This window comes from Acipenser ruthenus, chromosome 11 (assembly GCF_902713425.1).
Source record: "Acipenser ruthenus chromosome 11, fAciRut3.2 maternal haplotype, whole genome shotgun sequence".
NCBI lineage: Eukaryota > Metazoa > Chordata > Actinopteri > Acipenseriformes > Acipenseridae > Acipenser > Acipenser ruthenus.
The window spans coordinates 2993576-3251365 of NC_081199.1; the positions used below are offsets into that span (position 1 = coordinate 2993576).

At 42.2% G+C, this 257790-nt stretch overlaps 14 protein-coding genes and 2 non-coding genes across 33 annotated transcripts in view; 9 read left to right on the top strand and 7 right to left on the bottom strand.

The window, feature by feature from the left end:
• LOC117426655 (RNA-binding protein Musashi homolog 1) overlaps positions 1 to 7934 on the bottom strand; it is a 25149-nt gene extending 17215 nt beyond the window's left edge. For 2 of the 6 annotated variants that reach the window (XR_009330493.1, XM_059032881.1), the window contains exons 1-4: positions 7744 to 7932; positions 7343 to 7383; positions 6712 to 6793; positions 6468 to 6552 (exon numbers count right to left, since the gene is read on the bottom strand). Coding sequence is in view for 5 of the 6 variants with exons in the window: in XM_059032881.1 (XP_058888864.1) it covers positions 6468 to 6552; positions 6712 to 6793; positions 7343 to 7383; positions 7744 to 7802 (267 nt within the window). In the remaining variant the exon portion in view is untranslated. Of the gene's footprint in view, positions 1 to 6467; positions 6553 to 6711; positions 6794 to 7342; positions 7384 to 7743 lie in introns of all 6 variants that reach the window. The other 4 variants (XM_059032883.1, XM_059032885.1, XM_059032884.1 and 1 more) reach the window with 3 other exon arrangements.
• Positions 7935 to 21097: 13163 nt separating this feature from the next.
• Positions 21098 to 21204, bottom strand: LOC131739487 (U6 spliceosomal RNA). The gene has a single exon (XR_009330606.1). It is a non-coding gene; the product is annotated as a U6 spliceosomal RNA (small nuclear RNA).
• A 2849-nt stretch (positions 21205 to 24053) lies between these two features.
• LOC131739486 (U6 spliceosomal RNA) lies at positions 24054 to 24160 on the bottom strand. The gene has a single exon (XR_009330605.1). It is a non-coding gene; the product is annotated as a U6 spliceosomal RNA (small nuclear RNA).
• A 3246-nt stretch (positions 24161 to 27406) lies between these two features.
• Positions 27407 to 31515, top strand: LOC131739361 (cytochrome c oxidase subunit 6A, mitochondrial-like). The gene is made up of 3 exons (XM_059032888.1): positions 27407 to 27557; positions 28532 to 28674; positions 31278 to 31515. Exons 1-3 carry the CDS (start codon positions 27458 to 27460, stop codon positions 31365 to 31367), a joined length of 333 nt encoding a protein of 110 aa, XP_058888871.1. The 5' UTR covers positions 27407 to 27457; the 3' UTR covers positions 31368 to 31515.
• Positions 31516 to 36061: 4546 nt separating this feature from the next.
• LOC131739362 (2-methoxy-6-polyprenyl-1,4-benzoquinol methylase, mitochondrial-like) lies at positions 36062 to 40362 on the top strand. The gene is made up of 7 exons (XM_059032889.1): positions 36062 to 36293; positions 36762 to 36911; positions 37429 to 37653; positions 37853 to 37959; positions 38999 to 39087; positions 39501 to 39612; positions 39949 to 40362. Exons 1-7 carry the CDS (start codon positions 36098 to 36100, stop codon positions 40048 to 40050), a joined length of 981 nt encoding a protein of 326 aa, XP_058888872.1. The 5' UTR covers positions 36062 to 36097; the 3' UTR covers positions 40051 to 40362.
• Positions 40363 to 41631: 1269 nt separating this feature from the next.
• LOC131739363 (dynein light chain 1, cytoplasmic) lies at positions 41632 to 43825 on the bottom strand. The gene is made up of 3 exons (XM_059032890.1): positions 43676 to 43825; positions 42573 to 42709; positions 41632 to 42035 (listed from the first exon to the last, which is right to left on the bottom strand). Exons 2-3 carry the CDS (start codon positions 42702 to 42704, stop codon positions 41898 to 41900), a joined length of 270 nt encoding a protein of 89 aa, XP_058888873.1. The 5' UTR covers positions 42705 to 42709; positions 43676 to 43825; the 3' UTR covers positions 41632 to 41897.
• A 2554-nt stretch (positions 43826 to 46379) lies between these two features.
• Positions 46380 to 55627, bottom strand: LOC117427745 (sin3 histone deacetylase corepressor complex component SDS3). Its single transcript, XM_034901459.2, has 12 exons — positions 55104 to 55627; positions 52566 to 52635; positions 51972 to 52027; positions 50987 to 51058; positions 50792 to 50811; positions 50272 to 50428; positions 49652 to 49747; positions 49438 to 49499; positions 49060 to 49081; positions 48710 to 48815; positions 48164 to 48248; positions 46380 to 47222 (listed from the first exon to the last, which is right to left on the bottom strand). Exons 1-12 carry the CDS (start codon positions 55213 to 55215, stop codon positions 47124 to 47126), a joined length of 957 nt encoding a protein of 318 aa, XP_034757350.2. The 5' UTR covers positions 55216 to 55627; the 3' UTR covers positions 46380 to 47123.
• Positions 55628 to 57197: 1570 nt separating this feature from the next.
• On the top strand, positions 57198 to 95378 carry LOC117426274 (serine/threonine-protein kinase TAO3-like). Of its 6 annotated transcripts, none has more exons than XM_059032891.1 (22): positions 57198 to 57485; positions 65756 to 65822; positions 68327 to 68424; positions 69781 to 69969; positions 70569 to 70640; positions 70846 to 70947; positions 71267 to 71312; positions 72086 to 72182; positions 72490 to 72603; positions 73008 to 73099; positions 73591 to 73684; positions 75219 to 75300; positions 79145 to 79312; positions 79912 to 80109; positions 83197 to 83331; positions 86600 to 86836; positions 88538 to 88666; positions 89313 to 89516; positions 90902 to 91141; positions 91365 to 91577; positions 92591 to 92773; positions 94269 to 95378. In XM_059032891.1, the coding sequence occupies exons 4-22, from the start codon at positions 69838 to 69840 to the stop codon at positions 94428 to 94430; spliced, it is 2700 nt and encodes an 899-aa protein (XP_058888874.1). In that variant the 5' UTR covers positions 57198 to 57485; positions 65756 to 65822; positions 68327 to 68424; positions 69781 to 69837; the 3' UTR covers positions 94431 to 95378. The 6 variants fall into 6 exon arrangements, with proteins under 6 accessions (XP_058888874.1, XP_058888875.1, XP_058888877.1 ...); XM_059032894.1 differs by lacking the exon at positions 57198 to 57485 and adding an exon at positions 57507 to 57765; XM_059032893.1 differs by lacking the exon at positions 57198 to 57485 and adding an exon at positions 57507 to 57757.
• A 711-nt stretch (positions 95379 to 96089) lies between these two features.
• LOC117426275 (phosphatidylethanolamine-binding protein 1-like) lies at positions 96090 to 98903 on the bottom strand. Its single transcript, XM_034043697.3, has 4 exons — positions 98594 to 98903; positions 97817 to 97926; positions 96917 to 97017; positions 96090 to 96627 (listed from the first exon to the last, which is right to left on the bottom strand). The coding sequence occupies exons 1-4, from the start codon at positions 98867 to 98869 to the stop codon at positions 96410 to 96412; spliced, it is 705 nt and encodes a 234-aa protein (XP_033899588.3). The 5' UTR covers positions 98870 to 98903; the 3' UTR covers positions 96090 to 96409.
• A 664-nt stretch (positions 98904 to 99567) lies between these two features.
• LOC131696590 (V-set and immunoglobulin domain-containing protein 10-like) lies at positions 99568 to 105647 on the top strand. 3 transcript variants are annotated; one of them, XM_034045362.3, is made up of 9 exons: positions 99568 to 99701; positions 101026 to 101337; positions 102209 to 102514; positions 103003 to 103290; positions 103528 to 103815; positions 104516 to 104629; positions 104728 to 104740; positions 104914 to 105050; positions 105329 to 105647. In XM_034045362.3, exons 2-9 carry the CDS (start codon positions 101283 to 101285, stop codon positions 105391 to 105393), a joined length of 1266 nt encoding a protein of 421 aa, XP_033901253.3. In that variant the 5' UTR covers positions 99568 to 99701; positions 101026 to 101282; the 3' UTR covers positions 105394 to 105647. The 3 variants fall into 3 exon arrangements, 2 of the variants coding, with proteins under 2 accessions (XP_033901253.3, XP_058888880.1); XM_059032897.1 differs by having other exon boundaries at positions 99575 to 99962; XR_009330494.1 differs by lacking the exon at positions 104728 to 104740 and having other exon boundaries at positions 99570 to 99962.
• A 1296-nt stretch (positions 105648 to 106943) lies between these two features.
• On the top strand, positions 106944 to 113787 carry LOC131739364 (WD repeat and SOCS box-containing protein 2-like). 2 transcript variants are annotated; one of them, XM_059032898.1, is made up of 9 exons: positions 106944 to 107390; positions 108259 to 108430; positions 109073 to 109329; positions 111458 to 111589; positions 111972 to 112072; positions 112194 to 112366; positions 112737 to 112841; positions 113239 to 113361; positions 113495 to 113787. In XM_059032898.1, the coding sequence occupies exons 1-9, from the start codon at positions 107345 to 107347 to the stop codon at positions 113712 to 113714; spliced, it is 1329 nt and encodes a 442-aa protein (XP_058888881.1). In that variant the 5' UTR covers positions 106944 to 107344; the 3' UTR covers positions 113715 to 113787. The 2 variants fall into 2 exon arrangements, with proteins under 2 accessions (XP_058888881.1, XP_058888882.1); XM_059032899.1 differs by having other exon boundaries at positions 112761 to 112841.
• Positions 113788 to 116973: 3186 nt separating this feature from the next.
• LOC117427026 (replication factor C subunit 5) lies at positions 116974 to 125505 on the bottom strand. Its single transcript, XM_034045369.3, has 11 exons — positions 125338 to 125505; positions 124275 to 124339; positions 123674 to 123810; positions 123263 to 123342; positions 122835 to 122908; positions 122268 to 122427; positions 121950 to 122031; positions 121529 to 121658; positions 120801 to 120878; positions 119070 to 119124; positions 116974 to 117259 (listed from the first exon to the last, which is right to left on the bottom strand). The coding sequence occupies exons 1-11, from the start codon at positions 125382 to 125384 to the stop codon at positions 117163 to 117165; spliced, it is 1005 nt and encodes a 334-aa protein (XP_033901260.1). The 5' UTR covers positions 125385 to 125505; the 3' UTR covers positions 116974 to 117162.
• Positions 125506 to 127063: 1558 nt separating this feature from the next.
• LOC117426911 (kinase suppressor of Ras 2-like) lies at positions 127064 to 200273 on the top strand. Of its 2 annotated transcripts, XM_059032901.1 has the most exons (21): positions 127064 to 127866; positions 136270 to 136410; positions 138249 to 138399; positions 144118 to 144619; positions 155484 to 155686; positions 161917 to 161986; positions 163559 to 163642; positions 164697 to 164764; positions 165071 to 165103; positions 167157 to 167275; positions 170226 to 170394; positions 170996 to 171037; positions 171465 to 171531; positions 172744 to 172792; positions 173070 to 173437; positions 178756 to 178852; positions 179656 to 179789; positions 187256 to 187390; positions 189436 to 189565; positions 190276 to 190409; positions 194858 to 200273. In XM_059032901.1, exons 1-21 carry the CDS (start codon positions 127690 to 127692, stop codon positions 194862 to 194864), a joined length of 2880 nt encoding a protein of 959 aa, XP_058888884.1. In that variant the 5' UTR covers positions 127064 to 127689; the 3' UTR covers positions 194865 to 200273. The 2 variants fall into 2 exon arrangements, with proteins under 2 accessions (XP_058888884.1, XP_058888883.1); XM_059032900.1 differs by lacking the exon at positions 194858 to 200273 and having other exon boundaries at positions 190276 to 191594.
• Positions 200274 to 212425: 12152 nt separating this feature from the next.
• On the top strand, positions 212426 to 240592 carry LOC117426910 (nitric oxide synthase 1-like). Its single transcript, XM_034045124.3, has 29 exons — positions 212426 to 212902; positions 216402 to 217237; positions 222392 to 222518; positions 224235 to 224372; positions 225046 to 225173; positions 225848 to 226010; positions 226387 to 226478; positions 227023 to 227164; positions 227615 to 227754; positions 228558 to 228732; positions 229554 to 229655; positions 229981 to 230175; positions 231080 to 231165; positions 231470 to 231614; positions 233014 to 233118; positions 233491 to 233549; positions 233643 to 233759; positions 234362 to 234536; positions 234931 to 235069; positions 235463 to 235541; positions 235777 to 235973; positions 236445 to 236614; positions 236857 to 237067; positions 237605 to 237692; positions 238127 to 238248; positions 238703 to 238851; positions 239051 to 239245; positions 239901 to 240019; positions 240161 to 240592. The coding sequence occupies exons 2-29, from the start codon at positions 216534 to 216536 to the stop codon at positions 240174 to 240176; spliced, it is 4278 nt and encodes a 1425-aa protein (XP_033901015.3). The 5' UTR covers positions 212426 to 212902; positions 216402 to 216533; the 3' UTR covers positions 240177 to 240592.
• Positions 240593 to 245446: 4854 nt separating this feature from the next.
• LOC117426209 (leucine-rich repeat-containing protein 74B-like) lies at positions 245447 to 255158 on the top strand. Of its 3 annotated transcripts, none has more exons than XM_034925011.2 (14): positions 245447 to 245856; positions 246096 to 246298; positions 246597 to 246786; positions 247341 to 247483; positions 247863 to 247995; positions 248563 to 248769; positions 250003 to 250112; positions 250446 to 250561; positions 251075 to 251153; positions 251470 to 251565; positions 251733 to 251849; positions 252767 to 252913; positions 253563 to 253648; positions 254971 to 255158. In XM_034925011.2, exons 2-14 carry the CDS (start codon positions 246134 to 246136, stop codon positions 255035 to 255037), a joined length of 1656 nt encoding a protein of 551 aa, XP_034780902.2. In that variant the 5' UTR covers positions 245447 to 245856; positions 246096 to 246133; the 3' UTR covers positions 255038 to 255158. The 3 variants fall into 3 exon arrangements, with proteins under 3 accessions (XP_034780902.2, XP_058888885.1, XP_034780901.2); XM_059032902.1 differs by having other exon boundaries at positions 245448 to 245856; positions 253933 to 255158; XM_034925010.2 differs by lacking the exon at positions 245447 to 245856 and adding an exon at positions 245866 to 245941.
• Positions 255159 to 256287: 1129 nt separating this feature from the next.
• Positions 256288 to 257790, top strand: part of LOC131739365 (protein NipSnap homolog 1-like) — a 6963-nt gene continuing 5460 nt past the window's right edge. The window contains exons 1-2 of one of the 2 annotated variants that reach the window (XM_059032903.1): positions 256288 to 256537; positions 257710 to 257790. The exon at positions 257710 to 257790 is cut by the window's right edge and continues 50 nt beyond it. In XM_059032903.1, coding sequence (XP_058888886.1) covers positions 256437 to 256537; positions 257710 to 257790 — 182 coding nt within the window. In that variant the 5' untranslated portion in view covers positions 256288 to 256436. The remainder of the gene's footprint in view (positions 256538 to 257709) is intronic. The other variant, XM_059032904.1, reaches the window with a different exon arrangement.

Consider the following 257790-nt stretch of genomic DNA (forward strand, 5'->3'; position numbering starts at 1 on the left):
ACTGCTGTGTAATAGGAGGGCTGCCACACCTCCAGCCCCCCCTCGCTGGTTACACTGCTGTGTAATAGGAGGGCTACCACACCTCCAGCCCCCACCCTCACTGGGTACACTGCTGTGTAATAGGAGGGCTACCACACCTCCAGCCCCCCTCGCTGGTTACACTGCTGTGTAATAGGAGGGCTACCACTGGTTATACTGCTGTGATTTCTGCACTTACTTGGTTGTGTAACTGGATGGTGCTGTATACTTGTCACGTTGCGGCATTGACACAAACGTGATCTACTCTATATACCGCTACACAGATTGGGATACAAGCTCAGGCAACGTAACTGGTGACTACAAACCAAGAGACTGTGATAATTAGGAGGCAACAGGAAGTTCTAGCTGCAGAGCGCCTGACCCCCCCCCCCCCCCGCCCCCCCGCCCCCCCGCTCTAACTGTCACAAGCAGCTGTGCTCCGACACAGACGCACGCAGGAGCGCGAGCCCAGCCTGCACTTCATAGCATTGCCACACTTTCCTATTGATTTCATCTACCCCTCGGGTTCAGCAGTGACACGCTGGGCTGAGCCGCCCGCTGTCTGTCTGTTCTGCGGAGGATATTGATCATGAGCAAGCCTGCCACGCTGGAGCCCGTTTCAGAGATTATATTCTCTCAAGGCAACAAGCAGAGGGATGCGCAGGACAGGCTGTTGCTGAAGTACAGGCTCCTGCACCCGTCCTCAAATACACTGCGCTATCATCGCAGCGTTAGTGATGTGCATGTCTCCAGACCCAAACTCCCAAAGAGCAGTTAGGAAGTTTGTGGAAAAACAAACACAGCACTGCTTCCTGCTGCTGTTCAATCCTTATTATTTAGTTAATTTATGTATTCCTTTTTCAACTGGCTGACTAGCAGACCTGCCAGCACAAGTTCCCTCTCCTGTATTAAACATGCTGGCTCTCACACAGCCAGTTCGGAGTTGCCTCTGTCGTATTGAATGAAGAGCCCTCTGCACTAATCACATTGATGCAAGACCAGGCTGAGAGAATTCAGCTCATTCGCACGGAGACCTCATTAACACGAGCGATTATACAAACTGGAGACTTTCTCAAACAAACAATGGGTCCTCTCTCTCTGCCCGGGTTTGGCTGCTCTCTCCCTATTGACTGGTTTGTCTGGCCTGGCACAGATCGGAAAGGGAACATACTTAGTGTGAGAGCTGTTGAGAAAATACGCTCTACAAGGGTTTTTTGTTTTAATTGTGTAGTTTTTTTGTTACTTGTTTCAAGTTTTAATTGTATAGTGCGTGAAGGAAAACAAAGAGCACACATTGGGCACAGCGGGTCCTGTGTGTAGCTATCTGTGCCATGCCAGGTTTAAATGGCCACCATTTCAGATCAAATAACACATCCAGGTATTACGGGCCGCACCGTCAAAGCGTTTCCTCCGTTTGTTACTTCGCTTTTTAAACAAGAAACAAATCATGTTGGTGTCACGGAATTAAAAACAGAATCACAAGAAGTCTGCTCAGGAAGACTTCAGATCGATAACATAGCGGTTTGGTTCTGGTTTTATAAAATGAAAACGCATTTTACCTCAAAAAAAAAAAAAAAAAGGGAGTTAATTAAAAGCTTTGAAAATACGGTCTCCAAATCCTCAGCACTAACACTCGGCCGACTGCACTTCCCTGTCCCAGAAATACAGCAGGTCCTGAATCTCGGCTATGAATCCTGCAAACCACACATTGCTGTGACCCGGAAGTCACCCAGAGCCTATTGGTGACCCGGAAGTGAAGAGCAGCCCTGATGCATTCCTGACGGTTACACAAACAGCCTTTCTAAAAACAGCAGTGTTAATCCTGTCTGCTCTGCCCTGAAAGAGCACCATTCAAAAGAATCTGTCTGCAGCGGCTCCGGAACCTCGCTGGAGATCACAGCCACAGCATTCTACTGGCAGTGCCTGACCGGAGGAGAGCAAGCTCATGGAAGAACCAGGGACAGATGCAAGAAACATACAGATTGCATTCTGCTGAGCTTGTCCCATTGTCTCAGTGTGCTTATTATTCATCCAGAAAAAAAAAAATAAGCAAAGTAGACAAATTGTAAGCAGATGTCTATCTCAGATGTGTTTTTAAAACATCGGATTCCTGGAACAACTGCAGGCTGGGACACAGCAGGACAATTTAAATGAACAATTTTCAAATTCTAGATCTTTATACACACACATGTACATAACGACCTAACATTAAAGGACTGGTCAGCCCCCCAGCTTTCCCAGTACAGACAATCCACCACAGAGAGTGTCTCCACTAGCAACGACACGGACCCCCATTTAGAACCCCCCCCCCACACACACACAAGCCATTCCACAGCACTGAAGGAGCCCCACAGCCACACAGTAGTCTCAGAACAAAAGACCAATCAGGTTTAAACCCAATTAAAACAGACAGAACAATTGCAAAGCAGGCTTGAGTCATTAAACACAGAAGAGCCTCTGTTGCTCGGGGGGGAGGTGATAAGTTGTTCCAGGCAGGCGATGGTGTGCAGACCCATGTTTACTGAAAGGAAATGTGTTTCTGTTCTGTGGAGCATCAAAGGCTGACGGTCCCCACGTCCTTTAACCTGCAGTCAGCATCTGCAGACACGGGCAGATTCCAACTGTACAGCTCTGAGATTAACATCACCTACAATCTCAAGACTGAGACCCAAAAAAAACATACAAACTACATGAACAGAATTCAGATCTTTTACTTAACACTGTGTAATCAAAGAAACTACAAAACGCTATCACTGGAGTCTACCGGAAGGAAGCCGTAATAGCAGTACAGTATTTCATGTTAGATTTTCAAACGTCACATTTCTGAATGCGTCACTTTTTCGTGAAGTATGTGGAAAACTACAAAGCGGCATGTAATTCAATATAAGAACATAAGAAAGTTTACTAACGAGAGGAGGCCATTCGGCCTATCTTGCTTGTTTGGTTGTTAGTAGCTTATTGATCCCAGAATCTCTTCAAGCAGCTTCTTGAAGGATCCCAGGGTGTCAGCTTCAACAACATTACTGGGGAGCTGTGTTATGTTAACGTAACATTATTCAGCAGGTTTCATTCGACTTTATGAAGGGAAACGTGTTCATTCTAGGGTGACGCTAAACCTTCAGCCGTAGCTGTAGAGCACAGGCTTGGGTTTAATCCTCCATAAACACCATCAGCAGATTTACCTGCAGCCTTCATGCTCAGATTAGGCCAGTTGCATGATAAGCATTTGATGGACAGCCCGATATGAATCAGGTTTCAACAGTGATCAGCTCACTATCACACTGCATCAATGAGTACTGTTCACTTCCAATATTCACACAGCCAGACCCCGCAGGGGTAGAACAGCTCCTTACAGGGGGTCACAATTGCCCCTTTCCCTTACCTAACCCAGTCCTATTAGCCCCCTCCCCTCCCCTCCCCTCCCCTGCACTGGCGCAGGCTGGAGTGACCCGGGACGGGACCCCTGTGGACTGGCTCTTTGTGTCTCTGGTTAACGGGGGAGAGCTGTGCTGCCCAGCTGGACGAGGCTCGTGGGAAACCAGCCCGACAATCCATCCTCCAAAGAAAGAGGCGTCACACTGGGGTCAAGAGTCACACAGGATTCCCACTAATCACATCATTCAAATATATATCAGGACTAAAACATATTCCTTTATGAAACGCCTTTACTTTCAAAGACATTTTCATGTTGGTTTCTTAAATAGTCTTGAGCACTTTGGAATATTAAACCTTATTTTATTAATACAAACAAGTCTTTAAATAACTTGTAACACACTAGAATAACCGTGTTAATGTTTTGTGACCTCAGGTTTTATAACCAGTAAATGGGGGTTCTTGGTGTTTTTATTCTTGGATTGATTCTTCACACTCGATTTCCGATGCTCCTCTCCAGAGAGTTCACAGCCCGAGGAGCTCCTGTTCACACCCCTGTGGCTGCAGCACCGCTCAGACTCTGCTCAGCACACAACCACGGAAATTCACACGAATGACAAACTACCACTTTATCAGCTTTGAGGATTTCCCTCTTCACTTATCCCATCACGACCTCATCACTTCCGCACACAGCCGACAAGCAACTAAACACAGAGGTCAAAACATTGGATTTACACTGCCTCCCAGTCCCTCAGCTCTAATCACTATGCCACACTGCCTCCCAGTCTCTCAGCTCTAACCACCGAGCCACACTGCCTCCCAGTCCCTCAGCTCTAATCATTAAGCTACACTGCCTCCCAGTCCCTCAGCGCTAACCACTGGGCCACACTGCCTCCAAGTCTCTCAGCTCTAACCACTAAGCCACACTGCCTCCCAGTCCCTCAGCTCTAATCATTAAGCTACACTGCCTCCCAGTCTCTCTGCTCTAACCACTAGACACATGCACCTAACTGGCTGTTGACAGCACATGGATACTAACAGGTTTTTCTATAAGAAGGGTTTGAGTCTGTAATCTTCTGGCCTGGAGACAATTATGCAAACTACCCACCTCATTAAAGCATCTAAAAGCCTCTATAATCTAGAGCCCGCAAGCCAAGGTCCAGCAATGGGAGCATCCACTTGGAGGACCCCTGTCAGGCTCTCAGGACAATCCGTGACGCAAGTGCAGAACGTGGGCCAAGGCAGACTGACATCCAGCCTGGAGGCAAGGGGATCCAGCCAGGATTGGGGGATAAAACACCACGCCCAGGGGACCAGAGCACCGGGTCCCAGAGCTCCCTGTCAGTGCGATCAGCCTACTGGGTAATCACGCAGACTGCAGAACAAACTGCACATGGAAACTGGGATCTGCTCCTCCATGGGAACACAAATCAGAAGCACGTTTCAAAGCTTGCGCTTGTGGAAACAGAACCCTGGCACCACAGCAAACTGCCCAAACAGAATCCCAGTTAAAAATAAATACGAAAGAAATAATCAATACCACAAACTGGCGAGACAATATTACACTGGCCTCCCATCGTTGTTGTTTTAATCCAATATCGCACTTGCCTAGATAGAAATAGCGCTGTGCTATTTCCGTCTGAATTAAGAACCTGCTTCCCCACCCCCCCCCCCCAGAGAGTCTTACCCTTGCAAAGCACAGTAAAGACATCCAGTTAAAAGATCCTCCAACAAGATCAAAACTAGGCTGACAGCCAGTTTGCAAGATCCCTTCTATTGCTGTAGTCCTGGTTACATTTAGGAAATACTAGTGCTTTACAAGTGTGTGTCCCTCAGCAGCCATACCTGGACTTTGAAGACAGTACTTTGAAACGCTTGTGAGAGGAAATATTATTTAGCAACCAACTAGCAGAACACATGCAAGCTTGAATGATATCGCAGCAGAAGGAAATATTCCTAAAGCAGCGTTTGTTCCCTTGTTATTTCAGTATATATTTCTTGGTTTGGTTTTAGTTACTGCTGCCAAAACCTCCGTATTTATTGACACGTAAGATGACAGCAAGCCCAACTTCAGAGCACTTGGTGGGGGAAGCAGTTTGATTATTTTTTTTTCTTCTAAAAGGAATAAATGAACAAACATCAGTGGTTTTCGATGCAGTAGCAAACTTTCTACATACTTTCCTATACTTGTGCAGCTGGTGCTACATTCTTTACTCTCTCTCTCTCTCTCACACAAGCACACTTAATTTTTTTTTTAAAAAGTAAAGCTGCATTTACAGAGGTGGTGGCACCTCAAATAAATCTGAAGCCCTTCTCTGAATGTATTAGAAGTGCCCGTCAGCACTCCCTCCCTATATCCCCCAGGGCTGCCTTTTGTAAGTCATTTCCATAGAGATACAGAAAGCATGCATTGTCATTGCACAATGGCTTGGAGGAGGGCCTCAGCCTCCCTGTCCACAGCATTGATATTGCGTCTATTGATTATATTAAGTTCGTGGCACATATTCGAGCCTGCCAATGGAGTTGATGTTTGCAAACCCAGTTTCGTACCGTCTTTCAAAGGGGGCTCCTGTGCTGTTTTCAAAAGAGCCCAGTGTAAAAGGCTCGGCCCCTTTAAAAATAAAAAAATAAGTTTCTTTTGTACATCCTGCCTTTTTTAAGAAGTTCCCCTTCGCCGGTCCTCTTGTTGCCATGGCAATGGACACCAAGCGAGAACGCTTTTATTTTCTCTCTGAACAAACTCATAAAAACACACAATTAAAAAGGGGGTGGAAGCTTTGAGAGAAAGAGAGAGAGAGTTTGCATTATTGAAGCAGCTGGATACTTTGTGAACTTCTCGAACACAAACAGCCCCCCCCCGTATGCAGAGTGGCCTCCGGAGCTGCAACATGTGTACATTTGAGATCAACAACAAGGTAACTTTTAATTCAGGACCCCCCCCCCCCCCCCCCCTCACTCCAAATCTCTAAACACCTTAGTTGCTTCATAAATAAATAACAATAATAAAGATATATATCTGACATCACTTCCGATCGGAAATTCACACACACACACATTCTATATGTATATTAACTTACAGTTTTAGAATCCAGTTCGTGTCTTGGTTGTGCCAGAACTTTATCTACGCCAGTTTGATCTACGAAAGTAACGAATCCGAACCCCCTGAAATATAATAACAAACATAAAATAAATAGATATATATATATATATATATATATATATATATATATTCTTTTAATTATAAAGAAAGGTTGATATTTAAATGGATAAACGCATGCTATGCGGCGTGTCAGATTACAGTTGGTCTCTCCAATGTCTTACCTTGATCGCTTTGTAACTGGATCTCTCATGACCATGCACTCCTTCACGTCTCCGAATTTGCTGAAATATTCCTTGAGTCCCTCTACAACACAAGAAAGCGTGGAAAAGCACGGTTTCAATCGCGGGGCCGAGGCTAATCCTATTTCTGCACGCATGTGTTTACTTTACTTATATAAAGCTTCTAAAGCCAGCATTTCCCTTTCGTCGCGGGGGAAAAACGAAATTACAGCAGCAACAACAACACAAAGAAATCACTGTTCTAGCGTGTGTCTGTCTCAGTTTTGAGAAAGTTTTCCTCAACTGAAAAATGCTCTTTTTATTGCACGAGAGACTTATAACGTCAGACCAGCCAAGTTATCTATTATTTAAAAAGTTCCCGTAAATAACTTTACATAAAAAAACAACTGATTTTATTTTGGTCTGAAAGTACATGTTTATTTATTATTATTACTATCATCATCCCTGTAATTGAAAACATGTTTCCTAAAATTATAACCCCCCAAATATACCGCTAAAGTATTTCTCTCCCCTACAGAACCCCGATTTTCCAGAGTAACGAATACATTCCCATTTCGTGCACAGCAGAACACAACAGAGCAACGACACAAAGTTACAAGCCAGGGTCGCTCACCTTGCGTGGTCTGCCAACTCAAACCCCCGATAAACATTTTGCTAAACAAGAAAGGAGAGGAGGGAGAAAAAAAGAGAAAGAAATACAATTAAAATATGTTTTTAATTCACAAAGATGCAACTGAATCGGCCATGTTGGCAACGGGAGGTCCACAAAAAAAGTAACTTGGGCCGTTAGATCCATTTGTAAGAAAAAAAAAATACGAAAAAAATAAACCCCAGAAGCTTAATCATGCAAATAAAGCTGAAATGCAATAAATCAGATCTCGCTCCACCGTGCGAAACAACACGCATCGCATTAAAAAGGACACGTTCGCTTGCTGAAGAATATTAAAGATCCCGCTGAATGCGGATTCCACATACATAGAGAAGTAGGTTTTTCTATTTCATTTAATTTTTTACCAGGGGTCGTGAGGGGAATCCGGAGAGGACAGGCTAGTCTGGCTCCCTTCTGTCTCCATTCGTACCTCTATTTCCCTGCCAAGGGCCCAGTGAATGTAGCGGTGGATTCACTGGGGAAAGAGAGAGCACTGAGAGGGGGGGCGGGCCAGATGGGCATGTGTCTGTTCCCCTCCTCCTAACTAACCCGGAGCCGGGAGCAGCGAGGGCAGGGAGGGAGGGGCCAGCACCGCACCACAAAAAGCCCTGAGACTCCACCTCTCCCCCTCCACCTGAGACGAGGAAAGAGGCCGAGCCGAGCGAGCTAGCGGGACCGGCCCTGCAGCAGCAGCACAGCCAGTCTGACCGCCTCCGGACGGTGTAAACTTCCTCCGAGATGAATGGAGCTCTCGCACAAACACACACACACGCACAACTCCATGTTAATATCGTGCGCTTGTGAATTTATCAACACATAAAATATCGCTGTTCTTTATTAACGGGGTCACTGTAACACTACCAGGAAGCAGATACATGCACGAATTGTCACTTTTGTTGACAAACAAACTTTTTGTTGACAAACAAATAATAATAATAATAATAATAATAATAATAATAATAATAATAATAATAATAATAAACATTTATGATGGAATTGATTGATATCAACGGGCATGTGTTATCTATACTCCCACTGAATTATAGAAATAAACCTATAGCTGTTACTGGGATAGTCGACCACCTTGCCACAGTGAACGAACCCTTTTTGTTACTTTGTGATCCTGTATTTTGTCCTTTTATATGTCCTGATGTGTGTAAATTAATAACATACAAAGACCCCCAAAGTAAAGCACCGCCACATGAGAATACAGTGTTAGGGTCCCAGAGTGAATTCAATACAGCGTGTGTGTGTGTGTGTATATATACTGTATATATAGTTTAGTTATTTTAGTTGTAACCTGTTAACACAATCTTGATCATACGTCTCTCACCCATCTCTCCCTCTCTCTCTCTCTCTCTCTCTCTCTCCCCCTCTCTCTCTCTCTCTCTCTGAAGGGGATTAGGGTTGTTTTGTTCTTACAACATTATTTCAGTGTTACATTACCCCGTCACTCCCCATCCTCCTTGGCTATTGTGCCTTATTCCTGACATTTTTCTATACAAAATGCTTTATCACTGTGTGTATTTAGCAATAGGCCTATGGCAACTTTTCAAAAGTAGCGGTAAGTACACTTTATGATTTTGCAATACGGTTCGTAAATCACAATATTTATTACCTCAAAAAAAAAAAAAATCGCACCAAAGCAAAGAAAACGTCGCCCATTGTGTTCAGTTTGGACAATGCCGCTGAAAGCTGGTTCTTCAATCGTGGTTAATGGCGCTTTGATGTGCCGTGGCAAGCCCGTTGTCTTTTCTTTATAGTCGGCTTCCTCAGCTCCAAGTAACCCTTTCCTGACTGAGCTCGATTCAGCGCCAGGTCGAACACACACCAATCTTACCACTGCTTTACTGGCAGGATCCGGCTCCTTTTGTTCAGGGGGGTGGCAGGTGCTTTTTAATTAGCAAGGACAAAAAACAAACAGGAGGATTAAAATGAACAAAGTGTGTTCCTGTTCATGAAAGAGGTTTCATGATAACGGGTTGCAAGCATGTACATAGACTGATCTCAAGTGTTTTAATGAGCGACCAGTTATCTCATGAACCGCCTTTCTTCCCTCAATGCGTCTTATTAACCGTGTGAGAGTCGGCACTCGGGAACACGTGACGCGGCATCACTTTCCACGGTGCAGACAATCAGCCGACTCAGCGGTACTAATACCTATTACATGGATAGCCAAGCAATGAGATCCTCTTATTACACCGGTAAATAAACACACACACACAACACAACAATAAACCACTCCATATTTACCAATCTACAAAACCATTCCAGAATCTGAAGCGTTAAATAGTAACTAATTGTTCCTTATTGATTCTGTATCGACCTCATGTGATTCGGAGGCGTAGGGATGGGATATCTGAAGTGGGCACACCGGTCGCTGCCTTCGCTTTTCTTGTGTTTTCCGCGTCCTCGTGGTCCCGTGTATTGTCCACCTGTCCAGATATACAGTATACTGCAATACATTGCTAAGCTTGTCTGGGTGTAAGAGGATTGTCTAATGAATTTGTTCTGCCTCTGAAATCTGCCGAATCAACCGGGTCAGTTTAACATGGTTTCCAACAACACAATCCAGATAGAAACGAAAACTATTGAAGCTCAATTTGAAATAAAAATAACAATCAGCGATTTCACACTTTAATAACTTATATAACACGCAGAACACACACATTTACTTTACTGTATATCGTATTATTAGAGCTCTGTAAAGTGTTTTCATTTTTGTATTTGTATGTTTACTGTATTAACCGCAGTGTTCTTCCATGTGCGGTATCTGATTAGCTGTGAAGCGCTTGTTGCGCTGCGTGTCTGTCATTTTAATCCACCCTCCCCGTGTAGTTAATCGGGAGGGGGGGTGCATTGCAAAAGGATTACTGGAGCCTGGCTTTAGTAAGGAGATGGCCGGATTGTCATGCTAATACTTGGGACTCAGCAGTTCCGCTGTCCGTGCTGCTGTGGCTCTACCCCGAGGGAACAGCAGCCACAGCACGGAGCAGAGCCGGCCAGCGCGTCACAGCCGCTTACGCAAGCCCGTCTCAAAACTGCTTTACCTGACCAAAAAAATAAAAAAAACACTGCAACATTCTGGAGAAAGTACCTTGGAATACTTTTGAAAAAACATTCATAGTTTTTATGTTTGAGGACTAGATTACTGCATTATAAAGAAAAAACAAAACATGTATTATTGCACTAGACTTTCAGTAATCCCACATTTTATAATGCCAGGTAATTCTCGGTTTCTGAGTTATTGCTCAATCTCATTCCTAACGCAGGACTGGATAAAATCATGGACTAGACCAAGTTTCATTTGAAGGCTTGTATTCTGTGCCACACAGCCTCCAGAATGTTGCAGGCCTGTGATAATGCTGACACTCTTCAGTGCACCAGACGTACTGGCAGATTAGACATGTTGGGATGGAATGCTCTCTCAGTCTCTCATGAACTCTACTGCTGTGGTATTCCAGAGGCTCGCCAGAACCACCGCAGCCTCGCAGCTCCAAACAATGCACCTTTGCAGGCCCTAGCAGAAGACCTGCAAGAAACCATTAACCACAGTGTGTTTGACTTTCTTTTAGGGGTCGGAATCATTCATTTCCCACTTTCGATCTTCAAATATGAAGCAAAGTGAAAGAAAAAGAGGAAGAAAAAAAAACTGACTACTCAGCCAGTCTACACATCCTCAGTAATTATAACAAGGCTGATAATAGCATGTGTTTGGGGTGGTGACAGGAGTGGGTGCATATATGTGCCTGTGTTTTCTGTCTGTAGCTATAGAGGGAATAAACACACAGAGAGGAAGGATCTATTTATTTGGGAGGTTCTGCAGACTGCCGATGACTCTGGGGTCACAGTACAGAATGAGGAAAGCTGTGAGATCCCATTGCAGTGAGCTAACAGGGGACTACATGTCTGTAGAGTGACAGCAATGTGAATTTCTATTAGTTTGATGCAGAGGGGCTCCTGGTCCCAGTGACTCTGCAGTAGAAAGCCGTCCCTGCGTGTTTTCAGCTCCCTTCAGTCTGCAGCTGACAGAAGGGCTCTCTAAGGGGGGGATCTGCGCTTGGCAACGTGAAGTTCGCATGGGAGCGTTGGGTGTGCCGAGTTTCCACATGCCTGATCAATCAACTTGAATAGGAGAGAGAGGACGGGGTCAGAGAGAAGGGTAGAGTGGGGAAAGAGAATGGGGGAGGTCTGGGAACAGAAAAGGGGGAGAGGGAGGGGGTAAGGAGACAGGGGTGAGAGAAGGGGAGCAGAGGGTTATACAGAGAGGAGGGGTAGAGAGAGGGAAGGGGTCTGGGAACAGGAGGGAGGGGATAAGGAGAGACAGGGGTGAGAGAAGGGGAGCAGAGGATTATACAGAGAGGAGAAGGGGTCTGGGAACAGGAAAGGGTTAAGGAGAGAGATGGGGGTTAGTGAAGGGGAGAAGAGGGTTATACAGAGGAGTAGAGAGATAAGGGGTCTGGGAACAGGAGAGGGAGAGGAGAGGCCAGATGAAGACGGACGAGGTAGGGATTGTAGGGGGTAAAGCAGAAACTGAAAGAGATTATGGAGGAAATGCTTTCTGAATTGAAGTGCTTGTCAAGGTGCTCGATAGAGTTTATTGATGGATTAGGTAATGTGAGGGAGGCTTGCAGTCTGGGGATTCAATTACTGCAAAGGTACCCAATCCATACACAGCAACCAGATCAATATGACTAGCAATCACCAATGACCTTGACTGAATCAGACCACAGTTCTACTGTTGGAAGGCTTTATCACACCTGTGACTTATAGCACTAGAGAATCCTACAGGGTGGGCTTACTGGCCACACTGACCTCGACTGGGTGAAAATCAGCTTGTATCTTACACACCACCTTATATGAGATATGTTTATATATAGTTAAGAGAATTAAACAGTACAACTAACTGTAATGTGATGTCATTTCCACCTGATACAAACTATCTGATTCAAAGACATTTCAGTTGATCGAAGTTCGTTTTATATGAAAAGGTTCATGGGGCTCAGAAGTTCAGAAACTAAACCAGAAACAAGAAGTAATCCCTCTCAGTTTTCGGGACAGTGTAGAACTTCTGGGAAATGTACTGGTGTTGTCGGTTGCTAAACAACCAGTGCTGGCGCTGACAGTTTTAAAGAAACAGTACAAACAAAAAAAAACTTCCACAGGGAAAGCATTCCTCACAGTTCATAGTCCATCTCCCTCAGCTCCAGTCCTGCTGTGTCCAGGGCAAAGGTCACGAGGCATGAATAGGACTCGCCGTCCCCTCTGTCCCAAAGCTTACTCAGGGGTCACAAGAAACAAACTCAAAAGCTAAGCCGATTCTGATTGGCTGGGATGGACGGCTTTGCTTGGTTGCAATGTGGGTGGTGTGTGTGTGGCGGGGGAGGGGTGTATTTGCATTGTCTGAACTCCGAGGAGAATGGATGACGGGGGGGACTTCAGGAGACAATCCCGATTAGTTCTGCTGACCAAGCAGGCAGGAATTTTCTCAGCCCATTGATCGGGGCGCTGGACTCCTGGCTGCAGTTTTTGGTTTATATTATTAGTTTTTCATTTAGTGACACTTCAGTGTTTCTCCCTGTCCTCTCCCCAATTTGAAATGCTCTCAGACTGAAGATCTGAAACAAAACTGTCTCTGATGAATGCAGTGCGCAGCCAGCCCGTTTCTGATTGGATAACAGCAGTTAAGTCTTTCTCAGTTAATGAACAGGCTTTCACTCCCTCTCCTACCTTCTCTCTCTGCTTTTCTTCTCATTTTCTGCCCCCTCCTCTCCCCTTTCTGAACTGTTTTTCTCACTCCCTCTCCTACCTGCTCTGCCCCACTTTTTCTCACTCTTTCTCATCCACCTGCTCCCCTCCCTCACTCATCCTCTCACCCCCCTCCCTGTCCCTCACTCGTCCTCTCCCTGCTCTTGGAACTTTATTCTCTGTTTAGCTCTACCTCACCATAGCAGATGGGCCTGGCAGATTAGCTCTCTCCCTGTTGCCTGCAGGGTCTAATCCCCAAATTACAGTAAACAGGGTTGGCTTCCGGAGAGCCAGGAATGCAGGTGTACAAAACAGAGGGCTCAGTCAGCACAGAGCCACACAGGGAACGACAGCTCAGTGTTAGTGCTGGACTGCAGTGCGGAAGGCAGTGGGTTTGAGTAGCTCAGTGGTTAGAGTGCTGGACTACAGTGTGGAAGGCAGTGGGTTTGAGTAGCTCAGTTCTTATGGAATAAAAAAGACAGAGACATTCAGCAAGGGGAGAAAGAGAGAGAGAGAGAGAGAGAGAGAGCGAGAGCGCCTGGGGCTGCGGAAATGAGACAGAAAAGCAGGGCAGCTATTCTGGGCAGCGTCCCGGCTTCACTCCCACCCTTTCAACAGACACCAGAGCGCAGGCAGCCTCAGCAGGGAGCTGTTTGTTCACTTCTTTATTTATTTAATAATTAACATTATTTGCTTGAGGAAAACTGGATGAGATGCACCATCCTGCCAGAGGAAAGCAGGCAATTAGAGTTACATCACATTCACATTGCAATAAAGATACAATACTCTTCACCACTGAGACGGTACGGGACACTGCCCTCCAGAAACTTGTTGTGTGTGGGCTGCAGGTTATTAAAATCAACATAAAGAGGAAGAAAAGAATCTCCCTGGTTAGAAAAGTAAGGGCCTGGTTATCCAGCGCTGGTGAAAGAAGTGACTCAGATCACTCTGTTTATCAGCATCCCCCCCATCCCACACCCTCATGACGTTTGTATGTGAAGATGAGTGTTTCACTGCCAAATAAACAGACCCCCCCCCCCCCCCCCCCCCCGTCTTCTCCTTTTATCTTTTTTCCGACCCCTCCCACTCCGGAGCTATCAACACAATTCCTCCTGACACAAACCTGCCTATTTTTAGTGGGACTGGCTGGCTTCCCTCTCTCACACCCTGCCTGCCAGGACAGGCCCAGCTTCACAACTGCAGCAGATCCCCAAACCAGTGTCTGATAAGACTGTGTCTGTGGCTTGCAACTTGTTTTCAGATCACTGCACGGCACACCAGGGAGGACTTGGCATTTGAAACAGCAAAGTTGCCTCAAACTAGGTCTCCTGAACCCAGGTTTCAAGCCACTGTTCCTGAAAAAGTGGCTTTGTGTTCCCTCAGCTTAACCCTAACTATGTCCACACAGCAGCAGCACTGATTGCCAATGAAGTCTTATTCACATCTAAATACAGTGCTCCACGCTGATCAGTTTACTGCAGTGGTGTCATTTCGGACAGGAAAACATAAACAAATGTCATGTATTTGAGATCCCAAGGCAATCTATATATTTTTTAAATAGTTTTCCATTTCCTAAAAACTGTAGTTTATCGTAGAACCATATGAAAAATCAGGTATAGGCTGCAGTGCTGTTAGACTGCAGTTTCCCTATCGTTTATATGTCATGAGGGACACTGCATATCACTCTATTTAAACACTTACTGCGTTGCCAGTTAAACACACACTGACACACATGAACAGTCTACCACATTCAGTTTAGCTGCAGTTTTTCTTGTGGGAACCTTTTTGAAGTTCAGTGGCGATTCTCATCAGGTTTCCAAAGGCCCTGCCTCTTAGTTACCTGCACAGAGCACCTTTCACAGACACGCCAGGGTATTATTGTCTAAAAGCAGGAGAATGGCTCTGCTGTGTAATCTGTAATTATATACACTGAACAAAGAGGACAAGCAGGGATCTGTATTCGTTTACAACTGGGCCTCAGCTGCGACAAACCTGATAAGAAATAATATTAAATATCGCAGCGGAATTGGCAGCTATAATTTATTCATGGTTTAAACACTGTGATCGCTGTCTCTTTCCAAAGCCTCTCTCAGACATATATTTGTAACTGAGCCTCACCTTGCACTACAATTAACACCAGGCACATACACACACAGCTTCATTTTATTCATCCACCCCAATTCCCAGACAGCACTTCTGAAACATAAAAGACAAACTTAATACACAAACAAGTTTGCTGTCAAAACCGTTTTGTTCCAAATAAATTATTAAATGCCTGTGAAAGTTGAGCCCCTGGTACATCTGCTTGGAGTGCCATGTCTGAAATGGGGATCCGGTTTCAAACAACCAGGCAGGTAACCAGGCACCTGGCACTGGAGACTCCGCCCACATACCTGGGCGCCACGGAGACCGCTCACCTGCACGCAGCTCAGCCTGGAGGGGGAGGGGGCGGAGTCAAGGATGTGCGAGTGAATCTTTTAGGAAACCGGATATACTGTGGCTAAACCGTCTTCAGCTTTCAGGTTTTAGGCTATAGTTTTTAATTGCACTATCATTTTTAAAACTTCAAATGCACTCCATTTCCATTTGCACGGGTGCTCTTCTTCTGCGCAGATTTACTGTGATGGGAAGCTAGCGAGTCGATCGGAGGACGATTCAAACAGACAGGGCTGGGACGAAAACCTGCACGGCTCCACGAGACTGCACTCAAGCAGTATAGGTGTAATACCCTAGATACAATGAAATACATGTTAATAGTACGGTCCTGGAATCTCCATTTGGAACCCCCCTGTGATTCTCTGTGTTGATTTGGACCACAGTTCTAACCAAACTGTTGTTTTTTGGGTGTGTGGTGTAAAAAGAAAGCACTGTATGTGTTTGTGTGATGAGTTTTATGAAACGACAGCAAAACACAAATACTGACAAAAAGAAACAACCACTACAGTGCCTATAGTAAGTATTCACCCCCCTTGGACGTTTTCAGTTTGTTGTGTTACAACCGGAATTCTTGATGCATTTAAATGGGATTTTTTTCCTTTGATTTATACAACCTACTCAACACTTTGAAGAGGCAAGATAATTTTTATTGTGGAAAAACAGTTAATGAAAAATAAAAAATAAACTAGAAAAATAGAACCACCTTTGGCAGCAGTTACAGCTGTGAGTCTTTTGGGGTAAGTCTCTACCAGGTTTGCACATCGGGATCGTGCAATAATCGTCCATTCTTCTTGGTAAAATTGTTCAAGCTCTGTCAAGTTGGATGGGGATTGTTGGTGGACAGCAATCTTCCAGTCTTGCCACAGATTCTCAATCAGATTCATGTCCAGGCTTTGACTGGGCCACTCTAGGACATTCACTTTCTTGTTTTTAAGCCACTCCAGAGTCGCTTTGGCTGTGTGCTTGGGGTCATTGTCCTGCTGAAAGGTGAATCTCCGTCCCAGTCTTAGGTCTTTTGCAGACTGAAGCAGGTTTTCCTCAAGGATTACCCTGTATTTACCTCCATCCAGTTTGCCCTCTACCCTGACAAGCTTCCCAGTCCCTGCCGATGAAAAGCATCCCCATAGCATGATGCTGCCACCACCATGCTTCACAGTAGGGATGGTGTTACCTGGGTGATGTGCTATGTTGGGTTTGCGCCAGACATAACGCTTTGCATTTAGGCCAAATTTTTATTTCATCGGACCACTGAATCTTTTGCCACATCTTTTCAGAGTCTCCCACATGCCTTTTTGCAAATTCCAAGCGGGATTTTACATGGGCTTTTTTCAGAAATGGCTTCCTCCTTGCCACTCTTCCATACAGGCCAGATTTGTGGAGTACCTGAGCTATTGTTGACACATGGACAGTTTCTTCCATCTCAGCCATGGAATGATGTAGGTCTTTCAGAGTTGTCATTGGCCTCTTGCTGGCTTCTCTGACCAATGCCCTTCTTACCCGGCTGCTCAGTTTGGGAGGACAGCCTGCTCTAAACAGATTCTGGGTGGTGCCCTATACCTTCCACTTCTTAATGATCGACTTGACTGTGCTCCAAGGGATATTCAATGCCTTTGAAATCTTTTTATACCCCTCCCCTGATCGGTGCCTTTCCACAACTTTACCCCGGAGTTGTTTTGAAAGCTCCTTGGTCTTCATGGTAGTATCTTTGCTTTGAATGCACTACCCAACTGTGGGACCTTACAGAGACAGGTGTATTTAATCTGAAATCATGTGAACCACTTTTATTGCACACAGATGAACTCCCTTTAACTTATTGTGTGAATTTCGAAGACAATTGGTTGCACCTGAGCTTATTTAGGAGTGTCATAGCAAAGGGGGTGAATATTTATCTAATGAAGACTTTTCAGGTTTTTATTTTTAATTGATTTGTTTTTTCACCTCTCCCCCATTTTTTCACACATTGAAAGTGTTGAGTAGGTTGTGTAAATCAAAGGAAAAAATAATCCCATTTAAATGCATCAAGCAACTTGTGCAGCAACTTGTTGCAGATGACACTTCAAAGCAATTTCCGCCGTGAGAATAATTCAAGCCACAAATTGTTGACGATCTTTGATCAAGCTACAGTACTTTTTTAAAATTGCTTGAAATGCCCCCTACGAGTGCCAGTAAAAGTTGCCTGCAGTCTTCCCTGCTGAGCAGGCACATGGGTAGGGGTTTCTCACCCGGCTGTGAAGGAGCCTGGCAAGCTTTTTCCTATGAGAACTGGTTACTTTTTTCTCAGCGAATGGGGTCGGTTTCATGCCTCCTCAGTTGGCTCGCTGTACAGTGGCTGTCCCTGTGTGCGCAGCTCTCCTGAGGGGAGGAAGGAGAGAAGTTTTCATTCTTTCAGAGCCAAAGCACAGCAGGGACAAAGGCAGCCTGTCACACAATAGGCAGTGCCATTCCCACCTGGAGAAACTGTCTGCCTTCATTTGCAACATAAAACCTGTGCTAATTCCCAGCTCTTTTATTCTGGAAGCACCAATGGGAGCGGTTCCTTTTGTCAGAGGGGGTCACCCCAGGCATTGTCTCTGACGAATCAGAGGAGCGCTCTCACAGAAACATGGTTAAAGTAGATTTGTGGAGCAGCCATCCAACCGCTATTCAGAGAGCTGGGGCAGGGCTGGCTGGGTGCTGCTTCCTGTCTTTCAGCAGCCCGTTTACAACTGACACTAATCACAGGAGCAAGCATGCTGAATTGTACTTGTAAGATTCTCATTGAAACTGTAATGCAAACTGTATCATTCTTGTACCATTCTTTCTCAGGGCTTTGGCATACACCACACTTTCCTATGCTTTACCATGATATTCAGCTCTTGCTACCTTAGCGCAGGAATCTCCTTCTAGCCTTGAGAGAATGCTGAGGAAGTGGCTGCTTGTGTGCTTCCTCTCATCTGGGAAGCTCCACGGAGAAGCCTCGGGTTCAGCAGTGAGGGACGGGGTCATTGTTTTAAAAGGACAGGTAGAGAGGTGCATCCTGAAACAGACTGGGAACACTGCTTTTAATTAGGCTTCCGAGCTCATGGCTGGGAAGCCTATTGTTTCTGTTAGGATTTTTATTAGGCTTCCCAGCTAAAGCTGGGAAGCCTATTGTTATTGCTGGGATTATTCTTATTATTTCCGCCAAAAATTGCTCTAAAACTGACGAAATTCGGTCGGATGGTCGATGCTTATGGGAAGTTGGTAGATGTTAATTGAACATTTCGTAGGTCACGTGGTTTTGGTCTTTGGAAAAACACTTATTGCAGAGTGCTGAAAGTTGGTATACTTGTTGAGGGATAGTCCAAGATTAAGTGGTGTTCATAAGAAGCTGATAGGTTGTGTGGTATGGTGGCCATGCTGCATGACGTTATAATCACATGGTATAGACGTCATGATCACAAACTACAAAGACCTTCTTCTCCCAAACCGCTAGTCCGATTGAACCAAACACAATGGTACACATGATCGTTGTGTTGTTGTCTTTAAAGGGTGTTCAAGGGAAGTTGCTACAATAAAAAACATGGCCGCCACATTGGATGACATCATCAACATACAAAACTAGCTTACAAAAACTTTGTCTCTGAAACCGCTAGTCCGATTGAACCAAAAATTGGCACACGTGATCTTAAGTGTGGTTGTCTTTGTTAGTTGTTCAAGGGAAGTTGCTACAATAAAAAAAAAACATGGCAGCCACAAAGGATGACATCATTAACTTACAAAACTGGCTAATAACTCCTTGTAGAGTGCAGACATGGCCATGGTTACTATGGAACACATATAGTAACCCATGTATGATCTATCAAAAAATTCCATTGCTCGTGACCTTTGACCTCTTCTAAAGGTCAAATGTAAAAGTGGCTAATAACTCCTTGTAGGGTGCAGATAGGGCCATGGTTACTATGGAACACATATAGTAACCCATGTATGATCTATCAAAAAATTCCATTGCTCGTGACCTTTGACCTCTTCTAAAGGTCAAATGTAAAAGTGGCTAATAACTCCTTGTAGAGTGCAGATGGGGCCATGGTTACTATGGAACACTTATAGTAGCCCATGTATGATCTATCAAAAAATTCCATTGCTCGTGACCTTTGACCTCTCCTAAAGGTCAAATGTAAAAGTGGCTTATAACTCTTTGTAGAGTGCAGATAGGGCCATGGTTACTATGGAACACATATAGTAACCCATGTATGATCTATAAAAAATGTTCATTGCCTGTGACCTCTGACCTCTCCTAAAGGTCAAATGTAAAACTGGCTTATAACATTATAGAGTGCAGATAGGGTCATGGTTACTATGTAAAAATGGCATTCTGCACTACTTTCTAAAGTGTTTGGTACTGGTACTGGCATTCTGCACTATTTGCTAAAGTGTTTGGTACTGGTGCTGTTACTGGTACTGGTACTGGAAGCCGTAAAGTTGCTGGCAACTTATTTTTTCCGCCAAGAAAACTTAAAAGTTGCATAAAATGAAAACTGTTGCACGAAAACTCATTAAACTTGGTAGGGTGGTAGAGGCCTTTGGGAGGTTGTGTCAGAGCGAAAATGATAGGTCACAGGTCACATGGTTTGGCAGCCATATTGGATTTTTTCAAGAATTTTGGCCAATTGTAAAAAATCTTCTCCAAAACCGTTTCCTGCGAAACTTGGTGCACATACTCCCCTCATGGCCTATATTCAGATTTGTTCAAGAGAAGAAAATCTGTAGCGTAGTTTGGCAGCCATATTGAATGGTCAACTTGCATATATTTCAGTGTTTCTCTATGATACAATGTGGTAGAGTGATGAACTTCATCCAGTAGTAGAGGCCTATGAGAAATTAATGTCAACAAAATAATTAAGTTGATTGGTCACATGGTTTGGCAGCCATGCTGGATTTTTTGAGCCAAACTTCCGTATGTCTGTAAAATCAACACTGTTGCACGAAAACTCACAAAACTTGGTATGATGGTAAAGGCCTTTGGGAAGTTGTGTCAGAGCGAAAATGAAGGTATTAGGTCACATGGTTTGGTGGCCATATTGGATTTTTCGAGAATTATGGACAATTAAAAAAAATCTTCTCCATAACAGTTTACGGTAGAGATGTGAAACTTGGAGCACACACTACCCTTATTGCCTATATTTAGATTTGTTCATCTCAAGTCGTTTGGTCACATGTTTTGGCAGCCATATTGGATTTGTCAAAAAATATTCTAACCATGTTTACACATCTGAAACCATTATGCCGATTTAAGTGAAACTTTGCATACATAGCCTTGGCAAGGTTGTCTATCAAGTTTATTCAAAGCAAGTCGCTACATTAAAAAAAAACATGGCCACTGTGAGCCAATCAAATTTCAAAATGTGACTGTAAAAGTCATTTAGAAGTTTAATTTCCTGTGCTTTTAACCTCCTCTCATCTCACCGACAGGGGGCAGGACAGAATCTGTAATGCCAGTGTATCACACAACACTGCCTGGCACATCGGGACGACTTAAAAGTATGTTTTTTTTTATTTTTCCTAAATAACGAAAGTAAAAATATGGAACGCTTCACGAATTTGCGTGTCATCCTTGCGCAGGGGCCATGCTAATCTTCTCTGTATCGTTCCAATTTTAGTATATGTGCTGCCGAAGCGAGCACAAATACACTCTGAGGACAGGAGCTCTATATAGCGCAACACACTCCCAAGTCCTGCAGCTGTGGTGGAGCAGTTACCATGCTTCCTCTGTTCTATAATAGTGTGTTTTAATGTGTACCCCTATATACACTCAACAAAACACAGTCCAATTACATCACAACTTTGCACCCCCCCCACCCGCACCCCCAAAAAACACCCTTTCGCAGATCCATTTGTAGCTCTCTGCACGAGAGGGTGCTGGGAGTTATGCAGGCTGGGACTTCCCTTTGTCGTGACGTACAATAGCAGTGCGGCTGAGTCTAGTTCCCATCTGAGGGGCGTGGTTTCACATGAGGGACTGCCGTAATTGGAGACATTTTCAGCTTGCTGTTTAAAGCCCCTAGGTGGAGCAGCAGCTCGTCAGTTGAAACCAGACCCTCGTCCCTCCCCTAAGTCCTTCTCCTTCCCTTGCAGTGCTGTACTGGTTTACAGAAACTTAAACCTAAGTAAAATGAAACTGAAGTATAAAAAAACTAGCAACTGATCTAACAGCAAAACTGCAAACTGCTTTTTAGTAAAACGCTTTAACATGAGGACAGCAAACTAAATATCTGCATTAGCTTTAAGAAGATTGCTAGAACTTAACTTGTATTGTTATTCGAAAGTTTAATTGTTGTTGGAACATTATTGTGTTATTTTTTATTTTGCAGATCAGTTAGGAGGTAAACATCATCAATCAGAGTGTGAGACACTCACATGTAAACCTCGCCAATGCATGGCTTTAATACTGAAACCTACTCCAAGCATTTCAAAAAAACATCCAAACAGTGGTAGCCTGTCTCCCAGTGGCCATTCTAAGAATTACAGTTTAACAGCATGTCTCTTCAGTGTGTGCATAATGGATTCAATCCCCATTTCTTCAGCCCCACACTCTGAAAGCCATCTGGGAACCACACTGTGATTTTACAGTAGTAAATCACACCTGTTATATCTTCCCAGGGATGTACACTAGAAGTAACTTTTTTGTTTTTTAATTACCTCCATGGCCATTAAAGGGCAGTCAATGTAGTTACTCCATACCGTTTTGCACTAATAAAAGAGAAACTTGGAAATTCTCCAGGCAATTCAGAAGAAAACGTTGCCCCGGTGACTTCTGACCCAGAGCTGCAGCTTTCTTTCCACATGAAAGGTGATGAGGGATCCTGCCCCCTTTCTGCTCTGCTCCAAATCAATCAGCTTCTTAAAAACAGGCAAAGCACAGACAGAGAGAGGGAGAAAGAAACTGCCCTTTGTTAACCTTGTTACCTTAGCGCAGGAATCTCCTTCTAGCCTTGAGAGAATGCTGAGGAAGTGGCTGCTTGTGTGCTTCCTCTCATCTGGGAAGCTCCATGGAGAAGCCTCGGGTTCAGCAGTGAGGGACGGGGTCATTGTTTTAAAAGGACAGGTAGAGAGGTGCGTCCTGAAACAGACTGGGAACACTGCTTTTAATTGACTTTGTAACACTTTTTATGAATAGATATTCTTTCCCAAGATTATGATTTCCGTTACACTGGAGTAGATGTTAAAACTTCATGCTGATTTGAACTAGCCCACAACACCTCAAGAGGGCTCGACGGTGATTCTGGCGTCCCAGCATCACCCCCCTCCGTCCCCCACTCAATTCAGCCCAGCTTACTTACCCATACATCAGCGTTTCTTTCTTTCTATTGTGCTTGAGATCCCCAGCCAGAATCATTCCGTCTCAACCACAGCCAGTTGCTGCTCCTCTCTGCTGCTTCAGATAAGTTCTTCAATGTGCGATGCAACTCTTGGCCACTAAATGCGACGTCTCTGAAAAACCGGGTTGTAGAGTGTGCCACAAATCCTCGACAACCCACCTCCACTGGGTAAACCCGGACTCTCCATCCTCGCTGTTCCGCTTCAGCGGCTAGTTGAGCATACCGCGGTTTCTTCCTCTCATACGCCTCATCTACAGCATCCTCCCATGGCACTGTTAACTCTACCAGGTGAACAAGGCATGCTGATCCAGACCACAAGACAATATCTGGTCGAAGGTTAGTGGTGTCAATCTCAGGTGGAAAAATAAGCCGTTGACCAACATCTGCCAGCATTTTCCAGTCTCTAGCAGCTTCCAGTTGTCCTGGGCAAGGACTGGCTTTAACACCTTTTCTTGGTGGTTGCTCTCCTGGGCGGAGGAATGTTGTCCTTTGGGGGTAATGTTTTGATGGAACAGGTGGCAACTTATTGGTCATGTTAAGCTTGTCTTCCAATGCAAATGCCAAACATCGCAGCACCTGGTCATGGCGCCAAGTAAACCGTCCTTGGCTAAGAGTGGTTATACTATGCATTTACCATCGTTTACCATGGTTTAAAAGTTGTTTACTGTGTGCTGGCCATTTGTACAAACTGTCCTTGTAAAATATCCTGATTAAGGCATGTGTCCTCCTGAGATAATCATTCATTTGGACTGACACATAAGTAGTGTACAAACTGGCCTCTAACCCCGTGCAGCAGAGTGGCACTGTGGAAGCGCGCTGGCCCATAACCCAGAGCTCCATGGATCCAAACCATCCTCTGCTCCTTTTCTTTGCTTTTTTGGTGTAAGTGGAAGAGTTTCAGCTGAGGAATTAACATTGCTGGTGTACCAGGGTGGAGGCTGGGTGTGAGCCGTAACTGCAAGCGAGTCTCTTAACAGCTATGCTAAAGAGCCGGGCTGGTCTGCGTTCATGGTTTTAGAGCTTTTAACCTCCTCTCATCTCACCGACGGGGGGCAGGACAGAATCTGTAATGCCAGTGTATCACACAACACTGCCTGGCACATCGGGACGACTTAAAAGTATGTTTTTTTTTATTTTTCCTAAATAACGAAAGTAAAAATATGGAACGCTTCACGAATTTGCGTGTCATCCTTGCGCAGGGGCCATGCTAATCTTCTCTGTATCGTTCCAATTTTAGTATATGTGCTGCCGAAGCGAGCACAAATACACTCTGAGGACAGGAACTCTATATAGCGCGACACACTCCCAAGTCCTGCAGCTGTGGTGGAGCAGTTACCATGCTTCCTCTGTTCTATAATAGTGTGTTTTAATGTGTACCCCTATATACACTCAACAAAACACAGTCCAATTACATCACAACTTTGCACCCCCCCCCCCACCCGCACCCCCAAAAAACACCCTTTCGCAGATCCATTTGTAGCTCTCTGCACGAGAGGGTGCTGGGAGTTATGCAGGCTGGGACTTCCCTTTGTCGTGACGTACAATAGCAGTGCGGCTGAGTCTAGTTCCCATCTGAGGGGCGTGGTTTCACATGAGGGACTGCCGTAATTGGAGACATTTTCAGCTTGCTGTTTAAAGCCCCTAGGTGGAGGAGCAGCTCGTCAGTTGAAACCAGACCCCCGTCCCTCCCCTAGGTCCTTCTCCTTCCCTAGCAGTGCTGTACTGGTTTACTCAAACGGTTAACTGTTGTTGGAACATTATTGTCCTGTTCTAATCCCTGCTGCACTGGCAGCCATTGCCTCACTCATATCTACTAGCTAATGTAAATCTCAGCTCTATTAGCTAATGTAAATCGCAGCTCTGCTTTTTTAGAAGGGTTAAACTAACACAAAACAATGCAGTTACAGGAAGCTGCCGTTCAGTTATTATAAAGAGAAATATTGTGTCTTTTTATTTTGAAGATCAGTTAGGAGGTAAACATCATCAATCAGAGTGTGAGACACTCACATGTAAACCTCGCCAATGCATGGCTTTAATACTGAAACCTACTCCAGGCGTTTAAAAAAAAAAAAAAAAAACACATCCAAACAGTGGTGCTTGTTTTAAAATTTGTTCCAACATTGTACCAACGTTAGAGCACTCGACCAATCAGATTGCGTGCTTGTTTTAAAATTTGTTCCAACATTGTACTAACGTTAGAACACTCGACCAATCAGATTGCGTGCTTGTTTAGCATTGTTCCAACATTGTACCAATCAAAGCACGGGATTGTTAGAACGCGGGAACCTTCTCGGTCGCTCATTGGACGGGGCGCTGCGGAAGGCGTGTTTGCTGTGTGGGAGAGATGTTCCAGCGATCAGAGTTCAGCTTTGCTTTTGTAGTGACTTTCGCCTTTTTTCTGCTCGGTATTCGTTTATATATATATATATACACACACACACATTTTCCATAGTCGAGGTAAGCGCAGTGTGCATTCAGTGATTTGCATTTGTAATCGCCGCGAGGTAGAAATACATACATTTCCCGAGTTTAAGCAGACCCCTATTTATCATCCATCTCGCAGAGATCGTGTGTTTAGTATGAGTGCATTAGACTGCTTACAAATGTTTTTTATTCGTTGTATGTGGTTTTTTTTTAAACGATTGTTTTATTGTGTATATTTCTGTTATTTTTTTAGTATTGTTCATAAATAATCCTTACAACCTATCCGATTGTGTCCGTTTCTTATTTGACTTGTATTTGTTCACAAGGGCGTAAGGGTTCGTGTAAATAAGTGCGTTTACATGCGCATGAGAATTACGATATTGTTAGGAAAATTAAGTTTTCTGAAAACTAATTCCGATATCAAATGTCATGTAAACGCGGTTTTCGGAAAATGTATCGGAATATTCCTGAAGTCAGTTTTCGGAAAACAACACCTAGAAATGTCCGATTCCGAAAACTAGCAAAATGTATGTAATGTAAAGACACTTTTCAGAAAACGTATTCCAATAGCGTACTGCACATGTGCAAACTCTGACCTTCATTCTGCGCGTGGTTTTAATAAACGGAGAAAATAATAATAATAATCTGCAGCCAGTCTGCATGCTTCCGTTTGTCTAGGTCAGGATAAAGTAATGCGTTTGTTAAAGTCCGTATGTATTTGTTAATAGCCCATACTGAAGCAGCGAATGCTTAACAGCTTTAAAATGACGTGAGAATTTAAAATAAAGTCTGCACAAGAAACTAGTAATACAGAACAGGATGAGCTGTTGGAAAGGCTGACTGCACATTGTGGGGAATCTGAATAGAGGTACAGGATAGTAATATTTGAATTTAAGACCTGACTCTTCGATAAAGCACTTGAGTTATTGGATTGGTCTCCGTTCTGTCGCAGAAATGTATGGTCTTCAAATCGTACTTAGGCTACTACAGTACTTTGCATGCGAAAATATCCTGCGTTTTCCGAAAACTTCAATCCATGTATACAGTTGAATTCTAATTAGACTTTCTATCGTTAATCATGTAAACACAGAAAAGTGACGTTTAAAAAAGTTTTCTGCTTTGTCATGTAAACGTTGTTATATAGTATTTCTATTTGTATTATATTTGTATTTTCTACGTAATAGTATTTTATAGCAATTGCAGGTTTAAAAATAGCAATTGAAATGATTTCAAAATCTGGTACCTTGTGTGCACATTCATGTTTACACTTTAATATTACTTAAAAAAAAAATTATTTTTTCAGTCATATTTTTTATTACTGCCTGCAAGAAGCAGTCAGAACTCTGGTGTTGAAATCGCAGCAGGATTTCTGTCAAAAAAGCAATCCTTGCTTGGTCAGTTAAAAAAAAAAAAAGTCACTATAGTTAGTAACATAGATGGCTTTATAGCATCTTCGTGGGAAAGACGGTGGTAGCCTGCCTCCCAGTGGCCACTCTGAGCATTACAGTTTAACAGCATGTCTCTTCACTGTGTGCATAATGGATGCATTCGTTGAGCCCCGCACTCTGAAAGCCATCAGGGAACCACACTGTGATTTTTACCCCTCCTACTCTGCACTGTATCACCTGACCTCAGCACCACGTTACTGGACCCTCAGCTCATGCACTGTCCTTGCACTAATGTCGAAGATATAAATTGTTGCATCTTATTTCATATTGTATTTTAGTAGTATTATTTACAATTACTCAAAACTAGTATAATGTATTTAATATGTTTTACATTGTAACCATGTACTGCCCTGCAATACCTGTAAGTCTGCTAAGAAATACATAATAATAAAATAAGAAACCAACCAATCACAGTGAAGTATTTCAGTACTGTCTTGATTTACGTCCGCGATACATTACGTCACACTTACCCAGAACCGTTTTTATATTCTGATATTTTTTTTTTAAATTACGAATGTAATATGTATAATCACATAAAATATACAATATAGTTATGATTATACGAGTAAATAAATAATAATACTATATACAAACAAAAAGATTTACTGTAGCGGTACAGGAAGGAAAAAAAAAAAGCAAGCTTCTTCCGTTTCCTGTCCCTGATCATTCACACCAGAGACTCCAAGATGGCGGCAGCAGGGCGACTCTTACAACCTCTTCTGCGGACTTTCAGCGCCCAGACCCGGCAGCTCTCAGCCGCCGCGCACGGCGAGCCACACCAGGCTGGTAAGAAGAAGGGCGTCCCCTCGTGATTCACCAAACGAAGAGGAAGCGCAGAGAATGTGAAAACCTAAGCAAGTGCTGGCGATCGGTGACCTTGCGAGGGGCGGCGGGACGGGAGCGCTACCTCTCGCAGCTGTCCTTATTCGCACTGTTTAGCGAGGGGGTCGTACGCTGTGTTCAGCGTGTATGTTTTTCAGTGTCCTCTACACCGCCTTAGAAACCCTGACACGACACCTCACTTGGGCGACCCGAGAGCGATGTTGTTGATTGCTTACCCGGCGTTAGCTTAGTTATCGGGACATGGTGCTCCTATAAAACTTGACCGAGATCTGTTTGACAGTCTTGCTTAGACTAGTCGTGCTTGCAAAATATATCGGGTGTCTTGGGGATGCTGAGAAATTGGCTTGACCGAACGTGCAATTAAATGCATTCATACAAAATGACATTGCAGTGCATTACGGTATCACCATCTATCTATCTATCTCACACACTCAAAGAAAAAATTCTGCCTTTTTGTAGTTAAGCATTAATAGTTCGTTTAAAAAAATAAAGTGAGTTAAATACAGTAGTTATGAATTTTTTGAAATATAGGTAAAAATATTGCCAAGTATTATCTTTCGATGCAGGGGGTGAACGTTGGATGTATTAGCCACTAGAGGGTGTTGAAATAATAGTCACATCGTTTAATAGTGAGTTAGGTCTAGGGGTAGGTTTCGGAGTTAAGTTTTGAGTGCTTAAAAAAAAAAAAAAAAAAAAAAAAAAAATAAGCGCTGCGCGACGGGAAGTAGCTGTGTGCAGTTTGACTATTTTTGTAAATACATTTAGAATTTGTTTCTTTAATATAGTAAGGGTGATACATTTGGTACTAGGTGTGTTGCATCCTAGTTGGTATTGTATTATAGAAGTGACTCTGAGGGCCTCCTCGTTTTGGTTTCTTTTTTGGATTATATATTTCACATGTCTTGTGTTGCTTGCAGCGCGCACATGGAAGATCCTGTCCTTCGTGGTGGCTCTGCCAGCGGTGGGGGTCTGCATGCTCAACACTTACCTGAAGATGCAGCATCACTCCCACGACCGGCCGGAGTTTATCGCCTACCCACACCTGCAGATTCGCAGCAAGGTAACCGCTCCGCTCACATCACTGCTGTGTCCTTGAGTTACACACGCTGGCACCCGCTCCAGCAGGGGTCAGACTGGCTGCTGTGTCCTTGAGATACACACGCTGGCACCCGCTCCAGCAGGGGTCAGACTGGCTGCTGTGTCCTTGAGTTACACACGCTGGTACCCGCTCCAGCAGGGGTCAGACTGGCTGCTGTGTCCTTGAGATACACACGCTGGTACCCGCTCCAGCAGGGGTCAGACTGGCTGCTGTGTCCTTGAGATACACACGCTGGTACCCGCTCCAGCAGGGGTCAGACTGGCTGCTGTGTCCTTGAGATACACACGCTGGTACCCGCTCCAGCAGGGGTCAGACTGGCTGCTGTGTCCTTGAGATACACACGCTGGCACCCGCTCCAGCAGGGGTCAGACTGGCTGCTGTGTCCTTGAGATACACACGCTGGCACCCGCTCCAGCAGGGGTCAGACTGGCTGCTGTGTCCTTGAGATACACACGCTGGTACCCGCTCCAGCAGGGGTCAGACTGGCTGCTGTGTCCTTGAGATACACACGCTGGTACCCGCTCCAGCAGGGGTCAGACTGGCTGCTGTGTCCTTGAGTTACACACGCTGGCACCCGCTCCAGCAGGGGTCAGACTGGCTGCTGTGTCCTTGAGTTACACACGCTGGCACCCGCTCCAGCAGGGGTCAGACTGGCTGCTGTGTCCTTGAGATACACACGCTGGTACCCGCTCCAGCAGGGGTCAGACTGGCTGCTGTGTCCTTGAGTTACACACGCTGGTACCCGCTCCAGCAGGGGTCAGACTGGCTGCTGTGTCCTTGAGATACACACGCTGGTACCCGCTCCAGCAGGGGTCAGACTGGCTGCTGTGTCCTTGAGATACACACGCTGGTACCCGCTCCAGCAGGGGTCAGACTGGCTGCTGTGTCCTTGAGTTACACACGCTGGTACCCGCTCCAGCAGGGGTCAGACTGGCTGCTGTGTCCTTGAGTTACACACGCTGGTACCCGCTCCAGCAGGGGTCAGACTGGCTGCTGTGTCCTTGAGTTACACACGCTGGTACCCGCTCCAGCAGGGGTCAGACTGGCTGCTGTGTCCTTGAGTTACACACGCTGGTACCCGCTCCAGCAGGGGTCAGACTGGCTGCTGTGTCCTTGAGTTACACACGCTGGTACCCGCTCCAGCAGGGGTCAGACTGGCTGCTGTGTCCTTGAGTTACACACGCTGGCACCCGCTCCAGCAGGGGTCAGACTGGCTGCTGTGTCCTTGAGTTACACACGCTGGCACCCGCTCCAGCAGGGGTCAGACTGGCTGCTGTGTCCTTGAGTTACACACGCTGGCACCCGCTCCAGCAGGGGTCAGACTGGCTGCTGTGTCTTTGAGTTACACACGCTGGTACCCGCTCCAGCAGGGGTCAGACTGGCTGCTGTGTCCTTGAGTTACACACGCTGGTACCCGCTCCAGCAGGGGTCAGACTGGCTGCTGTGTCCTTGAGTTACACACACTGGTACCCGCTCCAGCAGGGGTCAGACTGGCTGCTGTGTCCTTGAGTTACACACGCTGGTACCCGCTCCAGCAGGGGTCAGACTGGCTGCTGTGTCTTTGAGTTACACACGCTGGTACCCGCTCCAGCAGGGGTCAGACTGGCTGCTGTGTCCTTGAGTTACACACGCTGGTACCCGCTCCAGCAGGGGTCAGACTGGCTGCTGTGTCCTTGAGTTACACACGCTGGTACCCGCTCCAGCAGGGGTCAGACTGGCTGCTGTGTCCTTGAGTTACACACGCTGGCACCCGCTCCAGCAGGGGTCAGACTGGCTGCTGTGTCCTTGAGTTACACACGCTGGTACCCGCTCCAGCAGGGGTCAGACTGGCTGCTGTGTCCTTGAGTTACACACGCTGGCACCCGCTCCAGCAGGGGTCAGACTGGCTGTGTGGCCTTGAGTTACACACGCTGGTACCCGCTCCAGCAGGGGTCAGACTGGCTGCTGTGTCCTTGAGTTACACACGCTGGTACCCGCTCCAGCAGGGGTCAGACTGGCTGCTGTGTCCTTGAGTTGGTGAAAATCTTATGCAGCACCCTGTGCTATATATTTAATATAGTTAAATAAGGAGAATTAAACAGTATAGCTCATTTTAATGTGATATTTACATTTGAAAGAGTCTGCATTAATATCAGGGTCTCCTGTGTATTTTAAATAATATACCATTCCATCTAATGTTATCTGCATGTGCCTGTCAATGGCAAATTGTTTAAGTGAATGGCAATACAAAACTAATGGGTGTGCAGTGAATAGATGTCTGAATTTGGTCAGACTTATTAAGCAGTGTCATGTTAGCGTTACAATGTAGGCCCTCTTGATGTGTGAAGAGAAGATTTGAATGAATGTAGAAATCAATACCGTATTGTAATACAATTCAAACGTTGCTGGGAAGAAGTGGTGCTAACAGCCCATCGGTGCTGCTTCAGTAAGTCCTTGGAAACTTAACAAACCTGCTGTTAGTGTTGTGGGATTCATGTACGATGAAGGGTTTTGTACAGTTGGAACCAGGTGTATTTGTGATGGTCAGCTAACGTTCTCTCTCTCTCTCTCTCCCCTCCCTGCAGCCCTTCCCCTGGGGCGACGGGAACCACAGCTTGTTCCATAACTCTCATGTGAACGCTCTCCCCACTGGCTACGAGGGTGGGGAGCACTAAGCTGGACCGGGTCCACAACCACTGGGACCAGCACTTGAGAGCAGCGCATCACGCCTCCTCTCTATTTAACCTTGCAGCCCTAACATGTTTACCTCTGTTACTGTTTGAGAGGGACACAATAATAAATAAATAAAATGCTACTGTAGAACCCTGTCAGTTTGTTTTGTAATTTATCCTGGTGATGGAACATTCGGTGCAGACCACGATACGTGTGTGTGTGTGTTCATCAGCAAGGTGAGGCTCCATTCCCTTCTTTTAATTCCAGACTTCTCTCTCAGTCTCTCTCGGTTGTGTTCCCTATCTCCCATTTCAATTGCATTTCCTGTGCTTGGATAGGATAATATGGAGCTGGTCCTGACTCAACACTTCATGGTATAGACTCATCTGTGCATCTGAATTAGTTTGGAAACAGGTAATACAGATACAGGGCGCTGCTTCTCCATTCGGGGGTAAAGCCTTCCACCGTTTGGGGAATATTCTTGTGTTTCCCACTGCTAATATTTAAATACAAAATGCTTCATTTTTCTCCTAATGAGAAGTTCTTTTCCATTTTCATATTGGGCAGGTTGGACGTGCCATGTATTTATATTTGCATAACCTCTTGTGTGACGGAGGTGTGTTCTAACAGAGGCACGCAGTCATGAACAGTGCTACATTCACACTGTTAAGAGTCACTTGTTCAAATGAATACTGTAGTGTTCTTAATCAGTTTCTGAATAAAAACAGTGTTTCTAATAAGCTGATAAAACTGACATGCTAATCGTGTATAATATATATATATTTAAACAATACGAGGAATAAGACAAATATCAAGTGAACTGCGTCACAATACAGAGGGACCAATGTGTCACTGAAAACCAGGTAACCGTGCACTGCAGGGTTCCCAGACACTCCTCTCAAAATTCCCCTACTGGTGAAGAAATGTCCCCTCATTTTCATGAACATGCGCATGACTTGTGTTCTTTAAGAACATAAATAAAGCTGCATCATTACCCTCTAGTTACAGATTCTGACTGGATTAGCTGTTCTTTGCATGGATATACAATAGCAGTGAATAAATCAAATGATTGAATACTTACATCCATCCTACCTGGGATCCCTCTGCAAAACCAGGCTTCCCAGAAGAGCTTCCAGACAGCCCTGCTCCTTGGGATGTGAGACATGCTGCTTGTGATCTTCTGCAGCATTTGTAGAGTTGGCTGACAGCTCCACTCCAAGCAGTGCTTGACCGGTAGAAGGCTTTCCAAAGCTCTGCACTCCATTCCTCAGTTTTGTTTTCATTCTTTGAAACATGCTTCTGTGATTTTGAATGCAGTGGAAGATCTTTCTGGTGAGGCGACAAGCACCACAGAAAGCAAATGAATCCTTCCCTTGAGCAGGCCACAGCCACCCTATAAAACACAAATGTGAATAAGTCAACACAGGAGCTCTACAAGTGTCGCGTTTCCTCCAGTATTTTCACGAAAATATTTAATGTTGAAAAGAAAAAAAAACGTAATTGTTCCTACATATACCAAACCTAGTAGCAGCTACAATGGAATCTGATCTCAAACTTGTAGAAGCAGCTACAATGGAATCTGATCTCAAACTTGTAGAAGCAGCTACAATGGAATCTGATCTCAAACTTGTAGACGCAGCTACAATGGAATCTGATTTCAAACTTGTAGAAGCAGCTACAATGGAATCTGATCTCAAACTTGTAGAAGCAGCTACAATGGAATCTGATTTCAAACTTGTAGACGCAGCTACAATGGAATCTGATTTCAAACTTGTAGACGCAGCTACAATGGAATCTGATTTCAAACTTGTAGAAGCAGCTACAATGGAATCTGATCTCAAACTTGTAGACGCAGCTACAATGGAATCTGATCTCAAACTTGTAGAAGCAGCTACAATGGAATCTGATTTCAAACTTGTAGAAGCAGCTACAATGGAATCTGATCTCAAACTTGTAGAAGCAGCTACAATGGAATCTGATCTCAAACTTGTAGACGCAGCTACAATGGAATCTGATCTCAAACTTGTAGACGCAGCTACAATGGAATCTGATCTCAAACTTGTAGAAGCAGCTACAATGGAATCTGATCTCAAACTTGTAGAAGCAGCTACAATGGAATCTGATCTCAAACTTGTAGAAGCAGCTAATGGAATATATATATAGCATGCTGGATACACTTTATTACAATCGCTCTGCATAATTGTATTCACATTAATAAAGATGAATCACTTGTCTGCATTCAGTTTCTATAGGTTCTGCTTGAACATGTTTCTTTGTTCTGCTTTTAAATGAAATAGTAAGGCTGATTTCGACGATTAAGAACATAAGAAAGTTTATAAATGAGAGGAGGCCCACCTTGCTCGTTTGGTTGTTGGTAGCTTATTGATCCCAGAATCTCATCAAGCAGCTTCTTGAAGGATCCCAGGGTGTCAGCTTCAACAACATTACTGGGGAGTTGGTTCCAGACATAAAAAAAACATTTCGTTGTTTCACAGCAAAACCGTGTAAGTAAAACCAATCTGACTATCAACACGTTTCTCAATTGTAATTGCGATACACTCACGATTTTGGCACGGTGGTTTTTTGTACATTTCAAAAAAAAAAAAAAAACAACAACATTCACGGAAAGGTCACCAAATAATGTAGGTTTAGCTACATCACCATACACATGAGCTTTTAAATAGTACACCCAAACCAATAATATAAAGACTATTGCCTTTGACTGCTGGCAAGTTTAAATGTTACTTTAGAGAACAAAACTTAGTTAATGATCCTTTCATATCAACGTAACCAAAACCAGCATGTCAAATCATTGTTTTTATTACCGTGCTCAAAATGAAACAGTATATAAATATTGTTCAATAATAATAATGCCCCTTTAAAACAAACACACAAACAAACAAACACACAAACAAACAAACAAACAAACAAACAAAGAGTTGAAGTCAAATCACACAGGCAGGCACCGTGTCCAAGAAACGAGGCATCACAAAGATTAGAAAAAAGGACTACAAAACAGATACACCTCTCGTTTTAGCTACAGTTAAAACTAAAATTATTTATTTATTTTCAGTAGATTACTTGGGTACACTACATTGTATGAAAAAAAAAAGTTTCAAAAAATAAAATGGAATTATTAATTAAGATTTTTTAATGATGCAAGCCCACTTTTACAGTAATATACGATCTGTGTTTATTTACATGCTCGCTCAGCTACAAAATACAAATCTCATTCTCTGACCGACACTGCTAAATGCTGCGCGGATACACAACCAAACAATTTACAGATACTCGCAGATTTGTATTTTCAGTGCACGGCATACTGCATTTTAAAGGAAATAACGGCAGTGCCTAACCAAATGTGTTTTTACATTCATTTCCATGATTTTACGGACTTTTGTTGAAATTCACAATTTCCGTGACCTCCGTGACAAAATCGTATCCTGAGTCACTCATGGCTTAACAGAGTACTATATATACCGGTATTAAACGACATACACCTACGAGAATAAATTACGTACGTTGAAAAATAATAATTGAATGGAAATTAAACGTTATTTGTAGAGAAAATAAAACCAAAAAAGGTAACCCTAACACTAGTCACAATGTTCGTGTGCCACCATAACGGAAAACTAAGACGTAACAACAAATACATGTACCTTTTAATTCCGGATCTGCCCCTCGTTTTATTTATTTACTTGTTTTTATTTTGGTATAGCGCTGTCGCGATGGTGTATTTCTTAAAATCATAAAGCCATCCTCGCCTAATCACAAAAAAATAACTAATCTCTCTGCCGCCCCTCGTCAGATCACATTACCGCATCGGCATCACGTGCGCGCGCGCTCGCCCTCGCAGCCGGGCTCCTGATTGCACAGCGCTGCTGTCCATCACCGGCTGAAGGCGGGATAAAGGGATCTCATTTGTAAATGGTGTCGCGCGCGTGTCCTCAACGGCTCCTGCGAGGCAGGCGGGAGCAGACGTTGCGGAGCGAGGGAGAGTGTATGATTGGTCAGTGGACGCGTCCATCACTTCAAGAAGGCGGGATAAAGAGATATGATTTGTAAGTCGTGAGGCGTGTCAGTGGAGCGCGGTTACCCACGTGAAGAGCGCTGACTCAGTCGGAGCGTCTTGCACACACAGGTTATTGTGAGACCTGTAAGGTTTACAGAAAATGCCCCAATAATGCATTTTTTTTAGTGCAATACCCCTGTTAGCAAATGAAATCCCCTATGCTTAGTTGCCCCCATTTTCCCCCCACATGTTAAATCCCCCCCCACCTACAAATGGTCGATTTCCCCCCAATCTGGTAACCCTGCCGGGGCAACACGTGGCACATACTCTATTGCCTATGACATGTCATGTGACACCGTGGCCACTCGAATTTCCTCACTACAGTGATTGACAAGAGTCAGGTCAGAAATATGTAGCACGTTTGTTTAATGCTGTCTTTTAATGATACTTTTAGCAGAGCAGCTATGGATGGCCCGCTTTCTTTTAATGCAGTCTTCCCCAGGGTAACTAATGCATGCATGGGATTTCATTACCTAAGCGTGAGTATGTGAGACACAGTTCAAACGCGTGATTCGTGCAGTTTGCAGCATGTCACTGAAAATCAGGTACACTTGAGAAGGTCGCAGATTCTTAGCGCACTGCTGTGGTATTGAAGCCAGACCGACAAAACCGTTCCCCGCCCTCGACATGTGATCTGGGCGCTCAGTCGGTCAGAGAAACATGGCGTCCTCTGGAGGCGTTGCAAGGACCTTGTGTAGATTGTATTACAGATTCTCTGGCTGTCGGCAATGTCAGCGGCAGGTCCCAAATCCGAGCAAAACAAACCGCTTCGCAGTCTCAACGAGACTCTACAGCGACCAAAGGAGCACTCATTTCGGGTTCGAGACTGTGTCAGAGGACGAGAAAACAGAAAAGGGTGAGTGCTTTCGGTGTATTACGGTTAAATGCATCTTATTTTTATCAAATTAATCTCCTTCGCCGAGTCCTACTGCTAATATACAATGTAAACTACTTGTAATGTAAAGTACAGTAGTTCGTATATGTCTTGTGGACACGTATACCGCATTAACAGTACCTCTGTGTATTATTATTATTATTATTATTATTATTATTATTATTATTATTATTATTATCCAACCTGTCAGTACATTTTAAACCCCGTTTCGTGCACCTCATTGCAAAAACAAGAAAGTTCGCATCCTTTTATTTTGGGACACGTGTGTCCCTTCTACCTTGAAGGGTTCATTAATATATTATTAACGCTGACGTAGAGGGGGTTGGACAAACATGAGAACCGTGTGGCGCTATTTCACAGCGCTGTGTGACTCTGTTGTTGAATTGTGTAGTGGAAGTGATCAGCCGGTCTGTGTGGTTTCCTGCTCAGTCTACAAGGTGTTCGAGAACGTGGCCCAGAAGTATGACGTCATGAATGACGCCATGAGCCTGGGGATCCACCGGCTGTGGAAGGACGCCCTGATGCACCTGATGAGCCCCACGCCCGGGACCTTGCTATTGGATGTGGCGGGAGGCACAGGTGAGGCACTGGGAAGTCTTGAGATATATCTGTGCTGCATCATAGAGTTACATACAGTGGGCAGGTTTCACAGGGGCACGCAGGCTTTGGGGAAAGGTAATGTAAAACAAGGATTCCTTAGTCCTTAAAAGTTAGAGGCATGCATGCATGCAGAAAGATGGGCCAATGTAAAACTGTACTACGTTCTTCCTAACCCTAATTAAGATGAGTTTGTGTTGGGGATAATTTTAATCTTATGCGCAGTATTGAAATTGTCTCAGCTGTTCCCTCTGCACGTTGGGTGCAGATCTGAAACATGAGTATTTAACACACTCCAGGTCTCACTTATCAGGAAGGTCTGTTTAACCGGCTTGGAGTTCAAGACAGAACTAGATGTGTCCGAGAGCTTGAAAAGATCAAACAGAAATGTGAAAATCTTAACGAGCAACAGGCTTGCTTAACCTACAGACTCCTCCCCCGTGTTCCTGAAATGCGGGCTTGTGGCGTAGCCAACGCGTTTGTGTGTGGTTTTTTTTAGGTGACATCTCTTTCCGATTCCTGGATTACATCCGGTCCCGTCAGGATCGAGAGGCGCACCGGGATACCCTGTCCCGTCAGAGCGCGTCCTGGCAGGAGATCACAGAGGCGTACCAACCCGGCCAGTCGGACACTCAGGGGGGGGTGCAGGCCGTGGTGTGCGACATCAACAAGGAGATGCTGAAGGTGGGGAGGCAGCGGGCAGCGGATCGGGGCTATGGCACAGGTATGCTTCCCTTAGAAGGAGAGGCGAGCTCGACTCTTTCCCATCCCCCCCCCCCCCCCCCCCACCAAAGCAATAATGTATTTTTTTCCGTAGTTCAGGCAAGGTGGAAACATGGGCGGGAGTCACTGAAAACTGCAGCTGTAATTGTGTTCTGTGAAATGGATTCGCTCACTGTGTGTGTGTGTCTGTCTGTCTGCAGGTCTGTCCTGGGTGGTGGGGAACGCGGAGGAACTTCCTTTTGACAATGACAAGTTTGATTTTTACACAATCGCTTTCGGGATCCGCAACGTCACGCACATCGACCAGGTGGGTGAACTTCAAAATGAAACGAGAACGCTCGTGTGTAGAGCTCTGGAGAGAGCTGGCATCATGAAACGAGAACGCTTGTGTGTAGAGCTCTGGAGAGAGCGGGCATCATGAAACGAGAACGCTCGTGCGTAGAGCTCTGGAGAGAGCTGGCATCATGAAACGAGAACGCTTGTGTGTAGAGCTCTGGAGAGAGCTGGCATCATGAAACGAGAACGCTTGTGTGTAGAGCTCTGGAGAGAGCGAGCATCATGAAACGAGAACGCTCTTGTGTAGAGCTCTGGAGAGAGCGGGCATCATGAAACGAGAACGCTCTTGTGTAGAGCTCTGGAGAGAGCGGGCATCATGAAACGAGAACGCTCGTGCGTAGAGCTCTGGAGAGAGCGGGCATCATGAAACGAGAACGCTCTTGTGTGAGCTCTGGAGAGAGCGGGCATCATGAAACGAGAACGCTCGTGCGTAAAGCTCTGGAGAGAGCGAGCATCATGAAACGAGAACGAGTCCTGAACCAGTGAGATCCCTTAAAGGATAACAAGTGAACGCTTGCACAGCAGAGAGATGTAATCTCATTAGTTGAAACATGTATCCAGAAACCCAGCTGTAGTTAATATGATCCTATATAATGCTATATATTATCAGCTAGTGCTGCACAAACCGATTGCTGGGGTTGAGCTGTCTGCAGAAATCGGGTGCAGACAATCAGGTGAGGGGCGTGGGTGTGGATCGGGCTGATTCACCCTTCCAAGCGAAGCCAGTGAAGAAGCAGCGGCGTGGCTTTGTGATGATTGCTCTCTTTCTTGAGCTCTGGAGAGAACAGAGCAAGCAGCCGTTTCTTCGCTTGCTTCACTTGAATTGGTAAATCAGCCTCCGATCAGCAGCAGCGGACCCTCACCTGTGTAAAGCCTAAATATGTGCAGCACTAGAATGAATACTGTCTTAAAATCAGTGACGAAGGAAATAATGGAAAAGCAAGGGGCAATAATGAAACAGTCGCAGCAGCAGTGGGAGTAATCCGCTCCACCTGTGTGTCCCGAGACAGGCTCTGCAGGAGGCACACCGGGTTCTGAAGCCTGGAGGGAGGTTCCTGTGCCTGGAGTTCAGCCGTGTTTCAAACCCGCTTCTGTCCAGGTAAAAGAGGTGGGAGTGGGATGCTGTGCATGCATTTACAAATAATACAGAAAAGGGCTGTTTGTGTAATATGCACACTTCTGTGGGGTGTGTATCACCACCGAGGCATGGTGTATTTCACCAGGGCCTGGAGCCATCGCTCATGTGTTCTGCGTTGCCGTGGAATTAGAATTCTATAGTGAAAGAATGTTTAAGCCTTGTTATTTGCACATGTACGAATATGCAAACAAATGTGTTCTGGTTAAATTTGAGCCCCTACGTCATAAATCTTGCATGTAGAGAAGGGATAGACAGTGCTGGTGTGTTTCTTGCTCTGTACGTGTAGGCAAATAGTTGCGGAAATCAAAACTGTGAGATCACAAGACGTACAGTGCAGTGGTGCGTTTGTTACCTTTGCTGTGTTCTGTGTCCAGGGTCTACGATGCCTACAGTTTCCAGCTCATTCCAGTGCTGGGGGAGGTGATTGCTGGGGACTGGAAGTCATACCAGTATCTGGTGGAGAGCATCAGGCGCTTCCCAGACCAGGTACGGCATCCTCATTGGGCTGGGTTGATTCCGGAGTGCAGTGTAATTTGGGGGCGCTTTGGGCTGGCCTGGCAGTGTTTTTTTTTTTCTAGTAAATTACTCCATGTTCAGCAATTGCAGTCTGCTTCCCACTCTTAAGATGCTTATCTTGTTCTATCACCTTTCATCTCTGAGGTCTTTTCTGGATTAAACTCTAAATAAACAAACAGGAGCAGTGGGCTTTGGATATGTTTATTCATTAGCCCACATTCAAGTGCGCCGTAAATCTGTTTACAGTAAAGAACACGGATCTTCCAGACACGAGGTAACCTGTGGCGTCTCTCCTTGCTGTTTTAGGAGGAGTTCAAGGCCATGATTGAAGACGCCGGCTTCTTCAAAGTCCAGTTCCACAACCTGACCGGCGGAGTGGTGGCCATTCACTCGGGATTCAAACTCTGAGTGTGCGGCAGCAGCCGTGGGAACGCCTGCCTCCTCGGATACTCCCTGTCCTGGCTTAACGGAGACGACAACATGCCGACTGGCCTGAAGAGCGTGGCTTTCGGTTTGCGTTTAGAACTGGTCTGAAACGTAGCAGAGTGCCCAGTCAAGACTGCGACACAAACTGAAACACAAAGCCGAGCAAAAGAAGTGGGAGAAAACGGTAGTCAAAAGAGCAAGAAAATGGAAACTTTTTTTTTTTCCTGGTATTAACAGCGCTTGTCAGATACCAAGTTTTCAACATAAATAAATAAAACGGGTTTTGTTGCTTGATGTTTGAAAGAGATAATTTGCACAATTTGAGAATAAGAAGTGGATTTTTATATTTATATTGGTGCTGATGCAGAAGACCACACACACAATGTCGATGTTCTTTCCAAACACCATTAAGTCCTTTGTGTCAAGGTCTTTGTCAATCAGCCCCAGCAGAAAATAAAACACTTATCTAATGGGCTGCAGATTTGGAAGGAGATTCATTTTATGCAGAGACATTAAAAAACAGATTTGGGAAGTTTTAACTGAATATCAATGATGAGCAGGAATTTTGATATTTATTGTTTTTCCCAAACCAGTCCTAGTGGACTGTCAAAAACAGAATAATCCCTCAATAATGGTGTGTACCTGATACAGCAGTATCCACTGATCATGATCCTTAGAAAAACACAATGTTTTCAGTGCTTTCACCACTCCTCTTGCTAAAACGAAGCCTAATTAAATCATTTTGTTTTCTATAAATACAATGTTGCAGCCTGACTACTTTTTACCTGTTAAATAGAAAAATGTGTTTTAATTTCATAGTTAAGTCACCAGGTATAAAAAAAACAAAACAAAACAAAAAAAATCCTTTTGCATTTTTACTTTTATTTGGACAAGCTGTTTTACAGACTAGTGAAAAGAAAGGTCCTTTCATGCAGTGTGACGTGGAAGCCACCAGCTCTGCAGACAGTAACAGAGTGTACCGGCGCTACGATTGAGTTTCAAGCCCCAGGTGAGCTGTCAGCCTTTTCTAAAGAGAACTGACAGTAAGTCGTTTCCTATCACAGTCGACCGATTCTTTATCTCAACTCCCTTCCTCTATTCAGTGGGAGCCCTTGGCAATGGCATAAAGAGAATCTGCTGAACGCAGTGAATGGGGCAGGTTAGGTTGCAAGATGGAATATCACTCAGTCCTTCACCTATCAAACACAAGAGCTTCTCTTATACTTTGTTCCTTGGATCACAAGCAAGTTGCAATGTTCACACCAAGAGGAAGAAGCACTGGGAGAATGGACCACATGGTCAATGTTATAGGCATTTATCCAATAGTAACTCAAAGAGACAGAGCAAGGGTAGTGTGGTTCATGTAACATGATAGTACAGCCCCAGTTTGATCCAGGTGAACATTTGCTACCAGTGATGCAAATACCAAAATAGAGCAGTAACCTGAAAACGTAGATACTCTTAAAGTAACACTGCTTCATAATAAATGTGCAGTTTATTTAATACAACAATTGTAAGAAAGGCTTGATCTGCTGACAAAGTGCAAAAGATCAAAAAGACAAATTCATATTAAAATTGTTTATTTGAATGGTTTTTTTTTTGTTTAATTTTGGAAACTGGATGAAAATAAATATAGGCATGTGATAAATGAACATATAAAGCAGTAACAAACAAAGAATGTGGAAGCAGCACAGAAGTGTGGGTCCCTGGACCTTTAATAAAACAATGAATTCCTGCGAGGTCGACGGGCAGCCCCTCTAGGAGGGGTCACTGGAGTTCTGTTTCTTATCCTGTTAAAGTGTGTCTCGTTTCACTGGAAGATTGTCTCTTTATCCGGATTTGAAAAGCAGGATGGCCACCTGCCCCAGGTAGAAGTAAATGAAATGCTTCGTCTCATGAGTCACGTAGCTGCCAAAATTCCTGCCCACAATGCAATGCCAAGTGGGGTTGTACTTTTTGTCAAACTCCTACAAGAAAGAAAAAGAAAAGAAATGACCAACCTGCAACAGCTTAACACTGAAACATGTTTCTCTAAAAAGTATTAGGAATATCAAAGTATTTTTATTCATGAAAATAGATTTTAAAAACACACACACTACAAACGTGTGCATTTGGGGAGTCTATGAATGTGCTGCATGCTCTGCATTACTGCCAGGACCCTACCCAAAGGCAACAGCACACCCACAGCACTGCCTATCTACTCAATCCTTCACAGCTGTTTACAGTCCTGGGCACTGTAGTTACAGTGTTAGCAGCTGCCATACTAGATTCCATGGCATACCATTCCAGTAATTAGTGTAAACTTCACACTACAGACACAAAGTAAAACTTGAAGACATGCCATGCACAATATGCATGTAGTTTCAAAACTTTAACTTTCAGAATGAGAGAACACAACTGAAATATAAGCTGTCTGAAACCCCCCTCCCGCCTGTGATAAACATGAACGATGAGCGGATTCCACACCGCCACATCACGATCATTGATATGTCCCCGTCGCTCACCTTCTTGATGTAGGCAGCGATGTCTTTCTCGATGTTGTATTTCTCCAGCGCCTGCGTGGCGCACTCCACCGCGTCCTGCTGCATCTCCTCCGACATATCGGCGTTTTTAATGACGGCTTTTCTGTCAGACATGGTCCCTGGTGGGCGACAGGGAGAGGCTGGGGGTTAAGAGACAGTCGAGGTACACCCACCCTGTGTATGCAGGAATACGCGCTCTGCCTACCCGCATGAGAAACTGAACCGCCATACCGCCACCCTCCAGAGCATCAGCAGCCATTCAATAAGAATACTCTCAACTGTTCGGTCATCTGCAGCGACGGACCTTGTCGCTATGGAAACCAGCGCAAGTCTGTTTGGAAACCTGTCGTCAAACTGCATGCCTGAAGGGGATTATACTAGTTACTATAAACACTCTCCGAAGCTAAATGTTTATACAAACTGCCACGGACGTTTGTGCCAGAAAATACACATTTAATTGACGCTGCTAACAGCTAACATGAATGCAATATTTCAATACTATACATGGTCTGTGATAACAGGAATGAGTCAATAGTGCAATACCGTGCATTACCGGTAATATGTAAATAATAGCTGTGCCCAGAGCAGCGTTATCTTTCCAGCTTTGATTGAAAGCACGTTGATTTGCCGGTTCTTTCTTTTGAATATTAACTATTTGATTGCCGCAGCTAGATTAGATGATCATGTTGTCTTAATTTATTCAATACTCGTGCTTCTTTTTAAAAAAAACATATATAATTTTTTTTTTTCTCAAAGCCGTTTCTGTGGTTCGAGTGTGTACCGATTCTAGAATAAAAACGCAAACTCAGGTACTGTGACCCGTCCCCTGAGACCTGACCACCGACCATTCCCTAAAACAGCACAGAGCAGGTCGGTTCAGCATCACACGCTGCGCTGCATACCGGACACTGGATTCATGACAGCGCGGTTCCGTGCGGCGCCGAGTCTGGACCGAATCCCACCAACGCCATCAACCTACACGGCGGTTTTCATTTAACACTATCTATAGAAGCGTCCGATACATCACTAATGTCACTCTGTTTAGGTTATCGATTAGCGAGATTCATTTAATGCCTTTTATTTACCTGTTATAGTTAGTAATAGTCCGCCGCTGTCTCTCCGCTCTTTCCGCTGTTTGCTCCTCTCGACTCACAACACGGGTCTTATAGTGCTTCAGAGTCTCGCGCTGCGCCTTCGTGTTGAGCACTCTCGCGCCGTCAGGTCCCGCCCCCCTGGCTCGCATAGGTCAGAGTAATTTGAAGTGTGTCTGTGATTTGATGTTCGCTTTGGGCTCCCTTGCATTTTACAGCTGCCTTTTATTTCAGACCATCAGCCTTTGCGGGCTGAACGCGGCGTCTTCACCATGGTGATAAGAGACCAAAAGATGTGTGTCTCCATAACAACGGGATGGTTTACAGCATCGACAGCCTAAACAGAAACGAACACGCCTGTTTGTTTAGCGTGAGTGCAGCTCTCACAACGAGACGTTAAAGAATTTAATGAGACACAGGACCTGATTAAGTAAACTTTTTGATACCGTGCAAAGTTTACACCACTTATCATCATTTATTTTTTTTATCAAAATAAATACATACATTACTAGGGTTGTGAAATAGTACTGTTACAAATTAATTCTGAACGTAACTAACTTTGATTTACCCCATATTTAATCGATATAAATAATGGTACACATATTTCAGATTTTTGACTGGGAAGTAACTCGTTACTTGAAATAAGATAAGATGTCCTAGCCGCATCCATAACTTCAAAAAATATAATGCTGGCGCCTTCATCAGTAGCCGTATCAGTCCAGAGATGATAGGCAAAGAGAAGGAGATGTGATCCCTTTTATTGGACTAACCTAACAATAATTAATCACAAGCTTTCAAGACCTCAAAGGTCTCTTCTTCAGGTGAAAGCAGGAAAGAAAGATGAATGTTTTAGAACAGTGTATTGAGCTTGTGATTCATTTTGGTTTAGTCCAATAAAAGGGATCACATCTCCTTCTCTTTGTCTGCGGTACATTGTGAAAGCCTCTAAACACAGTAATCCAGAGGTCTATCCAAGGAGTATGGAACGTGTGGGGCTGTCCAACCTTTACCTACCTTTTACACACAGGTGGTGCAGCACGAGTACTGGACTCATCACTACGCAGTGATTACTGGCAAACGTGCAGGCATGTGAGCAGAATAAAGCACAGGAGCTCGAGTTTACACGGCTGCGTTTTCCATTACCTTTCAGTGCATTTCTAAAACACCACCCCACAGACCAATGATCATTAGGATCCTGTTATCAGCAGCGTGTGACAGGGTGTATACACGCCCCACACTAAAAGGCTTGGGAGGGACCTGCACTCGCTCTACTGCAGTGTAATTTCCAAGTGTTTCTGTTTGACTTTTTGCTACAGGTACATCCTACAGATGTCAGGACTGCCCAGTCCCTGACCACATTCCGGCGCCTCCTTAAGACTCACCTCTTCAAACAGCACCTGTAGAACTCCTCTGTTGTATCCTGGGACACTATCACCCTTCATTTAAATATGCTTTATTTTGCTCTTATCTGCCCCCTATTTTACTGCATTTAATCCTGTACCTCAGAATATTGTAATCTGCCAAGTGTTTAATCTGTAGTATTTTGTACTTAATCATATCCTGATGTAACTATCACTACTTAATCATATCCTGATGTAACTTTCACTATTATCTGCTGTATTATTGAATTGTGGTTTGTCACACTTGAGAATTATTGTATTTCTTGTTCTTATTGTATGACTTATATTGTAACACTTGAATGTATTTGTATTTGCTTGCGATTGTAAGTCGCCCTGGATAAGGGCGTCTGCTAAGAAATAAATAATAATAATAATAATACAGGTAGGCTTTGGAAACTAAAGCTTCTGAAAGTAAAACACAGCAGACAAATAAAATACAACAAACTTGTACTAGAACCCAGTGGAATTCCTGAAGCACCACGCTGGAGTTGAAGAGGTGGGTTTTCCTTGCTGTTCTATATTCATTGGTAGCATATAGATCTAATCATTTTACCTGGAAAACTCCCTCCCCCTCTAGCAATCAGTGTTTGATACTCCCTGGAAAATAGGGTGTAGGCCTGGACAGCAATTAAAACAAAACAATACTGAAGCAACTGGTACATTACAATGCAGCAATCTTCATGGAAATAGGTGTCTTGGTAATAGTGCAGTCATGCTTCAGTGATGTCATGTCATCGTGTCGGAAGATTCCATATGAGGTCACTGCATATAAATCAACAGCCTGAACCACGCCTCTTCAGAGTTAGATGAAAGTCAGCGTACTCTTCGCTGGTCTTCAGAAACGGTCTCATTCCATGATCATGATTTCTTGGGCATGTTTCTGAGTTCCTGAGATCAAATCGCGTTTTGCCAAAAATGTAACCTAGAACAATTGTTTTAAAATACTCCTTACTAATAACTTGTGTTCTAACTGAGCTACAGAGTTCATTCTGTTTGAGAGGTATTCATGCAATTTACCCCAGCAGTATCAAAGGGTGTGGTATTAATAACTTCCAAGTGCAATATAATGCTATACTTTGCTGTAGCTGAGTGCTGGCACATGGGTAATGCATGACACGTGGAGGTTGTAAAACAAAGCCATGCCACAGCGTCTCATATTCTTTAGGCACAGGCAACCTTTTGATTTCGTAACATCTTCTTGCCAACGATGCCACTGCGAAGCGGGGTGTATTTCAAACCTTATGAAATGCAGGCACTGGGCTGTGTTAAGAAGAAAAATCACAGCATCCCACTCGAACTGTAAAGTATGATGTTTTATAGTGATGGTAAACAGTATTAAATAGACAAAATTACAAATGGTAACAAATCTCCCACCCACGACGAAAGTATCGCTTATTTATCACTGGGGCATTTTTTCACAAAAGCTGCCTCAAAAAAGACAGAAGAGTTCAAGCTTTCAAGAAGCTTGGAACTGCTCTCAAGGCAAGCTCAGGAAATTACAACAGCAGTGAAAGAAAGGATGACGCTCTGCCAAGAAAAAATTAAAACACATCACATGGCTATTTCTGTCCAGACATGACCCTTTTTGGGACACTTGCAAGATGCCGCTTGTTAGAATGAACAGCTGTATCGAGGTGGATAAAAGCACACAGTTGTCAGAAAGCATCTCTACGGTTGATACGGTCGTAATGATCGCTTTATTTAAAAAAGTAGACTGAGAAGCATTATTCTGAATCGACAAAAAAAACAACACACACACACACAGCCAGCCAGTCTGCTCCTGACATCCACGATTACAGAAGCAAATCCACATTCTATTGATGTTGCCTGAACGGAGGACGAGGTCAGGGCACAATAACATTGGAGGGTATTTTATCTTCCAAAGCTTCCACTCCCCTTCTGCACAGGCTCGGATATCTGCCCGTCAGTCCCGGAAACGGCCAGCGAGAGGGAGCAACAGGCTCATGGTGGGACACACGTGTAGTCCTAGAAATAGTCCGAGAGTAAGAAAAGCCAAAAAGTAACAGACGGGTGAAAGGAATCTAAGCCGCAGATCTCCGGCGGATCACGTACACTCCTCTCTGTAGCTGCCCCAGATAAATCCGCATCTTAGTGCTGTCGCTCGTCTTTCTCACCCAAATCTGAAAGCAAACAAGGTTTTATAGGATAAGCACTTAATATTAGGTCTACATACACACACACACACACTGTGCATCAAAAGAAACGTATCACTTATATTTGAGCATCAGATGAAACTTATCACTTATTTGGATAAAATTCACTAGATGTGATCGAACAATGACAAACTCTGTTTTAGAGCAGGTGCCGTGACTTTTTATTGTGCTGATTAACAATTGACATCACGAAGATGCTGCAAAATGATCTGTCGATCTTGGGCAGGTGTTGTGACTCTTGGTCTCCCAGTTCATTGACCGAGTGTGTCTGGTTATACCGTCTCGCCAGGTTTGAAATCGCTGGTTGTGAGCACCCAAGACGGCGAGCCACAGAACGCTGCCCTAATCCAGCCTCCAACATGCCGATTGCACGAAGGCGCTGCTCTCTTGACAGACGTGGCATTTTTTTTTTTTTTCTGTGATTTTCTTTATTGCTGTTATTCAAGCTTGCAATTCAACAGCTGAAATCACTCCATATCCAGCGTCCAATCAACTGTCTCACTAATTAGGTGATTAAGTGCATGTGCTTCAGTCATAGTCACTCAAGCGTGTCATGGTCAAGGATGAATGATCGAGTGATTTAAAAGAAACCAAAAACATTTCGTCAATGTCCATCAATGTCCATCATTTATATACCTTATTTTTTCGAAAATAAATGTGTTAGAATAGTGATGTTTCTTTTGATGCTCAGTATATATATATATATATATATATATATATATATATATATATATATATATATATATATATATATATATATATATATATATCACACACACACACACATACATAATGTAATTTATAATTAATACAAAGACCTGCTCTTTAACAGCTGCTGTGTGAGAATGCTGTCATGCAGACTCTCTTCCTAATTCACTTCTAGCTGATGGTATAATGTGAAGTCTAACCTCATTTGTCCCCACTGAGCTGATCACACAGCTGATCTTTGTGTTCTCCTTGGACTCCAGATAGATGGCTTGGCTCTTGTGATACCTGTGTGATGAAACAAACCGCAGCTACTCATGGACAGGCAGACTTGCCTTTACAAATGAATGGCTTACAGAATCTACCGACAAGCACCTACAGCAAATTCAGAGATGCGCAGAGAATCATAGCGATAGCTGAGGTTTTTAGATGCGACTACCATGCTCACAGCTGTACTGTCCTGGCTTTATTAGCCCAGGAAGGCATCTAGCTGCAACGTGGCTGTGCTCGCGTGTCTGTGGTTTAAAAAAAAAAACACTATTTAAAATGAAGAAATAAATAGTCATCTTTATTTTAAAAGATGTGAAGCGAGTGCTGGTCTTGTTCTTGTAACTTTATGAACAGTGAAGCACAGCGATCCAGTTAAGAGATCCATGGATGGCATCATGAACGATTCGAACACAGGTCTTTATACAGTCACCTCGAGTCCGAGCACGAATAGCGCTGGAAGCTCAACGCACCAGACTTACCATCTTTTATCATAGTACAGCTTTCCTTCTTCGATCCGGGCTTCATAGCGCTGTGCCGGGGACTCTGTCGGAGTGGTGGGTAAATGCTCTGGCGAGGAGGGGGACGCTGACCAAGGAAAGGCAATGTCATTCATTCCAGTATGGGCTTTTTAAATATCATAACACACAATTCAGTAATTCACTGTGCCCAATACTTCATGTTTAGGCTGTAAGGTTTGTGATTTCTACACAAGGAGAATTAAATATTACAAAGTGACCTGCATGTCATGTACAGTACAGGTCATCATTACAAAACTACAAAAAAAAAAAAAAGATAGAACTAATAATATATTAGGCTAAAGCACACATACCTGGCCTTTTAGGTGACTTTAACTGTGAGAATGCAAAAAGAACACATGTTAATGGTTTTTATTACATGATAAACTCAGTTATTTACCGTTCCTTAATAAAATATAAAGAAATTACAAGGAAGACCAAATTATAGCAATTATAATAATAATAATAATAATAATAATAATAATAATAATAATACACAAGTGTTGAGATCTGAGGCTTTATGAAAAACAGTTCAAGTTTTGAAACAAGAACACTTCAAATGACTGTCAGCAAAGCCAATAAAACGTGTGCTCTTGGCACTGCAGAGATACTGCATGCCCGTGGGACCACTCTGCTGAAAATACTGTTTTGTGTTGAAAGTGACGCAGCATTTTAAGATCAAGCAGTCTTACTTTGTTCAGCGTCCGCAGGTCTTCCATGATCTGTTCATCTGTTAGCAAGTAGTTCAGCTGAGGTGTTCAGTGTTAAGGGAAAGTGTTGCTTCTACTGGAAGTAGGATCTACTGCCTGTTATTAGCACACACACACACATCTCATGGTAATGGAAATGAACAGGGATCACCGCAGTGAGATGAACATAGGGAATAAATATGCACAAGAAGGATATCGGGTGCAGGCTTCCGCCTTTTATCTGGAATGGGAACTGGATCATTTGGTCTCCTTCTCAGCTTCCGGGTCATAATTGGTTTTACCTCCATGGAATCTAGAAAAAGGAAAAAGTAAGCTACATAACGGACTCCCACTGCAGAGCTGAGTGATCCATTTCCAGCCTTTAGCATGAGCTTCATTAGACACACCACACGCACAGCTAACAGGAGAACCTGCAGTGGTTCGAATTGCTTTGCAGTTCTTGTGTTCAACAGATCAGCCGTCACCAAGACAAAGCTCACCAATCACAGCCATAGAGAGGTTGCATGGCCAGCATGCAAGGTTTCATCGAATCTGAAGACGGCTGGTTTCACAGACCCCGATTAGCTGTGATCTTGCTTACCTAAGGTAACATTAAGCTGGTCAAGACCAGTGCTAATCTGAGTCTGTGAAACCAGACGTTAGTTTCATTAGCTTGGTCTTGGTCCGACAGTTCACCAACATAAAAAGTACTTAAGAAAACGCTGGGTTATAATAGATTAGACTATCCACAGTAAAAAGAACATGCTGGCGTTGGCTGTGAAAATGCGATTGATGTTTTGCTAAACTGTTCTGTCCCCCCGATCTGCTTCTCCATACCTCCCGTCAGCTCCATCGTTAGCTTCTCATTCTCGATCATCTTCTTCTTCTCCTCCAGCTCTGCAATGAGGTTCTCCTTCAGTTCAATCTTCTTATCTTCAAACTCTTTCACCGCTGCTTTCTTTTCTTTGATGTAGTTCCTCTCTACCTGCTCCGTCTGCATCGAAGAGGGACACGTCAAACACAGAGCCGCACAAGTAAGCTAAGCCACAGCGCCCCCAACTGGAAAGCACAGAGATAAATTAGCAGAGCATTTCCTAAAGCTTACCAATGCTCATTCTGTTGCTGCTGGGTCTGTTTCTGTGCAAAACTTCCATTTCCAAAATGACTAGCGCTCGCATTATACTTTTAAAATGTATACTGCTAGCAGGAAGAACAGTATTTGAATGTATCTCTGCCAAATCAAACTGCGTTTGTAACTGAACTAAAAAGCCCCCTTGATTAAAGACGATACTGGAAATGCACATTTCCTAAATGCATGCCATTTCCGAATGAAAGAGTCTACTGAAATGAATCTTACCTCAAGTTGCAAGAAAAGATCTGAAAAGCAAATAAGAACAAATTACTTTCTTTTAAAAAACGCACAAAGCCTGGTTTACAGACATCATGTGCATATCCAAAAGCCTTGCTGTCAAAGTTAACTGGTTTCAAGGCTTCAGTGTTATATTGTGATGCAGCCTTGTGAGCAGCAGTCTTGTAAAATGAAAGGCAGTACCTGCATTCCTCAGCCTCTCCTTGTACTGCTGGTCCAGTTTCTTCATTCGCTTCTGATACTCCTGCAGTGTGCCTGGATAAACAGCCACAGGTGAGGAATTACAGGAGCACGAGAAAGACAACCGTGTGCTTACAGCTTACCATCTCAACAAAACAAAGCACTCAGCAGTGTGGCTTACAGCTTACCATCTCAACAAAACAAAGCACTCAGCAGTGTGGCTTACAGCTTACCATCTCAACAAAACAAAGCACTAACTATTTTAAACAGAAATGACAGAGATCAGTGGCAGGTAAAAGGATTTGAAAGCTGGATCAAAGTCATTTTTACAACATATAAAGTGTCCACTGATTTATCACACCAGGAGTATACCTCAAGGATGCTTTCCATCACACTGCTTCATATAACCCTCTCAAAGGATGCTTTCCATCACACTGCTTCATATAACCCTCTCAAAGGATGCTTTCCATCACACTGCTTCATATAACCCTCTCAAAGGATGCTTTCCATCACACTGCTTCATATAACCCTCTCAAAGGATGCTTTCCATCACACTGCTTCATATAACCCTCTCAAAGGATGCTTTCCATCACACTGCTTCATATAACCCTCTCAAAGGATGCTTTCCATCACACTGCTTCATATAACCCTCTCAAAGGATGCTTTCCATCACACTGCTTCATATAACCCTCTCAAAGGATGCTTTCCATCACACTGCTTCATATAACCCTCTCAAAGGATGCTTTCCATCACACTGCTTCATATAACCCTCTCAAAGGATGCTTTCCATCACACTGCTTCATATAACCCTCTCAAAGGATGCTTTCCATCACACTGCTTCATATAACCCTCTCAAAGGATGCTTTCCATCACACTGCTTCATATAACCCTCTCAAAGGATGCTTTCCATCACACTGCTTCATATAACCCTCTCAGTTGCCACATCACTGTCACTCCTGCCAGTACAGCCTTACAGTCCCATGCCTACCTTCTTGCAGTTGTGCCAGCTGCCTTTTCAGAGACGCCAGCTTGTCCTGGTACATCCTAAAGAAGAAAACAGAAACAGAAGCAATGGGCAGTGATCATAATACCATTCCCACCCCCGTATCGAACAAGGGGCATATCAGACTGTCACTGATAAATGAAGCAGGTTCAGACACAACCCTTATTACTGAAACATGTCAAAAACATGGGCACCGCCTGAACTGAAGGGATTCCTATGGAGTGTTTTTATAACCTTGATACACAAAAGGTCCTATTTAATGGCTCTTAAACGTTATTTAGATAGGAATTCTGACATGCAGAATCCTACATTTATAATGAATAGCATCTGGGAGTAGATTTTCCTGTAGCTGAAATCAGGCTGGATAAAGAATTAAAAATCTAGATCAGTCTACCTTACTACTGCTCAGTAGAGGGCAGCAACACACACAGACACAGTCTGGCCTACTTGCACAGTCAGTCTTGAAGCCTGCTCTGGCATTTAGAAGTGCTTGCCTAGGGAGCAACTAAAAATACACAGACGAGTCTGTTATCTGAACCGGAACACAAGACCTTGAAACTCAAGAGCCATCCCACTCACTGCTCTTTAATTTCAACATAATCATCTTCATCCTGCTTGGCCAGGTCGGTTTCACTGGCATCCTCCGTGTCTGGAGAAAAACAAGAAGAAAGGACCAGATGAAAAACAGAACCGCTTATTGAGTCAATTCAAAACACGTCCAATTCAAACGCTGTTCAAGCTTTTAATTATATCTCATTGTGTTTTTATAAAACATTTCAAAAGGAGAATAAAACTCCAAGAAAGAGAGAGAACCCCAAGCCATAACGTTCACTGGGAACGTTTTCAATAAGGTCAGGTCTACTTGAGATTGAGATTCTGAGGAGGAGATGCCAGTTTAAGGGGAGTAACAAACAGACACAAACTAATAGGATTTGTGTTCACAAAAGCAGCCCCATCTCAGTCTGTGCTTTCTGCATGTAAAATGCATTTGAATAACGGCATTCTCCGTTGGTACCTTGTGCCGCCTGCTTTTCAGAACAAATGATCATTTTCATTCTGATAATCGCTGTGCCCCCCTGCCACTGCATCTCTGAACACACTGGCTTGTACTATGAAAAGCACACCCGACGCACGCACATCAGAGCACAGACACTTTATTTAACCTCCAAGGCACTGCATGACTTTGTATTCTGCACTGCTTTATATGCCACAGCAGAAGCCTCCACTGCTGTTGCCTTGCTTGTCTCAATAAGATATTCAAACATCTATGATAATGCTTGATGTGCGCCCTTCAAATTAACATTGTCATAGAGGCATTACTGGAAGGTTTTATATGCAAATGTACAAAAATAATGCCAGATGTCTAATGTCTCCAGCGGAATATCAGTAAATATAAAATGATGCATGCTGTAGCCTGTCAATCACTTCAGAAGTACTCCCCTCCCCCACCCCCACACTTCATACATCATATTTAAATAACACACACACTTCATACATCACATTTAAATAAATCAATGTAACACTTAAAAACCACAAACACAAGAGATGGTACGAACACACAGCAAACATCCTGGCCCGCTTTACAGCACAAGCAGACCTCGTATGCAATTTACCTTCGTTGTTAATTAGCATGTGAGCGTCACCAGCCATGACGCTGTTCTCTTCCCTTACAGAACAGCGGGCATTCTACACGGCAGGTGACGTCACTTATGAGACTGCAGAAATATGGGTTGCTTTAGAATAGTTTTCTTGGACTTTTTGTCTTTAAATATACTGTATTAACTGTGTCAGGCTGCTGCATACAGCGCTAGCTTGATGACCATTTAAACACAGCGTTATTAACACATACACGGTACAGGATCCAATTTTAATGCAATAGTTGACCTCTGCTTCCCCTTTTCTTAGTCATTACTCTAATATGCAACATGCCACGTTTAAATAAACATATCAGAATATTACAGTGCTTTGACTGCCTGGGGTTACAGACGAAAACTGCCGTCAACAAGTATACAACGTATTCTGAAAAGCAACCGACTTTTTCAAGCCCAGCACATTTTACTGCAATACTGACAACAAAACACACGTTTAAAACCATGTATGTCCTTAATGACACACACACATGCTCGTTTTCGATTCGTTACAGGTTAGTACAAATGTAGAAACATAAAACAATGTATAATGATATATATATAGTACCTTTATTCATGCAACTCAGAGTCAAATCCAGACGTGGTGAACAAAATATACAGTTTTTATATTAAAAGGCAGCGAACAGAAAACTGATTCGGTTCGCTTTAGACGCATAGATACTGGACCTAAATTCAGGCCCACGCAAAAAAGAAAAAATGGTCGTCCAAAGCTCTGTCGTCCTTGCAGGTAAAATAAACAGGCCTCGATGTTTGTCACGATTTCTATGTTGCCATGGCTCCATTCAAAGGAGATGTATTTTAAAGGTCGTGAATGGAGTGCTAGTGCGGCTCTCTCGGGCTGCGTCCTACAGAACAGTGCGCACAGTATTTTAATTGACGCCAGCTCGGTCCAATAAGATAAAGGCTCCTGTTCTCGTAAACCAATTACACGCACGCTGTCGGCTTGCACGGTTGGCTGTTTCGAGTTGGGGCTGTCATCTGTCAATCCCCTCCGTCTCGGGGCTGAAATTTCCTTTGTGAGTTTCCTTTGCCAAACAAACAGACAACAAATGCAGCGGACTGTAAACTTAACGCTTCTTTTGAAGCGATATTTAAAGATGTGTAGCGCAAACTCAACCTTCTTAACGACTTTTCTACAGACAATACGCGGCAAATATTACATTCCGTTTATTTACTAGCGTTTCCTGCATGCTGTTTCTAACGACTGCATTTAGAAATGCTTCAGCTTTTTCTAGTAGTATTTATAGCGCACTGCAGTAGCTATCCGGTGCTGTTTATGTTTATAACGCTGCCTAGTTCCTAGAAAGACTACTATCTAATACATACGAGACTACATTTCATTTAAACTCCCCGTACTCACATCGGCCCCCAAAATAAAGGGAAATCTACCTTGAAAAGCCACCTGTAACCGATGTACAGAATACACAAAGCGCACGTTTCGTATTTGTGTCCGTGGTGTTGTGGTTACCTTCTTCGGAGTCTCTCCCTCTGTAACTCCGATCATCGTCTTCATCCACGCTGTCCAGCTCTTCCTCGTCGTTGTAATAATCCACCACCGGCGACAACAGGGTCGAGGTCATGTTTTATTGATATGTTTATTTATTTACAATAAAACCCCCAGGTGAAATGTAAACAATCCGTACCAGGTTTTGTAATTGGAACTCACATCACAGCCCCTCCACACAACACGAAGGACCCCCCGCTCACCACTGATGACACCAACTATCTGCCTGACTATAAACCAGACAGTCGTTCGAGTTGTTATATCGCACGCTGGGTACTTATCGGTTGTTTACGGCGGGAAAAAAAGTCAACAAATGTCTAATTTTGGTAGCACATTGCCGGCAATATCAAGTTTCAGTCGAAATTCACACAGGCGCTAGCAATGGCCCTTCCCCGATTGGAACTCGAGCTAAGATAAAGCTCACGTTTTTAATTATTCCGTGCTTTTCAGCAATGTCTTATTTATTTAAGAAGACTACGCAACACATGAATTCAAACGAGAAGGAGTTATATGTATTCTCTTGTCCTGTAAGTTTGCTGTAGGTTCGTTGCTTTCCCGGTTGCTAGGCGGCTAACAGGAATGATGACCTCTGGGAAATGTAGTTCTTGTGTTGGGCGGCACAAGGAAGAACTACAAAAGCATGTGCGCCAAGCGCACTTGGTAAACGTGTTTGGGCAACAGGCATGAAACTGTTCGAAGTGTGTTTCTTTCAGTGATGTTCTTGTGGTTAAACGCCTTGTTTCGAGACAGGTGCAGGTTGTTAGAATAATATACTCGAATGCATGATAACCTCATACGAGGATGCCATTTTTTACTCGAATAAAGCAATGAAAAAAAAGAAAAATATTTCAATGAAAAATACTTAAAATTATTATGTGTCCAAAACTTATTTATCCAGTTCTTTAAATCTATACATATATTCCACGCGTGAACGTGTTAATTCATCGCGCTGTCTGATCAGAAGAAGGTCCAGGGACTTGGTTTGAAACAGCCCTGTAATGTTCCCCCAGTCCCTTCCATTTAACAGCAGGTGGCGCTGCTGCACACGGTCTTCCTTTCGGAATACACTCTCTGGTTTGCAGGTCACCTGTACAGTATTCTAATGTCGCTATTCGGCTTTATTTATCTACCTGGTTAGCCAGAAGAAAAATACTAAACAAATACAAACAACGTGACAGCTTTCTACAATAAAAATGAAACAAATAATGACACGCACGCTGCTGCACTACAGTAAGCTCAGAGCTCTAGAAGGTGAGTGATCCATAATAATACAATTTCGTGTACATTCCATATGGTTTTTTTTTTCACTTCCTGTTAAAGCTGCAGAACTCACCCAACCTGCTTTATTATACAGCGGGGCAGCAGTATAGTATCGCCAGATTTAGCCAATCAGCGTGCAGTCCCTTTTTCTGCTAGAGCGGGTGTGGGCACAGTACGCTCAATGTAGACAACAGCTGTAGCGTTGAATTGAAACGTTAACTGGCGCATTTCATTCTAAGCTGTTGGATCCATTGGATCTGTGCCTGCCCTTTAGTGTAATGATTGAGATTCAAAGGGAAAACAAGTTATTTTGACAGGGAAAGGGCAACCAAGCAAACACAGATGAACTATGCCCCGGGCTCCTGTCGACATTATTAAACATTGCGAAACACATTAGGTATCGGTAGGGAATCCCCAGGGATGCAATTTGAACCTTGACATTTCAACTATTACTGAAATACTTCCTTATGGACTCACAAGCAGTACTACGCGATTCAATAATAACCAGCGCACTGTTTATTAACATCGGATAAACGTGCTAACTTTATTTTTACAAACGTATTATTCATGCATGGGTTATGTGGCACGTTTAGCTGCTCAAGTAGGGGCGCTGGAAAGCATACCGGTAGCAAATACAATTCAGCCACTATTGCGTGGATTTATTTGTGGACTGTGTGCAGGGGGCGAGTGTGTTGTAAAATTCTATAAATAGCATCTTCCGTGTCATTCAAAAATAAAATATGATCAGATTCCACAACCACATCCCTTTGCCCTCACATTATTAATACTTAAGACTCGCTCCAGAGAAATGATCGACAGACGGTCCCCTCTTCATGCATTGCACCCTCGGCACGCGTTGATGGGCTCTGTGCTCGATTGACTCACCCTGCAGATAGAACCGCACCTCTGAGAGAGAGTCGAGAGGAATAGAGAAGAAACGAGCAGTCTGCATTGATCGTGTTGTTGCAACGAGAACGCAGGCGGGACGGAGTGACAGTGCGTGAAGTGCGTGCGTGGGGAGACGGTCACACCGCGTTTCTGCGTGGAATACCCGAGACTCGACCACACCGGATCCCGAGGAGCAAGGTTTGGGTCGTGTTGTTTTAATTCAACTCTTCTTAAATCCGCCTGGCTAGTGTAATGCACGGTGCACTGTCCGCTTCCTCGCTTGCTAGCTGTCACCACGGGTTTTTTTTATTTTTTTTGGGCCGCGGAAGACGGATTCATTGATTCAGGAAGTCAAACTGCTGTCTTTTAAAAGAGAAACAACGACTGACACCCACGGAGGGGAACTTTGTGCGTTTTATTTTATTTTATAAAAACCTGGACTTTTCAGAGAAGTGACCCTAACCTGACCGGTCAGTTGGTAAATGTTAACAACGCCTTATTATTATTATTATTATTATTATTAAGAAGGTGTTTATGTAAGTTTAAGAAGTTTAGCACGCCGTCTATTTTCACGACGTGTTGAATTTGAATTTAAACTGGCTGAACGGTGGATAGGAAAAATAAATGTTACAAGAACAACGACACTGCCGAGGCTACATTCAGCACGAATGTAGCTTTTTTTGGTCTAGCAAGTTATAACACACCGTAGCACTAGGCTCGAGTTTGTCCTTTTTGTATCGAAGTCTCATAAAAATATGTATAGCTTTTGAGTTTTTAATATAATACTGAAGACAGGCGACAAGGTGCTTAGTGCGGAACCGGCTCACGTTATTTACTAAGGGTCTGAAAACAAATTAAAATCGGAGGGTATTAATTCTTGACGCATCCGACTTGAAGTAACGGGTAAATAAAAGTTTATGAAGTACTTGCATTTAATGCGGCAGGTTTTATAACTGTTGCGTAGTTTACATACGTACTCTGTCGTGTTATTTTTTAGATTAAGCGTGGGGAATTACATACTGGTGTAACTGAGACGGGTGGGTTTTACAGCTAAAATAAATACAGAACATTTAAAATGCGATTTAATAGACCGACTGTAGTTTAATCTTCTTGTTAAAGGTAAGTGTAGTCCATTCACGAGGTGGTGCCGTGTGTGAAGTTTTCACACGCAGCCCGTGTTCAAGCAAGGTGTGTCAGGAGAGAAGGGGCTTTTCCTGGTTAGCAAAGCTAAGATACGACAGTCAGTATACCGCTTCTCTAACGCTGCGTTTCTTCGGATGAAGTTCTTAAACACTTTACACAGTAGTGATCTGCTAATGGGGCGCGGTGTTATACGAGTAAGACTACACGAGTGATAGTAATGTAACTTTTGAGAGCTTGTGGTTTAGTGAGCTCCCTCGGGGGGGTTGCATGTCCCCGGTGACGGTAGGTGGAGACGTGTGGCTGGAGAGATCTTCTTCATACTTGGTTACGACATTCCTTAACACAAGTGGAGAAAGAGACTCTGAACCGTGAAGATTTCACTCTCCAATATGTGTGTGAGAGGCTGTACGTTACTGACATAAGCAAATACCATGCCTGCCCGGTAAAATACACGCTTGGTTTTTATTCGATTTAAAAAGTTAAAAAGATATTTTTTATAAGGAATGCAGTAAATATGAAACTAAACTGCGTTCATTTGGTTGAAAGCAACAAGCTTTTAATTAGTATTTTAGACTAGTCGGCCTTTAAAATTTATTTAAATTACAATTTTCGTTTTACGTCAGACTTGTATATTGTAATGTACTTTATTTTAAAAATATTAACAATGTATTTATTACAATATCAGTAAATTATTATGCTATTGAAGGACCAGTGCGTGGGGCGTGGGGAGGGGGACCAAACAGGATGCTAGGATACTAAAAGTAAGACTTGTCTTAATTTATTATAAACTGAGTGTAATCTAGGATAAGGACATGAACATTAATATTTAACTTTTACAGAGCCATTACTGCTGCAAAAAAAATCCATTATCTCGTCTGAATGAATTCACTGTGCTACTCATATGGTCACTTGAACTAATCTAGCCGTACACAGGAGTACTGTGCTGGGTTATAACAGTAAAACAAAGTGGTCTTGCTGGTATTGTTTTGGGGTGTGTGATGGCAGGGCAGCTGGAGGGATTTTGACAGTAACGCAGTTTACTTGTAAACAGTATATTTGGTGATGTTGTGTGGGACGCTCCAGTTTTTGAAGCACATTGAGATTAATAATCATACATACAGTGAAGAACCCTGTGCAGGTGTGGAGTGCATGGACAGTGTGCCACCCTTGCATCTCCACGTTCTGCTGGTTTCTGATGTGTTCTGGGTTATGGCGAGCGGGAGGACACTGTTAAACCCAGAGAGGATAAACAGTAAACTTGTTAATTTATTTCAATGCAAACTGAAAGCTGCCGCAGGGATGGGAAATGTGATTCGTGTTGCATAGCAGTTTCACCCAGCCTGGGTGACAAGCTCAGGTGGGTCTTGGTAAACTCCTAGTGAAACCAGGAATGGATCACACTGCTATGCAATGGGAGTTTTGTTTCCAGACTTTCACTTGCAGCATGTCACTATTTTTCTATGTGTGAGCCAGAAAGTGACATTTCTAAACACCACTGTAACTAGACGACGTGCTTATCTGATTGGGATGAAGCTTGGTTGGGACGGCCAGTAGCAGGAGCAGCGGACGGTATCAGAATGCGGGGATGTAAGGGGGCGCCTGTCGGCCTGTCCTTTCGTACACGCAGAGCTGTGAAGCATGTGTGCTTCCTTTTGAGTGGAAGTTCCAGACAGGAGACACGGGGCTGGTCGATAAACAGCAGCTGGGTGGTCTTCGCTCTGACCATGAATACACACTTCCTATTGCCTGTTTTATGTGACTAGATAGACTCCTTTATCCCTCAGACAGACAGACAGGTGCACTGCAAACCCTGTGACACATTCATTGAGTTACAGTTCACCAGATTGTAGGTGTGCTGTGGCTAACCAAGCTCATAGTAAAACCTGGAATGGGTGGAAGCGCTATGCAATAGGAGTCTTATTTCCATCGCTGTTTTACAGTATGGGCTATATGTTTATAGACTTGATGTTTGGTTGTAGCTGTCAGTTTGTTAATACACTCTTCTGGTTCTCCATACTTTACCTGTTACTGAACTGTAACTCCAGCAGTTCAAGTGGAGCGCTCTGTATGCAGATTTATATTTTTTTAGCCAATGTTATCCTTTATCAATTCTATATTTGGTGGTAAGGCTTGTTAAATTCTTATTAAAAGGACATTTCCTGTTTCAGAGTATACTATTGCCAAATAGGGCAGCTGCTAGTAACAACTCATATTTTTAGAGTAGACTTTTTTTTTTGTTTGTTTGTTTTCGTAATGCTGTAGCTTTGCGGTACCATGAATTTAATAAAGCTGTTCCTGAAGAGGAGTATTATAATGAATGCAGTTTCCACTGTTTACTAAAGCCTGCCAGCTAGGAGCACTGCACCTTTCCACACCTCAATAAGACATGCAAGTTACAGTAAAACAGACCTGGATTACCACAAATACAAAAGGCTCATTGTTTTTCAATCGACTACTAACTTATGTACAGTTTGTCGTGGCGGTTTATTGATCTATTACTGATATGGTTTTTACAACACATTTTAAAAAAGAGTAATAAATAATGTTTTGCAATAAATATTCCCTGAAGACCAGATCCACCCAGCGTTTGGCACCAGTTCATTTAAGAGCACCTTCTGTGTATGGACTGTGGACATCAATATCCAGGATTGAGCTGAAAACAGCAAGTCTGTCTGTCTGTCTGTCTCTCTCTCTCTGCCTGTGTCTGTCTCTCTCTCTCTCTCTCTCTCTGTGTCTGTCTCTCAGGACAGCTGCATACATTGAGACCTCTATAATAACATTTTCCATTGTATAATTGTTTTTAAGCATGGAAACTGTTGTTCATCATCAGTGTGGGATGAGTAAACTCATAAATCTGAATTGCACCATGTGATCCAGCCATTAGGTGAATTACTCACCCGTGTAGTGGCTGTAAATGGTAATGTATTCACAGGCACGAGGTGTGCCGGTTGGCAGTGTCAGCCAGGTATGCTGCTCTGTTACTGTACATACAAGAAGAGAATTCCTTGGGTTCACAAAACCAGTGGAAGCTATTTGCTGTAATGCAGTGACAACTGTAAGCCTCAATTAGAGAAAGAATGTGGAACAAAATGCAATTCCCAAACGCACGCGTTGTTCTGTACAGGATAATTAACGAGGGATCGTCTGCATGGCAGAGACAACGAGAAGGAGGGAAGTCGTTCTTCAGTATTTCATTTATTCAGTCTACTCTCCTTTTTGTACTGCACAACACCCCTTTAACATACATATTCAGGGATGGAAATAAGACTCCTATTGCATAGCACTTTGAATTACCAGTGTATTTCAGAACCTCAATGTGCTGTGCACTCGGAGGTGGCAGTGCACTGTTTTACTGTGGCTTAATAAACTTGAAATAACCAGCAGCATTCAGAAGCTACACGTGATGTATGTTTTTCTAATGTCTGATATTTTCCAGTCAACAGCAATGAATTCATGCTCCCCTAGAAACCCTTATTTACTGTATACAAAACATTCCTATTGAGAGGCCAGCCAGCACACAGCTGTACAGGATCAGCTGTAGCGTCAGTTTAGCATGCTTCCTGCTGCGAGCGGTCAGCTCAGGGTTAAGGGAGTGGAAACGCAACGGCTACTGTACAGCACAGAGGAATTCATTCTGCGTGGCTAAGTATTGCCTGCCCATTTTCCCCACTCCCCAAAGAAAATCACCAAGTGGCAGCTAAACCTGGCATTTAAACATAAATTTAATGTTGATCTAAAATAAGTGCATTTATAAATATTACCGATATTGCTTATTATTTTTTATTAAAGCCACGATTTTCAATCCGACTCTTGTTGCTGTCTTTGTAAGTAAAGCACCCGAAGACACTTCAAACCTGTCGTAATGTTTCTAGACATCGCTTCCCTCATTGCTGGCATTGAAACAAGCAGGAACACTTAATTCTGTTACAAGAGTTCAGAAAACAAATGTGCAGCACAGTTGTGAGAATCATTTTTCCAGTCTTCCACTGACACATGAAGGTGTTCTGTGTTTATCTTATTGAAATCATTAGCTCAAGTTAACCCCAGACCCCAGGGGGTATAACTGGAAGCTGAGTAAAATGAAGTTTCGAACAGAAGGCAGGAAGCACTTGTTATAAGTTCATGGAATAGCCCGCTAGGTTACGTAGTACAATCTAAAGCACAGGGAACATTTTAAAAGAAAAACAGATTCTGTGCTTTTAAATGAGATCACCCCAGTAAAGGAGACTGGTGTGCTAACAAGTTAATCAAATGTTTCATTTTCTTAAAGCTGACCTCTGTGTGCAGTAAACAGCTGATACTATACTCTACTGAATACCTACTGCACCCACCCTAAAACACACAGGCACATTGGGTGTTTGAAGACAGTGTTTACACTACAGTAACTAGAGAGAAAAAACTAATCGTCAAAAGCCAGAGCTATTTTTATGCCTGGATCAGACACCGACTGGTTTTCCTGTTCTCCCTCTATTGTCATGAAACCCCACAATACCAGCTGCAGCACTTTTTAAATCGGAAAGCCCTGTCGATCAGCTCTTCAGAGCCAGTTCACATGTTTCAAACGTCGGATGAAAAACCTGAAAGGGTCAAGGGGAGAGATTTAAAAGAATGTTTTTTGAGGGGTGTTACTGAAGAAGCCAACAGCAGTGCCATGACGAATACCACACTGCATCTTATCCTGAAGATGCAGAATTCGTGAAAACGCTCTCTAAGTATCCCGGACAAATCTCAAGAGGCTCTTCTGGAACGCTTGATTACTTAAAAAGACATAAGCTGCTGAGACGAGCTGGCTGCACAAGTCCAGTTTAAACTGTGACTTGATGATAAACTGTGTGCCTACTTTACTTTGGAAGCCATCGTTCAGTATGCTCAGACAGATGGTTCATGCCATGAGCACGCTTACCCCATTGATCACGCTTTTATGGAGGACGTTTGACCTGACTCTGCAATGATCACTGTTGTGTGAGGTCTGCTATCTGACAGCGCATCAGTTTAAACTGAGGCCACAGAGATACCACTGCAGCACCTTGCTCACTTCAGTGTAGCGATTTTAATCTCTTCACTTCCCCACAGGAATGTTCGAGGTTGTAGAGCAAAGGCGTGAAAGCTGTGCTCAAGCATTAAGTGGACTGTAGCTACTTCGTCGTGTTATTTTAGATGCATTCATTATTTATCAGAGAGTTATGTTTTATTTAAATTAGGAAGTGTTGTTACGGACTCTCTCTCTCTCTCTCTCATCCCCCTCTCTCTCTCTCTCTCTGTATTTCCCAGGCTCACAATAGGGAGAGAAAGGAATAGGAAGAGCGTTTTGTTTCTGATCATTTCAGAAGCAACATGCCATACTGCACTATGTACGGCAAACTGAATCCCACCACTCTTTAGATAATTACTGTAGGAAGCAGGGATTAAAATAAGACTCCTATTGCACAGCACTTTCACCCATTCCAGGTTTCTACGAGCTTGATTAGCCACTCAGGGGTGTCTAATTAAACTCACAGTAACTGCTGTGCAAATGGATTAAACTGCCTACTGCTACCCATCCCTGTGATAGTATATAAGCAACTGCAAACAGAATCCTCCACGTTCTATATCTTGAGGAGTTATCAGGTTCAGCGAAGTGCTACCAATTACCAGACAATAACCTTTTGCAGGGGACCATGGTTAGATGTGGTTTCCTGTTGCAAAATGAAGCTTGCACAAGGATCAAGAGATTACCTGTACCACAGGCTCCTATTTTAAGTAATCCTCGACTCTATTGGAATACCTGTCTTGGCAACAGGGACAGGTTTCCATCCACAAGCTCAGAACGTTGCAGAGTTGTTTGATTGGTGGGACAGGTTTCCATCCACAAGCTCAGAACGTTGCAGAGTTGTTTGATTGGTGGGACAGGTTTCCATCCACAAGCTCAGAACGTTGCAGAGTTGTTTGATTGGTGGGACAGGTTTCCATCCACAAGCTCAGAACGTTGCAGAGTTGTTTGATTGGTGGGACAGGTTTCCATCCACAAGCTCAGAACGTTGCAGAGTTGTTTGATTGGTGGGACAGGTTTCCATCCACAAGCTCAGAACGTTGCAGAGTTGTTTGATTGGTGGGACAGGTTTCCATCCACAAGCTCAGAACGTTGCAGAGTTGTTTGATTGGTGGGACAGGTTTCCATCCACAAGCTCAGAACGTTGCAGAGTTGTTTGATTGGTGGGACAGGTTTCCATCCACAAGCTCAGAACGTTGCAGAGTTGTTTGATTGGTGGGACAGGTTTCCATCCACAAGCTCAGAACGTTGCAGAGTTGTTTGATTGGTGGGACAGGTTTCCATCCACAAGCTCAGAACGTTGCAGAGTTGTTTGATTGGTGGGACAGGATTCCATCCACAAGCTCAGAACGTTGCAGAGTTGTTTGATTGGTGGGACAGGTTTCCATCCACAAGCTCAGAACATTGCAGAGTTGTTTGATTGGTGGGACAGGTTTCCATCCACAAGCTCAGAACGTTGCAGAGTTGTTTGATTGGTGGGACAGGTTTCCATCCACAAGCTCAGAACATTGCAGAGTTGTTTGATTGGTGGGACAGGTTTCCATCCACAAGCTCAGAACGTTGCAGAGTTGTTTGATTGGTGTTTTCCTGGGGGAAACGAGATGCGATCACAAGTCTATTCACGACCACAGTGTGCGACGCGTGATCTTACACAGCTTTGTGTTTCAAACATTTGGTGAGCAGTGATTGTGACGGTGAACAGAGCAGCTGTAGTTCCAAGTCGAGGTGTTTTCTGGTGGCAGATTTCATTGGGAGGTGGAAGTAAGCTATAGGGTACGGGATACACAGGGTTCCATATGGGTTTCGGGTGCAGATTCAGTTTGCTGGTTTCTACCGGGTCGATTGTTGGTGGCACCTCTTGGCTTGGGCAGCATATTGCAGTTTAAAAGAAATCGCAGCATGGCTTGCAGTGGTTTGTTTTATCTCTTTCTGTTCTCTGTGAGGCAGACCCATTGTTATTGGGGTTAACCGAGGCCCCAAGTGAGTAGTGTAACTATTTTAATAGCAGCCTGTCAAAAAAGAGGAATGCAGGAGAGGTCTTACAGGTCTTACTGTAAATTAAGGAGCTTAACAATTGTACTGTGTTATAAACAACAAAAATCCTAGAGCCACTGACAGTGCGTCTGCTTTGCAGCCTTGATTACCATTAAACTAATTATCTCATATTTTAGAAAGGATGATTTGTATTAATAGCATGTTCTGGGTCGCTTCAAACCCTCCAGGATTTAGTAAATCTGCCTTGGTTCTGAGTTTCAATTGCATTGACTATTCTCTTAACTTCTTTTTCTGTTTCCAGAGTGCTGTGGTGTGTGCCGTTTCCAAAGGCCAGCCTGCAGAGGATTTCCATAGATTTCCATTTTAAAGTACGTGGAAACTTTAAGCACCACAGCAGTTGTATAAATTACTATGAGATGAAGATTAAGATCAGTGAACCCATTACGACCGTTGGCTGTGTCTGTTTTTTATTTTACTATGCATTTTACAATATTAACACACAAAGAGCCTCATTTACAAAAGGACACTCAATGTAGCTGTAACGTGCACCATAAATCTAAATGTACTGCCCCATTTACTAACAGAGAACGCATGCCATAGCGTGCACCCTGCCTATACTGTGAGCACGATCATGTCCAAGGCTTCCCCTTGACCACCGGGATCTCAAAAGCCCCAGCAGTCCAGGCGTATCTTTTGGTCAGTGGCTTACTTTGAAGGTTGAGGTGGCTTCCATTGCCGGGCCATGAGCGATCAACAGACGCAGCCCTCCGCGGGAGACAGAAAGAGGCAACACAAACTAAAAGTGTACGCGGAGGAGTTAGAAATTCTAGTGAAGGAGGTTGTTTTAAATTATAATACCTTGTTTGGTCCGGTGTTTTATTTAACACTCTGTTATTTGTACCAAGGTAATGAACTATAAAATACAATTATAACATTCATTCACGTTTATTCACCTTTTAATATAACCTGTTATTTACAGGCAAGTGTCACTGCTCTATGTGAAAACTTTAATGCAAGTAATGCCTCCATGCTGCCAGATAGATTTCATCCCAGATAAACAGGTTTAAATAGTGCACCTATCTGTGATTAAAGCCTGGTTTCCAAACTAATGAATTATCGCTTTAAGGTGCACACTGCGATCATCACCCTTTAAACATGGTGTGAATAAAGCTTCTCGTTCAGAGTGGGGGTCCTCATTTAAATACATTATCATGCATTACCGTACAAATCACATCTTCATTCTGATTACCAGAGTGTGGCTCAATAAAATCAGCGTGTGTGCCAGAATATGCCCACTTTTTTTCCCTGCTGGCAGTAATGAACCTGGTATTTAAATCTTCACAGCCTGGTGTCTCATTGTGAGTGGATTCTGACCCAGTGTAACCTCTCCACCCATAATAAGAAACTGGTGCATTGTAAAATTCAGATAGAAATGAGTATCATTTAGGGATCACTGGTGTGTCGCCTGTCTGATTTTCAGCCTCTTCTGAAACGTTTTTGCTGTGTACGTACGTCACAGGGTTTGATTACAACGTGCTGTCTCTGCACAGTAACGTGTAATTAATGTCTCATTTACATTAAAATGAGCAGCGCCCCCGTGCACGTTGTATGTAAACCGCTTTCGAATCCAGGTTTGGCAAATGTTTGAATGTCTTCCTATAATTAGCAGCTGCCGCATTAGCAGAATTGGTCTCTGAAGTGCGGTAACATGATATAGATCGTTAAACCCGGGATTGAGGTTCAGTAGTAAAAATGCTACGTGCTGTAACGCTCTTGAGGACGTGCCAAGTGGATATTCTGTTTTTTATTCAAGCTAGGATGTGTTCCGTTTTTGTTTGCGAGCTGCAGTTGTCAGAGTGGCTGTTTCGGAATGTGCTGCTATTCTGTTTAAAGTGAAACAGCCGTGGTGGGGAAGGCTGCGCGCTCTGTTCTGTCAGCAGGCGGGTGAACAGCAGACACTGATGTTGAAACGAGTTCCAAACAGCAGGACGGTTCTGAATTCTGAATTCTGAATTCTGAATTCTGAATTCTGAAATCTTTCCAGCGACGCCAGTGCAGTTGTATAATTATACAACAAAACAAAAAATGTTGCCTCTGTGTTCGTTACATACAATGCATACCGTAGCTGCTTCTAAGCTTTTTCTGTAGTTATGCACAGCTCATGAAAATGTATCTGTATACCAACTAAGAAGGAAAGTGAAATCTCGGTCCGCACAAGCCACAGGGTGGAGAACACTGAGCTCTCTTGGGTGGGGGTGACTGGAGTTTGTTTTATATCAAGGAACAGGAATGATTGAGTGTTCTGTGAAGTATAACAGTGGTGTGTGCGTGCGCGTGTGTGTGGACAGCGGTGGTTCGGATTAATGGAAATTTTAAAAGGCTTCCCGTTTAAAGGGACCACTCAAAACCGTAAATCCGTGGAACAGAGTTTTTCTTTTGAAGGTTAAGTGATAAACACAGCCACACCCTTTTATGTTCCTGCCAAGAATTTCCAGTAGCGTTCATGCTGGCAGATTCTGCATTGCTGTCTGGATTTAGTCATCTGTGGATGCGTTTTGATTTGCCCCATCATCATCATCATCATCATCATCTGCTTATTCAAATAGTTGGGATGACTGGCTGTTACACAAGCTGTTGCATTGAAATGTATGTTATGCTGGCTATGCTGGCAATGCAGGCTGAAATGTTTGTCTTCTGCTCTTAGTTTGTGAGGGTTATACCCCTGTAAAACATGCCATAACAACACAGTCCACAAGGTGCAACTTTCAGTATTTGTATTTTTTTTTTTTTTGTATCAGTTTGGTTCCTGCAGTATGAAATATTGGAATCTTATGTCGGAGTATATATAAAAAGTCTTTCCTTATTTCCACAGGCCTTTTAACCACGCAGAAGACGATCAGAAATGAAATGCTAAAATGAGACGGCGACACGCTTGACCTGAAAAGTGAATTTTACGGCACATTTTTAAAGGTACAGTTTGTGTACTCTGTGTTCAGCTAGTGCCTTGATAAGCGTAATGATTGCTGTCTGTTTACCACGTAACCCTGAATTAAGTCACAGTTCACGGTGCTCCTAAAAGTACACATTATACAGAGCTCCTCCTTTATAAGGAGACCCTTTGTACTACAGAATATAAAGAGGCACACTCGTGACTCCTATTTGCCCCATACTTGTTATAAGGCAGAACACAGCTAGCACGTTCTTGTAACTGTAGCGTTATAAAGAGGGAGACTGTAACTGCTCTGGCGGTGCCATATTATTGATTTAATCAAGGGCTTAGTTTAGCACTTCTTTTGTCCTAACAATGTTTTTGTTATACTGATAACATGCTACAGAAATACAAACCCGAAGAGCTCAGATTTCCTTCTACATCTAAAATGTATTAGGCATGCATCGCACACCATACCTGTGAACTTCCACTCGCCGTTTTGACGAGCGCAATTTGGTGAACAAACGGAGTGCTGTGATATCTGCTGGTACTGGCACACTTCATTTCAGCAGTAGAGACGTGCTTCCATGTGTTCTGACAGGACGGGTCTGCTGTGGTTTCCTGGACCTGTCCTGCTATCTGGGGAGCGTGGTACAGTGTGTGGCACAATCCATTCACAGGAATTAAGGGATTTGTTCTTAATGGTATTGTTTGAACTGAAATTCTGAAAGACTGTGGTGTTGTACTGGCTTGCCAGTACAGTTGTACTGTCTTGCCATTTTAAGACCAGGGATGAATTGAGAAATGTAACGAAAGGAAGCCTAAACACAAAAGGTGGTGACTGTTGCTTTAAAAAGTTGTGTGTCATTGTTCCTGCTGTCGCTCGCAGTCTTGCCTTCTAGCTACTCCTGCCTGCATTTCTTAGTCGTCATGCACTGCTTTTAGCCCGTGGGCAGCTCAGAGACCAGGTGTAAAACGCTGTGAGCCACTTGTGGAGCTTCAGGAGCCTGTGTGGACGTGCTTGAACCGCGCGCAGGTGATGAGGACACATGCTTCACCCAGTGCTTGTTTGTGGTTAATGAATGACAATACGCCTGGCTATTACAGTGCAGGATTATCACAGAACAAAACACATGAATTGCAGGAAGTACTGGGCTTATTATTTGGTTTATTGTATACATTTGACAGCTATTGACCCTGGCATGTGTTTTATAAGGGACTTCTAAAATGACTTTGTGTCACTGCACCTTTAACCCTTGATTGTACTATAGAAGTAGAAAAGAAATCTGAGACATGTGAATGTTAGAATGAGTTTCATCTACAAGGACTGTTCAAACTAACAATGTACATTTATTTATTTATTATTTCATGTCTTTTTTTTTTTTTTGCATGTGCAGGTACTGATTGTCAACGCCACTCTCGTTGATGACATCGCAGGCTGTGTTTAGGTCATAATGCCGTCGTCGTCACGGAAAGGAGCTCCGAAGGACCCGGAGGCAGCTGACCTGTTCTTTAAAGAGGATCCAGTGGAGCTCTTTTCTGACTTGCATGAAATTGGCCATGGAAGTTTCGGGGCGGTTTACTTTGTGAGTAAATGTATTCGTACTGGTCAGCGCTCTATTACAGGAGGGTTGGTTTGTGTCCATTTAGTTTAGTTTGCCAGGGTCGTGCCTGAGTTTATTACAACAAACATGTTGGCTGCCTCCCATTGTGCAGGATTAGAGTGGGAACGAGTCTTTTTAAAGTCAATACGGAGCACATTGTTCTGCGTGTAAATCCCCACTGATCCATGTGCTTGCTGTTAGCAGAGCCTGGCCGCTCCAGTCACTGATTGTGATAATAAAGAAGGATCCTGTTATTATGACTAATTGGCTTGGGTAATAGGTTTACGTGGACAAAGAGGGAGCGTGGATCTAAATATCTGTTCTCAAGACTGTTACCTGTCAAAAAGTGACAAACCGGTCTACAGAATGTCTGTAGTTAATTCTTGAATTGGAAGAATAATTGTTATTATAAATGGATGAGTCCAAGGTTCAAAGTTGACTTCTTGTGCAACGTGTTTTCATTGATCAGTCACGGGTGTTGTAATTAATCATTAATCCATAATCATTAAGGCTTATCGCCTAGTATGATTTTAATGAGGGGATAATAAACGGGAGATATTTATTTGCGTGTATCTTTACAGGCCAGAAATTCTCGCACAAATGAGGTGGTGGCGATCAAGAAGATGTCTTACAGTGGGAAACAAACGACAGAGGTGAGAGTCTGCCTGAACACCAGAAAGCACAACCAAAGTCTCTTCACAATCTGCTGTTCCTACACTGGCGTTCTGTAGCAGGAGTTCTGTTCTTTGTGTAGTGTTTTTAAGATTACAAATAAACAAGGCATTTTACCCCCCCGCTTCTAACTCTAGGAGAATTCAAATCTAGTTATAATTTATTTATTTATTTTTTTACTTCTAGAAATGGCAGGACATCATCAAAGAAGTGAAGTTTTTGTGTCAGCTCAAGCACCCGAACACCATAGAGTACAAGGGCTGCTACCTGAAAGAGCACACTGCCTGGGTAAGAGGGAACGTGCACACAGCGCCGCCCTTGTGGCGCACACACTGCAGTGCGGTTCTAAATGTTATACATCGAGGTGATCAAGTGCCCATGTTCATGAAAGTTTTTCTCAGCTGTTTGAGAGAGGGTTACAGGTTCATTTTCACCTCCGAGTGCCGTTTTAAGATGATGTTAAAACAAAATAATCTTAATTGTTAGGAGCTGCTCTGTGGTTTAATTTCATAATTAAACACATGGTTGGAACAAAGAAAACTGTACTACAAAGTAAACCTTCAAATAGACATGAAGCTAACTCTGTGTGTTTTTTGCATTGTTTCAGTTGGTCATGGAATACTGCCTCGGTTCGGCTTCTGATTTAATAGAGGGTGAGTTTATTTAACATTGCCTGCACTCTCCCTTCAGCCATTGCAACAAATCCATGCTCACGTAGCACTGCCATTCACTGCAGCGGCTAAGCAGACTCTAGAGAAGCAGACCCTGAGTTGCTTTCAAACCTGGGGCAAATTTACAAAAGGATTTTGAAGCTCTCGAGAACAATATGGATCCTGCTTCTTTAACATGATGTTTCGTACCACACCCTCCAGAACAGGGGGGCCGCCTTCTTTGGGTGGCTTTTGATGTTCTATAGTAAACCTTTTGGAATACGAACATTCATGTCTGATTTTGTTAAACTCCCTCGTGAAAGACCTGTGAACTGATCCAATTTCATTGAACAAAACAAGTCCTTTTAATAAGCGTTTATTACTGCTGTAAAAACTATAGGAAATTGGCAGGAGCAATGCATATTCAAAAAAGAAAAAAAAATGCTGTAGTAAACTAAAGTGTTTTTGGACAGTACAAGAAGTGTGTTTTTCTATAGGTTTGTGTGTTAATAATGGGAAGAATAGGAAATTAAAGCAGCGTCGCCAGGACATGTTGTGTCTTTCAGTCTGAGATGTTAATATGATGTTAAGCTTTCCTTTGCCCAGAATCCCAAGTTTGATTTCCCAGCATTCAGCACGTTTGGAATCCAGTGACCAATAGACGTCCTAATAGACTGAAGACAGTCACTATTCTGTGCATTCACTCAACACGTTTAGTGTAACCTTCCCAGTTACCGAGAATATTCACTATTTCCTTCCTTCTTTTTTTTTTATAGTTCACAAGAAGCCACTTCAAGAAGTAGAAATTGCTGCCATTACCCATGGTGCCTTGCAAGGTCTGGCTTACCTGCATTCCCATAAGCTGATTCACAGGTGAGCGGATGACTTCACTGTTCATTCACATGCTATTTATAGACGGCGGACACACACACACGCCCTCACATACGCACACGCCCCTCACACACACACACACACGCACCCACGTTTGTGCAGCCGATGCTGTAACAAAGAGAGTTTGTACTGACGACAGCGTCAGCAGTGTGCAGGTTGCAGTGAGGTGTGGTGCATTGGTGCTTTGACCATCTGAACAACCCCCAGTTCTTAGACTTTTTGAACGTTTCAGTGGAACTTTGGAAAAACCCAGCTGTTTTTAAAATTCTGTTTGTTTTTCGTTCTTTAGAGATGTCAAAGCTGGAAACATTTTACTGACGGAGCCAGGCCAGGTGAAACTGGCAGACTTCGGCTCTGCTTCTATAGCCTCTCCTGCCAACTCCTTCGTGGGAACGCCGTACTGGTGAGTGCCAATCCAGACTCTAAACTGTTACCCGCACAACACTGTACAGAAATAAAACACATCGTTCAAAGAACAGCAGGCTTGCGAACCTGCATCTCTAAGAGTGTGTGTGGGGCTGTAAGTCAGTACAATGCCAGGATTGCTCCTAATTCAAATATATAAACGGTGACAGTTCAATTGAATAGACCCCAGTACGGTAAATCAAAAACCAATCCTACCCTTAAAAACGTTTCCCCATAGTAAAAGCATAGCATAGTGTAATAAACAGCCTGGTTAAACACCGGTAAGCACTGTAAACCCCAGAGAGGTCTGGTAAAGCATGGTATAACCATGGATAGAGCATGGTGAAAGTGCATGCTTACCATGCAGTTTATTGTGGTGGTTTGCTTTTCTTTTTTGGACAGGATGGCCCCTGAAGTAATCCTGGCTATGGATGAAGGGGAGTACGACGGGAAAGTGGACGTGTGGTCTCTCGGAATCACTTGCATTGAGCTGGGTGTGTAGGAGACTGCCAGGGCTGTCCTTTCTTATTGTTACCATCGACGGGTGTCTTGAACTCTAAGGATGGACCCATTCATCTCCAGTTGTGCTTCAGGGTTTTAGAATGCCTAAACGGTTTAGTGTTTAACATCACCGCCAGTATAACCGCGCCGTGCCGTGTGTGTCGCTGAAGTGAACGAGAGCGTCTTTGTTTCATTCCAGAAGCTTGGAATGGGACTGTTTGTTTGTTTGTTTGTTTGTTTGTTTGTTTGTTTATTTATTTAGTTGCTCAGATTTTCTGGCACAGAGTGTTGAGAGAATGTTGTGTGCTATTTCTGTTGACTCAGCGTCAAATTAATATTGTAGTACATTATGAATGGTGTGGGTGGATTTTAATAATTGGATCACATTATGGTGACATTAATATCTGGTTAATTTAGCAATGACACAAGAGGTTAGGAAACCCTTTTTGACACACAGGATTAAATCTGCTTTCTCTTTCTCAAGCTGAGCGCAAGCCTCCACTTTTCAACATGAACGCAATGAGTGCCTTATATCACATAGCCCAGAACGACTCCCCAGCACTGCAGTCAAATGAGTGGTAAGCTGACTCGTTTACTTTCTTTTTTTTTGTTGTTTTTGCCCTGAGCTGCGTTTTCGGAGAGCATAGTCACAGAGGTCGAAGTAAAGCAGCTATCACCCACAGTCATCTGGCTGCAGTCAGGATGCTGCTGCTAATGCATAGATTGCAGTTTAAGAGCGTGGACTGGTTCAGGGAGTATCCTTGTTTCCTTAGTCTAGGTAAATAGGTCTGTCTGACTCGATGAATGCAGCACTGTTTACCTTCACGTTGAAATGAGGTCGGAGAGGCTGTGGAATAATGGCATGGCTGAGGAGCAGTGAAACTGGCTGCTGTGTTCCGTATCCATTTCTCAGCGCATCCAGTCACAGTGCCACGGCTGGTAAATACTACAGTGTGAAAACAAGGTCATGGGTGCAAGGGGGGGGGGGGGGGGGGAGTGTGGAGGGGATACCAAAACAAAAAAGTCTATTGACCTTTCATTTTTTGGCCGCTGATTGAGGGGATGTTAAGTGTGTGAATGTGAGAGATCTCTTATTACGCAAAAGGCAGGCGAGATGAGCGAGTTTCAGAAACGCAGCGTATGATCTGCGAGGGTGTGCTGTGGAATAGTGGGATGTAGTTGATCTCGTGACTTGCTGGCCTGACTCTTGGTATTGCACAGCTGCAGTGCAGACTGGGATATCTTCCTCTTGGCACGGTGCATGTGGAAAGCAAAAGGGCAGAGCAGATGCTGCAAATGTGGGACCTCCGCTAACAAGCAGTGTGGAAGGTCTAGATTAAAGGCATGTTGGATCAAAGGCAAACATATAGGGTCTCTGGAATAACCTTTTCTTCAAATGTACTGTGTTGCTGGGAAAAGTACCTATAGTTTAGATTAAAAATACATTCTAAATGTTTTCTGAAAATGATTTGTGTTATAATATGAAGTCATCTGCCTAGGTCGCTGTGCAAACTTTTTAGTTGCATCACCTCTCAGAATGATCTAAGGGCAAAGTGAATGCAAGTATAACACTTGGACACACACGTGTACGCTGCAATTCGTATAGCATGGCTTGAATTAATTATCTCCAATGGCCATATTAAATACAATAAAAAAATGTGTTTGTATGGTTTTAAGCTGATGGAAATGGATATTTTTGAATGTTCAAATTGAATCAAGTAGAATGATTCGTAAGCATGTACAGTATGTGTGTGTGTGTAAAACAAATTGAAGGTTCAAATGGGTGTGGTGTGTGTCTGTGTGTGTCTGTTTATTCCATGCATGCTTGTTCAAACAAGCAAGTCTTATGAATGCACCAAGCAAATAAAGCAAGCCAAGCCAGTTTTATTAAAAGGGTGGAATCCTCTAGACTTGAACGTGATCCTCATTAAAAGGGCTATTATAATAGAATACCCTTTTAGTGCAAACAGAGTGCAGCGTTAACAGATGAAATGTTCACCCTCTGTGTCGTGCAGTTTGCAAGTCACAGTGCACAGTTGTCTGTGGTTTTGTCCTGCGTACAACTGCACGTTTCCCCTCCTTGAATCTGAATTTCCACATGCATTTCAACAGGTCCGATCCTTTCCGAAGTTTTGTTGAGTACTGCCTGATGAAAATTCCTCAGGACCGAGCATCTTCGGCTGATCTGTTACAGGTAAGTACTACTATTATTATTATTATTATTATTATTATTATTATTATTATTATTATTATTATTCAGTGCCTAATGCGATAGAGAGCTGAATTGAAAACAAACTCTTCATTTAGCTTTTAGTAATTATTTGACTATATTCCATTTCTGATTGCTTTGTGGTACATTAGTTGGAGTAAGTTGCACAGTAGCTTGTTTAATTAAGTAAAGGACCGTCCTTCAAGCCATTATTCTGGTAATGTTTCCCTTCAGTGCGGGTGTGGTGTCGCATGGCAAGTTTATTTTTACCTTGCAGGGCAGGTAAACCGCTTCCGAGATGAACGGCTGATGTTTATAAATAGTAGAGCTCACCTTTTCTTTATCAAGTGGCTGCTATAATCATCTTCTAAGTGGTGTAACTGAGCTGCCAAGGCTGAAGTCCTTGTTTTACTATATGTGCTCATCATCACATCCCAAGCTATCCATGAAGCGATGCAGAAACACACCTCGCAGTCTCTTGCACGGCAAAGTCACTTTCTTCAGGTGTGCGTTTCACTGGTCTGATCTGTCGGTCTCTTTCTTCAGGTGTGCGTTTCACTGGTCCGATCTGTCGGTCCCTTTCTTCAGGTGTGCGTTTCACTGCTCCGATCTGTCGGTCCCTTTCTTCAGGTGTGCGTTTCACTGCTCCGATCTGTCGGTCCCTTTCTTCAGGTGTGCGTTTCACTGCTCCGATCTGTCGGTCCCTTTCTTCAGGTGTGCGTTTCACTGCTCCGATCTGTCGGTCCCTTTCTTCGGGTGTGCGTTTCACTGCTCCGATCTGTCTGTCGGTCCCTTTCTTCGGGTGTGCGTTTCACTGCTCCGATCTGTCTGTCGGTCCCTTTCTTCAGGTGTGCGTTTCACTGCTCCGATTTGTCTGTCGGTCTCTTTCTTCAGGTGTGTGTTTCACTGCTCCGATCTGTCTGTCGGTCTCTTTCTTCAGGTGTGCGTTTCACTGCTCCGATCTGTCGGTCCCTTTCTTCAGGTGTGCGTTTCACTGCTCCGATCTGTCTGTCGGTCTCTTTCTTCAGGTGTGCGTTTCACTGCTCCGATCTGTCTGTCGGTCTCTTTCTTCAGGTGTGCGTTTCACTGCTCCGATCTGTCGGTCCCTTTCTTCAGGTGTGCGTTTCACTGCTCCGATCTGTCTGTCGGTCCCTTTCTTCAGGTGTGCGTTTCACTGCTCCGATCTGTCTGTCGGTCCCTTTCTTCAGGTGTGCGTTTCACTGCTCCGATCTGTCTGTCGGTCCCTTTCTTCAGGTGTGTGTTTCACTGCTCCGATCTGTCTGTCGGTCCCTTTCTTCAGGTGTGTGTTTCACTGCTCCGATCTGTCTGTCGGTCTCTTTCTTCAGGTGTGTGTTTCACTGCTCCGATCTGTCTGTCGGTCTCTTTCTTCAGGTGTGTGTTTCACTGCTCCGATCTGTCTGTCGGTCTCTTTCTTCAGGTGTGCGTTTCACTGCTCCGATCTGTCGGTCCCTTTCTTCAGGTGTGCGTTTCACTGCTCCGATCTGTCGGTCTCTTTCTTCAGATGTGCGTTTCACTGCTCCGATCTGTCGGTCTCTTTCTTCAGCTGTGCGTTTCACTGCTCCGATCTGTCGGTCTCTTTCTTCAGCTGTGCGTTTCACTGCTCCGATCTGTCTGTCGGTCCCTTTCTTCAGCTGTGCGTTTCACTGCTCCGATCTGTCTGTCGGTCCCTTTCTTCAGGTGTGCGTTTCACTGCTCCGATCTGTCTGTCGGTCCCTTTCTTCAGGTGTGCGTTTCACTGCTCCGATCTGTCTGTCGGTCCCTTTCTTCAGGTGTGCGTTTCACTGCTCCGATCTGTCTGTCGGTCCCTTTCTTCAGGTGTGCGTTTCACTGCTCCGATCTGTCTGTCGGTCCCTTTCTTCAGGTGTGCGTTTCACTGCTCCGATCTGTCTGTCGGTCCCTTTCTTCAGGTGTGCGTTTCACTGCTCCGATCTGTCTGTCGGTCCCTTTCTTCAGGTGTGCGTTTCACTGCTCCGATCTGTCTGTCGGTCCCTTTCTTCAGGTGTGTGTTTCACTGCTCCGATCTGTCTGTCGGTCTCTTTCTTCAGGTGTGCGTTTCACTGCTCCGATCTGTCGGTCCCTTTCTTCAGGTGTGCGTTTCACTGCTCCGATCTGTCGGTCCCTTTCTTCAGATGTGCGTTTCACTGCTCCGATCTGTCGGTCTCTTTCCTCAGCTGTGCGTTTCACTGCTCCGATCTGTCGGTCCCTTTCCTCAGGTGTGCGTTTCACTGCTCCGATCTGTCGGTCTCTTTCTTCGGGTGTGCGTTTCACTGCTCCGATCTGTCGGTCTCTTTCTTCGGGTGTGCGTTTCACTGCTCCGATCTGTCGGTCCCTTTCTTCGGGTGTGCGTTTCACTGCTCCGATCTGTCGGTCCCTTTCTTCAGATGTGCGTTTCACTGCTCCGATCTGTCGGTCTCTTTCTTCAGCTGTGCGTTTCACTGCTCCGATCTGTCGGTCCCTTTCCTCAGGTGTGCGTTTCACTGCTCCGATCTGTCGGTCTCTTTCTTCAGGTGTGCGTTTCACTGCTCCGATCTGTCGGTCCCTTTCTTCAGGTGTGCGTTTCACTGCTCCGATCTGTCTGTCGGTCCCTTTCTTCAGGTGTGTGTTTCACTGCTCCGATCTGTCTGTCGGTCTCTTTCTTCAGGTGTGTGTTTCACTGCTCCGATCTGTCTGTCGGTCTCTTTCTTCAGGTGTGCGTTTCACTGCTCCGATCTGTCGGTCCCTTTCTTCAGGTGTGCGTTTCACTGCTCCGATCTGTCGGTCCCTTTCTTCAGGTGTGCGTTTCACTGCTCCGATGTGTTTGTGTAAATTGTGCACCTGTAATCGGTGGCTGATCTTTGTGTTTTCCGAGCATGCAGGTAATCCCTCATCATCTTTTAATAGTTTTATGTTCTTGGTTGTCGCACTTCAAAGCACAGCTTTCTAGTGCTGACCTGTGAACAGGTTGGTTATTGTAGTGTAGTTCCATAACTGACAAGGTAACGACAGGCTAGTGGACGTGATCCAGGAGATTTAACAAGGTCCTCTCGTAATCCCAGTACGTACTGACACTAATATCTAATCATACTGATCTGTTTACATTATTGTACATTGTTTCCAGTAACGGTCGCCTTTTTGTTGTAAAACAATCTCCAGTTATTACCAGAGCCTTATTGACTGTCATTGTAAGAGATGCAGGCTGTGTTTTTTTTTTTCTTCTAATATTCAGAGACATGCTTTGCTGTTGCATTGATGTTTTAAAAGAATCTGCATCGGCTAGTTTCAAAGACCTTGATTAGCACTAAGCTTTGACTACTGTTCCTAAGGTGAGGTTCCATAGTTAAACCAGCTGTTTAACATCTAGCAAATAACCACGTTACATTGTAAAGACACCAGCTGCTTTTCTAATTGTTGAACAAATGCTAAATGATTTTACAAAGCTTCACCTTCCAGTACATCTGTAATGTTTAAGCCAGCGAATGAATACAAAACCTGCAGCAATACATTGAGAAAGAAAGAACATATCAAAATGTACCTCCATTGGTATATAATAATAGATAGTGACACCCAAAAGAAAATGCCTCCGTGTTGACCTAGTACTCTCTCTTTCAAGGATACGTATCCCTCACATGTAAGCGTGTGTATTTTTCACTCTCTGTAGGATGCAGAATGTATTAGGAACGGTATTTATGATGCCAGGCAGACCTTGTAGGGATTTGTGGTTGAAGAAATCTTGCTTTCTGTTTCGTTGAGCCTTGTTTTCCCTGCATCATTTTTAAGGTATTAAGTCTCACTGATGGATTTCCTTTTCCTCTCCTCCCAATCCCGGCAGCACGACTTTGTTATCCGGGAACGGTCCCAGACGGTCCTGACCGACCTCATACAACGGACAAAAGATGCCGTCCGAGAGCTCGACAACCTTCAGTATCGGAAAATGAAAAAGATCCTTTACCAGGAGAGGCACAACGGGCCGCTGACCGAGTCCCAGGAGGAAGAGGAGGTGAGAATAACGAACCGCCAACACGAGACCATGCAGCAGACACCTGCACAGTTCATCAAGGTGGTCCAAGCTCTCAGCTCCTGAAGGGAGAAAACCTGCGAGGTGATCTGCTGTTCGTGTTACAGAACGCAGCGCACCGTACAATCGAATGACCTTGTGCTTGGGTGTTCGCTGCTTTCTGTGAGATTTTCAGTTAACTTTCAGTTTCATATGTAGCCCATGCACCTGTTTCCTAGTAGAACGCACCCCTAGTATAATGGAAGGTAAGTGCAAGTGAAAATTTCATTACAATACAACAGCATAGTAAATTGTCACAGTAACATTGATAAAAGTGTGTGGATGTATAACATACAGTACTTTCACTCTTGATAAAACTATCCTACATACAAGCACGTGCATCTTTCTCCCCCTATTTGCACATGTTATTTGTAATCATTTTTTTTTTTTTTTTTTTTTTAATAAACACTGATGAAGGCGCTAGCCCGGACTTTCACTTGCAGTTTTACAGTCCAAGTTCAGGACTCTGTGTTGTGTGATGCTTGGACTAGGATTACAGCTCCCTTGCTGAGTGTGTTTCTGTTGGGGTGGGGGTGTTGCAGGACAGCGAACACGCGAGCTGCAAGATGAACAGCCTGGGCAGCAACCACTCCATCCCCAGCACGTCCGTGAGCACGGGGAGTCAGAGCAGCAGTGTGAACAGCATGCAGGAGGTCGTGGACGAGAGCAGCTCTGACATGGCCATGATGCACGACTACGACAGCACCTTGGAGTCTGAGCCCTCCTCTGTGCCCAGAAAGGTCAGTTCAGAGAGATCTGCACGGAAACTGAACCCGCGGAGAGAGGGCGCGCTAAGAAACTGATGGAGATAAAAAAAAACCTATTTACATAGCAGTTTGATCCATTATTTGTTTTACTATGAGTATAAGAAGACACACCTGAGCTTGTTACCTACACTGAAGCTTGTAGTAAAACCTGGAATGGGTGAAACTGCTATGCAACAGATCTCCCTCATCCCAGACGGTTAAGGGTGAAAGATACTGAACACAACTGCTGAATGCCTCTTCGTTTTGAATGTGAATTTCAGTGCTGTCCCAAGGCTGTCCCTTTTTTTTTAACTGTTGTCATGAGTTCCAGTCCTTCTTTCCAGGTAACCTGTACTCAATATTCTTTACCCTAACTGCATGGGTGCTGCTACTCAGACCTGCAGAAACGGGACGGCTGTCATTCTGTGCGTACAGAAGTTAGTGGATTTGAGAGTATTTCATCCTAACAAGGAGGGCTGGTCTTTAGAAGACAGTGTGAGTGCTGTGTAAAAGCAGAGCAGGTCATCTCTGTACCTCACCCTTCACTCGTGCTACAGCAGCCCTGTTCAAATAGTTTATTCAGCCGTGCCGCTGATTTCCAAACTGTCGTCAAGCATGGAGTCCGCAAGACTGAAACTGAAACTGCAGAAACATCAGCCTCTGTCCTTCGCTGTAAAGCTGGAGAAGCCAGTTTCTCCGGTGGTGTTAGACTACCCTGCGTCCTTCTGAACTTCTCTATTGTTTTTGTTAACCCTACCTTACCTCAACTGAGGTGTAAAGAACACTTTTAAAAAAACATTTTTATTTAAAACGCTTTTTACTTTGACGCCTTATTTTTTTTATGAGTCCCAAAGTTTAGCTTTGTCTTGAAGAGCTCGTCTAATTGAGCTGAAACTTTGCACGGGCATCTAGCACATGTTATGGTAGCAGAATAAGCACCTGATTGCTTAGGCAAATGAAGGATATATGCATTTGATTAAACTTTGCATGGGCATTTGTTCCAAGTAGTTTTCCAGAATACTGCGTCGTTCCTTTTCAAGGCTGACCGAGCTGTTAAGATTACATCTTGGAAACAACATGCAAGCGTCGGGTGACGTAATGCATGGGTATTGTTGTTACTAGAGTTTTGCATGGAGTAGATTTAAAAACTGCTTATCCAGTTGTGCAGAGACTTTCTTACACAAGTTCAGGGAGTGTGTGAATATTGGTGTATGTGGATGGAAACATATTTACATTTATACTTGAGTGTGGAGGTTGGTTGTGCGTTAAGGTTATCTGTGTGGTTTTTTTTAATAATGACTGATGGCATTAATAATGTGTTTACAGACATGGTGGGGGGTGTATGTTGCTCCCCACACATAAAAAACCAAATTCGCTGTCTCATGGGCTGGGACACAATCATACATTAATTCTGTATTGAAGGATAATTCTGGCAACTGTTCAATATTCTTCTCTTTTAAATATGTTAGCTTCTTATATAATGCAATTCAAAAGTAACAGTTAACTAATATGAAATCGTACCCAGACTACATCAAGATCTCAGAATAACCCTGCAGTTATAATTGGAACACACCTGCCAGCCTAAAAACTGGAGTGATTCTACTTGTATGCTTGGGGCTTTCAAGCACCAACCAAACTTGTTCGAATTCTGTGCTGTGTATGAAATGACCAGCCTCTTTTTATACCATCCTTTTCAAAACAGAAACAAGTGCAATCATATTGATCCAGGTTGGAAAGAAGAATCCTGTTGCATAGCAGTTTCACCCATTCCAGGTTTTACTGTGAGCCTGATTAGCCAGTGTATAGTTGACAAGCTCAGGTGTGTCTTATTCAACTCCATAGTAAAACCAGGAATGGGATCCAACTGCAATGCAGTGGGAGTCTTATTTCCATCCTTGGTGGGAGCAGCAGCTCTGTAATCAGTAAATGGGAACAGAAAATATACAGAGAACATAACCCCAAACTAATTGAAATGAGCACATTGTTGATGTTATGGAAGATGTAAGAACCAACAGGGCTTTGATGCATTGCCTTACAGGAAGGGGACATTCCTTAATGCATTAAGTGACGTTGTTCTCATTTGAGGACAGGCTACTCTGTCATTTTTAACTGCAGTCTCCCTGTTATTTTCGTTGCCTCAAACTATTTTGTTATGATAACGTGCCCTAATTTTGTTAAGTGCAAAAGTTAACCCTAAATCTAACGGTTCATTCTGCAAATACAGCCCTTCAGATGCTTCTCTGACACCTCAATATAAAAGGATACACTTCTTGGTGTTTTTCAACCCGCAGTGATGATGAAGCTCAGTTTTCTAAGTGTTGAGCTTCGGACCCGGCGTGAAATTTCACTGCTCTGAATACGGGCACGTCTAACTGGACTGTCCTCAAAACAGAAAAGAACAAAATATTGATTTTTAGGATGTATTGCACTTAATAGGTTAAACATGTCACTGTCTCTTTAAGAGAGAGCAAGAGAGAGAGAGAGAGAGAGAGAGAGAGGCATAGAAAGCGCTAGAATCTAAGCCGTTATGTGCAGAAAGCAGCACAGCGCTGGTGTGACTGCTAAATCATTAGAGAGATTTAAAGGGATGATCTCATTACCACCTTGCAATGTTCACAGAAACTCGAAACCTCCAGGACACTTCATTTAGCACAAGCCAGCAAACAGAACCGCAGCAGACCTGGGTCCTCTGTCTTAGGCGTCATGATTTTGTTCAGTGCAGATGCATGCCTCGCTTGGGGAGACCTTGTACCTGTGACAGCGGCATGCTAAGAAAGATGTTAGATTTTCAATCACTTGGAAAGTGTGTTGTATAATACCCCCTCCCATTTTTTTTTTTTTTTTCTTCCACGGTGGAAGAGTCTGCCGGAGATTGAAGCAGCATCCCACTAGCGATCAGCTGACTGTTAGATAGCCTACCTATGTGTTCCTTATTCATTTTACTGTGGAGCTGCAGGGAATAGCAGAGGGCTAAACTATGCATTTCAAACAGTGCCTGTGTAGACAGAGGGGTGAACGAGAGGCAGCCACAGAGGAAAGAGCACAGCCGGACTGTCTCCTTGTTTTCATGCATTTCTGCAGGATCATGTATTCGTAAGGGATGAAGCAAGCTACAGGGATCCCAGGCCTGAGCTGCGGCCTACCTTGTCTGTCCAGAGCCAGGCCCACAACTACAAGAACCGAGAGCGCTTTGCCACAATCAAATCTGCATCTTTGGTAAGCATTTCCTAAGCCCCGAAAGAACGGGGTCGGCGTTTTTAATGCCTGCTGTTGTCATGGCAACGAGGTCCTGTTTTAATAAGCACCTTGTTTGCTCCAATTATGAAGCAGCCTTGTTCTAAAAAAGGCTGCTTTTTCTTTTTATAAAAAACCCGGATTGGAATATCTGGAGCTCCAGTTTTTATTTTATTTTTATTTTATTTTATTTTATTTGTATTATTTATATGTTTCACTTACAAATCTGTGAATACAGTGTGTGTGTATGTATGTATGTATATGTGAATGTGTGTGTGTATGTATGTGTGTGTGTGTGTGTATATATATATATATATATATATATATATATATATATATATATATGTATATGTGTGTGTATATATATAAATAAATTAATTACACATATATACATACATTATATATATATATATATATATATAAATTATTTACACATATATACACACATTATATATATATATATATATATATGTATATGTATGTATATGTGCTTGATTTTAATGTTTCTAATTGTTTGTGGCGGTGTTTGGCAGAAATGATTTATATTTTTTTAATGTTTTCAAGGACAATATTTGTGTCATTTAGCAAAGCTTTTTTATTTATTTATTCATTTTATTTTTTGTAAATGTAGACCTGCTCTCTTCAGCTTTAAGGAAACTGATCGGGGGTTAATAAGGGTGGTTTCTGCCCTGTCTGTTTGTTTTCTAAATTACAACATCGCTTTCATATGAAGTGAGTAATAGAAGGCAGACCCAGCTGAGAATCTTCATTCCTAATATTGGCAGCGGCGGTGGTGTGGTTAATAAGCATGAGAGACGAGATCAGTTCTGCAGTAACCCTGCATCTGAAACACTCGGGCGATTTATTAAAACAGTGATGTCACCACTACAGCATGCATGCAAATGACTTCAGGTGGTGGGTCTCAGCCCTGCTCCGTCGTGTGCGAACTTATACATCCGAAAAGCAGTAGGAATAAGCAAGCATCCTTCGCTGCGTGGGAAGCGCCGGGATCAGAAGTCGGGAGAACAGGATTGCTGTCCCTCTGCCACCAGGAAGTGCTGTGAAGGGCTCTAGACATTATGGGGCTGGAGCAATGCCAGTTCAGCTTGTGCTCTACCCATATCACACAGGCTTGGCTCGAGTTCTGCTTTCTAATATTACTGGAGTCAGAAGGACCCATTTTGTACATTTCAGTTGAGGTATTATTAGTTTTACAGTGTTATTATTTTTGTCAGTATACCATTGTATTGGTAGGATCATTAGTATAGCATGGGTAATAATAGGAATGCTGGCAAATAATAAATATTATTCATACCAAATTACTGTATGATCTGCATTCTATATACAGATCGATGTAGCATTAACCCTCTACGGCCCACAGTATGTTACCTGAACTATTTAATGCCTATTTTCTCAATGTCAAATATATATTGGACACTGGGCAGCAAAGGGTTACGCTGGATTTGCAGTCAGCTGTTACATTGTTGCAAAAAGAACCAGGCTAGCTCCTAATCAAAACAAAGTCTGATGATTAGGATTGGGCTGTATCCAAACTAGCTGGTACAGAGTTGAAGGTGCTTTGCTGGGAGCTCTGGCTTTGTGCCTGTTGGGCTTAGGGTCAAAATAGCCATGACTAACGTGGCATTCCGTTCTTGTCAGCCGTGGAGGTCACACATTAAACGAAGGCGATCTCCTAGTGTATACTAACGAATGACATGAACCTCGCAGTGAAGCGTTCTGCTGTGGTCTTCTCCCGGAAGAGAATGGGAGGGTCAGAGTCTCGCTGGGTGCTGTCACTGGGGTGGGGGTCAGGAAAGGGCTTTCTGTTTGGGTTATTATCATTGGTGTGATGACGTTAGTCTTTGTACATGTGCTGGATGGAGGCTGAAGTCCTCTGTTTAACAGGGTGGAGTGGACGGGCTTCAACTGCAGCCGCCCATGTTGTACCTTCTTTGTTCATGTTCCTCGGAAAGATGTTTTTGTCTAAAGCTGAGGGAACACAAAGCATGGTGGGTAGTCGTGCTGGTTTTGTAGCAGGAGGGTGGTACCTGATGTATGAACCAGAAGATTGTGACGCTGCGATGATGGAACAAGAAGTTGTTAAAATCAGCACCCTGCATTTCAAATAGCATGTGAATCAATAGGGCACCCATCTCATTTTTATTATTAGTTTTATTAAATGATAAACCGAATAGTATTCACAGCCCTTAAAAGGTCTATAATGTTTTTAAAGCTTGTGCCCTTGAAAAAACAAAAACATATTTAGGTTTCTGCTTCAAAATATAAATTATTCTCTCATTGTAAACATGAATCCCACTTCTCCCTATTACTATCCTCAAACGAAGCTTTGTGTTCAGATTTGATCTGCATTCCTTTTTTCCCTTTTTATTTATTTTTTCTTTGTACTCGGCAGTGAGTTGTTGTTTTTTTTTTTTTTTTGTTTACCAAGATGCTTTTCCCTGCCTTGCGTATTTGGCCTTTTGAAAACATCACATGCTGTTTCTCGTGAAGTTTTAGCAATCGGGGTCACGACGGATGACTTGGATTGAGCTTTACAGAGCAAGTATTGATTAAAGCTTCTTATAGACTGCCGCTGCTCATGTGACCCACCTGCTAATAGTACTGAGTCCAGAGAAGTTCAGTGTTTATGGATGGGTGGGGATTTCAATCGCAATGCCTACGCTTTGGGGTGTTACGGGGATCCTGGAGAGCGGGATGCAGCACAGGGCTTTGGGGTGTTACAGGGATCCTGGAGAGCGGGATGCAGCACAGGGCTTTGGGGTGTTACGGGGATCCTGGAGAGCGGGGTGCAGCACAGGGCTTTGGGAAACCACTTTACCTTGTAATCAGGATGCTTGGCTTCAGAATAGCGTAGGGAAGCTATGAAAAACTACAGGACGAGGTTAATCCAGGGAAATTTATCCTAAAACTAGTTCTGAAAAAACAACATGGAACAAAAAGAAATTTGTAACTATTAATCTGTACCACACAAGGCATGTGCTTCTAGGAATCGCGGTCTGTGGTTTTATTTTGTGTGTTTTTTAAATGGAAATACAGGCTGGTGTAGCAGCAAGTATGAGCTGTGCTGTGGCTGTGGTATTTAGGGTTGTTCTCTTTCTGTTGGGAAAGTCCTGGTTCCCTGACTGGTTCCCTCTCTCTCTCTCTCTCTCTCTCTTTCTTTCTTTCTTTCTTTCTTTCTTTCTTTCTTTCTCTCTCTCTCATCCCCCTCTCTCTCCCTCTCCTTTAAAAGGTTACGAGGCAGATCCATGAGCATGAGCAGGAGAACGAGCTGCGGGAACAGATGTCAGGATACAAGCGGATGCGACGCCAGCACCAGAAGCAGCTGATCGCTCTGGAGAACAAGCTGAAGGCTGAGATGGACGAGCACCGCCTCAAGCTACAGAAGGAGGTGGAGACTCACGCCAACAACGCGTCCATCGAACTCGAGAAACTGGCCAGGAGACACGCCCTTTACACCGAGAAAGAGGTGGGGCAGCTGGGAAACTGCCGTCGCGATGGGGTGGTCAACAGCTTCTTTCCATTTGCTAGAAAATGATGGATTTCAAAGTGACAGGGGAAATAGCGTTAGCTCAGATTAGGGTTTTTAAGACAAACCTAATTTCGCAAAAATAACACTTTTCCTTTCCCAGAGGTCTGAAATCCGCCTCTTCATGTCAGGCTAGTAACTGCTTGAAAGCTCTTGTGCAATCTCCCTTGGGGAAGGGATTTGGGACGGGGGGAGACGGGGATGTGAAACACCAGCCTCTTAACAAAGCACTGGTTGTGTGATTGTATCATTTCCTGTGTGATGACATATCAAGAGCAGCCCAGCAGCTCCTTCCTGTGCACAGCATGCAGTGAAAGCAGCCCCAACACATTGCATTGAAGCATGCAGTGAAAGCAGCCCAAACACATTGCATTGAAGCATGCAGTGAAAGCAGCCCCAACACATTGCATTGAAGCATGCAGTGAAAGCAGCCCCAACACATTGCATTGAAGCATGCAGTGAAAGCAGCCCCAACACATTGCATTGAAGCATGCAGTGAAAGCAGCCCCAACACATTGCATTGAAGCATGCAGTGAAAGCAGCCCCAACACATTGCATTGAAGCATGCAGTGAAAGCAGCCCCAACACATTGCATTGAAGCATGCAGTGAAAGCAGCCCCAACACATTGCATTGAAGCATGCAGTGAAAGCAGCCCCAACACATTGCATTGAAGCATGCAGTGAAAGCAGCCCCAACACATTGCATTGAAGCATGCAGTGAAAGCAGCCCCAGCACATTGCATTGAATTGTCAAGCTAGCTGGCTTTTAAGGCATGTTGTCGTTTTCTCACCACAAGGTAGTGATTTTTTTTTGGACACATTTTCATTGCATTGTGTTCTGCATGTTAAGAGCTTACATAGGGGCTGCTGTTGTCATGATAAAAATAAAACAAAGTCGATGAAAACGGAAACACATTCATTACTTCATTTTGTGAAACTGGTTACATTCATTCAGAGATGTAGATCTCTCTCTCATATTTACTTATACATTTCTGCAAAGTGTTCACAGACTTTGTACCTGTGACTGCTTGTTAATCAAAAATTAAGGCTTGGCCAATTTAAAAGCCCATTTAGTTGTTTCACAGAAAAAAAAAACTATAAATTAAATCAGTTTTACTATGAACACGTTTCTCAGTTGTGATTTAGATACACAAAAGGCTTAACAGGGATCAGTTGAATTGTTAAAGGAGAGGAAAGCACCGGAAACCAGAAGCACTGTTTATAATGCAGACAGGGGTTTGTTTGTTTTTTTCCCCCCAATGTTTTGGCAGGATAACTTCTCGAACTCCATAGAGTTCACACAAACTGTTTAGAAAATGTATAAAAATTCAAATTAAAAAAATCGTGACCGACCGGGGATATTCTCCGTTGCATTGCTAAAGAATCTCATCTGATTTGCAGCGCACTGCTGTGGAACTGAAATCGAGCAGTAGTGAATGCTTTCTGTTTAATCGAGCAGTAGTGAATGCTTTCTGTTTAATCGAGCAGTAGTGAATGCTTTCTGTTTAATCGAGCAGTAGTGAATGCTTTCTGTTTAATCGAGCAGTAGTGAATGCTTTCTGTTTAATCGAGCAGTAGTGAATGCTTTCTGTTTACTCGAGCAGTAGTGAATGCTTTCTGTTTTTTTTGCTTGTTTGTTAGATAAAAACAGCCTCGGCCGATGAGAGAAAGTTCCAGCAGCAGATCATGGCCCAGCAGAAGAAGGAGCTCACCAACTTCTTAGATAACCAGAAGAAGCAGTACAAGATGTGCAAGGAAAAGATAAAAGAGGCTCGTGCGCTTTTCTTACTACCCATCGAGAGATAGACTTGCTGCTACAGAGTATGGAAAACACGACTTTACTTGCACTTTGAGCACCGCTGCAACTCAGCCAGCATGTTCCCCTGCAGGCTTTTTTAACTGTCTGTTAAATAAATGGCAATGAATAATGGGAGATGATACTCCCAGAACAATATGTGTAAGAGCCAAAGTAGTCCTACTGTAGATGAGAGGCCTATAGTGAGGGTCAGAATAAAACCTGGGGTTTTACAGATTCAGTTCAGTCACATTGGTGTTTATAAACAGTGCTGGATACTGAAACCCTCCCAGTACGGTATAGTGGCAGTGTTAGTTTTCACACATTGCCCAATGAGGGGCCTCCCTCTTCAGTGCTGAGGGAGCAGTGCTGGTTGCTATGCAATCCCTGGCCTTTCTTTTTGAGTTGTGCAGTGCTAATTCATGAGATACAGTCCCTTGAGCTTGAGACCGCCAATAACACAGAGATTGAAGGTAGAACCCAGGTCTCCAGTGGAAGGGCTAGTCCAGTGCATTAAACCACTGTGTGACCCACTGGTGGCTCCTAATGAAGAGTACACCAGGCGGCACACAGAGTGGAGCCCTGTAGTGTAACGGCTGGCGTCTGGAACCTGTGTTGCAGGAGATGAACGAAGACCACAGCACACCCAAGAAGGAGAAGCAGGGGCGCCTGTCCAAACACAAGGAGAACATGCAGCACTCGCAGGCAGAGGACGAGGCCCAGCTGCTGAGTCAGCAGAGAGTGTACTACGACAGGAACTGCCGCTCCTTCAAACGAAAGATCATGATCAAGAGGCACGACTTCGAGCAGGAGCAGATACGAGAGGTATTCACGTTACTTGCTGGAGAAGATGGGAAGGGGTTTTAACCGATTCATCCTATCTCAAGCCATAACTATCAAACACTCAACAGCGTCTCTACCCTAAAATTGTAGGTGATGCAAAACTTTTGAGCTGTACTATTCACCAGGTATATACAGTATGTAGTATACTGGTATTTTGTTCATTGCTATTTATTTTTTCATCATTAATCTAAGCCACTAGACACGTTATATTTTTCTTGTACAGTATTTTGCCTGCAGTATCAACAAACCAAGCGAGATACTAATATAGATGTTTTGTTGAAGGAAGCTATTTGTATGCCAGCGTGTGTCAGATGTGGAGCGGTGGTACTTTTTGCTCTCGTGGGCTCAGTTTTGTGGTGTTATTCTAAATGGGTTTTATCTGCAAAGAAGATTAGAAACTTAGAAACTAGGGAGGTATGCAGTAATCCAGAAACCTGAGAACAAAATACATCTATGCAAGAGCAGGAAGAAACATAAACCCCTGTGGAAACTACATGTAGAGAGTTTAACAGGGGAGCACGCCCCTCGCATGACAGATTGATGCTGTGTAACTGGGATCCCTGTTGCAAGTCTGTTTCAGTCACCATGAGCAAAGCAGTACATCTTAAATACTGTGATAAAGGGCTGAATGGAGTGACCGCTTCCAGAAACAAGCCAGCATGAACTGCTGATAACAACTAAATTCAATCCGAGTAGTCCTGGCTCTCCTTTGTGGCCCTACGCCCTGTTGACAGCGGTAGATGTTTCAGATTGTTTTGTTTTATTTTTTGGTCCAATCCCTGTACACTGCATCGAAGTGGAAAGATGAACAAATATAGTAGAGAGACTCCAGGTTTCTGTTTCAAACGGTTTCAGAGACAATTTGTTAAAACCTAAATAAAGGACCTTTATTTAGAAACAAGTGGAAGCGGCCAAGACACATTCTTCTGAGAGGAAGAAACAGTTACATTTGGTATAAAACTAGCAAGAAACAGCTTTGTAGTAGCTAGGAGAAGGTGCAATGTTGCTCTGAGCCCTTCTTTGCTGGTTGTATTGTGTTAATGTAATTCCTTTTAAAACATTTTGTTTAAAGTCCTTTCACTTGTTGCTAAATAGGGCCAAACAATTTCTAGGTGCCACAACTTCATGATGGTGATGTTGGTGGTTGACAGTTGATGGTTGTTGATTGGCTGGCTGGTTGGTGGTTGATGGTTGTTGGTTGGTTGGTTGATTGATGGTTGATGGTTGTTGATTGGTTGATGGGTGGTTGATGTTTGTTGATTGGTTGATGGGTGGTTGATGTTTGTTGATTGGTTGATGTTGGTGGTTGTTGATTAGTTGGTGGTTGGTTGTTGATGGTGATATTCCTCTCTTTTACAATGAACCAGGAACTCAGTAAGAAGAAGACCCAGAAGGAGATGGAGCACGCCATGCTGATCAGACACGACGAGTCCACCCAGGAGCTGGAGAACCGGCAGCTGAAGACGCTGCAGAAGCTGAGGATGGACCTGATCCGCCTGCAGCACCAGACCGAGCTGGAGAACCAGATCGAGTACAACAACCGGAGAGAGAGGGAGCTGCACAGGAAGCACGTCATGGAGCTGCGACAGCAACCCAAGAACCTGAAGGTACTGCTGACCAGCAACCCAGCCCAGCCCAGCCAAACCCCACACCACCCCCTCACACCTCACACCACCCCCTCACACCCCTCACACCCCACACCACCCCCTCACACCCCACACCACCCCCTCACACCCCTCACACCCCACACCACCCCCTCGCACCCCACACCAAATTGCTTGTACCTTCCGCCGCATGATGTGCTGTGTGCTGTAACCATCCCTTCGACAGGCCTTGGAGATGCAGATTAAAAAGCAGTTCCAGGACACGTGTAAAGTGCAGACGAAGCAGTACAAAGCGCTACGGAACCATCAGCTGGAGGTCTCCCCGAAGAGCGAACACAAGACCATACTGAAGGCACTGAAGGAAGAGCAGACGCGCAAACTGGCCATTCTGGCAGAACAGTATGAACAAAGCATCAATGAGATGATGGCCTCGCAAGCAGTAAGTCCTTCTGCTGTGAAGAGTCTATACTGGCAGTTTTTTATTTAGTTATGTTTTCCCAGATGCACCTTTAGCCATTTGGGCTTTGCTTTACAGCAGGGCTAGCCAACCCTGGTCATGGAGAGCCACAATCCTGCAGGTTTTCTAGGTCTCTTTTTAAATCATAAACTGCTAAAGACCTGGGAAAAAAAAGTTAGTGTTGACCAATATAAGAGAATAATTGGTTCAGTGAAGTAATTGGCATAAAAATCAGAAGACCCTGTGGCTCTCCAGAACCAGGGTTGGCTACCCCAGGTTTAGAGCCTAGCCCAGGAAATAACATCCTTCAGTATGCTGTCCAGTCTCTGCTGTGAGGATGGATCTGATGGGAATTGGCATTTCACTGAAGCATGTACAGGAGTTCTAAGCTTCCAGGCCAGATTCCTAACTAGCCCAAACAAGCCTTACTGAAAGCCATACATGCAGATCAGGTTACGCTCCGATAGTTCAGGAGACTTGCACAAGTTTCCCTTCACTTACTGCCATGTGATTGTGGAAGGATATTGATCAGTATATCTTAAACTGTTATTTATATGATTGATAGGCACGGACTCCAGTTTTTAAATTGAGTTGAAAATAGAATACAAAAATAATTGTTTATTATTACAGGAACCCCCCCCCCAGGAGTGATTTATCACCGTTCGGAAAAATAAAGCCCACAAGTAATATGAAAAGAAACGAGTGAAGTTCTTTGACAGTCGTTTTGACGAGTAGTCTTTAGCAAGGTCTTAAAATAGCAGCCGTTTAACCTCGCTGCTGCTTCATCAGAGCTCTGTAAGGTCGACAACATCCGAGTTGCTTGTGTTGCTGTCACTGCGAGAGTCCTGAGCCCACAGGGAGCATTGACACCTCTGCAATCAGAAACGTGCAGAGGAGGGAAGAATGAGCCCCACTTTGCTGTAGCGTGCAGGTCTGTTTGCGTACGCTGTTGTCAGTTTTGAACGGGAGCCGGGCTAATCCTGTTGGTTTTGCAGCTGCGACTGGACGAGGCCCAGGAAGCGGAGTGCCAAGCATTGAAACACCAGCTTCAGCAGGAAATGGAGCTGCTGAACGCCTACCAGAGCAAGATCAAAATGCAAACGGAAGCACAGCACGAGAGAGAGCTGCAGAAACTGGAGCAGAAGGTGTCCCTGCGGAGAGCCCACCTTGAACAAAAGGTATGTGTGTGCAAGCGGCCCACACAGCCCTGGATCCAATCAAAACTACAGCATCGCCATGTCCTTAATAAAGAAACTGTGATTTCATTCAGGTCACAGTGGGACCTATTCACAAAACTATAAAGACTGCATGAAACAGAGAGAGAGAGAGAGAGAGACAGACAGAGCGAGAGAGTTTTAAACGTCCTGTAAGATTTAAACTGTTTTGAAAAATGATTATAAACGTGTAATCCTCTCTGAAACAGTTGACAGAGTTACAGTTGGTTTCACAAACCCGCACTAGCATTAATCATGGACTATTTTATCTAAGGGAAGATTAGGTAGCCCTAGATAAGTGCTGGTCAGGGTTTGTAAATGTGTCGGCTGTTTGAGAGGATTAGAAGTTTTATTGTCACTTTATTTAATAATCAAGCGGTGGGTGTACTCTCTCTGTCCCTGTGCTGTTGGGTGCAATACCTGCTCAGCAGCATTGCATGCTAAGCTTCTGTGTATTTATATCTATAAGACTGCCCATCTCCCCACCTGCAGAAGCTATGAGATCACATGACTAGTACCCATTGGAATTAATTCTAACCAGCTAGGAATCTCCTTTTGCAGGTGGACAGACTCTCAGTACTTAGGACTTGTAAGACTTTATTTGAGTTCAATGTAGAAGCAGTTCTGTTTCGGTACTGGGAGCAATACCCCTGATTTCCTGTTTATTTACCAAACCGTTTATTTTTTTTACCAACTTTTAACACCTGTCAGTGAGTTATTACTTGGCGTTTCTTACGATCTGGCGCCATCTGCTGTGCGGATGTAACATTACAGAATACATGCAGGTTATAGAGACCAAATACCGCACTGTTTGTCTCCTGGAGATTTTTTACATATCTCTCTGCCTCTGTGGCTATGCGTTTAGTGACACTTATAGGTATGTTAACAAGCATGTGTAAAAGCCTAGTAATTGTATGCTATATTTACTAGAGTCTTTATATATATATATATTACACATACATACATACATACATACATACATACATACATACACAGTGTGTATAATATATATATATATGTATGTATGTATGTATATATGTATGTATATTTTTTTAAACTAGTCCCAGAATTTAATAAGACAGTAATAATACAGTAGTTTGTTTTTATATAGCGCTCTTCATGTGCAGCATCCCATGGCGCTTTTACAGTAAAAACTCAAAGCCATTGATCAATCAGTCCAGCTCAAAGATCGACCACCTCAAACAGATTTTAAAGGTGATTCAAAAAGACTTGACTGCTCCAGAAGTTCCGCAGTCACTGATCTCGGTGATCCTCGTCTTCTCATTTTCCCACTTGAGCGTGGTCTGCTTGACGATTCCCTCCCTTCATATTTGGTGTGTTTTCTTCTTGCGGTCGGCTGCCTGCCTGCCCCCAGCCCTGCTGCTTTTGCACCCGGGCTCGGGAGTGGCGTGGGCGGAGTGCTTCGCTGATCTCAGTCATGTTGTGCTGTATCTTTCAGATTGAAGAGGAGCTGGCTTCACTTCAGAAGGAACGCACCGAAAGGATCAAGTACCTGCTGGAACGGCAGGAAAGGGAGATCGAAACCTTCGACGTGGAAAGTGTCCGGCTCGGGTTCGGAAGCTTGGTCACCTTGGACTATCCTAAGGAGGACTACAGATGAAATAGATCTGCCATAAAAAATAAATAAATAAATAAACCTTCGCCACTTCTCACTGAAAGATGGGCTCTCTCCTACTGACGTTGCCTCTGGACTGGTGCCTGTACAGTCCCTAATAATCAGGGCACTCTTGTAATGTTACAAGTTAATGCTGGATAACTAGCGGTTATCTTTTAACAAAATGGCAAAGTTTTGATGTTCATGTGCAATGATACTTTTGGTGAAACTGAAAAAAAAAGTGGATGTGCTTAATGATCATGCATTAGAAATTCTGTGTCGGTCCGTGCAAAAAAAAAAAAAAAAAAAAAAAAAAGACATTCTCCTGCAGCCTTATCTTGTGCGCTGCTTCTCTCTTGGTATTTGTTCATCAGGAAACATTTTATTAAGATTGAGCAATTTGATACGTTTAAATATGAACTTGTGATGTACATATCCGTGGTTACGGACGTTACTTCTGGGAAATTGTGATTTAACAAACACTGGCTAAAGTACCTCGGGGCTCGCATTGAACTGTATCATAGTAACGCTCTGCTGTAGCAGGATATGTGAATCCCACACATGCGGCGAGAGGCCCCGGTAGCACACAGGGCTCGGAACTGTTTGTGTATTTTGTGTATAGAAGGATTTATGGAGAGCTTTTACTTATTTTCATATTGTATTTTAACTGGTCCTCGAATCCGATTTTTTTAAAATATTGTTGTTTTTTTTTGTTCAGTATTTGGAGCTCTAAGTCTGTCAATGAGATCTTCTATTGGAATTGTCCATCCTAGATCATAGTGTTGCTTTATCCACACTTTCAAGCTGTGTATTTTCTTACAATAAAACGAATCAGTACAATGCTTTATTATTGCATGCACTTTCAAAAGAAATTCAGGTTACATTAAAAAACAAAGCAAAGCATGAATCTGTCAGAGCTTTGAATTATATTTGTAAATAAAAGTGCTAGCCACGTGTGTTTTGTTTAATTGAATTGAATGGTCAGCTTGCCATTAAAATGCTGTACTTTCAGCTCCATAGTCTGTAATATAATAAGATTCTAGCTTACATATCACCCTATACGAAGACACCCACAGAGCACAAAGAAAGTCAATTAACCCTTTCATGCATGATATATATATATATATATATGGAATATATTTATTTATTTATTTATTTGTTTGGACACATAGTGAAAATATTTTGCATTGCTTTATATGGAGGTAACATTGCATCCTCATATGAGGTCCTCATGCATCTGTCCCATATAAAGACTAGGCGAGCTGCATTGTGGAATCTGTGCCCGTGTATGAAGGGGTTAAACTAAAAGCATGTGTCCCGGCTCGTGGTGTGTAAAGGTCTATAGATCCTGTTTACATGCAAATGGATTTACAATAAGAGAGGCAGTGTTGTGCACTGGAAGCCCATGTGAGCAGTCTGGAGAGGGTGGCAGCAAAGGGCAGCCTCCTTTATCCCCTCCTGACACAGCCTTTGAGTGGGCTCTGAAAGCTTTCATCAGCATGCCTGTGCAGAACTGCAAGTGTCAACATCGACAATACAATCAGTCTCCTACTTGCAATGAAAGATCTTGGCTTGTTTCTCTTTTTTTTCTCTACATCTTTGTACCATTTGCAGTGCTGCGCTGCCAGAGTCTGCTCTTTATTTCAGGAAGAATGGAGGCTGCAATGCAAGAACCAACAGCTTACAGCTTTATTAGGGGACAAAGCACTTTCAAAAGTTATTACAATCCTTCTCACAATTTAACTTTCATATTGTTATTGCTGACAAAAAAATAAATAAATCAGTAACTCCCACTTTATTACAGGCAACCAACAAAAATGATCAGCTTTCACTGTACTTTGTGTACTGAACCTATTAAGGCCAGCTGTACTTAAATGAAACATAAAAAAACAGGAGGGAGTCTAAGCAAAGCAACAAACACAGCTAGCTTTTTGTCAGTTATCAGAACTCCTCCCCCCCTGTGCAGTTCTGTGTGTTTCTTATTTTCACTTTCCAGACAGTTGCTCGTAGAGTTTAGGCACGTAATCGTCCCACTCGGCCTGGTAGCACGAGCCAGCGACCGGCGCGGCCAGCTTGTACTTCCTGCGGAACGCGGCGATCTGGAACTTCCCACGGCCGTCTCCAGAGCGGTTAGTCAGAAGAGCTTCGTCACAGGAGAGCTTCCCCGGCTGCTCGTACACCAGCCACACGTAACGATGCAGACCTGGAGGGGATTTCAAACTGGGATAACCAGCCACTTTGCGGGCACACGTTTTCAACACAGTCGCATGCCAAGTTTCTGCAGACGTGGGCATCTGTCGACTATTACATTAGTGCGACACTGCTGTCACCACAACCTGACTGAACACGTATCATTTACAAATACTGCCTTGAATATGCAGCACGCTTGCAAAGGCGAGAAACCATGCATTTCTATGTAGCTGCGTAGGGTCGTTGTCGCTTCTAAAATGTTATTTTGAGCCTTGGAAAGCACTTCCGGGTTGTGATCTTACCGGTTCCTTTGGGAGGGCCAGAACCCACGTAGTCTGACATGACACACCCGCTGCTGATGTCACTGCCCTGCATGTTAATAACGAGGAAATGGTGCCACTCCCTAAATTGGAAATAAAAACAGTGACTTCTTCCGGTTCTCTTGTACTGGTTAAAGCTGGCCTGTCTGCTCCCATTCAGAGCCTGTAACCTGTGAAGAGCCGTTGTGCTGCAGCTGCAATGCGATTCTTTCCATGCATGGCCACCTGTCCACTTTGAATCCCCAGAAAGATCAATACAGGCTTGCTTGCCCCCATCGCTGCCATACAGAATTGCTCCTGCTACTTGCTGCAGTAAGAGGTTTTAATGATGCATTATAAATACACCCCTTTATAACCAAGGAAGAGAACCATTCAATACAAACCAAAATCACCTTTTTACCCATAACTTTAAAAACATGAATTATATGGTGAAACTTAGACATGTAGGAGGCTGTGTGGTCCAATGGTTAAAGAAAAGGGCTTGTAACCAGGAGGTCCCCGGTTCAAATCCCAGCTCATCCACTGACTCATTGTGTGACCCTGAGCAAGTCACTTAACCTCCTTGTGCTCCGTCTTTCGGGTGAGACGTAGTTGTAAGTGACTCTGCAGCTGAGGCATAGTTCACACACCCTAGTCTCTGTAAGTCGCCTTGGCTAAAGGCGTCTGCTAAATAAACAAATAATAATAATAAAGTAGACAAACGTTTCGGCTAGTCCCTTTCTCAGCATTTTTTTCGGTAAAAACTACAATATTCTCAATTGAGATGGGACCTAGTTTTTCATTAAACTGCAATGACCTTGCACGCGGCCAGAGCAGCAGGTCACACTACGGGTACACGTCATTCCTTCCCAGATTTGGTTATTTAGTCCCCAGCCCCCTCACCTAAACTTTGGATTCTTCCTGCTCGGCGCATCGGGATCCGTCAGCGCCAGAGTGTACAGCTTGTTAGCATCACACCCGTCCCAAGCAATGCTGGTGGGTCGATTCTGCACCTAAAAAAAATGAGCCCAAACACAAGTGAAGAAGGGGCACGGCATGTCTCCCTCGCTCAGATAACGTCCCTTTCTGATTCTGGGACTTGGTTTTCGGGCACCGTCCCAGACTGCTCTGTTCCAGACGATTAGCGTTTTTACAGAACAGTCTTCAGCGCAACGCGGTAAACAGGTTACCTGAAGTAACTATGGTTACCTGAAGTAACTATGGTTACCTGTCGTTCTTACCAGGATAGACACGAGTGATGGTTTGCAGCGAGCAGGCGTTGCGTGGATAAAGAACGCGCAAGGCATTTGAAAGAGAACACAATTAACAAGGAGTCTCCGATCCTGGTCCTGGGGGGGGGGGGGGGTCCAATTAATTAATTTAGGGTGCATCTGAAACTGAAACCAGGAGGGACACCGGCCCCCCAGGACCAGGATTGGAGCCCCTGCTGTAAGCGACAGTACCGATGCATTTGCAAGAGGGATTGCTACTGTATCACGCTCAGAGCTGTGGTCAGAATCAAAAAATGCGCAACGTCCCGACTGCCAAAATAAAGGCGTCATACCAATTAAAAACATAATAGTGATGATGGCGTGGGTGCGGTAATTACATTGCCCGCTTACTTAGGCTGTACTATAATAAAATGTACTATATCCATACATGAACGAATACCAGCGTTACCTGCGTGGGTGTAAGCACTTTCCCCAGCTCGTCTATCTCCACCGACTCATATTCCACCGTCAGAGGGTGGGCTGGTTTCTCCTCGACCTCGGTCAGGGCCAGGTCTCCGCTCCACTTACCAACGTCGACTGGCATTTCTGCAGCACCTGCGCGTAAAAAAACAAAACAGATAATATTTAAATAGGAAAATGCAAGCTGTCTGTAGCCAACAGCACGCCTGCACAAACCCACTGCCGCTAATCCCACAGGAGAACACGACGCAGTCGCAGTCCCCATAACTCGCTGTCATGAATCTGGGGGTCTTTAACGGATCGAAGAATCCCCCACTTACGTGTCGTCAGCCCACCGTATCCTGTGCTGTTATTGGTGAATTGCCCGCTCCAGGCACATTGTCCCGCCCCCCGGCGCTGAATAGACATGACCCGCTTTAATTTATATCTGCGCATGGAAATGACTGGACCAGAGCTATAAATGGAACATGTAACTTTGCCAAATCTGACTACTGTCCAACTTTTTTTTTTTTTTTTTTTTTTTTTTTTTTTTAAATCACAGCTTGTTGCAACTTTACCTCATCTATTTTGATCCTGAGATCCATCATATAAAATATTCTGAAAACGTTTTTTTTTTTTTAATTTGTACTTATTTGTTTATTTATTTGTTTATTTATTTATTTATTTATTCTTTAATTATTATAATTTTTTTAAAAGTGAGTCAGCAGGGACGGCTAGCTCAGTTTTCAAAGCGCTGAGCGGGTGTTGTCGGCCAGAGTTGTTTGGTTCAGGTGACCTGGTTTTGGGTTAAGAGCCATGTTTGAAATGTGCTATTTAACAATATATTTTGTAGGAAATACACATATTGTGGAAAATATTGAACTATGGTTTCAGTCACACGCACACACACACACCTGTGAAGCCAAGAGTAGTCCAGGACCCCACTCCAGTGTTAATGGCAATATTGGGAAGTGCACGTGCTTTCCAGGTGTCACTGTACCTTTAAGAGCAAGGTGGGGTTTAGGTGCGCTCCTGCAGCAATTAAGATCCGGAAGAATCGGTGGCAAATCAAAGTGTGGTAATACATGATCGAAAATGTGGTGGAGTAATAACATAATGTAAGTCTCAGATTGAGTTGTGATGACAGAGTTTCGGTTTGAGTGATTCAGCAATGCACAGCACGTTCTGCCGGTTATTCACAGGTGGCACCCGAGCGAGTATTGCTGTGTAGTCTGCCTTTGTGCGCAGGGAGGAATCTGAGAGAAGACAACTCCATTATTTTTTTTTAAATTTTTAATTATATATGAAAAGAAAGATGTGGGGAGCAGCAATAATAACCGTTGTTGTGCTTTGTCAGGGGGTGCCCTCACGTGCGACAGGTAAGACTTGTTTCTTGTTTTTGTTTTGTCTGTGTGACAGTGCGTTTGGGGGGGGGGGGGGGAGTCGTTGTTTTCGGGGTGACCTGTATTCAGTATTTGAACGAGCCTAGCTGCACATTCAGTATTTTTCTGATTTTGGCACAGTTTACCCCTTCGGTCTTTGTCGTGGTTCGAGTGAGCACCAGATTTTACCTTCAAAATTCTGAAGTTACATTTAAAATACGTTGCCTTCATGTCTAGGCTGTTCAAAAGTAAACAATACTAGAACAAAATGGATGTCCATTATTATTATTATTATTATTATTATTATTATTATTATTATTATTATTATTATTATTATCCTTCTAAAGGACAATGCCCGCTAGCCAGCAATATCCCTCCTTTGCAATATCTTCATCACTGATAGACCATGACGGATTCATCGGACTAAATCACATAACAACTCAAATTAAACATTTGTGGACGGCATTTTTTTATAATCTGATTATCCACCTGTTGATAAAGCCAACGTGCATCCGCATTCCTCTGTTTTTGAGTCTAAGCAGATGCACCTGTTTGGGCATGCTTCACAACTGCATAACAGGGTTTTTACAAAGTCTCCATGCATTGCCAATGTGGATGAACTGACACAGGCAGCATAGGGAAGCCTCGAACCTAGTGCGTGTGCTGGACATGCAGAGACCACAGAACCAGTTCCAGAGGTCTGAAGGGCCACATTTGGGCACCATGGATTAACATTGCTTTACCTGCTAAGTGAAGATTTAGGTTGTTAATAATAACTATAGTCGGTTTAATGAGGTTTGTAACTTCAGTTTGGGAGTAAGGACTGCCTGCTACACACACCCTATCAGAAAAACCTGAAGCAGCCAGGCAGCCTACCCTGTAACAACCGTCTGTGAGGGGTGAGGGGGGCCCACTGCCTCGCCCAGCCTTCCAGGTGGTGTGGACCCTCAGCCCAAGCACATTTGAGTCAAATGGTTGTCCGTACTTCACATAATCATCACTGAAAGATTCATTGTCCCGTACAAGTGAACCTGCAGCTAGCTTTGTTCTCTTTCTACAGATGCTGCTGCTGAGGTGGTGACAGTGGACAGGCTGGCTACAGTGGGAGAAAGCGTGGTTTTGTCTTGCAACAACGCCGCGGTGAATGCAAGCCCTGGTGTAACAGAATGGTCAAAGGATGGCAAACTTGTTCTGCGTCACAATTCCACCTCCACGGAGAAGTTTGTCGCGGACAGCCGCCTCGCCATTGTGAACAACAGCGCCTTACAGATCAGCAACGTGTCGGGTTCAGACGAGGGCGTGTATTTGTGTAACGTAATGCCGTCAGACATCCAGGAACAGAACCAGCATCCTATTAAACTGGTGCTAGTCAGTAAGTAAACTGAAGGTCAGGGTTACAAAGCTTTTCTGGTTTGTCTTCATACTGTAAAGGTAGCTTCAGCACATCCAACAGTGTGATTCTTCTTTTGAAAGCTGTTTTTCACTTTATCATTCTGTGAGTCCTGATCTTGATGTGAGGTTTTAAACTGCTTATTTAGGCTCTGATGCAGCTCAGTAAACACTTACAAAATGAATGCAGGACTTCTTTTTTTTCAATACAGTAGAAGACAGTTTCCCAGGAGACCTGCTAGTCACCTTACCCAAGTACGTGCCACAACACTTTATTTTAAGGACCTGCAGCAGGTATGAAGAAAATAAATAAGAAATGAAAAATGGAACCCCCCTTTTTATTTATTTATTTATTTATTTTATTCTTGAGGCCTCTCTCGCAGTCTTGGTACAAACCCGGGCAGTGCTCTGCTTAGCAGGAAGGTTTTGTTTGTGAGGTTTACTGTGTAAGTGCTGCCCTGATTCTGCCCAGGTAACATCCACAGAAAAACACAGTCATTCCGCACTGTCTGATGTCAAAGATTTGACTTCAGGACAGCGGGCACTGTATCGTTAACTGAAGAACCATTTCAATAGATTACACAGGGCCGCCAGGGGATGCAATGGAAAGTGGAGGTGTGTGTTTAAGAACACAGATACTGTTTATATTGAGCAGTAAATGCACTGTTTGTGGTGGCCTTTTAATTGAATGATTATTTCACAAAATGGGCAGGACCTTCAGTTTTCAGTTCATCGGGGCTGTCAGAAAATTGTGTATAAATGCGCATCCGAGATTCTGTGACGTCATCAGTGCAGCTGTGGTACACAGTTCTCACTGTGGTGACGTTTGGGTCTGTGTTTATTTCTCTTTGCAGGTGGCCCAGATGCTGTATCGATTAATATCACGCCCGCAGTTGTTCTTCTCAATGGAACATATTACACAATCCAGGGTTCAGAGGTCACCTATACCTGCTCCAGCCAATCCTATCCAGCACAGGAGCTTTCCTGGGTGTTTGAAGGGCTTGCATCGAAGCCTCTTAACATCACATCAGGGAACGGAACCTCGCTTAGCTTCAAGAAGATAAACATCATACCAATTGACCAAGGGAACTACAGCTGCTCAGCCAGAAACCCTGTTTCTGGAAAAACTGTGACGTCGAGCATTGCAATGCTGGTTTACTGTGAGTAGCTTTCAGGTTGTCTTTTTGTCTTGTTTTTTTAATCCTGTTGTATCTCGGAGGCGATTTGAGGAAGTGACTTGATACCTTATTTGCAATATCACAGCGACTTGAAGGCAGTCTGGAAAAAGAGTTCTTGTCGAAATATATTTAGTTAGTTTTTCTAAAGTTATATAAACACTGTACAGCTTTGGCCTAACACTGTGCATCACCTAGAATCTCAGCATTGAGACATAATAAAAACTATATGCACATAATTGATATCTTTTATTTAACATCATGTAATCAAAGACACTAAAACATGATATTGCCATAATAGTACAGTATTTCATGTTAGATTTCTAAATGTCACACTTTTCAGTTTGCCATTTTTTCGTCAAGTCTATGGAAAACTACAAAGAGGTATGTAAAAAACAATATGTTAACGTAACGTTATTCAGCAGGGTTCACTGGACCTTTGGCCACGGCTGTACATTGCCTTTCATTTTCAGATCGTCCGAGCCGTGCGCCCCGGTGCTCTTCTCAAACGGGGAACAACGCCTCTGATTTGCTGCTGCTCTGCAGCTGGACCGGGGGCTACCCTGAGCCCACACTGCAGTGGAAACACGACGAGGAGACCCCAGGAGACTGGCAGCCTGTGCTCAGTGCCTCTGCAGCGAACGCCAGCCTGGACGTGACGATGAGCAGGACCCAGCTGCACGACGGACAAGTGCTGAAGTGTGTGGGGGAGCACCCGGCCGTCCTGTCCAGAATGGAACTCCCCTGCTCAGTAAAGTTAAGTAAGTGCTCGGGGTGTTTAACCCTTTCAGTCCTCAATGATTTTTGTCCAGCTGAAGAATTAACTTCTTTATTGAATGTGCAACATGTGTTAACGCTAAAATAAGATGAGGCCTTGAGGTCCTGGCAGGACTGAAAGGGTTCATCTGAAATCAGACTTCATTTAAAAGGTATCTTTTCAGAACAGTGTTTGTGTCGGGTCATGCTAACTTGTCTGTGCCTGCTGCTTACTGTTACAGAGGCTCCTTATCCAGAAGGAGAGCCCATGATCACTGGGATCAGCAAACAGAATGTTACCTTAACCTGCCAGGACAAAGACGCCCGCCCTCCTCCTAAAATCACGTGGCTGAGGGGCGTGAGACAGGAGGAGATCGTCCCCAGCTCCAAATACATCATCTCTCAGGGCGAGGCTGTCTCAACCCTAGTAATAACCAACTGCTCCAAGGAGAGTGACGAGGGCTTTTACTTCTGTAGATCAGAGAACCCTGTGGGGGTGCGAGAGCTGGAAGTCCATTTCTCGATAAAGTGTAAGACTGAAAAAAAAACAAAAAAAAAACCTTGCTTTCATTAACTCTTTCATGCATGCATTATTATACATAGCTGGGAAAAAAAGCGCATTTGAAGTAGTTTTGGACAAATATATTTTTCCTTGAATGTTTTACATTTGGTGATAAAAAATGGCATCCTCCCGTGAGGTCATCGTGCAACAAAGGTGACACGCTGTCTAGCCTCATATGAGGTCATCGTGGATTTGAGTCTCCCACATGTACCATGCATGAAAGGGTTAAAGACCAAACCTCTTTTTTTTTATCTGCTCATTTCCTGATTCAGTGAATCAGATTTTTTGTGCTCTTTCTGTTTCCTGCTTCCCTGATTTTACACAGTTTTAAAAGCATTTTTTTTTTTTTGGTCACAGTAATAAAAGCTATGTGTTTGAAATTCCAGTACTAGTTTCTACAATTCAATAAATAATTACAAGGTGTGCCTTCCGAATGCTGCTTGACTTGATAGCGCCTCTATTGTGTGCCCAAATAACTCTGCATCCACTTTATGAATGCAAGAGGGTGATTGAACTTCCCTGGAACAACTCACACTAGGAACCGAGTTACCAGAAGCCTCAAGGTGTCAAGTGAATTCTAGTTTTAAATTCGTACAATAGGGGAATAATCTCTGTAGTATTCAAACTGTAATTAACTTTTATTTTTATTTTGTATTTACCTTTAACAGCTTCTGCGTACAATGTTGGTGGATTAATTGGGGTAGTCCTTGCCATTGTAATTGTTGGATCTGGGGGCATAATTGGTGCAGTCGTGTATTTGAATCGGGAAAGAATATTCCTCGGTAAGATCTTTGTTTGGGATTTTTTTTTTCTCTGATAGACCAAATTGGGTTTTCCTGGTAGTCCTAAACTTTTTTTCTGTGTGCTTTGTGTTTTTTAGGACACAGTGTTTGGTGAGTATCCCATTCCCCTAATATTAATGTGTTCTCATTGGTTATGCTCGCCCGTAGAAGAAAAGGTTGAAATTCTAATAGAATTCTCTATACAGTACGTGTATGCAGTTCATGCATCCTGTTGTTTGTTTGTGGACTGTGTTAAGTGAGTATGTGGTTGTGTCGGAGTGCAGGAGCGAGGAGAGGAATGATGTGCTGATGCTGGTGGACTCGGATGACGATGCCCCTTTTGAGGATGACGTTTCAGGATTAACTTCGCTAACCAATGGGAACGCCACACCAGTGGTGAACGACCAGCACACCACTCGCGGTAAGTACCCTGTTATAACCATGCTGTAGACCTAGAACATCACGTAGGGTACTGCAGATTCAAGCTGGTGTCCACTCCATGGGTCAGAGTGGCTACCTGTGAGTGGGCTTAAATGGGTGAAGATCTGCTTGCACATCGCACCCCATGCTACACTGTGTGTGTGTGCATGTGATATATAGAGAGATGGGCACCCAGGCTGTGTTGTGTGTTCACAGTGCCGTCCTGTGCTTGGGATAACGTCTTGTTGTAATGCTGGATGCTTTTAACTTGCTTTACAGACGACCATGAGGAACCACAGGTCCACGATGAAGAGCCACAAGAAAAAGATATCACAGACACATGAAGGAGATCCAGCCGCTGTCTGTTTGAAAAGCAGATCAATGTACAGCTGATCAGGGAGATTGCTTTTTGTTTGTTTTTAATTGGTGGTTGTTATTGTTATTTTTATGAAAAAAACATTTTTGTATTGCTATGCACTAACAGATTTGGAGATTTGGATATAATTATGCCTTTTGTATTTCACTGTGTGTATGTGTGTGTGTGTATATAATATTATATATATAATCATATTTTAAATAAAGTTGCATTTTCAAGGTGTTCAGGACTGTTTATCTTATTGTATATTACTGTCTTATATAATTGCACTGTAATTTCTTTTCTGCATTGAATTGAACTTCACTCGTGTGTTCTGTCTGAGGGCCCAGGTGCTGTCTTTGTGGGTTATTCGACTTGCAGGAGAAACGCACATGAATTAATCAGACCACGTTTGGAGAAGCGGCTCTCTCAGCATCCCACACCTGTTCAAAATGCGTGCCTTGGCGCAACCTTGCTACTGTGGGCGCGTTCACACAGCTTTAAGTATGCTTCATTTTTAAATATTATTTAAAAAAGATACGGGAACCTGTTCTAGAATATCGAACTTTCTTTATTTCATTCGTAAACCCCGACTTGGAAATCACATTCTTAACAAGCTTAAACGTTTGTGAACGGGGCATACAGGCTTAAAGACACATTTTAAGAAAGAGAACAATGCAGCTGCGTACACAGCGGTGACGAGGAGCACAGTGATTTTCTGAGAATTTATTTAAAACCTTGCTGCTCATTTTTAAATTGCGCTATGAAAATGTGCCTTTGCTTATGTGCTTTCTTTCATAGTTTTATTTATTTATTTATTTTTTTTAAATATCTCTCCTATTGAGAAGAGGAAGCAAGCCACCAAAAAGTCACAAAGAGAAGGCGTGTTAACATCAGCGAGTGAATGTTAGTTAAACCCCTGGATAGAGAGGATGGAGTCTCCCAGGCACGCTGTCGTTTTCAAGCTGTGGAGACTGTTTTGGTTTAGGAGATGGGTTTGCGCTCTTGCGTTTTAATAGCAAATCATCTATTTATAAAACCCCTTTTTATGCATGTTATAAGCATGAGGATATTTTGCTTATTGTTTTTTTAACTTAACAAAAATTCTTGTTTGTTTTTATTGCATTATTTATTAAAACTTTTGACAAAAGTAATCTACTTCCGTCGTCGTTTTTCACGTTGCATGATTTATTCGGCTGCACCAATTTTGGAGTCTGTGGATTCTTTGTTTGCTTCGTTTCCCTATTTTGGTTTCCCAGTCAAATGAGAGCCTTCTGCATTCATTTACGATCGAATCTGAATACAAAATAAAGCGCTATACTGCATATGACAATACAGTAAATGAACCAAATTAACTAAAATACACTGCATTATAGCGTTCTGTTTTACATTAGCAGATGAAGAATCACTAGATAACATTACTGTCTTTTTTAATGTATGTATTTATCTATTTAGTGTATGTTCTATATTGTATGTAATCGGTAAGAACATTGGTTGCCACGGATACCATAAAACCACGTGCGCATGTCAGCTGGTGAAACAGGAAGCTGTTCAGGTTTGCACAATAATATTCTTTTGCACAGGGAAGAGTCCGGGGAGTGGAAGATGAAACTGTGACATTTTGAGCTAACGTTGTACTCACGGCTCTTCGAAAAAGTCGTATTATTTAACGTAGTTTATTATTATTATTTTTTTTAAGTGTATTAGGGTATACTTTTCGGTTCCCTCGTTAGGAATGGACGTTGAAATCGTTCAGTTCGAGATCGATACTTTTGATTGGTACAGTACGAGCACGACTAGGGTAGATATTGCAGTATCTGCTGTAAAAAGCTGACTAGTTAGTTCACTTGTTGTAGTTTGTTCTGAAGTCTTTCGCCGGACGTTGATTGCTAAAGACCGGTCACATTTAACTGCAGGTTCAAAGTAAAATCAGCGTACAGATGGAAGTAATGAAACCAGGAACGAAGCAGGATTGGAGACGACCAGGTAAGCAAGGGGGCGTGGCGGAAAACAATCTTTCGAGTGTGTATTTCATGCATACTTTGCATTTCTAACTGGACTTAATGTACAGAAACTAATGCCGTGGATCATTTTAATTATGATATGCCAGCATGGACAGAAAAAAAACATACAAAACAAAACAAAAACAAACCTTAAGGAAGCATGTGTCGTAAATCGTGTATCGTATCAAACTGCGCAATACAGTCGTGTTGTCAAATGAAAGGACTTTGCTTCGTCCTTTGCTCTGTTTTGTAAATATAAAATGAAGTAATTGAAAGGACTCGGGGAAGATGGGGGTGCCTGTGTAAATCAGAAAGGTAGACATGTTGTTTTTTTTGGGATGACAGAAAACGGAAACAGCGTTGCTTTATTAAACGGTTGGATAGTGCTTGCTGCAGCGTGGCTACAGTATAATACGATCAGAATAAATTCAACGCGGCAGACACGGAATACAGTGAAACGGGCGCTCACCCCAAACGGGTGTTCTTTATCCTCGGATTTACTCGCATCGCAGTGCATTCTGGTAGTCCTAGACCTCTGAAAGACAGAGAGGTTACCGTACCGTGGCCCAAACTGTCTCGGTGAGCCTGGATCCTCGTTTTCTACTCCCGATCCAGTTAACAAAGGACAAAATGCAATGCATCATATTGGATACAAAAGCAATTATGTAATTATGTAATGCACACAAATCATGAATGCGAGGAATGCAGCGTGGGAGGTGACCTCGCCTTGATTTAAATATTTTACATTCATAAAAGCATATGCTATTGTAGATGGCGTGACAGACACTGGCACGTATGTTCTGGGATGTGGCTCTGCATGGTGACTGCTTTTTTTTCAATTCTTCAAACAGAGAAGGCTGTGTTGATTGCAGAGCTGAAGCCAGTCCACCCTCAGCCCCTGGAGCGCAGGTCGGGCTGTGAGACCTGGAGTGCGGAGTTCTCCCCCGATGGCTCCTATTTTGCTTGGTCGCTGGGACACGGGATGGTGAAGCTCGTCCCGTGGCCCCTGGAGGAGAGCAGCGGGTAGGTCAGAGAGTATATGGGTGTGTGTGTGTGTGTGTTAGAGTTTCAATTAGATTGTGTGTGAGAATTGAGCATGTTAAATGTGTATTTGTTTCCTGGGTCCCATATGAAAACAAGCTGGCTGTGCCACCGCAGTGGGGTTTTCCTGGTGTGTGTGTGTGTGTAATTTTAGCTAATACTTACTAAAATGCAAGAATGCAATTATTGTGTGCTTTACTGTGATAGAAAGGCGTGAATTTAAATTCAGAAGCTATACTATATATATAGATATATAGAGATGTACCCTACTTAGCTCAATCTAGATGGTTGTCATGCTGATGCGCTGGGGAGGCCGCACTGTGGTTGATCCCCGGAGCCAGCATCGCAGCCGTTGTGTGTGCTGATGCGCTGGGGAGGCAATAAGTTGATCCCTGGAGCCAGCATTACACTTCAGCCATCAACACCAGACAGAAGGATATCTACATCATCAGATGGAAAGAAACGCAAATGGATGGACACACAGATGGATCACATTAGTTTACTGTAAAGCTACGTCTTAGTTGGTGCTTATCTTGTCGAGAGCCGAGTTCAGATCAGCATGAAGTTTTAACATCTGCTCTCGTGTAATGGAAATCATTATTATATATATTTTTTGTTTTGCAGGAGCCCTACTAGAAGTGCTACCTGGTGCAAGAACTACCTCTCTAATGCAGGACAGCAAGAAAATGGCAACCCCAAGGAAAAGACCCTCGATTGCAGACAGACTGTGTGGAGCTTGGCTTTTGGTCCGCGCTCATCTAAGGACAGAACTCGCCACAGACGTGATTGTCAGCCGGCATCGTTTTGTGATCTGTTCTCAAGCCTGGTTCTGGCCACAGGTCTTAATGATGGGCATATCAAAGTGTGGGAGGTACTAACAGGTAGGGACAAGCAGAAACATATACCCTGCCATGGCCCAGTAAAGAACTTCTCCTAGCTGCTGTAGATCCAAATCATGATACCAGGTGTAATAAAGCTAGTTATTTATATTATGTACAGTGCCTTGCGAAAGTATTCGGCCCCCTTGAACTTTGCGACCTTTTGCCACATTTCAGGCTTCAAACATAAAGATATGAAACTGTAATTTTTTGTGAAGAATCAACAACAAGTGGGACACAATCATGAAGTGGAACGAAATTTATTGGATATTTCAAACTTTTTTAACAAATAAAAAACTGAAAAATTGGGCGTGCAAAATTATTCAGCCCCTTTACTTTCAGTGCAGCAAACTCTCTCCAGAAGTTCAGTGAGGATCTCTGAATGATCCAATGTTGACCTAAATGACTAATGATGATAAATAGAATCCACCTGTGTGTAATCAAGTCTCTGTATAAATGCACCTGCACTGTGATAGTCTCAGAGGTCCGTTTAAAGCGCAGAGAGCATCATGAAGAACAAGGGACACACCACGCAGGTCCGAGATACTGTTGTGGAGAAGTTTAAAGCCGGATTTGGATACAAAAAGATTTCCCAAGCTTTAAACATCCCAAGGAGCACTGTGCAAGCGATAATATTGAAATGGAAGGAGTATCAGACCACTGCAAATCTACCAAGACCTGGCCGTCCCTCTAAACTTTCAGCTCATACAAGGAGAAGACTGATCAGAGATGCAGCCAAGAGGCCCATGATCACTCTGGATGAACTGCAGAGATCTACAGCTGAGGTGGGAGACTCTGTCCATAGGACAACAATCAGTCGTATACTGCACAAATCTGGCCTTTATGGAAGAGTGGCAAGAAGAAAGCCATTTCTTAAAGATATCCATAAAAAGTGTCGTTTACAGTTTGCCACAAGCCACCTGGGAGACACACCAAACATGTGGAAGAAGGTGCTCTGGTCAGATGAAACCAAAATCGAACTTTTTGGCAACAATGCAAAACGTTATGTTTGGCGTAAAAGCAACACAGCTCATCACCCTGAACACACCATCCCCACTGTCAAACATGGTGGTGGCAGCATCATGGTGTGGGCCTGCTTTTCTTCAGCAGGGACAGGGAAGATGGTTAAAATTGATGGGAAGATGGATGGAGCCAAATACAGGACCATTCTGGAAGAAAACCTGATGGAGTCTGCAAAAGACCTGAGACTGGGACGGAGATTTGTCTTCCAACAAGACAATGATCCAAAACATAAAGCAAAATCTACAATGGAATGGTTCACAAATAAACATATCCAGGTGTTAGAATGGCCAAGTCAAAGTCCAGACCTGAATCCAATCGAGAATCTGTGGAAAGAACTGAAAACTGCTGTTCACAAATGCTCTCCATCCAACCTCACTGAGCTCGAGCTGTTTTGCAAGGAGGAATGGGCAAAAATTTCAGTCTCTCGATGTGCAAAACTGATAGAGACATACCCCAAGCGACTTACAGCTGTAATCGCAGCAAAAGGTGGCGCTACAAAGTATTAACTTAAGGGGGCTGAATAATTTTGCACGCCCAATTTTTCAGTTTTTTATTTGTTAAAAAAGTTTGAAATATCCAATAAATTTCGTTCCACTTCATGATTGTGTCCCACTTGTTGTTGATTCTTCACAAAAAATTACAGTTTCATATCTTTATGTTTGAAGCCTGAAATGTGGCAAAAGGTCGCAAAGTTCAAGGGGGCCGAATACTTTCGCAAGGTACTGTATATATGATGTAGCGCACATTTTAGAAAGGCATGCCAAACTCCTCTACATCGCTGTCTTTCAGCTGTGCCGTCTCCCTGTATCTATCTAGACTGGAAGCAGTACACTTTTCCATCTCACACAATAACGTGTTACCCAAATGAGACCCCTGGCTTGTATTGTGTGATGTATAAAAGCTGCATCTCCGAGCCCCTCCCTTACAGTGTTTGTGTGACTGCAGGTGCTATTACTGGCTCTGGTTCCGTTTATTCACCACCTGACACTGAACTGGATGCTCGGAATTTTTAAAAATCTAAAGCGTGACGAAGATGGCGGCTTCATTTTTATGTGGTAAAGTTATCTGCTTGTGTTTAATTTGATTTTGTTTTTCGCTACGTCGGAAGGTCATCTCCTGTTCAATCTAACTGGACATCAGGATGTGGTGAGGGATCTGACCTTCGCCCCAAACGGAGGCTTGACACTTGTCTCTGGTTCTCGAGACCAGACGCTACGAATTTGGGATTTAACAAAAGGCGGTAAGACATTATTAGAGAGGGGCAGTGTGTGTGTGTGTGTGTGTTCCACTGTCTTCTGGCACAATTGAGCTTCCATAGATCTTTTACTACCAAGGCTTCCTTACAGGAGAGCTAACCATGTCCTTGCCTTATATTGGCACTAGCACCTTGTCATGAGTTTGTTTTGTCTTGTATGGTATATTTTTAGGTCTTACACTGACTGGCCAAAAACAAAACAAAAAATCAGAGATCCAGTATATTAATGTTTTCTTATTTGCCCTGCATGCAGCAGTTTTGGTAATCAAATTTCATTTTTAACAGACGCATTGATATACATTGTAAGTTAACCAGTTTAAATGCATGCAAGTCAGATGCCAAAGCCAAGCATTGTTTGTTTCTGCAGGTAAAACGGCCCATGTGTTGACTGGCCACAAGCAGTGGGTGTACTGCTGCCGGGTCTCCCCTGACTGCAGCATGATCGCCTCTGTTTCAGGAGAGAAATCCGTAAGTACAGAACGGCTTGCATTGAAATCAGGCTGGGTTGTTATGCCTCGCCCCCTCGTTACTGTTACCTGTAAACCGTCAGCCTCCTGAGCCCCACGCTCTCCTGTGATTTCTCCTCCAGGTGTTCCTGTGGAGCATGCGATCGTACACCTTCATTAGAAAACTGGAGGGTCACAAGAACTGCGTCATATCCTGCGACTTCTCACCTGACGGAGCTGTGCTGGTGACGGCGTCCCTCGACACACAGGTGTACCTGTGGGACCCCTACACTGGGGAATCGCTGATGCAGCTAAGGTGAGTGAGAGTAACACACTGCCCATGCCATGTACGTATTCACACTCTTACCCATCTGCAGCGCGTTCTTAGATTCTAACAGAATTTTTCTGTTTTCTGCTACAGCAGAGTGCACTGAAAGCTGAACTTGTGTATGAAAACACACACCAAGGAATCCTATTGCAGTGTAAAAGTTAACGGGGTGCGGGGTATTGCAACTTTAAATCAAACTCTCTGAGGCACAAGCAAGACTTTGTGTTTTCAGTGTAAACTGCATTTGAGTGCAGTTACATATGACACGTTCTCTTACATGTTACTTTACATTTCCTGAGTTTAGTAACAGGTGATGCAGTACCCATCACCGTCGTTATTACATGTTTTATTCTTTCAGCCATTGTTTTCCTGACCTGTACAGTTTTGCCGTCAGCGATGTTCGCCTGAGGTCTGTGCGCTTCTCTCCTGAAGGCTTATACTTTGCAACAGTTGCAGATGACAGGTAGGGATGGGAAAACAATCCTTTGTAAAATCTCAAATCACTGCACTGCTGGGAATCTTTGGTAACGAAAGCTGTAGTGTGTAGACTTAAAGCAATGATAATTCTCACGAAAATAAACTTCCAAAAGTGAGTCGGAGATACTGCTCAATTGCATGCAGGAACTAATCGGGGGGGTCGGTGTACCGTGATCCCTTTAAACCCCACAAGGCACCAGAGTACAGCAAAAATGTACATTATCTTAACCCTAAACCACCAATTTGTGACTGATGGTAACCGACATGTTGAAGTGTGTGTGTGTGTCTATATATATATATATATATATATATATATATATATATATATATATATATATATATATATATCTGTGTGTAGTATATTGTTGTGATTACATTTCCAGGGACTTGAGGATTTGGGCGTTAGGAATGGACAGGCCAATAATAGAAAGCCCAGCTCCACACAATCCTGTGACGAACGGCCTGTGCTGCGCTTTCTCACCGCAAGGGGGAGTCCTTGCAACAGGGTAACCCGTTCTACTTTGACACTCCCATTCTGTAGTTAAACCAAGGCAGTGTTACTGCTGTGCAGTGTTGGGGTCGGGTAGGTTTCTGCAGGCTGGGGCTGGCAGGTTTCTCACTCGCTTCTCATTCACACAGGACGAGAGACGGGCAGGTGCAGTTCTGGAGGACTCTGAGGGTCGTGCCGAGTTTACGACACCTGAGCCGCGTATCCCTCCGCCAGTCCGTGTCCTCCCATCAGGTGATGGCGCTGCCCCTCCCCAAGAAGATGAAGGACTTCCTCACTTACAGGACTCTCTTAACATGCCATGAGAACAACTCCCTTCATCACTTGCAAGAAGTCATAGCCCTCAATTAATAACCAGTGTTGCTGACACAAAAGCACTTTCTTTTTCCTTATAATGTTATTGGTAACAGTGTAATTTTGATTTTTTTTAAAATCTTTAATTTTCAAAGCATATATTGTAAATATTTTGAGATTAAGTATAATATTACTTTAACAATATAATTTTTTTATAAGTCTTATTCCATCTGTTTGTTTTCACTCCTGTTGCACAAACTGAAATCCCATAAAGCCAGGAACAGCCTTAAATCTATATATTTATTTATATATTGAACTTTTTTAGGCATTTAACTCATTCCGTGTGTATCTTCTTCAAGCAGACACTCGTTTTTCTTAAGTACGGTTTGCAGAAATCCATACTGTTGTGGTGTAACTCTCGCATGCCTCAAGAAAAAGTCTAATATGATTATTTTGCAGTTTTGTTATCAACCGTCAATACAGCAGCAGTATCTAGAAAATGAGGTATGAAGAGCGTACTGTAAGTTAAAACATGAAGCAAAAAATAAAACAACACATCAAAAAAATGTTAACTAGCAAGAGATTGACTACATGCTCAGGGTTTTAATAAATCAGCCTTATACTTAGAGCAACGAGAACCAGACACTGTAATGAATCCCTCAAAAGACACTGCGGCTGGTTACTTGTGCTGTCTCTCCAAACCAGCCCACAGTGATGGCAACAGCATAAGCTTCACTTGTTCAGAGTGGGGGCTCCTTATTCTCGAAGCAGTTTCCAGGAATGTGGCACACTGCATTGTGTGATTGAGGGGACTATTGTTGAGGCACAGCGGCTGTATTCATGTTGGCAAGATGAGAAAGAGAGCACGCAGGCTGCTGGGAACGCCTGCACCTTTTTTGGTTGTAGAAGTTTGTAATTGAGACTTTCTGAAGTGAACAGTGTCAGTGAGGGGAGCCTGTTCTTTCTACACTACGCAGTGAAACCATTCTGTTTATAGTGTGTTGTAACCACTGCAGAGGCTGCTTCAGAACTTCTGAAGTTTTGCATTTTCCTGTTTAAATATTTCTACATTTAAAATAGTTCACTCTTTCTTATAGATACATGCCAGTCAGCAATCTCAGGCATTTCTACACAGGGGGAGGGACACATACTTGGATAACACACCTGCTGACAGCAGCCCCTGTTTAATCCTACATCATTGATTACTTGTTTTGAACACCGACTGCCCAAGGAGTCTTGACAAGCTTAAGACAACCTGCAAAATGAGCTGAACATTTCCGTTAGCAGGTTGAAAGAACAGAACTCAACGTGAGCATCTCCTGCATTGAATCATTGAATGTCGAGTGATATTTTTCACTCCACCCTGTATATTTAAACAGTTATATACATATAAACCAGGATGTAACTGTGTAAACCACTGTATATCAGAAAGGATATTGTGTGATGTTTTATGTCAACAGAATAAAGCAAGCTAGCCATTCATCCTTGTTAACACAGACATAACCGCGCCTGAAAAATAAACTGAGAATAGAAAGTGTATAAATTCACTGTCTGTTTAACTTTCCATAAATATTTGCTGGTATTTAACAGTGCAAATCATTTATACTAGATGCATTCAGCATGTCAAATCTATTAGGGCAAGGGTGACGCACAAACCATGCGAGTGCAGTAGCTAATAACAAGAGATTTCTACCGTTGTGTACATGTCTCGTTTTCACAGATTCTGTTCCTGTACATTAAATACAGTGATTGAGAAAATAAATAAGTGTGCCAATGCTCTTCCTTGTACGAGTGTCATGTGATTTATAAATCTACTGTCTGTATTGTTTCTTCCCAGGAGCCCCTTGCACAGGGACTAGCAGTGGTTATTTAAAATAACGAATACAGAGACTCTAGAACACAGCTCAGTGTATCTCTGTGTGGCAGTGACCCAATGCCAGCCCGTGTCTTTCACACTGAATACTCGGACTGCAAAGGCTTGCTGTACAGCGACTGCCACAGGTTTTGTATCACCTAGAATTAAGACCGAGACCAAACGATACGGAGCAGAAGTACCGAAATCCAGAATAGTAATAGTACAGTACTTTGTATTAGATTTCGAAATGTCACACTATTCAATTTTTCATTAAGTATATGGGAAAACTACCAAGCTGTATGCAATTCAATCTAACTTCTTTGACTTGAAAAAAGAAAAAAGGACCAGGGGTCATAAATGGAGATTAGATAAAGGGGCATTCAGAACAGAAAATAGGAGGCACTTTTTTACACAGAGAATTGTGAGGGTCTGGAACCAACTCCCCAGTAATGTTGTTGAAGCTTACACCCTGGGATCCTTCAAGAAGCTGCTTGATGAGATTCTGGTATCAATAAGCTACTAACAACCAAACAAGCAAGATGGGCTGAATGGCCTCCTCTCGTTTGTAAACTTTCTTATGTTCTTATGTTACCAGCATTATTCAGCAGGTTTCATTCGACTTTATGAAGCACAATTGGGTGGTGCAAAACTTCTAGCCACAGCTGGATACTGGATTTAATGTTTGAACACTTTTTAAAAACCACCACTAGGTGGTACTTGATGCACCAACAAACAAAGGTCAACTGACCCGATTATTAAAAAAAAAAAAAAAACACAACACACAGTGATTTAGAAGGTTCTGTGAGCAAGACGTTCCGGGTTTACTTGGGCAATATTAATTCAATTCTCTGCAGCAGAGCTCCGTGCGCTCGTGCTGGAGGAGTCCTTACCTGCAGAAAGGCATCTACATGTTTACATTGTGAAGCTTGCAGGGGGGAAACAAGTACATCTAAAAAGATTTCTATTACCAAAAAAAAAAAACACATTATAATTACAAAAGTGTGATACAACTTATCTGCATTTCAGAATATTTTACAATTCAGTGGCCAGGATAATCAACCATCAAAATGATACGCTAATGAGCAACAATAAAAACACACAGACACAGCACACGCCGACTTTCTTACGTTGACAACATTTCAGCATCTGAAAAGAGGACTGGCCAATTACTGCACCTACCCTACAGGTAAGATTATTTTTGAATTTAACAAGGGTATTCCAACATACTAGTGTAGTCCATCCATCACAAAAAAAAAAAAAAATCTGCTTTATTTATTTCTGCAGGACTAACAGCAAAACCCCCTTACTGCAAGATATATACAGCAAAACCAAAAAAAAAAATGAAGGGAAGATACTGTCGAGATACAAAGCAGGAAACGTCTCCTGCTACATCACCCTCTGTTTCTAAATTCCATGGGCCTTATTTTCAAAGAGTTGTTTTCAGTCTTTAGTTAACTCCTGTTTTTCTTTTTTTTTTTTTTTTTAAAAGATGAGAATCCAGCAGTAATGCACAAAACAGAGAATCACGCTGAGAGTGCTTACGTTTCTTAGATGTTTGACACTAGTTTTGCAATGTTGTGCAAACAGGAATTAAAGATGTCCCCAAGCCTGCCCGCTGCTGAAGAGCTGTAGGGAACATTCCCATTAAAATCAGGCTTCAGCTGCCACCATGTCCCGGGCCACCTGAAACGCTGCGATCATGGAGCTCAGCTGGATCTTCTCACTCGTCCCAGAAGCCAGTCTGTGCCTAGGATAACACACAACAAACAAGCCCATAAATACATGCTTAGCATTAAAACAACCTACTCACTTTCACTTTATAAAACTTTCAGAAAGTTTTTTTTCAAATCAACACATTTGACTATCATTTACACAAAGTCCCCCGGGCTGCTTGCTCAGCTAACAGTTTAGCACAACCGTTTAAATTATGCTGTGGTCTGGCGATGCGAATTTTTCCAACAGACTCAGATGACAAAAGGTGCAAAAACCTAGCACTACATGCACAAAAATACAAGCAAGCAACGTTTACTTGTACAGCACCTTTCCACTAGTAACATTGCATCCCACTTCAAAAAAAGATTACAAAACAAATTATACATATAATTCCAAATTATGGAAGAAAATAGGATCAGCAATGAAATGAATGTTAAATCTGAGAGTCCTGGGCGGCTGGAACTTTAAATAGGTAACATGACCCTCAAACAAAATGAAATAAACAAAGATGATAACAAAACAATAATACAAAAAAAATGAAATAAAAACCGCAACCAACAATAAGCTCTGATGACCAGCAGTAGGTTAGGGTTTATATGAAACACAACTGAGCACAAACAAAACCAAAACAGAGTGTGAAATGAGAGTAGTATAATGAACAAGCCTTTAACAGCCTGACCACAACACCCCCCCAAGCACAGTCACAGGTAACACTTAAACGCTGGTACTGGATAGGATTTCAAATAACTGTGACCCATGTAAAAGAAATATGAATCAAACAGCAGCCACGGGGTCATAACAGTACCTCTTAGAAATAGGACAATTGTTTTGCTTGCTACCCTCTTGGTAGAAGGCATTTACTGAAATCTTAAATGTCACTGAGCTAATAATAATAATAAAAAAACACATAATACAACACATAGCTCTCTGGTATCATTTTCTACAGTAAGTATGAGTAACACATCTGCAAGCTTGATCCATCATGGGACCAGAGTTGTGCTCCCTGCTGATGGTCGTCTATAAACCGTGCAATTCCAGACTCTCTTCATGAGCCTGACGGTCAGTGCAGCCCCAGCGCGGAGGGACGAGCAGGATGTACAGGCACCAGCAATCACGGCCCTCGTGAAGTCACACAAACCCTTCTGCTTTCGCCTCGCTGTGGTCGAACAGTCGCTCACAGCTGTCACGCAACTTCTATAGGTCTAGGGGAGCACGTGACAGGTCACATGCCTGCATACATTACAGACTAGGGTTTCCTTCCAATTCTCTTTCCATTCCATCATGATGTGTAACTGATGCAAGGACCGTCTGTAAACGGGTATAGCGCAGGGATGAACTACGAGAGACAAAGGGCCCAATTGGATCATTTGGTGGCTGCGATTCAAGAAGAACCTGGGACACAACCACCAGCTACACAGGAGAATCAACCTCGAAACCAAAACCTGAATTCAGACAACCACAGTGCTCTGGTGCACAGCACTTCCTTTCAGCAGTATTGTGTGCCCTGCACAGGTGACTTGATGAAGACATGAGAGTTTCACTATGATGTGGAGGGAGGCTGGCGGTTAGGAATTGCTTATCTACACCAATCTGTTGATCTTTAACACCTTGCTTTTTTTTTTGTTCTAAAATTGAATTTTCCCTTACCCAGGACCAGACCACACATTTGCTCCACTTTGCTTGCATGGTTATAAAAACCAGTAGGAAACTGTGAGCTGCTGAAAGTTGATAAGATGATCTATTATGTTCAGTGAGCAGCTCCTTAGTTCAAAGTGTGCCCCCCCATTCACACTAGAGCCACACATTTTAAATAGTTGTTGCATTCCATACATTTAAAAACTTACTCAATGTTTGCCATCTTGATGAGTAAATGGATTCGAACTGAAGCTGGAAAATCAACTGTTGAAAAAGAAAAAAATAAATGTTAATATATATATATATATATATATATATATATATATATATATATATTATTTAATAACACAAACAATTCTCTTTAGATTTCACTTGGCAACCAGTTAGGAAATGAAGGCCTGTAAAGAATATACATTTTGAGATCTCACCAGCCTAAAATATTAAGCAGACCTCTTTTCTAAATGGAAGTATGGCATCACAGTTCTGGCACACACACACACACACACACACACACACACACGTCTACCAGTGCTGGTCTTCTATTCCTTACCCCAGGTACTTTATAGAATCGCAGAGGCTCTGGAAGCAACAGAAATATACAACACAGCTGTGGAGATAAATACACCACACAGAGGATTCCAAACGGCAAGACAGGCCTACAGACTATTCCAAACAGCAAAGCTACATCAGGAACATGGAGATGGCAAACAATGGGCTTGCCTACTTTTGAAGACATTTGTTTTTTCTTAAATGCAAATGGGACATTTGTTACAATTATAACATTTGGGGGGGGGGGGATTGTCTTGATAAAAGGAACATTGTGCATAATTAAATAAATCTGAAACAAATGCCATTCATTTTCGCTGCTTATAACCACAATGGTAATTTTGACATAAAAGAGCACCCAGGAAACTGAAATACCCCGACAATTGGCACAGCAAGCACCTTCCCAGAACCTCTTTAAAACATTACAAAGTTACTGTTTCAAAAAAAACAAAAAGGGGATGGAAATCCTATTGAGCACCTGAAGAATAAAGACTGTAGAAGAAATCCTTATTTTGCTAACTTCCACAACGCTGCCCTCTCCAAAGCCACCGAAATGCTCCTCCTACAAGTGGAACATTATTGTTGTTATGGAAACCACAAAGTGTCTCCAGGGAAACCACTGCAAGAACACATCCAGCGTCACCAGGCAGATGGTGTCAAATTCAGGCCTAGGTCTCTACTGGGTATTGGACTGCGGTCTGTTGTAACAAAGCCATTGTGTTAAGATTGCACCCTTGAGGATTATTATATATACACGTGTGTGTGTGTGTGTGTGTGTGTGTGTGTGTGTGTGTGTGTGTGTGTGTATATCTACCTTATACACACACACACATATATATTATATACACACACTGTATACACACACACACACACACACACAGATAACCACCACTGTTCACACAGTTGTCAGAGAACACTGAATACAGAATTGTGCCAGTTAAAACAAAATACAAATAAAACCAGTGGTGCGTATTGAATTCTGAATGTCGGTGTCTGTCTGACTCACCCTTCGACGGTCTTAAAAGTCTTACTTAGGCAATCTTTTGAAATCTGGATTACCTGCTTCTTAATTAGCAGCCCCCTCACTGAGCGTCCATACTGTATAGTAAAAAGCTGTGGCACTGCTTTTGGAAAGAGCTCTGTCCCAGTCTCTCGATGAAAGACACGAGAGGCAGGCTTTTATAAAAACAAAAAGCAAACACTTAGGCAAAACGGAGGCCTCTGAATGAGTTCTGCCAAAATACCAGCGGTCTGGAAACATTGCAAATGAATGAATACATGGAAATCAAACAAAACGTGATCTATCAAAATGCCTGTCTGAATCCTTGGGGAGACGCAAGAGAGTCACGCAAGATGTATAGGAGAGTGCATATAATGAACATTAAAACGCTCACCTCTGTGTACCAATAGGTGGATCTCTGTCAGGATGTCATGCAACGCCAAACCCTTCAATGTTTTAAGCTCCATGATGTCTACCGGCACAAGAAAGCTAAGGAACTTGGGTTAAACAAAGGCATGCAGATATTTCATCCACACAGCTGCTGCTTTTCTAGAACAGACTAATTATTTAAACCTGGTGCTTAAAAAAAAAAAATAGGGACCAGTTTACAACAAGGTTTTGGAATAGGAGTATCAACATTCTACCTTTATATAGAGGTGGAAAAAAAATTATACATAAGAACTCCAACACCTTTCATTCAAAACTTACACTACAGCCTCAACCAATACTTGGAGGGAAATAATAACACTCGATTTCTCTGGTTTTAAAGATCGTTGCTTAGAACCTTCTCCTTCAGTCCACACTAACACATACATACAGGTCTTACTTATGCGAGGTTGCTGATTAAGTTTAACAATCACGCCTGTTTTTAATGTGTTGTTTGTAATTTGGATTGTGTTTCAGGACCCCCTTGTAAATGAGGAGGAGGACATCTCCTGGTTAAATTGAAATTCTTGTGCTTGACTCTTTCCTATCTAACTGTCGTGACATTAGCAGACTGAACTATTAAATGCTCCTCTGCTTGATTTCTTTTTTTCGCCAAAATGGGATCATCTTGTAACTAAGGCCCGGTTTAGATTCCTGCCCTCACCCCCACACATTTCCAAGGCTTGTAAAGGATACTATTGTACGCCGCGGCGAAATCCTTGTTCAGCATCCAGTCCAGAATGTTAGCAATGTCCGACTTCAGAGGGTGACCTGTGCACGTGTACACGGTATCCTCACTCACTTTTCCATAAGCCATGTTGGTACTCTGTTTAAGAGACAACGCAGTTGAAGGTATTAATGGTAAATACACTGGACATCATAAGCCCGGTCCCTACTGGAACCCATTGCAGCAAGTACACTTATAATGTGGCAGAGAGTGTGGCTCTGCACTCAATGTGAAGAATTCTAAACATTTAAACCACAACAGAATCTACACAAACACATTAGATATGTTAATTTCAGCTTCGCTCGCGGGCCTGACACAGCAAAGAGTGTGCGAGAAACACACTCTCAACTTGATTAGCGGCAGCCACCAAACAGACAAAAAATACTGAACCTGTAAAATGTTGAGAGATCGACGCATGTCACCATTAGACAGGGTCACAATGGCCTTCATTCCATCTGGGGTTACATCAACACTGCAAAAACAAGTGTGTGATTAACATCCATCCTCTAGCACAAAACGATCCGGATCACCAGCATGCACATGTGAAAATTACTAACAGAATGGCCAAATAGTTTTGATGCTCCACAGTGTAGGTAAGGCAGCCCAAGACTAGTGCCAATCAGGGCCTGTGAAAGCAGACGTCAAGGGTTCGTACAATACCATACCACGAATTGTGTTTAAAAAGTGTCGCTGTGTAACCCAGCTCACCTTTCCTGCTCTATAACATATTCCAGCCTGGGCACCATCTGCTCCTGGGACAGGGGGCCGAACCGGAACCTCGTGCATCGAGACTGCAGTGCGGGAATGATCTTTGACAAGTAGTTACAGATCAAGCAAAACCTGGTGTTCTCTGTGAACTTCTCAATCACTGGCAATAGAGAGAAGTACGTGTAAGAAAAGGGTCTGGGAGAAAATCCAACCCCAGATGAACAGCACGCACAGACCCCAGTTCAACGCTCAGGTATAACAAGCAGCATTAGGGACACACCAGAATAAAATACAACACCTCCGGTACGCAATCAAATTGTGCACAGTAAGCTATCGGGCAGGAGTGGCCAAAGCTGGCCCTTCCACGTCTGGTCTTTGTTCCATTGAACCAATTAAACCTCCAGACCCTAAAGCACTTAATGTTACCTGTTAAACCTGGAGTGGAATGACCCTCCAGGACTGCGATTGGACACAGCTACCACAGATGTTACAATCTTAGCTACCAAGCCAGCTCCTCAGACCCGCAGGGCACAAGCAGGGAGCCAATGGTCACAGTACATGTCTTACCTCTTCTCAAAGCATTCTGAGCATCCTGGGTCATGGCGTCTGCTTCATCCAATATAACTAGTTTAAATCCTCTACTGCAAAAGGTAAAAAAGAGAGCATTTACTTTATTTAACAGGTGGTTAAATTAAATAAATCCTCCCCACGTATGTACTTGGCTAGCAGGGAGCCCATGATATTGGAACATGATGGTGCACCTCTGGTGAGCAGACAGATTTTAAAACACAAAACGCTGCACGCTTTGTTTTCTGCAATTGAAAAATAACTTTTATTCACATGCATGTTGCTTTTAGTAAAACTACTAACCGTATCTCAACAGGAAAGTTACAGTAACACTCCATCTAAATGCCCAGGCTGTGAAGGGAATCTAATTCACTCCACTGGACAAAGAATTCAACATTGAGAATAGCCCTCTGCCCCGGTCTACATACTTAAAGATGGTCCTGGTGCTGGAGAAGCTGAGGATCGGACCCCGAACAACATCAATACCTCTGTCATCTGATGCATTGAGCTGAAGAAAACAATACATAGTGATCAACATTAAACACTTCTACAAAACAGGCACAGTTCAAACCCTCACATTTAGTTCAAGATTTATACTGTATTAAATAATTCAGGAACCATTTAAATCTGGCTACAGACAAATTATTTATGTATTTATTTTTACTCAAAATACGACTCAGTTACCTTTTGTAACAACTCTGTCATTTTCTATTCAAAGTGAAATAATGCATCTATATTTCACGAGCCATGCTGATGGGTCTCCATCACTCATGGTGCAGTGGAGGGCTCCCTGTATCCCGCGGATTGACTCGGTGTCACTACAGATTATGCAGCATTACCTCCAGGACCATGGAGTTGAATTCTTTCTCCTTGTAGAGCTGCTTGGCACAAGCCAGGATGGTAGAGGTCTTCCCAGTCCCGGGAGGCCCATAAAACAGGAGATGAGGGAGCCTCTCTTCACTGATAAAGCGCTGAACTAAAAGAATACAAAGGATTAAAGAAAGGGTCAGATAAAACAGGGATGGAAATAAGGCTCCCAGTGCACAGCAGTTTGATCCATTCCTGGTTTTGCGAGGAGTTTATTGAGACAGACTAGAGCTTGTTACCTAAACACTGTGGCTAATCAAAATTGTAGTAAAAACTGGAATGGGTGAAACTGCTACGCAATAGGAGTCTTATTTCCATCCCTGATTAACCTTTAAAAGGGTTGTAAAAATAAATAGTTATCCAGATGAGCAGTGTTTGATCTACTGTTATCAGTTTCAGATTTATTTTTAAGAACTGGTTCCCCTCCTTCACCACAGAGCTTCTGACACAAACAGTTTAGCATTTTCTGGGAGAAGTGTGCCCTGATCTACCCTCAGGAGCGTGGATAAAACACAGATTTCCTTAACTGCCTGTGGTATATGCAAGTATACTGCTAAGATTTACAAATCTTACTTGTTCCTAGAATGTCCTGATGCGAAATCAAGTCCTGCAGCGTCTGCGGTCGATACTTTTCCACCCTTTTTAAAAAAAAAAAAATAATAATAATAATAATAATAATAATAATAATAATAATAATAATAATAGGTTAAAAAAATGCTAGGGAACATTTAATCGTTTATGAATTTAGATACCTAGATTTAAAACATAAAAAAGTAACTTGGACTGATTGATTAAAAAAAAAAAAAAAAAAAAAAAAAAAAAGAGAAATAAGCAATGTTACGTTTTGTCGAAATTCCCATCTTATTTAATAATCCTTTGGTGGAGGGAGTGTCTTAACCTGAGCAACAGTCGGGGGATGAAACACAGACAGACAGACAGACAGACACCTGTCACACCTGCAACTGTTTAGTACTTCATCAATGACGCACAGGACATGACGTTCAAAGCTGATAACAGGTATGTACTTTATTGTTTTGTTAGTCAGTTGTGAGTCTCTACAGCTCTGGCCAAAAGTTCCGCATCACCTACAATTTTAGGATTTACAATTTAACTATAGGAACATAATTTAGATATTTTATTAAACATCACGTAATCAAAGAAACTACCACATTATATCGCAAACGTCGACCGGAAGCCATAATAGTAGTACTGTGGTATTTCATGTTAGATTTCAAAACGTCACATTTTTCAATTTGTCAGTTTTTCCTTAAGTTTATGGAAAACTACAAAGCGGTGGTGTGTAATGAAATATGTTAACGTGACATTATTCAGCAGGTTTCATTCGACTTTATGAAGCAGAACGAGGGTGATGCAAGCCAGAGCTTTACGCATTGAACGCGGTCTCTGTCAGACTTTACCTTTCCTGTACTGTTACAAATATCTAATCGTACTGGGAGCTATAACTGGCAACACACCAGCCGACACATCGCAAGCACACTGTATTTTAAAAATATGCTGCTACTATCTTCAATCGCTGGTTTTAAAACGAATATTTTGTTTCTTTATGTGTGTATCTGCCAGCGCGCATGTGTATCTCTCTCTCTCTCTGCACACTAATTCATAATATTGGACTTACCACGGAAGGTTCCTCGACTGCAGCTGGCTTTTGCAAGTTGAAGTCATTTTTATTTTAAGCGCTTTAAACGCAGCGTAAAAAGTGAAACGGTTTCCCGGGAAACTGCAGTTCGCGCGCTTTCCCAGTGTAAACACACACGCCTTATTTTCTCTGCTGTGCAAAACTGCTTGATGGCAGCGCACTAGCCAATCAAATCCAGTCTGCTAGCAGGGTAGGCGGGGCTGACTCCCGCAGCGTATTTACAGGTTACTTAGCAACTAGGCCGTTAAGTGGATGTGTGTGACTGAAATCTCATCTGCTGAAAATATCGGCTAGGTAGGGGTGGTTTGTAAGCGCTCTTAAAGGAAACGATAACACTTATGTTTTATTTTAAATCCAGACTTCCAGGCATGTCTTGGATTTAATAAATAAATAAATAAATAAATAAATAAAATCCATTCTACTATCCCTTAGTGCACATCAAAAGGTGTTACGTTATCCCCATCTAACAATAACATAAAACACACACACGGTATGTGTGTAAATAATACAAATGTAAACATGGATTTGCTATTGGCGTCGCCGTTAGCAACGCATGCTAGTCTTACTGCTGAGTGGTGCCCTCCTCTCAAGCCGCTTCCGCTAGATAATGATTTATAGGCCAGTGCAATTCAAATTGTGTGTGTGTGCGGACTCACAGAAAGAAACCAATCGTGCTCATTGATTCTTTGTTGCATTGGACGTCAAACAATTCAGTACTGGCAGCGGGCTATCACCCCTGAGATATTGAGAATTACAGTGATACATTGTGTTGGGCACATACACGACAACATGACTTTCTGTTGAAGAAGTCATCAACCTTCTATTTCAATAATTGCAGCAACTCAGTGATATTTCGCATGCTCTGTAAATGTGCCCCTCCCTCGTTAACAGCATAAATAATGGGATGTCGATAGCAGAAGATCCCCCCCCCCCATTTTTCCTTCCTTCCTTCAAAAGGGATTTATTGCTAACAAACAAAATCTATAACTGTTTTATGTCTTGCATTTCTATTTGGCTGTATAGGTGTGAAATGTGCAGTTTTGAAAGAACCACACGCTCTAGCACACGTGCGCTTTCATTTGTCTGGTAGGACACGGGGTTAAAGAAGGCTCCGAGTTTGCTTTCTTTATTTTCAAACAATCTGTTCCTGTTTCACTTCCTGGGTCATTTTTACATCTGCTGTGTCTTCTGGGGTCACAGACTGTCACCAAGAGGGGGTGATTAATAAAATGAAAGAGGTGTGTGGTCAAGCATGACAGAGATTCTAACCCAGTGTGGGACCAGAAATATACAGGATTGATATAAAATGTCTTTCTTTCAAAACTGTCTAGCAAATGGAACTAGTTTGTACATTGACTGTTTAGAATTTGTTTCAATAATAATAATAATAATAATAATAATAATAATAATAATAATAATACAAACCTACCAGGACCCCCTTGCATACACTAATTGAAATGTTTTCTGACGGGGTATCCATTTATCACAGTACATAGACTCCCAGTAGTGCTTGTGTGCACAGATTGATGTCCTTTAGGTATCCTTTTATTTATTTATTTAGGTCAATGAGTGCAAGTAACATCTTGGTAACTCTGTTATATTTAGCTCAAATGCTGGAAATCTGAAAACAGTGAGCTCATTGCACTGAGGGAAGCCTTATTATCTCGCGAGAAGCCTCCTCTCTCCCTCGCTCGTTGCTGCTGCCGCTGCCTCCGTCGCTGTTGCTGCTGTTGCTGTGCGTTTGATTGACAGGCAACATGTCGGTGTGGAGAGAGAGAGCCGGGGTGCAGCTGCGGACTGAAGATACGGGGAGCACCTGCACACAAAGCATATACCAGCTGTGAATATAATATTAAAGCACAGATTCGACTCTGCCCAATGTGCAATGCAAAACGAAATATATATCTATCTATCTATAAATATACATGATATTTAATGTCAGCATACAAAAAATCTGCATGGAGGTAACTGGAGGAAGCGCTCTGTTCTGTTTTTTTCTCTCGCCTGAATTTCTTTATTATTGTGCCAGGCTGAGTCCTCAGCAGCATCAGCACCAACACTACCCGAACTGCTCCGATGAAAGCAGTTGCTGTCTCTGACAAGCGATTAAAAGGGACGATTATAATGGAGTCGTTTTAAAAAAAAAAAATAGTAAAAAATATATATTATATATAGTATATCTTTTTTTCTAACATCTTATCATTTTTTTATTTGTATTTATTTAAAACAAATGGGGATGTTTTTGTTTGTTTATGTATTTATTTATTTTTATTAACGCAATTTACAACAACAACAAAAAATAAAAAATAAAGGACTACTGGCAAGCAAACTATGGATGAGGAAAATATGACAAAAAGCGAAGAGCAACATTTGAGTCTGCAGAAAGCCCTGCAGCAGTGCGAACTGGTTCAAAATATGATAGACATTAGCATCTCCAGTTTGGAGGGGTTAAGGACCAAATGTGCCACATCCAACGACTTGACACAAAAAGAGATGCGAACGCTGGAGGTAAGCTGACATTAACAAGCCCTTAATCATTATATATATATATATATATATATATGAAAAATAATTAAAACAACATCTAAAATATATCAGCAATGTCGTGTGTGTGTGTGTGTGTGGATATATATATATATATATATATATATATATATATATATATATATATATATATATATATATATATATATATATAGACACACACACACACCTCTTTTAAATGCTCAGAGTATTGTTTAAAACAGATTTTTGTTTTTTCATGCGTGCGGATTTGTTGATATATTTGGGGTTGCGTGCAGTGTGATGAATTAAGGAGCTGCAGTGTGCTGGAGTGAGCCTGCGCATTCTGCAGGTGGTAGAAGAAGGTGGCTCGAGAACAGAATTGCGAGCCCAGTTTCACTGACAAGGCCTAGGTCTCAAATGTCTGTAGCATTTTAAACGGCACAGCTAGCGTGTTTTTATAACGTGTTTTTACGAGATAAGAACAACAGAAAAACACCTTCAGTGGTTCGACATTAATTCACATTTTAACACCTTTTTTTTAAATAAAACAAAAAACGGGAATACCGTGGGATAGACATGTGTTATGTAATAAAATACGTGTAATTAAGATTTTTTTTTGGTATAACATATAATGATGTTTGTATGTCTTCTTCATTTTGAACTGAAATTATTTATATACAGCACAATTTGTCATAAGTCGTTTTCCACAGATTCCCCAATGGGGTTGTGATGTAGGCGGGGAATTAAAAACAACGTATTTTGACAGGGATCCAAACTGAATAAGCGACAGTCTGATTAATTTCAGTAGTTTCAGTCGTGCGGTCGTGCAGTCTGGGGCAATTACTTAAAAAAAAAATACACTCATCTGGTGGGGAATGAGCTAAATTGAAACAAGACTTTATGAAACGCAGAGTATAGGTGGCGAAAGTTAAAGAACGCATTTCCCACGAAGACCCGTTTTAGATGCTATGTCGATTATCAACTGCATTTTTGTTTTATATCGCAGATGTTACTAATAAAAAAGCACATGATGTTCTCTTCATTATAGCGCCTGTTGTTTCAGTTTACAGTAAGATCTAGAAATATTTTGCTCACCAAACGCCCCCCTTACACTACACGCGGAATAAAGTGTTCATTTGATTAAATAGCTAAGTTCAGTAAGGACAAGCAACTGTTAACCCTTTTAAAAGTTCAACCTGATACACGATTTACTTGTTACACGGTTGGTCGTGTTTTAATTCACCAGGAGAGCGACATCTAGTGGTTTAAGATTTTAAAAATCACCCGGCAAAGCTGGAGTTTATTTAATTAATTGTTTTAAAATTAAAAACGCTTTAATATATATATATATATATATATATATATATATATATATATATATATATATATATATATATCAAGTGCCATATTCATAAAGTAACACCAGTTGTTTTTAATGAAAAGACATCAAAACATTGATGTTAGAAAGCTTCAGACAAATCGCCCAGGAGGTTCCTCAATTAAGAACATGAAACTCAGTTGTTTCTTGCTAGTTCTGTAACATTAGCCCAGGGGTGGCAATACGACTCCCATTGCATAGCGGTTTGATCCAGTCCTGGTTTTACTGTGAGTTTATTAAGACACACCTGATTGTGTTGCCTGTACACTGGGGCTAATCAAGGTTGTATTAACACCTGGAATGGGTGGAACTGCTGTGCAGTAGGAGTCGTATTTCCATCACTGGCTGCTAGCAGTTTGCATTTTCATTTTAGAAAGAAAAGTGTGTAACAAAGTGGCAAAGGCTTTATGGATATAGCCTGGAATATTTTAAAGGATGAACTCATTTTTTTTTTTTTTTCAGTAATGTTCTATGTACTGTGCAATGCAGTGGTGATGCTGTCCGGGCATTGTTTACTTTTGCTAAGGGTTTCTTTGCTAAGGGTTTGTCTTCCACAGATAGACGATACAAAGTGTGCAGTGGAAAAGCGTGGGAAACTGAAAAGATGAATGTGCCATCATCCTTACAGTGGTTTATTCCTAAATAAACTTATCACAGTTCTGTCAAGCTGCCTGCACCCAACAACCATGCCCAAAAAGTTTGCTTTACACTCGCCTCTGTCTCTCTGTCTATCACGGTGAACACTACAACTGCCAGGAATTTACCCTGAAAAAAAATCTCATAGACCTCCTGTAGACATTTCAGACTGGATTTCAGACACTAGCCTATGATTTTATACACACTTTAACCTGTAGATTAACGTAGTTTATTTAACTGTGCAGGCTTGCATGCACTCTACACCTTATGGCAAATCTAAAACATTTTCTTACTGAAGAACTAGTCTTCAAACTAGGAACTTTGGAACCTCTTGGAATGAACATTCTATTCTGACATAAACATGACATCATCCACACTGTCTGAGGGGCAGAAGGAGGTCTTCTACTGTTTTCTTTGTTTGTGTTAGTGTTGTGCTTTGCCTTGCTAGTGCAGCTTGCATATTCCACTCTGATCTTGCTGCAGACAGTAGCAGGAACATGTTTAGTTTCCAGACAGTTTAAAAAATGAAAATATGTTAACAGGGTTGTGAGAATCTATATCATGCACTCCCCGGATTTCTCAGTCTCATTCCTGAGTGCTGATGTTGACTTTTTAAAAACCACTTCAGCAGGTAAAGGAGACACAGTTTTCACTGCAATCGCACATTTTTTCTGCAACGTAACCCTTTCTTTTTTTAATGGAAATAAAAAAACCATAAACACTATAAGGAAGGATTTGAAATAACCCAATCATCATAACCCGTTCACCCAGTGCGATATACCATACATTGAATTAGTTTCAATTCGAATAACAACATCAGGTATTGTAATAATGCAATTCAACTTGTCAGCCCAGCACACATGAGCCAGCTCAGCTTTTTGCATGTTTGCATGCGTGTGTCATGGAAATGTGCACATGGCATGCACACGCAGCTCGTTTATTGCCATGCAGATTTTGGGTAATGTGTCTGATGTCTGTGGCACATTGGATCAGTTGCAGTGAGAAGTTTGACTGTATTTTTTTGCATGGCGTTTTGACTGATCTTTGTTACAGATTATTCTATTGATGTACGTGCTGCCCAGTCGTTATTGTAATCAGGTAGGAGGATATGATGTGTGAAATGCAAAAACAAATAGGTTAGTGAGCTTGGCCAAGGAAAGGTTATATGCGTGCACTTCAATGCTGCTTGCAAAAGTTTGCATGCAGCGTGTTGGAAGTATTTTTTTCTTGTGGTTGATCTGCATGCTGGGCTTCAGTAATGCCCTAGATAATCCTAAAGCAATCCATATTTTTCAAACTGAAACCTTTGCTGGCCAGATGACGTGCTTTTTAATTTCACTGAGTACCTCCTGAATAACTCAATCGTATTAAAACAGCAATCTTTTCAATATAGTAGGGACTCCGATGAACTCACTCCACACAATGTGGGGAAGCTATAAAAAAAGGCCAACAAGATGCTCAGATATATTGTGAGAAGTGTTGAATTTAAATCAAGGGAAGTAATGTTAAAACTTTACAATGCATTAGTAAGACCTCACCTAGAATATTGTTTTCAGTTCTGGTCACCTCGTTACAAAAAGGATATTGCTGCTCTAGAAAGAGTGCAAAGAAGAGCAACCAGAATTATCCCGGGTTTAAAAGGAATGTCGTATGCAGACAGGCTAAAAGAATTGAATCTATTCAGTCTTGAACAAAGAAGACTATGTGGTGATCTGATTCAAGCATTCAAAATCCTAAAAGGTATTGACAATGTCGACCCAGGGGACTTTTTTGACCTAAAAAAAAGAAACAAGGACCAGGGGTCACAAATGGAGATTAGCTAAAGGGGCATTCAGAACAGAAAATAGGAGGCACTTTTTTACACAGAGAATTGTGGGGGTCTAGAACTAACTCCCCAGTAATGTTGTTGAAGCTGACACCCTGGGATCCTTCAAGAAGCTGCTTGATGAGAGTCTGGGATCAATAAGTTTCGTATAGAGCCCTGTTGCAGATTTGCTTGTAGACTGCAGAGAGAGATCCGGTTTGACAGACTCCTGGTACAGATGCAAACATTGCAATAGACGTACGAGCATCCACACAGGCTCTAGGAGCGAAATTTTCTTTGCATTCCTCTACTGCACTGCAACATCATTTCAAACTCAATAGTACAACAGGGATGGGAATAAGACTCCTATTGCATAGCCGTTTCACCCTTTCCAGGTTTTAATACCAGATTTATTAGCTACAGTGTATAGGTAACAAAACCAGGACTGGATCACACTGCTATGCAATGGGAGTCTTATTTCTATCCCTGTACAAGATTCCACCTACTTCTGGTCCTGCAGTCAGAGCATTCAAATAGCCTGAACAGGAAAGCTTTATTAGCAAATTTCAAATGGATATGTTGCACACTTATACTTGATCAGAAAAAAACTCAAATGAGACTTCCTGTTTGAGGAGGCTGATTTACAGCAGCCCTCCAGTTTTCGCGAGTGAATGCATTGTTTCTATCAAAGCATGCTGATTTGATTCATCCTCCTCTGTGCTGTGCTGTGGCAGTATTAAGTGCTTGATTGCTGCCATCTGCTTCTGTGTTACATACATACCGATACTGCAAAACACTGGCCGATCAATGCAAACAGATCAATACTGTAGAGCTGCTTGTGCAGACAGATGAGCGCGGGAGGCAAGAGCAGAGCTGGCACCGCCCCAGGTCCGGGGCCTCTGTGCCCGGAGAACTCTTTGTGACAGTTTGTTTAGAAGGGATTTACTCTCACTTGCTGGAAATGTCTCTGATGAACAGTTTGCACTGTCCATGTGTGATCTTTAACCTTGTGTGGCCCCTGGCTGAAGGAGACTTTGTGTTTTCTCTCCGGAACTCACACTGTCCTTCGGCGATCGTGGATTTGTTTAAATGCAAAGTGTCCGAATGGGATTTCTCTAGTTGGAGTGGTGGGTTAACAATGGAATCCAATGTCTTTCACCTCTGGGATAGACACTCGGGTTCAGTGCACTGGCAGGGATGGACACTTCAGCTGGAGATGCCTGTTCCTGTGGGAACACTTATTAAACTTGCATAACATGATGAAGAAATCACTTCTGTTTGAATTGCACTCGACAGTAAAAAGCATAGCAATCTCGCACATTTCTCAGTCAGTTTCTATATGGACTTTGCAACATACAAACCAAAAGAATCAGCGATTGGCTTTCTGTATCCCACGTAGGCGATGTAATGTTGAATCGAACGTTAATCTGCAGGTTAAAGTGTGTGTAAAATCATAGGCTAGTGTCCGAAATCCAGTCTGAAATGTCTACAGGAGGTCTATGAGATTTTTTTTCAGTGTAAATTCCTGGCAGTTGTAGTGTTCACCGTGATAGACAGAGGCGAGTGTAAAGCAAACTTTTTGGGCATGGTTGTTGGGTGCAGGCAGCTTGACAGAACTGTGATAAGTTTATTTAGGAATAAACCACTGTAAGGATGATGGCACATTCATCTTTTCAGTTTCCCACGCTTTTCCACTGCACACTTTGTATCGTCTATCTGTGGAAGACAAACCCTTAGCAAAGAAACCCTTAGCAAAAGTAAATAATGCCCGGACAGCATCACCACTGCATTGCACAGCACTGGAGAAAAACCACATGCAGAATGCACCGTGGTTAACTGGCTTAAGAGCAGGCCTGTGCGTTGGCTCCAGTGAATGATGAAAGGGCAATCTATTAAAAGATATTTTATTGGACTCTTAAGCTGTAATTGCATTGAGGGCTCTCAGGAGAGGTTTTTGAATGTGAGCATAATGTATCATTAATGATGTCCAGAGAGCAGTCCAGATCCTTACCTCAGGATCCCCCGAGTGCCATTGGCTTTCAGTTAATGGTTGGTTCCCATGCAAACCGAGAAACTCAAAACTGAATTGCCTTTGCATTAATGGTGTTCATAATTGTGTTACACTTGATTATAATTGATGGGTAGCTGGCTAAGGCCATGCAGCTGAGTTGCTTCCTGTCCCCACATCACTTTTGTGATCTGGAACATATTTACATAGCTGTAAGGAATGATGCTCTAGAACATATTACAGTGCTGTAATTAATGATGCTCTAGAACATATTTACAGTGCTGCAATGAATGGTGCTCTAGAACATATTTACAGTTCTGTAATGAATGATGCTCTAGAACATATTTACAGAGCTGTAAGGAATGATGCTCTAGAACATATTTACAGAGCTGTAAGGAATGATGCTCTAGAACATATTTACAGTGCTGTAAGGAATGATGCTCTAGAACATATTTACAGTACTGTAATGGATGATGCTCTAGAACATATTTACAGTGCTGTAATGAATGATGCTCTAGAACATATTTACATAGCTGTAATGAATGATGCTCTAGAACATATTTACAGTGCTGTAATGAATGATGCTCTAGAACATATTTACAGTGCTGTAATGGATGATGCTCTAGAACATATTTACAGTGCTGTAATGAATGATGCTCTAGAACATATTTACAGTGCTGTAATGAATGATGCTCTAGAACATATTTACAGTGCTGTAATGAATGATGCTCTAGAACATATTTACAGTGCTGTAATGGATGAATGCTTCTTTATGCTTGATACATTAGGTGGCAGTATCTGCAAAGAAAGTGTTTTTTTTTGCTTATAATAAAATGGCATACATAAGAAAACTGCACACGTTGGTCACGTGAAACTACAGGTGCAATCCACAAGCAGTTTCCTGTTGGAACAGTAATCAACAATCGATGCCTTGAGAAAACCTTAGTGTTCATACATGTGCATGTGATTATACATGTAACATAATACATACCTTTGCATCAGATTCTGCACAAAACTCAACACCAAACAAATACAAGCAGAAGAGCTTTAGACTAGCAACATAAAAGTCCTGGGGATCAATAAGCAATTAGCTGCTGCATCTCCACATGAATCGTTTCCATGTTTCAGATTTTAGAGGCGGTGCTGTTTGTATGTGAATGTTATCTTAACAGTAATTGAATGGGGTCCTCCTGGTTGTACGAGTTCTTATAGTCTAATACCAGTATGCAGGTTGTTGCAAGTTTAAAATCACTTTGCTGACTCTGGTGTGGAAGGGGGCTCTGAATAAACTGTTCCAGTGCAGGAAACTCCTCTTGTTATATCCAGCATGTTAGAGGGAAGGACCTCATCGATCTTCACAGGGATTTTCAAAGCCATCTCCCTGATACTTCTGTCAGGAAGCAACACGTTTCTCATGAGGAGCTCTCACCTCACAACACAGCGCTAGCTCTGTTCCGTGTCACAGAGGATTAGAACGCACTGCCTGCCTTTTCACAGTGCTCCCAATTTCACAGTGCAAGGCCATCACAGGTGTTATGCTGCTCTGGGTTTGTTGTAAGTTTTATTATGCATGCTTACAGTGAGTAGATTTACATGTAGGGTTGGAACAATAGTCAATATTATTAGTATATAACTAGTTTTTAAAAGCATGTCTGTCTGATTGCTGTCGATGTGTACTTCATTTCACTGGTCCCTATGCTGGTTACTGTACTGAAACCTGTGCTTTTACACGCGGTGTATAAATAATGCGCAGCAATTCTAAACCACACGTGTTTTTTTTCAGAGGTGTTTTGCTGCCCTCTAGTGGCTATCTTGGAGTTATACTGATTCCTCAAGTCTCATCCATGTGCAAGCCTAACGTGCAGCATTTTATTACCGTAAACCGAAAGAACAAGCTGCTAATGATACAGAACTAGCGAGAGAACATCCAGAGTTATTTATATCAAGTTTTTAAACTTTTTTTTTACTTAGCACAGTACTTTGTGAAAGTGCCCTAATTGCTGTGCATATTATTATTACATCATTTATTTATTTATTTTTTATCAATGTAGCAATTGAGATATAATAGTTACTTTGCCACTACAGTAATAAAAAATCTATCTCAACACAACAGTTTGTACCAAGGAAGCTTTAATAATCTGATAAGTCCCATTATTATTATTATTATTATTATTATTATTATTATTATTATTATTATTATTATTTAGAGTATCACAAAATGACTCAGCTCTTAAAAACCCAGGTCAAATGATGCTACAAAATATCACAGAAAAGTCTCAATGGACGCTGGAAGTCCGATCCAAGACCTGCAGAATTAGTATCTGCAGTGCCACCTAGCTTCTCGATATATCAGAGATGCATTGTTCTTCACATTTCCATATTACTTCATGTTTACAAACCATTTGATCTGATACAACAGCCCCCCCTAGATTACGCCACCGGGAATACCTTGCTGTCGTTCACAAAAACTCTAGTTGCAGTTTCGAGTTATTCTCTATAATCCCTGCTGCTGCTGTTACAGCGCTCCTCAGTAAGCATGCTAATGAGATCGCTCGTCGCTTGTTTGTTTCTGTGTTTCAGGGCAAGCTGGTGAAGTATTTCAGCAGGCAGCTCTCCTGCAAGCGGAAGGTCTCCCTACAGGAGCGCAATGCTGAGCTGGAGGGTTTCCCACACCTGACACACTGGTTCCGCATTGTCAACATGCGCAAGGAGGTCACGGAGGTACAGCTAACACGGCTATGCCCTTTACCCAGAGATAACCCTATAGCAGTTAAAGATAACTGGGCTGTATGATTGTGAAAATGTAAATGCTGTCCTGCAACAGTTTTTTGTTTGTGTTTTTGTTGTTTCATAATAGCATCAAGCAGCAGGAATTACACTTAGATTTGGCATGGTTCTGAATCACATTAGATTGATCATGTGATGTGACATGTGATCCCCTAAGCTGGGGGAGCAGCACAGTAGCAAACAGTCTTCCAGAAATGGGGCAGTGCAAAGACTTAACAGCATTCGACAGAGGCGTGACAGATAGGGCAAGACAAGCAGGCACCGCAGCAGCAAGGACAGTCACGTTGGTAAGCAGCTACAAGATATCGGTCATCAGAGTGCGTCAGCCGTGTCAAAACTAAGGGAAAGTGGCCGCCACGAGAGAGACAGCTGTGTCCGCAAAGAGTTTGTGACAGACAGAGAGAAAAGACGGTCAGAGAGGCTTGTTGGTCAAGTCTGAAATATGATTGACTGAATGGATTAGCAATCCATTGAGACAGCCTTCCAGCACCTTGTGGAGTCTATACCACATCCTGTCAAGGCTGTGATCAGAGCCTTCCAGCACCTTGTGGTGTCTATACCACATCCTGTCAAGGCTGTGATCAGACAGCCTTCCAGCACCTTGTGGAGTCTATACCACATCCTGTCAAGGCTGTGATCAGACAGCCTTCCAGCACCTTGAGGAGTCTATACCACATCCTGTCAATGCTGTGATCAGACAGCCTTCCAGCACCTTGTGGAGTCTATACCACATCCTGTCAATGCTGTGATCAGACAGCCTTCCAGCACCTTGTGGAGTCTATACCACATCCTGTCAATGCTGTGATCAGACAGCCTTCCAGCACCTTGTGGAGTCTATACCACATCCTGTCAATGCTGTGATCAGACAGCCTTCCAGCACCTTGAGGAGTCTATACCACATCCTGTCAAGGCTGTGATCAGACAGCCTTCCAGCACCTTGAGGAGTCTATACCACATCCTGTCAATGCTGTGATCAGACAGCCTTCCAGCACCTTGTGGAGTCTATACCACATCCTGTCAAGGCTGTGATCAGAGCCTTCCAGCACCTTGAGGAGTCTATACCACATCCTGTCAAGGCTGTGATCAGACAGCCTTCCAGCACCTTGTGGAGTCTATACCACATCCTGTCAATGCTGTGATCAGACAGCCTTCCAGCACCTTGTGGAGTCTATACCACATCCTGTCAATGCTGTGATCAGACAGCCTTCCAGCACCTTGAGGAGTCTATACCACATCCTGTCAAGGCTGTGATCAGACAGCCTTCCAGCACCTTGAGGAGTCTATACCACATCCTGTCAATGCTGTGATCAGACAGCCTTCCAGCACCTTGAGGAGTCTATACCACATCCTGTCAAGGCTGTGATCAGACAGCCTTCCAGCACCTTGAGGAGTCTATACCACATCCTGTCAATGCTGTGATCAGACAGCCTTCCAGCACCTTGAGGAGTCTATACCACATCCTGTCAAGGCTGTGATCAGACAGCCTTCGAGCACCTTGAGGAGTCTATACCACATCCTGTCAAGGCTGTGATCAGAGTCTTCCAGCACCTTGTGGTGTCTATACCACATCCTGTCAATGCTGTGATCAGACAGCCTTCCAGCACCTTGAGGAGTCTATACCACCTCAAGGCTGCGATCGGGACAGACAGTGGTCAAACCCGATACTAGTTACAGGTCAAGGCAGTGTAGATAGATTGAGTTTTCTTTAGTGGCAGGACTGCACCTCCCAGATGTGTGAGTAACGCCCCCCTCTCCCCTCCGTGTGGTTCCAGGAGATCGGTCCAGACGAGCTGACCCTGGAAGCCCTGCTGGAGATGAGTGATGAGCAGGTGTGTGAGACCGTGCAGAAGTACGGAGCCAGCAGTGAGGAGTGTGCTCGCCTCAACGCCTCCCTCTCCTGCCTGAGAAACGTCCATAAAGCAGGTAAGGAATCTGTGTTATTAGTCTGACAGTTATGTCAGTAACATGCCCAGGATTATTAATAGGTTGCAATAAAAAGTCCCATTCATCTTAAAACACCCTGGGAGAGGTCACTCCCACAGAGTACGTGCAACGATTCTCTTTCGTGTGCAACATTAGCAGATGCCAGGTTCATGTATTACCTGGAGATTCAGCAGTGTTTTGTAGTGTCATGTCATTGTTATTTCAGCAGAGGGCAGCAGCGATTCATATATCTGATTTAATGAGGGATTAGTACAAATCGTGTTCAGATTTCAAAGCTCCGCCATGCCCTATGCTTCTCTGCAACGCATGCCATCGCAGGAGAGCCCTACCGTCAGTGAACGGCGTTACAGCAATTAGATGGAAATGTACTCCTTTGAGTCTTTAAAAAAAACATCACGTCATTTTCAGGGAATCGATTAATAAAAGTATGAAACGAGCAGATTATTATGGGCTGTACCCATAGGTGTAATCTACATGGGGGACGCGGGGGATGCGGGGGGACATGTCCCCCTCACTTTTTCATCCTCTGGGAAGTGTCCCCTTCACATTGCAGCAGTACTGAAATGCATTTCTAAATCACTTTCTCATATAATCAATAGTCAGTACTGCAGTCTCCACTGGGACCCAGCGGAAACACCAATCAACTGAGGCAGTGCATTATGGGTGATCTCCAGCAGAGACGAGAAAGCAGAGCCCCGCAGTAACAAACGTTTTATTTTTTCTTTTCTTTTTGAAATTTCTCAGTCGTGATTCCATTTCCCATGTCTGTGGTCTCAATACTGTATAAGAATATTTCTATTTGAACATGAGGATCTTACTGGCTGTGAAACACCCCCCTCCTGTCCTCCGCAGAGGGAGCTAGCGACCGCAAAGAGGCGGCAATCTGAATCAAATGAACGTTCACTGCCCTGATGGTAAGGAGACCGGTGATAATAATGCTGATTCTAACAGGAGGTATGGTGATTAAACACTCCTTTAATAGAGAGCTTGTCCTAACACATTGAGAGCCTCAGATCTGTCTCTGTGTTGAAGGGGATTGACATAGAGCAGCTGTAGTGGTGAAATGGTCTGTGAAGGGAGTTTACTTTACATACATCAGTCTGTACAATGTGAGACTCAGTAGGTGGCAATAATTATTCCATACCCTTGCTTGCTATTGGTCTGTGTGCGAAATTCAATGAAGACTGATAGGAGGAAGACAATGGCCTGGAAAAAGCATTGAACATTATTGAAATTGTTAAAAAAAAAATTAAAAAATGAATGAAGCAATGAAGAGCTCCCCATGTTACATAATGTATCAACAAAAAAAATAAAAATAGGCTGAGCTTTGTGAATGGGGCTCTCTGTATATGTGAAAGGCAGCAGGCAGTCCCTTTGACATGTCAGGATTACTGTGTTAATATTGATGACTTTGAATTAGCAGAGGTTAACCTTTCATGTAATCCTCGTTTCATTTCCACAGACGTTTGGGAACAATCCCAACGAGCGATGCTTCAGCGCTGCACTAATTAGGATCAGGCATTGTTGGGGAAACGTGCTTTTTAGCTTTTTCAAGTATTTAAAGACAATTGTTAATGCACAATTAGTATGCCGATTAACATAAATCCTTCTATAAATATGCAACCATAAATCTTACTGGTTTTCAGACTGCTTTGTCATGGTGTTCGAGCTTCACACCGGCCTGATATAGATGCAATGAAAGCCTCTGAGTGTCGGGGGGGGGATCTATGTATAATATGCAGCTATCTGACCGTAACATAATGTGCTCACAAGGGTGAGCGTCTCAGATTATACCTTTAGACCTTAAGCTTCCGTTTCATACTTAACCACCACAGTGTTTTCTAGCATCAGCCTGACAGGAAGTTCTCATTTATCAAGCTTTCAGCTCTGTAACGATGAGTATCTCGTCCTGGATACATTTTGACAGCGACTAAAGCGTTCTGTGTGACTCCACTTGAGCAACTTTGACTTGAAGTTTAGTAAAACAGAGCTGTTGTTATTATACTGTGTCCGTGCCAAACGCCCAGGAACTTCAAGATGACTTCTAAAAATCACATTGTAACAGGCGCTATGCCATGTGGAATTACTTTATTAGTTACTACACCTTTAATGTTAAAACTGCATGGAAGAAAGCTGCTTTGATAACGTAAGTAATTACAATTTAATTTATTGCTTCTTGCTCGGGGTCATTAAGGGCGCTGCAAAGCTAAAATAATATAAAATGAAATTCACTTTATTATTTTCACATCTGAATCAGGCCCTATGTGGACGACTACCAGATCAATCATTATTGTCTAATGAAAGATACTTGGTACTTATACAGTTTATGATTTGTCTTTCGATAAAGTATTGATGCACATTTAAAAAAACGACACCTCAAACTATATGATCTTCCGTTATTGCTTCTGCCAGCGGCTGTTTCAAAGCTTACAGAGCAAACGTTCAGATATTTCAGTCAGTGCAGCCTATAGATCATGTCACGCAGCCACGCATGTGAAGCTGGTAATCAGGCAAAGTGCTCTTATAAACTTCCACGTGATCTTTTAGACCAGGGGGAGAAAATGAAGGGGCAGGATTGTTCAGTCCCTGGAGCCTTGGACCACGTTCAGAAGTGTCTTCGGAAGAATATTTCATTTGATTTCATTTATTATACGGCTCGGAATCACATTTGCAGTCACTGTCTCTGACATTTTCTTTTATCATATTGGAAAAAAAAACCCAAAACCCTTCACAGCCTTCCCACGATGAGGATGGGCAGGAACCGTGAGTGGAATCTATATTGTAAAACAGTCTTGAGTGCAAATTGCTTTGGAGATGTTGAAACAGCAGGCTTGAACTTAAAAGAGCGTGGTGAGAGGGTGTAGTGTAGTGTCAAGTTTCACCGTATCCTCCTTACTTTCCGTTTGCTATTCTCCTGTAGGTAGTCACACTTCTCAAAGATATTTACTCCAAATCGTCATTAGCGCATTTCTTTCATGAAGGACAGAGTAAAGTCACCAAGCCTGATACCAACAACTAAGACGTTTTAACTTAGGAATTTGTAAGCAGTCTTAAATCGTTTGTTATTCATTTTAAAATTATGTTTTTTTTCTTCTTTCAGATAACAATTAACTTTGCAATTAAGTACAGATTATTTTATTGTTAGCCTCTGTGCGGCAGACTTCTGGTTGGGAGACAGACACTTCAATATCTCTGAATCTCTACCTTTAGATCGAACCTGGTCCAAACCCTTTGCGATTCTGTACACTGCAGCACTCATATGAATCCCCTCTTAATAAGATCCACAAGGTATAAAGGCTCACAAGCAAAGTTTCTTTTCAGGTGTGTTTTTTTTTGTCTATTATTAGACGCCCTAATTAAAAATGCACTGATGAGCCTCATCAGTTATGACCAGTGTAGCAGCTAGACATGTGCTGGAGCTCTGTCCCTGGTGCTTACTCAAGACGTGTGGTACTTCAGTGATCATCTTCACAGAGTTTCACAGCAGAAGGGGAGGCAGAGCCTCACTCCTCGAGAGCTCTTCATTAGGGGCTAATTGTACCCACAAAATCCCCTCAGCTGTTCAACATGAGTCACCTAAACAAAATGTTTTATTCAGGAAGTCTGAGCAGCGTCGTGTTCGCAGGCTGAATTAATGAGAAGAGTGAGAGGCACATACCTGGAGACCACTGGAACAAGGAGCGGGGAGAGGGGAGAGGGGAGTGGGTAGCATGGAGCAGGGAGAGGGGAGCGGGGAGAGGGGAGTGGGTAGCATGGAGCAGGGAGAGGGGAGCGGGGAGCGGGGAGCGGGGAGTGGGGAGGGGGGAGAGGGGAGTGGGTAGCATGGAGCAGGGAGAGGGGAGCGGGGAGAGGGGAGAGGGGAGCATGGAGCATGGAGCTGGGAGCTGGGAGACGGGAGCATGGAGCTGGGAGCTGGGAGCTGGGAGCTGGGAGTGGGGAGCAGGGAGTAGGGAGAGGGGAGAGGGGAGAGGGGAGCATGGAGCAGGGAAAGGGGAAAGGGGAGAGGGGAGCATGGAGCATGGAGCTGGGAGAGGGGAGCAGGGAGCGGGGAGCGAGTCATTGTTATTTTATGCAGTGTTGAGTGGGCCCGTCGAAGCCGAGCCTGGGGAAAGGTTGTGGATGTCACCACACACCATTGCTTCAGAGAGAAGGATCAGTGGCTTTCTGGCAGATGAGCTGTCACTGTCATGTTGATGGGCACATTTAAGGGTCATCACCTCCTGTGAGGGTGCATGTCAATACGGCATCTCTGAAATAATGTGCTGTGCTCCAGATAGAGAACACACACACATGCTCACACACACAGGCACACACAGGCACACACACACACACACGCACGCTGGTTTGAATTAAAATGTATCTACTCCAAATGTATGTATTGCACCATATGCGCCTCCTGTTTTTGCACCTTGTAGCCTCTAGTCAATACACTTCTGCAAGAGTTGCTTCTTTTAATATCTAGCGAAATAAAATCTCCTGACCTACCTAGTGGTTCAGATTGCTATTAAGCCTGAAAGAGAGTTACAGACTGCTCAGCATCTATCAAACTATGATTGAGGAGGTCTGTGCTAATAAAACTCTATTACTTTGAATTTTAATTGCTGAGTGCAGTTCTCTGGTTTTCAAACAGTTTAGCGTATCATGTAAATGGAGAGAGAATTACAAATAATGACTGCTGGCAAAGAAAATTGGTTTTATTTTAATAGGAGGACAGAATTCACAGCGCTGTCATGCAGATAAGGGGTAGACAAATCAATGACTACAGCAGATTGCAACGTTTACAAATAGACTGCGGGTACATTTGAGCCCTTACTGATTAAAACCTGTAATTAAGACCTTCGTTGTACAGCTACCAAGTGCAGAGAGTTTATGTACAGAAGACAATAGGTTTAATGACACTGAGAAGAATCCTGTAATGCAGAACTGTGATGTACCGATGGGCACAGGCTACTCTTGTGGTTAAAAGTCTTGAGATATTAGATACTGAGTTTGAATACCCACATTCTGATGCCAGAGCCTTCTGCAAGTCAATTTTACCATGTGATGGGCGTGCTAGAGTAAATTCAACATGTGATGGGGACATGCAGGGCTTGAGTAAATTCAATTCAGACACACACCGCGTGCCACCAGGCAGTGGCGTACCTTTGGTTTAAAAGTGTGTGTAGGGGTGGAGTTGGGGGTGTTTCTGTAGCTGGGGCATCTAGTAGTAACATGATAAATAAACGTTCATTTGATTCAGATTGGCGCCTCTTTGCGGTCGTGAACTCCCTGTTCGGAGGACAGGAGGGGGTATTTGACAGCCAGTCTACGACAATAAGATCCCCATGTTCAAATAGAAAACATTTTTATATAGTATTGAGACCACAGACACCGGCAATGGTAATTTACAATTAAAAGAAAATAAAACCCTTCTTACTACCGGGCTGAGCTCTCTCCTCACTGCTTGAGCTCTCCCACAATGCATTGCGCCACAACGCTGCTTCACTTGATTGGTGTTTCCGCTGGGTCTTTGTGGAGACTGCTATACTGACTAGTGATAATACCAGTACATTATTGAGAAATCAAAGTGTTAGGACTGCTGCAATGTGCGGGGGAGCCACCACGGGCAATGTCGTTGATCCTTTTAGAAATAAAAGAAGTTGTGCATACTTTGTAACGGATATTCTTAATAAATGGCTTTTTTTCATTCTCCAACAGGAAGCAGCCATTCCAAGCAGGACTGGGCCATCCAGTGGCCAACGTCCGAAACTGGGAAGGAGAACAACCCCATCAGCCAGCCTGAGCCCAGCCAGTGGATCCGCTTCCACCTGTCCCAGAGCCCCAAGGTCCAGTCCAAGTACAACCAGCACTACTGCCAGAGCCCGCAGAGCCTGGGCCCAAACTACATGCACGTGGACCGGCTCACGGTGGAGAGCTACCCTGGACTCTTCCCCCCCTTGGAAGGGCACCGCTCCTTACCTCCGTCCCCTCGGCAGCGGCACTTCGCCCACACCCCTCCCCGGACCCCCCCAGTGCTGGCCACCATGACGCCCCCGGGCACCCCGCCGGTGAGGAGGAGGAACAAGTCGAAAGCGCCGGGAACGCCTCCTCCCGCCTCCCGCAAGCTGATCCACCTCCTGCCCGGCTTCACCGCACTGCACCGGAGCAAATCCCACGAGTTCCAGCTGGGGAACAGAGTGGACGAGGCGCAGACACCCAAGTAAGCATCCCGCCTCTGTCTACTCCACTCTGCCTGGCTTGTGTCAGTTCTGTTTCATCTGAATCCAATAAAATATCAAGTGCAACCCTTGTCAGGTCTCTAATCCAAACTGGAAAAATGCATTCGCAGTAAGCTAAATATCCCAGTATAAGTGTACATGTTCGCATGGCGACTTCACACGGGGATGGATACAAAATAAAACTCTCTTCTAGTCTTTATATGGGGACACATGGAAGACGCGAATATATGATGACCTGTTATGAGGATGCAATTTTTTCCCCATATAAAGCAATGGGAAAAAAATTGAAAAAAATGTTCAAAAGTCAACCAAATATATTTATTAGGTGTCCAAAACTACTTTAAGTAAACAGAGGATACACCATGTGGAGCAGCGTTGTTAGTCCACGGATATTAATGGCCACAGGCCCCTGGACTATGATGAACAGCTCAATTTGGAGCAATGCTTTCCATAGATCAAGTTCAAAATGGTTTCGATTTTAATAAATGCAAGATAGATTCATTGAATACAAAAAAGTGATTCATTGCTCTAAACAAAAAACATGACAGCTGTAATTACAAATCGCTTAATTACTTAATTAAGTCACGCAGTTCTCAATGCAGTACATCTGAAGACAGGGCCCATTGTCCTCCCCGTTTAAGGTGTGTTTGCCTTGGATTCTACAACGGTTCTGAATTGACTCACAAGGGTAATGATAACAGAGGGGTGAATGAGGGGCAGCACCTTTGAAACGAAAGCCTTTGTTCCTAATCTTGTTGTGATGGTGACTCCCAGGTACAGTTCCCATGAGCACCCTGTGGTCAATTAGAGATCACCCACAATGCACTGTGGATATCCCTTGTTGTAGCCCTCTGTGTGTGTGTGTGTGTGTGTGTGTGTTTAAATGCATGGGACCGCTCAGGCTGCATAAACAATTGATTACCAGTCCTGACTTAACTTAAAGTGCAGCTGCATTTAACATGAGAGCAGACGGTTGAAGATGTCTCTTGTCAGGTACACCGTTAACCAACACACAGGAATATTTTCCAGGAATCTTTCAGGAATATGAAACCATATCAGAAGCAGTTAATGTGCTCCTGGGTAATATTAATTCTGAGTCCATTGTGTTAGCAATGCTGGTAATGCCGTGGTCTGATAATAATTCTACTTGGGGTTGTTCAGGGTTATACACAGGAATATGATTCCAATGATATTTTTCAATTATCTGTATCTTTTTTTCAGCAGCTCCTGAAGTCATTGAAGTTCAGTTTAGCACATGAGTGTGCCATTTCCATGAAAGGACCCTTGCCTGAGTGTCCAATTCCTTGGGAGTAGATGCTCATTGTAGTGTCAGAGTGAAGCGACAGTTATTTCCAGCTTCTTTTCTCATCCCCTAATTAATAGGGACTATGTGAAACGCTCCCTCAGCCCACATAGTAACCTCTTGACATTTCAGATTATAATCCTCAGCTGCATGCCTTAAAAGTGTATTTAAAACCTGCAGTAATGACAGGAATGCTTTCAGAGTGTCACTGCTATCCCCATCAGTCGATTCCTGTCTCCCATTTTTGATTCTCATTTATGGGAGTGTTCTTATGTTTTAGCAGCGTTGGATCAGCATGATCTAAGAAGGATCAAAAGTGCGCGAGGTCGGCATAGCTCTGCGCTGATTACCTCCGTTCTGTCAGCTAGCAACAGCAAAGTACCGCCTCTGAAACATCTGGAACGAATGTGAAGCATCTGAGACTACGCATTCTTCACTGAGGATTTCCTGCTCATTACTGGCCGTGCGATACTGTGTGGCTTTATCCATCTCTATTCCTTTGTCAGCCTCTTTGGCGGATCCATCATTGAATTAATCTGCCTGCAGACTCTGTAGCTGTCATTTTATCCGTCGATATATATTAGAAAAGTGATACCTGGACTAGCACTGATATGCATGTGTTAATTGCCTCCAACGTTGCACTCTGATATGTAGGTCCAGAATTAAACTATCGACAGCTGCTCTTGAGAGCAGATGCATTTGTGTTTTGTTTTTCTGCATCACATTAAGTTCTGAAAGTTTGTTTTTTCTTTCTCTTGCCATTGCCCCCAAGCGTACTGAATGCAAAGAACAGCAAGCAGGCTAATTAGAAAAATGTATATGGTCTTGGTATCATACAACCCTTAGATGGTGCTGCTGTGCTTGTGGATGTGAATTCCCCTCCTGCACAAGTGAATATAAAGCCCATGCATTGGGGGGGGGGTGGTATAATTGTTGTGCGGTTATCCTTGTTTGAGGTGCCGGTAGCTCCAAATCTTGGTTCAAGTTGGTAATGGAAATGTTTTTTGTAGGTTACCTTTTGCTGGAGTTCTTCCTGTGGTGGTTAGTTATGCTAATGATAATAATGCAACAGCAAGGACATGTATTTTTACTGAATAAAGCTTAACATGCACAGTGCGCTTGGTGAACAATGTGCAGGATCTGCGTAGCCTCTGCAGTGCTTTTGAAGTTGAAAGGCAGTTTTTCTCCATGTCGCCGTTCTCGGCTTTATCACGCAGCGAGTCGGCCAGACAATGAACTCCTTGGCTGTCTGTAATCAAATAACATTTTACCTCATTACTCTTTCTTCATCCCTTCCCGAAGGACTTTCATTCATTTTTATTGTACAATACGTTAAATAATAGTGTTAGGAGGCTATATAATGGCTGGACTCCGTTCCGGATGGCTGGATGATTGACTTTATTACATCAACGCTTTTTGTAATGAAGGGAGTTGTCATTTATTATTCTTTTAATAGCGTGCTGCTTATATGCAGAAAGGCCTTTTTTTCTTTATTTCTCTCAATCAAAATGGAATCCCCTTGATCTGTGTGCTTAGAGGCAGTGTGCTATTCTCACCTGCTATTCTCACCACCTCCATGTAGGCAGCTTCGACTCAACAATTAGTTACTGAGCAGCTCTGCTTATGAGAACCTGTCGTATGTTCCCAAAGGCACGACGACTGTTTGGAGAAGCGAAGAGGAGCAAGTTGACAAAGTTCATTATAGCTTCAGGCATCAGGCAGGGTTCCTCGCTCTTCTTCAACAGAAGCATGATTAGTAAGAAGCGGCCAGCGTTCTCAGGGCACCAGGTATCGAAGGTTAATTCACTCGCCGTTGAGTGTTTGGATGCTGCTGCTTACAATGGACCTCGTATCCAATTAGGGTCTGCACCTTCAATGCAAGTGCAGTACTTAAAGGCATGTTAGCATCACATTGATTTTTTTACTCCTTAGAAATGGTCATTCTTTTTGAAAAAGCATGGCTTAATTCAACCTTTTCTGTGGTTCTCAGTTGGTTAAATAGCTTTTTGTTGCTTAAACAGTGTTTTCCAAGACCCGTAGCTAAGGGAACTTCACTGCACTGCCCTGAAGCTTCTGCAAGTAAACATACAGCCTGATGAATGGGTTACCATGTCTAACCTGCATTGCCGTGTGTTAGTAACAGAGTCCTTTCATGATAAACGCTGTTATTTACTCAAAGCAAACCTACAAGATCTATTTTCCTATGTCAGTATGATAGACAGCTGGCTCTGGTCACTTCCAGTGTGCTGTTCAGGGGTTCCTAATAGTACCAGCACTCATTTATAAAGCTTATTAAACCTCTATTTGTTCAGGTTTTCTTTCCAGGCTGAAGAACATTGAGCAGAGTAAGGTTGTAAAATGAACATCAGAGTTTCTGAGCAAAGGGAGAGTAGTTCAAATCAAACATTTCAACGGCAGACTACATAGGTTTTGTTAACCTGAATTGTAGATTGAGTTTGAAGCTTACAACACATGAAAAACGCTGGCAAGTACACGGTATTATACACAGGCAGTACATGCACGGGGAAAACAATCTGCAATAGTTTTAAGAATCTATATTCAAAATAACTTCTCTTCCAAGACGTTTACCCCTGTATTTTTTCTGGCGCGCGATGCTAAACCAGTGATAATGTTGTGAATCACATACAGAATAGGGAGTAAATCACATCTCCCTTCATCTACGACTTCAGCTTGGGTTTGCCGGCTCTGTTATCATCCCAAGAACAGGATGAATTCTCAGCACGCAGACTCAGGAGCGGGACGACCCGCCGCCACTCACACTTTGCAACAGATAAGAGAGGGGTGCTCCCTGCTTGTTCCAGTTCTGTTGCTTTGCTCCCTCGATGGCCCTTTAAACAGAGTGCTTCTCCTTGTATGAAAGTGCTTATTACAGCACCTTTTACATTCAAGCTCTATTGCACTTTACCATCGTACACCACAGGGAACGTTTCTACATATGCTATATAATATGCTTATAGAGAGCTGAGAACTGTGCAGATTGATTACCTGCACTATTTACAACACTGCTGTGATATAGACTAGCTGCTTCCTCTGAGATATCAGTTACACCTTGTCTCATTCTTACACAGCCAACTTGGCAGTGAAATTCAAAAGCTGGCTCCCAAGCATCTCCTAGCTCCTAGTTAACAAGGTCTGAGCCCTAATCTGATTCTCCCGTGTTGGTTTTTATGATCAATGGAATCCTGTTTATTGGCTGTAGCTAGGAGGGAACTGTAAATGGGTAACGTGAATGACATGTTGACCAAAAAAGCCAGTAAATGGATGCATACGGCACATGCTGCTGTAAACATGAATGCAGAGAGATAGTCAACCAATTACATGTTCCTGGCACCAGGTTATTTAGGAAACTGCTGACACCTCAAATACAGGAAAAATACTGTCTGAGCAGCTATAAAAACACACAGCGACAGGGTGTTGAATATCCGCACACCTGGTCCTGCAGATTCTGCACCGTATTGGATCACCCTGGACTGTGTTATTGCACTTATAAAAATGCACTGCCACCTTACTCAAGTGGTTGTTAGCGAACCAGGGCAAAGGTCTGAGTGGTTTGTCTCTGGTTCGGTGTGCATGCGTCCTTTCCGATTTGGAGTAAGCAGCTTGTGGTTCTTAGTAGTTTTACATACAGTACACTTGCATGGTAACTTTGCATCCAGAGCCACCTGCTTAGAGATTGCACACTGTAGCTGTTTTGCCGACCTCTGCAAAGCTCCGTGACATTAGGTGTCTATTCAGGGATCAAGCCAGTGTCTGCGGTAAAGAAGCACAAAATCTCTTTCACATGCTTTTTAAGCTGGTATTGCTTTGCCTCTAAGGTTCAAGCCCAGATAAGGTCGATAAAGAGGACGTGGGAAGTTAAGAAAATGAAAACGCTCGCCTCCCTGGCTGTTTGAAACACTGAAGTGACTTGAAAAAAAAAACGCACAAAGGGTTTTATCCCAGTAATTGAATCTTAATGTATCTACCGCTGTGTAGCTTAGCAACTAAGAAGCAATAACAAGAAGCATATTATGAACTGCGATGTTCTATTTTTACCCTTGCACCATTATAACTGGAAGTCATTTTATTTTTATACCTGTAAAAAAAGAACGACTACAGTGAACTCAAATGAGAAAGATCCTGAATTAGCTGGGGCTGGATATTTCTATCTGCGAGTGAACATATGAAAATGAAAAGCATATCACAAATTTTATTCGTGTTTTATTTCCTTCCTGTGTATTAATATGTGTGTTTCATATACATACACTTCTCTAGATGCGTTGCTTTAAGTTTAGTTTGCAACATTATTTTTATTTTTTTTTCAAACTGAAGAAAACTTATATAGGCGTATCCATCCCACCAGAGACTTGTACAGACATCGTATCTCAGAGACTCCTTTTATCAGACAAGTTCATCACAGACTGGCACGCAGTATTCAGATTCCACACAAGGTGACACTTCATAGCCGTTAGTGGCACTTGGCGCACTGTGTGTTGTTCCTAAGAAAACTCATCAATGTTAATTGCTGCATTGGCATTCCGTCTCTAATAATGCTGCGGGGTAAAGGGGGTATTAACATGTGCTGCTGAGAAGGTAATACCTAACAGAGTCTAGTCCCTCTAATGAAATACCGCACGCCTCGACACGGCTGCAGAATTGAAGGCATGATTATGAATTTATATGAGTGTTTAGGAGCCCACTGTGTCGGTGTCTGGGATCCTTTTGTTTCTTGTGCATAATTGATTTATTCAGCCCGGACGCTGGAAATGGCAGCTGCGTGGTGAAGTGTGCGCCTGGGGAGATTTAAGTGGCCGCAGTGATGTCATCTGCTTTAGGACGGGCAGTTCGGGTTTTTTAATTTTGTTTGCGCTTTTGCCTTTCTTAAAGCCAGTAGCTGAAGTCCCACGAAAGCCTTGATGTTCCCTTCCCATCTTCCTTCTTTACATTCCCTCACCGTAACTTCAAAGGCAAAGCAAGTAAAGGGTGCTACCTCCAGGATCATTTCATCCTTTATTGCATGTTTAGCTTGGTGCACGGCCCTGCAATTGGGGTTACAGCTGCATAAAGGCAGCCTCAGTGGTATGAGTCATTGGTATAGCAGTACCACAGCGGTACCATGTTCTTAGTTTTGGCATTCCAGTAGAGTCACAGTGACGTTACATGCTCAGTTTGTTATGGTCCTGATGTTGAGTCTCTCAGCTGGATCTGAAGGAGAGATGACCGGGGAGCTGAATGGGAATTAAACATGTTGATGGCAGCACAGCTCGTTCAGTTGTGACAGAATTTCAAAACGCCTCCTGTCTGAAAACTCAACAGCCACAGGCCGTGGAGAGACCATCACGGATACTAAGCATTAATAATGTGCAAGCCAAGAGAGCAACTGTCTCTTATTGATACCAGAGAGAAAGAGAGTGACAGAGAGACAGAGAGACAGAGAGAGAGAGAGAGAGAGAGACAGAGAGACAGAGAGAGAGAGAGAGAGACGTAAGTAAGTGGCTGCAAACTGAAGGCAAGTTGCGGTGTTAGGGTGCCTTTGAAATGAATTGAAATGTTTCAAGGCAGAGCTTGGTTTTATCTCATCTCGGACTTGTCATAATGACAGTACATCTTATCTTGTGTGCAGATAACATAGGCCCTGTACAACAGCACACTTCTGTTTAATAGCAGCTGTTTGATCAGTAGACTAGTCACGCTCTGTGTTGAGTAGCCTAGCTGCCTTTGGTTTGTGAAGCCCTGGATTTATCAAAGATAAGCCTGTTGTATTTGATTGGTAAATAGATCAGTTTGGAGTCCAGGGACACAGGCATTGGACCCGAGGGAGCTGCTAGCCGATAGTATCCCCATTTAGCTGGATTGAATTAACAGATCATCAATGTATGGCAATCCAATCAAAATAAATATTGCTCCGCATTCACAGTATTTATTGCCTGAACTTATCATTTTACGGAGGCATTTTCCTCTCCCCAGCTGAAAAGTAAATTGAATTGAGCCTTTAGTGTTCAGTCACAGTACTCCCTAGAAAGGTATAATAATCTGGCTAGTCCAGAGCTGGAAACTATCATGGCATGAAGTAGCATCCTGAACCTATCTCACCACTGAACCCACATTCTGCAGAGGAAGGGCGCTGTGTGTCACCCCCTCTCTAAGTGTGTCTCCTGTCATCCCTCAGAGATATTTAGCTTTAAATACATTCAGAAGCACAGCTGAAAGCGTTGTAAATTGCCACTAACTCTGACAGTTTTGACACTCAAGAGATCCCTCGGGAAGTGCAAAAAATTCACCGGCAGTCATTATTATTTTTTAAAACCAAAAGAGAAAAATGGTTCAATAATTTTTCATTAGCGTAGTGCCTCGGTCATTAAAGACAAAATGCACTCCGCGGGGAATGTTAAAACTGTACAACCAACCACGTGTCTTTTTTACTGGGAGCTCAATTTACACTATCACCATGACTTCTTATTGCACTGCTGTTCTGGAAAACATTGCTGGAGAAACACATAGTTGATTTGACCTCAATGTTACTCGCCCTGGACTGAGCTAAGAATAGGAAAGCAATTGATTTCAACAGAATACATGTGCAGTAAATACAAATATATATGAAAACACAAACTAAAATGCACTTGTGGCTTCCTAGCCCTAGGAAGATGTCATAGAATCTTCTTACAGCGTTGCTTTATTGCACATGAAGAAAGGAGATGAAACACAGGGTATTGTGACACCTCAGCCTAAAGAACCGATGCCCGTTGAACTTATTTGGAATAGAATTGCCAGTGACATGCGAGGAACACAGCAAAGGAACTCAGACCATCTATGGCAGCATTTTCCAGACTTGCAGGATGACTCACTTGAGTGTAACGAAACATTCCTTGCATAGATGCTGTGTGTGTTTCCAGGAGTCTTTTGCTCAGAGCTGAAGGTGGCTATTTTGGTGAACGCAGAATTCAAAGTAATGTAAACTGATGGAACCTGGCCTCACTTTTAATAATGCACAGATGTGATTAGGCTTGTCAGTTTTAGTTTTAATAATCTGTGCTTTTCATGTCTGCTTTGACCTTTTTGTTCTTGTCGATTTCCACTGTACTGTAAATGAGATGCCAGCTTGGTTTTACAGGGGTTAATATTTAAATGGTAGTATTTCATTCTATGTAGTATTAATTAGCACATGTAACTGCATTGTAACTATACCAGGACACATGTAATAAGTGTTTTGCTATAAACATTGCCAGCTTCTTTTGTAATTACACATGTACAGTGTATTCCCTTATAAAAGTTTACTATACTAAAAGCATAGCAGTGTAACACAGTGTAGTGAAAGCATTGTAAGCCCAGGGAGATATGGTAAAGCATATTAATAAACATGGCAAACCATGCTAAACTGTGGTAAATGCATAGTAAAAGCATAGGAAAAGTGCAAAATGACCATGCAAACTCCACACAGCGATCCACAAACTATGTGTGCAACTATAATGAAATTGACTTAATTACCATTTAAATCAACCAAACACACACATCCTTTACCATAATATATCATGTTCTTAATGCAATGGGAAAAGGTGAACGTTCATAGGAACACATGCTCATATGAATATGAAAGCAGTGTATGAAATGGATCATGACTGCATGATCAGCCTACTTTATTGAAATTCACTGAGAAACAAAAACTAAATGATTGAGTTTGGATGCAATTGCATTTGAATCTCCGTCTCATCAGGTGTAAGCCAATGAAACGATGTCACCAGATTAGCCCATGGTTATTATTCTTTGCTGGGTTGGACATGATAGGTTGCAGGTGTCTGTAATAAATAATAAGCGGTGATTTGGTAACAGCTTATGCCTGGTAATTGCTGCCCGGAAAAGCAAACTGCTCACGTTATCCTCCTCAGTCCTGAGACTGGCTTTGTTAAGAGAAAATGAAATGTGCTCCTGAAACGCGTTATTTGCTTTACAATGAGACCACAAAAACATACCGAACATGAGACCGATATCTGGGACCCCGAAATATTGAAGGTTCAGTATTCTGAATGCCCGCACCCGAGGGCTCTCTAGCTGACGGTAACGCGGGCAATTTCAAATGAAAATGTTCAGTATACTGAACAAACCGAGGAGGTAGCATCAAAAACCAACGAAGGTGCTTGTAAGGGCTCTCAAATTACTCTAACAAACAGTCTGAACCACTGGCAGGGCACGTTTATTCCAGAAGAGGGTGCTTTTCATTCTTGTTTCGATAAGACTGGAAATAAATCTATTGATCTAGCAATCCATTTCAATCTGCACATCTATCACTTGGAGTATTTGCAGATCGGTAGACATGGAGAGACAGAGTAACACAATTCAATTTTCACATGCTAATGCAGTTTAAGCTAAAGTGGAGCCATATGTTTCTGCCAAAACAAACAAACAAAAAGGCTAATTCCAGGCTGTTTCCTTAGTATCTTAAGTTGCTTCTTAAAACAGGCAATTGCATCAATAAAGTTCAGGAAGTAATTAAGTACCATGTGTGCAGATTACTGAGCGGACAGCAGGCTGAAGTGTAGTAAGGCATTGTGCTCTCACATGATCCTAGTGAAATAGGACAGTGATACGTGGTGAGCTTCATGTTAAAGTGGAAAAAGTAGTGTCTAGAAAGCAACACAGAGAGAGCTATCTACCAGAACTCCCTTTAACCCCTTCCCCGCTGGAATCGGCTCTTTCCGATACCTCCTGTCTGTGCTCTTCCATCGGGAATTTGCCCTCGTTCACACCGATAAATTTAAACCCACTGTAATTAAAGCATGCCACCATTCATCTGTATGGACCTCCGTGCTGTACTCACAGAGTGAGATCTTATCACAGGAAATGATTCATGTAGCAAATGATATGTATTTATTTTACTTAAAGAGTCATGAACTGGACTGATTATGAGCAACCCTCTGATTATGTTTTGGTACAACACTAAGGAAACTAATTACATTTCAGGTAATTTGCAAACAAATGAGAAGAGAGATAATGACAGAGCACTGTAATGGTCCTCTGTTGCATTCCAGCAGCTTTTCTACACTTGGTGAGCAATTCCAGTGTTATTGTTTATTTAGCAGAAGCCTTTATCCAAGGCGACTTACAGAGACTCGGGTATGTGAACTATGCATCAGCTGCAGAGTCATTTACAGCAACGTCTCACCCAAAAGATGGAGCACAAGGAGGTTAAGTGACTTGCTCAGGGTCACACAGTGAGTCAGTGGCTGAGGTGGGATTTGAACCGGGGACCTCCTGGTTACAAGCCCTTTTCTTTAACCACTGGACCACACAGTCTCCTATATTATAAATCGCTAAGGACTTGTTTACACACACTGCAATTTCAATTCAATATATTTTATTTATATAGCGCCTGTCGTACCACCGGATCTCAAAATGCTTTACATGTCAGAAGTAGTAGTAAAAATGACAAAATAGTAATAGATCATTCAAATCATCAATAATAATGATAACTTTCTTCACCAGTGTAACAATGAGCATTGTCGCCTGTTTCTTTCCCCTTCTTTCAATGCTACTGTTTTTTTTTTCAGAGCTAAGAAGAAGAACAAACCCCTGAATCTCAAGATCCACAACAGCGTGGGGAGCTGTGAGAACATCCCCTCCCAGCGCTCCCCTCTCCTCTCCCAGCGCTCCCCTCTCCTCTCCGAGCGCTCCCTGCGGTCCTTCTTCGTCGGGTATCCGTCTTTCCTGCCCTCGACTCCGCCTGTTCACAGCGATGCCACTTTCTCTGCAAGTAAGTCCTGGTTTCAGAAGTGCTGCGGGGGTTCAGTGGAAAATCCTGGCTTGGTGGAATTAAATTAAACACTGACAGAGCCATTGAGGTGCATCAGACATGTCATTTAACAGCCCTGTAGAGACCTAATCATTTAGATTTATTCATGGCTGGCAGCACATACCTTAATATATATATAAATGGTATGTCTGGACAGAAGTCTACAACATAACATTTCTGTCGTGTATATGAAGATGGTAGTACTAAAGATTTCTACATGCATATGGCCTAAGCTTTGTATTAACAGACACATGTATTGAAATTCCAATGCATAGTCATCACCTCTAAATGAAGTCTAACCCTAAACACCGCGCCATTGGGTTAGTGTGATATACTGTGCATGCATATTGAGAAGCAGACTCCACACACATTATGAGATCCGCACTCAGGGTCTGTCTCACTGCGCTTCCTTACAAGGATTCCAAAGGGAAATGTGATTCAGGTTTTGAACGTGGGTGGAAAAAGGAAGGGAAATATGACCCCATAAAACACTGGCTCTGCAATGATATTTAGTTCCTGTAATAAAATTCCGACTAACCTACTGTATTATTAGGATAGCAATGTCTGGCATTTTGAATAACCTGTCACATGGAAAATATCAATTGAAGTGAACACAAAAGTTCCTGCGATTAAAAAAAAGCCACGTTCACCAAATACTGCTTTCGACCAACTGCAGCCTTGCTCAAATCTAAACTAGGACAGTGATGTCTTTGTAATTCAGGGCCGCATCCTGTCAAATCACACCTCTGACTAGTTTCCAGAGAAGTATGAATAGACGGATGGCCAGAGCCTCTATCGTAGACTGACTGCATTTGCATTTCTAATCATTTTCAAAGGCAGCGTGCCACTGCATACAAGCTGCTAGTCTGGCGTCACATTAACACTGCACCCTCGGAAACGATAAAAGTGTCGCTCTCGCAAAATAGGGGCCTCGAGTGGCCCATGATGTGAGGGGACTGTGAATGACAAAGACACTGTCAAAAATAAAAATAAAATACTGGTCCAGACATAACCCTAAAGTGTCACTGCTAACACAAGTAATGGGCTCCAGCTCATTCCAAAGTGTGCATTGTGCACTTATATAGATTGATTGAACTTGCTGGATTCTCCCCTGAGTGCAAAGGAAGCTAAGAAGTGGGATCAGCGATTCATGCTGTGCTTCCCATGGGTATTTGTCTTGTGTGTATTTGTTGGGCTGTCACACTTTTTTTAAATAAATGATGACGTTTTTTTTATTCTGTATATATTATATTTTATTGTATATTATTATGCATTTACCTCATAACCGGAAAAGAATTGCTGAAATTGAATGCGCACATTTTAGAACAAAAACCAAAACCAAAAAAATATTAATCAATGCTATATTTAAAATAAAGGGAATTTTAAGTGGAAGCAATGCAAAACCTATTGCAGTAAAGGGAAAAAAATAATAATAATAATTGATATTGAAATTCAGGAACCCATCATAACTGCAGATTGACCTGCTGTAATATATAGCTGTGGTTATACAGCTGTGATATGCTGACTGAAGTCCACAGCTTTGTATCTTTATAGAACAAGAGCTCAAAAGAAAACAAGCAGACGTACTTCATGTGATGCTAAATGAATCTCTGGGAGCTCTGCCTCTCTTTGCTGCCGCGGGCCACAGGAACACCTGTAAGATAAACCAACAAATTAGCTGGCCTTCTGCACCTGCATAATGAGGACAGCAGACTGTGTTTCACTACCAGGTTTATTTTGGCACGCCAGCGAAACTGATATTTATGAGGTTGTGCACAAAGCATGCAAGAGCAGTGCCTAAGATGATATACTGCAGTAGTAATGGGATGCATGTTCAGATTGTCCAACATTATTATTTTATTATTATTTGTTTATTTAGCAGACTTACAGAGACTCGGGTGTGTGAACTATGCAGCAGCTGCAGAGTCACTTACAATTACATCTCACCCGAAGGACGGAGCACAAGGAGGTTAAGTGACTTGCTCAGGGTCACACAGTGAGTCAGTGGCTGAGGTGGGATTTGAACCGGGGACCTCCTGGTTACAAGCCCTTTTGTTTAACCACTGGACCACACAGTCTCCTATCTGAAACGTATTCGTAGACATACACTGTCTGAAACGTATTCGCTGACAAAAATGACCATGTTTGTATTTCTTCATGTATAAACGACTGTATCAAAAAGGTGAAAAGAGAACCAAACCATCAATGATGTTTGTAATGAACAGCACACAGACCACCGTACAGCACAGTGCTTCCCTTGATCTGTTTAGAGGTATTTTGATGAGATGCCAGTTATATTTTACTCCTGAGAGAGAATTGTTTTTTTCTGTAATATGGTACAAATTATACTTTCCATGCGTTTCAATTTTGAAAGAATGTTCGAACATGAAAAAAGCCATCATCCCAGCATGGGAAGATAGTAACAAAGTAAATCAATCTTATTTTGGACTCTTGAGTGTATTTTGCTGCGTTGAGTGGATGGTGCAGAATGGAATCCCAGTCCTTCTGTGTCGCTTTGTAAGGTGAAGATTGTTAGTGCTGTGTGGACAAACCAGGATTGAGTTTGCATTGTTTGGCGCTAGTACAGGCACTCATCTTGTGTTCATCTCTCCTCTCAATTAGATGGAGTCTCAGTGTGCTGATATTCATTACTGTATGCAACTGGTTTGGGACTTGGGAGGATTATCATTCAAATCCCAGGCAGGCTTCTGAAAGTTGTGTTTAATAATCTCCTCTCCAGTAAACCTCACTTAATGAATTCTACTAAATGTCAGAAGGACTGTTGTTTTTAATTAGACATATTGTAATCATCGCCCTTTGTTTTAGACTGATGAAAGTGTATATCTAAACATGCAGCGTACCTTCAATTATAACCCTTCCCCATTCCCACCCTGTCCACACACTCGAGTGGAGGTGGGTTGTGCACACACGTGCGTCTCCTACGTTAAAACAGTTTGCATGTGAACTCTATGGAGTTCAAGAAGCTGCCCTGCCAAGACTTAAAAAAAACAACATTATTCATGATAGAATAGATACAGAGATAAGAAACTTAACGTGGTGCATTTACACACGCAGTGACTGAAGGGGATATTGAAGAGCAGTGTAGGGTTCTGATTTAGTTTACATTCCTGTTAGTGTGCTGTTGCGATTGAGTGTGCATTGTGAGGTTTCAGATGTAATGCTCACTAAATTCTAATAACTTTCATTCCTCATGTCAAAGGTGGTCACGTCTCTACATGGTTTCCATAGAGACAACACTTTGCAACAGCTATCTTAACAGCCTGAGAAGGTTTTTTTTTAATTTATTTTTTAATTGAATGTACATTCTTTATCTGATCTATACATTCAAGCTATTTTATATGTCTGTGCATGCTAAACAGCTACACAGCGTTTAGGACACAAACCTCTACCGAGTTCTGATTGAACTAATGATGCATGAACACCAGAAGCAGTTTTTTGACAGTTACCAGAAAATGCCTGCAGTTTAGGCCTTTAATGCTGCTGTCTGTTATTCAACCATCCTAATTCCTGGAATAACTACTCCTGGAACATTCATATCCTGTGTAATACTGTAGTGTTTAATATACATGAAGACTTTACAGCAGCTATGAAGTTTCTTTTAATAATTTTTATTAGGTATCTGGTCTAGATGACTGAATGGGCCTTTACTTATCATATTTAAAAACACTAGAGACCCAATAACAGTTCTGACTGGCTGGCTTCCTTGAGTTGCTATGGGAACGGAACCATGAAGTACCGGGCTTCAGTCGAGTGTTATGCGTCACACAGTTAGAAACTAGTTCTCGCAAAAAAATCTCCAGCTTCAATGTTTGAAAGCGTTTTTCATCAATGGGGCAGAAAATAATTATTATTTAACCTTTTCCCAGAGGAGAAAACAAAACAACACTTAAGATATCTGGTCTCTCAAAAGAATACAGCTTAACTCGAGTGCTCACCAAGACGAAATAACAAAGTACCTTCGTCTGAAATTCAAACTGCTACCTCTCTAATGAATACCGAGGGTCTTAGTCATGAGCTCAATTAGCGAGAAGAACTAACTACTTTAATAAGCGTCTGCATAAAAACATTGCTCATTTCTTTAGATCACATTTCTTGCTTAATTAAAACAATTAACAGAAAGTCAGGCTTCTTTGCTTCTTTGATACAGTAAAAAGAGTACAGTGGACGATGGAAAACAAGCAATTAAAAAACTTTCCCCCGGTCCTCCGTTTTGTAACAGTGACGCTAATTGTGAAGGGTTTTGTTTTTTAATGATTATTTGGAGGAGGGTTGTAAGTGGAACAGAAGGAGCCATTCTGAGAGCTTTAGCATACACAACAAGGTGTTTGTTTCTCCATTCCTGGATTCCTTGTTGTATATCAGAAACACATTTCTATATTTATTAGCAGGCAAGTGTAAGGAAACTACATTATCTATTGATGTATTTTTGCGCGTGAAGGAAGGCACACAACAAGGATTATAGCACAATTTAACAAGTTTTCTTTCATTGATCCCAGTAATCAAAAGTCACACTTTACAGCTTAATTGTTATCATTAGACACAATAACGAGGCCCCTATTGATTAACAGAAATGAAGCAATGAGATCAGTTCCCAGTTTCTGGGAGGCAGCGGACACGGCGCAGGTGTGTTCATGGAGGATCTTGTTGCTTCTCGAATTCACCTCCAAGTGCTTCTGTTTTATACAGTCTTTACACCCCTTTCCATGCAAAACATAGTTGCTGGCTTATCCCTGTGTGTCAGCCACATTTTGACCAGGCAACTCCTGCTTTCTCAGGCAAGAAAACATTGCTTCCCTGATAGCATCCGGATAACAGCATGCTTCACACAGCTGCACTCAGATTTGTACTCCTAATCTTTTCATTAACTCTTTACTCAAGCATTGTTAGCTTACATAATACGACTTCAACTAATACGCCAGTCGTTTTAAAAGTAGAATAAAAACAAAAGAAAACACTGATTTCAAATTGCAAAGGCTGAACAAACTAAGATAATGTGATATCATTCTGCTAAATCTTTTTTTGTGATTGCAGTGTGGGTGGTTTTATTTGTGTGGGCATCTCAGGTCAGATGGGCTGTGACCTCGACCTTTAGGTCCCTAATGATGGTCACTCTTTCATAAGTAGGGTAATGTATTGGCTCGTATTGCCTGGTAAGTTTATGTAGCATACGGGCAGGAGGGAGCTCAGAGTGATCTATGTTTAAAACCTCAGAAACGTTACCAAAGAAGGAGGCTGAGCGAGTGGTAAAGATGCTGTAGGTCGGTGCTGATAGCTCTGTCATTACTTAGCATTTATATTGGTCCTTGCTTGTGGGTTTAATGAGTTTCTAAAGGTCTTTGAATCCACCTTACTGGCATAAATTCAAAAGCCCTCACACACCAGTCCTATGAGAAAGCACATTAGACAGCAACTTAACCCGTATAAACCTTTGTTCTGTTCAGCAGTGATTATAATAGCAGTTTAACTCAATGTGTGTGCGTGTGTGTGTGTGTGTGTGTGATGTATGTGTGTGTGTGATGTATGTGTGTGTGTGTGTCCATTTATGCTGAACTTTAGTACATACAGTGATAAACAGTTTTTTTGAAGACGACAGCATAGTCTTCTGAGTAAGAACCTGTTCCATAGCATCTGTACAAAGCACCAGCTTTTACCATTTAAAAACGTATTTCTGTGAGCCCGTCTGTGGCTTGACGACTGTGGTAACCCTGGTTCAGTAGGAGTTACAGTTTCCACGCTATGACAGATGGTTTGCTATTTTCACCGTGACTTTCCAAAAAGTCTTTTTAAAAGCAAGCACAGGAGCTAATGACCAAAGCCATCATCTGTGCAATTTTTACTTAATGCAAATCCCTAGAGGTATCTTCATTTCTGGGAAACGTTTCTTGAGGGAAATAAACAATTATCTGTACAGTGTTTCATTTTTAGAGTTCCGCAAACATTCACTTTGATTTCATTTCAATCTCACTGGTTTTCCTGTTCCAGTTTGACTCATTAAGGTTGTTTAGGTATTTGGAATAATACAGAAAAAATGAAATACCGTTTAATTCTGTAGTTTATTTTGTATCCATTTATTTCAATGAATTTGTTAAACCTGGTAGTCTCTCCGTTACTGTTCCAGTATTTCAGTTCCTGGGTTGTTAATCATGGCTCTTGCTTTTCTCTCTGTGCAGACACACTGTCAGTGCCTCGATGGTCTCCTCAGATTCCCCGTAGAGATCTGGGGAATTCAATAAAACACAGGTAACGTTTCTCCAAGAAGAAAACGCATCCCAAGTGAAATATCATGCTAATTACTGTAGACTGTGCTGTTTGGGGTCACTTTCATCACAGGTTCCCCCCATGAATTTCACCCTGACAGTGATCAATACGAGGATTTTAAATAACTGCAAATTCATTTCTTACATATTTAATCTGGGAGACAATGCTAAAGCTGGTTCTTAATGCATGGGTGTGTTTTTTTCAATTCATTGACTGCAACTCAAAAAAAAATGTTTGTCTTTGTTAATGCATCCAAGATTCGGAGAAAGTTTCTGCAGAATCGTGATAAAATCACATAACAGGATTGACTGTGCATCAGGACATATATAGCATGTCATAAAAGGGTAATCAAGCCTGGAGTATAGTTCTAGTTATCCTGATGAGATATACATTAAGGAAATGTGGATTCCGCAGGTTTGTAGAAATCTGTATGGATGGAGGGTTTAAACTAGTTCTGTAGCTTTGTCATCAACAATAAAGTGACCCTGTCTTCAGCCAGACTAGAAAACAATAGCCTGATGCTATCCACCCCCATTAAATCAAGGGCTCTTATTGGATTAGCTATCAGCAGAGATTATTTTGAAAAGGAGCAGACACCGGTATGCACAGTCAAAAACAAAGACAATCTGTTTCATTTTAGGCTAGTCATTTATCAGCATGTCTGTCGTTTAAGTATCCTTTTTCCAGTAAGAGGAGACTGTATTAAATTTGGGATGAGGTGAAATGGAGGGGCCGATGAAAATACGCCAGTTCTGTCAAACAGCATTACTCATATTCTATTACCTGCTGGTTTAACAGAATTAAGGTGAGTGATGGGAGCCACATCGAAGCCGTGCACTGCCACTCAGACAGTGATGAAGCCGGCTGGGTCAGTTGTGTCTTTGTCATGCTCCTTGTAAATGCATGTGTGATGAAGTGACAGATTGTTAGGATTGCTAACTGGTTTGTGAAAGAGAAGCAGTGTGGAGGTGTTTATTTATGCAGGCAGGTATTGATTTATTATTTATGTATTATTTTTTTTAACAGCATGCTGTTGAATTTGTTTATGACGACTGTTGAAATACACTATCGGGGTCTCTTTTCTTCATCATCAGACTGAAACAGTAACGCTGTGGTTTATAAAATACATTAAGGTCAGGTCATTTGTATTCAATTAAAGAACAGATCAGGTACACTAGACTGGTATCTTGATGATTATTAAGGCAATTGCAACTGCCACAATTAATCCCCAAGCTGCAGCAAATTGCTATGCAATTTATCATCAGATTTAAAGGGGAGGTCGTTTTAGCCCCAATATTCTTTCTGTTTTTTAGAATGATTTTTATTCATTTTTTTTATAAAAACAAAACACAATACTACTACTACTACTACTACTACTACTAATAATCATCATATTAATAATGCAAGCATATTGCTGCTTAGAGAACACACATATTCTTTTTTCTCATATTCCTTGTCACCTACTTTCTCTCACAGCCAGCTCCAGTGATATTAAATATAATGGCCCGATGGCAGTATAACGTGAGCTGCAAATGTCTTCTAATGTCTTGGCAGGTTTTCCACCAAGTACTGGATGTCACAGACATGCATAGTATGTGGGAAAGGAATGCTGTTTGGACTGAAATGTAAAAACTGCAAGTATGTTCCAGACTTTCAATGCTCGTTTTTTTATGGTCTTTTCTGTGATGTGTTTCAGCGACTGCCTCCAAATATGTGGGGGCAACAAACCAAACAGATTCCATCGGATAGACACGTACATACAGTGTAGTAATGCCCAGGTAACCACAAACAAAAGTGGACTGGAAACATGTGAATGCGAATCATTTTTAATATCTTGAGAAGGGGCTTGTGTTAATGGGAATGTTATAAAAGAATCATTTTTCTACATTTCCAGAATCGCTGTATGAAAAAATGTTGTTGATATCAACATAGTCCTTCAAAAGGGTTCACAGTGATACGTTGTTTTATTTAGAGCTCTACCTATAATTGCTATAAGGGACTTGTTTAATGTTTTCATTAAAAAAACAATGTTGGGTATAACATTTTTGAATCTGTGTGGTGACATTTTAATACAGACATAAACACAGAGATGCAATCTATGTACAGACAGCCTGCTTTCTCTCAAGTCAATGAAGCGCATGCTAGACATTTCAGGAGGAGAAGAATTCTAATAATTCCCTGGGGAGCTGTCACTATTGCAAGCATGATAATTAATTACCATCACCTCTCTGTATCAACACTGGCTTCAGTGTGAGTGTAACCTCACAGGAGAAGGGATTTCTTAGTGGCACAGTCCTCCTGCATTGCCAAGGAAGCGAAGCCAACATTGCTGATACTGAACTCATATTTAATATTTGTTTAATGGAAAGTGAAAGTCTAATTTGCTCCCAGACCTGTGGTCTTGTGCCTTGAGCAAATAAAAAAAAAGAAAAAGTAACATCACCAGTTTGTATTTTCTTATGCATCTATAAAGGTATTTGCAAAACCGAACGCATTTATTTGTACAGTTTATCAGCAGAGTGTTTTTTTGTCAGCACTTTGGGTAGGCAAGAGGACTGCTAAGTGTCAGTCTGGGTAACTACTCCTTTAAACTGATCGCAGTTGGCTATATTAATTTTCACTGATCTTTCATTCACTTTGACTGCGAATTGTCCCCAACATTTTCATTTTTTTTAAATATTTTGTCTTGTAGGTTGAAGTGCCACAACAAATGCACCAAAGAAGCTCCACCGTGTCATTTACTTCTTATTCAGCGTGGAGGTCTGGATTCAACATAACTTTGACATGTCTGGCACAGTTAGAGCTTACTGTGTTTCTGTTAGAATGTCACAGATTTCTAATTTGTTGTAAATTCAATGTAAATTCAAACTGCTGAAGCTGCCAAACTTTTAAACAAAAACACTTTCATTTAAAGACTTAAACGTGTGTCTAAGTTGTTTTTTTACTAGTTAAATAAAGAGTGCAGATATAATTACGATGTAAAGCTCTTAATAAACCTGCCCCTTGTTTGTTTTAAGGGGAATTAACTGATAGCAGGATCGAGTGACAATGTATTTTTTCTTTTAGGAGTCCAGCAGGAGGGCAGCCACTTATACACAGGTATGGATGAGTTACAATGCACACAGAACCCATCAGTGACTCTGCACTGCTGCTCCCTTGCAGTTATGCTCACTCCAAAAATTGCAATGAAAATAAAAGATTAGCCTCTGCCTGCCATCAATCAGTTACCAGATTTTGCACCAAGGCAGTGAGGTGTGGCATGATTTTGTGCCAGAGATTTGAAGACCTGTATGCAGCCTGGCCTGTTTGTTACACATTATTTTCCCTAATTGCAGGTAAAAGCGATTAGGGAAATGCACGCAGCCTCTTCAGTCCAGTGAAGGGTGCGGTTCTGTAAGAAGGAACACAGCTGGAAGTGCCCCTGTGCCACTGAACTGTGCCAGCAGGGCAGCTGCAAAGTGTAGGACAGATCATGAGATGCGATTGGTTGGTTGGTCTTGCTTTCTGACCCCAACCAGCCTCACCCCATGATCTCACTGGCTTGGTTGACCCTGCCTATGGAAAACCCTTCAAGGAATGTCGGTCAGGTTTACTCCGTGGGCACCACGTGTCTGATATCTCATTACCAGGAACTGATTTTTAAATAATGCACTTTGAACAACCTATAGTGGCCATGCTGATGGAGCTGATAACCCTGTAAAGCATGAATTCCCATGTTATTAAGTGCTGCGTGATATAACTTCTCACTGGATCCAAACGGAGTAAGTCAGCCTCAGTTCATGATGTACCTTCATACAAGTTTATCAGAAGCACAGCAAAGTGAAATTAAGCACAGTGAAAGTAAAGAATAGGTAAGCATTGGAAAGACTAGCAAAAAAAGGTGAAGCATATTAAAAAACACAGCAAACCAAGGTAAACTATGGTAAATGCACAGTATAACCACGGGGAAAGCATGGGAACAATGCAAACTTGACCATGCATAAACACTGCAGTAAGCTGTTTTAAGGGTAGACACTTATTGGCGTGTTGTTTATTGAAGGTGTATTGCACTAGGATAACATCTCTTGAGTTACAAGACGGTCCTGGAAGATAGTAACTAGAGTTAAAGAAAAAAATATACACCAATCATTTCTCAGCGTGTATGTATTGTATTGTATTGCATTGTATTGCATTGCATTGTATTGTATTGTATTGTATTGCATTGTATTGCATTGTATTGTATTGCATTGTATTGTATTGTACACTCTTTGCATTTGGCACTGAAGATGACTGCCTGTCTGATTCTTCAAATTCTGAGTCCCATCATCCAATTTTCTCTTAAGTCGAGATATTTTGCTACATTTGAAATGTCACTCTGAATGTCATACACATTTGAAATGTCACTTGAAATGTCATATTTATTTTCCTTATTTTTGAGATGATTTTTTAATTGGGCACTTCACTTTGCCTCGTTGTATGTGGCTCAATCTATATACCTGACATACACCGATGTGTGACTCCGCTGTCTGCTATCCCAGCAGTGTGGCGCAGCGCTAGTGCTTAACACAGAGAGAACACAAAACCAAACAGAAACAAAGGCATGCAAAGAACTGAGGCTTCTTAAATCACTACGACCTGCCTCTTCCTGGTGACTTAAAGCAAGGGTTTATTATAAACACTAGCGAATTCAAGTGTAAATTATATGTCAGCTAACTTTAACAGTACTCTGGTTTCAGTTACTCACCTTCCAGTTCTAAAGGGCTTCTGTCTCTTCATTCCACATTCTTTTAAACCATTCCCTTCCCGTTGACACATAATTCTGCAACTGGGGAAATGTTTATTCATATGAACTGCATTTATAATAGTCCATGTGTTTCTGCTTTTTATCAATTAAGGTGATTAGAAAGTAAGTTTACCACATTCATTATAATATATAATCAAAAAGAAAAATGCACCTAATATTTCATATCATAATGAATGACCTCAGGTATCTTAGAAGCTATTATTTTTAAATTACGCAAAGTGGAAAGTAATCCTGTTGTTTTTTCTTCTTTGTAAAGCTGATTGGTAATAATGTCTGCCATGCATCTAGCTCCAGCAGCAGCGTCTCTGTCCAGGGAGGATATTAAAGTCCTTTACCTTCTCTCTCTCTCTCTCTGTTTAACTCCTACAGCACGTCTCGTTCGAACTGAATCTGTCCCCTGTGACATAAACAACCCCCTGAGGAGACCCCCCAGGTATTCAGACCTGCACGTCAGCCAAACGCTCCCCAAAACCAATAAAATTAACAAGGTAAGCCCCTCCGACAGCACAGCGTGTTTCTGTGGCTTTCCATTGGAGTGGAGGCCTAGTGTATTGAACGCTTTTAAAGCAGTCTGGCCATGCTCAATTCATTTCAGAACTGTGCACATATAGAGAGAGATAGATATCTGTTTTTTATGGGAGTACCGAGAGATCTTTGACTGTAGATCCATTACAGAATTGTTGTATGTGTTGGGGGGGAGGGGGGGGGGGGGTAGTACTATTCTGATCACCTCTGAGTTGGCTGCGGTCCTGGATCTAGCAAATAGCAAGCAAGGATGATGTTCTAAACAATGCCATTGCAGTAGCCCACTACCTTGCCTTTACATGCACTGACCATGTGTGTATGAACAGTGTTGTCTTGCACTGTGATTGATATAACATTTTAGAAACTCAGCACCCTTTCTGCTTGTCAAATGGCATTTACAATGATATGGTGCTTCTGTCGGAAATCACATTGGAACCTCACGGGACTCCTAAATCCCGATCTGAGGTCGTGTAGAAATTGATGTACTTTTTTTTTTGTCCCATTCTCGTGTATACTCAACAAAGGAGTTTGAATGAGCTTTCCCCTCTCAAAAAAATCAGTGTCCTCATGTGGGCCAAGCTGCGCTCCTTTAAAAACGAGTCAAAAGAGAATTGATACTCCCTTGCTCATGTCCTGGAGGTTGAAAGACACTGTGCCACAGGTAGGTCTGGGGTTTCCGCTGGAGTTATACTAAGAAGGGCTGCATGGTTGCATTCACAGCGTAAGCTGTGAGTCATTTCCAGAAGGGAAAAGCGTTATTGTGTGACCTTTTATATTCATAATGGAACGTCTCCACGGAGTAGATGCACCAGTCTGATCTCCTTGTGCTATTGTCTATGCACTTCATAACAACATCACCCTGGCCTGGTTTATCATGCTGTGTTTGTTCAGGTAGGTGATGCATTGACAGTATGTCTGCTGGTTATTGGTTTAGACTCGTGAAAAATCTACCTTTTTATATTTTTTTAAAAGAAAAACTCTCTTCATATAGATTCCTGACTCACTGTGGTGTCCTACTGTACTTAAGCATTGGAATCTGACGCGCCAGTCAAAAAACTTGAGCTCAATATTCCTTTTTTTTCTTTAAATTTGGAATCGGCAATTATTTCTTCTCGTTTTCTCTCCAATTTGGAAAGCCCAATTTTTTTTTTTATTTCAACCCGGCTCACCGGTGCCACCCCCGCGCTGACTCGAGAGAGATCAAGACAGATGCATCCTCCGAAACGTGTGCCGTCAGCCGTCCGCTTTAGCTCAATATCCTAACCAAAAAGAAATAAGTCTTGATAGAATTCAGTGTTTATGCTTAAATAAGATACTGTTTGATATTCTCTTTTTTTGTGACAAACTTGAAGGGCACATTAATGACGCTCCATTTAGCCTACTCAGATTAAATTATCTCCCTCTCCTGAAACATGTTAAAATAATGAAGGCCTAGCTATATTGCGATAAATAATTATTCATGCCTAGGGAACATCTCAAACTGGTAATACCTGATTAATGCCGTTGTATTTCTATTTCAGTGTGCATTCTTCAACCTGTTTTTTCAAAACCTGTTTATCAAGTTCTTTTTTAGACGTGACGCATTTTAAAATGAACAACAGTGGTCCAGTTTGAAAAAGCAAGACCTTTTAAAATGTCTGTGGTCTTTAGGTTCTTTACATCTGTTCATTTCATGTACATGTTAATGGTGGTGGGGGTGTGTTATTAAATCAGGAGAGAGCAGATCATTTATTGAAGCTGTCAGGATCCTTGTTAAAAATACATCTGAAGAACTCAACGGACCTGATGCATGCACCCCAGCACATTCTCTTCCTGCCCATACTGTTTGAGAATCATGCCTAATGGGGGTGTGCCCAATCCCGAACCACAAACCCCAAACTCATATGCAAAACTGGATCCCGTGCAACAAATCCATTTCTAAATATTGGACTCCATTCATGTTCCTTGATTTGTATTTTATTTGAACCAAATTAATTCTATTTATTTGTTGTAGGACATGTTAATAAAACAAAACCCGCTGACTCTCATCTGCATGAACATATAAAAAAATAAAAAAAATCTCTGTTAAGATATTAGCTTTAAATAACAATTTACAACTCAGACAACCTGTTCCTTTTTTATGTCCAAAAAAATGATTCTTTCCTTCTTTTCTAAGCTGACAGCTTTTGAGCGTGCAAGCTGACTCTCCTAATATCCACAGTACAGAAGCTAATAAAAACAGGTTTAACAGTCAACATCATTATGAAAGCTGGATATAACCTCTAGAGAGGACAGTCATTAGACAGAAGCCAAGTATTTGATTTGTTATAATGAAAAATATGTAGCAGAGAGTGAAAACAGAAGATGCAATGTCTAATGTAAAAAGGAAGGAAAGTGTACCGTAAAGCCTTCGCATGGAGGCATGTTTTAAACTGAATTTTCTCAGAAACTAATTCTACAACACAGGAGGACTGTAGTCAAAATGCATTTGCAAAGAAAGTGTACTCAATGGAGCTTTAAAAGGCAATTTATATTACATTGAAACTAATGAACCAGAAGTATCTAAGCAAAGAGCTATTTTATGACAGGGTGTGCTCTAATAAAACAAGTTCAGATGTTAATGTTAAAGGTGCACAAAAAGCATGCTTCTTATCACAAGTGCACTGCAAATAGGCTTAATAACTGTGCTTATATTTACCACTCCAGTTAGTGAATGTATTACGCACACACTTGCAAGGTACAGATGAAGAAGGTGTTGTAATAACTCTGTTTAAAATGCCAACTGCTATTGATGACACGACAGCAGACAATAGCAGATTCATTGGTATTAGCAATTGTTTATTCTTTTTACTGTCGATGAAATGAAACACGGGATGAAAGCCGGTGTCTGCTGAGGGGGGCAAGCCTGTTCTAAAATGATTTTTTTTCCCCTAGGATCATATTCCTGTTCCCTATCAGCCCGACTCCAGCAGCAACCCCTCGTCAACCACCTCCTCCACGCCGTCATCACCAGCACCCCCCCTGCCTCCCAGCGCCACGCCCCCCTCCCCCCTCCACCCCTCCCCACAATGCACCAGGCAGCAGAAGCAGTTCAGCCTCACAGGTATTTGCACTAAAGCTGTGTCTGTCGTCTACTAATGGCTGTTTCATGCTTGCTTTAATAAAGCTCAGCTTAAAACCTGGCTAGGCTGCCCGGTTCTGTTTCTTCAGATTTCCACTTGAGGTCTTGAAAAGCTAGTGTTTGTCCACACAAGTCAGTCTAATAAACAATATCCGCTCTTCTCAATAATTTCATGAATCATATATGAGAAATCAGCCAATCACAGTCAAGGATTTTTCAACATGTCAGTACATCTTAATCTTGTGTGAAGATGTCATCCCGTGCATAGAAAGTCTTTATTTTTGTCATGCAGAATGGTAGTTCATGAGCACCATCGTCATTTTTGTCACTTATCATATAACGTAAAACATGTGGTGTGAAGGGTGGCCCTTATTCTAATGGAAATGATTGTGCAGTTTGAGAAGCTAAAACTGCACGAGATGACATCCTGCCTAACAATCAGAGAGACGCTGCGCTGCACGATGTAATAACTGAGAATAAAGGCTTTAAAAGCGCACGCTGAGCCTAAATGAGCACTCGCATTGAACAGTATTGACACTTGGGTTGATTGCTCTGCTTACAGTCCTATTTTATCTGTTTCCAGCTTCTCATTATTACAAGTACAAGCAGCAGTTCATTTTTCCAGGTAAGTGAGGTATAATTGGCCATTAATTCTTCCCATAATGCACCCAAACGAGCAGGGGTTCGTTCGTTTGATGTTACTACCTCCCAGCCACAATCAAAGTCCCAGCGTTTTCTTAAGACGTGTTTTTTTGTCCCTTAATTATTGACATTTGGGACTTCGTAGTGATAATGAAGCAAGTCGGGCGACTTTCTTTTGTCCCGTCACTGTCTTTAACAGAGACCTAACCCTTTGATAAATATTTGACTAGCCGAGGCATGAATAAATTCATTCCGTTTCTGTTTAATTTCCTGAGATTTAAGGATTCTTGTTAAATAAGCGCTGTGCTCCTGCTTTGAGGCCCCCTCTGACAGTTTGTGTTTCTCATTTGATGTAGAAATCAAGGATCCCTTTGAATTCCCTGACTCCTTCTCTCATTTCTTCTTTCCAGATGTTACACCAGAGGTACCAAGTCGGGCTCCACAAGTCATTCTTCATCCAGTCAATTCTGACTCAGCGTAAGACAGTTTTTCACACATCTGCACCCCCTGCTTAGGAAGCATATCCTTGATAATGGGGATATAGAGCTTCGGAGTCTTACATCTTTCTAGAGAATCGCCTATCCAACTGTGATGAACCTGGCTGGTTGTTGAGAGAATCTGGAGATACAAGGAGTGTCATCCACAAGTACATCGAAGAAGGCATTAGTGTACTTCACTTAGTTTCCAATGAGGACTTGCATCTCGAGAACCGCTTATTAATTTGTGGTAAAAAAACAACAACTTTAAAACTGGGAAATGTGTTCCGCCCCTCTTGTATGTTGACACAAAGGATTTAAATGGTTACCAATTTACTTTCATGATGAAAATGAATTCATTTAACTGGTGGAAATCTTTCATTTACACCCGTCCTTCTCTTTTATCCAGTCTCTAGCAACCAGCTACAAATTCCTGAACAATATGGTCTGAGCGAGCAAAGGGAGGGAGGGAGGGAGAGAGGGTTGGAAGTGACTGCTTGTGTTTGTGCCTTTGGAGATTTCATACAGGAAGAAGATTAAAGAAGCCACATCAGAGCCCCATTGATCGTTGATTTATTAAGTAGCAGTAGCGTCGGAAGCAGGCACTTGTTTGGTGAATAATAATGATGCTCCTCTGCCTCTGTGATTGAAGAAACAGACGCGCTCCACCTTAGAACGCCCCTTGTATTGCCAGAGACCCAGCAGTGCCGCGGCTGCTATTCATAAGAAGGAGGGTGGTCATGAAAGTTCAGTAGCCCGCTTTTGAATTGTGATATTTTTGCTGCAGTTTGAGATGTGCAGTAAATGAGAAAGGGTGCATAGTACCATTAGCACAAGTTCAGATTTCTACAGTTAGCGTGGGACTATTTATGTAGCGGGCAGTGCTGTGTGTCCCCTGTCGGTGAGATGAGGTTAAAAGCTCTATAACCACGCATGCAGACGAGCCCGGTTCTCTTGCATTGTGGTTAAGATGCTCACTTGCGGTGCACGGGGTTGCCGGTTCTCCACCAGCCTCCATCCCGTTACATTTCTATTTAAGAGTCCGTGGAGGGATGACATTACAAAACAGCGAATTAAACTTTTACTGCAGAGAGTTTAGAAATAATCACTTCGGAATGAAAAGGAGCAAAAAGAAATGTCATTAAGTTTCTTAACTTCATAAATATATATGTGTACTATTCACCGCCTTTATGTTTTGTATTTCAAATTTTAGCAATGAAGGGAATCCTCTGCTTCAAATTGAAGTTGAACCTACATCAGATGTGAGTTGGTAATTCAAAGTAGCTTTATTCTGCAAAGTTCATATTGCATTCTGCACAAAATGCTATGAAAAGTCGAATTCTGTTTGTGATTGAATTCCATATATATTGCATGCCATTCATATAATAATACATGTGTAATAAACTCTAGCTTGCCACACATCCACACGCGTGGAATGAAAACCCTTGGTTTTTAGTGAGTGTTTGAGGTATATGGATGTTTATATGTAGATTGCATGGACCTGCCCCCCTGAATCAGGCTCTGTCTATGTGCTTGTAGAATGAAGACGGTAACGATGAGGCTGAGAACTCTGAAGATGAGTTTGAAGAGATGAACCTCTCTCTCCTCTCTGCCCGGAATTTCCCCCGGAAAGCCAGTCAAACCAGCATCTTCCTGCAGGAGTGGGACATTCCCTTCGAGCAGCTGGAGATCGGGGAGCTCATCGGGAAGGGCCGCTTTGGCCAGGTTTTCCACGGCCGCTGGCACGGCGAGATTGCCATCCGGCTAATAGACATTGAGCGGGACAATGAGGACCAGCTGAAAGCCTTCAAGAGGGAAGTCATGGCTTACCGCAACACCAGACACGAGAATGTTGTGCTTTTCATGGGCGCCTGCATGAGCCCCCCGCACTTAGCCATTATTACAAGGTAAGCGAGCCCACGGTTCTGAAAAATAACACAACGAAAAGCTTCTCTAGTAAAAGAGCTATTGGTGGAACGAGCCAATCAGGAGCTCGCTGGATGGAATCCTGGTCGTGATGAGTCTTGGCTGGTGAGGCCGACAGAAGGCTATGTAAGACGAAGAAAGCTTCCCTCGATTGAGAGCTAATGGGTCAGGAAAGGGCTCTGTAATAATTTGGTGTTAGCTTGATGGAAATGTTATTGAGGTTGAGGCGGGATGTGGAGATGCTGTACTTGTGAATCAGCAGTTGAGAGCCTCTGTCTGCGGTGGTGTGTGAAACGCCAGGCTGAATCACGCTACCTTGTCAGAATCCTCTCTCAGGGACCTGTCATCGGCTGGGATGAGAGCCTGTTTCGAGTTCCATACTCAATCACACAATGGCTCTAAAGAGGAGTGGCTGCCTAACCAGTGTACACCTGGGACAAGGCTGAGAACAAACTAGACCTGGATAGCTATCCATAGGTAATGAGTGTTAATTAGGGGGCTCTCTGTTTGCCATTTAGTGTTTTTTTTTGTTTAACTCAAGAGCTTATCAGTTGCAAAAAAGCCAGCTAGTGTTTAAATGGATTCATTTCGGTCATGCATGCTTTTGAAATCATTATCGTAACAAATTCTGAAAGTAATTGCAACAATAAGGCTTGGCACGTTGATGTTTTTGAAAATTGTTAATTTCCATTTATGCAAAAGCATTGTCACTCAACCACTGCCATTTTCAGAAAAAGGAACGACTAAGGTGGACCTAAATGAAGCCCTGCTATTCTTATTGTGTTCACACAACGCTGGCTTTTACTCTTCAGTTTGTTTCCTTCTTGTGCTTTCAGAAGCAAACGGTACCAGCCACAGGTACCAAATTACCCGCACTGCTTAAATTTGGTACAGGCTCATCTGTCTGAACGAATAACAGCACCAACAAAGATATGTTTTGTCGGCAGCATTCTGTTTTTGTTACAGAACAAGCACAGAATGAGAATGTGAGCCTGAAATGGAAAAAAGAAAAAAAAATGACGACAGCGTTTCTCAGCCTGAATGCATCATTTGTCAAGCTCAGTAAACAGATCTCTGAGTTTACATGTAATTGAAAAATAATACAGTCAGCCTGGCCCATGCCATCAATAAATTAAACCAGAGTCAAAACAGGGCATACCTTCACAAAAAGAGATAAAGCAGGTATGAGTGCCCATCTAATTGACTGCGAAATGATGAAAAAACCTTATTACCGACCATCTGGACAGTAAATGTAAAATATCAGAACGATATCGTGCCCCAGTGTCTGTGAAGCTACACGCAGTGCTGTTGGAGGGTTTCAGCTTGGTACTCGCTGGATCCAGTTTGCAGCAATGAAATAGAAAAACGGATCATGCTGGAGCTGATCATGATTTTGTCTCGCTATGAAGAACCGCTTGCCTCACTGTCAGCCCTCATCAGTACCCAAAAACTGTAGCCACGATCGTCAATTCGTGCAGGGTCTAACGCACCCCACTTATTTTAATAAGCGGGGGGAGTTCATTGCTGTAAATCCAGGTAGTGGTACAGAGCATTTGAAACGGTGTTTCTTACATTTTTTTGGTAATGATCTTGGATAAAACAATATATCATTAAAACTGTGTCAGTTCACATTTCATGAAAAGCCAGTGGAATAAAAAGAAAACAGAAGCATTTTTAAACAGGCACAACGTTTGGATTTCTAGTGCATGTATAATGTGCTTCATTGTAACCTGGGTTTCTGTTTATCGGTTTTTATTAATTTCATTTTTCGGTGCTTATTTTGAGCTATTTTCGAGTTTTATGTAAATTGTTTTTTTCGGGGCTTTTGCTTTTTATATACTGTATGACATTTTTTTTTTGACTACTTTCCAAAATTCTTGGACGTGAGCAAGAGCATCTCGTTTTAAATCTCGCAAGCGTGTCACAATCCTCCAATAGAAATGTAGGAATTTGCTGCCACTCAGTAGTTGGGGAGGGTTTAAAGTATTCAGAACAAATCAATGCGAGATACAAGTCAGGAAGGAGGGACACTGCCCCACTGCACTGGGAGATATTTGTTCAGCAGATTATTCATGTATTTCTTTCACCTGGAAAGGGGTGAGGTCTACGTGAATTGAGAAACCGTGTCCAGTGATTTTCCTGTGTTTCCTGGATATCCACCGATTTCATTATTGCGTCGGGGGTGTTTTATCGTGTTTTATTGGTAAAGCCGAAAATCAGAACCCTAAATTACAACTCATGTACAAGTTATAAGTATCACAAGACCCTTCTCTCATTGCAAAACATTTTCCATACATTATATATATATATATATATATATATATATATATATATATATATATATATATGTTGTTTTAGAGAATTTCCTGGGCAGCCTTTAGTTGAGATGCTGAAACAATCTCAGGCTGTTGTTTTAGCACACCTTGTGTACAGTAGCTTCTTTGTAAGCTAAAACCTAATTGAAGTAATTTGGACAAGTGACTCATCAGCTATTGGAACCTGAAGTGAGTGACTCATTTATTTAATGCATGACTGAAGTTGTCGCATGCCAGAAAGATGTATTTTTTTTTTTAAACAAGCACCTGAATTTAAGTAGAATAATTTCCCTACCTACACTGCCACTCTAACCACTGAGCAAGCTCAGGAAGCATTTATCACATTCTTTAACCGTCTATTTCCCGTTTTATAAAAGCACCACTGTGTTTTACCTCTTCCTTTATAAAAAGTCATAGTAAAAGCATAGGAAAGTGTATTAAAGCACACTGAAAGCATGGCATGGCATAGGCAAGCATTGCAAAGCCCAGAGAGGTATGGTAAAGCAAATACATGTTTTTTAAAAACATGGCAAACCAGGGTAAACTGTTCTAAATGCATAGTATATCCATGGGAAAAGCATGAGAAATCTGCTAAATTACTGTGAAGATTTACCTTGATAGATGTTTATAAAGGCTGGCAAGGAGAGCTCCTCAGTGAGCGTTCAGAAACCAACCCTACAGCTAGTTCCAAAGTGTTGCATTAAAATGCAAGGTGTCTGCTGTCTAGATGCAACCTGAACCAAAACAATAAAACACGTGGATCAGTCCAGCAAAGAAAATATGAACAAGCCTCTACCAACAGCAATACGTGACTCATCAGAGCAGTCAGTACTAGTAACCATGAATCCAGCATTATCATTTTTAAAAAAGGACTAGGAGATGCAAATCACCCCACCAACTCAGGAGGGAATCTATTAGCCTGTACTGTATGCAGCATCATACCCAGGCCACATGAGCCCATGTTCTGCAGCTTTCTGAACAGGTGCAAGTAACAAACAGCCTGATCAAAGCGTGTGCCGCTGCAGTGACGTACAGTCCAGACACCTCCAGCAGCTTCCTGTAGAGCAGATGGGGTTGGTTTGAAGCCAGATTGCACTTCGTTTCACACAGCGGTCCAAAGGGACAGTCTTCAAAGCCCCAAGTCAGAGGAGTCGCGAGCAGGGCCTTAGAGACAAAAGAAGAAGAAGAAAAAAGAGCTTCTTACCAGGGGCGTCTCCAGAGCTACTTGAGGGAACGCTTTCTCTGTTCCAGCAAGCGCTTTGTACGGAGAAGTTTCCACGTATGCCGGCTCCACTTGTTTACTGGGGGGCGGCCGTGGGTTTTTTCTTGCTTAAAATGACCCAACAAATTGCACTTGACGGCCAGGGGGCCCACAGTGTTGGTACTCTGACGAGGCCACATAGCCTCTTGCAGTCTTCTACCCTGGAGTCAAAAGATGTCAGTGCAGCTGTTTAATGTGTTGTTCATCAGCATGTTTCCCTGCCAGTATAACTTGCTACAGAATCCGTTTCTGTTCTTATTTCAATGAATGGTATGCTATTGCAGACCACATGATGTAAGTCATGCTGACACACTCTTCCATGGCATGACACCTGTACAGGTGCCAAACAAAGTGTCCGTCAGGCTGCAATCCTAGACTTTTTGTTAGGTTCAGTTGAGGACCCCTGAGGCTTACTTGATGTTGAAATGATCAAGACTGAAGGAATGTCCCAATGGGAGGAGAGCAATCTTCGGGGGAGTGTCGACAGCCACAGGCTAGCAGAACTTTTGAATGGGCTTTTGGATTCCTGAACATTCTAATAATTTCATTCTAACTGAGTTGAGTTCCATCGTGTCATTCTATCAGGTAGGCTTGTATGTGCCTGGATTCCCTGTATAAGAACATGGGAGCACAAAGGAATAGCAAACGTATGACTCGCATACAGTGGAATGCTGTGCATCATGTTCTATTGGGACCTGGGTTTCATACTGTAATGCGTGGCAAGGGGATACGTCATGCAGCACAGGCTTATTGAAACGCTTCCTGGCACAGCAGGGTGCTGTGAAAGAATAAAGTTCATTTTATCCCTGCTGTTGTTACATATATCAGCACTTTCCTCGGGTCATTCGTGAGCCATCAGCAGCTTAGCGTCACTTGGCTGTCAGAGCCCAGCGGTGTGTGGGCTTTCAAGACCTGTGGAGGAATTGCTCTGTTCAGAGGCACAATTCACCCCACCAACTGGGAAGGGATCCCAGTGGTATCAGTCACAATTTTTCTTTTTGTTTCACATTAAACTAGGAATCATTTAAACTCTCCCATGTAACTTTTATAAAAGAATATGCTACCCTAACTATTAAACCGTATTTCTTTTCACAATTTAAAACATATTATATAAAAACACATCAGTTTTGTTCAGCTGAGAGGCTTTCGAAGGCAAGACGAATGTGGTTAAAGATAACTTCTGTATAACGTGATTTCACAGCAGTAGTACAGTGTCTCATTATTACAAGATGTGATATGGGAAGAGAATTTACATGAGGCTCTGACCTCTTCAGGAGCTTTTTTGTATTAAGACTTGATGCTAGACTACTTCTGTATAACAAACAGCTATCATTAATGGACTTGCCTGTACAGATTTTGGAAACACTAATACTAATCTGTAAACCATTAAACCCTGATAAAAAGTGCTTGCTGACAATTCTTTGTTCCACAATGAAATGCACAGTGACATCTATTGAGTTTACTGTATGAACAGTGACAGATTAAAATATCGCTGTCATTTAAATCCTTCATATAAAAACCTAGTTTTTTCACATTTTTGAAGACACTAAAATGCCGGATGTTTGGTTTTCAATTTAATTAATTATTTAAACATTGGCAGCATTGGGATCTGCTGTCAATTATAGCAACTGAATATGTGTCCATATCCTTGAGAACAATGACACCCGTACCCTCTACAAATGATGACTGTTTGATTGACACTTTCCCTTTTTTAATTCTCCAGTTTGTGTAAAGGAAGGACCTTGTACTCGGTCGTGAGAGATGCCAAAATCATCCTGGATGTCAACAAAACCAGACAGATCGCGCAAGAGATTGTAAAGGTAAGAGGAGCACAAAGAAATAACGTGGTCAAAGGGTTTAATACATCATGAATAGACGTTTTTATTCATTCGTATGATTCCATAGGAAATCGTCTTGTTAGTTTAGACTTAATTGGATATGTACTAGAGACATAATTATCTAGGTTGCAAACGGCTAGTGCACAGCAAATTAACATTTCAACACAAATTAGAGGTTTCAATAGAGGCTTGCTGTAATTCTAGGGGGCGAGGCTCAGCTCGCTAATCCTATTGGTTCCTTAACCTATATAGTCCAGACTCACCTTCCACTACTTGTTCTGCAAGCCTTTCTCCTCCACCTCCCCACCGCCACCTTTGCAACTCCCTTCTGGGGGTTGGTGGTCCTCCATCACCCAGCCTTGGTGACCTCTGACCGACATCGGAGGTCACACCTCAAACACAGGTGGCTCCTATCGGTCCAGAAGACAAGATCCTGGGCCACACAGTCAGTCACCCCACACTACACTTTACATCTTACAATGCTGAGCTTCGATCTTTGACTAGACAATGCATACTTATTCATTCCTTCTCTGGAACCAGAGAGGTAACCCATGGGTCACTTTACCTCTGAGGAATAAGGCACTCATGCATACAAACTGAGAGGTTTAGGTAAATGCACTTGGAGCACCCTTGTTCATGTTGGATGCCCGATGTCTGTTGCAAATGTAGTCTGTAAAGTGATGGCTAAACCACACAACAAGTATCCCATCTAGATTCTGATTCTCTTCATACAGAAATGACTGTAACTGTCTATAAATTACATTATGTTCTTTACTCTGTTTTAGGGGATGGGCTATCTCCACGCCAAAGGAATTCTTCACAAAGATATGAAGTCTAAGAATGTATTCTACGACAACGGCAAAGTGGTCATAACCGATTTCGGTCTCTTCACCATATCCGGTGTCTTACAGGCGGGCAGGTAAAGCAAATCCTAATCATTTGAAATCCCAAGAGAAGGTTAGCAAGAGCAAATGGCTGATTAAATCAATTGCTGGATAGAACATCATGAAATTGAGATAATTAGCTATACCACGAAAGACAGCCCAGTCTTTAAAATAAATGAAAGAACTTGAACATGAAGATGTGTTCTTTGAAGACAACGTGGAGAATGTTTGTTTGCCTTCCACATCAATAAATGGCGATGAGCACCTGAAAAGCCCTTTCTTCCACCTGTATGAACAAAACATCCTCTTTTATGAGAGTGTTAGGTGTCTGACAGCTGTTTCCTGGCCTTCCCAGTGACAGTGCACCCCTGTGCTGCTGAGAAGAACACATCTTTGCCTGAAGGCCTCTAAGTTCTCCTGATGTGTATGTGTGGCTGTTGTTGTGGTCTGGCCAGCAACCAAAACACAATAAACACACATATCCCACCGAGTGCTCCTATGGGTAGCGCATTGATCCCGCTCCGCGTCTGGTTGGCTGCTCCGCATTTAAAAAAAATCAAACATTTCAGATTGGTGAGATTTGATTTTGTATTTATTGTATGAAAAACTTCCAAGAAGGAGACACAGCAGAGTAGACTTGGTGTGAATCTCAGAACTGTTCTTCTGAGAGGGAAATTCTACAATGTTGAACTAGCAAGTAAAGAAAACACACTGCAAACAGCTCCAGTGTATGGAAGCCATTGGTTTTAATTCATTTAGGTCCGGAAGAAACTCAATTAGAAGGCAATCCTCTGCCCACTCATAAAGAGCCATGTTTTACAGTAATGACCAATCTCATACAAAACCCAACAAAACAGGCGACTGGATTCAATACATTGTGACAATAACATTGCATTTCATCTCCGGGCACAGAGATCACATAGAGGATGAGAAGTATTCTAGATATTCAGGGGATCAAGATCAATGTCTTTATTTTACAACAGTCTTGTCTTTAAGCTGTCTAGTGTAGGCTAAGGAACATACTAACTGTTAATAACATAAAATACATTAGCATTACCTGTAAACTATGTCAGCAATGTTAACTATTCAGTTTATCTACCCCGTGCGGATCGAAATGCTTACATCATTTAAATTATATTTAAATGGAAAAAAATATGATTGAGTAATTGCAATAACACTACTCAGAATGATTGCAGACAGCATAAACATGTAATAGGGAAAGACACTGAGAAAGTTATTTGAAGATATACAGACTCTTTATGTGTATCAATCAAAAACACTGAAGGCTTGCATAAGAAACAGGGCACTGATTCAGGAAAGTCTTTCACGTCGCTCTTTGTTTAAGGCTTTGAATTGGCTGATTTGAAATTAATTCACACGCTGAAACGCAGCCCAAGGGGCTTTTAGAAGCATAATTAAAATATAATGAATGTGATAGCTGAGCTTTAAATCACTGTGATTCACCATGCAATTATATATATATAAAAAAGAATAATTTAATTGAGTTCTTAATCATTCTCCAATAAAACCGGAACTAAAACAGAATACAGATTATTGCTCCCATTTTACGAAAAATAATCTAAACCCGGGAGCAGATTGTTCAAGAGGTAAATAAGATGCTCAGGAATTAGGAAGGCTTATTAAAACTGCTTTCCATGCTCGTTCAATAAGCTGCCCACATTTATTTCTCCCTTCAGTTTTTCTTATGAAAACTTTTTTTTTTTAAAGATTTTACACGTCCTCCAGTGTCAAATGCACTGGAAACGCAATGGCTGGAGGGGACATCTGAAATATTAATATTTCCTAAGGCGTTCCTTTGGTGAAAATAAATGTGATTTGTCAGGATTAGTCATTTGGCTTTTCTCAGCTTTAGCTGCACTGAACTTTCCATTGTAACCTTTGATCTTTGGGGGTGGGGGGTGCGGGGGCTTGTTGACACCCTTGGTACACGGTGTCTTCTCTTGAGTACTGCATCCTATTAAATAAAATATAACACAGTGCATTTCAGTATACTGTTAGGGATAATTGATTTGACGAGTTGATGCTGTTTATTAGATTAACTGTTACAAACAAGCCCTCGAAAGCCTCTTCTTCAGGTGCAGATTTGAAGAAGGTATTTGTTGACATTTGCACAGCAGAAGAATTGTCAGAATTTTGGAACAATAGAATTCTTATTTAGTGCAGAAATAACATCCTTAACGGAATACTGAAGAGGGACACAGTAACTAGTGACATGACATAGTAGGGTGCAGCGGGATAGAAACCTCTTTACTGGGTTAATGAAACTTGGAAAATGAACCTATTTAAACTTGGAAAATGAACCTATTTAAATCTAAGTCCTCCAGCCTCAAAATGGGCTGCGCTCAAGGCAGTATTTAAATAGGATTCCTGCAGCAGGCTAGTGATATATAATGTTTGAAATGAATATGTGGATTTTACTACTGCGTCCAATGTAATGCATTCAATGAAAGAGTTTGATTTTTATTCTTTTTTTTTTGTTTTTAGCGTGTCGTAAAGACGTCAGTTCTAAAGCACACTGAATATTAAAGGGATGTGTGTGGGTTGCCTTAATTCATTCTGAATACGCATTCCTAAAGGGTCAGCTCCTCTCGCATGGATATTTATTTAATTTAGAAGCATGCTTCAGAAATGTATCAAATGTATTGCTTGTCACTTCAAGATCTGCTTGTCTTTAGAACCAATCGATTAATTCTAAAAGAGCACAGCTGGTGTGCTGAAGTGTGCAGTTGACAAACTTGGACTCATCCAGAATTCTTTTCTTTTCCTGGGTTGCATGGTTGAAGGGATTAACATCTTCTTTTTTTATTTTGTAGAACTGTCATCTGTTTTTCTTTGGACTCACATTTGGCTCGGGGTGCTGTACTTTCACAGCCCATGCATGTTATAACTAGCTAACACGAGTTTTAGAAGAACTGCTTGTCATTGCATATAGTACCTAAACTGGATCACCACTGGTACTCCTGGCTTTTGTTTTGGACCCATATCATGACTGCTGTAGCTGGCTTTCATGCGAGGTTATTCAGCGTTGTCCCTTGTCTCTAGTAATTCCTGTTAAAACCACTTCAATTACATGACACTCCTTCTTACAGACAGTATTCCCCAGGTGGTACAGCATATTCCCCTGTATTGCACTTTGTCTTGTCGGACTACCTTGTAACTGCAGTCACTAATGATATGATAAAAGGAGGCTCATTCAGTGGTTCAGATGGAAGCACGTTTCTCAGCTGTGTAACACTACAACAGTCTGCGCCACGGGTGTCAAACTCAGTTCCTGGAGGGCCGCAGTGTCTTCTGGCTTTCGTTTCAACCCGAGCTCTCAATCACTTAATTGGTCTAATTATTTGATTAATTAATCGGACACATTTAACACTTCTCTCCAGGCTTCAAAATGTTTTATCGGTCAAGTGCATTTTTTTAAACCATCAACCGTAAAAGACCTTGACAAAATATTAAACCCGTCCAATTGAACAAATAATTGATCAAATAAGTTAATTGAGAGCTTAAGTTGGAATGAAAGCTAGACGACCCTGCGGCCCTCGAGGACTGGAGTTTGACACCCCTGGGCTATTCGATAATCTGTATTTATTTTCAAGCCTGACATTAAAAGTGATGAGATCCTTTGTAAGTACACAAGTAAAACAGGCTAGAGTTGAATATTGATCTCTTCATCTCTAGCATCACAGTACAATGTAAACGATATCCAGAAATGATAATTGTTTGGGATTTCACCATGATCCACGTATGAGTGCATTGGCTCGAACTGACTTGCTGATAGAAAAAGACCAACGGAAGCTATTTCAGGTGTTCTACTTAGCAAAAGGAACTTTGAGAATGCAGTACTCTGTGGATTGTTAAACATTATCTGAACCAAGAGAGGCTCAGAAATCTGGGCAAGTCCATTTTAAACTAACCAACTCAACGTGTTTCAAGTTCAGGGCTAGTGCACATCTTCACTTGTGGGTCAAGTGAACAGCCCAAAGGGGGCGCTGAACACCACACTAATGTTATATATAAGTGCTGTGTAAGTGCGTGTCAGTCAGATAGCAGTGGCTTGCATCAGTGTGTGCGGGTTTCACTTTGCACACCCTCCCAAGCATTTTCCATGCTGTAATGAAGGTGGTTGTAATAGGGATTCATTGTAATAGGGATTCATGTCATGGGGAGGCAAGGTGGTTCAGCCTAACAACAGAGCCAGCTTTTAACAGGCAGGCTTCTAACGAGGTGGAGTGTAACTGGGTAATTACAGCTTTTGTGGTTACGTGAGTGATCAGCTGCTCGATGATTAAGAGATCGGAAAAATGGTGCTGTACTGTGCGGTGACTAGTTGAAATGCATCACTCCAGTGAATTACTGTACATTCACTGCTGAAGAGGGGCTGGTAATTCCTGTGGAAGCAAACTAGCTTTTACTGAGGTAGGATCCAACTGATATCAAAGAGTCAAAGAAACCATTTAAGTGAAGCTGTAGCCCTCGGTACGGAGGAAGGAACCAGAGTTAATAACCTGTTTTTTTGTTTTTTTTTAGAAGCAGAAGGATTTTGATATGTTTAAATCACCCAGTTTCTTTTTTTTCAAGTGTTTTGCCATCTTTATACCGAGGTTTCTTTCAAGTTAATGGATAGAAGGTGTTGCCCTGTTTTGGAATGCTGCAGCGAGTGCCCTCACTCTTGAAATAACACTGTGGTGTGTGAAGGACGGGCATCGAACCCACTTACCCCACGTCCCACTCTCAGCTATCGGCTGTCTGCTCACTTGACATTGCACCATTCTCCCTGGCAATGAGATTTAATACAAACTACCCCCCCTGCTGCTGCACCTCCAGGAATCTATTACAGAGTAGCACTGCAGCCAATAGACTTTGCATATAAAGGAAAACAACTAGAGTCTGTTCACTTTCAAGTGAAGTGTTTTGCTAGCATCACTCTGATTCAGCTGGACTTCTGACCTGCAACGGGAATTGCATAACTCTTAGGTTTTGCTCAAGTATTTTAAAATGTGAATTTGATCTCAATCTAATAATGCCAGACCTGTATTTTCCGCTATGGGCAAATTGTCCATTCCATTGTAAATGTATTGTGACAATTACGTTATCATGTTTTGAGTGCTGTGCCTTTAGGACACGACAGTGTCTCGTGCGAGAGACTAAAAGTCCCGCGAGGTGGAGAGCGAGAGTTCAGTGGACATGGAGGACATCTGTTTTGTTATACTGTATTATGTTATGGATGTAGAGACAGTGTGCCCAACGCCTCTATGTGTGTTGGATTGATACTGCTACAGAAGGGAGGTATGTGTAACTCAAGAGATCTAATGCAAGTCTTCAGGTGAATTTCCTGAAACGTTGTGTGTCTGTGTGTCAGTGGCCTCTCATCGAACCTGCAGTCGAACCCCCCACTGATGGACGACCGCAAAGGACAGCATGAAGTGGGCAAGTTATTTAATGAATATCCTACAGCCCAGTCTACCACGAAGTTTTAACACAGCCTTTCAAGAGTTACAGTGATGTCAACCTTAACAGGACCTGTGTGTCCCTTTGCAGCTGCAGGAAGCACACCACACAAGCAAACTTAATTCCATTATCATCCCAACAGACATTCACCGGGTATCATCAGACTCAGGCAAGCATATGGATCGGATGGCAAACATGTGTCTGTGCTTAACCTGGGCAGTAATTGTAGCTTTGCCTAATCAAATAGAACGTACTGTAATCAAGTCATTTTAATTACAAAGTTTCTAATTAAATTGAATGTAACAGGAGGGCTTTTCCGAGGAGCTTCTCAGTTGTAATATTAACCCTTATTATATTGGAGGTTATTTAGCCAGAGTTTTAGCCTTGAAATTTGACTTGGGATTCTTAATTGCCATAAAGATAGGTCTATTACTTTACATAATCAGTAGTACAAAAAATAAACTTTTTTAAATCTTAGACAAACGTTTTGACAAGAAGTCTGTGTCAATGTTCCGATATTTCGTGAAGGGCCTAGTTCTTAGGATTTATAGTAGGTCGATTTCCCACAACAGCATATTTGTTTTATGCTTGCAAAGACCGGCACAGTGTAATGTAATTAAAGCAGTCAAAATAGAACAGAACTTGTGAGTTTGGTGGATAGCTCTCGTTTTGTTTGCTGGGAGCAAAGTCACTGTTATTGAAAAGTCCCGTCAGAAATAGTATTCAGGGATTCTCAGAGAGCCCCCCCCCCTCCATTTACAGAGACAGAAGTTGTGTGGGATTGTGAAGCAACACTTTTGGCTGCGCTGAAATGGAATATATTCTCGTTGAAGAAAGCCAGTCAATGGGATGCTTACTCGTCAGTTAAATCCAATTTGTGCTCCACACGCGCAGCAGGATCTGAAACCTATGAGAATGCAAACAGTGCAAGGCAGTGACTCACATAGAGCAAAGAACATCGCTGCGGTACAACTTAGCATTGTGACAGTTTGTTAAGATTTCATGGAAATTATTTAAACTGATGAGAAGTTAAAAGCGTGCTTTGTTGGAAGTAGAAGTCTATACTGTATTATAGAGAGTTCTTACTGAATCTCATTACACGGTGATGCATAATGCACTGCAATGCAGTTTGACCATCCCACTCTTTAAACTGTGGCTAATCAAGCTTATTGTATTGTAAAAACCGAAATGGCAGATACAGCAATTTCTGGGATGCTTACTGATGTTAATAACTGACTTCTTGGTAGTTCATGAGTAGGGGTTGAATGAGACAGATCCAGGCGTTTCAGAATTCAGTTTGAAACCGCATGTACTGTCGATGCCTATTGCTGAATCTGAGCAGTTTAAGTTTCAACAGTAGCTCCAAACTACATGTTCCTATCTGTATTGTTTCCTCTGATTCGGAATGGTTCTTATTGCAGTTGAATTAGATTTTGTATGTGTTCTGCGTTGCAGGGCTTTCAGGTAAGCCGCAGTCACAGCTGGAATGTTTTACAGCACCAAGGAATACCACGGGATTCTATCAGCCACCTGTTTTTAGGGATAATACCGCGCTTACCAAAGATAGGCAGTCGATCCTATCTGACGTCTACCACAGGATTCACGTTAGCCTAGCCAAGAACACGAGGCCAGCATTTAATGCAGGGGTGTCCAATCACGGTCCAGGGGGCCATTCCACTCCACGTTTAACAGGTACATTGATATAAGGAACTACTGCAGGGTCTGCATGGAGGTTTAATTGGTTCAATTAAAGAATTTAGAACAGGGTTAGAACAAAGACCAGGACTGGAAGAGCCACCTTTGGCCACCCCTGATTTAATGGCTATAAAAAAATCCTCTCTGCCTTGTTTACTGGAATACATCCGAGAGGTCACAGGTAGGTAATCATTACACGTTTACTCTGAGCTGCAGGCAGTCGAGTGACAGTAGCCAGCACCACCCCCGCGCCCTGTCCTGCTTTATCGCAGCAGTAAAGCAAGGTTTCTTTGAGCTCTTTTCAAAGTGTTTTTCCTTCCATGTCAATCTGCTCTTGTAGCAGGAGAGAGGACAAGCTGAGGATCCCAAGCGGCTGGCTGTGTCACCTGGCTCCTGAGGTCATCCGACAGCTTTCCCCCGACACAGAGGAAGACAAGCTCCCTTTCTCAAAGCAGTCCGATGTGTTTGCATTTGGGTAAGCTTAAAGTGTTATTATTATTATTATTATTATTATTATTATTATTATTATTATTATTATTATTATTATTATTATTACCTACTACTATTCCTACCTGCTGCCACTCTAACTGTGTTCTGGTTTTTACAGAGCTTGAAAAGTAACATTTTAATCTCAGCATCTTTACAGTACTGGAAATGTATTTGGTATGAATTCAGGTATAGATGGAATGCATTTTGTGTGCCCTGCTGTTTAAGAAATATATACTGTACATGGTGTATCCGCCACATGTACAGGAAGTAACACATTCTAAACAGCATCTGATTAATACATTTCTAATGAAATCCTTTGTTGGTGTTTCCTTCCTAAACAGGAATGATTCAGCCTCTCACTTGGCACGACACATGTCAGTAAAGATCTGAAGCCAACATTGTATACCAATTACGGGCTCTACTCTGAAGGAAGCGAATGCAAACGAGGCAAACTAGCATGAAACAGCTTAACTAGGAATCCACATGTAATATCCTTAAAGTAGCTTTTAAAAAGACCCAGAAAGGAAAACAAAGCAGGTTTATGATAAAGATAACTGGTTTTATTGTTATTTATTTCACCAGGAGATTTACCCATTGAGACAGAGGCCTCATTTACAAGGGGGTTCTGGAACTCAATAAAAAGACCATTACAAAGTACAAACAACACACTAAAAACAGGTGTGGTTCAAACTCACGCAGAGATCTAAGAACAGTATATGTGTGTGTTTGTTAATGTGGACTGAGGGAGAAGCATTGGCAGGAGGTTTTAAGCTATTCCACAATGTGATCTTCAGCTGGTGTGTTTTTTTTATCATGCTAAGCAGCTGGCAATAAATAAAATACATTTTTTCTTTCAGTTTTTTTATTACTTTTTCAAAACCTGCTATAAGGATAGCAGCACCCTCATTTCAATTGAATCCAAGGGTGACTCGCAGGCACTTCAGCAGCAGCTGATGCATTGTTCCGAGTGGTTTCTTGGTAATTGTATACCGTGTAATAAAAAAAAGGTTTTTAAAAAAAGTTACTTTGACGTTGATTTCTAAAGACTATTTAGCTTTGGTATGGGCGTCTGTTTCTGTATCAGGAATTTACAAAAAAAAGGGCCAGTAAAGAATGAGACAGTTTTGTGAATGCTGCTTAGTTACCCTTAGCTTCTATATGGAATATACTTTGAAGTGCATTGACAGACAGCTTGATTGAAATACATTTAGCACACTCTGCACTGCACTAGCCTGGAATAGAAAGTGGGGTGCAAAGTAAGTTTGCGGGCACAGTGCCTCCCACTGCACTGGTCTAATGACTCCGAACGCAATTGCATTTTCAGATGTCACCGTGTATGGATGCTTGTGGTTCTGGATGACACTCTGCTTGAACGAACTCGCATTCTGTTCCTGTTTGTTCCGGCTGTCTTACCTTGGGGAAACCCTTTGGCACGTGGAGACAGATTGTAGGATGTTTTATTTTCACTGAGTTTCAGGAAAGCTCTGGTGCCAAAAGGTCTTAGTTGTGCAGACACCAGAAATAGAAGCCATTCTCTCTCCCTCTCTCCAATCACAAACCCACATGGATGCATTTTGAACCAGCCGTTCCTAGAGTGTGCGATGAACTGCTCTACACATCCCAGAGAGCATTGCAGAGTATTAATAATAACTACATGAAAAGGAGAGTAGCAGAATAGGCTGCTGTATTAAAAAAAAGAGTTTTCTACAGTTAGTAAGAAACAAAGAGTTATTATACTCATATGGTGATGACCTCTTCCTATGGTACACCAGAGTAAAAGCACAGTGTAGTAAAGCATAGTAAAATCACAGTGGATGCATGGTAAATCATAGGCAAACACAGATAAGTATACTGTGGTTAACCATGGTGTAAACAGTACGTTCATAGGACAAGCATGGGGATATCAAGTAAAACCAATGTTCAGATCTACTATGGTAAACTTAGAAGACCAGAAAAGAGTTCTCTTTATATTTGAAAAAAACATTGGGTACATTTTGCTCTTGTGCGTCATGTGCATCTGTGTGCTTCCAGAACTATTTGGTACGAGTTACATGCGCGCGAGTGGCCTTTCAAGAATCAACCAGCAGAGGCGATCATATGGCAAGTGGGAAGCGGAATGAAACCTAACCTCAGCCAGATCGGCATGGGGAAAGAGATATCTGTGAGTACAGCAGCACTTACTTAGTACCCCTGTATCTGTGTAACTAGAGCGACTGCAAGCACTGCAAGATGTTTCCATAGACAGCCTTGATCGTATACAGCCTTGCATCACCCTATAGAATTAACTCCTTTTGCTTCATAAAGTCGAGTGAAACCTGCTCAATAATGTTACGCCGACACATTGAATTACATACTGCTTTGTAGTTTTCCATATACTTAACAAATAACTGGCAAAAACTGAAAAATGGGAGAAATCTAACATGAAATACTGTACTGCTATTATGGCTTCCAGTAGACTTTTGCAATATCATTTTGTAGTTTATTTGATTACATGAGGTTAAATAAAATATCTAAATTATGTTCATATATTACAATTCTAGGTAGTGCAACACTTTGTCCATAGCTGTAGATGCACAAAAGAGCTGGTATCACAGTCCCCTGATTACCTTACCTAAAGTAACATTAGGTAGCCCAAGATCAGTGCTAAACCAGGCAAGAGAGTCCTGTATTTAGACTCACCTCTGAAGAGTGTAGACTCTGTACTGTAGAGCCCTTTGCCCAGGTCCTGTGCTTTTAATAGTATTTAGATTTGATAGTGCACACTGGTCCCTTTATGAATACAAGTCATAATGATTTCATTTCAGAATTTTTTTTTTTTTTTTTTGCAGATTAATGGCAATTTAAAATGCAAACTATTTTTTTTTTTTTCAGGACATCCTGATTTTCTGCTGGGCATTTGAGCAGGAGGAGAGACTGAGCTTCTCCAAACTAATGGAGATGCTTGAAAAACTGCCAAAGCGCAACCGTCGCCTATCCCACCCTGGACACTTCTGGAAGTCAGCTGAGTATGTGAATGAGTTAGGAGGAGCAGACCCTTACACTGACAAGCAGGCGAGGTCAGCTGAGTATGTGAATGAGTTAGGAGGAGCAGACCCTTACACTGACAAGCAGGCGAGGTCAGCTGAGTATGTGAATGAGTTAGGAGGAGCAGACCCTTACACTGACAAGCAGGCGAGGTCAGCTGAGTATGTGAATGAGTTAGGAGGAGCAGACCCTTACACTGACAAGCAGGCGAGGTCAGCTGAGTATGTGAATGAGTTAGGAGGAGCAGACCCTTACACTGACAAGCAGGCGAGGTCAGCTGAGTATGTGAATGAGTTAGGAGGAGCAGACCCTTACACTGACAAGCAGGCGAGGTCAGCTGTCTAGACAATGTACAGTGTGTGTCTACAGTATACCTGTAAATACAAATCAATGGTCACTGTAATTAGAATCCTTGCCATTTTCTCTGATGGGGACAAACGATTCTTTTTCTACCACTGACTGACTTCATGACAGGTCTTGTAACAGCTATACACTTCCTTTGTTTTGTCACGAATCCCTGCGTACCAATTCTCTGGCAGGTACACACCTGTTGACAGAAGAGATTTGCAGAAAGGTAGTTTTAGTTGTCAACTATGCAATGTAATTGTGTTCTTAAAACTCTCCCAATGTGTTTTTGTTTCATGGTCACGTTATGTTTTTTGTTTGAGACTTTTGTTTGTCTGTGCGTGTTTGTGCGTGTGTGCGTGCGTGTTTGTGTATGTGTGTGCACGTGCGTGTTTGTGTGTGTGTACGTGTTTGTGCATGCGTGTTTGTGTGCGTGCGTGCGTACATGTTTGTGTGTGTGCGTGTGCATGTGCGTGTGCGTGTGCATGTGTGCGTGCATGTGTGTGTCCAGTGCATTTCAGTCATCAAGCTTTTGACCTATAGCTGCATACATAAAGTGTTATATTTTTTGGACGATGTACTGTATATATAACATTTTAGAAATATCAAACTAGCAAAAATATAAAACATATTCCTGTTATACATTTGATGCAGGATAAAGATAATCAGAAACCATTGAAAGTTATAAGAAACAATAAATGGACAGTAATATAGTAAAGTAGCCTTGACAAACGAACACATTAATTTAGATGATCTACATCAGTGGCTTTCAACCCCAGTCCCCGAGGACCCCTGTGTCTTCTGGCTTTCATTCCAGCTGAGCTCTCAATTACTTAACTAACCCTTAATTGAACTAATAAGTAGCTTAATTAGACCTTTTTACTTGATCTCAGCTCCTAAAACGTTGCAGATTTCAAGTTATTTATAACATTTTATAGTTAAGTTGAAATTTCCAGCTGTTTAAGAGTTGAGAACAATTAAAAAGGTCTAATTAAGCTACTTATTAGTTCAATGAATGGTTTGTTAAGTAATTGAGAGCTCAGTTGGAATGAAAACCAGCAGACACAGGGGTCCCCGAGGACGGGGGTTGAAAGCCACTGCTCTACATTAATAGGCTTTGCCTTTCCGTTAATGCCATGTGGAGTTTTTGGTATCTAGATTCACACGTGTTAATATAATTTATACAAAAATCCCAGACATGAAGAACTATATAAATAGCTCAATGTAATGTAGAGATTTTAGAACATGCGCCTTTTGCAGTTGCTACCCATATGTTTCCAGTCTGGAATGAGCCTACAGTACCACTGTTTGCATTCATCTGCTACCTAGATTTCTGCTTGATTTTTGTTTGCCCCCCAAGAGGGTCATTGACAGAAATGACTGTATATACTGTAGCAGGGCGTTAGCTCATAGTATCATAATCTGCACAAAAAAAAAAAACACAAGAAATTTAAAGGCGATCTTTTGCTGAATATGTCCAACGGTCTCACACTTTAGGTTGGAGAGGTATCTTAATGGTAATGGTACAATGCTTGTTACACACAGTAGTCTCTGTTAACACTTTTAATGAAGGCAAAAACATTTAGAATTCAAAATACAGCGGTTAGCGTGAATCCATAATCCACAGAAATATTCACGCGTGAATTTGTGGAAGATGCGTTACAAGATGCATTACAATTAGAAAGATGAGCAAATGAAATAGGGATGTTGCATAATTAGTTTCCTGGTCATCATTCATAAAATAGCCAAGACTGCCCAACTCAGAAAAGTAAGCTGTCAGTAAAGTGGGAGACGTGCTTTCACAGCTGACTGGACAGGTACAGTGAGGTGAAGCAGCCAGCCCCAGGGTTAAGCAGTCTGTCAGTGGATGTGCTGGGAGATTAGCTGTGCTTTCTGCTCCTACTCTTCACTCTGAGCACCAGACCACACTACAATACAATAGGAAATAGTCTAATGAAGAACACCTTACTTATTTCATAAGGGTTCCACTATTTTGTTTTTGTAATACTTATTGATAATACTATTGGCACATTCTCAATTGCCCTATGTCAAGAACACTGATAAAGGCAGTTTCTGACTGAGGGTTGAATGCTATGGATGAGTCCAGTAAGGTACCTGTGCTGGTGGGACTCAGCTCTCCTCCCTCAGAGACGCCTGCTTGCTCTGGGTGAGCTTCTACTTGATTGCAGGCTGGCTGGCGAGGGACCGATGTGTGGCCCCTGCCTCGAATGCCCCTGTGAAGTCCAGGCACTGAAGATGCAAAGCAATGCTGGCAGCTCTGTCCTCTCCTGCCTCTAATTGGATCTTCTCTTACTGCTTTCAGAGCTGACCTCAGCTTTGCTGCAAATGGAGACTAATTAGAAGCTGACATTTCTTTTTCACGTAACAGAAGAAATGATGCTCCTAATTTGTCTGGATTTAGCAACGAGGGTCGAAAGTGGACTTCAATCAGAAGTAACTCGCGGAGAACTGTGTGCTGTGAAAATTCTCAGCTTTCATGTTGTTTTCAATTCTATGTATGTACCCTGATTTTTGGGGGGGATTTAAATCCAGGGTGTAAAATGATTTACTTGTGACTTTGTTTCTCCTACAGGGGGACAGAGATGTGTTTTTTAGTTTACCGATTGTGCGAATGAATGTTAGAACATTTCAAGCCTAAAGTGCTCTCTCTAGCACTGCAGCCGCAGAGCCCGAACACTGCTGCATATGCAGCGATCTGCATGGGCTCCCAGCAGAGCAATCAGAATGAAAGAGGAATTAAATATCCTGATTCCAGTCCAGAACGCAGATCCCAGAGAGGCAGGGAGAGGGCTGGAGGGTTACCCAACGGCTATTAGAGTTCTGTACCAAGCACTGGCTCGCTCCCTCCACTTGGCATTCTCTCTCATCTACCGCGGGCAAACCACCTAGCCAAGCTCCATATGATTTATCATTTTAAAAAAAGAACACCTGCCATCTCCCATCAATCACTTTAACCAGGGCTATCAAAGAAAAAAACACGAGTGCTGAATCAGCCAAAAAAAAAACATATACTGCAATTCGGTGTGAACCCAATTAGATTGTGTCTCTCTGTGGTTAAACCTCCAGGGGCTTGGAAAATAGTCTTGAGACATGCAGAGATGTCCAACTGGAAAGTAAAGTCCTAATTGTTAATCTTGCATGCTCTACAGCATTCCCTCTGAGCTCCGATTGGCAGACAGGGGAAGGAACGATATCTCTGAACGAGTGTCTCTCCCACTCAGAGTGACCTTTGCCCCAGCTGACTGGCGCAGGGGTCAGCAATGCACTTGCAAATATTCTGTTAATTTGTGTGTATTTGTTTTTTTGGGAAAAGCACATTCTAACACACACACACACACACACACACACACACACACACACTAAACTCTCAAGATGTTAATATTGGAAGCCTGTAAAACTAAACACAAGAACACACATCATTTTCCAGACCTTGTGTCATCAACATGTGTGCCTCACCCTGCTTAGTGGTCTTTTTAGATTCTGTGCAAGCTGACATGCCAAGACAATGTGTTAGAATTTTCTACCTGCTTTTTCCTGTAGAATATACAAAGCATTTTCTGACAAGGTGGTAAATTCTGGCATCTAGAATTGTCAGAAACATTGTGACAGGGAGGCACATTCTGTCAGGGAGGCACATTCTGTCAGGGAGGCTCATTATCGTTTATTTCTTAGCAGACGCCCTTAGCCAGGGCGACTTACAATTGTTACAAGATATCACATTATTTTTACATACAATTACCCATTTATACAGTTGGGTTTTTACTGGAGCAATCTAGGTAAAGTACCTTGCTCAAGGGTACAGCAGCAACATTGTCCTCCACCTGGATTGAACCCACGATCCTCCGGTCAAGAGTCCAGAGCCCTAACCACTACTCCACACTGCTGCCCTATTCTGACAGGGAGGCACATTCTGTCAGGGAGGCACATTCTGACAGAGAGGCGCATTCTGTCAGAGAGGCACATTCTGACTGGCCGCCCGGCCGCTCATTTCGCTGCTGTTTGAAGTGAGCCGGGAATGCGAATGCACTTGTTGACGTGTTTCTGTTTGTTTCCCATGCTGTAGGCTGTGACAGATGGAGTGATGGGACTGTGCCTTTCTTGCGTGATGCCCCTCCCCCAGTGCTTTACTCCCTCCCCATCTGCCGTGGAACTCCGGAGGCCAAGAACCAGAGGGGGCCGCGGACCGAATCCAAAACAGGGAAGCCTCCCCACCCCCCACCCCACACCCCCAAACCTTCCCGAAAAGCCCCTGGTTTCCGACGCTGTATTTCAGTTCTTTTGACCTCCCGTCTCGTGCCAGTTGTGTTCATTTGTATTTAATTTCACGTGTCTTTTTTTTATACATATCATGTTACATTTTCGAATATAAAACATGTATTTATTGATGTATTTTATTTGACTCCATCCTCCCCTATCCTTGTTTGCTCTGCATGCCTGTGTGCCTCAATGGGCATGACCATTGCACTGCTATTCAGAACTCTGTGCATATCTTGAATGCCTTCACTGTGAAATCGATGGATATTACTGTTTCCGAATGACATTAACACGCAGTAATATGTAAAAGAAATGTTTTCTCCCATTTCAGGGACTCGTTTTATTTCATTTCTTTCTTTCCTTTTCCTCATGTTCTGTGGTATTCACACGTGTGTGACTGCTGGAGTTTCTTTATTCGTTTGTTTGTTCTGTCTAAAAGGTGTCTTTATAATCGTACGATTTGATTTGCAAATCAGATTAGTGATGTGGTCAAATTTTATACTTGTACGGTTCTTGTAGATTTTACACAGATTTTACAGTAACTAATTGGCAAGTTTGATTTTCTTTTCCTTCATATTTCTGCATGATAACAAACACAGAGTGGGCTTTATCATATGCTGTCTAACATTGTGGTAAAACAGTAAAGTTAAAAAAAAATAATAATAAAATCCTCACACTGGTCTTTTTGAAGCTAATGCTCCCAGATCATGAACTCCATTTCCACTGTGATGTCAAATAACGTAACACTGTGGTCTGAGTTAAATGAAAGTGTAGGGTGCCGCATAGCTATGCCTTACAATGGAGATGATGGCACCATCATATTGGTTTAATCTAGACCTCCCCCTACCCCTCACTAAATACGAATGTCTACAGTTATCATTCAGTGTCAACTGCCTGCCTTTAATTAGTTTTTTTTACCTGTATAATTTCTTTCTGATTAATGATCGGTTCATTAGTAATCAATCCCCCATTCTAATTCCAATTCCTTCACAGGAATTGGAATTGATATTATAGAGATTTCATAATTGTTGTGATTGTTCAGCCGCTTTCATTTGAAACCAATTTAATGGAATTAACAGTGACTTCAATGTAAAGTAATGTGTTGCCACTGTGAGAAGCTCATTTTAACGGAATGCTGCCCGTTGCAGTTGTGATCAGTGTTGGAACTGATTAAAAGGGAACGGGAATGGGGCGTTGGGAATTGAAAGACAGGAATGGACCCCCAGCCCTGGTTGGGATGCCCAGGAGGATGCTCCTCTCCTCCGCTAGTACCTACGGGTAGTGCCAGTATTGCCACCTCGTGGTCATTGGGCTTGCACTGCAGGGCGTCGCGCGAGTCGAAGAGTTGGCATCGCTTGCTAGATGTCTTCTTTACCTGCAGATCATTCTGATGGTTACCTTTTAAACTGCAGTCCTTAAGTGGGAAAACCTCTGTGAGGTTACGAGTGAAACACCACGGTTATTATAACCCTTCAGCTCCAGTGCCCTCACTAGCATCTGACTGCAAACAGGTCCCCGACTTATTTAAGTGAGGTTGTCTCCTGTGCTGAAAAAACACTGTACAAAAAACAAGCTTACCACGTGCAGAAAAGGTGCGCGCTTCACGTTGGCTTGCAGTGTAGACATGAGGAAAACACTCTTGAAAAATAACAGCCAATAAAAAAGAGGCACACAAATGAAGGTTTAAAAGAGTTCACATGTTTACTAGCTTTTTTGGGGGGGGCGGAAATATTGGAATATTTTACTAGAGAAAAACAAGGCTGTGAAGACAATAGTTTTGCACATTTACTGTATTTTTATTCAACTCATTTCACAGCATTAGAACTCAGATAATATATTAACACCGTGTCATGTTCGTCATGCTGCGTTTCACTCGGCGTTCCCATGACAACCTGTGAAGCCCTAGAGATTACAAAAAAAACAAAAAATGACAAAGTGATGGAAAAGGCCATTTGTTTTTCAGATTATTAAGACTGAGAGTCTTCTCACAGTTGGAATTGTCTTTAACCCAATTAAGAAAGGGCACATTTGAATTTGATCAGACATCTGTTAAGTCGACACAGCTTTTTTAAAAAATATGTATTTATTACGAAGGCAGCTAAACATTGATGCGTCGAAATGCTGTGAGTTGTGCCTTTACATATGCTACATATGTTGCTATGCACAGAAAATAGCAGGGGGGGAGATCAGTTATCTTTAATGGGGCAGCTTGCTGTTTAAAATGCAGGACTTCTTCAAGCATTGTGTAGGATTTCTTGCCATCCACTTTGGGTACCCATTGAGCTTCATTTAACTCTTCCTAATGTTTAGTTCCCATTTTAGTAGTTTTGTACAGTAAGAGTTAACGCCTCAAATCTGATTTCTCCAGTGCCAGCATGTTAATTCATACAAGCAATGCATCCTCTTCAGCCGTTACTGTATGTACAGAGGTCTTGCCAGTGTGTTTATCATAAGCTGCTTGAGTTTTTGTCCCCCCCCCCCCTGATAACTAGAGAAAGCGTGGGTTGTGAACCGAAGCTTGTTAGCCCTGTTCTATCCTTCTGTGCCCCCAAACTTCTCATGCAGTACGTAATCAGATAATTCAGCTTCTGCATCCTGTAGACAAGGTGAATAGTAAAATGGATACAGAGCTGTGTCCTGAATGCATTTCAGAGCAGATAGGTTCGTCCAATGGCTTGTGGTTACCTGGTCTTCAGCTGTCATGCCGAACGGTATGTCAAATGCTTATTTGCTTAAGGTTACAAATGCAAAATGATACACATTGCTTTATTATACACAATTCAAGGTAATGCGTACACTATAAGTATACCTTCATAATGGATATACATTTTGGTTTTCAGTACTGTAACTCAGGACAATCCTCACAACTTGCAAGAATCAGAAAATAATGTATTCAATGTATTTTGCCCATTGCAAAACTTAGAAGAGGGGCTATTATCAGCAAGCCCAGAGGAGAGTGAGACCGAGGGGTGAAGTTGACATGGGGAGGCTTTGGACTGTCAATGGAATCAACGAGAAGGAAAACGTAAGATATGTATAATTATAGGCACATAGGTTAAGGCATAGTCTAAAATAGGATTGGAACAGTATAGAAATAACAGGAAACTCCTTCAAAAAACAACTTGCTGCTCTGTCCTGCAACTGCGTTTTTTCTTGATACTTATTGAATCCATCTCATAATATGAATCCTTCCGTAGTGTTCCATCAGACTGTATGGGGCTGGGGGATTACTATTCACAAGGTTGTAACATGTGTAAACACCAGCGTGTGTGCTGTTGCAAATGTGATACTCATTGTTAAACAATGTCAATAAAACCTTGGCTTTTACCAGCCAAGTCTGTAATTATATCATATAAAGTAATTGCAACAACATTGTAATTACAGCGTAGTTACTGGTTTTTATTATTTGTACCTACACTACATTGAAATGGTGGGTGGGATGGCTGCACCATGCAGAGTGTGGCTTCATTATGAATGGGTGGAAACTGCTGCTAGTTCATAGAAGGGTCCAGTGGAATATCAGAGCTCTGTTTTAGCAATGCAGAGCTTCACTGAAAAACATCATGACTATTCATTCTTATCATAAGAACACTACTCATCCACTCAACGTGCTCTAGAGGTAGAGACACTCATTTCATATTCACAAGCATAAGTACTGTAGGCATTGGAAACAAGAATGGCACACAAAAAGGCAGCTGTTAACACACATAGAGAGAGAGAGAGAGAGAGATACACACACATATACATGTATTCATACATACACACATATACACACACTGTATATACAAGTCTTAATTCATATTCCTGTGAAGGGAGGATTCAAACCAGACTTCATTACTCCCTCATTATAGACCTGTCGTTCTTCTACATGTAATAGCTGTAACGTTGACGCTACAGGAAGACAAACACAAGTTTACTGTTATGTATTAGGATGATTTTTCTTGGTCCCCTTGATGTATTGTATAAGAGAGAGTGGAACGGAGATGCAAATGCATGATTGCCTCGTATGAGGATGCAGTTTTTTGCCCCCATATAAAACAATGGAAAACAATTAAAAAAAACATTTCAAAGAAAAATATATGTATTATGTGTCCACTTTTTTTCATCTATTTTCAATATTTCAAGCATGAAAGGGTTCATTTGAAATTCGAAGCCTTTGTGTTTGAGAAGGTTTTTTTTATTTTATTTTATTTTTGTTCCACATATAAAAATAATGTTGTATCTGTAAAGGGAAACCTGTGAGAACGTTGATGTTTTTAGTTACATATTCATAATGAATATAGGGATTAAAGGCATGATGCCTGTTGAATATTTTTCTAAATAGCGGTGGTTGCATCATATTCATGCACACATATCTTCAACTGGACTTATTTAATTAAATGACTTCGGAAATCACATTAGACCAATTTGTTACAAATGTATTATTATGGACTTCATAAATTTAATATGTTGACTGAAAATCATATTTTTATACATAAAATATTTGAAACTGGAGACGGTGAGCTGTTCAGATGATGTGTGTGGGTTTTATTTTGAACTTTACTGAAGGTTATCATGTAACTACATTCATTTCTGCAGTATGATTGTAATTACAGCAGACTCTGTGTCTGTTACCCCCTGCTGAAATGCTCTCTTGGCTTCAATTCGCTTGCAAGTCACTGTTTTAAGTCACACGTGTCAGTAACTAGCATGTTTTTTTGTGAATAGTGACTTTGAAAGCTTTGTCAAATGCAAAAGCCTACATCTGTAAACTAAGAAAAAGTATGTTTTAGCCTGTATAGTGCAACCAGCTTGATGGGCCATTGTGAATTTTCAGTGTTAATTTTGACGACTGTTGCAGAATGAGCTAGGATTATTATCATCTTCATCATCTTAGCATCCTCCTCCTCATTATCAATATTCTTACAATTATTATTATTATTATTATTATTATTATTATTATTATTATTATTATTATTATTATTATTATTTGCTGTAAATGTGTTTGAAAGAACAATCGTTTCTGGTGCAAAGATGTGATGGGTCTCCTCTGTAAATTTGTACAGTAACGTTTATAAAGTTTTCTACACTTTACGAAAGTATTTATAATTTCAGCTGTTCTACTGAATGTCAGCTCTTTAAAACTGCAGATACTGTTTGTTACCATTTTGTGTTTTTGTGCTGCGTTTGGTGGGGTAATGATGTCTAAATTATTTATGCCAATAAAGGATTTGAGAACTGTTGCATCACATGAGTGTGTTACTGAAAGCTGCCCCGGTATGGGACTCACTGCCAAGACAATGCCTGGGGCTCGTCTTTGCCAGGTACATCTGATCTCACACTGCTGTGCAGACTGGAAGAGATTCATATGCACTGTAGGGTAACAGATGTATGTTTCACACCAAGAGATACATACTGAATACTGACCAGTATGACTGAAACGTATGGTCCTGACAAGTCTGCTGTGGTCGTACTTGAATGCAAACCAGAGATCAGAATCACAAGCCTCGTTATGGCATTTCAAATCATTCTGAATCATGATACACACGCACGCACGCACGCACACACACACGCATACACACACATGCTCGCGCACACGCACGCACGCACGAACACGCTCGCACGCACACACACACACGCACAAATGTCAAAAGTAACAGTAAAACAGAAAAAAAGATCTCCTGTAGCAAAAATAACCCCTTCCATATATATATGTAACAGAAAAGGTTATTTGATTATAAGGAGGTGTGTGTCAGCACACCTCAGGTGAGAATCTAAAATCAAACAAAAAAACATAATGCATTAAAACAATTATTCAGAAGAAGCAGCTAAGTCAAATAGACAAGTAGACAAAACATCAGACAGAAAGTGTACATTCTAGATTGACCCCATTATTGCAATTATATCAGATTCCTTAAAGGGTGAATTCCTGTTTAAAGACTGGATACACGAACAGAAAGTGATCCGCTGAAACTAATCAGATGACTGTGATTGCTGAGGGATATAGTTCATCCTAAACTGAGTAAGTAGATGAGAAACTCAACTCAGTTCCAATTAAATGGCAGGACACAGTCTTATATAATCTATGCATCACAGGCTACCACTAAAAAAACAAATCAGGACCCAAAGCCTACAGTGTCTTTCCATGGTATTTTCAGGGCTTGTCAGTCCAACATTAAAAAATGTAATGATGAGACTGCAAGCACCAACTGCCTCCCTATCCGTCTAGAGCACATTTTCCAAAACCCATCTTTTTCGCTTCTCTGCTGACTTTGATCCTTGGTCTACCTTCCTCTTTGAGTCAACACCCTGGAGCAATTTAGTCTCGCTGCAGCATCAAGTCCTCTGCCATCAATACAATCTCAATATTTAATGTCCCATTTCCTGAAAGTGTCCTGAGATTCTTCTAAGTGTCTCGACACAGAAAGCGGCGAGGGTTTGGAATGGGATTGCCCGGCCATGTTGATGCTGAATCAGTGGGATACTTTAAGACCCGACTTGACAAAGTTTTGAAATCAACCAGCTGCAGTACTTGGAACTGGATGAGCACTGGTGGGCTGAAAAGTCACAGATTAAACGCAGAGTGCAAATTGTATTAATAGAGGCTTTACAAAAAGGTAAACAAAACAGAAGTAATAATATGGGAATAAGGCTGCCTTCATGCAGACAAGAGAAGAACACGCGGCTCCTAATTAATTATACAGCAACTGGGGTCTGCTTTTTGCAACAGTGTACAGACTTACCAGTTTATAAGGCAGCTTACTGACACTAAACACAAGTACTCCTGGCAGTAGCTGGCAGCATCCCTCTCTAACTGGTCCTTCAGCTCTCTCTTTTATGGCTCAATAAGGTCTAATTGACGGATGATAATTATCGATTACCATCAATTGGAATTTAGCGCAGACCCACCGCAGGCACAATTTCAATCCCAGGGGAGGCTGAGCACTTAATTTCCTCCACAATTACTCTGTTATTACCAAAAAATAGCACATAACACAGGCCGATGTTTACGAACAACAACACCCTAGAAAGTGCAATAACGGCTCTCCATACTCCCGCAGAGACGAGGTCTGTGCAATGTCTATAAACCTTGGTGACAGTCCTGGAATTTTGTTGCTCATCATTTGGTGCCTCTACCTGCCAAGTAGTATTGCAGAGTGGCCAACTGACTTTATAATTACCCACTGAATAGAAATACACAGTAAACCCTCTGTATGCTCACTGGCTCATAACAGCTGAATAGAGGAGAAGTAAATGACACTGGAACTTTGAATAAGCCACTATACCTGCCTCACGGGTGCTTTATATAATTGACCCATTTCTTTAACGAGGGCAAGCCTATGCAATTTGTATATAGAGTGAAATTAAAGTCAGCCAACAATTAACCTCTCCAAATGTATATACATAAAGATGTTTTCCATTCTACCGTCAACATCTTGCAATTGGATCAGTATTCTGTAACGATATCCTGCACGCAGCGCATATGAAGAGGTGGCACTTCCATAGCTGGCTGACAGGCCTGCCATTTGTTACTATGGCTCATGCAGAAGCAAGGCAGTCTCCCTCAGGTGTCAACCACCAGATAGAAACACTGGCAGATTCATGATGTACTTTCACCAACACACATACACCTCCATATTCGGTATGGTTCAGCATTGAGGTTCCGGTTTCATGCACATCTGAGAAAACTTCGACAGGAAAATATGCATTTCAGTGTATCACATAACTGATATACGAACACAAGGTCATTGTCCTGAATGTAATTGTGCATACCAGAATTCTTAGCGTGACAACACTGAAAGAGTGGATTCCAGTATGATACAGAAGCCACAGAAATGTTACATGCTTTTGTTAGATGGACAGTATTTTAATGAGCAACTGCACTTGCCAAGGAAAGAAAATTGCATTTTTAAGATTCCAATAGCAACTGTTTAGAAGGAGTCTAGGAAACAGAGACTGTAACTAGCAAGGGCTTTAGGTCCCCAATAAGTGAATTCTGTCTCCTGTATTGAAAGCGGGGTAAAGTGTGTCAAAGCAGTGCATGCTAAATCACAGGAAAGAGTGATCTTTTAAATATGATAAAGAGTGGTAGAAAAGCATAGCACACTACAGCAATTTAGTATAAAATGAATGCATAACTGTAAACTTCAAAGGGTGGGCTAGTAAACAAGTGAATAGAATGAAAACGGGGTTATTGAAATTATGGCAAAAGTTGATATATTCAGCTTGCTAATAGATTCTGTGTTCTGAAAATGATGGTGATGTAATTGCATATTGGTTTCACAGGCCTTGTTGCCTTGCATTTTAATTCTAAAATGAGGTGGGCTGAAAAAACTGTCGAAAACAAGCATGATAAATACACCCTTGACAGGAAAATACCTGTTCTTTGTGAAACATATCTCACTTCAGAGTACAGCTCTGTTCCGTAACAATGCTTTTTCTCTGCTGGTGGTTCTAGAAATCTGCACACAATTGCCTCAGACTGAATGTAATACAAGTGAATAGAAACCTATTACCATGTCTCTTATTTTCTCCCACTGACTTCTGCAATAGACCGTTGATTTTTTTTTTGTGAGTTGTACAGTAACTCGTACTACGGAAAGGAACTTTTTTTTTAACAAAATCATGCACGCAATGCAAACAAGAGGTGAGAAAAATTGATTTTAAAACGCAAAACTAATATACTTAGCCAGAGTAGCTCACTTTGATAATCCTATATTAACTCTTAGCTGTAAGTAATAATGTAATCATGGTATAACTAGAGACCAGTTCTGGTTGTGAATAATGATAATACATGCAACCAGAAGCATAGAATTCACACACACAAGTATGCAAAAACAGTATAGGCTTTTGAATAAATAGGCAGGTTTGTCTATAAAAGTGATAGAAGTTGTGTGCATATATGCAGTACTTCTTATATAAATGTCTGCACTATACAGGAGTATTCCACTTACGAGAACCTCAAGAAGAAACAGGCGTTTGCAGAATATTTGACAGTGGAATTAAAAAAGCAATGCGTTTGAGATCTTTGAATGTGTGCATACCTTCATTGTGGCTCAAAAGGAGCTCTACCAGAAAGTGCACAGTGTAAGTGCTCTTTGTGTGTACTGGATCCAGCAGCGCTCTCCCTGTGTTTGTATGCAGAGTATTCAGAAGAGAACTGAGGGCTGCACCTGTTTCTGTGGAGGACAGTGCTTGCATCTGAAGCGTAGAGGCAATTCAATTTGTAATTATGTTTGTGCTTCCCCTGAATTTTCAACAGCGAGAGGCAGATACTGCTTATATACAGTATAATATATAATGATATAAACACCCAGTATTTCTACACACAACTTCCTCTTTTTAGCTTAGGATTCATAATTATTTATGACACAAAAGCTCTTCAGGTGCTTGGAAAAGAGAACAATCCAGCCTCAAATCTCCTTGCCAGTGTGAATCTGAATAAACAAACAGGAAACACGCAGACAATAGCATGCTGTTTTGCAAGATCACACAAAGGCAGCACAATACTGAACTGCTTTAAAACCTGCACTCCAGTAAACGCATTGAAGTCCTACTGCACGGCTCCCCCAGCGCACCACTGCTTAGTGAATACAGCCCTGTGTACATGCTGGCTTTATCACCGGAGAAGCATAGCCATGTAACATGATAGCACTGCGTTTGTGTTGCATGGGTTCAGTCTGGGGGAAGCCCATTGAAGCTGTGTCAGACAGTTCTGTGTTGCGTGACCATCTTCGGCTGTGTTGCCCTCTCCTGGTAAGATAAGCTGTCCGCTCCACAACTACCTGTTCCAACTGATGTGATCCTTTTGTGCAGCGGTTAAGACTCAGTGATTGGGGGCTGCCTGCTGCATCGGGGTCGTGACACAGCAGGTGATTTTCATGTCATCACCTTGACCAGTCTTGTGTAGAATTTGTATAGGTCACTTCCCCATTAGTCGCAGTTAAACTTTGATGATGTCCAAGATATACATCGAACTGCTTGACATACATTTAATGCAGTAGAATGTTGAGGGCATGACCCTTGCATTCCAAACTACTCATTCCGGAATGTAAAAATGATGATTCAATGCAAATGGCACAACATCAGAAATGAAGAGCACAGTAGTATACTGGAAGTGACAATGCCCACACAAGCACAGTTTTGAGGACCACTGTCCTAGCGACTTCAGTAAAGAACCGGTTGGCTATCCGAAATAATGAATATATTATTTCCTTGTCGCCTTAACTAATAGGGCCTTTCTTAAAAAATGAGCAACGGTTGAAATATCAAGACTGCCTTGAGAACATTGAATGAATCTGCTGTTTCTTTAGGCAGTCACTGTAATGCGGGTCTCAATCAGTGGGGAAGCCCTAATAATGACAGCCATCATGATGTCAAGTGAATCTTCTAATCCTGGCAGTTCAGTAACTGTATGGCAGAGTTTTAGATTTTGTTTATTCATGCAGTCTATAGAAACGCACCTGTCATACCCATGGCAGCTCTGGTACCCTTGCAGACGTTTTGTCAGTCCGTATTAATTTGAATGAAAATGAGCCCGTCATGTTTGTGCTATGTGATGGACTCATTATGCCTGCAGTACTTGGGGCTCCTGGGAGTGCTAGTCCTGGGCTCAGTGCTCCTTGGAGATGTTTTACTCCTCAGTACAGGGAGTTTTCAAACCTCCCTACTGAATATCAAATTCATAGCCAGCTCCGTTTCAAGTGACAAAAACAGGGAGTTAAACTTCGAAGTCCACAGCACAGTTAGTGCATATGCAAACATCTCAGGTTATTATTTCATCGTCTGAATGCAAGGTTCTCTGGAATTAGCTTTGAGCATTTTTGTATTGTTATTATTTATTAATATTTTTATTGAAATATTTTTTTTCCACTATAGCAATTTATTAGAAGGTCAAACTAGTTGAAATTAAAATTAATACTTCACCGTGGAATGCATAAAAACAGTGGAATAAATCAATGTTAATGTGTTTTTATTTTTTATTATTATACACATTATTGGAATAACATCTGCAGCTGCGTATTGAACTGTTTGTCTCTTCCTTCAGATTTATGGTATATTAGATTTCAACACAATAAAGACTTTGTCATCCTAGATATTATGAACAGCTCATTGAGCAGGTAGTACACATCAGTCCTGAAAAATGCTTAGCAGAATTCTCAGACAGGGAAAAATCACTCAGCGAATAAACAGCTGAATTAATTCATTCAGATATTTGCATAAATCCCAACTACCCATAATTATATATAAAAATGTAATACAAATGGTAAATAATGGTAAATTTGGATATTGTTAATATTTCTACATGTTTTTTTTGAAGTTAATATGTCTCTTTTGGCACTGTATCTTCTATTGAGCAGGTTGGGTGAGCCAGATTATTGCAAAGTGTCAGTTAAATATTTACATTGCATTGTCAGTTTCCTGTGAACTATGCGCAGGACACTCTCTGTGATGAGCTTACACAATGCATTCTTATATCTAAAGTGCACAGAGACTATCTCCACTCTTCTCGATACAGTATAAGTAATTAACTTTCCAAGAATGTATTCACGCTTGAGATCAATTAATGTACTGCACCAAAGAGTGTTCACAATGTAACAATGCTATCTGACGATGCTGGTTCCTTGTGTTGCTCCCCCACCCTATCTTAATGCATGATGATTCTGAATGAATGAGTAACCTCAACATTATCCTATTCTATGGGTGTACAATACAAGCAATGGACTTGGAAATTGAATTATTGCCATTGTTGGCTCTTTTGGACAGTGTCATAAAAAATGATGAATTTATGTGTTTCTTTGTCAGAATTGAACATGCAATAGAGAAAATCTAATCCAATGTAATTTCATGTTTTTTTTTTTGTGGTAAGAAGGGGGAAGAAAAAAATACTTAAAGAATAAATACAAAAGAAATAATACCCATGCCTGAGTTATCTAGGGTAGTCTTTTAATAGCGGGTTGGGAAACAGAGTGGCACAAAACGCCAACAACTTTTGAGGTCAAAATTGAAAATAAGTAACAGTTACAAAACCTCTGTTTGTTCTGGAGTGTGTTGCTCTCTTTTTTTTAAACAAATGAACCATGCAGATGAAATATCAAAAGCAGGAAGTTCAGTTGTTAAAAGCAGGAAGGCAATGTCAAGTGGTGCTCTACGAGTTACTTAGCGTCTATTAAAGGTCTCTCATGGTCCTCGTTGAGCCCACACCTATTCTCAAGACATGCAATACATATACCGTTCTCTTTCATCAGACTGTCTGAGAGGCAACAGCCATTCTCCCATGAACGTACTCAAACCAGTGGACTCATATGATAGAATGATGCACGTTATCAAAGCTCAAAACTCCTCCAGATCAATTTTGTTCCCCTTATTCATGCGTTACACAAAGAACCGAGGAGAATAGCTCATCAGAATAGCCCGTCACGTTCCAGTAATGTTGGGTGTCAATGGACCTGCTGTAGGGGTGGAAATAACACTCCTATTCCATAGCAGTTTCACCCATTCCAGGTTTTACTACAAGCTTGATTAGCCTCAGTGCATAGGCAACAATCTCAGGAGCGTGTCTTATTAAACTCATAGTAAAACCAGGACTGGATCAAACTGCTATGCAATAGGAGTCTTATTTCCATCCCTGCCTGTACCATTGTCCTTTAGTACAGGGTCATTGCCACTGTAGTGCCACAGCATTGCTGAAGATCACTTATATATTGGCAGTGAAGGTTGTACCTCAGTGTTTCCTGTGGTATAATAAAACGAAAGGTTCCGGCATCTCAGATGAGGTTTCAATTTGTCTCTGCTGCTTATTCTGTAGGGACATCTTTCATCACCCACACATAGACTCTCAGACACACTGTACACGTCCCACTGCCACCCATGTTAATGGCTTACAAGTATGTGATATTGTACAATGTTGAACTTGTGCCTTTTAAGGGAGTGCACAGCTGCTCTTTGTAGATATTGTCAATTCTCTTTCTGCTGTCTTAGATTTCTCCCTCGCTCAGCTACTGTACAGCAAACTGCTCCTAATGAAATCAACATACATTTTAGTTTATGACCTGGGGCATATCTGCATATTCAGCAGCACTGGTTAAAATGAATATCTAATTGTAAAGCTGTTCTGCTAAATCTCTTTGAAATTTACAGACATTCAGTTCCTTCACATATTTGTCAAAAAATGTGTCCCTGAACCAAAAAAAACAAGAAAAAAGCAAACATAATCAAACACATTTGGTTTCCATGTGGTGTGTGTGTGTGTGTGTGTACCGTGTACGAGGGAGTCCTCAGTAACTGACTGCAGTGCTAAAGTGCTTACCAGGTGTTAATTGATGATAGTGAATGTCAAGTGTCCGGATCCAAACCCTATAGTGCTTAAAAGACAACAAGTCCATTTTAACTATCTTAACAGTGTTGGATTGAAATAGCATTGCCCTTAGACCTACTAGGAAGCCTACCCTTTTCTGCAATATGAATCACTGTCTGAGAGGGTCACTCCTGGGGAAAAAACACCGGCAGAGTTAAGGTACACTGAAAGGGCAGCAGTATTTAGATCATTACACTAGAATACAGTGTCACTTATCTGGGTCTTCAGAGGGGTATTAGTGCTGTTATCTCTGCTCTATTCAGAGGAGATCTGATTGGATCTGTGAGGTTAATAACTGAAACGTGTCATTAGAACCATTTAACAGGACAGTTGCAGTTAAATATGGGTGCCACTGGGACTGCGGAGTTCCCACTTGCACCCATGTAAGACAAACTGCTTGTAAAGCTATGTATACTGTATGTGTGATTTAATATGCTAATATCCTTTTCCAAAGTCAAATGGATTGAGTTTTTTTTTTTTAAAAACCACAAGCTGATTAGAGTGTCTTTGATGTCTGTCATGCAAAAGACATCTGTTTCTAGGACCTTGCATAGCTTGTAGTGTTTTGAGCAGATTCTTCATATATTTAAACAGCAGTTGCCTACAGGGGAGATGAGAAACCTGCCTGTTTTGTTGGAAGGATGCTGTGTGCCCGGGTTTGCTCTTTTTCAAAGAAAGCAAGGGGTGCAGATCCTGACTGAAACAGGGAACCATGCCTGCCTCCCGGGGCACACTGAATCTTCTTGTAACGCTCCGTCATTTCTCTGTTCTTTCTTCCACCTACCGTCTCCTACAGTCTGACACCCCTGCTTATGAATCAGCGTATCTCAGTGTGTTTCCTGCAAAAGCTCCTCAAACACACCAGGTGCGGTCGTCTCACAAAGAATTATAAATCCTGCATTTTATCAGGTAGCAACACAGATTTTTTAAATGAACGACTCTGAATGTGCTTTGAATTCTGTTGAAAGAAGGGCAATTGCATGCAACTCCTCTCGGCGTTGTTTCCGCCATCTCTATACTGTAACCGATGATTAATGTTATATGTCAACTGAAATAAAATACTGTAACTTTCTTTCTCAAAACATAAGCTGGAGAGGCAGATGATGAGGTATACAGCACGAACGAGCTGTTGCCTGTTTCTGTATGATGACATTTACAAAGTATTCTGTCGAAAAGCATGCCTTCATATTCCTCTCCTGCTCGGAGGATCTCTTTGGACTTGATTCTTCTATTGCAGAACGTAACACAGGTTCCAGTTGTACAAGTTCCAAGGATGCAAAGTTGGGAGTTTAGAAACCAGCAGGTGCCAGTTTTAGCTCAGAGAATCAGCCAAACACACAGGGCTGTGGATCAGAGCAGAAGGGGAGGTTTAAAAATCTCTTCCGATTCCGCTGGTTTATTGAAAGGCAGATGTTACAAATCATTGGCATAAGGAACTTGAATGGGCGGCAGATGGTATTCTCTTAAAAGTCTACTGGATTGCTATTAAAACCTGGGTTGAGACTTTTCAACAGACAAATCAAATCAGACAGATCTGAAGAAAAGAACATGGAAACCCCCCATGTCTGATTGCCGGCCCGTTTAACATCAATCTGAGAGATGGTCATGTTCATGTAACTCGACCCTGGAAGCCCCTCTGCCATGGTCCGGGTCTCGGCTTGCATTCAAGACATCGAGGCCTGGATGTCTGCCAATTTTCTTCAGCTGGACACATCTGAACTCCGTCTAGTAGGATCTAAAACTCAACTTAAGAATCTCAATATAGGTGACTTATCCAAACATGCAAGGTTACTGATAAAGTTCAGGCATGTAAAAGAATAGCATTCGGTCTGATATATTCATTTCTCTGTATTGTAACATTTTAGGATATTTGTTTTTTGCACAAAGGACCTCTGCAATGCGACTGAAGCCACATCCTTCCTAAATTAAACAAAAAAATGTGCTACCTTGGGCAATGCATTACCCAATCTCGCAAGCAAACATTTCCTGTGAAGGAACATGTGTTTCGATAATGCAATCCCTGACCCTCGGCTCACCATGTTGGAGTTTGTTCATTGGTAATTCAACATTCCTGCAGTGCATCAACATGTATATGCTGCTCTAGGAAGTAGTAAAAGAAGCAATGATATTATGTCACTAAAACACAATAACCCTCCTGACAAATCAGATTTTCCAGGCTGCAAGATTTGACAGCGCTCATACATCTGCATCAAGCTTGGAAATTGTTCCTAGTTGAGCAATCGCTTCCTCTTTCCTGTCATCCCTTACAAGCGCAGAGTAATCAAATAACTCCCAAAAATTCAAGACATCCGCTACGTATTATTGTATAAACTTTGTTTTTGGGTTATCTCAAGTATTATTGTTACACAATGGAAGGTGGCAAAGCAGATGATTAATTAAGATTCAAAACGATGCCTCCAAAATCCACAGTGCCCAGCTGGGGTCGTGACATCAGCGATCCACCCACCACACTACCAGCCTTGCCTCCACCTGACCTCTTCAGTGGTGAAGTGGACAGGCAAGTGAAACGAAGGCTTCCATACAGAACGGATCAACTCTGCCATCATCCCAGTGAAGCATGTTAAAACAGGGATGGAAATAGTACAGTAGTTCAACACATTCCTGGTTTTAATACACGTTTACACACCTGAGCTTGTTACCGATACACCATGGCTAATCAAGCTCATAGTGAAACCTGGAAAGAGTGAAACTGCTATGCAATTGGAGTCTTATTTCCATCCATGTACAGCCTGGCTGCAAGGTCAGGAGCAGAGCTACCTGTCCTCTTTGGGTAAGAGTCATACTGAGTACCAGGGAGTTCTTAGATAGCCATAAAAAAACACCACTTCTAGACCCAGCGTCTGCTCATGAAACGTGTTGCATGTATGCTTAACACACTACATCAACATGCCGTACATAGGCTGTACTTGCTTCTACCTTAGACTGCAGATTGTCCTTGCAGTCTTTTTTTAATTCATTAAACCGCCAATGGGATACTACAAAAGTGTGTGCAGGACAGCCCTGGTCTGGAGCAGTGTGTATCTTTTACCTTCCAGATTATTATATATATATATCCTGCATATTGTATGAAACCTGCTAATTCCAAACCTTATTGCAAACTATGATTCATATTCTTATTCTTTCAATTTATTTGATGGTGGGGTAAGCATACACAATTTACCACTGTTTTCTGCTTGGATGTTGGGCTCGTGAACACTGTGCTTTATCATGTGAATGCAGAAGAACTTTTGATTTTTCTTTTTTACGCCTTGAAAAATCCCCGCCGCGTAAACAACACTCGACGCACTCTCCTCATCGCGGGAGACCAGGCGCTTGGGTTAAGAAATAGTACATGCAATCACTTTATTATTCGGCTGTTTGCATAAATACAATGTTATTACAGCTCACAACTAAGAAGAGCTAAGGCTTCTCTCTTGAGGCACCGAAGTGTCAATGAAATGTGTAAACGCTGGAGAATACACCATTCAAGTTTCATCCTCAGCTGCTTTCAGTTGTTCTGCGCCGCGTTTCTCCTGGGAGGGAGGTGGGCAAGTGACCAACTGGAATTAACAATTATTATTATTATTATTATTATTATTATTATTATTATTATTATTATTATTATCCACATTGGAATATAAAGGGTCCGTTTTATTGGGGGACAATCATTTCACAAACATGTTCAAAATGTACAGCTTAGCATTCAAAGCGTGAACATAATAGTCTTTAAAACGCTGACTGTAATATTATTAGTATTATTATTATTATTATTATTATTATTATTATTATTATTAATAATAATAATAATAATAATAATAATAATAATAATAATAATAATAATTACGTCCGGGTTATCACAATAAGCATTTCAAGATCAGTCCCGAAATACAGTACTACAGTACTAGAGACACACGTTTAAGATTAAGAATGATGCGAGGAAAGTGTAAGATTAATTGTGCGCCTGGCATAAAACCAGCGCAATGCTTGCATTGAATTGTTTCCAAGTTGAGATTGTGTGCATCATCCAAGCACATCCCTCGCATTTCTACCAGTATATAACAAGAAAACACGACCAGGCGAGCCTCTGGTTTCATTTCTTAAAGGGAATTCAAAATACCCTTATTTGAAAAAATAAGCTGCAGAGGTCTAGCCTTCTATTGACATGACTGACCACAGGTCCTTCTTAATGAGAACAATATTATCCATCCACACCCATAGCACTGGTTGGACGTCAGGGCTAATCCGTCTCGGTGATGACAAGACTGCACATTATAAAATAAATGCCTGATCACGACCTGGACTGAGCTCATCTCAGGGTCCCTGGGTTATATATTTACACTGCTCCCTTCTCCGAGGCGCGCTCACTTACGCTGCTTTGTCAATGTGCCTGCTTGAAGTAGCTGGGAAGCTACAGATATCGAGATCACTAGTTTAAAAACACCGACAAGAACTGTACAAAGAAGAGACGCGCAGAGAGAAGGTGGGACATTCACCGCACTGAGGTTCATTTCTCTAAAGGTGAGTTAATGCCGTTGCTTCATGTCATTCATCTCAGAATAGAATATGTATTTGCCATTGGGAGAGTCTTCTAGTTTCACTACACTTTGATCATTTTAGGAGAAGCAAAATCGCGTTGAGATCATTTCAGACATTGCTATCAAGATAATTCTTGACAGGTTGCTGTGCTCATGGTGTGCGATTATTTGGGAAACTGAATTTACTTTATTTCTGTTTTGGAAGAACTTTACTGTCATTTTTGGATGTGGAAATGTACTATATATACACACACACACATATATATTCATAGAAGCAGTTTTATTTCTGCAGGCACGAGCATTATTCCCCATCTGAGCTACATGTCTAATTGAATACATTCTCATTGAGACAATATGAATACAATATGGTTTATTATCAATATGTTAAGGTCTATACTCAGTGTGCTCTCGGTACAATATAAGTGTGTTCAATTGAACAATAGCAGTAGATTATTGTTCAGATACATTATTAATCCTTAATGAAGAAGAATGGCAAAATCTCCAGTTCCAGGGTAGGTCATTGTTTAGAAGAATATGCATTATTTACACGCTGATACTTTTCTTTTAAATTTGGAAGACGTTGTAACACATAATACATTTAGTCCTACTGCGATTATTGTTCTATTTCTCCGACTACAGGATCAATGGGAATATAATGCAGTACTGTATGTGCAAGAATGCGTGCAGAAACTTTCAAAGGTTTGAAAAGTGTAATTAACAATACCGGCAGTGCTCACAAACGATTGTTCTATTCTGATGATGCTTCTCCTGGTTTTGTTGGTGTATTTTGTGGGAACGCTTTTTGGTAGTTTTTTCTAGTAGGGCGTTAGATGTTTTAATAAAGGGGTTTGATAGAATTGTATTAAATTAAAGCCCAGGCTAGGTGACCTCGTTGGACCCCCCTTTTCTCTGGACCTCCAGTACTGAACTAGGTCCATTCCTTTCTGGAGATACAACATGCACTTCTGGCATCACACCTTGCAGGTGATCCGAAAGAAGGAAGACAGCGATAGTTCAGGTAAAGACATCCCAATGGTATGACGGCTAGGAGTGCATAATGATAACAGGAGGGAAAGGGTAGAATTAAACACTGTTCGTTTTTGAATATCCACATTGGAATATAAAGGGTCCGTTTTATTGGTGGACAATAGTTTCACGAACATGTTCAAAATATACAGCCTAGCATTCAAAGCGTGAACATAATAGTCTTTAAAACGCTGACTGTAATAATAATAATAATAATAATAATAATAATAATAATAATAATAATAATAATAATAATAATGTTATTGCCACTTTAGGTAAGGTATGTTCATAAAACATAACTGGTTTCTGATTAAAAAAAACATTGAGTAAACGTTTGCCCTCTACATTTGTGAGGCATCTGTCATTTAGTTTAATGAATGGGGTGTGCTGGAGGCTTACGCGCTTAGAAACGGTTAGAAACATGTTAGATATCAATGTACACCTAAAAACAGCGAATCCTTTATTAGCACACTATTTAACAGCACGGAAACACAGAAAAAAACGCGTCACGATAAAAAAAAAAGTGTTTTGACAACTATAGATACAAAATACTTGACACAAAAATGTACATGTGGATACTGTACAGTGTAAAGTCGCGTGCATGATATACATGTTGATATAATGATGGTATGAACTATGAGATAAAAATCTAAGAGACTAAACACGTCAAGAAAACACAGCTGTATCTATAGAAACGATATGCCTCGAAGATTAGCTAGCACGGTACTCCTCTCCAAATAGGGTCAGACTAAAATGCCGAGTTTTCTAAACAAATGCAGAACGACTGCGCTGACCATGGTGCTGAAAGAGTTACGTGGGTACGGCGCATTTTATCTTGCGCTTTGCTTCGGGGCTGATGGAGAAAGGGGACACTTTCTATATTCAAATCAAAGTAATATATTGATGTATATACAGGTGCCTTGAAACAAAGCGTTGTTTGCTGAAGAAAGTCTCCTGGGTTGTCAGAATGTAATAATATAACAGGTGTATAGTACATAGGCTATTCATCACATGCTGTACGTGTAAGCCTCCCATTATTATTATTATTATTATTATTATTATTAATATTATTTATTTCTTAGCAGACGCCCTTATCCAGGGCGACTTACAATTATTACAAGATATCACATTATTTTTACATACAATTACATTATTTTTTACACACCATTACCCATTTATACAGCTGGGTTTTTACTGGAGCAATCTAGGTAAAGTACCTTGCTTAAGGGTACAGCAGCTGTGTCCCCCACCAGGGATTGAACCCACGACCCTCCGGTCAAGAGTCCAGAGCCCTAACCACTACTCCACACTGCTGAAACGTTCTTTCTCTGAACGCAACAGCTGTCCACACAAAATACACCCTCGCAGTAGCACAGAACTTTGCATTACAGTTAGCATTTACCTATTTGCTTAATTGCATTAGAAAACTATACGATGCATAATTGCACACATATGGTTTGCTAACATATTCCAACAAACACGTTTCAGGTTGCAAGAAAATGGTCAGAAAAGAACTCTGTGTATAGTGTTCCTTTGAACCGAACACACCAGTGTAGTGATATTGTGAGATCACGCCTAGCCAAGAAAAGTTAGGATGCAAACTAGAGTTCAACAGGGGAATATCTCGACTCCTAGGTTATGAAAACTCTAATGGCTAACAGCAATAGGGAACGGCACACACAAACAAAGTGAATGGCACTTGTTGACAGAATGTCAATCTGATTATTTTTGTACTGACAATTGAAATTTCTTATCTAGCTTAATTAATACAATTATTTAATGCTACAAAATGGTATGCAGTTCACCGGTACACAAAGCATGGCATGCCTGTTAATTCTTTCTGTTCCTGTTATGCACCTTGATGTAATATTTAAGTTACTGAAAGTAATTACATTTTTTTTTCTTATATTGTTTTTGTTACTTGAAACGTATTTATGAGCTGAATTATACACGTGAAACCCAAAACTGTGTTTATTCAATCATACACGCTAGGACCGCTGTAGATAGAACATGTAGCTCAAAGTACATTATAAAATATGAGGTCTATCTTCAGTATCTGGATTTGAACAGTCTGATCTGTCTGCTCATGCCAATATTGGCAGAAAACAAAACCCTTAATGTCATTACATTATTTTAATAACCTTCCCTCCCTCTGACCTCCAGCTCCATCTGAACACCACTCTCTGAAGATCTCCCTCTATTATAACCTCCTTATGCTAAGACAGTTTTATTCTGCTTGGTGGATGTACAGTGTGCCAGTAGAATCAATAAGGATAACCCTTAATACATCCCTGCCTTGCTTAACAAGCACAATCTTCCCCATTATATTTTATAGAATTTGTTTAAATATAGTCAAAGATATTTCTATCTAATAAGACTAGTTACTATCTCAATTGCACTCATCCCGGTGACTCTCTGATCGAGCCTCATGTAACATCTCTTTATTTTCTTCTCAGGAAAGACAAGCACTGTTCTGAAGAAGTCTGAGAAAAACCAACATGTGATTAAAACCCCTTCTTATACCAATTCAAGTAACAGTTTCTTTAAACGCATTTAACATTGAATCATCCTCCACCTGAAACCTAACCATGGAAGATACTGATTTCAGCGTCCAGCAGCTGCAGCCCAATGTCATTTCGGTGAGGCTTTTCAAAAAGAAGGTTGGTGGCCTCGGGTTTCTGGTGAAGCAACGCGTCTGCAAGCCTCCCGTCATTGTATCCGATCTGATCAGGGGAGGGGCTGCAGAAGAAAGTGGTCTTGTTCAAGTAGGAGATATCGTCCTAGCGGTTAATAACAAGCCATTGGTGGAAATGAGCTATGAGAGGGCTTTGGAAATGCTGAAGAACATCTCTCCAGAGACTTATGTGGTTCTGATTCTGAGAGGCCCGGAGGGATTCAGCACTCATCTAGAGACTACCTTCACTGGAGATGGAAGATCAAAGACTAGCAGAGTCACCAGACCTCTGTTTCCGGTGCCCAAGCCTATCGATTGCTCTACACCGGCAGGCATGCAAAGTAACAAAGAACCGTTCAGAGCTGTAGACCAGGAACCAAGCCCCCTCGTTCAGGTCAATGGCGTTGAGTCCTCCTTGATCAGCCAAGATGTTCTGAAAGAGGGTGATGGCTCAACAGATCACAGTCCCAACTCCCGTACCAATGGTGGGGCTGGAAATAATGACCTTCTCAAAGAAATCGAGCCAGTATTGAATTTGCTAAAGCACAGCAAAAGGGAGCTCAATGGGGAAGGCTTACATAAGACTGAGAAACGAGATGTGGAGGTTCAAGTGGGCAGGTAAGAGAATCTTACTGACAGTATATATAAATATATAAAGGGCTATTCATAGTGAACATGATGATTGTTTATGGGATGTAGTACCTAGGGAATTGACAGGATTTCATTTCCTTAAATTATTAGCTTTTTTAATTGAATTTTAAATTTAGTGGTGTGATTTTTAAATAAGGGAAATCTAGTTTCAAAGCTTACTACTGTAAGTAAAATACTATGGCTTTGGTTCTTGGTGTGTAAACAACTTGATATAGCTACTGTGTAGAATTTGATTACCCTGCGAAGGTCCAAATGAAATCAGATGGCTGTGTATTTAGGTGAGAGTAGGGTTTTCTAATCTTATCAGTGTGCCATTAGTAAGATGCAGTTGCTGCACTATAAAAAATAAATCACTGGCTTTCATTGAAAGAACTAGGAACCATGTTTATTTCAGATTGGGACTTATGATAAGAGGCACAACAGTCCTTCGACAAATGTGTAGCTATAAATAAGGGGTTTTAAAACACAGCAGCCATTTAGACAGTTATGAAAGGTTCTGCTATTTGTGTTCAGCAAATCCAGTCACGTGATCCATCTCTCTCTCTCCTCTCTCTCTCTCTCCTCTCTCTCTCTCTCTTTGCAATTCATTTTATGAAAACTTACAGCAAGAACTATTTATAAACGGCAACAATGTTAACTCATAATCAGTAGTAAATAGCCCTGATTAAGTGAAACTGCAGTGCATTGATTTCTTGTAAGAGTCGGATACAGAAATACTGAAATAGGGATAAAGAACAAATTGTAGAACCAAGCCTGCTGCCTTCTGTTCTTAAAGAATAATGACAGGTGTCGCCTTTTGAGTTTTGTGTGATTGCATGAGAGCTTTCATGCTCTTAGGCCGACAGAAAAGGTTATTTACCAAAGTTCACTTCTAAAAAAAAAAAAAAATCGGAACTTCATAGCAATGAAAATGAACTCCAGGTTGCTGGCACTCAATTAAAAAATAAGTGGATCTTGCTCCCCGAGCACTGAGCTGGTTGACAGGGCTTGTTAATCGCTTGCATTCGTTGTTCTGGGTTTTTACACAAATTGATTGATGCCTCCCGGGTGTCTCAATCCCCTGTCGTTGCAATCTTCACCTGTTTGTCACCAGTCTCTTCTAAACACCCAAAGCCTGATAAGTAGTTCTATGGCACACTGTAGTACTGTATTTGCACGTTGCTCTGTGGGTTGCTCACACTACCACGCTCCTTTCAATCCCTGATAAATGCACTCAATGTGCTGCTAACTAACTAACATCGCTTCTAGTCCTTACAGTTTATAGTGCACAGCAACAGCCTATCTTCATGAACACACCTTCAGAGTGTAATATGTATTATAAGTGTCATAGTTTACTTGGCTGTGCTGCACAAACCGCAGTGGTGCTTACACGTTGTCAGTGGCTTAGAGCACTGACCCCATGCTTTTAGTATCAAAGTTCAAATACCTGAGCATGAGAAGGCATGAGTCATAATGAAGGAAGGACAGATGCCCTGTTTGCATGCATTTCAGAGGGTTATTTTGTACGTGTTACATGTCCAAGAGAAACAAGACGACAGCCTACAGAAATAAAGACTCTCACTACCACTAAGGAGATATTTTGCACTTACCTGCAATTATTTTGAAAAACACGAGCGTTGCCAGAGAAAGCATTGGGAGACTGTCACAAAGACGGCCAGAGTGGGTGGCGTCAGACCAGACAGGAATTCAAAACAAAGACAGTGGTTGATGATGAGCTGAGTGCAATGGCTGCACTCAGCGTTTATTAACAAATAAAAGGGTTGAAAACAGCACAAAACACGGGACACGGCACTATACGCCAAAGTAAAAAGACAAACAAAACGCACTAAACACAAACGGTGCTCGGAGACAAACAAACACGGTGAGTACACACACTTATCTTCACTTTTACGATCTTTAACTTAACTCTCCTCTCTCTCCTTCTCTCTCTCTCCCGTTCTCCTCTTCCGAACACCTAACCACGACTGAGTGAAACTGTGCATCTATATATACTGTTGTGCTGGGATTCAATTACTAATTAATTACTCACTTGAATCCCAGCACGTGAATTCATTACGTGAAACCCCGTGTTCACATATTATATTTTAAATGCACGTGCGTGATGTGCAATCCCGTGCCTAAATACAAATATACACCTTTTAAATACACGTGAAACACAGACCCGTTTATATCCCGTGTACCAATGACTATACACCAACATTAACACACACACGCACGCAACATACAACACATAACACAAATGCACACAGGGGCGGGGCGCTTTGCCACATATACCCCCCCTTGTGCGCAGCACACATGGCCTCAACGGCCACCTCCCCCCTTAAAAACCCAGCAGTCCAGGACAAAGTCTCGGGCTGGGAAGGGAGGCTTCAGTGGGCCCATGGCTGGCCATGCTGTCAGCACCCCTGCCGGTAGTGGCACGGCTGACAGCCTGTTGGTCCCGTCCTGCAGCGAAAAAGCTGCGGGGGCAGGTGGTCCCCCGACCTCCCCCTTCTTCGTAGCCGGCAGCTCCCTCCTGTGGGGCTCCGGCCACAAGAACTCCTGCAGCGAAACTGCTGCTGGGGAAAGTGGTCTCCAGACCTCCTCCCCCTTCTTCGTGGCCGGCAGCTCCCCTTTCTGGGGCTCCGGCCACCGTACTCCCTGCGGAGGTACGGGCAGCAGAGGCAGCTCCTGCTCCTCTGCTCTGGGCGGTGGTGGAGGCAGAGGCAGCTCCAGCTCCTCTGCTCCTGGCGGTGGTGGAGGCAGAGGCAGCTCCAGCTCCTCTGCTCCTGGCGGTGGTGGAGGCAGAGGCAGCTCCAGCTCCTCTGCTCCTTGCGGTGGTGGTGGCGGAGGCAGAGGCAGCTCCTGCTCCTCTGCTCCTTGCGGTGGTGGTGGCGGAGGCAGAGGCAGCTCCTGCTCCTCTGCTCCTTGCGGTGGTGGTGGCGGAGGCAGAGGCAGCTCCTGCTCCTCTGCTCCTGGAGGTGGTGGAGGCAGAGGCAGCTCCAGCTCCTCTGCTCCTGGCGGTGCTGGCTCCCTCTGCTGTGGCGGCTGGGCATGTGCGCGCCGTGCTGCCTTCAGCAGCATAGCGAGAGGCTGCTGGGGGACACCAGCATCCTGCCCTTCTCCCCCCCAAAAATTTTCAGGGGGTTGAGCCTGTAACCCCTCCCCTTCCGGCTCTTGGGGCTGAACCAGCAGGCATTTCCCCTCTGCTGGTGGCTTGGGTCCCAGAGCTGTGGAAGCCCCGACTTGCCTCCCTTTGGGCTGTGGACGCACCGACTCCTCCCTTTTGGGCTGTGGACGCACCGACTCCTCCCTTTTGGGCTGTGGACGCACCGACTCCTCCCTTTTGGGCTGTGGACGCACCGACTCCTCCCTTTTGGGCTGTGGACGCACCGACTCCTCCCTTTTGGGCTGTGGACGCACCGACTCCTCCCTTTTGGGCTGTGGACGTTCGGGCTCCCCCCACTCAGGCGTAGGACGTTCGGGCTCCTCCCACTCAGGCGTAGGACGTTCGGGCTCCTCCCACTCAGGCGTAGGACACTCGGGCTCCTCCCACTCAGGCGTAGGACACTCGGGCTCCTCCCGCTTGGGCTGTGGACGCTCAGGCTCCTCCCGTTTGGGCTGTGGACGCTCAGGCTCCTCCCATTTGGGCTGTGGACGCTCAGGCTCCTCCCGCTCGGGCTGTGGACGCTCAGGCTCCTCCCACTTGGGCTGTGGAGGCAAAACCAGCAGGCATTCACCCTCTGCTGGTGGGGATGGGGACAGCAGGTACTCACCCTCTGCTGGTGGAGATGGGGACAGCAGGTACTCCTCTGCTGGTGGTCCTGCTACCTGGGCTGCTGTTCCGTTGATGGTTGCCTCCAGGTAGCTGAGGACAAACTCCACACCTTCCTCCAAGGTGTTTGGGGTGTGTTCCTCCTGATATGCCTCCCATCTCTCACAGTCCATCATCCACAGAGCCCGGACGACCATGGGCAGAGACTGGGCCTCCAGCCCAGCATTCTCCAGGAACCAGCCCCGCAGTTTGATGGCGTCTTCTGCCATTGCCTCTTTTTTTTTTTTTTTTTTTTTTTTTTTTTTCTAAACAAAACCCCTCCTGGTCTGACGCTTGGAGGCGCGGTTATCCCACGATGACACCACGTGTCACAAAGACGGCCAGAGTGGGTGGCGTCAGACCAGACAGGAATTCAAAACAAAGACAGTGGTTGATGATGAGCTGAGTGCAATGGCTGCACTCAGCGTTTATTAACAAATAAAAGGGTTGAAAACAGCACAAAACACGGGACACGGCACTATACGCCAAAGTAAAAAGACAAACAAAACGCACTAAACACAAACGGTGCTCGGAGACAAACAAACACGGTGAGTACACACACTTATCTTCACTTTTACGATCTTTAACTTAACTCTCCTCTCTCTCCTTCTCTCTCTCTCCCGTTCTCCTCTTCCGAACACCTAACCACGACTGAGTGAAACTGTGCATCTATATATACTGTTGTGCTGGGATTCAATTACTAATTAATTACTCACTTGAATCCCAGCACGTGAATTCATTACGTGAAACCCCGTGTTCACATATTATATTTTAAATGCACGTGCGTGATGTGCAATCCCGTGCCTAAATACAAATATACACCTTTTAAATACACGTGAAACACAGACCCGTTTATATCCCGTGTACCAATGACTATACACCAACATTAACACACACACGCACGCAACATACAACACATAACACAAATGCACACAGGGGCGGGGCGCTTTGCCACAGAGACCCATTCCTATTGGGAAACCATAAGCTTGGTGTATACCTTGGTCAGGGGAATACAGTGTTTTCATTTTCCTTGTGATCACCTTCATTCACCTTAAGTCAATAAACAGGCAAACAATGACATGCTACTGTATGCTAACTTCAAGTATTCAACACCTTTGTGGTACCGTAACACTTTCAGACGGCCTCATTCAAAAGAATGAAAAATACCCTGATTGCTGATAGATTTTATGTCAATTATGTAACTTTTTCCAGTTACTTTAAATTACAATGGAAAGCCATAGGAGTCACTGCCAACCAGCTGAATTTTTCGTACAAAGTGGCGTCCATTGCTTCAAAGCGTCTGCAGTGACAGTGTCGTGTGTTTACAGGGAGCTGGCCCAGGTGACTCAGAAATCGCTACAGCTGGCCGTGGACAATGACAGAGTGTTTGATGACCTGTGGGGAAAGGACAACATGCCAGTGGTCCTCAACAACCCTTATTCTGAGAGCGTGCAGGTACAGTGATAACAACACATGCATTAGGAGTTTCTAGACAGGAAAGGAGCCTCCACTAATGGATAACATTTCAGGTTATCTTAATCCGCATGCCTTCTCCTTGCAGCTGGCTTCATCTCAGGAGGGTGGCTCCCAGTCTGCTTGCTACCTGGCACCTTGGCATTTGCTCATCTATTCATTCACTCACTCCTCGCTCATCCAGCTTTACACAAGGCACCAATCCAGGGGGTTGCTATAGATGCCAGATAAAAACTGGATCTTGGTAAACAGAGTATGAGATGAAATCCTTCTTCATGGTCGTATGTAGAACCCTGCTGGAATGCTGTATCAATTAACATCAGTTTACTGTACAAATAACAGGTCATTAAGGATGTCATCGTTTGTTACCGGATTACCACAGAGCTCAGTGTATGCTGTGGATGTGGCGATGTTGTTTATTCTGCTAAGACTGCCATGTCTGAATCTGCTCAGTGTCTATTTCTGTCTGTGATTCCTCCTACGGCTCTCCTGCAAGCAAGACACTTTCATCTCAGTGACTTTCTCCTGTTCATTTCTTGAAATAAGTAACAGCGTTTTTAATATGAAGGCAGGGAATAAAGCTATCATATTTTCACTCCCCCTCATCTAGCCCCCCTCCCTCCCTTCCTACCAGACCAGTATAGGTCACTTTGTTTGTCGGGTCAATTGGTGTTATTTCCTGTAGCGTTTAACATTACCAAAATAATTAGACACATCTGCTATTCTTTGGTTACATACTGCAACTAACTGGGCAATCAAAGTACGAGCTTCCCAGGATCTCATTCTGAGCCTTCTTAGACTGGCATGTAATTGTTAGAAAAGGCAATGCTTCTGAACAGAATGCCATTAAATAAATCAATCTTTAGAAACATTACCCTTATCATAATAAGGACAGGGAACATCATCAAGCTTCAACTGACTCTCCATTCCCTTTTATTTCTTCAGCAAGCACAGCAATTTTACAAAGTAATTAAGCCCTGTTTTTTTGTAGCTGTACTCACTTTAACTCCATTTCAAAATGATTGCTTTCTTTTTATACACCCAAGTGCACAATAAGGCCCTTTTTTATGTGTGAATGGAGTCCAGTCCTATTTAACTTCCAAGGTGGATGAATTGCAATCATTCTTTAATCAATGGATGTACTGTGTAAAGATGCATCACTTGCTGACAACTTTAGTTGCGGGTTTTGTAGTTGCACATTTTGCTCAATGATGAACTTTTCCTTTCAACACAATATTGTTAAACCAAGGTATTCAATTCATAGAAATCAAAGGGATTACAAAAACTCTTTTGTTTTGTATCTTCTGGCTCTGGCCCAGCTGCCTACATGCATGGTATGAATTGGGCTTAGACAAAAAAAACGAAATTTCAAAACACACACTGGATCCAAAACCTAGAAAGTTAACTTTTCTCCAGTTTACCACTAGCTGAGTTAACCTCAGCGATAATAATGCATCATAATCCAACAAAACCTACTGCGTTTTGTGCATGATGTTTTTTTTTTTACATATTAATGGTGGTACATTCTGTATTTATTCCGGTGGTTTGTAAGCGGTGAATGTGCAAAGATCATAAACAAATGATTTCAAACCAGATCAGTCTAACAAAGGAGCCCTACCATGTGGCCTCCAATCAGAATGAGAAATGGTTGTCTGTTTCGTTTTTAGATTATAACTTGTGGTTTCATATCCCCTACAGCCCTCGCCCCCAGGAAGAGTATCACCTACCAAGAATTTGCCAAATGGCAGCCCGTCCAAATGTCCTCGATTCATGAAAATAAAGAACTGGGAAACTGGCTGCCTGTTTAATGATACTTTGCATTTAAAATCAAGTAAGGTACGGCTGATCTTTCTCAGGTTTATGTTAACACTAGTCATGGGTCATATCTCTTCATTAATGCAGTGTAGAGAAAACTAAACTTGTCTCATTTTCAGCATTTGAAGATGTATTTCTAATGCTGCCTAGCTATAGTGACAGCACAATTGAAATCTAATATCTGATTGGGCTGCTCCTCCCTGGTTATATATATGAAGCTGCTCTCTCCGCAATGACTTTGTCTAATGTTGCTATTATTTAGTATCCAGGAGGTAATTGAAGGCAAATGCTGCATAACATAACAAGGCTGTCAACCTGTCCTTTTGCACTGACCCACGGGGAATACTACTCTGTGAGGAGCTGGGCTGTGTTAATCACCCGGCAAAGCCACAGTAATTAACGACATACCGGTACGGAGTGCTGACAGTGGAAGGGACTGTCTGTTATAGGAGGGGCTTGTCAATACAAAATATATCAATCTGAAAACACACATGTAAATATTACTTTTACATTTGAAAGTATATAGGTTTGAAGGGAGGTATATATATATATATATATATATATATATATATATATATATATATATATATATATATATATATATATATATATATATTACTTATAATTGATGGCAAGAGTAATTATGAAAATATGATGCTACATTTTCTGTGCATGTGTTTTTTCCCCTATGCAGTTGCCAATCTGCACAGAACAGGTTTGCATAGGCTCTGTGATGACCCCAAACCAGCATGTGAGAACAAACGAAGAGTTACTTCCACTTGCAACTGATTTCATTGACCAATACTACACCTCCATAAAAAGGCAAGACAGGCTCTATTGTTGACTATGACTAACCGCCCTTTGAAATCTCTAGTTACAGCAGATTATCTTAAACTAAGGTTTTTAAAATCAATTTTCCTCCACAGGTTACATTTTTTCACTTCTTTCCCTTATCATTGTGCAGTTAAACTTTAAATTTTGTATTCCATTTTTTCACTTTAAATTTACAGTGTTATGTGGAGATGAGGAGAAACATTATCTCAGGATCTAGGCATAACACATCTGTATTTTTTATGTCCTCAGTGAGTCTGATTTCTTTGAAGGACGAAATCCCTTTCTAGTCTGATCACTGTCCTGCTTTACTGAAATTGTACATACCCGGTATTAATGGCAAATGTATCCTTTGGAAGGGACACACTGTTCAGCACAAATGAAATGCGAGCTAATGGAGGGCTTTTTTGTTTGTTTTTAGAAATTATAGATCGGCTACTCACTAAGGAAGGTGCATCAGTGAAAAGGTTACTGGTGTTAATTGCAAGTGGAAAATTGAATCTTTTTTTCAAACCTTAAAAAGTGTTTCCACTTTTGAAATAGCAGAGTATTTTTTTCTTCAGCTGCTGCCCCTGGTTTAAGAAATGCAGAAAGTTTCAATCAGAGACGTGTGATTCTGACAGGCATTTCCTTTCATGTGCTTTCTTTACTGCTTTCACTCCCAGATTTGGCTCCAAGGCTCACGTTGACAGACTGGAAGAAGTGACTAAAGAAATTGAAGTTTCCGGGACCTATCAGTTAAAAGACACAGAGCTCATTTATGGGGCTAAGCATGCCTGGAGGAACGCAGCCCGGTGTATTGGAAGGATTCAGTGGTCCAAACTGCAGGTCAGCACGGTCCTCTCTGTTTGCATGTTCATGCACATTTCTCTTTTTTCAATGCCTTTCAAAGTAGATTCTAGCCTCTGGTAGCCCTAATTACCTTAGCATGAGCGGTGCTTTTTTTAACAGGGATCCCTATCAGGGACATTCACTATACAGCAACGGGCTTCAGTGCTACGGATCATGGATCTTTACTGGAAGCAAATTGGAACTGCCGTGTTACCAAATAATTGCTTGTTGGGGACAGTAACTTGTTTTGGTGACACTCTTTCTCTGATTTTCAGTTTTGGCAGTTTCATTCGACCCACACTTTCAAACGTATCTCCTGGTATCCAGGCTGGCAGTTCTAACTGCGGGTGGCACATCTTTTCTTTCTCTCCAGGTGTTTGATGCCAGGGACTGTACCACAGCTCACGGGATGTTCAATTACATCTGCAATCACATCAAGTACGCTACCAACAAAGGAAACCTCAGGTGCGTCCCGAGACTCCGAACAGAGTCCAGTACAGGATAGCAATGCCGTATTACTGCAAACGAATGCCTGCTTCACTATATTCTACATCCACTTCATTCTCGTTTCCACAAGACTCTTTGTAGTCTGTTTGAACGACTCACAGAACACAAGTATGCATGGGTACCAACCAGTGGGGTTGACGATCCGCTGCAATGTAATTCTATTTTAACATTATTTCAGTGCATTAATAAGAAAACGAGAGGTTTTTTTTTACCGTTATGACGCTGCTTCCTGCATGAGCTACATTGTAGATGAAATCATGCTTTTAAGAAGTTCAAAGATCCCACTGGATCCACTTGCAATGCCACATTAACTCAACTTAAGTGTGATGATCTGGTACCACTGTCTAAATATAGCATTGTGTATCAGGGAACACCAGTATATGCCAGTGCATTACAAGTCAGTTTGTGTGTATATGGATTAAACACAGTAAAGAACAGCTATAAATATCCCGGAATCCTGTATTTATCAATGCTGAAATATCAATGCATGTTTTGTTTTTAGGTCTGCTATCACTATATTCCCCCAGAGGACAGATGGCAAGCATGACTTCCGCGTTTGGAACAGTCAGCTGATCCGCTATGCTGGCTACAAGCAGCCGGATGGCTCTATTCTGGGAGATCCTGCCTCTGTGGAACTAACTGAGGTAAATACCTGGATATAAAGAGAATATATTTTAACACCTCTTGCCTTGAACGCAGTCCTGTTCACTGTGGCACAGCACTCGTGTGTTTCATGGGATACGTGTCTTTGGGTTTTAAAGGATTCTGTTTTAGCACCGGCACTTGTTTTTGATTTCCTGAATGCAAGGAGTCACTGGGAGTCACATAATCACATGACTCATAGGAGACACAGTGATTGGGAAAGAAAGCTCCACCTACCTTTGGAACGCCCTTCCTTTGCTTAGTTTTGTAATACAGGTTTGTTGCATGATAAACCCTGCAAGCTTTTTGAGCTAATACTCACCAGTGAGATTCATGGGGGAACCGGAGAGGCTGACAAGTTTATTATTGACCTGTTGACTGGATAGAAGTTGAATAGGAAGGATCAGCTTGAAAAGAATGTGTGCGTTGATCCCCAGTATTCTGTTGTGCAGATCTGCATTCAGCAAGGATGGAAGCCGCCTAAAGGACGCTTTGATATCCTCCCTCTCTTGCTTCAAGCCAATGGCAATGATCCAGAGCTCTTTGAGCTGCCTGCAGATCTGATCTTGGAAGTGCATATGAAACACCCCAAGTAAGTGTGAACACTGCAGTCATGCAGGATGAGAGCTCAGAGTGGGCAGTGGGGTGGGGGTGCTTCTCCAGGTTGATAGGTTGATGGATAGGTGGCTTCTCTGCCACAAGTTCTGCAAATGGAAATGCTTCATGGTAAATGAGGAGGGGAGTCTCCTCGTGTTGATATGGGAGCATGGTTAATAATGAAAGAAGGAACATTAATGCAAATCCTTCAGTGCCAGGCGTAAAGCTGGCTGCTGCCCAGAAACATGCAATAGAAGACTTTGACTCGCTGGCCGGCTTAAATCCTATGAATGATACAACTGAGCTTTATTTATTGCATAAGAGAGTTACCATTTGGCCATGAAATATATTATTTAGAACCCACATGCTAAGTTCCAGTTTGATCCACTTTCCTACATTCATTTGGGCAAGTTTAAGTCACAGAGAACAGCACAGATTGAATATCAAAGCCTATCCTCGATTTCACTTGCAATCATCAAGTGAAATGATATTCTCTGGATATTTTGTTCCAACGTTTGCAATGGACAATGACGTATGCTTTCCATGATGGCACATGCTGCTTTAATGTGTCTCAATGTTGCATGATGCTGTGTTGGCCTGAAGGCAATACAAAATTACAGCAATACAGTTCACGATTGCAAACCAAAATCACAGTCTCATAGGGTTGTGTGTTTATTTTCTTAGACCTCTGTAACAGTTTGGCGACATTAAGTCGATAAAACACGTGCGTGCTTTGCTGAAAAACCAAAGGTGATAAGAATGCATGAACTGGTTTCAAACCCGTTTGTGTTGCGGCAGGTTTGACTGGTTCAAAGACCTCAGCCTGAAATGGTACGGGCTCCCGGCAGTGTCCAGCATGCTCCTGGAGGTCGGAGGTCTGGAGTTCACAGGCTGCCCCTTCAGTGGCTGGTACATGGGAACAGAGATCGGGGTCCGGGACTATTGTGACAGCTCTCGCTACAACATTCTGGAGGTACTGTGGGCTGTGGGGGTGTCTGGTATGGGTCTGTGAGATGGGTCATGTTGTTTACCTGGTGCAGAAAGGTAGGACAGTGTAAAACTGCACTGCATTCTTTCAAACATTCGTTCTCTTTGAGCCGTTGCGAGGTCTCAACACCCTAACCCTAACTTAAGATCAGTATTCGAATTCTATCAGTTGGTTCGTCGCTGAAAAGCCTGAACCGTCTTTCTGCACCTATGTCGATATTAGGTTTTACGTTTCAGTGTTTGATGTTATGACTGATACCCTCAATACACAGCTTAGCGCTGCTGTAACAGATAAGTGTAAAAGGGAACAACAAAAGATGCCGTCCACACATCAGCACGTAGTGAACTCTCAAACAGACGTGTATCCCAGCTGCTGGCAAGGTCCCATTTGTTTTGTGAACACCTGATAATTTTCCTTTCGTCTCTTTTACAAGCATAATAGAGGCACTTTAAAGTAATCATCTGGCTGATCTGAATCCACATGCAGCACTTTGCATAACAACTAAAATGTAAAACAGGGCCTTGATGAGAACACTGGAGACCCCTTAGTAAGATTTCAACTCTATAACCCGTCCTCACCCACCCACATACCAGCTTGATTAACATAGCGACCGTACAAGAGGCACCAATCTTTGTATTTTATGTTTTGGGTTTTACATCACGCACTCTGAGGTCCCAATCATTGTAATCTGGAGCCATCAAGCTGTTTAAAAGGATGCTTATTATAGATATGTGTTGCTGACAGGATTTGTGTATGGTTTCGGTTTTTATAATAATATTACTGTATTTATGTCCACCACCTCACAGGACGTAGCTAAAAGAATGGGACTGGATACCAGAAAGACATCGTCTCTGTGGAAAGACCAGGCATTAGTGGAGGTTAACATTGCTGTTCTGCACAGTTTCCAGGTAAGTACATTTGCTACAAATCTGCATGGTAATTTTTCAGCTATGCATTTCCAATGCTTTACCATTTTTTCAACTGCAAATATTGGACTGCATTGGATTGCCAGCGTGTATTGGTTATAGGTTTATACCACTGCGATATGTCAAAATACTGCAACATCCTGCTAATCGTTCATGGCACTGAGCTACTGCTGCACCTCATCCCATTGTTCCGAACGCTTGATTTCATTGCCCCTTTGCTCTGCACGTTTATCTTCATTTTAAAATTCAATCTGGTTGGTTTCTATTTGTATTTGTTTGGTTTGAAATGTTTTTGATGTCGCTGCAGAGCTCGAAGGTCACCATAGTGGACCATCACTCCGCCACAGAGTCCTTCATGAAGCACATGGAGAATGAGTTCCGGGTCCGAGGAGGCTGCCCTGGGGACTGGGTGTGGATCGTGCCTCCCATGTCAGGGAGCATCACGCCTGTCTTTCACCAGGAGATGCTAAACTACCGTCTGACTCCCTCCTTTGAGTATCAGGTAATTCGGATGATAGACCGACGTAGACTGATCAGTGAGCCCATAATTCGAACAAAGTGTACGAATGAGAGGAGAGCGATGCCTGTCCAGTTCCTAGGCTGATCCCAAAACTTTGTCAAGTCCTAAAGGATCCCAGTGATACAGCATCAACAGCGTGGTTTGGTAAGCCATTCCATGTGCCTCCTAGCTACTGTAACTTGGTCTCCACTTCATATCCAACTGTGTCCTTTTTGTGTCCATTTAAAAAAACTTCAATCAAGTTCCACCTTCACACACTGAAAACCCTAATCACCCCAGGGCTCTGTAGTTTACTGAAGAGATGTTATGAATATGAACCCCCCCACCCCCATTTAGTATGATTCCAATAAACTAATAATAAACTCAGGCTACATGGGGACCACAGTGCACACTCAGGGTAGCCAAGCCACAATCCTTTCTATCTGCCAAAAGCATGAAATGCAGCTTACCACGTTTTCATTTTTTTTCAGTTATACATCTCTATTTGATTTAATGTAGTTTTGGGTGAGAGGAGGGCTAATTGTATTGTCTGCTAAGGAACAGCGTGGTTCCACTGCTAATGCACAAGGCAGTGCTTGAAGAAAGGAAGCAATGCTATTAGTGATATAATGAGTCCTGCTGACAAAAAGAATATTACCCATGAGTTATTTCCCTAGCAGCGACTACACTTTTAAATATCTGTTTTAATTCATTATATACAGTCTGATATTGCCAACTCTTCTTTCACATCAGCCTGAAAAGATTTAATACATGTCAAATTTTAATTTATCACAGCAGATTAAAAAAAAACTAAAAAAAAAGATTGCAAACACGATAATGAAATAACAAGTTGAAAAAGATCCATGATGATTACGAGTCTGACCTAATAGTGATCTGCTTGTTCTAGCCTGACCCTTGGAATACTCATGTCTGGAAAGGGGTTAATGGAACACCAACCAAAAAGAGGACTATTGGATTCAAGAAGCTGGCAAAGTAAGTCTGAATGAGCTGATCTAATCACGCTCCAAACCTTACTTTAACAAGACGCGCAGCTATTACACTCCTCACACTGCCTAAATAATGCAATTTTTTGCAACTTTTAATGGCAAATCTTGTAACTATGTCGGGAACTTGAAGTAAAGTTGCATGTGAATTTCCTGCACATGTCGTTTAATGAACAGGGAGTATTTGGGTATGGTAATGTTGATGGATTGTTGCTACTTTCAGAAGTTCTGTTTTTGTTAATGCACATGCAGTACAGACAGAAGTTTAATCAGCCTCATTTTCTTTTTTACAGGGCTGTCAAGTTTTCTGCAAAGCTAATGGGCCAGGCTCTGGCGAAGCGAGTCAAAGCGACCATACTGTATGCCTCTGAAACTGGGAAGTCTCAAGTCTGTGCAAAAACCTTGTGTGAAATTTTCAAGCACGCTTTTGACGCAAAGGTAAGTAAACTTTCATCAAGAATAAAAATTAAAAAAAACCATACAGAAAGTATGTTAACGTTGCAGAAAGACACAGGCAGCATAGCTGAATAATACGTGCAAAAAGAAAAACACTTAACAATTCTGTGTTACATCTCTAAACACACAGTACATGCAGCTGTGTCTGATTGTTTCTTTTCATTTATTAAAAAGATAACACAACTCAGATAACACAACTCTTCATGAAGTTAAAACAGCAGATCATGTTTCTAAACACTTTGGACTTATATAGAGGTCTAGGAAAGAGAACTCCACTCAACACTGCAGACCAGTAAATGAATCTACCATAGTAATATGTATATCTATGACCGTTTTTAAAAAAGAAACACTGAAACTATTTATAAGGTAGCTTTTCTGTAAAGATACTTAGTTATGAAGCAGTTAAACAGCAGTGAAAGCAGCCAAACATAACTACAGTGTGTGCATTTGAACAATTTGAATTACAGTCTTTTTAATTACCAAAAAGCACAAAACATAAATCGCCAATGTTAACTGAACGGCATTTATAATGCTTCGGTTTTCTTGTGAAACATTAGAAAAGCCAGAAGCTACAAATACTCAGTGAAGCCTTTTAAAATGTATTTTAAAAAAAAAGAAAAAAAGAAAGTGGTCTTGTGGCCTCCAAGGGCGAGTGAAGGAAATGTCTTTTCAGGCAGACATTCTCTTTTAGAGTTACTCTTTTCTGACAGCTGGGATGAATCAGACAAGTGAGAAATGTCTATTAGTGTCCTTCCTGTTTTAGCAGAGAGGACAGCTGAGTGAGGCGCTTTAGTGTCTGGAACATGCGACACATACTTACTAAGCCTCAGTGCTTGGGACTCTCCTGTGGTTCATTTTTCACAAGCTGTCCCAGATTCCGGAACACAATGTGTCAATTCGATAAGCTTACTAAATGGTATTCAAGTGAAATCTAAGATCAAGCAAAGTGCATCCAGCAGTCTCTAGACTATGCCTACAGCATACTGCCAAGCCTGTATGTAAAAGACACAACAATTTAAACAGCTGATATTTATGCTAAATTAGACATCATTAGAAGACACTCCTCTCACAATCTCATAAACAGGGGCTTACTTGTGTATGAAAATCCTGATTGAACCTGAAAGACAAGCGCATTTGAATTATTTTAAGTGGGAGCAACATTGATTCATCAAATCTAGTTACATGAACTAATCATTTCTAATTAAATGAAAGAAACCCACATTCATTTAAAAATACATATGCATTGCAAAGAAATTAATTCAAATGAACCTCCTGCTGTACCTCTAAGCCCAAGGGATCTTCACTGCTGACATGCAGACTGAAAATCAAACAGTAGTAATGCCAATACAGCTGCATATTTCTATTGCTGTGTGCCATGTAGGTCATGTCTATGGATGAGTATGATGTCGTGCACCTGGAGCATGAAACCCTTGTTCTGGTGGTGAGCAGCACATTTGGAAATGGGGACCCACCTGAAAATGGGGAGGTACTGTAATGCTACACAATACACAGACTAGTATTGCCAAGCCTATGACTGCTATTGTTCCCATTCAAATTATATCATATCCTTATCAAAGCTTACCACGTCATTTGGCGGTTTCCCCATGGTTATAATGTGCATTCACCCTAACATGTTTTGCCACGTTTACCTATGCTTTACCAGCTTCCACGTTGTTTTATTACACTGCTATAGTTTAGTATGGGAAACTTGTATAAGGGGAACACAGAGGAGTCTAACAATGGACGAAAACATTGCAACAATAATTTTAGTAGGCTGTATATAAATGTATCCCATTAGCATGCTTTGTAAAAGAAGATCCTAATTGGCTTTTGTTCCCCCCTTTTGTTTCACACATAGAAATTTGCCAGTGCTTTAATGGAAATGAGGCATCCCCACTCCAGCTCTGAGGAGAGAAAGTAAGAACAAATTATATCGTGTATATCTACTGAATTTATGAAGTGTCTTTTAGATAATAACTTGCTATCAATGTTAACACTTCCCCCTCACAGGAGTTACAAAGTTCGCTTCAACAGCGTCTCTTCTTACTCGGACGCTCGGAAATCTTCGAGCGATGAACCTGAGCCTCGAGACAACTTCGAAAGCACTGGGCCTCTAGCAAACGTCAGGTAGGTCAGCCACTCTGAGACTGTGTCCTGGAAGGCAGTGGCTACATGCAAGTTCAAGACATACATGTGTGTACCGTACCGTCAAAACTCAAAGGGGAACGTGACGACGGCCACATTGTAAAACAGGTCTGCAAAAAGTACATCTCTATTCAAACCTGCATGATCTCCAGTAGCTGATTAATGTCTGCCTGCATCTCATTTCAGAAAAGCAAACAACAATTGGAGTTTCAAGGGAGATGCTCGCACAAACAACTGCTGTTGATCTAAGCAGCGGAGGAATTAAACACTGTTTTCCTTTCGTTCTATTTTGTTCCTGCTTGGTGTGGTTTGCTTGTTGTCCCCGATATTTGCATCACTAAAGACAATTGTAATTCAGGTGAATACAGGTCTCTGAACCATGAGGTTTACACACCTTACGGCTGCGATACTGAGACTATTCGCTGTTTGGACGCTGCTGGATTCCAGGTACCCCGGGAAGAGCATTTCTTGCCTGAATCATTTTCACAAAGTGTGACGGTTCAGAACCTCGTGCAGTAGAAGTGGTGAGACTAGTGCAGGGCACCTGCTAATAAAAAGGAGTTTGTCTTGTCTTTTATTTGCAGGTTTTCTGCATTTGGCCTGGGATCCAGGGCCTATCCTCATTTCTGTGCCTTTGCCCGGGCAGTGGACACTCTGCTGGAGGAGCTGGGCGGGGAGCGCATCCTCAAGATGGGGGAAGGGGATGAGCTCTGCGGACAGGAGGAGTCTTTCCGAACCTGGGCCAAGAAGGTGTTCAAGGTACTGAAGTGCTGAAGCATGTCTACATGACCTGGATCACCGACACAGTTTGGGACAGTTCAGTGTTTTGCAATGCATTCTGGAACATGAAGTCCCACTTTTCTTAAAGAGATGCCCCACAGTATAGGGAAGCAAGTAAAGAAGACTGTCCCAAACTGTCCCAGTGAACCTGCAGTCAGATAAAAGGACAGCTTTGTACTGCAGGACTCTTATTAGGCTTGCAGAGAATGCATATTAGTAACAGGTGTTCTGTATATTATTAGCAGAATGACATAATGATGCTCCACAAAGTATACTGTTATTGAACAATATTTAAAGTGCATGAGTGCCACTCCTAAATATATCTGAATATATGAATCCTATGGCACACATGTCTGCCATGTGCTCTGACTAGGCGGCCTGTGACGTGTTCTGCGTGGGGGACGATGTGAACATCGAAAAGGCAAACAACTCCCTAATCAGCAACGACCGCAGCTGGAAGAGAAGCAAATACCGCCTGACCTACAGAGCCGAGGCGCCCGAGCTCACACAAGGTACCTGCTGACGTTCAAACCGGAAATTAAAAAGGCTGAGCTGCACTAAGTGAGGTTCAGATAACCGGGTGAGCACTAACATATCCGATAGAATCCAGTGTCACACCCCTTACAGATGTAAAATCAAAGTGCAGTAAAGCATTGTGAAAGCATGGTACACTGAGTCTCATTAAGGTTGGTAAAAAAAAAGCATGGTTAGCTGTGATGCAAAGTGAAATCCTGGGAAAAGCAGAATGAACTGCTGCTGCTTTTTATTATTCATCTTCCAGGAGCACCAATTATAGACCTCTAAAGCTCTGTATACCGCGACTCAAGACAATCTTACTGGAGACTTTAATCCATCCCAAACTGTGCTTCCCGCTGAAGTTGATATTCAATTTGCTTAACCAACAGCACTCTTCAGCATCCACAAAAAGAAGGTCTCTGGAGCAAAACTCCTGTCTCGGCAAAACCTGCAAAACCCCAAATCCAGGTACGTTGATCTATTTTAATGTTCGGAACACGGTTCACTTTATTTTTAGTATTAGAATTGATCTTGAATCTCGTGTGCTCAGTAAAACATGGTCAAATATCAAGCAGGAATGCATTCGATATCAATGCTTAAATCATTACCAAACTCATCTTCAGTTTATTTGATGAAAAGTATTGACAAAATAAACGTGTTTCGATTAACGGTGTTTTGAAATGTGGGATTGTGCTCCAAACAGCAGCCGCTCCACAATATTCCTGCGTCTCCACACAAACGACCACGAGGACCTCCGGTACGAGCCTGGGGACCACCTGGGGGTCTTCTCAGGAAACCACGAGGACCTGGTCACATCCCTCCTGGACAAGCTGGAGGACGCCCCTCCAGTCAACCAGATTGTGAGGGTGGAGTTCTTAGAGGAGAGGAACACAGCTTTGGGTGAGTTACTTTCAGTGCTTTTGTAGTAAGAATATAGATCTGATAGAAGAAGGAAAATAACAACCCGGATCCCCAGCCAGAACTGTGCGTAAACGTGTAAAGGCCAATTCAATTCCAAGTACTAAAATGTGAAGCCATTCATGAAACATTCAAACTGTCAGCCGCTGAACTCACTCAGGTTATTTCAGTACATCTCTGTATTGCTTAATGACTGGGGGGCACTGTTTTAGCAGTGGGACAATGTCTCAATGTTAGTTTGACCTCATTTCCCAGATTGTGTTTCTTTGTGAATCTGGCACATTCGAGTGGGAAGGGCACAGTTAAGCTGTGAGAAGGTTCAGGATGCAGCAATACTGAGCAGGGATCGTTTTACCCATCAGCTCCCCAAGACTGGTTTACAACAACGTACAGTATGACCTGTCTTACCGGTTAGGCATTGATGTTATTATTCTGTGGTTGGTTTCTCTAAAGGTGTGATTAGTAACTGGACAGACGAGAATCACATTCCGCCTTGCACCATATTCCAAGCCTTCAAATATTTCCTGGACATCACAACCCCGCCCAACCCTCTCCTGCTCCAACAGTTTGCTGCTCTGGCAACGAGCGACAAGCAGAGGAAGAAGCTAGAGGTTCTGAGTAAGGTGAGTTCACCCTGGCGTTAGCTCAACAGGGATCGATTGTAACAATGCAATCACATCTTTTATTTCAACAAACGTCTAAATCTAACCATATGGTACAAGTGGCTGCATCCTTATCGAGAAGGATTGGACCGCATGGTAACAGCACAGTGACAAACTCCAATGCAACATTCCAAAGGGTTTTTGAGAAAGCTGGGCTTGTTTCCCCTCCCTCTTTAACCCGTGGCTTGCGTCTTGTTTTCCAGGGGCTGCAGGAGTACGAGGAATGGAAGTGGTGCAACAACCCCACCATCGTGGAGGTGCTGGAGGAGTTCCCCTCTCTTCAGATCCCCTCCACCCTGCTTCTCACACAGCTGCCTCTGCTGCAGCCCCGCTACTACTCCATCAGCTCCTCCCCCGACATGTACCCGGGAGAGATTCATCTCACTGTGGCTGTAGTCTCATATCGCACAAGAGGTAGGGCTCCTCCCGAGGGTCACTCGGGACTACCAGTGACCAAGCATTAACGCTTCACAATGTAATAAAATAATAACAGTCGGAATAAGGCTATTTATCAACGTGCGTGGACTAGGGTTGTGCCGATACTCATTATTGTCTTTAAGAAATATTTATCGGCAGGTAATAAATAAATCCATTTATTAACGTGTTGATTTCAAAACAAGAAAAGTTGTCCATCCTTCACCTTTACAACTGAGTAGCACTCAACAGCAGTTAACTTCCACATTCAGTGTTTTAAAAGTCGTTTGGAAGCGCATTTTCCTCTCGTCCGGGGGCGCTGAAATTTTTACTGCCGTACTGAGGCCATTGATTGGTACTCAGTTGTAAAGGTGAGGGAAGGACAGCTTTTTCTTGTTTTGAAATCGACACATTAATGAATGGATTCATTTAATACCTGCTGATCCATACGTCTTAAAGGCAATTCCGAGTGCGAGGAGCAGCACACCCCTAGTGTGCAGTGAATTGCTGATCTTTCCTTTACTGTTTCACGCACAGATGGTGAAGGACCTATTCATCATGGGGTCTGCTCCTCTTGGCTCAACAGGATAGAAACAGATGAGACTGTGCCATGCTTCGTAAGAGGGTAAGGGGCCTCCTTCTTATTATTAACATGGGGTTGTCCTGCTAAACTTGTCCCTTATTGTTTGATGCACTGGTATAAATAATAATTGTTTTAATGCATTGTGTATGGTGGGGGAAAGCAAAAATGGTCATGGTCAGCTGTAAAGTTTTTTTTTTTTTAATGCCTAGATTGTATGTTTCTAAGTGTGCAGTCGCTACCTTTAATCAAGTTGAGAGTGTATTCCCTGGGCGCACTCTGTGCTGTGTCAGATTTGTCAAACAAAGAGTGCAAGAGAACCTTTACCTGTTTTTCCAGAACCTTAGAATTCTTTGTCGTTGACATTCTGTGTGCGAGATCTACGCTCTCAGTGATGTTATAAGTGTAGGTTGCTGGTAATAGGTTCCAATGCGGAAGTGCTTTGGAATTGTAATGATAGTGTGAGATCAATGTTCTAGAGCTCCATCATTCCGGATGCCCAAAGATCCGAAGGTGCCGTGCATTCTGGTGGGGCCGGGGACTGGAATTGCTCCTTTCAGAAGCTTTTGGCAGCAGCGCCTCTACGATATTGAACACAAGGGTAGGTATCAATACTGAATACATGAATTCAAGTCATTTAACGCAGCATATATCATGTAATAATCATCAGAGAGAGAGAGAGAGAGAGAGAGAGAGAGAGAGAGAGAGAGAGAGAGAGAGAGAGAGAGAGAGAGAATAGTAGGAGAATAGTCAGCAGGGCGCACACACAGTTTCCACTATTCAGGGCTAAATATATGGCAGATTGCATTAACACCTACCCAAGTGGTACACTGATTAAAGTACAATGCATTACTGAACATTTGGAGTTAGGTTTGACAGTCAAGTGGATGCACATGAAATCACAGGCATCTGAATGATTTAGCATAATGAAGTAAAAAGATCTCAGCAGCTGACACTACTTTCCAGAACAATGGCCTATTCTGATCGCCTGTGCTACCAGCTACCCGAGTGTGCACGTGTTTCTCCAATGCTTGTATGTTTGGTTCTTTTCCTAGGCATAAAACCAAGTCCTATGATTCTTGTGTTTGGCTGCCGGGAATCCAAAATCGACCACATCTACAAAGAGGAGACCATTCAAGCCAAAAATAAAGGTGTTTTCAAAGAACTTTACACAGCATACTCCCGGGAGCCTGGGAAACCAAAGGTACAGTGCTCTATTAATAAAGACCATCTGAGAGAGAGAGAGGGAGAGAGAGAGAGAGAGAGAGAGAGAGAGAGAGAGAGAGAGACAAGGATTTAATACAAGTTGTATTGTTTCTTATTGAAATTCACGTTAACCTTCTTGCATCAGTTGTATCTCAGCTCTGATCTGCATGTTAATAATGACTCTCGCTTGCTCTCAGAAATATGTTCAGGATGTCCTGCGGGAGCAGCTGGCCGAGCTGCTTTACAGCACCTTCGAGGAGCAGGGTGGCCACGTGTACGTGTGCGGGGACGTGACCATGGCTGGAGATGTACTGAAGACCATCCAGAACATCGTGAAGCTGCAGGGGAACATGACCCTGGAAGACGCCGGCTTCTACATCAGTAAACTGAGGGTAGGTGACAATGAGGCTTAGAGATGCAGCAATAATCCCTTCATTGATCACTGATCATTGACCAAGCCTCAATTTAACATTCACTGATCGCTGTCTTGGTACCCTATTTGTAGCCTCATATATTATATTACTAGCACATGCATGTTCTGTGTTGTATTGGAAGGCTTTCATGAAGACTACACGTTTTTTGTGCTTCTTGTTCTTTTATAATAATAGTTTCTCAATGCATCGTCTATATTATAATACTGTGTGGATGCTATTATGCACATGCATGTTTTCATTTGTATCTGACGGCTTTTTGTCAACACAAAACTTTTTCCTTGCTTTCGAATAAGAGTGATCTCAATATTCCAGTAGGACACGGATTGCTGCTTGCACCTCTAACTTGGCTTCAGCATGGTTTACTCTCAGCTGCAACTGCCATCCTCAGTAACCATGGAGAGCGAAGAATTCATTCGCGTGGGGGACTGACAAGATACAGCTTTCTGTGAAGACCCGCCCACTCAGAATGCTCGGTTACAGCAGATCTCTATTGGCTGCTGCCATTGGACATGATTACTGGACACAATGGATGCTTTCCCACCGCTTGCCTTCCAGAATCTGCAAAATCCAGACTCTGACCCTGATTATCATTATTATTTTTATTTTTTTTCAGGATGAAAACCGATATCATGAAGATATCTTTGGTGTCACACTGCGCACCTACGAGGTTACAAACAGACTCAGATCAGAATCTATTGCGTTTATTGAAGAAAGCAAAAAGGACTCTGATGAGTAAGTACTGCATAAATCCATACAAACCATTATAAATGCATTTTCCCAGCCTTTTAACTTCCCCCTGCTTCATTTCTTTCCAGTCCTATGAATTCAAAGGTCTTATTCCTGACAATCTAAATGCCTTTCCTTCTTCCCCAGGGTTTTCTGTTCCTAGTACCACACAGAGTCTTTACCTTATACAGCCACCAGGGGGAGCTCCTGATGCCCAAGCTTCGCACTGCCGCTCATCAAGTATACTGTGCCAAGTTTTATACTGAAAACGTGCCATCACTATTTTCTACAGGAAATGCTTTGTACCTGTCCGGCTGTGTAGTCGTCCTGTGTCTTTTTTGCTAAAGTGTACCTTTTTTAAATGCGTCTGCGATGACTGTTGCTGAGACAGCGCTGTTGCGTGTGCCTGTATTCAAGCATCGATTTACTGCATGAGAAGAAATATGTTCTATATTTACTATTTCAATGTTACAATGTATGCCTTTACCTAAAAAAGGGAAATTAAAAAAAAGATGATTACTGGCCCTATTTACAAAGCTTAAAGTACTTAAAGTTTCATAGGCATGAAACTTTTCTAGGCAATGGTTTAAGCTTTGTGAACAGGGCCCTATATATATATATATATATATATATATATATATATATATATATATTTCTGCTGGATCCTGTGGTTATAACAGTTGGAAGTAAGGGCTGTTATGAAGGGGTGAAATCATGCTGTTACAAAGCTCATACAGTAGTATGTTTTTTTTTTTTGCATGAATCTATTTATTTGGGGGTGACGTTACTGCTAAAACAGTAACGTCACCGTTAACTTAATACCCACCCGGTATAACTGTACATTCTCTGAAGCAATGGTCTTGATTAAATCAACATGTAGTGCTGCTACATTGCTGCCTACAGAGATGTTATTTAACAACATTGAAGTGCTTCACTGGCTGGAGAATCCACTCTCTAATTCTGAGTCAATCCAAGTCTATTACTACTCAGTGTGTAGTAAATGGACTGTTCACACAGGAGTGTCTTTCAATTACAGGATGTAACACAGACTAGTTAGAAGACACAGGCTATGGCTGTTGCCCATGCAGAGATCCTGCAATCAATGCACAAATTGGTGATCCATGGCTGTGCAACCCATTACTGCAACAGTTAAAACCATGGTGAAGTTTATTGATATCATTGAAGTGCAGTGAACACGGAAATCAGTTTAGAGATCAGACCACCACTTATGTCCACTGGAAAACCTAACTGAACTGGATTCGTTTTGTTTTGCAATCCTTCATAACAGATGCAGTGATAACCTTAGAGATGACACCACCACTCTGTTATTTAAAAAGACTGAGGGTTATGTGACCTAAACTGAGACCTACAGGTAGTCATGACATTATTCCCACAGTATCGAGCCGGTGGTTTTAGTGGATCAGATAGAACAAGTGAAAAAAGCAGAGGGAATGAATACGTGGTGCAATTAGTGATGTGGAGCCTAATGCAAGCAAGAGAGCCGCCCTGCCCCACGGGCACTGCCTGATTATCCTTGAAGGAAGTCTTTTATTGGTAACTGTGAGTGTCAAAACATTTACAAATGCCAAGAGCGAAGGATTAGCGTGTCACATGGTACACATGGTGGAAAGATCAGTCAATCCGTGGACAAGGTGAAGGAGGCAGTCTAAGCAAAACCACTCGCTGCCAGGAAGCATTTGAGTATTTAAGATGTAATGTATTTATTTTATTGTATAATGTCGTTCTTCAAATGTATGCCTGAAAGGTGAAGTAAACACAATGATTATTATTTATTAAATTGTTAATAAAAATCTGCAGTTTATGAAAAGCGTGAACAAAGACAACAGATATCAGTCCAAACTCATGTATATTATTTAAAGTCAACTAAAATAAAATCTTCAGAATATTTTCTTTGTCACAGTTAAAATGAATCTATTCATGAACAGTGTTTACTGCAATGTATTCAAATAATTTATTTTTACATGCATGTGTATCGGTCTAATACGGTCTTGTAATGCAACCGAAAGCATGCTGCCTTTCTCACGTCTTATGAGTTGCAATAATGCACTTTTATGTACAAACCAGATATTCTGTATATCAACCTAGGTGCATGTGTTATACTGAGGCTGTTCAAAACCTTCTCAAACGATCATCGCCAGCAAGTTTAATACCTGCAGAAACTGTAAACTGAAACCGAAACGTACCCTAAACTAGTGTACCGGTACTGGGATCTAAACCTGCTACCACTAAACTAAGCACTGTAAAACAAGAACTATCTGCAGCAACATTGACACAAAGTACTGCATGAGTATTTCTGGTCTATGACTACAATAATAACAGCAAAGTTTTGGACGTGATTTGATCAGTTGTTTTTACAACAGAAACATAAACAGTAGAACTACCTTATCAGGCTTGGGCTGATCCCATTTATCAAACTACAAAAAAAAACAGGGAAGATTTCTAGCCCGCAAACACTTCTTGTTTTACAATACCAGTTGTCTGCAGCTTATGGATAAATGTTACTCTTGCAAGCTACTGGCAAGGTCATTCAAGTCCTGTACAGAAGTGTGGCTTGTGTTATCCACTTGCATGCCCGTAAACTTAAACTGTTGTTTATGCATGAAAGAAAAGGTGACGAATTCCTGTCAATTCCAGCTTCTAACAATTGCTTGGAGTTGAAAAGATAGTCACTGATAAGAATGTAGTGAGGACTAAAGCTCGTCTTATAGTACAGAAGTCAGTGCTTGGTCCCCACCTTTCCTCTTGCCTGTGCTTGGTAACTCTCATCAGTAAGTGAGCTGGTCTGACCACATGCATGCAGTTGCAGCCAGCTCATCCAGTATTAGTCAAACTGCATGTTGCCTGATCACCCTGCTAGCAGACTGTAAACATGACAGAACCTGCCTTGGCAGATCTGTTATCTTTTCTACAGGGGCTGGGGGTGGGGCTGTGCTGTCCATTTCCTACCGCTTGAAAACCTTGAATAAACTGAACTGTCTTTTACATTGTCATGTGTCGCTACCATGGGGTTCCTACTCTTGCTTTGAGTGCACATACGTCCTGTATTTATTTAGATTGGATTTATGAGGTGGTATAGTAGGGCTACCGTATGACTCCATGTACACTTGGACAGTTCAGGCTTTTCAACTTTCACCCCAATGCATTCTGGTAAGTGTAGTCCTGCTGTGAAAGGTAAAACGTACCAGACTGCATTGCGATGTGAGTTGAAAAGCCTGGACTGTCCCACACTGTCCTATTGTACATGGAGTCGTATGGTAACTCTAGCATGGGGTACACTGATGGCTACGACAGTTCGATATGTGAGGTGGCAGGTTGAAGGTGTTTCCAGTGGTACAACTGGGGTTGCCACTTCTGAGGTACAAATAACCGGGACCTCTGAATGGAAGGAGGGGTGTTAAAAGTTTAAATGATCCAGGGAAAACAGGGATAGGTGGCAACCCCAGGAACAGCACTTAAACATTTAACACCATTTCAACAACTCAGCTTTGTGTGTGTTACAGTTTGGGGTTAAAATGTCTGATCCAGGGGGCTCCTGAGTGGCACATCCGGTAAAGGCAATCTGCCTGGAGTGCAGGATGCGCCCTATAGCCTGGACGTCACCGGTTCGAGTCCAGGCTATTTCATTGCCGACCGTGGAGTTCCCAGGGGGTGCCCTGGGGGAGGGTTTAGGTCGGTCAGGGTGTCCTTGGCTCACTGTGCACCAGCGACCCATGTAGTCTGGCCGGGCACCTGCGGGCTTGCCTGTAAGCTGTCCGTAGCTACGTTGTTCTCTGACGCTGTAGCTCCGAGGTGGCTGCATGGTGAGCCTGCAGTGTGTAAAGAAGCGGTCGGCTGACGGCACACGCTTCGGAGGACAGCGTGTGTTTGACTTTTCTGCTCTCGAGTCAGCGCAGTGGTGGTTGCGGTGAGCCGAGCTTAAATAATAATTGGATATTATAAATTTGGACAAAATATCAAAAAAAAAAAAAAAATTGCTGACTACTACATTAAAAATTAAAATGTTTTAAAAATGTTTGTTAAAAATGCTATTTATTTTAATTTATTCTCCTGATCATTTTTACTATTATTTTTAAATGGAATGAAAACTGTTTACACTCTACAATGTAAAAATTCATAAATAATGGACATCTTTTTACAGATGTACTTTTAGTTACCTTTACTTGTATTTGTCTTGTCCTCGAACGCATTTCTGAATCCTTGAGACTGGAAAAGAAGAGAACATATGGTGGTGTGAAATAATAAGCTACTACAAACACTTACTCACGCTGTACCAATCTAACATTGTAACTCTACAGCACCTGTACTTTACCTCTTGGCTATACATTGGGGGGATATCTGTGTTCCTTATGCTGCAGCTGCTATAAAGAGCCTGCTCCTTGTGTCTTTGCTGTGTATTTTACCAACCTTGAACATGTGTGCCACTATATGTATATTTCAGATATTTTGCATTTTACTTAATAAAACATCTCTCTGTCTAAAAACCCTGATCAACGTTTTCCCTGAGTGTCTTTTTAATTGTTTTTCCAGTATTCTTTGGTTCTGTTGTTTAGTCTTTGTGCGAATCAGAGAAGGCACTAGTACAGACGTTTTGCAAAAGTTAAAAAAAAAAAAAAAACTACTAGTTATTACAGTAGATTTTCCCTGCTTTTGAAAAACAGAATGTTAAAGTGAAATGTTCCAGATGGTCACAAACATATTTTTAACCTTACATCCATATTGTAATTTCATTTTTGACATTAACAACACCAGAGCTGGTCTGTGAAGAGTCAGAGGAAGTGGCACAAGACAATCGGCTTACTAGTTTTGAAACACTAACAGTTGATTTTTCCCCTGTAAGAAATGTAGCTTTTATTTGGACCACACTGCTACACGCACCTCCCCTAGACTTGCAATCCCTCATTCCACATAGAAAACAAGAAAGGCCAATGATTGCATGATAATGGACTGGCTTTACACAACCACACATAGGGGGCTTAACAAACAGACAGTAAGCTTTCAAAGACAGGCTTCTGCCCTGAAGACTATTCACATATAAGTGTTCATGGATTTAATGGATTTAAAAGTACTAAATACATTTTTTTCCCCCGATAGGAAATACGGTAAAGTCTTTTTTGTTGTTGTACACTAGTATTTTCTGCTTGTAGTATTAAACAGCGCAACTAGAGGGTGACCAGACCTTCGAAGCTCAAAACCGGGACACATTGTTAAATAACTGATAAGTCTAATTCAACCATTAAAAATATAAGCGTCAAATATAGGCAGTTTAATGGTGATTTAAATAGCCATCCTCTCACTCTTAGTATTATCTTTTTTTTTTTTTTTTTAAGAAGCTAGCTAATTTCACCACACTCCCGGGTGTATAATTTCTAATTTGTTTAACTAGCCATAGTGTGTTACATACGTATTGCTACTTTTATATTGAGTTTATTATTATTATTATTATTATTATTATTATTATTATTATTAATAACCGCGACGTCTCGTCGGGTGCACCCTTACACAGAAGCAGGTCAATTAGTTTGTATTCCGCCGTATTAGAGCCTGCAAGTCCTCCTGTGAGTATAAATCTATAAACGTATCAAAATAAATCAATAGGCCTACATTTTACAAAACAAAAAGTCTCTGGGGAGCAAACCTGCAGCGTTACCACAGCACCATGGCAACCTAGCAACTGATTGAAACATCCTAACATGAACATAGCCATTGCGCAACCCTCCACTTGAGATTGGAGGCCTTTCGGTTCATTGCTCCGCATTCTGCTCTGCCATTCGTCAGGAACCGTGCCAATCACACCTCAGCAGAGGTTCTGCCCCAATGTTAAGGTAGGTTGACAAGTTTGAGAGCTAACTTCTGCAGAGATTTCCTTTCTGTAAAGTTGTCAAGTACCTGCAGCTTGTGTTTCTAACTGTAAGTATCCAATTACTTGACATTACTTTACTGACAGAGAGTGTGTTTTTGCCCTTTAACTGAGTAGTTGTTTGTATATTGTTTGTAGGGCTGTTATTAACCCACAAGGTTGATAACTTTTTAATTTATTTTTATTATATATTTTTTTTATCAGCTTTACTCAGCAAGCTCTTCAGAGTTTTTCTGGACACCATGGTTATCAGTAAGAAGCAGCTGAAAGAATCTGCATTGCCCTCAGTGCAGGAGGTGAGAGAGGCAGAGCTGGAGCAGGAGAGCTCACAGAGTGGGATCCACCAGCTGGGAGGAATAGCAAGCAGACCCCGGAAAGCGTTTAGCCGAGGGAGCACAGATACCAAGGTGCGTCCTGTAAGCGGGTTCCCTCCTCCAGACTGCTCAGCGGCTTTGTGAACGGGTGGAAGAGTTTAGTGTAGTTTTCAAAATGTGTTAAACCAAAGCCCTACACATGTTTAGTAAAGCTTCAGCATGCTAAGAGAATTTTTTTGTTTGTGTTTTATTTATGACATGCTGATATTCAGTAAGAAACATGGTGTCCGTCTACTACTGTGGAGTTAGAATTGTTTTTTTTTAATTAATAATGTAAAGTGTTTACAGGCTCACAACCAGCCTAGCTAACACCTGTCCGTTTTTTCTTTAGACGGTTTCCAGATCTGACAAAGCCCATTCGCCAACAGAGAGGGCGTCCGCAGGTCCGAAAGAAGAGGCAGAGGAGGACTCACCTGCTGAGCAGGAAGGGGAAGACCCCCAGGGGGCCAGGACGAGAGAGAGCTCCGAGGAGGAAGCTACAAACCAGGAAGAAGAATGGGACACCGACCTGGAAATAGATGGTATGAGAACGGCAGCAGACTGAACCCGGCAGACTTGTTTTACTTTGTTTACATTTGTTTGTATAGGACATTTTTATAAATAAAAAAAAAAAAAACATTGTTTAGAGACATATTTATTGGTACAAAATCTATGGGGAGACATCAGGGTAATACTGTAATCACCCCCAATCGCCCCCCCCAAACATTTAAAATTAGAATCTTGAATTCCATGTTCATTAGGACAGTTCAGGAACAGTTAACTTACATTGCAATGCATTCTGGTAAGTGTAGTCCTGCCTTAAAGAATAGAGACCAGTGAAAGGTACCTGAGACAGGTAAAAGGTACCAGAATGAATTGCCATGTGAGTTGAAAAGCCTGAACTGTCCCAAACTGTCCAGGTGAACATGGAGCCATGTGGTCACCCTAAGTTTACCTGGAGAGAATGCCGGCTGCTGCACTTTGGGTGCTCAGGGGCACATGTGTCCAGCAGGCCAGCTTATGAGGGTACACCGGTATAGATGATTAACGCGTCCTGATGTTTGAATCAAACCTGTCGTTTTTATGTCCGCTCAAGATGCAAAGCAGCCCCGCTATTCCACAGTAAAGACGCTGTATGAAGAAGCCTGTAAAATCTTTGCCGTGGTTCCAGCGTCATACTTCCTGCGCCACATGCATGACCAAGAGCTCAACCTGATGCATCATGGACTGGGGCCACAGGTGCAGTCTCATCATCTTTCCATGCAATTTAACCCTTTCAGTCCTGGCGAGACCTCAAGGTCAAGCCATATGTTAACAGATGGCGTTGGAAATCCCGCTGGAACCTCGCAGGACTCCTCAGTCCCACTCTGGTGTGGTGTATGTCTACTTCCTGTAATCGTGTTAAGATTCGACAGCAGTAGTTCAGGACTGAAAGGGTTAATGAGTCGTAACGGATCGAAGCTGCTGTGCTCGTGCAAGTCCTGGTTTGTAACACTGCCACCATTGCATTGCATGCTTCTCTTTCAATATGCTGGTGTGGGTTAAGCCCTCTCTGCACCAAATGCACAAAAAAGCTGTAAATGGTAACAGTTTTTCTGTTGTTCTTTTCCCATTCCAGGGTGCCAAAGCTCTTTCCGTTCCCTTGGTAACCAATACCTCCGTTCTGAACTTGAATCTGAGTGATAATTGGCTTGAAGGAGGAGGTGGAGTGGCCATTGCAGAGATGCTGAAAGAGAACTGCTACATCACAGGTTTGTTTACCAGACTCTTTTTCTTTTTGTTAGCTGATGCTCCAGTTCATGTAGAAAGGAATCAGTGATTGGGGTCCCTGTGTTTTATTTTGAGGCATTTATTTTCCATCTGTACTGTGTTCATTATTAAAACATCTACATATATGTTACTAACATACATTACCCACCAAAGCTTTCAATATTACATTAGAGTTGTAGGTCTCACAAAAAAATGAATAACCTGTGACCTACATCCATTGTCTGTACATGTAAAAATACATATATCCCAAGACTTTAAAACTGTCAATACCTCATGGTAAAGAATATTGTAACTAAGCTTCATCACAGCAATGTAAATGTGCCGTATGGAAAGACAGAGGGACAGGATTTTCCAAATATCCCCGACTTATGTAATAACTGTGCTGAAGTGTTGGTCCCAACCAACGTTTTGACGAGAATCTTTCTCCGTGTCTTCGATGGTTTGCAGTTCTAAGGTCAGCCTCAGGGGGGCAGTACAGCAGCACAACCTTTTCACTCCTGGTCATTTTCTAAACGCTAACCCTCCAATATGCTTTACACAATTTGCAGGAATCGACTTGTCAGACAACAAGCTGGGATTAGCAGGTGCCCAGGCTATTTCCGCCATGCTGAAGGAGAACGTCACCCTGGTGAATATTAACCTGTGCGGGAATGAGTTTGATGACCATGCTGCCACACCCCTGGCTGAGGCTTTCATGAGCAACCACAAAGTGCAGTCCATAGACTTGAGCCACAACCTGATGGGAGAGGGAGCAGGTACAGCCAGGCAGCTGCTGTGGGGTCTTCATACAGCTGTCACCTTGCAGGTCCTTCAGAGCAATCCTCTTGATCTCTTTACTACCTGAACCAGTTACTCTGTCTGGAAGGGTAGACTGCGTTTATATGTTAGAGGTTTGAAAACCCTTTTAAAGCTGTTAATGGTTAATCACTGAAACATTCAACAACTATGAAACGTTTAGAAGGAAAAAAAGAATATACAGCATTTTTAGAAATGAATGAAACGGTGTTGGATGTAAGTGGCATAGCTTTGTTATTTAATTGAATGAATGTAACTTCTGAACATCTATATCAGTTGTCAGAATGTGAACGTTGGCTTGTAACTGCTGAGTTGTAAAGCAACACACAGAGAAGCAGGAATTTAATAGACTTTTCAGCCGTGTAATGGGACTGTGGTTATATTGTACAAGCTTTCTTAAATGGCTTTTCTATTTATGGACATTTCAGATCCTAGGGGATATGTTCTGCAAGTCACAAGTTTATTTTAACCAAACTGTGGCTCAGCTGTTTACATTTAAGAACCAGACCCAAGCATGTATTTAGGTCATAGAAAAATGCAACCCAATTATGTGAAAAGCAATGCAATGCTATGAACTGTCCACAGCTGCATTTAGTGATTGATGGATGAACGTGTATACATATCTAATGATTCAGCTCTATTACCAGCACCTGGTGGATGGTGTATTGCATGGTGTGGTTTGTGGCTTATTCTTTTGTGTGAGATCTTTTCAATTTCACGTATCCTGTCTGTGTGACTGCTCATTGCATTAATGCACAGTGGAGCAGGAGAACCTACGCAATCTGCAAGCCCTGTGTCTAAAGGAAATCATTATGACTGGCTGGCTGACTTTTTCAAATGAAAGATAAACTAAAGCTCGCAAAAAAAAACAGTGCATGAATAACAATACACATGGACCTGGTCTAGACCGATGGCAGCTTTGTGAATAGAGGGCAAGTTATCATGAAAAATGTCTCTGTTTATACAATTGAAGGGATTGCTGTTTTTCTGAGTGTACCTTTTCAAAATTAAACAAAAAACAAATCAAGTTTGGTAAAGCATGCTGAAGGTACGGTGAAGCATGAACACACACAGTGAAGCGCAGAGGGGCATGGTAAAGATTGCTCATGAAAACCATCGTAACCTGTGGTAAATGCACAGCAGAGGCACGGTAAACTTGTCTACCGGTATTAACGGGTCTTTTCTGTTTACAGGGGAAGTCTTGGGCAATGCCATTGCTGAAAACACTGGGATGAAGGAGCTCAACCTGAGCTGGAACTGCTTTCGTGAAATGGGATCCATACCTATAGCAAAAGGCCTTGGGGTACCACTGTTTATACCGAATGGTTTTTCATCCTCTGTAATTCGCTCTCACACCCACTCTCAGTTGTGTGAAAATGTGCTCTAACTGCAACAACTTGGCTTCACATGAAGAAACCTGTTTGTTTTTTTTTGCATGTCCATGAGTAATCCATGAAGGGAGGAAGTGAGTATGCATAGCAATGAAACCTGTTCTGGTACAGACATGCTATGACAGCTCCCTTCCGTGACACAAGAGGCCACACATTCTCTCCTCTCCATTACCTAGAGTTACTTCCTGCCAAGATTCATTGCCTTGTGATGCATGCCTTTTTTTTTTTTTTTTTTTTTGGACTAGGCAAACATATTCCTTCGAGCGGTGGATTTGTCATACAATGGGTTTGGAAAGACTGGAGCTGCTGCCCTTGGAGAAGCTCTGAAAGTGAACAATGTGCTTGAGCATCTCAACGTCAGGTAACTCCTGCTGCTTGGCTTGCCCTCAGAATGCACTAAACTGTGCTAAAAGCATAGCAAAGTGTAGCATGGCAGACTTGAGTCTGCAAATTGACCAGGGTAAACTTTTACGATATGTAAAATCATTGTGGGTTTAGTTTATTCTAATTACCTGCAGTGACAGTTTGTCCGATGACCAGGCAGACGAACACAAGGAGTTTGGTTCTGCATTGGCTGGTGTACTTTTTCAAACAACAACACAAGAAAAACAAATGTACTGGCTGTGGGTTCAAGAGTTTCACAAACTTTAACCCAGGCTGTTCGTTATCTCAGTGCCCAGGACAAAGTGCACACAAACATCCACTCTCCTGCAGTCCTAGGCTGATGTGAGTCGCTACCTCCCAGGCAGCACCTCCTTTATACACATGGCCACACTTGGCCCTCAAAAGGACAAACGTTAAGTTGGTCCTTCCTGCTCGTTCTGTTTCTGAAACAAAGGTTTTTATCGGGGTCTCTAATTTTTAAATTCAACAGTAACAACAGGATTCCACCAGAGGGAGCTGTGAGGTTTGCCATGGGCCTTAAAGAAAATAAGACCTTAAAGACTTTGAATGTAAGTAGTTGTTGATGTTTTGAATGCCTGTATGTTACTGTGAATTAAAAAAGAATGTACAACCGGCACTCATTTCAGAATATGAATATAAGACATGTTGATAAACTATATCGACTTCACTGTTTGATTTGAGTGATTTATACTAATAAAAACGAATTGAAAAACACCGTCAATCAATAAACTGGCTTTGACAGGGGAGTCGTCTTCCTTGTGCTGGTTTGACTGAATAAAGAAATCGATGACTTCAGATCGTCACGCTGTTTTATTTAGGTTTTTATTTTTACTAACTGTCTAATTTCCCTTTTTTTTCATCCAGTTCTCTCGAAATCCAATGCAGAGCGCTGGTTGTTATGGGATAATTAAATCCATGCAAGGAAACCCAGAGTCTGCTATTGAGTTCTTGGATTTCTCTGTAAGTAGTATCCTATTGAAATGTAATGCATGCTCAGCAAGCAGCCACTGCTACCTCTCAGATATATAATCATAATCCTAATACAAATTAGGTTGTCTCTCACAGAATCAGCTTTATTAAGTGTGTTTCACACGCAGGGTACCTCTTTAACTAAACCCCATTTTCAGGACATCACTGTGAACAAGGACTTTGATGACTTGCACACCTCAGTCAAAGAGATGTTCCCTCATCTGAAGGTTATACACGGAGGCAACACAGACGAGTTCAGAAAAACAAAAGCCAAAGTAAGTGGTTTGACTGGATGCTTCCAATTCCCACCCCACAAAAAGCGTCATCGTTTGTACCACACGTGTCCTATGAAAGCATCTCTCTACTGTGTATGATATTAGCGTTGGGGCTGTTTTCTTTTGCACAGCCGTTCCTCCATTACCTGAAACATGTACTACATTGTGGGGAAATCTTTTGAATGGTCTTACTAAAAGTTATAACCGTACTGGGTGAGTAGACACACGTCAGTCCTGAAGACCAAGTGCTCTGTATACACTTCATGCACTGCATAGCAATGAATACAGAATGCTGGGTCCGAAGCTATGCTCGGTGTTTTCTAAGCCCTGCCACTAGATGGCATTATATCACAAATTAATAAAAAAATAAAATTAAAAAAAAACATTATTACTGCTAGACAGATAGACTTAGAAGATATTCTATAAAGAAAAAGTAGTTTCCTAAAGTGAATCGCCTGTTACTTATGATACAAGAAAAAGTTTAGCAAAGCATTGTAAAAGCATGATAAACCACTGGCTATCCATGATAAAAAAAAAAAACAGGAATACATGTAAAGCATGTTAAACAATGGTAAACTGTTACAATGGCATCTGTAATTAACCACTACTCCACACTGGGCAGCAGTGTGGAGCAGTGGTTAGGGCTCTGGACTCTTGACCGGAGGCTCGTGGGATCAATCCCCGGTGGGGACACTGCTGCTGTACCCTTGAGCAAGGTACTTTACCTAGATTGCTCCAGTAAAAACCCAACTGTATAAATGGGTAATTGTATGTAAAAATAATGTGATATCTTGTAACCATTGTAAGTCGCCCTGGATAAGGGCGTCTGCTAAGAAATAAATAATAATAATAATAATAATAATAAATAATACTATGTTTCTGACCAAAAGCTGATATTCTGAGTTTCTTTCACCTAGCACTCCCCCACACAGCTGTCAGGCCCCTTATACAAGCTGAAGCAGCACATGAAGGAGAACAGCTTGAATCTGGTGGATTTCTTTGAACGTGTGGACAAGGACAAGAGCGCAGTGGTCACTCGGCGCGAGTTTGAGCAAGGACTTGTGGTCAGTGAATCAGGCAGGCCTGTCTGCGAGTTGTGTACAGTTATGGGATGAGACTGTCTGCTCACAGGCACTGTGAGTGCAGCTCAGTGGTTCCTTCACTCAAAGCACAAGCTGTTTGTAAACCAGCCGCCCAATGCATTTCTCAACATGGACTCGGGAGTGTTTGCCAGGAGAAGAAAAAAAAAAAAAAGCCACATGACGGTGTATCCAGATAACGCTCCCCCCTGCAACAGAGCTGCTTTTCCGTTCCACCCATTTCAATCAGAGTGGCAGCACTGTTGCAGGAGGGAGCGTGAACTGGATACACTGCGACGTTTAGAAGATTTTTTTTTTTTTCTCCTGGCGAATGTTCCTGAGTAAAGTTGAAAAAAAGTAATTCCTCAGTATGTTTACCCATGATGCGTGAGTATCAAAACTATCAGGAATATGTTGAAAAAAAAGATTGCAGCGATATGGACAGCACGGGATACAGCAAAGGTAATGTGTTTCTTGTAAACACTGCAGTGGGTTCTGTGACACTGAAATTAGGAGACTGGGGAAGGTAGAGAGCGTTACGCGTATTGCTTTATAGTTCCATTCGAACAGCTGAAAAATGGTTGCCTGCTTCTCGCACACAAGCTTGTGTTCAGTTTTATTGCCGTTGTTACAGGGTGCTGGAATCCCTTTATCCAAGGGGGAACTGCAGCAGCTAATGGATACCCTGGACAAGGAAAAGAATGGCGAGATTGATCTCAGGTACAGTGGTTACAAGCTGAGGTACATCATTATGCTGTGGTGTAGAAATAAAGACCTCTGAATCAGTGCACCCTGACATACCCACGAAGCGCACTGCTGTGTACCGTCGCAGTATTACATATCAAAGCTGATAGAAAGACATGTGTGCCAACCTAGAGAGTGAATAGATGTGCATGGCGTTCAAAGTGTGGTATGTTTATATGGTTTTAAGTGTGATAAGTGAGATGTTTGCCATAAAGAAGTTGATACTGTATTTATATATTTTTTTGCTTTTTTTCTTCCAGTGAACTTAACAAATTACTGATGAGTGACTAACAATACACAGCGTGCCCGGCTCCTCTCTAGACGTAACTGAAGACTTGCCCGCACATTTTGCATGAAGATTAACACTGCTGGAAACCTGCTGGCACTGCAGAGATCAAATCACGCTGCCGCTCGTTAACTGCATGGTCTTCATTTCCTGCACGGCTTTAATCTCATTTTCACCTTTACACAACGGCCAGCTAGAGTTCCACTGCTAATGCACAGCACAAGCGAGGGGAGCAGAGAGACACTTCCACGGGTAACACTGTGTCTGAGGTGGGTCCCATCCAGGGGATCACCAAGGGCACTGTTAGGTATTACAGCACCTGTAACCTCATGGCATTAGTGTAATGTGGAACTGAATCAGGCAGTATTGGGACCTAATACTATTCCAAATGGGAATTGCTTCCAAGAACACATTTCTCTTTTAATTAGTACAGTGTCTTCACTAATAACTGTATGCATTGGTCATATAACTGTCACAAACATCTGTTTACTAACTTTCATCAACTCACAGCAGTGTGCAGCTTTCCATGCCATGCCATGCCTGCTGGCTTCATCAGCCACTAAAGTGTCATTCCTGTATTTAACTTTCAGATTGCTAGCAACATGCCCTGGTATGTAGATTCACCCTACAGTGCTTTGCTACACAAAGGCATGTAATTAATCTTACCTTGCATGCTGTGTTATTCACGGCTCGTCATAAATTATGGGATGTGAAGTAACCACACAAATAATTTATAGGAAGCGGATGTTCTTATAAAAATCAACAGGTTTGTATGAGCAGCTGGTAATAGCTGGGTCATGCTGTGCCTGTCTGTGGGATTCCCAGGTTGCTGAAATCCTGGGTTTACCCCACAGTCACGTGACTCGAAAAACACAACGATTGGAAGGAAATTTCCAATCGCTGTGTCTCCTGTTCGTCCATTAATTCTGAGTTGCCAGGAAGCCGAGCAGGATCAGCACTGACAAGCTCACTGAATGTGTTATTTTATTCTTTTCCTTGTTCCTGTGAATAGAGAGGAGTTTGAGAAGAGCTTAGGAAACAACACTGCACTCAGGTACTTACTGGCCCCAAGGTTTTAACTCATGGGTTATTTGAATGAATCAAATAAAGTTTAATAAACATGAAACAAATATCAAGATTTATGTTATTCATAAAAACACAACATTCTTTATGGTCATGCATGCTAGCTTTTTGATGAGGGCCCTGCAAGCCACAGTGCAAATGGTAACATACCTGTGCTGTAACTGTGCATTGGTGGAGTAGTGGTTAGGGCTCTGGACTTTTGACTAGAGGGTCGTGGGTTCAATCCCAGGTGGGGGGACACTGCTGCTGTACCCTTGCGCAAGGTACTTTACCTAGATTGCTCCAATAAAAACCCAACTGTATAAATGGGTAATTGTATGTAAAAATAATGTGTAAAAAACAATGTAATTGTATGTAAAAAATAATGTGATATCTTGAAACAATTGTAAGTCGCCCTGGATAAGGGTGTCTGCTAAGAAATAAATAATAATAATAATTTAGTTGTGCTAAGAGGATCCTTTTTCTAACTGCAGTCTGTTTTTATCATTTGAAGTTTATTACACGTGTGTATATTCATTTTGTCCTGTCTTGTGTATACATGTTTTGTCATTGCTGTAGTATATTAGCAGTAATCTGTAGAACGCTCCCATGTGCACTGTGTGCTGTGTGTGCGTGTGTAACATTGAGCTTTGTGTCATTTTTTTATTTTATTCTATGTGTAACATGCAGTGGAGCTCCAAATCAAATTTACGTTGTGTTTTATTTAGAATTGTTCTAGTGTTGTCCTGGTTAAATATGAGACCCCAAACAACTGGTTAAAAATATGCAATCTTGTCTCATTTTTACTGTGTATGACACCTACCAAAAAAAGATACATCTGTTTGAATTAATTAAGAGTGTACAAAGCTGTAGCTGGTTTTAAGAAAGTGGAATAGTTTTACATTATAAACGTCAGTTATTTAGAATCAATACCCTTTGTAGACTGATTATGGATAAAATGTTGGTTGTTAACAGTACCCAATAAAATATAAACTGTTACCCTGTAAGTGTGTGTGTCTGTGTATGTCAGTGTGCGTGCGTGTGTGTGGCTCTTTGAAAGTGTTTTAACACAGAATTATTTATGAATGATGCACTTTTCCTGTGTAATACTAGTAACTGACTGTAGATTACATAATAACATGCTCACACCCTGTAACTTATTGAAGTGCATTAATAGCGTTTTTAAGCAGCAGTAGTGAATGCCTTGGTATAACCAATACTGCACGACGTGGAGTCTTAGCTGTGCAGAAAGCTCATGCTGTCGCTTGTTATTATTGCAAGGATCGCGTCACCAAAGCGTGAGTAACCTTTGAGCAGGAACTAAACATAGGGATATAGTGGCGGTCTGAAAATACACAGGGAACGCTGCTCGACAAAAAATAAAAAAGAAAGACAATAAAAGGAAGATTCTCGTTTATGATCTGCACGATGGCAGCGGCGACGTGGTCTCTAAAGATATCGAAATCCCAGCAGTTATTGCTGTGCAGGTATAGATTAGGATCAGCGATCTACAGCAGGTAAATACGTAGGCTAATTTATTCTGAAACAATACATGCGCATTTTTTTTAATCTATTTTGAAATGAACAAATATTAAATATTATCTAATCTATTGCTTACAATACTTACCGTTCAACTTTGTAACTAAACGTGCAGAGGTGCGTGATGCAGACCCTTACATTTAAGACAAAACCAATATGGTGTTTGCAGGTTTTCAGAATAGACACACAAACTAGAGCCTGCAAACCGTAAAATAATGTTGCTGCAAGAGTCTACGAGCCGGTGGTTCTGAATGGCAAGGTTTTCTCTGGTGAGGATTGGTAGTTATTCAAATCGGATTAATCGATTGCTTTTTTCAGATGTTATTATTATTATTATTATTATTATTATTATTATTATTATTATTATTATTATTATTATTATTATTATCATTATTATTTTTATTTTTTTTTTAAACACAGAAGTTTGTTAACGTAATGGAAACACATATGCGTTAGTGTTAGAAAGTGGTACATTGTCAGAATGTGGTCCACCTACCAAAACATGACCTGTGTAATGTCAGAAAGTGGTACACTGTCGCAATGAAAGTGGTACGCTGTCAAATTTTGGTACAGGTGCAATGAATTGCGATCTCATGGGTGTCAAACTGAGGTACATTTACCATTACTTACACATTATTTTTTTGCAAACGTAAACTGGAAACAGACAATCAATTTCTTTAAAAAGAAAAAAACAATTCACAACGAGCAAGACAGAATGAGAAGTACATCGCAAAGTTGAAAAAAAAAGACCCAATGTATTGCAAATGATAAATATTGGCATACTATTTTCTTAATGCTGGAAAAAAATATGATAAATGACATTAAAAACAATGTAAAAGACTGGAAAATATGATCCATTCAATAAAAAAAGATGTAAAAGTCTGAAAACAGCGTAACGTACCGGATTTGAATGGGCGCTTCCACAGTGCTGTAGTGATCTTGTCTGTACTGTACACGCAAGCATTTCATTTATTTTGCATACCCAGTTTGCCTATACTGAGAACAATGTATTTCACAATCAAAGTGACACAATAACTGTAAGTATTGAAGTCAAGTCCATTGCAATACAACATACAGTTTTGTTGTTCTGCTAAAAAAAATCTCTATTTTGACTGCAAAGATAAACCAGCACTGTGTTTTCTGATGCCAGCAGAGGTTGTTCCAGTGAGAGCAAGAAGGGCTGGCTCCAGTCTCTGTTTGTGCACAAGGTGGACCCCAGAAAAGATGCCCA

What these genes read in the sequence shown, in the direction of transcription:
- LOC117427026 (XM_034045369.3), bottom strand. Translation starts at nt 125,384, where the DNA reads ATGACTTCAACTTGCAAAAGCCAGCTGCAGTCGAGGAACCTTCCGTG. An exon ending in TCAACTCCATGGTCCTGGAG is followed by an intron (nt 123,343 to 123,673) that starts GTAATGCTGCAT and finishes TGTTTTCTTCAG; the next exon opens with CTCAATGCATCAGATGACAG. An exon ending in ATCAAGATGGCAAACATTGA is followed by an intron (nt 117,260 to 119,069) that starts GTAAGTTTTTAA and finishes GTGTTATCCTAG; the next exon opens with GCACAGACTGGCTTCTGGGA.
- LOC131739364 (XM_059032898.1), top strand. Translation starts at nt 107,345, where the DNA reads ATGGAAGTAATGAAACCAGGAACGAAGCAGGATTGGAGACGACCAG. An exon ending in CCCCTGGAGGAGAGCAGCGG is followed by an intron (nt 108,431 to 109,072) that starts GTAGGTCAGAGA and finishes TTTGTTTTGCAG; the next exon opens with GAGCCCTACTAGAAGTGCTA. An exon ending in GGGGGAGTCCTTGCAACAGG is followed by an intron (nt 113,362 to 113,494) that starts GTAACCCGTTCT and finishes TCATTCACACAG; the next exon opens with GACGAGAGACGGGCAGGTGC.
- LOC117426910 (XM_034045124.3), top strand. Translation starts at nt 216,534, where the DNA reads ATGGAAGATACTGATTTCAGCGTCCAGCAGCTGCAGCCCAATGTCATT. An exon ending in GGAGAGGAACACAGCTTTGG is followed by an intron (nt 235,974 to 236,444) that starts GTGAGTTACTTT and finishes GTTTCTCTAAAG; the next exon opens with GTGTGATTAGTAACTGGACA. An exon ending in AGCTAGAGGTTCTGAGTAAG is followed by an intron (nt 236,615 to 236,856) that starts GTGAGTTCACCC and finishes CTTGTTTTCCAG; the next exon opens with GGGCTGCAGGAGTACGAGGA.
- LOC131696590 (XM_059032897.1), top strand. Translation starts at nt 99,887, where the DNA reads ATGAAAAGAAAGATGTGGGGAGCAGCAATAATAACCGTTGTTGTGCTT. An exon ending in CATTGCAATGCTGGTTTACT is followed by an intron (nt 102,515 to 103,002) that starts GTGAGTAGCTTT and finishes TTTCATTTTCAG; the next exon opens with ATCGTCCGAGCCGTGCGCCC. An exon ending in CGACCAGCACACCACTCGCG is followed by an intron (nt 105,051 to 105,328) that starts GTAAGTACCCTG and finishes CTTGCTTTACAG; the next exon opens with ACGACCATGAGGAACCACAG.
- LOC117427745 (XM_034901459.2), bottom strand. Translation starts at nt 55,215, where the DNA reads ATGACCTCGACCCTGTTGTCGCCGGTGGTGGATTATTACAACGACGAG. An exon ending in TATGTTGAAATTAAAGAGCA is followed by an intron (nt 52,028 to 52,565) that starts GTGAGTGGGATG and finishes TTTCTTCTTTAG; the next exon opens with GATGTACCAGGACAAGCTGG. An exon ending in GCTGGCACAACTGCAAGAAG is followed by an intron (nt 51,059 to 51,971) that starts GTAGGCATGGGA and finishes CTGTTTATCCAG; the next exon opens with GCACACTGCAGGAGTATCAG.
- LOC117426911 (XM_059032900.1), top strand. Translation starts at nt 127,690, where the DNA reads ATGGATGAGGAAAATATGACAAAAAGCGAAGAGCAACATTTGAGTCTG. An exon ending in GCAGCAGTTCATTTTTCCAG is followed by an intron (nt 171,038 to 171,464) that starts GTAAGTGAGGTA and finishes TCTTCTTTCCAG; the next exon opens with ATGTTACACCAGAGGTACCA. An exon ending in AAGTTGAACCTACATCAGAT is followed by an intron (nt 172,793 to 173,069) that starts GTGAGTTGGTAA and finishes ATGTGCTTGTAG; the next exon opens with AATGAAGACGGTAACGATGA.
- LOC131739362 (XM_059032889.1), top strand. Translation starts at nt 36,098, where the DNA reads ATGGCGTCCTCTGGAGGCGTTGCAAGGACCTTGTGTAGATTGTATTAC. An exon ending in GGATCGGGGCTATGGCACAG is followed by an intron (nt 37,654 to 37,852) that starts GTATGCTTCCCT and finishes GTCTGTCTGCAG; the next exon opens with GTCTGTCCTGGGTGGTGGGG. An exon ending in TCAGGCGCTTCCCAGACCAG is followed by an intron (nt 39,613 to 39,948) that starts GTACGGCATCCT and finishes TTGCTGTTTTAG; the next exon opens with GAGGAGTTCAAGGCCATGAT.
- LOC117426274 (XM_059032891.1), top strand. Translation starts at nt 69,838, where the DNA reads ATGCCGTCGTCGTCACGGAAAGGAGCTCCGAAGGACCCGGAGGCAGCT. An exon ending in GTTTCGGGGCGGTTTACTTT is followed by an intron (nt 69,970 to 70,568) that starts GTGAGTAAATGT and finishes GTATCTTTACAG; the next exon opens with GCCAGAAATTCTCGCACAAA. An exon ending in TCCCATAAGCTGATTCACAG is followed by an intron (nt 72,183 to 72,489) that starts GTGAGCGGATGA and finishes TTCGTTCTTTAG; the next exon opens with AGATGTCAAAGCTGGAAACA.
- LOC131739361 (XM_059032888.1), top strand. Translation starts at nt 27,458, where the DNA reads ATGGCGGCAGCAGGGCGACTCTTACAACCTCTTCTGCGGACTTTCAGC. An exon ending in CGGCGAGCCACACCAGGCTG is followed by an intron (nt 27,558 to 28,531) that starts GTAAGAAGAAGG and finishes TGTTGCTTGCAG; the next exon opens with CGCGCACATGGAAGATCCTG. An exon ending in ACCTGCAGATTCGCAGCAAG is followed by an intron (nt 28,675 to 31,277) that starts GTAACCGCTCCG and finishes CCCTCCCTGCAG; the next exon opens with CCCTTCCCCTGGGGCGACGG.
- LOC131739363 (XM_059032890.1), bottom strand. Translation starts at nt 42,704, where the DNA reads ATGTCTGACAGAAAAGCCGTCATTAAAAACGCCGATATGTCGGAGGAG. An exon ending in TCGCTGCCTACATCAAGAAG is followed by an intron (nt 42,036 to 42,572) that starts GTGAGCGACGGG and finishes TCTTTCTTGTAG; the next exon opens with GAGTTTGACAAAAAGTACAA.
- LOC117426275 (XM_034043697.3), bottom strand. Translation starts at nt 98,869, where the DNA reads ATGGGGACTGCGACTGCGTCGTGTTCTCCTGTGGGATTAGCGGCAGTG. An exon ending in AAGTGCTTACACCCACGCAG is followed by an intron (nt 97,927 to 98,593) that starts GTAACGCTGGTA and finishes CATTTTTTTTAG; the next exon opens with GTGCAGAATCGACCCACCAG. An exon ending in AGGAAGAATCCAAAGTTTAG is followed by an intron (nt 97,018 to 97,816) that starts GTGAGGGGGCTG and finishes TTTCCAATTTAG; the next exon opens with GGAGTGGCACCATTTCCTCG.
- LOC117426209 (XM_034925011.2), top strand. Translation starts at nt 246,134, where the DNA reads ATGGTTATCAGTAAGAAGCAGCTGAAAGAATCTGCATTGCCCTCAGTG. An exon ending in GAGGGAGCACAGATACCAAG is followed by an intron (nt 246,299 to 246,596) that starts GTGCGTCCTGTA and finishes TTTTTTCTTTAG; the next exon opens with ACGGTTTCCAGATCTGACAA. An exon ending in AATGGCGAGATTGATCTCAG is followed by an intron (nt 253,649 to 254,970) that starts GTACAGTGGTTA and finishes TCCTGTGAATAG; the next exon opens with AGAGGAGTTTGAGAAGAGCT.